Genomic DNA, 210,424 nt, shown 5'->3' with positions numbered 1-210,424 from the left:
ATTTACTGTTATGGGGCAGCCGCAGCTGAGATGCAGTAAATGAAAACTTTTTAGTATTCATGGTTTTAGCATTAACGACGCCAATTATGGCAGCATTTTATTCCATTTTACTTTATTAGCTCTTAGCAGCGGTAGCGACATGGCATCGCAGTCGCAATCGCAGCAGAAGCAGCAGCAGCGATGACAGCGACAGCGACAGCAGCATGGGGCGTGTCTCACTTCAAAATGGAGCGAGCAATGGCTCCAAGTCAATCAACCAATCAGCGAACGCCCATTGGCTGTCTCAGCTTGTGAGTGAGTGTGAGTCTGCGCCAAAGCAAGAGAGAGAGAAAGACAGAGCGAGAGTGAGAGCGCGAGAGCGAGGGAGTGAGAGCAGCAGCACGCTCTCTAAAAAGTTGAGCACGTAAACAGCTTTGATGATTGTTTAGCAGCGGCAAGTGAGAGTGAGAGAGCTTCCTTGGGTGGTGGCTTGATAAAAATGGCCGTCGACAAAATGCTCTAAAAGTCACAATTATAGGCACTTATTCATTGCGGTATATGATGCAAACAACGATGATGCTGCCACGTTGATGTTGTTGCCTCCAATCTCTCCTCGGCCATTAATGCTGAACGCTGCCTCCGTGGCTTGGCATTGTTTTGTTCTTTCAGGTGTCGGTGGCGTCTGTGTTTAATCAAAAAAGGTGGCAACTGGCAACCCGAACAGCCAATTTAGCAGCACAGCGACGCCGCGAGTGACGAGTTAACAGCAATTAGACGCCTCAGTTTGACTTTATTGCAAGTTTATCGTGTGGAATAAACATACCCCTGCCTCCCTCTCAGTGCTGTGCTCTGTGCTCTAGGTTTGAGGTAATTGTTTTGCTCATCGGGGGTGGCGTCCTCTGCTGTTGCTGCTGTCGGGGTAAACGGTGCTCTGACATTAATTGGTTGTGTACGAGCCAATTTGGCATTGAGTCGAGTAAAAGGCGCAAATTGATTGCTCTGCGGTTTTAATCGATGCACATTCATTCCAAATCACGCACATTTATCACATCACCCACACTTCTATTGTAGCAGCTCCTTCTCGCCAGGATGCGCCACATCTGCGCAGTTTATAATTGCCGAAGGGACGCTGTAATTAACGTTAATTTTCGCCCAAAAATTGCAAAACTCAAAATGGCAATTCACTGTTCAAAGACAAGCGTTAGCCTTTCTTTCAGCTTCCAGCTACTTTCATAATGCGCGGCCGTAAACAACTCTTACGAAAACCCGTTAAAAAGTAAGCGGACAGAAAGACAGAGAGACAGACTTTTGCCTAACGTTGCATTGCGTGTTTATTGCGAAACATTCAGTCAATTTATTTTTTAGGGTTTACCTGGCTGTTACTCAGAAGTCAACGCTGTTTTTTAGCCAACGGATTGGCAAGAGGTAAAAAGGATAATGCGGCAGGATGCGTATTCCACGAACGCTCAGCTCTTTCGTCATCAGCATCGCGTAGGGTTATGAAATTTTACGCAAGCTACGCAAAACATTCATCCTCCAAGGTCCTGCAAGGGGTTTTGTTCAGTTTTTTAGCTGACAAAAGGGGTGCTCAAAGGATTTAGCGTGAATCGTAAATGCGCTTGCTGTTTTTTTTTTTTTTTTTTGCTTCCAGGACATCATAATTGCAAGCTATCAATGCATAATCCTCGCATAATCTACGCAATTTGCTAAAGACACAAAAAATAGTTAAATAAACACATGAAATTCCGCTTAAAAAGTTAAAAAGTAAAAATTGACTTTTTGACTTTTGACTTCTGCTAACTGAACCTGAGTTTGTCCTTGGCTAACCTGGACACTAACTGGACGACAGGTATGAGTCGGAGGTTGAGGCTGAGGCAGAGGATTTGCTGCGCACGCCCCCGTCAACGTCTCCGCCCGGAGCAAAGCAAAGGATTGTGATAGGCGCAGCAAATCGCCAACTTAATTGCCAGAAATTCTCAAAACAAACGAATACAAACAAATAAACAGAGTTTGAGAGGATTAGATTTGGCATTTGCATTTACATTTGCATTTGCATTTGGGATTGGGAGTTTCAACATTTGCAATGCAGTATACTGAACTCTGACTGCAATTAGGCTACGAAAAGCCGATTGACTTCTGCGGATCATCTGGAGTAATCGGAGTTAATCCCGTTAGTAGCAGGCGCAACCCGTTCAGTTCGTCCTTTTGGCCTGCTTCTCGGTGCGGATTAGGCGCAGACTTAGTCCAGAAGTCAGCGCAAATGCGAAAGGATTAAACATGTAGAAGGAAGCCAGGGCGTGGCCGCTGCTGCCGGTGCAGGTCAGTGTTCCTCATCGGTATTCGTTGTTCGGTGTTCTGTGTTCGGTGGTTTCCTGGCTGTGGGTAACGCCCTGAGGAGACGCCCTTAATCCGTTTACGCCTCGAAATTAATGCAAAACATTTAGAAGGATTATCGCCTTAAAGGGGTGACCCGGCTACCTCGACAAGGACTCGCTCTCTCTCGCGCATGCAAATTGAACTTCAAGCGAACTGACAGCAGAGAAGAGTTGCTTGGGACGTGTCATAAAAGCATGATAGGATTGATAATTCGCCGCTACTTGTCGTTCATTCTGTGGCCATTGTCTCTGCCAGGATTTGCCACTTGGCTGCGGTATGCGAAACTACGCAGAACACTGGAAACTGGAAACATGGCAAAAACGGGGCTGATGAAACCGGGTTGAACAGGTCAACAGCGTATCAAAAGCAAATTGGCACAATTATGCGTTTCGCGGAAGTGATTAGAGGCAGCGATTAGAGGGCCAAAGAGTTGAAAATATTTACGGATTAAGAGTTTGACTTGTCCAGGGTCACAAATTGACTGACTGTTCGGTTCAGTTTGGTTCAGTTCGGCGATGTTAAGTCAAGGGCAGGAAATGCATGTGACAGGACATCGACATCGACTTTGACTTGGAAACTTCCGCAGTCTGGGGAGCGTTCAAGTGGATGTGCTGTGCTGTGCTATGCGCAGTCTACTTAAAACACAATTAAGGAGCTTGTGTGGCGCCACAGGGCCACCACCGCAGCCTACAAAGCCGCAAAAGACATAAAAGATACAATTCGATGAGAGTCGCAGATATAGATACAGATACTCACATATGTGAGGCAATATTCGGAGCACACTAAGTGTTTGCGCTGGCCGAACGGGAAGGAAAAAACTGTGAAGTGAACAGCAATTATGTTGTCGTCGTTGCTTTGATCTGCAGCCACTTAGAATGCATCTGTATCTGTATCTGTATCTAGCTGTCTGCGCATCTGTCGATGCGCTCGAGTTGATCTCCTTGTTTAAGCATTTTTTAATTGTATGCTAATTGATTGCATTGTCAAGCATCCGCTTCCCCCGCATGAGATACTATTTTTGGGTCGCAGTTCCGCAGCGCATTTGATGACATCTTAAAAGGCAATCGATTTGTGGGGAGAATTCATTGGACAGCGAAAGATATCTGTAGATGTAGATACACCCACTGCAGATATATAGAATATATGATATGTATGTTTACAACAGCAGAGATTAGCGTAAAGCGCTTAGCGTTTTATTGGCATTGTTTGGCAGCGCAAATGTGCGCATCGTAAAATGCTTAATCCGGCTACAAATTCTGGCTAAGATCTCGCGATTTTTAACGTGCTAAAAAGGACGAACTCACATCACACAGGCAGCAGCCAAATGCCCAAAATTGCCTGTGAAAAAAAAAACACACAAAAATAGAAGAAATACAGCTCAGCACAACGGCAGCAAGAGCAGTAAAAGGTCGAAGGTCATTGCTGCTGTTGTTTGCCGCTTGTTTAACGCACTTCGCACACACACATACGCACACAAACAGGCAAAACATTCACGTAGGGCGGCTGCATAATGGGCGTGACCGCTGCCTCAATTAATCTGCGTAATTTGCATGTGGATGATGCATCTGCAGACAGTTGAATTTATGAGATGCGAGTTCGCCTTGTGTCGGTGTAGTTGAAAAAAAAACTGCATCTAATCGCTTTTCGCTATTCGATTCTTCGATGGAATTCGCGTCGGCTTACCGCATTTGATCTTCGATTTCTGGTTTTGCATCCTGCGGTTTTCTACTTAGAATATGTGAAGTTGGCAGACAAAAAAATCAACTCGTTTAGCTGTGACAAATGATTAAGGCTCTAATGCCGCACGGTTAACTGTCTGAAAAGCGGTCAAAAACAATTTAAGTTTTTCCTAAAATAATACCAAATATTTGGAATACAAAATTTGTGAATTATTTCGGAAATAACAACGCAAAAACACAGCAAATAATTTTAGATATAAACACATTATTTTATATATGTATATATTTTATACTGATTTTATAATAGACTTTTATTTCGTGTTGTTTCCACGCTCTAATCATTTGTAATAATTTATTGGTCGTTTTATTTATTCGTCAAATAATTTATTTAAACGTTAAAACAACACTTTAAAAAAGCTAAGTTAATAATAATTAATTTATATCAATTTATGATGTTTTCAAGAAAAAAATTCTTTTTAGAACAACTAAAGCAACAAAAAGTGAAATTTGAACAAATTGGTTATTTAATTATTATATATAAAAATATGCCTCAAAAATATACAATTAAAAAAACTTGAGGCAATAAGTTAAATTCACAATGATTACAATTTTTACAACAGATTTAAAAATATTAAAAAAAAATTAAAATTAAATAAGGTTAAAACCAACAAATTGATTCACAGTGATTAAAAATTGTATAATACATAAGAAGAATACAATACAATTTAGATAATATAACTAAAAATAAACATAAAAAACTAAATTTATATATTTATCAGAAGTAATACAAAATAGTTTACAAAAATTTTAAACTGGCGATTCCTTGCCTTAAAATCATAAATTAATTTAAGTCTTGAAATGCCTAATAGCTAGCAAAACCCTTTCAACTGTTTTTTTCTTTTAATTACTTAGCAATATTAAAGAATGAAAAGAAAAACATACTACTATTATTATATATAATTAAATTATAAAAAGAGTAGTAAAAAAAAATAAAATAAAAAATGTATAAAAGTATATTTTTGGAAAATCAAACTCACTTTTATGTGTTCTGTGGGCTGGTTCCCTTTTGAGATTTGTAACCTTGTAAATGATGATCTTTTTATCGCCTAGAAATATGATCCTTGTGACTTTTTGGCCATTTGCTTTGTTCGCGTTTCACTTTTTTAGGCCAATAATAAAAAAATCATTTCGAGTCGAAGATGTTGATCTTTTTTTATGATGAGCTCAGATCACAATTGACGGTTTCGGCATTTCGAAAGTCATTTCTAAAAAATATTTCGCGCACCGCAGCGAGTCAATTTTTTGTCAATTTGCTGAATAGAGACCCTTAAAAACGCGACAAGGCAAGGCAAGGTCAGTCGAAGATCTGTAGGAATATCTGTTCCGCTTCCGAATTCCGCGAAATGTAAAAAAAAATCTGCACTGCAAAACCTAAAAACCTGAAAACCTAAAAATCTGAAACTAGAACTAGAATTCCAATGCAGTTTTTTTATGCCACCTAATTTTTATGGCCTAAAAAACAGAGCTCAAACCGAAACCGAATATAATCGCTGCCATTTGTTTGCTCATAAAAGCCTCAAACGCTGTCCGTCTCTTGACTAGGTAAAAAAGGAAAAAAACATCGTTGAGCTGAGCTCACGGCGCACATTCAAAAAAAAAGAAGAAAAAACGCAGAAGAAAAGATGGCAAAAAAAAGATGTTGGAAGACAATGCAAAGTGCTCGTAGTAGTCGAAGTTGGGAAGGAAGTTGGGATAGAAATTCATAAAAACTGATTTCATTTTTTTAGAATCAGTGCGCGAAAGTTGCCTCCGACGACATCCAGAATTGAGAAGTCAACGACGACGACGAAGTCAAGTCAGGCCCACTGCGGCTTTACGATATGGCCATTAACGCCCTAAAAAAATAACGCGAAAAAAACGAGCGCTGTAAATCATGGATAGAATATAAAGAGAGCGAGGGAGTGAGGAGACATCAGATAAATGGAAAGAAATAACAGAAGGCGAAACGTTCAACGTTCTATGTTCAGCATTGGCATTTCCTTGCTGACTTCTATTTAGTTTTCTCTTTTTTTTTTCTTAGCTGGGCAGCAAAGTCAAACCGCAATAAAATTGACACCGTTCAAATGCGCAGGATCGGTAACAGTGTCAGGTCCGAGTCCGAGTCGGAGTCGAAGTCGGAGTCGGAGTCCGAGTCCTATGCCTTGTACATTATGTATGTGCTTGGCCATGTGCAATGTATCTATTGTCAGCCGCTGTCATGCGCAATGAGTGTGAGCAGCCACAGCCCAGAGTAGTGCAGAGAAGACACCCTTCCACTCCCCCACCTCCTTTGCCCCCTTCCAAAGGACAGCTTGGCACAATAGCTCTACTTGCCACACCAGTGATTGCAGCAATCATTCTAGTTTCATTATCTCAGCTACAGATTTATAGCTGACCCTCGTCTCCTACTCCAACTCCAACTCCTGCTGCCTCGGACAGCCGCAGCATACATCAACAGCAATTGATTTTTATTTCGCTTTATTTTGGCTGCTGCTGGTCAGATTTTGATGGCGAATTTTCGGGTTTTTGTTGTGATTCCATTGCAATTACCCGAAGCTTATCACGCATCCTTAATGCGTTGCCCCCGCACACTCTCTTGCTGCTTTCCATTTAATGTGAACCGCAGCGAATCGCATATGGAAATGTGAAAAACTGTGCAAAACTGGGCTGACATCATTTTGTGTTCTCCCCCTTCCCCTCTACTATTGGCTGCCCGTTTATAATTGGCAGTCGCGTTTCGATTGTTGCGATTATCAGTTGTTAATATCCATGAAAATGATGAGACCAGCAGCCAGAATCAGCAGTCAGATAAGCGGCGCATGGCCCGTTAATGGACAGCGTGCAAATTGGCAAATTGCCAGCCAAAAGAGAGCGGAGAGAAGAGAACCGAGCAGCGTCTCCCGATTAGCCCCTTCTCTCATTCATATACATATATCATCCAACTTATTATAAGTTATAACAATGACTATAGACATGGTTTATGCATGTTTCACAGCCAACAGACAAACGACAAACGAGTTTCCCTCCTTTTTCCCGTCGCCACACTAATTGACTAATTGACTAATTGACTGACTGACTGACTGACTGGGTGACTATGTGACTATGTGACTATGTGACTGCTTGACTGTTTCACTGAGCGCTGTGTATGCGTCAAATGTGTGAAATTATTTTGTGCGCCGGCATCATCATTTTACAAAGATGTTTATTCATCGCGATGGGTCCACCTAGACCTCTGTATGTGGAGAAACCGCAAGTAGTTGCAAAAGCACCAAAAAAAAAAAAAAGAAGCAATTGGCATCTGCATAAAATATATAGCGTACACTGTCCAACAAAAAACAAAGAGGAGAAGTGACCGTGGGACTATGAATTAAGCCTTACTATTTAGTCACTATTTAGTCACCAATTTACTCTTTCTACATATTTTTTTACTTGTTGATATACTACTTTGTTTACTAAATAAAATACAATGCAATAATTTGTTTACTAAACAACACTTCTTTATTATACACACATTGGTAGTAGATACTGATATTAATTTATTCAAGTAAATAGAAAATATGTTTGATTTTCTAATCATCCTTTGAGAGCTTTCTTCTATTTAGTGATTATACAATTTTTCTTATTTCATTTTATTTGTTGTAGAGCACAACATTTATATTTATTTAGTGTTTAATTTCTATATTTTCTCAGATAATTTGGCTATAATAGTTCTTTAACAAGACATTTGCTATTTAGTACTTTTCCTTCCCTACTTCAATGAATTTTGCAGTAATTTTAATTTAATGTTTAGTTTCTTTTTATTACATTCTACTTAAATTTAATAATCTCTAACATAGAAGTCAAATAGAACATACAATTTAATAAGTGCTAAAAGGCAATTAAATTAAAAATTAAATTTAGTATTCTCTTACATACATAGAAAGAAGTCAAATGAAATTTACAATTTAAGAAGTGCTAACAGAGACAACTTAAATAAGAAAATAAGTAGAATGTAATCAAGTTTAATTATTAAAGTAACAACAAATTAAATTCTTGTTCCTAACAAACAATAATGCTTCAATCTTAAATCATTCCCAGAAATATCGAAATATAGGATAAAAGAAATGTAGCTAATATCACAGAGGTGAAATACACTACAAAAAAGTAAAGTTTTTAATTTGAATTATAAGTAACTTGATAGGGAAAAACACATAACAAGAAAATGTATGAAAATTGTTTAAGCCATTTTGACTTTTGTTTTGAATTATCAAATATTATAGCTACTTTACTTTCATTTTAAAATTATAGACAATTTTGGTTGAATCCACGCAGTCTAGTGCTAGAGACTTTAAACGCTTTTGCAGTGGACAATTATGCTGGAAGTGAATGAAACAACTGATCGAACGACTCAGAGCATGGGAATGGAGCCAGTTGTATAACACTCTTTGGCTCTGATCTCCGCCGATCTGAAGTAGCAGCTCAGCACGCCAGTGAAAAGCGTCTGAATTGCGTTTGCATTTGAGTTTGAGTTGGAGTCTATGGCTGTGACTGTGCCATGATCACTTTATATTCATTGACACTTAGTGTGAATTTCGTACATCATAAAGAGGGGCAAAGCTGTGTAGTATTGTGGATTGTGGATGTCTAAATTGCGGTGTGTGCCCGAGCACATCTATAGTACACACAAAAGCTGCCTTTTGTGCCGTTGCCGACGGACGCAGACAACGGGAGAGTGGCAAAGACAGCCAAATAGTCAGCCAGTTGGCCATAAAGCCAAGTCAAACACAGGCCGACAGAGCGAGGTGCTAATTCACTATTAAAAGAAATCAGAGAAGATTGAACAAAAAGCGACGCCCAAATCCTTGGCATAAACATGGCACAAAGTACTATACACAGAGAAGGGGCGAAGGGGCAAGAGCAGGGGAAGGGTAGGGGGTCGTGTAGAGAAGGGGGCAGCGGCAGGGGTCTCAGCTGCGCTCAATTTCCACTCATCATCTCATCTCTCACGCATCATCGTGGAGACTGCGCACCAATAAAACTTAATTTTGTTTGTACATCGGTCGCTCGGGGGAAGGGGGCGAAAAACTCCATAAATGTGTGTGTTTGTGTGTGCTTGGGTTGGGTTTGGGTTTGAGACTCGGGCCTTGAGCTATTGAATTATGCATTGTTTTGTGTGCGTCGTACAATGAGAATTGTGGGAGAAGTTCTCATGAAGTGCCAGCCATTCATCGCCAAACATTGATTGGCCCAATAAAAGCAGCTAAACCGAATCGAATCGCAGTCGGAGTCGAATTAGATACAGCCGCCTAATTGATAATAATACCGCATTTATTTCCAAAATCTGTTAACTCTTTTACAGCTTTGCTGAGTCTCTCTCTCTCTCTACTCTCGACATTCTCTCGCAGCTGCGTCCACATGATGAGTCGCTTTGCCCTCAGCAGCTACAATTCTGCCTCTATCTGTCTCCGCTCGCTAATCCCCGCACGTCAGCAATTCTCTTTTTACAATGCATAATTTTTCAATAAACCTGCTGATAATTTCTGCAATTGAAACAAGTTAATCCCCACATGATTAATTATCAACCTGCAACCAGGTTTTCACACCCCTTAAACACGATTTAATCGAGTTGTTTTCGCTCCCGCCCCTTCTTCCGTTCCCTTCTCAACCATAGCGTAGGCCTTTTTTAATTTACTTGCCCGGAGCAGTTCCCCAGGGTCAAGTCGTTGCTGTTGCTCTAGCGCTATCTGTATTATCAAATCATAAAATGTTGCCACTTGGCTGAGATTCATACGGATGAAGCTGGTTGCATCCCCCCAGGATTCGCAGTGGCAGTCGAAAGGGGTGCGTATCCTTGAGCCGAGACCATTTTTTATGCCCATCGCCTGCCAAGTGTCAAAACATGTTTTGATAGCAGCCTCACTCGCACACTTTTTTCCGTATTTATCTATCTATCTATGCCAAGGGTTGAGCTCTTGTTGATAAGCTATTGACACCCTTTTTTTGTTGGACCCCGTCTGGCAATTGAACAATTTGAAACACATGTTTTGGTTCTGGCAATTAAATACAAATTTGATTTGTGCACGGTGCAGAGTCAGAGAAAGGAGATAGAGAGAGAGATGTTTGTTATGAAAATGTCCTTGCGCATATGATTTCTCAATTATGACAATTTGCCAAGCGACAGGACGAAAACAACGGGTGTTTTTGTTGAGCAATTAATTAGACAACGAACGAGGACACTGATACGCATTGACAGCTATTCAATGCAATGCCAAATGGCAACCTGACGCGTGGCAGGGAGGCAAGGCAAACAAGCAAGCACAGGACACAAGCAGAGCCACAAGGACATTGCACAGTACAATGCGTGTGTGCCAATTGACTGCGGGTGACAATCGATTCGACTCTTCGACTGCTCCTCGATCTGCTTTAATCGCATTAATAAGCCAGAGTTGTGACTGAGTTTGTTTTGGCTTGTGCCAAACCCCCGTCGATCGATCGTTGGACGCCCGTGGGTGGCCCACAGTTGCTGATCTCAGTCCGAACTCTGGATCGAAGGTCAACTCTCGATATGCTCTCGAGAGTTAAGCGTGCCGCACAATTCGCCATAGTTTCTCTCATTCGCTCGAGGTCAACTCGTTGCGATGGCAGCTGCTGTTGCTCCTTGTAACTGGGATTTCTCCACATGGCCAATAAAATTTACCAAGCTAAATAGCGAGAGCAGGTAAGAGAAGCGCAGCTGTTCGCACAGGTAAAAAAAAAGTAAGCAAAAGTAATTATTTTTTGATATTTGTAATTTTATTTTGATTGAAGTGATTTAAAATTAATTAAGTTTAACTAAAATTAACTAGATTACAATTTTATACAACGGATAAATAATTGTGAATGTGATTCTACACACTGAGAGAATGAACGCGGGGATCGGTCAACAATTAATGCTAATTTGTACAATCCATGAGGGGATAAGGGGATTAGGGAATCAGGGAATTAGGCGCCTACGCCTCAGTCTTGTAGGGCTTAAACAGCTTCGGCTTGGGCTCAGCGATGACTGTGGTTGCGGGTGGCGGCGACATCGCTGAAGCTGGACGCTTGGCGCTGGGCATGAGCAGGCCAGGAGCGGGCAGCGGGCTGGTCGTGGTTGTCGTTGTCATGCTGCTGTGTGGTGCTGGGGGCAACAGCGAGCTGCGCAGCGGGCTGAGACTGCGATCAAAGACCTTGGTGTGATCGGAGCCAACGGGACTGAGCGACAGCGTGGAGGAGTGCGGCGACGACGACGATTGCAGATCCAGCGGGGGCGTCTGTGTCTTGGGCACCTGCAGCTGACCCGCATAGCTGGGCGGCATGCCAGCGGCGGCAGCGGCACCCAACATCGCAGCCGGATAGGCCATGGGAGCGGCGGCGGCGGAGGCAGCGCTCATTGCAGCGGCGGCTTGCATGGCAGCCGAATGCGGATGCTGATGCTGATGGGCATGTGGATGCATGTGCGGTGCTGGCGGTGCGGGGCGAGCGGGAATGTGGTACGGCGCATAGCGATACTGGGCGGCATAGGGCGCATGTCCGGGCACTGGCATTGTGGGCATGGCTGTGGCCATCATTGGATTCGAGACGGCAGCAGCGGCGGCGGCGGCGGCAGCGGCAGCTGGTGCATAAGGTGGATACGGCATGCCCACGCTGTTGGCAGCCGCTTGCAGTATGGAAGCGGCGAAAGCGGGGTCCGAATAGACGGCGGCATAGGGCCAGGCGACGGCAATGCGCTGACGCTTGTCCTTCATGCGACGGTTCTGGAACCAGACTTTGATCGTGGACTCGGGCAGATTGAGTTGGGCGGCGAGTTCGCAGCGGCGAGGGCGCGACACATAGTTCTCCTTGTAGAACTCCTTCTCGAGACGCGCCAGCTGATCACGTGTGAAGGCAGTTCGGTAGCGACGAACCGACGGATCAGCGGGAATCTCGGAGTTGCGGCTGCCGTTCAGTGAGTTGTCCGGACTAGACAGGCACTCTGCAAATTAACAAAAGAGGGGAAAGCAATTGGTTAGCTAAATTGTTCAATTGACATTTTTGTTTTTTTAAGTGTGTTTGTTTTTTGTTACTTACCATTTGGGGAAGGTGGCGGCGTTTGAGGTTTGCCGTATTGTGTGGAAATCAAATCGACGACCAGAGGCTTCTGGTCAACGGCATTGCTATCGTGATGATGGCTCTCCATGTTGTATGTGCGGTATCCGTGCATTTTATATGTTGCTTATTTTCTTGTGATGCTCAAAAATTCAGTTCAGTTTTGAATTCACTCAGTTGGCAGTGCGAAACGTGCAAATGATCGGAAACGTTAAACGAGATGTTGACTCTGCGATGGTTACAGCTCAAGTGTGTCGCTCTCTGCAACCCCGGCCCTCTTTTATACCACGGCAGCGAGCAATGGCCGCCGCAGGCAGTCGAACGCCCAATGAGCGTGTCGTTACTGGTGCGAGAGTGAGATGGCAATATGGTTTCAGTATGTGCGCAACTCATGCGGTTGCTTCACTCTACCTGCCTGACTGCTTGCCTGCTACGTGCAGTGCAATGAACGATGCTGCTAATGTTTGCGGTGCTGCTGCTGCTGATGTTGCTGCTGGCTGACAATTATGCGACGATGAAGGCAATTACGATGCCGGAACAATGCTGCATAAAAAAGCAGCGAGTACATGAGGATGGAGACAGAGAGAGAATGGAAAAAAGCGCAAGCAAAGCGTGATAATGCGAAGCCTGTCGGTGGTCCACAGTTTTGCAGAGTGCACAGTTTTTGCTGCTGCTATCCATAATCAAGTTATCATGGAGCCAGGCAGAGAGCAAAGCAAAGCACACTCTCTCAGTCTCAGTCTCAGTCTTGCGCTCTCTGAGAGTCGGATGCGATTTCATATATTCATAGCGTATGAGCGAATCTTTTGTTTCGCTTGTCCGCAAGCAGACAGCGCCATGGGTGCGAACGAGACGTGAGTGGCCCCCATAATAATGGGATTTTATCGGCTTCATCAGGCAAAAGAATGATATGGCATAATGCACAGACCGAACGCCCGTTCTCTCTCACTTCTCCCCCCGCTCAGCACTTTGGCGTCGATCGATATGCGACGTTGACGACGTCGTCGCAGTCGACGTTGGCATCGCAGCCAGCCAAATTATTTGCTCTTTTATGAAGTCTTAATATTATGCCGCACGTTTAACGGTCTCACACTTGCGCCGCAGCGTAAGAGGAAAAGGGAGAGAGGAAGCTGAAGGAGAAGAGGAGGATGAGCGAGAGTCGTAGCTTTAACAGTAAATGAAGTTTATCTGGGCAAATAAAGCAAAAGCTTGGACAACGCCCACAGAGACCACCCCAAAATGTACTATATAGTATATACAGCACACACACAAACACACACACACTCGGTGCTGTGCATAAACAATGAAATACTTTTGGGGGCACAGTTGGTGAAACTTAATTTGAAAAGTTTTAGTTTAGTTGCGGCAAACATTTATTATGATGATATAATCATGTTGCCTAAAGGCGCAACTGTACCCAGAGAGCAGTTGCCAACTGCTGAAAGGGAATGGGAGTGGGAGTGGAAATGGGAGTGGTAATGGGAGTGGAATATGGAAATAGATAGCTAGGAAAAGGGCATCTGTTTGCTTGAAGTACCTCCAAGTTTGGGCTTGCGTAAGCGTAAATTTCTCGATACCTGCGAATTGAATTTGAGTTTGGGCGGGATTTGCTTAAGCTGCGGCTTAGCATTAAGCTGGTGCATAAAAAAAGAAAATAACCCAGATTTTGTAAATCCGCTAATTACACTAGATACATTCGCTGGTGTGTGTGTGTGTCATTATGTGTTTTTATGACTTTCTAATGAAAAGGCGCGGGGATCAGCGCAAAAGTTCAAGTCAATCCCCTTTAGACCCGCTAATCCACAAAACAAACAAATAACAAACCTAAACTGTGTGGCCTGTGCGGAAACTCCGACTTCGACTCCGTCTCCGTCTCCGTCGGGTTTAGGTGAAGGAGTCGATAAAGGAGTCGAGAGCAGAGTTGAGGAAAGTTAAATTGAAAGTCGTTGGCGATGTCGAGTAACCCGGTCAGCGAGTCAAACACAATGCAATGCAATGCAATTCTGCCTAAATCACCGCGAGAGACAGAGAGAACACACAGCATGTGTCCAAAACATCTGAAAACATCCAACAACGAGCCGTGATTGTTCAAGATGCTGCAATAAAATCTAACTCGTCGGAACGCCTAAGAAGAGCAAGAAAGTGAAAATGCAAAATGAGGTACAATTTTAAACATGAAAATTGACTAATAATGTCGCTGATGGCAAACGGATTAACGCACAGGATTCAGTTTTCCAGTCAATGCCGTACAGAATCCTTGGTTTCAGCTTCAGTTTCAGTTTCAATATCAGTTACACAGGCACAGTTAGAGTCCTGCTCATTGTTATGCATTACTAAGTAACTCTCCCAGCTATTGTTGTTGTTGTGTGTGTTTGCTCTGCATTTTGTGAGTTAGTTAAAATTATTGGGTTATATTGCGCGGCAATTTGCATTAACTCGTCGCGTATTCTACCTACTCGACTCTACTCAACTCAACTCAACTCTGACCTGGCCAAGTCGATGTCCAAGCCCAAGTCCAAGCCTTGCCCACAGCCCACTGTCGACACTGCTCACTGCCTTGAACCCTACCCACAACCTTGCCTATTGTGCATTCATGCGCTTTTGTCTCAACCCGCGGACCGATGTCCGCTGTCCGGCAGAATGAGCAACCTTTTGGCCCAAAGGCAAATAAACACTGCGACACTGCGGCAGCGACAGTAAATACCCTTTATGGCTGACAGCCTAACCAGCCAACCAGCTAGTGAACACATCTTTCAACCTTTCACTTCGCGCCGCGCTGAGCGAAAGTGTAGTTACCCATCCCATATCCTCTATGTATAGCTGAGTACCTGAACACTCCGCTGACCCTACCCGATCACCGACCATTGTCATCCGTCATTCGCGTTGAACACTTTCGGCATCATCGGCTTGGCCGAAAACCTCAATACTTGGAAGCCTCTTTATGCTTCTCTTTGCTCTTTTATTGGCATTTTGCACTCACAAAGCGCCGATCTCGCTGATTATGCTGATTATGGGAAGTACACACACAAACACACACACACACACACACACACACTTGGACAGTATAAAATGGAATTGCTATGCAATTTCAATCCCTATAAAAGCCTTGACAACTACAAAAGCATTTTGCAATTTATTTGGAATACAAATTAGCACTCATAAGCATAAATATGAGCAATAATGTTAACTAATAAAAATTCGCTAATTATAGCAAAAAGATACTACAAAAAGATACAAAGAAAAATGAATGAAAATTAATTATTTAAAGTGTTCTTTTTTTGGTAAAAACATATTGAACATATTTTTTAAGTTTTTTTTTATTTCAAGCAATATTCGCAAAACAACAGGTTTCTAGACTTTAATTTAATGTGCCTTTAAGATACATTTTAATTAGTATTTCCTATACATATTCATAGATCTAACAACAACGGTACCTTTGACTATCCTATACTTCAAGAAGTTTTTGGATGGTGCAAGCGTTAAGTTTAATTTATTTTTTAACATTTTATATCCCAACAAAGTATAGTTTTATAAAACGTATAAATTAAAATTCATGACTATAAAATAATGTTAAGATCAGAGAGTTAGAGTTATAAAATAGAGACTACAATTAAATTTTTCGGTTGAGAACAAATATTTTTGAATATTTTTTGTATTTGAAATGACTTTTAACTTAAAAGTCGTCACATTACTTAACACCTGAAAAAAGAATTTAGTATATAATTAAAAAAAAGTAATTAAAAAATTTGCCAACAAAGAAGAGTATCAGCATCAGATGAGTTATTTCATTAAAATTATCTAAATACAATTTGGAAAATTCCCGAAATCAATTTACATTTACTTTGTACTTTAAGCAATAAATTCAAATAATTATTATTTTTGCTTTTTTGTTTTTAAAGATATTTATTAGAATTATCTACAATATACTTCTTTTGTATGCCTGTTAAATCCTTAAATTCTAAATTATTTCATTTCATATTAAAGCAATGCTTAAAGTATTCTTTATCTAAATTTTATACATTTTTATAACATATATATTTTTTGACCATTATGCAAAGTTTGTGAAGAGTATTCATTCTCAGTTCCGAGAGATTTACAATCGCAGTGCTAGAAAAAATATGAATAGGGCACGCCCTAATAAAAATATGCATGGCATTGCTATCTTTACGAAACTGAAACGAACTATTGAGATGTTGAGATACTGTTAAAAACGTATTCGGAATATGGACTGAATTATGGGCACAATTAACAGGTAAGTAGAGCCTGTGGCGATAAATGGTGCTGAGTAACCTTGTGAATAGTTGTAGAAAATCGTTTTGGTCTTTGGCAATTCGGTTTTCTGTGTGTGTTTCCACTGTTTTTCCAGCGGGGCCATAAAAACCCGTGAAGAATTAAAAAATTAGAGCAGTCGGCGTTGTTCATGTTCGGGGAAAAAAACTAGCGCAGCGAAAAAATGCACAATGGAAACAAAAAAGTTTGATCTACTTTCCTAATACGGTCCTCGGAATGCACGCCAGGACACGGCCCGTGTTTCCTCGAACCTTCGACGCGTCCATAAAAATCTGCATATACCATCATATTTTTGAGACAATTTCTTTGCCACAAACAATGCGAAACGGGACCAAAACGAACGTGCCATAAATTTTCTGAAAAATTCTCTCTGTCTCTCCTAAAACAATGCGAAACGGGACCAGGACGAAAACGACCCATATATTTTTCTTTTCTTTTTTATTTTATTTTGTTGTATTTTTTAAATTGCGGCTAATAAACAAACATTAAAACAATTAAGTTGCTAGCTAGGTCAATTGAATTTTACATTTTTCTGCTATTTTGGATACTTTTTTGGCGACTGCTGTTGAAAAGTTTGGAATGCAATTCGATTGCCTTCAGATTGCTTAATTCAATTTTTATTATTCTCTTTTTCAATTTCCATTTACTTCGGTTGCAGGTCATATTCACTGGAGGACTGCACTGCAGGACTGCGGTCGCGTTGCAATTTTCGCCGAAGGTGGACCAATAAAAAGGCGCGTCTACCTAAAGGCAAACAACGTCGTCCTGCTTCGTCTCCTGTGTCTCCGAGAACAAAAAATGGCACAATTTTTAGTGGAAATGCGAGCGCGCAATAAAAACTGCCCAGGACTCGGCGAGGCTGCGAGACAAGGACTCAACAACAACTAACTGCCGTAATTAGGACGTTTGTAGAGCAGCGGCCAGTGGACGGTGGACTGAGGGCTGAGGACTGGCAGACAGACTGGAAAAACGTGAAAAAATCATAAAAAGAGAAACGAAATCGTTTAAAAATTGGCTCGCTTTTTGTCGAGTGCCGTTGGAAAACAACGAAAAAATAAAGAAAAAATAAAGAGCAGAGCGAACCACGAGCCGCGTTACAATTGAGACAAATAATTAGGTGAGCCATTGTCGGACATTGTGTGTTCGACCATCGTGCCATGATTAGCGGTTTCTTTTTTTTAGGGCCACAAAAAGAGCGACGCTGACTGTCTCAATGAAACGCTGCAAATAATTCGAGTACTTCCGACTACGAGTACCTGAGACGCCGCGGTGTTATCAACTGATGTGCTCTATTAACAATTTTATGACTTATAGTGAGCTTAATTAAAAATCATTTTGTAATATTAGCGAATAAAAAGGCATCAGTTATAGAGAGCAATAAAAAGTATTTAACTTATATAACAGAGATTAAAAAGAATTAAAAGAAAGCATTATCTCATGGTTGCGAATAATTGTAATGTGAGCAGGCTTTCACTTCAATCAGATTAACTTTAAATATTCTTAAACATATAAAATTAAATGTATAAATTTATATTACTTAATATATTTGGTAACAATATAATACATAGAAAACATATGACACTTAAAATGACTCCGTCTCTTAAGTTAAACGTAATGACTTCATTCATGAACAATTAAGAAAGACTGTGATATATGCGCTATAAAAGCAAAACAGTGCAGAATTCATTTTAAAATATACCAAAGTAATATACAGCAAAAAAACTTAAAATGTAATAAAGGTTGTACTTGGTAAATTGATATTTCACTGTCAAAAAAAAAAGATCTCTATATCCTATTGTCTCTGAGATGGACAGATGGACAGACAGACAGACGGACTGACGGACATGGCTATATCACCTTAGCTGTTGATGCTGATCAATCAATATATATACTTTGCAAGGTAAAAGATTCCTTCTTCTACTTACATTTCATGAAGGCACTAAGTTTCACTAAGTTATTCACATTAAATTAAAACTAACTTTGCCTCTTTAACAAACATTGTAAAGTTGTAAAATTCGATTTTTTGAGTCGTCTGCTTAAATTGCACTAATAAAATATACTTATATGAAACTATAAAATTTCTCTGTTTAGCATATTTCATTCTGTCATATCTGTATATTCCAACTTGATCTAATCTTGGATTAGATTTAATAATTATATTTGTGTATTTATTAATTTTAAACATTTGGGAAACTATATTAGATGAAGACTCTCATTGAAAAAAGGAAGTGAATGACGCCAATTAAATCTTCTATTAAGAGAAAAAGTAGTTACAAATCAGCGCCATTTAAATTCTAAGCATTTTTGAACTATCAATTTTTAACCAACCTCACGTTCATGTAAACATAATTGAGACTTCAACTACAAATTTATGGAAATACTGAAGAATTTCAAAATTATGAAATAAGTTTTTTAACTTTCAAAGTGCGATGCGCATTATTTGAGCGGCATCTTGGCAAACCACCGTGTGTCCTTGATATGCGCTTGAGGGGAACCGCAAAAACATGGCAATCGATCGGCTACGTTTACTATAAATACGCCGTATTGCGGTATGCACACCAACAGGGGGCCAGTCGTTGGTTTTTGGCCATGCCGAGCCGAGACGAATGCCGGAATGCCACTCCAGCCAAACAGGAGAACCAACAAGGCGACTGCCCGGGACAGATTCGCCAACAAACTCAGCTGGGAATCTCGGGGAAAAAGATGCGCAGAAGACGAGACAAGGCAAGACGAGTCTTCGTTTTCGTCTTCGGTAGCCGGTAGTCCACCGCATTGACGAATCACATCAAAGTGGAACACAATTTCAGGGTCAAGCGCCCTGCTAACAAACATGTCAAAGCATAGAAACAACACAAACCCAACAACAAACCGACGACAGCCGATTGCCGATCGCCGCCAAAGGCGAACAAGAAATCTATCTATATACATACATATGTATTTATCCATCTTGTAGTAGACCCAAAAACAGCATCGACTTACCGCAGCAAATTCGCGCTGACTGTGCACAAACAGCAGGGAACACCATAATATTTTGGTTGAGCGTCTCACTGACTCTGGGAGTTGGACCGAGTCCATCTTCGGTCTCTTTTCGATGGAATTCTTTACACTACAATTTATTCATGAGCAATTAGCCACGGTGAGTGGCGGTTTTGAGTGAGAGAGCCAAAGCCAAAGCCAAACACAGAGCCTGGACTTGGTCCTGTGTGTGCGCCGCAGGACCAAATGCAACGGTGGCGGCAACGGTTGCTGCACTCAACTGTGCCGCAGTTTCAGTTGCAGTTGCAGTTTCAATTGCAATTGCTGTTGGACTTGGCGTAAATTTGTGAAAATTAAGTCGTTCCGGTTAGGCCTTTCGATGCTACGTTTTAGGTGGGACTTCTGTAGCAATTTTATTTGTATCGTAGGTGTTGTATTTGTCAACATTTAGCTGCAGCCTCTTTCCGTCTCGCTTCGCTCTGTCTCCTAGCCCAGGCAGTGGCAGTGGATTAGACGATTTTGTGGGCACGCATTTGGGATGCCTCCTGCAGCACTAATTGGCCTAAAGGCAAACTCATGATAACAAGCAGAGAGGGATAGAGAGAGAGACTAAGAGAGTTCAGAAATTATCGTGCTAAGGATGTGCGCTGTGTGCGTTAAGGATGTGTTAATTTTTTACTCAGCCGAGCTTGCTGTCTGCAAATGGTCGCAATAATTTCTGACTGTGAGCGCAAAGTAAATTTCTATTAGAGAGCAGCTTAGCAGCACATTAAGTGAAATACAAATGTAGCTCAGCTTGCTTTGAATATATGTATGTACATATGTACATACATACATTTTTATTGTTCTGCAGCCGCAGAGACAGCGACAACTTCAAGCAGTTTATGCATCGATTTTTTAAGTGGATAAAAATAAACAGCCATTGTGTGGTAGGGGAACCACCCCAAAACCTTGTTCTATTTATTCCCTAGCGAATTCCACTGCTTGCTTACGTTACGTAAGAGCAGTTACGTTTTAGATCACATATTTTCTTTTGTGTAGCAGCCAGCATGTGTCAATGAGCATTCATTAATTCCAATTATGTGGCAGCCCCGGAATTCCCATCGATATCTGGCAACATCGTTTGAGCACAGCGCGCATGTTTGAAAAACATTTGGATTAATAAATGTTCGTTATAATTTCAGTAAAAACAAATCTTTATTTTATAAAAATGTCATTAATAGGGGTTTTTCTTGTGTGACTTAGCAGCCTTTGACTTACTCTTCAGGTTGCTACTGCTTTTAGTGTTGCTGTTATCAGACGACCAGACGGTAATAATGCCACTCTCGCCGCCAGTGACCAGCAGATTTTGATTGGGATCGTACAGACTATCGCGCACAATTTGCTTGTTGCCTACAAAGTTTGTCAGGGGCTCCAACGTTTTCCTAGCCGGCACAACAACTGAGCGCAGCACTTCTCTGTAGAAAATGAAAGTTCAATGTTTAAATATCATAAATACACACAATACAAAAAGAAAATCATACCCTCGATTATGGTTGGTGCCAGCGAGCAGAAACACGCTACCATCGGACAGGTTGTGAGCATTGATTAAGTTAAAATTGCCAGCATTTTGGCGTAGAATGCCAGCTGTGATTTTTGAACGATTAAAGGACAGAATTTCATCTCCTTCTTGGCATTCGTAGCTCATGTAATCGTTAGTGTGTGTAATGCATGAGATTAAGTCTTGACCCTTCTCATTGCGATGCCAGTTTAGACGATGCACACTGCTCTCTGTATTAATGGTATTCAACAGCGCTTCTTCCTCTTCGCTCTCCTGGATATTAAACACATTAATCAAGCCATCAGTGCTGCCTGAGCACAACAAATCTGGATTGCTGGTGTGAAACAGAACAGAGGTCACATCATCGTCGTGGCTATCTTCATAAATGCCAAGTTGTCGACGTTCGCGCACATCAAAGAACACCATATAAGCATTGCCCATGTGCTGCTCGGTGCCGCAGCAAATAACACGACTGTTGGCATTGCGATCGAAGCAGGATATCGTCTTTGGCACTGGCGGTAATCCTTCCTGAGCATCACTTTTATACTCAAATTGCGCCTGAATGCCTTTAATACGCAAGTCTAACAGACGCACTAAGCCATTTGTGGTGCCCACCAGCAAGGTGTTTGCACTATCGTCCAAGAATCGAACGCCACAGATTGTTACCTCTGCATCCAAGCTCTCCACAGACGGAACTCGATCTTGATGAACGGCGGTCAGGAGGCCAGACGCATTGAGGTCGTAGATCTTAACTGAGGTGTTAGATAGACCCGCTGCAATGCAAGTGAACCCTTTGTCGGCACAGAGACCCAAGACGTAGTCTCGCTTTAGTGATAGCGACGCTTCGTCTTGGGGATAATGAAAGCGAAACTTGGCGGACAATTCGTGAGCGGCACAAGTGTCGTTATCATCAATGTCGGCTTCGTCCTCAGAACTAGCGACTACCGTTTCTGTAATATGAATCAATTAAAGTTGTTGCCCATTTTTTATTTAAACTTTTAATACCTGATAAATATTTATTTAGTTTATCGGTCATGTTTGTTTATGTTTGGAAAAAACGACACTCACACGTGTAGTGTTAATGTTAGCTGGTCACTCTGTATCAGGGTTGCATTCGATGCGTTTTTAAGAAAGGTCACACACACATCACATAGTTTGTGACGTCACAAGCGCGGTTCTATCGAAGACTGCCATGAGCAGATATTTAAATGTAGCTGCTGAAATAAAATCCAATTTATTTTAAAATAACATAACAAGAATATCAATTGAGCTTGTTTTAATATCGCTTTATAGTAGTATTATACAAAAGAGAATTTACAAGAAGCCGTCCATGTACCTAATTATTTTGTATTTTGTTTTGTGTAATCTGAAAAATGTTCGTTGAGGTTTCTTGATTGCTTGCTTGACTTGACTTTAGTTATTCTATTATATAATATATATTATAATTTACATCATGTGTAATGGTGTGTGTGCTGTCATATAAATACAAATATATATATGTATACACATATATGTACATATATTTATATTAATATGGCGCTATATATTCAGCTTTTCAATCAACAAAAAGGTTTTAAATTCCTGCGCGCTTTCCTTTAACAAGAAGAAATGTCTCTTTCACTTCAACAAGCAACTATGTATATATACTATATATGTGTTATTATATTCAATAATCAGATATATGTGTTGTGTTCTTTTGTAACTATTGATCCTACTATTCACATGAAATCGTCGTAATCATCGGTAAAATCATTTCCATACTTTTGGTAGCCATCAATATCCTAAAAGATAAGGCAAATGCCAAACAATTAAGATCGTAGATCATTAAGTAATCAATCGATTTCATTGATACTTACATCGTTTTCTGTGCGCAGCGAAACCTTGCCCTTGCCCTTGGCAGCTGGCTTCTTGGCATTTGCTTTCTCCATTTTCATTTTTTCTGAATGCAAGACTTCCACGCTCATCTTGACCTTTTTAATGTCAGTAGCACTCACTTGATACGAGAGAGAAGCATGATTAGTTTGCAATCTATTAATCTGTGGTAATGCTATCAGCATTTCTATGTTGATCACTTACAGTTCACGCATAAGCTGCGCACAAGATCCTCGACGAATTGTGGAAAGTGCGGCGATTCACGATACTGTGCAACTTTCCAGCTGATCGATGCACCGAATTCCTTGAACTCCTCTTTACTCTGCGGATTGAAGGCGTCTAGGCCTCCGCCTATACTCGTCACGCCGAATGTCTCGAGAGCGCTCTTCAGATCGGATTCCTCTTGAATCTTCTGCAGACGCAGCTTCTCAGCTAATTTCTCTTCGGGTGTCAAGTTCGCAAGACGTTTACTTTCCGCCTCCTCGTTTAGTCGCTACAACAAAGTTATAGATATATTGTGTTGCCGATGAATTCAATATTATATTCATAAACTTACCTCTTGTTCTTCCAATTTAGCTTTAAGCGCCTTGTTCGGTTTAGTTTTGACTGGCACTTCTGTTTTCGTGGGTTTCTCCTCGTCCTTTTTCTCCTCCTCATCCTCCCAGCTTTCCTAAAACGACACAACAAAGACAAAGAAAGTATTTGTAATGCGTCACAACAAGAGTGCAATCACAAAGTGACCACGTGTACAAAACATTATGAAAGTGAAAACTACACAACAACAAAAAAAAACTAGTTTCGATTGCCAAGCAAGCAGCAAGCAAAGTTGCATCGCTTGTTGCACGCTTGAACCATATGTAAATTGCCATTTGCTTCAAAGTATATACCTATAGATTGTGTATATAGTCTTGTTATGCTCACCTTAACATCCTCGTCATCGTCCTCGCCCTCCCACTTGTTTATATTGTTGACTGCACTCGGACGTATGACTATTTCACTGTCGGCGGCGGATTCTGTACAAATAATTGCAAAGAAAGTTTGGTTAATATAAGACACTCACATTGCTAAAAATATACAACACATATCCAAGGTTGCTGCACGTTGCCTCTAACAGTCTCCTTTCTTGTCTGTGTCGTTATGACAAAGAGTGAAAGGTGGGGGATGGGAGGGCAACGAGCGCCACATGCGCAGCGCCCACGTTATTTTTGATGACGCACACACGTGCACTTACCCCAGTCGTCGGCCATTTTTACGAATTTGTTTTGGTTGCTCTTCTTTTAAAATGTATTGTGCTTTGGACGAGGCAATTTGTACCAATTTTAAGCAAATTTAAGCCACAATTTCGCAAGGTTTGTCTACGTAAAATACATCGAAACTAATGATGAATTTAATAAGTGTGACCGCAAGATTTGTGTACAAATGTACTAAATTGCATATAAAACACTGAAAAATAAACTATCTCTCAAATTACTTGGTAACACTGTATTCAGTATTATTTTTTGATTCGAAATTTCTGGAAATTTATCAGATTTAAAACTTATGAAGCAATGCAACACCATCTATATTATTTTTTTTCCAAAAAGGTCTGTGAAATGACAGCATGTCGAATTTGGAAACATATAAAGTAGTTATATGATGTTATATTTTTTAGCACTGGCAATGAATCAATTGCAATCGATTAGCAGTGACTTACGATAATATATCGATTACCTTGTAATTTGGCGGGTTTAAAAATTTCCCTTTTCAAAACTATTCACAGCTCTATCCAAGGAAATTATAAACAATCTAATCATGAAACAATTAAATTTATTTTCGCAATGTATACTTAATTAAAATTATATTAACTGTTTCAGAAATTCTTTTATAATTGTACACTTGAAATCCTTATTAATAATTTGAGGCAATATTTTCATTGAAATAATATAAGTGGTAAATTAAAAGATTAATAGCATCATTAACATCATTCTTGGACCGCAAGCCAGTGGGAGGGAAGTACTTCCGGATCTTTATCGTCATCATCCGACTCCAACAGTTCATACAGCGGAGACACCAATTCCCTATCTATTTCACTGGGATCCAACATCTCCGACTTTATGCTTGGTTCTATGGAAAGCGAATAAGTTTCTACTTCCGAGTCGGGTTCATTAACTAATTCCACTAATGATTCCTCCTCCCAAGTGGATTTATCAGAGGGAACTGCTCTCGTTTTATGCTGCTGCATGTGACGCTTCATATTGCGTTTCCATTTCGTTACAAATGAGCACTCTGTACATTTAACTGCCGTCCCATCAACTGTTCTCACTTTGGTGTGTCTTCGCTCATGACGCCGCAAATCGAAAGCACGTTTTGATTCATAATGACACTGTGTGCATTTAAAGCGTTTCTCTCTATTTGCAGGACTCGTTGGTTGTGGATATTCTGTGATTTCATACTCGGTTAACTGTGAATCTGAGTTTGCTAAGCAAATTTTAACGTTATCAGCTGTATCCGGATTGTTATCCTCGGTATTCATTAGTTCCACCATTAACTCTTCCGTGGATTGGTCATCTAGTTCTTGTACATTGTTTTCAATACTAAGTTCAGCATGCATTCTAACGTGCCGCACAATATTACGCTTCCACTTGGTTCGAAATTGACATTTTAAACATTCATATGCAGTTGTGTCATCCGCAATCTTGGGCCTAGAATGAGTTAGCTCATGGCGTCGCAAATCAAATGCCCGGTTCGTTGTGTATTGACATTGTCCACATACAAAGAGTTTCATTGTGATTTCAGTTGGAGTTGCAATTGTTTCCACTTCAGTCGTGGAACTCTCTGCATCCTCAATAGCATATTGAGCGTCTGATGGCTCAATCAATTCCACCAGAATTTCCTCGTATGTCTCCTCAGTTTCGTCTTCTGTTGGCTGCTTAATATCGTGGGTACGCATATGACGTCCCATATTCCGTTTCCATTTGGTGGTGAAGGCGCATTCGCTGCATTTGAATTCCGTTCCTTCGAGGGGCTTCACTTTTGTGTGGCGTTGCATGTGACGTCGCAGGTCGAAGGCGCGCTTAGTTGAGTAGTGGCAATGCTCACACTTGAAGGGTTTAGCGCCGCTCTTGTTAAGCATTGTTTAGCCGTTTTAATGCAAGCACTTTTCTAAAATCAACAATAATCCATAATAATATTGCATCCAGAGCAAACGAAGCGTCTTGGCCTTAGTTGTGATGGCATTTCGCACTTCAACGAGTACGAGTTAAAAACTTGGTTATATGATTATATAGTGCTTATTTCGGTGTATTGTCTTTTGGTTCACGCGAATAATAATGTTTCACATTCACAACAATTAACGCATAAAATCATTCAAAACTTTACAAATGTTTTATGTTATGATTTTTTTAGAGTGACTGTAAATGGGAAGCTCAAAAAATACCAATGTTGATTGTTACACCTTTTGAGACATATTTTTCTAATAGGGCTGCATAATAATATTAGTTCTAAATAAAATTATTAGCTCGACTGTACATAAAGGTTTTTTTACATAAGCAATTTTATTAATGTAAACAAATTATTTTTAATATAATTAGACGTGATTGTAAACATCATGCTCAGTTCACTAATTAGTTAATTTTAACTAGTTCATTGCTTATCTTATAAATTCAGTATTTATGTCTTGAAAAATATGACATTCCAATTGTGGTCACACTGGCACCTCTCTTTTTGGAATCTATTGCTGACACCGCGTGGTGTTTTTGCTGCTGATTCCCATTTATTTTCCTTTTATTTGCGTGGAAAATAAATAGAATTCTACAAAAATGAGTTTGTACAACTTTAAGAAGATTATGGTGGTTCCGCCAGCAAAGGTAAGCCAAAAACAAATTCACTTATTTGTTTATGTCCGTTGGAGCACCCAACTAATGCAACATAACCTCGTGTTTCTGTTTACAAAATGCGCAATACATAAATGATAACTCTATTTTTGTTGTTTTCTTTTAGGACTTCATCGACATTATGCTGTCGAAGACACAGCGCAAGACACCAACAGTCGTCCACAAGGGCTACAAAATCTCGCGAATTCGTGCATTTTACACACGCAAAGTGAAGTACACTCAACAGAACTTCCACGATCGTCTCTCGCAGATTATACAGGATTTCCCCAAGCTGGACGATGTGCATCCGTTCTATGCCGATTTAATGAACGTCCTCTACGACAAGGATCATTACAAACTGGCCCTGGGTCAACTTAACACAGCCAGACATTTGGTGGACAAGTAAGTTAAAGAGTTATTTCTTGTTTTGTTAAAATATTTGCTAATAATGATTGTACTTGTGTTCGACAGTGTTGCCAAGGACTATGTGCGTTTGCTGAAGTACGGAGATTCTCTGTATCGCTGCAAACAGTTGAAAAAGGCCGCCTTGGGTCGCATGGCCACAATCATGAAGCGTCAGGCCTCGAATTTGACATATTTGGAGCAGGTGCGTCAGCACTTGTCTCGTCTGCCAACCATTGATCCCTACTCGCGCACCATTATCATCTGCGGCTTTCCCAATGTGGGCAAATCGTCGTTCATTAACAAGATCACACGTGCCGATGTTGAGGTGCAACCATATGCGTTCACCACCAAATCCCTGTATGTGGGACACACAGACTACAAATATCTGCGCTGGCAGGTGATTGACACACCCGGTATCCTGGATCATCCGCTCGAAGAGCGCAATGTCATTGAAATGCAGGCTATTACAGCTCTGGCTCATTTGCGTGCCTGTGTTCTGTATTTCATGGACATTTCGGAGCAATGCGGTCATTCGTTGGAAGAGCAGGTGAAACTGTTCGAGAGCATTAAACCCTTGTTCACCAACAAGCCATTGATACTGGCCATCAACAAAATTGACATATTAACCTTGGAGGATATGGCGCCAGAGCGTCAAGCTATCATCACCAAGCTGCAGGAGGACAAACAGGTCCCCGTGATGTTCATGTCAACGGTACAGGAAACCGGTGTTATGGAAGTGAAAACAGAGGCCTGCGAACGTTTGCTATCGTATCGCGTGGATCAAAAGATGCGTACCAAGAAGGTGGACAACATTCTCAATCGTCTGCATGTGGCAATGCCAGCGCCACGTGATGAGAAGGTCCGAGCACCGTGTATTCCACCACAGGCGCTGGAGCGTCTCGAACAGAATGCAGCCAAGGCTGAGCGTAAGCGCAAGCTGGAGAAGGAGATCGAGGAGGAAATGGGTGATGATTACATTCTTGATCTGAAGAAGAACTACGAAGAAATACCCGAGGAGGAGCGTTACGATGTGATACCAGAGTTCTGGGAGGGTCGCAACATTGCCGACTACATCGATGCCGATATCTTCGAGAAGCTGGAAGAACTGGAGCGTGAAGAGGGTCTGCGTGAGGCCGGCGGTGTTTACACAGTGCCTGATATGACCATGGATGAGACGCTTAAGGAGATTCGTGAAATGGCGAAACAGATACGCGGCAAGCGCTTTGAACTGCGCGACGAGAAGCGTCTGTCCTCCAGAAAGAACAAGCCCATCATTCCCCGTCATAAGCAGCCCAAGGTGCGTGATCGTTCCGTCAACAAATTGGTGGAGACTATGGAGGGTCTTGGCGTCGATATGTCTGGCAACGAGAATGCCAACTTCACCAAATCGGTGGTCGATCTTCGCAGAGGAACTGTTGCCGTTGGCAGCAAGATAACACCGAAGGCCCCGCTGCTGGACAAAGAATCTTCAGCTGTGGTCAAGAAGACCGGCAAGCCACTGAAACGTGCTCCAGCTCGCGACACCCTCGGCATCAAGGATGTGGCAATCAGAAAGAAGGCGCAGATTATGGCCAAGCGCGACATTGCGAAGAAGGTCACCCGACTGGGTCTCAAGGGCGAGGCAGATCGCTTCATTGGTACGAAGATGCCGCGGCATTTGTATTCCGGCAAGCGTGGCACGGGCAAGACCGATCGCCGTTAAGTGCCTTAGCTTTACGAATAGTTCTATTTCACCATATATGCTGTATAAATGTATCGCGTTTCCTAAAATACCTTCACAAAATCAAATACAAGTTGTATTTAACAAACTCAAATTTCAGTTTTAATTCTCGTTATACTTGGGATATTTTTTGGGTGTAAGATCATGTGGGAAGCTAATTATACTCTGAGCGGTTGCAGATTGCTGTGGATTTTATATCAAGGTCGCGTTGATATCCCACGAATAACCCTTAGTTATTATGAGTCCTATTTAGAATTGATATTAAATAAAAAAAAATATCAAATTAAAAATAAACTTAAATGTGACGTTTCTTCTTCTCATATATTGAGTGTACTTGCCAGTCGTTTATAGCTTTAAATTTATAATAAAACTATTTAAAATACTATCGAAATTTGATCTCTCTTGAACTTTATCGAAAAACCAAAAAAATATTATTTTCAACAGTTTTTAAAGAGTGGGATCGAATTTGTAATGATGTTATACTTAGTTCGTTGTTACTTTAGATATACAATAAGGAATACAAGGAAATAATTGTTGTAAACAAATGCAGACACATCATCAAATCATGTGATTTATAATGTAAACGAATCAGAATCCCTTAGTTTGACCTGTCTTAGCATCGAATTAAAAGGAAGCATAATGAACTTGGTCCTGAGTTTCACAAGCATACATTTAAAGCGGATTCAACTCCATTCATATTTAACAACAGAGTGTTTTCTGTCCGATAAAACAAGTAAGTTGTTGGCATATAGAATGGCCAACATGCAATTGTGGACTGTCAGGTCGACTTGTAATTAATGATAATTTGATTTAAAATCTCTGTTGATATGTCCAATGTCATTGAATTAAAATGGGCATACAACAAACTGTGCTCTTCCATTCGCATTTATCCGTTGCCTGCATCAAAAATATTTTTAATTTATGATGTTGCCTTCGAAGTATTATGTCAGAGTGCAAATGTACTTTTGTGTGTACATTTCTACATGTTTACATATATAATTATACACATTCATACGTATACCAAATACAATTTCACATATTAACTTGGGTTGAATTTTTAATTCCCATGAAAATGAAATTACAACCAATGAGGGGCGTGGGCTTAATGTACGTATACTTGTTCTCATTTCAAATATATATTTTGACATTTAATTATAATGTAATCTATTGGGATACTGTCAAGTTAAATTCAATAAAGATAAAGCTTTTTATTTTAATTAAACCCTTTTTGACTTTGGCTTTGACTTTATTTATTTTCTGACATAGAATAAAGTTTGGAATTGATCAGTTCAGCTATTTTATTTCAGTTCAATTTTTATTATTAAAATAATAATAATATAAAAAAAGTATATTAAATTTTTCACAGTGTCTGTTAATGTAAATTAATGTTTAACATTGAGTTTTCTGCGCTGCGGCAAAGCATTGCATCTGCAGTGTAACTGACCTATTGGCCAACTTAGGCACTCTGTTAACCCGCTGTTAGTTAACATTCGAGGCTCTCTCTCTTCGTGTATGTGTGTCTTTGCTGTGCAGCTTCGTTTGTCGCATTGTGCGTGGGATTCAAAAACAGTTTACGCCGAGTACTCGACACGTTCGCAAGGCTCGTTTTGGGCTACGCTCCGTTTAGTTCCGTTAACGTCGCCCGCAATCCCCCCGTCCCAGTCCTTATACTAGAATCAATCAGTTGAACGCTTAACAAAGAGAAGTGTGCGATCGAATAAAACGGGCATTTCCACACAAAAAGAGTTACAGAATGTGTGAAATGCGCCTCAAAGTAGGCTAATGAAATGGCGCGTGTTCTTTAGCAGCAACAGCTCATCCATACATACATACATATGTACGTATGTATGTACATAGATGAATATATGTATTTATAAGCATACATGAACATGTGTATTCCCTTTGTGGCAGTGGCAACAACATCAATGTAAGCACACAGCTCCATTAGCAAAGTGGAGTCTGTGAGTGTAATTTTGTGTGTGTGTGTATAACTGTGTTGTTGTTGCGCTTGTGTGCGTTTTACGCACGCCGCGGCGCGTTACAATTACGACAACAACAACAGCAATAACAACAGCAACAACGACAACAACAACAGTAACTTTTGGAAGAAGAAGCTGCGCACGTTTGCGTCTCCCAGGCTACACTTGGAAAACGTTTCATTTTGGGTTTGTTACTGCGTCTGTTGCTGACTTGGCTCATTTCTGTTTTTTTTTTTTTTGTACTTACTAACTGTGTTTTGGCAGCCCTCACACACACATGTGGTGCAGCTACCTTGCAAATATGTTGAAGCAAAAAGTTTTGCTGACAGTTTCCATAGCTGGTTTTTTACTTTAAGTAAACGCATAAAAAATGTCCGCATTAGCGAGTGCCGACTAGCATCACTATGAGCTTACAATAGCAGCAACAACAACGGCAATCTGAATAACGGCAAACAGACAAAAGCCATTTTGCATATGCCTCGCTGAATGTGTGCATGTGTGTGTGTATGTGAGTGTGATTCTTGGTAGTGAACATTTTTCCGCTTGGCTAACGGAAGCACTGCCATAAAACGTTTCCAAATCCAACGTGCTCATATACGCATCTACACCTGTACTAACATCAACACACACACCATCTCATACTCACACACACACATTCTCACCTGGTAGTCGTAAAACGTTCACAACAAAGTTTTTGATAGAAAACAGATGCTTGGGCTAAAACATGCAACAGCATCGTATAAATAACAGACTAAGGCTAGCCAAACAACACAAGAGAGAAAGGCAACAAAAAAAAAAAACATTTTGTCCCTGCTGTCGACGTCGACGCAGAAGGCTGCCGTCGCTGCCAACGCCGACGTCACACGACAACAGCGACAGCAACAGTTAACAGAGAGTGTCTCTCATGTCCCTTCATCGAGTTAACAGTTTCTGTTAACACTGACCTATTGCCCGCGTTCTTCGCCTGGCTGTGTGAGAGCGTCTGTTAATGTTGACAGCGTTAACAGTGCGCTGTTAACAGAGAGCTGTTGGCTGCTGTGGCGCCCAGACGCCATCCCCAACAGTGTTGGGCGAGATTTGGATCTGTTTGCATCGTCGGCAGGCAACGCGTTCACTCACACACTGATACACCAAAACACACCGACACACACTCAGCCATACAAACACACACACAAACATACGCATACCGTGTCAGAGGACAGTCGAAAACTGCGCGTGGTCGCCCCACGGGCCACTGAGTGTGAGTGCGAATGCGATTGCGATTGTGAATGTGAGTTAGTTTTGTGAGTGAGTGTGTGTGCATGTGTGTGTGTGTGCGTTGGCAACTTCATAAAAAATTCAACAGCCTACCAAAAGAAAAACAACAAGAAAATTCCTAGAGAGCAGCTGAAGAAGCAACAAAAAAAATAAAAGAAAATATATTGTATATACAAAAGAAATGTGTGTAGTATATAAATAAATGTGTATAAACAAAAGTGCAAGTAAAACACAATATTTCAACGATAAATTCAACAAAATCAGTGGCGGTAATTAATAGTGTTCTAAAGTACCACATAAAAAGCAACAAACAAAACGAAATGTTTGTTTAAAAATAAATTCTATAATAATAATAAGCATAAATGAAAGAAGGCGCTGTTTAGAGAGTGTAACGGTAACGCAGTGTTTAGCTTTCAGCTCGATGGAACACGAACGAACACACACACACACACACACACAGACGCAGACTGAAGTTCGGTTGATTTTTACGCATTTTTTTGCGACTCTTAACTTTGCTGTCTGTGTGCGTTTTGTTTCATCTTTTTCGGTTTTTGTTTGTTTCGAGCCATTTATTTGCTCTTTAACGTTTCATCACTGCGTTCTACTTGTGTGTTAGTGTTTGTGTGTGTGTGTGTCCCACGCTTCATTTTGGAGCTTCACATTCCGGCTGCTGTTTCGTTCTCTCTTGGATTCTTGCACAGCACACACACACACATACACTTACAAAGGACACGCCGCAAACCGTTTGCCCAGCACTCGACGTTCACAACTCTGTGTGTATGTGTGTGTTTCGAACTTTTTTCGCTTTATGTAAAAACGAAACACTCACAAACACACACACACACACACACACACACACACACGCGAGGAGAGACTCATTTATTTGTATATGCATGTAAAATACATATAAATACATACACTCTCTCTGTCAGTGTATATGTATGTACATTCAACAAATTGTTGAATCCAGCAGCGTCTTGTGATTTTTTTTCCTCCTTTTTTTTTTGTGCTCGCTTCGCTTCGTCTCGCTCTTCGCGTCCTTCCAGCAACTGACGCCCACTACTTGCGGCAGCTTCCGTCGTCGTCAACAAGTTGAAGCTGTTGCCGCTGCCAGAATTTCAATTTCTACAGCACTCGCTCGCTCTCTCTGTGTCTGTGTGTGTGTGTGTGCGTGTGTTTGTATTTCCCTCTGTGTGTGTGTGTGTGTGTGAGTGGCGCCTTGAAGTATGTCAAAATTTTTGTGTAGGTTCTCCAAGCTGTACAGATAAATTATGAGTGTAAATTGCCGTTGTTGCTCAGTGTCTGAGTATTGGCAGTTCACTGTTACACACACACACACACACACATTTATACATATATTTGTATACTTGTATGTGTGTTGAAGTGCTGCCAATCGTATTCGGTCTTTTCGGTCTGGCTGCTAACTCGATTTCTGTCACATTTCAATGCTCTTGGCAACCGCAATTTGGCCAATTGCAAGTATTTCTGGCAACCAAACGTCTATTAGACGTATATTATACTACTTATATATGATATGAATGTATGCTTGTATGCTTGTATGTATGTATGCATGTGGTAGTGTTTGCTGGTCAAACCTTATTGTATCAGTTTGCTAATTGAAATATTTTGCCACACATATTTTTGTGCTGAGCTAAGCGCACACACAACGTTTTTGGGGCGACGCACAATTTTTGGACCCTTTTGTAATTAGCTGGTAGCACTTTTCGCTCTTGGCCTTGTAAGCCAAAACCAATTTGGCTTTGACGCTTCGTTTGGCAAAAAAAAAAAAAAAACTAAAAAAGAAGAAAAAAAAGAGAAAAAGAAATATTGACCTAATTAAAATTAATGTACAATTAGCAAAATCAGCAAAATGCTTCACACAACACCGAATTTTCTTCGCTTTTTTTGTGTGTGTGTGTGTGTGTTTTTTTGGGCTCCGACTGAGCAAATAAATAAACAATTCGAATACGTATTGCGTATACGTAATGTATACACACAACACACAAAGAAAAAAAATAACAACATTGGCCTTTGAACAATGAACAATGTGTTCGATTCGAGGTGTTTATAGGTTCGGAACAACAAGCAATTCAACTTCCTTACCTCTCCCCACTCAGAGAATTCCCAAGGGACCTAAAAAATATCGTACTGCGTATAGTTTGTATGTATGTATTGTGTGGATGGGCGGAAGTCGAAGCTATCAAATCAATATCAATTTATTATGGTCAAGCTCTAAGTGGCGTTAATCTTTTATTTCATAGCTATTTTTATTTTATAATACCTAATTGAACTTCTGAAAAGTTCATTGAGGAGAGAACTTTTGTCTTTTATTTCATAAGTACTTTTTATAATTTTAATTTATAATTTTTAATAACAAAATTAAACTTTTTACAGATTGTTCCTTTTATTTCCTAATTTTAAATTATTCGTTCTCTGATTATAATTATTTTTTATAGATTAACCTTTAGTTGATTTTTCTCAATTTCATATTTCATTTTATATATGAAAAATGAACTTCAAGAAGTATACAACTTTCAATCTTTTAATTCCCAGAAATTAAGACCCAACGCAGTTCATTAAGCACAGTTTTTACTTTTTCTTCCTTAATTGATTACAGCTATTGATGAGTTGCAGCTTGCTTAGTTTCCCAATATTTCCTCTTATCTTCTTACTTTTTCTTATTAACTTTTATTGTTGACAGTGTTTTTTCTTTACTTGAAGTCAATTTCATATTGCATTTTATACATATATCAAAATTCAACTTCTAAAAGTTTATGTTGGGCTACAACTTTTAATCTTTCAATTATTAAGTATTTGTTTTTTGCCATCTTCAGATTACATTTTAAAATTTAATTAAACTTTTAAAAGTATTTTTAGATTGTTCATTGTTGGTAGTTTTCATTCTTTTGGTTTCAATTGAAAACATCATTTTATATTACTAAATTGAACTTCTTTAAGTGTATTGATAAGTGACAGCTTTAATCTTTTAATTCGCATTTATTTGTGCTTAGTTTCGGAATGTTTTACAAAATTTCATTGAACTTCTAGAAGTCCATTGATGAGAGTCTTTATCTTTCATTACATAAATATTTGATTTTAATTTAAGACTTTTTTTGTGTACAATAAAGCTGGACTTCTTGCATTTGTAGTTTAAATTTCTTAGTTTCTTCTTTTTTGTTCTGATTATTTTATGAAACTGAATTTCATTTTGATAAGTTCAATCACACAAGTTTTTTTTTTCTTTCCATTAGATATGGAATTCAATTTAGCACTTAATTTTTGTAAAACAAAACTGAGTTTATTGATAAGTTGCAGCAATCATCTTTTAATTTGTAATTATTTGTGCTCCATTTCGGATTATTTTATAAAACTTATATTAACTTTAAGAAGTTTATACAACTTTTAATCTTTCTTTCCATTAGGAATAAAACTAATTTTAGCACTTAATTTTTGTAAAAGCAAAAGTTATAGCTTTAATCTTGAAATTCAATAATTATTTCTGCTCAATTTCTGGTTATTTTATAAAACTTCTAAAGAGTTAAGCTTGTGAAGAATGTGAAGAAAATGTTGCAATAACTAGATGTTGAAGCAATGTGTGTGGCAAATTGAAAAGTTCGATAACATTAGAATTATATGAAATGCGTTTCGTCGTGTTAGCGGGTTGCCTTAACTGCTTTTGGCGCCACAGATGATACCCAAATTTCGAAATAAGTATATTCGTGAGGAGATTTATTTATGAGAACACAACTGCGTGTGTGTGTGAGTGTGTGTGTTAAATCTCTGCCAGAGGCTGCTCAGTGACATGATGAGATGTGCACGCGTCTAAAGCGAAGCTGCGTGAGGTTGTATTAGTCACAGCTTAGGCTATACGCTGCGTATACGCATTGTCTGCTATTGAAGCCAACATGACGTATGGGTAACAAAAACTTAAAACTTCTTGATGCTCAAAATGGCTCAATGCCTTGCGTCTTTTATGGGGAAAAGTTGCTCGTGTACACACACACACACATAGCACACAAACACACATACACACATACACACACACGCAGTTGAGTATAGATAATTGTATGTGACATTTCTGACGTCTCATTTTCTGCCTTATAAACTTCCAAATGAATTTCGGCAATCCCTTTTTTCTTTTTTGTGTTGTTCCCAAACTTTTCACAAATGGGAATTTATTTTAAAGTTTGGCATAAATCTGAGCATAGGCAGGCTGCTAAAGCGTATCCGCATAACGAAACTGAAACAGCAACAGAAACCGAAACCAAAAATTGTTTATTGTGTGTGCGCGCGGACTCAATGTGTATTTTGGCTGGAACACGCCTCGCCGACCAGCGTTATTGTGGGAACACGGCATGTGCCTCAGTTATGTCGAGTATATACGAGTACATATGTTGTAGTACATAAGGGCCAGGTACCAAACTATATACATATAGTATATATTAATGTGTGTTCGTATGTTTGTCGGCAGCATATTGTGTTAGTAGCATAAATAATACAAATCTGCGTGGCATTGGCATGCGAATTTGGTGACTGCCAATACGACAGAGACAAAAATAATGTGGGGCATCAAGAATATATATGTACATATATATGTTAGTATGCATATGTATCGGAATCGGAATCGGCAAACCTAATTATAGAATGTCCACAATACTAAAAACATGTTAGTTTCTTTGTCTTCCGTTTCCTTTTCGCTGCAGTTTTATGGCAGCTACAACATATAGTATATTTAATATACTATAATGCATTTCGCAAACGTGTGTATGTGTGTGTATGTGCATTGATTCGTAATCTTTTCGCTCAGTGTAGCAGCTGCCACTTGGCTTCACATTTTACGCACAAGGCCACGTTTGGATACAGAGCTGAGCTGAGATACATTATACAAAGGGCTTCTATTGTTGTTTTGTTCGCCATTGTTGTGGGTAGCATATGACAACTCCTTAATCATCATCGATATATACAGAGAACGTCGCGATATATATTTATGTTAGACACATTCAACTTGGCGACACAGCCTGCTGCAAGTCATGAGCAACAGCAAGAAATCTTGTTGCCTGACTTTGACTTGGTTTTCTCAAATTATCAGACACACACAAGCACACACACACACACACAGAGTCAGGGACATGCCTGAGGGGGTCAGTATTAAATGGCAATTTCCCGTTTTTCGGTCATGCTGCGGATGCTTCACGTTCACCATTTAACCAGCTGCCTTCTTGTTTGCTTGCTTGCTTTTCTCTTTTCCCTTTTCTCCTTTTTTGTACTTATTTTGTTTGCTGCGCAGTAAAACAAATTTGGTTTGGCATTGGTTTTATTTATTGTGCGTAATTGATGAGCTTGTTAATAAATTATAATTCAATGCGAATGCAAGTCATAGCCGCAATCATAAATTTGTAAATCTGCGACTCGATTTAATTGCCTAAAGCGACAAGCGTTCCACATAAATTGCAACTGTCTTTTTTGAACCTGTTAAATTGCGAATTGGCTCTAATTAAATGGATGGGGAGGATGAGCCAAAGATTGCTTGCGATGATGCTGCATCCGCATTTCGGCGTCCTTCAGTCGATGGCGCTCCTCGAGTTTGCCTTCAATTGCTCGTATTTTGTGCAAATTACTGTGAAACGCCTTCGGGCTTGGTCCACAAAATGCAATTAGCATGACAATTTGGCAAGAGGAAACTGTAGGAAGGTACTTAAGCATTTTGTTGAATTTCCTTACTTCTGCTCTTGCTGCTGCTGCTGCTGTATTAGATAAAACACACACACAAACACACACAGACACAATCAATTGACTAAAAATGTAAATCAACTAATTAAAAGTGCGACCACTATTTGAAATAATATTTGCATTAGGCAAAAAGCCATTTGCATTGTGGTTTAAGCCCCTCAGTTTTTAATGCGCTTAACACACAAATTCAAATTCAATTCACACTGATCGGAGATATGTGCAAGTGATTGGCAATTTCAATTAAGCAGAATCAACAATAATTCAAACCCGATAAACCCGAGAGACGCCATTGATAATGAATGCGAGCGAAAATAAATCTTTGAAGCAGGTGAATTATTTCATTCGTAACTAATATTAATTAAATGTCATCACTTGGCCAAGCCAAAAGCCAGCAAATATATATGGCATCATAAATATTACGAGCCTCGTTTTATTGCCCAAAAGGTGCGAAGATGTATCACATAATAGTTGTATCACGTACATACGTGTATGTATGAAGCCGAACCCTCAGTTGATGCCGAAGAACTTAAAAGCCTTTTTATTATGCAATATAATTTTAATAGTTGGATTGCCTGCAAATTATCTCAGTTGAGTTTGTAAAGATGCGTTTCGTTTCGTTTTTTAGGCATTATTAAAAAACTTCTGCTAGCTGCAAACGCATAAAGTTAAGCATCAAATTCGTATAACATTAAAAGGTGAAGACTGACAAACTTTTGAATTAAATAGGGTCAAGCTACGTAAACTATTTTCAAAGCGAGTCAAATAGCATTTAAAGAAATACTGAAATTATCAAATAGCAAGAAAGAAAACTACTGTCGGGGTGCTTGACTGTGACAATTAAAGTAAAATAGTGCAGTATTTTAATATACTATATTAATATTTAAAACAAATAAAATATATATACCAAAATGCATATTTGGTATATTAACTTAAAAACTCTATATTCGACTCGACAATAAAAGCAAATCAGTTCAATATTATCATTTTAATATACTATATTAATATACCAAAAAAATACAGAAACATACCGAAATGCATATTTGGTATTTTGATTAAACAAGTCTATCTTTTATAATCTCTATTGACATGACAATTGAAGTCAAACAGTGTAGTATTATTATTTAAATATACCAATTTTTTTTTTAAATATACCAAAGTGCATATTTGGTATAAATATAACAAGTCTATCTTTTATAGTATTTATTAATAGAGCATTTAATATACTGAAAAAATACAGACCTATACTGAAGTCTAGAGTTGGGGTATTGAAATTACAAGCACATACATAGTCTCTTAACATAGACCTAGGCTATTAATGCTGATCAAGAATATATTTATTTTATGGGGTCAGATATGTCTTCTTACATTTCCTGTCGGCACAGAGTTGTAATACCCTTTTGCCCTATGGATAGTGGGTATAAATACGTGCAAAGTAATGTAAAATATTTCGAGTTTTGAAAGTTTTCTATCTTCTTTTTTACTTATAAGTTGGCAACAAGGTGCAAATGTGTCAGTCAATTGATAACATCGCGAGCTCCGTCGAGTGTAGCACATTAAAATAGCATAAAATATAATCTCCTTTCAAACAGACAAATTCAATTTCCTGTCAGATGCTGTGCCTGCGATTGGCACAGTCTAAGGTCCCATATCAAACGCTCTTTCAAAAGACTTTGCTTGCCTTCCTTTAGTTCCTTTCCTTTTTGTTCAGTTCGGTTCAGAGTTTGACTGTTTACTTAGTAGTAATTAAAATTTGATAAGCACTAAAATAGAGTCTAGTTAAACGTGTGAGCATTAAGTTGGCTTCGCTTGATGACCTTTGATAGTGTTGCACTAATTTGTTAACCTCCCGCTGAGGCGTCTCCCTTGGGCCCCAGAAGTGAAATTACAAAATCACATAAATTGTTCAGCATGAAGCGCAAACTTCATGACAAAGTTGTAAGTACCCCGTTTGCCTGGCGACAGCAGCAGAAAATAAAAGAGAGCCGACACAAAAATACTCACACACACACATACACACATGCAGAAAAAATGTCAAAAAAGCAAATGCCAACAGCGCAACGAACAAATACTTCATATCTGCCACACACATGGACACACAGCAAGAGGAGGAATATACAAAAGCCGCAAAATGTTTGCATGCGTTGTTGTACATGTGTGTGTTTGTGTGTGTGTGTGTGTGTGTGTTTGTATGTGTTGGCAAGCTACATGACATTGACTAACGTGCGACATGAACGTGCCAGAGGATAGCACACACCGACACCGACACCAACACCAACACCGACACACACGCATAACCATGCAACAGAAACACGTATACGCAGCGTTGGCAAAGCAATTTACTGCAGTGAAATTTAACACGAACAATTTAATTTCAATAAAAACGCACACAACACCTACAAAAGTGGCCATAACATTTTTGATGTTTACACAAATGCAATTCCCATTTAATTGCTGCTTGCTGCAAACTTTTATTTCACCTGCTTTGCTGCTGCTTTGCTGCTAATCTGTGGCACGTTATTCACGAAAATGAAATGCAAATAGGTTTTGCGCCGTTGCAATCTAAATAGTTGCAGTTATGGGTGGCAAGCTGATGAAAGGCTGCAACACTTTTCCTTTTTTTCTTTCTGCGTTTTTTTTTGTATTCTTTTTTTCTTTGCCCCTTCTGCAAGTCAATTGCATTGAATGGATAGCGGGCGGGAGGGTTAATGGGCGTGGCATGCGGCACAGAGGCACAAGGGCAAAGCCTGGCAGCTGTGTTTACTTTAGCGTGCACCGAGTGCGAACGTGTGTCCGTGTCTGTGTCAGTGTCTGTGTGCTAAGCATACGCCTGCCTGAGTTGCTTAAATGTCAGTTTATATCTCAAGGATAAGCCGTTTTCCCATTGCTGCTGCCTGCCAGCAGCGGCGTCTTTGGCGCTTTTCTTTTGGCCTGCCAGACACACAAACACACACACACACATACACATTTAGCATATAGACTCGGTTGTAATACTATATGCATTATTTCTGGAGGCTTCACACATCATGATATATGCATGAGCGCATATTCGTGGCATATGCAATCAGCGATGTGTTGCTGCTTTAGATGTGATAGCTGCTACTGTTGCCATTGGTTTGGGCCACTTTTGCTAGAGAATAAAATGCAGAAATTGCATTTCAAACTTGGGAATACACAGTTCACAGTTCAGAGTTCGCATTTGCTGACAATTGTAATTAAGATTTACGAGCAGACAATATCTTTGGCTTCCCCTATCGATGGCCATTATCGAGCACTCCCGCTCACTCGCTCAATTAGTGTCAAAGCCAGCGTCTCTGCACACACACACAGCTAAACATACGTCTTGCTATGTTTATGAGCACATTAAGTTTTAATGCAACGTGTAAAATCGTAGCTAGCTATTTTGATTACTCATACGCCACGTTGTTTACACACACAAATCGCACAGTCAGCATCGCAAGCATGGCTAAAATACCAGCCAACAGCAGCAGCAGCATCCACAGCATCCACAGCAGCGATAACAACCACAACAACAACAACAACAAGCAGACGATGTCGGTCGTAATGAGCGCCAGTTAGCAGGAACACGAGATAAACTTGTTGCAGCGATAAAAAGCTATAAATTTGCCATTCACTTTGTGCCAGCCAAAGCACATGTGTTTGTGTTCGTCCATGTGTCTGTGTGTGTGTGGGTGTGTGCGTCGTCTGTGAGCTTCTCTAATTAATAGCTTAACGCATACGAGGCCACCCAGACCACCCATTTGACTAAATGCTTGCAATTAAATTGCACTAAAATCGCTTGCGTTCTCAGGGGCATTAAATACTTACGCGTCGACTCTTCGTTGTAGTCGTTGTAGTTGTCGTATCATCATCATCAATAGCCGCTAAGTGCCTGACCTGATACGCACTTAACAATTATCTGCGCATATTCATTACATCTCATTTGCATAACTAGCTAATGTTATTGATTATTTATAACTACGATCAAAAATTAGGCAGAATCGTAAATATTTCAATCAGTGATTTAGATCCGTTTATTACATTATTTATTTAAATGATTTCTGACAATTTCTTTGGCATTGATTTGAAAATTTACAAATTATTCAAGAAATTCTCAATGTTGTATATATATATATATTCGTATATTAATATACAAAGCAGTGGCTTTTAGTATATTTGAGATTTTTGGTATAACTTTTGATGGAATTAGTATATGAATATACTAAACTTAGTATGTTAATATATTAATTTAATATATTTTAAAGATATATATATGTACATATAACTTATGAAAGCAGTATTGGTAATCGAAAAATAGCTTTTGGTATATTTTTGGTATATTAATTTGGTATATGCAGATGGTATTACCGCTTTCGTACTGTTTTGCATTTTTAATGTAATTTTGCAGCGGATTTTCTAAGTCGAGCACACTTGACTTTCTTACTTGTTACGAATGCTTACCTTTTTTCTCCTAATTTCTTTCTTGATTAAAAGAAAATGAATTTGAACAATACAGTATGTCTGATATTAGTATATCTTAAGAGATGTGTACTTTGTCTAATTTTGGTGTACACATTTTTCCAAATAATTGTTCTAGTATCGTCATCAAAGCTTTTCTTGTTACCTCGAAAAGGACTCTTAACTATTTATTTATGTAAATTATTTAAGCCTAGGCTAACATCATGTTAAAATATCAACAATAATCGTTTTGCAGTAATTTAAATTCATTGAGCATAAAAAAGGCAATAAAATGCTTTTGGCTTCAAATGCTTGTTAGCGTCATTTATTGTATGCAAATTTGTTATTACTCATTGGCGACTATCTATTTTTTGTGCCGTAATTGGTTGGCCTTCAATTTTGTGCTAAAAATCGAATTTATTTTACATTTACAATTTATGCAGAATTTTATAGTCAACAGGGGAATTTTAATTTATAATTTTTTCATCTATCAAGCAATTATTATTTATTGAACCTAATAAAAATGTTATGTATAATTCATGACAATTCTTTGCTGGCAAAGCTACTATCTGAAATCTTTATTGCAACGATATCCTTTGCGTGTGCTATGAAAGCACATTAACACGCCTCTAACCAGATGTGGTTGACATTTGCGTTGGAGGCGTGGAGAGTTTCCGGTTCCTGGTGCTTAACTAAGTACTTCAATCAATTCACTTAGTTTGCCTTTCTTGGCAACACTTGCTTTGGCTGTGTCGGGTAGCATGTGGTTCGAAGTTTCGAGATCCAGCTGCGTCACAACTGTGTGTGTGTGTGTGTATGTTTATGGGATTGTGTGTGTTTGTGTTTTTCAGTTAGTAAACTTTAACAACGCAACTGCAGCAGTAGCAGCAGCTGCCTTGCAAGTGATCTGGAAGCGAACGCGCCATTAAAATTACAAGTGTTGCCTGCAAATGCACACAGAAAAACAGCAACAGAACTTTTTCTGGGAATGGATTGAGGTTTTTGTGGCGCGGTGCGTTGCGGTGCGGGCAGTGGTGAGAACTAAAGGCAAAAGTCCAGTTTGAGGCAACAACAAGAGCAACAGCAACAGCAACGGCAACGGCCAAAGGGGCGGTCAAGGCCTGCTGTGTTGGCCAACAGGCCAATTGTAATGCATATTTGATTTTGTATTTACGTTCAGGGTGGCACAAATCGATTGTCATTCGAACGTTGGTTGTGAACATGAACAAATGTTTTGCCATTACCAAACAACAACAACAATAACAACAGCAGCAACAGCAGCAGGCAACATGATTGCAATACCAACGCCAACAGCATAACAAAAGGAAACTTTAAAGAACAAAATAAATAAGCACTCCATTCGCACGAACTCGCGCTCGAACATAACGAACGAAGGCGCTCATGATTTACTGTGAAAATTAATGTAACTAACGCGCGGAGTTCGGTTGCAAGGACAACATTACGTATACGCAATATTTATATACTGCGCATCGAGGGTAAAAGCAAACCGACAAATAAGTAGACATGCAAACAGACCAACAGACAGACGAAGGAAAGGCAAATGAAACGGTAAATTAACCGGAAAAATTAAATGGTTTTTATTGTTGTTGCCTCCCCCCCCTTCCCTACACGACGATGGCAATGGAGAAGATCTGGCCCATTCATAAAAATGCCAAACGCAGCAACAGCTGCACAACAAATAAACGGCGAAGGCAAACACCAAAAATTCAAAATCCAAAATCCAAATCAAAACAATGCTGTATAATAAACATTTGCATGTTTATATCAACCATTCGATAGTTGATTTACTCTGTCATCGATTATAGACAATTGCGGGGTCTGTGGCGAGCAGCTTATGATGATTGGCTGATTGGTGATGATGTGACTGCAAAAGGTCTATAAATATATGTGTGTATGCACAACTAAAACTAATAAACAGAATGCGTCACGTGCATTTCTCATTCGAATGGAGCTTTAATCTATTCAATTTGCTGGCCAATTCCTTTCATCAAATATGTCAAATATAATTTTTTATTAAAATTCTTAATTGTTTATCTATCACTGCCAAATCGATTGCACTCCTTTGACGTGGTCCACAGAGAATAATACATTTATTTCCGCTTGTGCTTTGTGTGGAAGCATAAATGCCTAAGGAATAAATGTTTAATTGCTTTCATTATTCATTTGTTGTGGAATGATAACAAGTTTATTTTTTGACTTTTCATACCCGCTGCTCATAGGGTAGAAGGGTATTATAACTTTGTGCCTCCAGGAAATGTGTCTAACAGGCAGGAGGAGGCTTCTCCGAACATTTATAAAAATTTATTTAAATATGGTATATTTTTATTTTAAATATTTTTGTGGTATATATTTTTCGAATATTTTAAATATAATACAGCACTGTTAAGCCTTTTTCACAATGGATAAAGGGTATCTCACAGTCTAGCACACTCGACTATAGTTTTCTTGTTATTATTTACTATTTATTTATGTTTTTATTTGTCATCATAGAATACATATTTTAATAAAAACTTTGATAATAATAATATAATAAAAGTGAATTACTAAATAAAATAAAAATTGACGTTTTCGGTAATTTCAGAATTCATCATTATTTGTTTTCATTTTGATACTATTATGTTTGCACTTCTCTTAGTAAATTAATTTATTGTATTTATATTTTAAAGTAGCGCAGTGTTTGATAAGAAATGTTATGTGTCATATTTTTTTTGACTTATCAATTTAAATCTTATTTCTTTTATATTATTATAGGGTTTGTTATAAAGGAAAATTGGAAATTGTTTTCATTATTACTTTTACTGTATTTTTTTTAATTTATATAATTATTACCTTTTCATTATATATCCAAATAATATTGGTAAACTGTTATTTATTTGTTAGCAATTTTAAACTAAAAAGAATTTACTCTTTTATGTTACCGTCTTTAAATTTTGAAGTTGTGTTGTGTCTGATTAAAAATACCAATTATTTTATATGTCAAATTTGTGCATACTTGTGACATTTCAATGGAAATTTCATTTGAAATATTTTCGCATTGTTATAAACTCTGGGTTTAAGGCAGAAGTATGTTAAATGGTGCAAATTGGTTTGTCACTTGCTTAAATATCTAAATTGCAAACTTATCCAAATTAATTTCTCAGCAGGCGAATTTCATGTGAAGACTTAGACATTTTGAAATGGAACATTTCTATTTATTTTGTGCAAAGTTTTGTTGTCTAAATGGTTGATGGTAGCATTGTTGTGGCTTCTAATTGCTATGAGTACGAAATAAATTTGATTCCATCTCGACAGAATTGGCCCGAATTTAGGTCAGTTGGCAGCATTGATACAGCAAAAAGTTTTGCTTTTAAGCAGAGGCTAAAACAAACCTCAAAAAGATACGTTGCATTCTTGCGAGACAAACATTTGAGCTTGAGCAGAAGCAGAATCAGTGGAAGCAACAGCAAAACACAGAGATGGTGTCTACTGGCTGTCAGCTGAGCTGTAACTGTTACAACAACAACAGTAACAACGCAACACACATGCAAATGCATACACACACACATGCATACATATGTAGATACATACGAGTATCTGTGTTTGTGTCAGAAAACTGTCAGGCTGCATTTCATATGGCTCATCTGGACGAAGGCTGTCAGCGGGAGGTAAAGAGGCAGAGAGGCAAGGGAAGGGTATAAGGGGGCGGGGCCATTGGGTTTGTATTGCGCCTGTTACGGCGGTGACATTGCCGTGGACATGGACGTGAACGTGGAGCCTCGGACTTCGACCGAGCGACAGACTCTTCTTCACAGACAGTTTTCACTAATTATCTGACACGCTGTTGGGGCCTGAGACTGAAACTGGGGACTGAAACTGACTGAGGTGGAGGGCCCGGACATCTCTGTTGCTGTTGCTGCTGCTGCAGCTCGTTGCGGCCAAGGACTCATTTTGAATTTGCTGTTGTACACGACGAACACACACACACATAGACAAAGACACACACACACACAGTAACTTTACGTGCGCATCTCAAAACTCTAATTTCAAAGGTCGTGCCAGTGCAAAAACTGTTTCCTTTTTTGTTTTTTGGTTGTTTTCTTTTTGTTGTTTTTATTTTTGATACCTCGCTTTTAAAGATAGCTTCAGATGGGGTATGCTTTGGAAGTAGTGTATATTTTATAAATATATTCAGAAATGCAGAGAAGATGTCATTTGAGAATATTATATATTGACTAAGAGATAATTTCATATATATTATTTAATTTTATTTAAACGATATTTTAAGGCGTAATGCTTTAAAGTAGTGTAAATTTTGTATAGTTTTTCTGAGTTTTAGAGTAGTTGTCGTTTAAGTATGTTGCAATAATTTACTACTTGAAATATATTTTAAAGAACCACAAATAAAACACCTTACACTAAAAAAGAAGTCTAGAAATTATCATTGATTAAGCCCTAATTTTATTACCTTATGCTTTGAAGTAGTTTATATTATACATATTTTTTAGATGTTGTGATCTATTATTATTATCTGAATATCTCAATATACAATCTACCCTTAAAATAACTTAAAATAAAGGCTAAGGACATATTGGTATTGAGAAAGCAGTGTAGAAATAATAATTTATTTAAACGCTATCTCAAGGATTGGCTAGCTATATCTCTAAATAGAATTGCACGCAACTTTAATCATTAATAAAAATGTTTAAAAGATATATTAATCGTATGAATTTTCTATAGAAATGCTGTCAAAATGAGATTCTTCTGCGATTTCTGATTGAGTTTCACGCATTTTGAAGAGTATCTGTTAGTTATTAGGCAACGTTTACATATTATTTGCATTTTTTTTTGTAGTTGTTGTTGCTGTCGTCCGTTGAGCTTCTCTCGTTTCGGTGTCATGTGTTTAAAGCCATGTGCATGTTTTATTTGGCATTCGCCTTTTGTGTATATTCGCTGCATTTGATTCCACGCCCACTGAATTGTGTGAAGGCCGCCGCAGCGAAAAGGAGGCGTCAATAATTGAATACCCAACTGAGAGCCGAGAGCTGTGAGATGAGAGCTTCGGCCAGCGAAAAGTTGATTAAATTTAAGCAGCTGCCAAGAGCAGCTGCCTCTAAGCCAGGAATCTTTCCGCCTCCCCCTCACCGCCTCCCATCTCATCACACAAAGTTGCATTTGCAATTCCAATTCTGATTTGAGCGGCTATTTGCGCCAACGAATTATTCAACAATGTTCATGGATTAGCTGTTGGCCATGCTGAAAAATTAAAAATCAAATTTATAGCTTTCTAACGAACGCATGTGCCTCGTTTTTTCACCCCGTGTAGAGTGCTAATTAGGCATTGTTAATGCGCGCCATTGACAAGCGAAACAGCAAGTTTTTGGGGTTTCCAAATACAATCATATAAATTTAATGGAAAAACTGTCAAGTGCTTGGTTTGGTTTCACTAAAAAAGAAGAAAAACTTTGCTGTTGACAAAAACACCAAACACACACACACTCACACACACATGGACAGAAACACAGACTTGTATTCACACCAATACAACTCAAGAGAAGCAACAGTCGCCTGGCGGCTGTTAACAGCGGCTTAACAGTGCCATAACAGCAAGTGAGAGAGCGTCATGTTAAATGTAACACGAGAGAGCAGCTCTCTCACTCATCTACTTTGGGCTCAACTGTTGAGCGAGCTCTGCTGCTGTGACGCCAGCAGCAGCAGCAACAGCGGCAGCAGATGTTAACCTGTTATTTACATTTGCGGCGGGCAGCGGCAGCAACAGTTATAATTTTTGTGCTTGCCTTCTCTTTATGTCCTCGAATGATTTATTTTTGGCCTGGCTGCGACGCCTGCTGCTGCTGCTGTTGCTGTTGCTGCTGCTGCGGCGACTGTTGGCATTGCCGAGTTAAGGCATGTGGTTTTTGTTTGGATTTATGCGTGTCTTCTCTTGCTCGGTCTCGTTCTTGGTATCGCTCTCGCTCTGTCTCACTTCTGCCCTTCACTTTCACTACGCCTTTTGTGCCCAGCTTGTTTGCATGCGTGCCTTGTTTGATATTGTGGGCTGCGGGCAGTTGAGATGATGCTTAGACAGCAGCAACAGCAGCAGAAGCAGCAGCAACATGGCCCATCGTCAGGTGGTTATGCGATGAGTATGCTGAGAGTACGCTGAGAGTACGCTCTGCACTCCGCACTTCAGACTCTGCGCTCTGTGCTATGGTAATATGGTAATGCTAATGGCGATGCGGTTAACTTTGCGCCTAGTGGAAATTTATGCATACTACGGCAACAACTTTTTCTATTACACGGCCAATGTGCGGCCGTATCGTTTAATTAGCGCCTGCCACAAGGCGTTTAAATGCACGCGAATGCTTGCTCATAAAGCCCAACAAAAAAAATATTAAAAACAAAAAAAAAATACACTGAAGAGCTAAAAACTTTTGCCAGGGTTGTTACCGCCTTTAGCGTGTTTCCACATTTAATCATTTTTTGTTATTACAGCCATTGCTGTTGTTGATGCTGTTCTTTGGCATTGCAGTTGATGGCGCCATTGTTATGACCCTTATTGTGCGCCATTTGCATCGCTGTCCATGGCAGGCCTAACACACAAACACACACATACTCTCCCCGCCATGTCTACTAGAAATTGTAACTCAATGTTTGTGTGCATATTTCAAATGTCATGCACATGAACAGAAGACTGTGACTGCGACTGCGATTGCGATTCCAAATGCGACTGCGGAAATGAAAACAATATCCATTTCCATTGTATATTTTTATTTGCTGCAACGACTGCTACAGCAGCAGAAGCAGCAGCAGCAGCAGCAACGGCGACAAAAAGCGCAATAAACGGCCGTGGGGAAACCTGTCGCAGTCGCTGTCGTAGTTGAAGTCGAGCTGGCACACGCCCAATGGCCCAGAGCACAGTGTCCCAGTGCCATGGTGCCACAGTACACAGTGCCTCACTGCACCCAGGCAGCTGCTCTGTCTCTGACTCCCTGGCGATATAAAGCTGCCAGCTCTGTAGTCCAAAGTCCACTTTCAAAGTACTGCTGCTGCAAGTAAATTTACATGTCTTTAACTTTTGTTTTTAATTACAATACATTCATATCTTCTGTATGCGCCAAAAGTCAAGTTTAACGCAATATTTTTTGTTTTTGGATTTAAAATCAAAGTTGTACTTGTCTCAATTGACAACATCGGTAAATGATTCCATTCTCATTCATAATATTAAAAAATACTTACATTATTTTTTCGAGCATTTTTTTAAATAGTCAGCAATTATTGATGGGTAATAAATAAACCAAAATATCCAATAATTGCTTAAATGAATAGTCTTTCAGTTTTAAATGAAAGGGTATTTAATTTCACTTAATAGATTTTAATCAAATAAATTTGATGTGGTAGTACACTAACTGCAATCATTTTTAATTTTATTATTTTTTTAAAATTTATTTCGCATTCACATTCGAACGTTACGTATACGTAATATTTGCTAATACACAAAAAACCGCTCCTTGAAACTAAAATGACTAAAAAAGCTCTTATTTATTTGTTCATTTATTTCGTTTCCTATGTTACATTCATACAAATTTGTGAAATACAATGGAACTTTTTCGCAACCATTTGCAAACGTTGCGTATACGTAATATTTGCAAATAGACTAAAAAAGTTCGTCTAGAAATTAGAATCACTGCAAAAGCTTTATTTGTAAATTTATTTCGTTATTTACAAACAAATATAGTTAAAACTTTAAAATATAATATTGTTCACAACTTGTATTTGCACATTTGTAAAACGTTACGTATACGTAATATTTGCTAATATACCAAAAAGTTTTACCACTTCTAAAAGTTCTTAATAATTTGTTAATTTAATTTTCGCATATATTTGCAACCGTTGCGTATATGTAATATTTACTAATAGACCAAAAACCTCAACTTGAAACTAAACTGACGGAAAGAGCACTTATTTATTTGTAAATTTATTTCGTTACCTACAAACAAACAAATTTGTAAATTATACCAGAACTTGTTCACAAACATATGCAAACGTTGCGAATACGTAATATTTGCTTATATACCAAAAAGTTTCACGTAACTAGAATTAAAAGTTCTTATTTATTTGTTAATTTATTTCTATAAAATGTTATATTCTTCACAACTTTTTCGCATATATTTGGAAACGTTGCGTATACGTAATATTTGCTAATGGACCAAAAAAGTTCCACTTGAATACAAATTGCACAACGACAACGAAATTGATATCTGCTGTCAATGTATTGAGTTGGCACCACTGACGACATCCTTTTCTCACTTTTCACCTGTAGTCCTGTGTGTGTGTGTGTGAGTTTTTGTGTATGTTTGTGTGTGTGTCTGTGTGCAACAAGTAGAAAGCTATGCTCATGAATAATGCGAATGAGAGAAGGTGTATCACTGAATTTGAATCAGAATCAGAGAAATGTGCAAAACTATTGGCAAACTGTTGACGTTGTCCTCGCTGCCAAGGAAGCGAGAGAAGATAAGAGGAGGGAGAGCGGGGAGAGAGGGGAGAGGGACAGATGTGCGGCCTTGTCTATTGGCGGGCTATTGAACCGCTATCACAGTTTTCGAATTTGCTAGTCTAATGTTTGTGTCTTTTGTTACAGGTGTGCGGCATTCGCCCATAAGCGCCACTTGGAGGCACTTTGAGTCGTTGACGACACAATCGAGATTCATTGAATGCCAATTCACAGCGCTGTTAACTGAATTTGAAATCGATTGCGACTGCGACTGTGACAGCCAGTGCTGCAAAAAAGAGTAAACAATAGTGGAGGAGAAATATGCCACGCATCAGCAGCAGCTGCACAGTGTCAATGTGGCTGAGAGCGCGAGGCGTGGCAACTACATGACAAGCGTCAGGATTAGGACGACTACGACGACGACGAGGACGCGAGCGAATCGATCAATGTGCCCAATCCATGACCACGACCCCAGCCAGAGCCGCACTCGAGGATAATGCAAATAGTCGTCAACAGCAACAGCAACAATAACAGGAACAACAGCAACCATAACAGCAGTAACAACAACCACAGCAACAACAACGAGAAGAAGAACAACAAACAACACTTTGAGCACATTTTCCCCAATGGCGGATGCGGACGATAGCAACAGTGGCGAGGGCAGCGGCGGTGGCAGCGGCAGCGGAGGCAGCGGCGATGGACTCGAATCGCATCACGACTCGCTGCAGCTGCTGACCAAACTAGACAAGGCGGTGTCCACCAATGACATATTGCTCGATCTGCAGCGTGCGCTCACCTACGAAGCCGTGTTCAGCAGCCTCGTGGAGCACAAGATGCAGGCGCTGCGCCGCGACTACGAGGAGCACAAGCGTGCCAAGCGCGCCAAGAAACGTAAATCGATTGGTCGCATTTTGCTGCCTCGCAAACTGTTTGGTGCACGTCGCGCCAGCAAGGATGAATCCGACCCGGAGCAGGAGGAGCAGGAGGACGTTGAGGTGCGCGGTCTGCAGCCAGCACAAACTGCGCACTGCGATGACATCGAGGTGGCCTCCGGTTCGTTGCCCCTGCAGCGTCACTCGACGGTTTGCGCGGAGCCAGCGCTGGAGGATAGCGTGGCCAGCACGCTGAGCAACTCGTCGGGACGACAGCAGGCCAGGCACAGTCACAGTTTGTTGGTGCAGGCTCAGACGCATACGCCTGCCCAGACGCTGCAATCGATGCAGCGCGACAGCAGCTCCGACTCTGAGGCAGAGGTGCAACGGAGCACCACGACCAACGGCGATCCGGCGCCACACACTCCGGCTGTCTCCTGCTACGACAATACCTCGCTGGCCACTGCCACCGCCACAGCCACAGCCACAGCAACCGCCACAGCCACTGCCACAGCAACTGTGGTGGGCGGTGGGCGTGGTCAGCACAGCTCTACCATGGCGGACGACAGTCTGACCGCCTCGTTGCGCGGCAGCCTTGAGAGTCTCTCCTACTCCAGCTCTCGCTGCACGGTCAGCTTTGGCGGCGCCGAGATCATCGCCGTGGCCCATGGCCACGATGCGGACACGCGGGAGCGGGCGCGTCTGGCCAAGCGACTGCGCATCCTGGAGGCCAAGTCGATTAGCGCACAGTGTAGCCCCATCTTTCCGCGCAGTGTGGCACGCACGATGGCGTTGCCCATGCCACAGCAGGCGGTGAGTTTTGATGAACTTTAATATATAATATAATATATAAAAATATCAATTTGTTATATTTCTTTTTTTAAAACAAAACTAATGCTTAAGGTGAAAATTTTAAAATATAATATGTGATAAGTTGAAGAGGCATTGCCCTCAAAAGTATGCTATAAATATTGTTAGTGCCATATATTCATTTATTGAAGATGATTAGGAGTCTACTATCAGCTTAAGAAATAATTGTAGACTGAAGAGCTGAATATTATTTTTGTTCGATTTTAGAATTATTAAGTAGGTGAACCAATACAGCAATAAAGTATCACAACAACACATTCTAAACAAAACTAATTCAGGCCAAGCCCCATACTCACATACTCATATCATAAGGAAGTATTTGTCGTAGATCACGTTTGGATAAACGTTTAGATGAAGCCTTGAAGTCTCCTTGTGAGTCTACTTCGGTTTTATTTTTGTTTTGTTTTAACTATTTATTCGTTTCTTCTGGTTGTTTAAATTGACATACTGCTACCGATCTGGCACCTTAACCTAATTATGTATTAACATTTTCACATAGAGGCTTTTATATCATAACACAGTAGGAGATCGCGGCTAGATTTACAATACATTACGAGTAATTTTTATATATGTACATCACAGACAGATTAGGATATAAGTCTAGCAGGCAGATCTTGCAGGTGCAGCCATGTTAAACGTAGTTTGCCTTTGTATCTCAAGAGACGTTGTTTCTATAATTTATAGCTCAAGCTATAGTGAAAATTTGTGTGTCGAGAATTGTCGATTTGCAATTGCAAGCTGTTCATTTCCCTTTATTGTGGTTTCTAAAATACACAATTGTCTAGGGTATAGGGGTGCATTTTATGGTAAATTGGGGATTGGTAACCATAAAATGTGCTGTACTGCATTTTGGAAATGCAAGCTTTGATTTCTTCGCATTGATGTGGAGAGTGAAAGCCACAAATTTCGTAACTAGCAGCCTAAGGTCTGATAATTTGCCATTAATTTGCATTTTATAGACATGTGAATGGGAACTGACTATCTATTTGTCTTAAAATTTGATGTTCTTTATTTTCAAACTAATAAAATATTTGTTAAGCCAATCGACCTTAAATTGTTTGCAACATCAATTTAACTTAACTGGTCTTCAATCAATTGAAGTGGAAATTGATTTCGTATTATTGATTCAATCATCACATTTTGTTCTGGCTTGTTTACTTATTTAAAATTAATCAGTTGCAGCAATTTTCAGAGGAAAATAAAGAATAGAACCACTTTGTTTAGTTGAACTGCGCTTGTCTTTAATGCATCATCGATCCACCTTTTTTTGCACATCCAACTTTGCTATTTTTTTTGCAGCGCATCCACATGAACGTTCCCTCCAGTCTGGCCAGACAGCTGCCACAGCAGCAGCAGCAACAGCAACCACAGCCGCATGTGGCACTAGAAATCGGTTCGCTGTCTGTGCCACAGACTCATCCTCAGCCCCATCCACAGCCGGAGGCATTGGTGCCGCAACGCAAGCGACTGCTGCCCAAGCAAATATCCTGCACCGAAAGCTATTCGGGGGCAGGCAGCGATTTCGATGGAGCAGCTGCCTATGCACGCTACTTTTCGCGCCAGAACACCTCCGAGGATAGCGCCAATGTGACGGTGAGCACAGTGCTGGCCCAAAGTGATTCGCAGTCGCTGCACGCGTTGCCCAGCTATGCAAATACGCCAACAACGGCTGCGGAACGTGTGAAATCTCGTAGCACTGGATTGCTGGCTGCCATGCCCGAGGCCATCATAATTCCCATGGAGGAGGAGGATGATGAGCAGCCGTTGCCCGCTGCTCAGCTGGCGGAGAAGCTGCATCGCATGACCTCCACATCGACGGGTTCCAGTCTGGCGCCCACTGGCTGCTGCAGTGCAGCCAAGTCGTCGGCGATCAAACAAATTCAGAGCTTTAAGCCCGCGCTGCCAATGCCCGGCACACTGGCGGCGCCCAGCACAGGCAGCGATGATGAGTACCGACGCCGCAAGAGGAAGTACAGTAAGTACACGCTAATAAATGCACTCATCCAGTGCAACTCAAGTGTTCTAATTTATACTAATGCTCGCTCGGCAGAACGTCATCATCGCTGCTCAGATCCCGCTTTGGTTTATCCCACGACCAACGGACTGCAGCACTGTGTGCATGTGCTTGGCCTGCCACCCGATGCCCAGCCCATGTAAGTCCCCCTCACCACCTCCCACTTAGACAGTTAGTGGCTGGTTTAACCCACAGCACAGAACTAATGCCACAAAGGCAACATCATCATCATCATCAACATCATCGTTATTGTCGTTGCGCCTGTCAAACTAATGTCATTTATTATACCACTCACTCACACACACACACACAGACAATGCCCCTATGCCGAGGACTCGCCATGCGACCTGCAGCTCGACATGGACACGGACGCTGATAAAATCGACGACCTTGAACACATGGTGCCTGGCGGCGGCGACGGTCATCAGCGACATCGCAGAAAGCATCGGTAAGTCGCTAACCGCTATATCGACATGTCCATCACAAGCTCAGGTCACAGCGAAACAATCAATCAGCTAAAAGAAAGCTCATTATAGCGGGTCAATTCGATAGCCCAAAGAATATTGAGCTTTCTTTTTAGCCAATCTGCTTAATTAATAAAAATATAAACCATTTAGATAGCGCCAAAATATAATAACATAATTATATTACTTTGCTTTGGGGACAGATAGACCAAAAGTAATGAATAAAATATTAAAATTAGAACCTTTTCATTTACTTGGATAGCCCAAAAGTGATGACATAAGTGTAGGTATTACAATTAGCTTTTTTTTATTATAATTTGAATAGACGAAGAAGTAAATAAAAAGAAGATTACAAGGGTATAATTATTATTACTTATTTATTATATTAAAAATTATTTGGAAAGCACCAAAAATGGGTTTATATTATTTTATTTTATTTATGATAGTATACAAACTATTCAGATAGTCCAGGCATATTTTTCTATTTATTATAAAATTAAATAAGTAAAGAATATAAAATACTTAAAAAATAAAAAGACAAAATATTACAAATTTACAATATTTTATTTATTTTAAGTAAAAAAAAAATTTTCACATTTCTCAAACGTAAAATAGTTAAAGTATAGAAATATACTAGGAATATAATAGAAGTATACTTTTAAAATTATTGAAATATACTAATATTTTAGTTTCAACTATATAGCAAAACTAATAATTTAATTGAAGTTTTCCAAATAACAAAGATTATTTTGTAAAGTTTTATTTAATGTTTAAACATTTAAGTTAGAAAGAATAAAAAGAATTAATTGGGATTTGTGGTTTGAACGCGTTGTTATTTTATTATAATATTTTTTTCAAATATTAAAGAATATTTAGAAGTTTCTCACTTCTCTTCATATTATTATTATATTATATTATCATTATTATATTATAATAATATTCAAACGTTTTTTTTTTAATTTTCAACAATATCTAAAACGCCAAAGATAATAATATGATAATATAAACATATTATTGACTTCACTTCCTACTGATCACTATGAACCTTAGCTCTAAGTGCTTAAGAGTTTAAATCGCGAGCTGGAAAACAGCTATCAAACACTGTCGCCAAAAAGTGCTTAAATGTAATAAATTATTTGGCATTAAATAATGCTGCGCTGACGCCACTGTGCAACTGCTTTCCGGCTATTTGGTCAAGCTTAAGCAATGATTAGAGAATTTATAAATGATTGCACATTAAGGTCAGTGGCTGGCCAGTTGGTCACATTGAGCAACAATAGCGTCCGCGTCGTTGTCCTTCAACGGCAGTGCACTAATAAATGTCCAGCTGGAAAGCGATTGTCAAACATCGCCTAATGCGTTCTCCAGAGTACCCACCAAAAAAGAAAAAAAAATAAAAAGAAAGCAGACAAAAATTGATTGACAAGCTTTGTGTGGCAGCCTCGAGGAGAGATATAGAGTGAGAGTGTGGTAGATGCCACGGCACATTCACTGTCACCACCTGGACACCAAACCCTCGAAACCCCAACATGACTGTGTTGTGCATCCTTCCCCTTTCCATTCCCCTCCTCATCGTCGCAACTGGTTGGTTGCCTACCTGACTACCTGACTACCTGAGTGCCTGACTGACTAAAAGTGCTGTTGCTTTTTTCCACCAGGAGGCACTTCCGTTGCGAAACGAGCAACGGCAGGCGGCGGCAAATGCCGATGTTGTTTTTGTATCGTCGTCGTTGTCGACGTGCAGCGAGCGGGGAAATTGTGGCAGCTTTGTAATGCGGAAGTTTTGCAAAACCCAAACGGAAATAGACCAAATATGTTTAAGCTGCTGTTGTTGCGCTTCCAGCTTCAGATGCGGCATATGGCTGAGCAGATGTGTGCGAGTGTTTGTGTGTGCATCCGTGTGTGTGCGATTGTTTGTGTGTGTGTGTGTGTTTGTGTTGGCCTTCAGCTGAAGAGTAATTGATTAAGCTTGATATTGATACAACCGTTCTTGTGGAATAAATCCACTTTTTGTTTGCCAAGTCTGGCCTTTAGTTAACAGGAAACGTTTCAAGACTCGACTCGACTCTCGCCTCTCGTTTTTCGTTTCTCGTTTCGCACTTTGCCGAGTCATTCACACAACATGTTACATCTTTATTGTTTTCTTTACGCCATAAAAGAGGTTGAAAAAGGGGATTATGCAGCAACAGCAACAGCAGCAGCAATAGCAATAGCTCCATGCTTGTTCTGGGTAATTTAATAATGGCACAGCATTTTGTAGGTTTAGAGCTTGAACCGTAAACTAGGCCTTGCCTCTTCCTTTCCCTTTTCTCTAATAATACTTCCTGCTGTTTTTAGGCACCGCCACAAAAAACGTCATCGACATAAAAAACCCAAAATACTTGTACAGGATTTGGACACAGAAGTTGTTAAGGTACAAACATTTTAAAGACTTTTTAAAAGAATGCATATCGATTAATTGTTATTTATCGATTTACAGGTGATCGATCCGCACGACTTATCGCAGCGTGCTCGCTGGACAATCATTGCAACTGCCTGCCTCCTGTTGCTCATGTGCCTGATGCTAATCGGCGTAACTCTGCGAATGGCGCCCATTATCGATGATATGGGTAAGTGGCTAGCATTCATTTAACTCGATTACCAAGTACTATGTATATCTAATGTCCCCTGTAATATCCATGCCTGCCATGCAGTCCTCTAGTCTTAAGCAATTGCAACTCTAATGGAACAAGTTTAGAATTAAGCAAGAAAAAATATTATAACATGTTATTATCCTTCTGCTTCGACATTGTAAATATGCATCACATACGAAAATGGGGCTTCGTCTCAGCCCCCGTCGGTTGAAAAATAACTATGATATATCTAATGCCGTGTGTATTGTATTTTGTTTCGTTATTTTTCAAATACAGAATACCTAACGAAATGTAAGTACAAAAGCACAAAACCAAAGATGTATATGCTAAATATATACATATCTTCGGTATTTCGAAGCTGTGATATCCTAGCAGCACACGAAATATGAGAGAAATAATAAAAGTAAATATTTCAAGTGAGTCTGCTAGGATATTAAAGTTGTGAAAGTTTTGTTGTGTTTACAGTTTTACAAAACCAAAACTATGTTTCGTTATGAAGAGCTTTTGAAACACTCCAGAAACTAAACCGAGTGTATGGCAACTTTTGTGTTATAGTTCTAAAAGCTTTCGATGTATTTTTTTAGCTGAGCATTTTGTTCAAGTTCTCAGCTTGTGTTCCACATACAACACAAAAAGCTTTGCTTGTAAACTTAACAGGTAACTAACTGGCTTGAGCTTTTGTGGATTTGAGCTTGAGCCTCTGTTTGGAGTTTGAGTGAAGCGAGCTTTTACTCAGCTTTGAGCTTTGGCTCCGAGTGCAACCTTAAATCTCAATGGCCATTGCCTGAGTTGTCTTTACTCACACACAAACCCACACACACACACATATGTAGGTTTATGTGTGCCATTGTGTTGCATAACAGCGCAGTAATAGCCGCGGAACTAGGACAGCGTATCACATGTTGCATTTCAAGCACTCACACACACACACACTCGCTTACACTGTAACTGTTACATTTGCTGACTGCATGTGTGTGTGTGTGCATTTGGCATAGATTTGTATGATGTTCGATATTATCCTTTCTTTCAAATTTCTTTTATGTTAGTTGTCTCACAAATTCGAGGCATTCAACATCAATTATGTGTGATTCATTTTGCATGCTATGTGGCAAAATTCATTAGCAACAAACTGGTAAAATTGATGAGGCGCTGATTAGAAATTGGCGTTAACAGCAAGTGCAGCTGCAGCGCAGCGATAAAGTCACTTTCAAACGTGGCACCACGAAGGAGCAGCAAGTGAAGCCGAAGCAGTAGCAGAAGCCTCACTTAATCGGCAACCACGAGCGCCACAATGGGGAGCACCACAGCGTGACAATGCCTGGTTAAAACTAATTTGTGTGCTGGTCCCCCCTTATAGGGTTGCACCGCCCCAAAAACAAACACCCCACAATACAGAGACGCATGCACGAGCGCTCTTTTGGGCAAGTGGAAAACGTAGATGAACGGCTGCGGAAAATGCTGCAGCTGCTGTTGCTGTTCTGGCTGCTTCTGCTGGTGCATTGTGTGCACTGTGGAAAATGTAAAATGCAGTTATGCATTTCTTAAGTTGAATCTGCGGCAATGACAAAGCAACTTGCAGCACAAAGACTTGCTTGCCCCATGCTTTGCCAGCATCTAATTGTGTATGTGTATGTGTGTGTGTATGGGGCACTCAAAAATGCAAAGAACCCAGCTGCAAAAATGCTGAGCTGATGACGTCGACGTCCGTCGTTGACGCTCTTGACTTTACGCCCCCAACCGTTCAAGGGAGGAGCTCAAGACGCGAAGATGGCAACGCGAAACAAGAGGAGGAGCAGCTGGCAAAAAACTTTTCACTGTGCTCACACAATTTCCGTCCGCCATATTTTGCGTGGCCCGCGGCACTGAGTGCGTTGTCATTTTGGTTGGCTGCCATCGCGCTTGGCCCATTCTGTTGTTGTTTCATTACTTGCTGCATAAAACAAATGCACATAGTTCCGCTAGTTATTATCCACTTGCTGCCTGCTTCACCACTTTGTCATTCTCTCTTCTACCCCTTAACAACTACAAAAAAAAAAGTAGAAGTCAAGCTGACAAGGAACACTGACTGGCTGGCGACAACAATGTGCCCTGTACCCGTGTGCGTTTTCCTCGTTTTTGGCTTAATCAACACGATGCTGCTGCTGCTGTTGTTGCTGCGAGTATCGTCAACGTTGCTTTCATCAAGCATACATATTATTATTATTGTTGTTGCTGCTTGCTGCTGCTGTTGTGTGGACCACAAAAAGCATTCCGATTGCCCAGCAAAGCCGCAAGTATTTCAGGACCAAATTATTTTCATAGCTTTAGCTTAAAAGCTGAAATGCCGGCAAGCGGCGCCTCATTGTGAGCTGCGGTGCGGTGCCTCAGCAGTTACCCCCCCTCTTCATGTTATACGCTCTGTGTACGCTGGCAAACGCATTGCCATTGCCATTGCCCCTGGCGCTGGCAAAGAATTAAAAATATTTACAGTATTTCGAGTGAGCGAGCAGCTCAAAAAAGCCAGCAAAGCAAAACAAACAAGCGCTGTGCGCAATCTGCATGACTTGGACGAAGTCGAAGCGAGTTCCGCTGGAGCTGTAGCTGTGGCTCAAAACCGGAGACAAAAGACAAAGGGAATGTCCTATCTACGAGCAGAAGTGGCACGTATGTGTGTCCTGTGCTTTCTCTTCTTGTCCCATGGCTGTGGTTAGTGCTACGACCAACGACATCAGCAGCAACAGCAACAGCAACAGAAAAAATAAGAAAAAAACACGCCCAAAGCATTCCAAACAAATATGAGAAACATAATTTTGTCCCAAACAACCAACCACACACATACACACACACACACACACACACACCCTCTGAAGGGAGTGTGAGGGACACACGCAACCAATACTGAGCCATAAAATAAATATAAATGTCTACTTGGAAAACTGCAAGTATTTTTTTCTGCCATTCTTCTTCGACTATCGCAAAGACAACAACAAGTAAGACGTAACTTTGTCGGTTGCTTAATTTGAGCAACCCGAAAAACAAATATCGACAGCTCGACTGGTTTTTGCTGCCCCAGCTTGCCCCAGCTGCTTAGTTTGCCTGTTGGCTTAGTTCTGAGGCTGTCATGGATTAAGTCCTTCTGAACTTTCAATGATTAATGACGCTTTGAAAACTTGTCATTACTTGTCCCTCCTTTTTTCCCCCACCCCAGCCTCCATACCAATTACTATCTAAGCGTGTCTTCAGCTCGACTTTTGCTTGGGATTTGCTCTTATTTGCATTGGTCGCTTGTGGTTTGTGCTCATCGTGCAATCAAATAATCATTTTGTCATTGTTGAAGAAGGGTCTAGTCAATGTAAATGCACGTGCATTTTTAATTTAATCAACTCAACTGGCACGAAGCTGCAATTTATTTGCTCGGGTATCTACTTTATCTAAAGGAAATAATGTTGTAATTTAAGTAATTTTAAAAAAGAGTGAGAAAAGTGAAACACCCGATGCTAATTTTCAATTATAGCTAAACAGTGCTGTATTATCGACAAAATATACCAAATTGGTATACAGAAAAATTACTGAAATATATCAAAAATAACCAGACATATTGTTAAGAATATATTTACTTTGCTTTTTATTTTATCAGTAGCATTTATAAAAATACATAAAATGCTACACAAAGTTCTACATAAAATTAGCATAATAGTTTTACCACATTATGAAATAGTTTGAATATTTTAATTAAATGTAATGCTGGTTGCAAGAGTTTTATGAAATTAAATGTTAAACCTCTTTTCTTTTGCGGCACATTACGATCTCAGACTTTTACTACTGTTTCATTTAGTTTTCTTAGTTTTTATTAGTATTAAATGAAAATACTTTTGCAAGTTTTGTACGATGATTACATATGGTAGTCAAATATTTCCTTGCTTCATTATTTGCTCATCTTTTGCACTCCCTCTTGCTCTCTGTCTCTCTCTCTCTATCTATCTCCCAGTGAAGTGCCTCTTGAGGTCCTTGACTTTGAAGCTTATAACAGTCGAATGGCCTGACATTGGTTTAATTCTCGACCACTGTTTTAATTACACAGAAGCGCAGAGAAAACGAAAGCGAGGAGTCATGAAGCGTTTTTGGCTAAGTGCCTGCAGTGGCAGGAAAAAGCAAATTAAATTAGGCGTATTTAAGCAGAGAATTTGCAAGGGAAATTTTGCTCTTCCAAAACTGGCGAAACAAATAATACAGCAATAGAAATCTAAAATAGACTGCGTGCAAAAAGCGGATGAGTGCCACCTAGGTGCAGATTTATTTAAATTCAGTCAAAGCTAAAACAGTGCTACGACTAATGAGTCCAGCAACAGTGGCAGGAACAGCCACAGCCACAGCCACAGCTACAGCAACAGCAATATAAAGAAGAGAAGCCGAGCCGCCCGGGGAAAACCAAAGCCAAAGCCAACGCCAGAGCCAAAAGCAAAGCCAAAGCCAAAGCCGAAATGTGAGCACAAAACGGTTTTTTGGCTGCCACTGACAAAGCAGTCGAGAGATCTCGTTCGTCAGTGTGAAAACCATAATGAGATGAATGCGCTTAAAAAACAACAAAAACAAAAAAAACTTGCACAAATATTTGGCAATCATTTAGTTTTGTTTCTCGAGGGTGGCAGCAACAACAACATCAAGAACGAGCTTCGACATTATTAAGTATAATGAGTGAATGAACATTGCTGCAAATTAGTATAAAAAGTTGTCGGTGTGAATGAGCAGCGACACAAAGTTGATGGCCGCACGTTCTGCGGGTTTCCTTCTAAATAGTGAACAGTGGTGAGAAGAGGTGAGGTGGAGAAATGGAGGCTGTTGCTGTCCTGTTGCCAATGGTCGTGTCAAAGACAAACGACAGCAGTTGCGGGTCTGCTGTCAGTTTGGTGGTTTCTGTGTCTTTTTAAATACTCATTACAGAATGGGAATCGGCAAAAAAGTTTTGATAAAAATCCTATTATAAACATAAATAAATAGACTGCCACGCAGAGCAGGCAAATGGTTGCGGCCCGGCCCGCACACACAGGACACAAGTCCACACCCATACACACACACACACAGACAGGGAAAGAGAGTGAGGACTCGACTCCGACGGCTGTGTAAACATTATGAGCTTGTCTTGTAGGCTGAGCGAGGCGAGAAAGAGAATGCGACGCAAAGTCAAACAATGGGGCAGCCAGCTGTAAAAGGACGAAGCGAAACTTCATTAGTGCTCTCATCCCATATCATCTCATCCTCTATGTATAGCCAGCAATATGTACATATTGTATAATATAGCCGACTATAGTATATGCTGGCTGCAGGGCAGACACTAACATGCACATAGTTATACACTGAGATTAAGACAAAGCTGAAATGCCTTTTAGCTATTCAAACATATTCAATTCATTCCCAATCCCAGAATTAATCACTGGAATTATTATTAAGATTTGTCAATTCAACATTTTTTTTAATGCAGATAAACTCTTTTGGTTGACATTCGACTTGAAATCGTTAAAATTGCTGCGAAAACTTGTATAAATACCATAGAAAAGTGTTCATAAAAAGAATTTTTCTTTTGAAGCCATTGTCAAAACATTAAGTATGAAATTGAACAAGTTTTCTTTGTACCTTACATATTTTAATATTTTTCACATCAGTTGATAGTCAAATATGTGTCTTTAGATAATTGTATAATATACGAGTATAAATATTATTTTAAAATATTTTCAAAGCTATTTCAAAGTAAGGATGTTCGAGAAATTCATTATATTGTGAAATATGCAAATATGCTGGTCTAGTTATACATTTTATTTTATTTGTAATTAATTGTGCATTATCCTTCTTTTTTTGTTTAGAAGTCCGATTGCTACAATATCATACAATATGTGATGGTTAGAAAAACATATTCACTCATTTAATTTAGTTTTGAATATTTTCCAACTTTATATTTACGGTATGCGTTTAAATTCATTTCATTTCATTTGTGTTAAGCCTTAATTTCTTATGTTCTTGTGAATTTAGAAAGTGCAGACCAATTTAAAAGTAATTTACTGTACAGTTAACAGTTGCGCTAGCGGATTCTAAAGTCAAATACATTGATGATTTGTGCATCATATTTTGCTTTACTGTGATTTTCGATACTACAAAAGAGTTAAAGTAAAATAAATTAGAATGTATTAGCCCGTTCACTATTGAAATTAAATTTTTGCTCAATCTTATCAGACATGTAAAGATAATTTCCTCATTGATTCTAAAATGTTGAAAAGGGCTTAATACATGTCCATATTTTTTCCCAGTGTCTTACTCCTTCCAAGTCATTTTAAATAAACTATAAGTAGTTTTTTTGTCGTAGTTTTCCGCTCAACGGTTTTCACTCGCCAGTCGCCATTCTTCGGTCGGGTTTTCTTGCGGTTTATTATGAATGCGGTTGACTGTAGGCATATTCAATATTCATATTTCGCAGCGAAAGGAATATTTATTGCCTTGGCAGGAAACACACACACTCCCACACACACACACTTATTTGTTTATGCAAGACTTTGTACTCGCCATACGTGTGTTTTGTGCACCGTTATGCTTACATGAGAATATGAAGACACACACAACACACAATGAACTGGGAATGGGATTGAGGTTCTTGGGCCTCCGGTTGTTGAGTTCTGGATACTGTGACATGATATGGGGGAGGAGTTGAGGGGGACGTGACGGTGTTGTCGCGTAACCTTTTGTTGCCATTCTCAACTAGAAATTGTTTGTTTGGCGAACTGCTGGCGAAAAATTTAATCTCAAACCGAAGACATTTTGCCGGTGCCACTAAGCGAAATTGCTTTGCCTGCTGGCGGAGGTGACATTTTTGGTGTGTGCACAACCGCGTGTACAACCACAATTGCCATTGCCAATGCAAGGTATGATGGGGGACAAGGGGGCGTGGCCTTTGCCACACCCACAGATGGGGGAGTTAGTTTAAATCTAGTGACCGTAAATGGCACTGAGTTGTGCTTTAAAAAGTCAATTTCCAGGCCAAAATGCCACAACACAATTTCGAACTAATATTTGTATTCACCCAATTTATGACTCATAAATTGAGTGTTTTGTGTGTGTGTTGGTTTGTGTATTTGTACTTGTGTGGTGTCTGGCGCTGTTTTTTACTTTCACTGCCAGCAGCATGAGACTAGAAGCTAGAAATTTACGAGCAGGTCGCACATAAATTATGCTAAATATATTTTCACAAAAAAGTACAGACAACATTTAATTTTTTTTGTGCTCACTTTTTTTTCATTTTACAAATATTATTTGAATGTTATGAAATTATTAGTAAATATTATTTTTCATTTGGCAAAATAGGCGATGAGTTGCTCACTTGATGTGATAAGTGATAAGCGATAATTGTGTTTCTAATATCTGTAATTTATTAAATTTCGTAACAATTTCCATAATTATTTGAATTTGTCATTGGCAATAATTAATTTATTTGTTGTAATTCACCTCGATTAGCCATAAATGCTTCTAATTATAGCATGCAACGTGATAATTAAAACAGCAGCATCAACTTTTGTGTCAACAAAACGTAATTACGTAATTGACGCTTTTTTTTTTGCGGCAAATTTGTTGACACCACACACAAATCATATGTTGCATGTTCATGCACAGTTGATAAGCATCTGTCTCTCTCTCTCTCTCTCTCTCTCTCTCTCTCTCTCTCGGTATGGAATTGTATAAATGCAATGGCAATGCACTGCAAAGTTCAGTTACAACTTTTACAATGAAGCAGTTCGTATTCTTTGGTGTCCTTTTCATGGCTTTGTCCATTGTCCTGGTGAGTGAAAGCAGCAAATGAAGTGAATGCAATACTCATAATCTTTTCTCTATGTGGCAAGTAGGCTGCTAATATGCCCCAGTTGCATCAGATGCCGCAAATGCCGAATCAACATGCCGGCATGGCTTCTCGTCAGATTTTAAACTCTGGCTTCAAGCAAACTCCCATTGCCGGCCAGCAGAATGGTTCTCAAAGGGGTCCTCCTCCACCAAATCAGCAGAATGGCCAGAATGGTCAAAATGGACAGGGTCAAAATAATCTGAACTAAAAACACTTCGATCTAAAAATGTGAAATAATTGCTGTATAAATGCTGTTAATTTTGAATTAGTGCACAACCGTTTTGAATAAACATTTAGCAAATCCAAATAGAGAAAATTCCTGTCCTAATATTACCTTGAACAATAAGGTTGAGTTTTTCAGAATTTCTATTCGCAGATTAAAATTATTTTTTTTTTTTTTTCGAATTGAGTAAGCCAAGAGCATATAGTCACAGATTGGAAAATGCCTGTGAACTTTCATTTAACGAAACCATATGTGTTAGAATATGTTGACGACTTGATAAGAACAAGTAAGTAGCGAGTGTGTTCGACTGTAAGATACCCGCTTACCATGTTTTATAAATCACGAAAAAATGTATACCTCAATTTTATATCTATAAAATACTAAAATATATGATAACTATATTTAGTGTATATGTTACTATAACATTAAAAATATACCAGAAAAATATAACACATTAATATTATACCATAGAGTGCAAAATATACCAAAACCAAAGCAAATAAAATAAATAAAACCACAGATTCACCAGTTCTTAGTCGTATACAATTATTTCTTTAATAACTTCTAAGATCGTAGCCAAATTTACAAGATATATTAAGACTGTAACGCAGACGGAAAGACGCTTTGGCAGAAGTAACTGGTTAAGAATATATAATCTATGTCTGATAGAAGATGCTTCCTTCTGTCTGTTTCTTATAATATCCTTTACATTTCATCAAACATAGAGTATTTATATCAAGATGCCTTTCTGTCGAAGTTGCGAGTCATGAATATCTGACATTTGAATGCTTTAAATATTTGCAATCCCAAGTTAAGCAAGATTAAACATTGACAATCCGTATCGTATACAAAACAAAGTACTGAAGGGTTTGCGCTATGATCAAAAAAGTTTTGCAGCTGTAGAAAAAATAATTTGGTTTCATTCGTTTACATTCGTTTTAATGCGAAATCATCAATTCTATCAGCAAGCACTCGTATTCTCTCGCATGTTAAAGTCGAGTGAGAACTCGCAAGTTTGCAGCCAAGTTTGAATATTTATTAAACAATCCCAAGGAGAAAAGTTTTTTATTTCATCCGAAATGTAAAGTTTTATTTCATGAACCGCAGCTTAAAAGTGTACAAAAGTTTAGCTACGCTTTTAAAGACCAATCGGCATATGCAACACACACACAGACGCCTACATACATATAAAGAGACATGCAAATGTAGTTGTTGTTGTTGCTGTTGCTCGGTGTGGTAGCAAAACATAAAAAGCTGGATACTCGGTAGCGTCGTGTGGCAGACAATTCTGACAACTCGGACTGCGAGGAAAAGTGGAAAACTGGAAAACTTTATTAATAAAGTGCACAAAGTGAACGAATTATGAGCATCAAATTCATAAATAGTCATAGTGCATTGCCGTAGGTCCATTGTTCTGCCAACTTGACTGAGCACAGTTGCAGCTGAAGCTGGAAAAAGGGTGATGGGGGGCAGCAAAAAACTAGAAACACTAACTTCTTGTGTGACTTACTTCATTTTGCAAATTGTGAGTGCTTATTACCAAAGAGTTTTGCCTGCCAGCATTTTATAATTGCATTACGACGGCTCAAGACTGCTCCTGCTGCTCTGTTTGTCTACCTCCCCTCCCTACCCCCTCGATTTCCCTGCCCTTGTGCCTTGGCTTACTTGTGCCTTATCCCCGCACACTGTTGTGCATTACTCTAATTTCCGAACTAGGCAGCGCGGGTCGCTCATGTGTGAATGCACCTGCGAGAATATCCGAAAAGTTATACTATCTGTTATCTGTAGTCTCTTTGGAATGTTCTTGCAATATATATACATATACATATGTAAGTACACGAGGCAGACAAACTCAAATGAAACACTGGCAGCCAGACAGACAAACAAGGTGAGGCAAACGCTGTCTTCAATTACCAAATGCTGATGATGAGTTTCTGAAGAAAAGCTGAAAGAAAATTTCATATGTAAAGATGGCAAAAGCGATGACTGCATCCATATATCCATCTCCCATATCCATATCCATATCCACAGTATGCTGGGGAATCATCAACATACATAATTTCCGTTCTGCGAGCGCGTCACAAACATGAGGACGTGGATGAGGACGTGGACGAGGACGAGGACGAGGCAACGGCCGCTGCCATCGCTGTTACTATTGCGTATACGCCCTGTGCGCGCGCCTCGTCACATTAGCATTCGCCACGTTGAGCCGTATCGCAACCAAAACAAAATGCAAGTGCCACGCCACAGTTGAGTTTGAGCGCAATGTAAAGCGCAGAGCTTTCACTCATTTCAAGCAACACGTGACGCTCATACTAGCCTTTGAGTGACGCAGCCTTGAGCAGGCCAACTCCCAAGGATGGATGCTGTGAGTCCAACATGTTGCTTCCACATCGTGAGTGAGAATTACAAGCGCACGAACGAGCCAAGGCGAGGCACACAGCTCGGCGAGGACACGACTGCGAATAACGACGACGAACGCAATTCGTAACGAAGTTGACTCGACTCGAGCGACACGAGCGCCACGAACTGATAAAGCCAACGGGCCTCTGCCTTGGCTGCTGTGTTTTTTTTTGTTTTTGTTTTTTGTGTCGGTGGCTACAGCTAACGGTTGGGCTAAGCGTGGATGGCTGGCGCTTCGTTCGGTCAGTTGAACATTTTCCATGCTGTGATCAAGTTGTCTTTTCCTCTGAGCGCCGAGCGCTGTGCACGCCTTGGACTTGGAGCATTCGCCACGTATCGCAACGAAATCGAAGCGCCCATTGCAACATTTCCCAACTAGTCGCACAAAAACCAAAAAAACAAAAAAAAAAATCACAAAAAAAAGAAAAATAGAAAACGAAAATCTAAAAAATAAATGGCCGAGCATCAAGTGCAGTGCGTTTATCAGTATGTGTGTGTGTGTCTGTCTAACTCTGTGTGTGTGTGTGTGTGTGAGTTGAAGCGTGCTTAATGGACAGAGAAATTACTGTCCTATGCTGTAGTGTGGAGGCGTGGCCAGTCAAGTCTGAAAGACTGAACTGCACTTTTGCTAGCCCCGAAAAATGCGACCAAAAGTCGCCTCCACATTTTTGCCGGAAACGTGCAATAAGCCATACAAATGGCGCCAGCATTTTAGCTTGCATCTGCCACCAACTTTCTGCAACAAATTGCAACAATTGAAATTCGAATTTGTTTCTAATTTCCACCGTACAAATTGTGTGTGTGTCTGAATGGGAAAAGAGTTGAGTGGAGAGAAAAAGATAAAGAGAGAGAGAGAGAGAGAAAAAGAGAGTTTTTAAAGTTATTTGTTGTTTTCATTGTAGTTTCAGCTCAACGGCAAACAATTTGTGAAACGACGGACTGACTTACATGCATTTTATTAGTACATAAATATCAAAAATCAATCCAATTGAAAGAAAACACCAAATAACAATTAACAATTTTTGTAACTTAATTACAATTTAAAAAATCAAACTACAAAAAATATCAAAAATAAAATCGAAATCGAAAATAAAATCATAAATCGCAACGCAAATCCAGAGTACAGCTAGTAAGAGAAAGAGAGAGAGAAAGAGAAAGCGAGAGAGAGGAAAGAGCGGGGCAATAATAAAATGCAATTAATGAGAAAAACAATTAAACGGTTTCGTCTAAACTGATTCAGAAAAACAGAACCACACACAACAAAGGGAAAAGAAACAACAACAAAATAGTGAAATGAAGTGCCGAAAATCGCCGTTAAATAAACAACAAGCTGCGGCTAAAATTTAATTAAAAGTACACAAGCAAACAAACAAACAGTTAAGAAACAAACAAACAAACAAACAATTCGCTCGCTCGCATCAGAAGAAACCAACTTGAATGGGCAGCATATCAAAATCGTAATCGCAATCGCAATCGCAATCGAATCCCAATCGCAAGCGCAATCGCAATTGTAATATTAATTGTAATCGAAAATTGTAATTGAAAAGAAATGAAAGTAATTAAAGCAGCAAGCGGAGACAATTGAAAACGACAGCTCACAATTCGAAAAAGTATACATTGAATTCTACTTCTATATATCTCGATACTCGATACACACTCTCTCGATTGCAAAGTCGTTGGAGCGAGGACACCGCAGCATCCTAATGAAATCAACGAAGGCGCCCAAATCGAGCATGGAACCAAAAATTGTAATGTACAACAACAACAATAAAAATTCTTTACAATATATACAATATTCTATACCAGACTTTGCACAAAAAACACTGAAAAAACCAAAAATAAGAAACTCATGCGTCACTTTTTTTTCACTTAAATATTGAACAATATAAATAGCATTTCATTCTCATTGTCATTCAAACAGTCACACTCGCACACACACACACATAGACGCACGCACGCACACACATATTTAGATATATGCACACACACACATATATATGTACACTTACAGTAAAGAGAATTCCTATTCAAAGTCATTTTTCAACAATTTCTTTTCATTTGCGAATTTTTTCTCATTTTCATCTCGGATTTTGCAAGTGAAAAGCTTTTTTTCTGTTAATTTTTTTTTGGTTTTGGGCCAATGCCATTTTAGACACAATTTCTAAACAATTTAACAATGACTTTCATTTCGTATACAATGCAATTTGTGCTTAATTCGTTATCAGACCCAAATTCAATTTACATTTAATACGTATCTCTTCCAACTGTGTATATCTTCAAGCTAGAAGTAAGTAAAAAGTATAAAGACAATATCTGCATTCATGTTGACAGTTGTTTATGTTTCTTTTTGTTCCTTTTTACATTCTTATCTTGGCCAATTACAATTATCGCTCAAGGCAGGGGGCCGCAAATGTTTCTGCAAATTGAGTCAAAAGCCAAATAACAATACAATGGCTAAACATACACACATATTTTATTTGCTTTCAATTATACAAATATCCGTGCACACATGAATGTACTCTTTGTGGCAATTATGCAAATAACAAATATCTCAATAGTACATAGCGATTAAATACATACGCATTTACATGCATTTATGTTTGCAAATATCACCTATATATGTATATATAGACTATGTGTACTTTTGTGATTATGTGGTTTTTGGGTAAATACACAAATTACATTTCGCCTACACGTGGCAAACAATGGTAATAAGCTAAGCGGCAAATTGATTTACAAGCATTTATCTATACTACTTAAAAATCTCCCCAAAAAAAGAAAGCACTAGAGACTGCTCGAACAAGTCATACCCTTTAGATTTTCGGAATTCAATTTGCTAATTACGAAACAGCAAAAATTTGTAATTGTAATTGAAGTGACAAATGAGAAATGGAATATTTGAGTTGCTGTCTTCTCTCTCCCTGTGGCATCAAACTTTAGCGTAATCAACTCTGTTTTTCACATTCATTTAGCTGTCAGACTTCCCTTTTCATCCACGTAGTCAAGGCAAATACAATTCAATAGACAAATATCGCAAAATTTAGCGCATTTTGCACATTTCACACATTTGGAATTTTAATATTCAACTGCTAAATAATGAACTGCACATATTTGTGCGCGGAAAGTGGGCAAATTTCGAATGGAATGATATTTAATTATGCATTGATTACTTGCCCTAAATGGTGGTGGGCGATTGGGCGTGGCCGGAAAAGCAATTAGATATTGCAAAATACAGAGAGAGGAAAAAAAAAATAAGTGGTCCTGTTTACGCAAAACATTTATGTATGTTTAATAATTCAATAATAATCCCCCAAACAGAGCACAGTTTGTTGTTGGCAAAACAAATATGTGTAAAATAGCATAAAAATTATATTATGAATTACTTTTTGTCAATGCTTAAATTGCCTAATGAATTGAATTTCAATTAATTGTTTTTATTGTGAAATGAAATAAATTAATTCGATGGAAATTCTCGAGTTTTTTGTGCAATAAAATCAAATAGTTTTTTTTTTTTACATATTCTCAGACTTTCATATTTTATGTGTGTGTTTGTGCTTGGCATAGTAATGCGTTCATATGTGTGCTCATTTGCATACAGCATCTAGAAAAGAAACTTTGGGCATCCAATTGGAAGATTTTTAGAACTGCAGACAAAGTTAAAGTTCAGCCATCGAATATTCAATTGGGTCAGCAAGGAAACCCATTGAGTAAATTTGCATTTGCAAGGCAAACAAAGAAAAAAGAAGAAAGTAAAAAACGAATGGAGAAGAATCTTGGAATGCGACAGCATAAATCAGCAGCTGTCGGCAATTAAATGAGAGAGCTGCAAGTGTATTGAGCTTGAGTAGCGGCAAAAACAACGTCATTTGGCTATCAGCCAAGTGGCTGCAATTATGCTAAATTTATTTAGTAGCCACACACACAAACACGCTTCTATTTACGCTTCTCCCCTTCGGGTTTTCCCCAGTTCGCAGTCAATCATAAAGGACGTTCCTTTCAATTAAACGCTGTGCGGCAATTGAACTTGATGCAGCCAATTTGCTGCTAACTGTGTAGGTGTCGAGGCGAGGAGCACAAATTGAAAGAGGCATTTAATTAGCCAGGTTAACTAATACACTAGCTATGTAGTGTTTGTTGTAAGCCGAAAGCGGTTCACTCGGTTTTCTCGGTTCGCTTTGTGTGTGCGGCTAACGCTCACGCTTGTGGCACGTTTTATTGTTTGCTTTGTGAGATGAGTGTTAATTTATGCATAGAAATTATTTAAAAATTAATTAATGTAATTTCTATTAAAACTCGCTCGCTTGCGCCTCAGTCAAAAAGTAACATCCGCCCTCGTCGGCCCTCGCGTTTGTCGCCACGCCTATTAACTCTACGGGCCATACAATTTTAATTAGAAAAGTTTTGGGCGCGCCCATCTACGCCCACAAAGTTCGTGGTTCTTTGAGCTTTGGTAATAAATACATGTGTATATGTGAAAGTGTGCTTTACGTGTGTGTGTGTGTGTGTGTGTGTGTATGATGAGCTTGTAAACATGTGACCAAAAACAAGTGCAAAAAGCGTAGCATACTTTTATGGGACGCAGGTGAATCGTGAATGAAAATTAAATATTTTATTTAAATTTCAAGTGGCAACATGTGAACTGCACACTGAATATGCAAAAAATTGCAACATAATGGTCTCGAAAATCAACGAGGCGTGGCAACGTTGCTTCTTCTTCACCAGCCGCCCCTCTATCCACTCACGTTTCGCCAGCCACTTTCCACTTGCACACACAGCCATTACTCATACGCCCTGTCGTCCAGTTTACAGCACGCTGTCCCACCACTTCATCCTTGTAACGTTGACCAACAACACACCACATACACACACACCGCACTTACACATACATAGTGCAGCTGTAGATATGGCGAAGTGCCGTCGGCGTCGCTGCCAACGTCGCTGTTATCTCTGCGGCAGTACTAAACGTTTTGCTAGCACCTTTTGTTGTTGTTGTCGTCAGTGTTGTTGATGTTGTTGGTGTTGTTGTTGCTCGTGTTGCTGTTGCTGTTGCTGCTGCCGTTGATGGAATTATTATGTGCTCAACGAACCGCAAAAAAAATCTGTGCTGCTTTTCCTGTTGCTCTTGCTGCGCGGTTTTTCATTTTGTTCATCATTTTAATACTCAAACACACAGCAGCACAGCAGAGAGCAGAGAGAGAATTGTTTTGGGATGCTACTATTTTCAACTTGTGCACACTTTTATCTTTTGGCCAACAGCAAACGAGCAAAACAACGCACCATTTGCGTTTTGTGTGTGTGCGGTGCTTTTATGCTGACTGTAAATGTTCAATATTTGCGCTCCAGGTGTGTAATGGGGCGTGGTCACCAATATTAATCAGCAGCTATTTATTTTTGTACCTAGTTACTTCTTTTGTGTTGCCATCGCAGCAGCAGCAGCTACAATTGCAGTAGAAAGAGAATGCGAATGAGAAAAAGACAGCACCAGCAGCAAGCTGTAAGGGGAAATAGTCGTAAATCAACTGCGAAAGAAAAAAAAAAAAACAAATGATGCCAGCAAAAGCTGTTTGTAATTTGTTATATAATCCATTGTGCTACTAGCTGATGACGGCTTGTCGCCCAGTTCTTGGGCCAGCCAGCAAAAAAAAAAGAAACAAAGGAAGGGAGAGAAGAATATGAATGAGGGGTAAACGAAATACAATGCATGTGCAAATTTTCGCAATTTAATAATAAAATTCCAGATCCCACACAGTGCCACATAGAGTCAAGTTGTTGGAGTCAGAGAGTTCGTTTGACACAGTCGCCGTTGCTGTTGCTGTTGCTTGTTGGTTGCTAGCTGTTACTATTTTCTCTCACTCTGTTGGCTAAATCTCGGCAGTTGGTTACTCAACATTCCGCAACACGTAAAATTCCACAAACTGGGAAGCACATTCCGGCCGCATGCCATAACCGAATGAAACGAGCAAGAGCAGAAGCAGGCGGAGGAGGGAAGGAAGGCGCCTCACCTGGTCCTGAAAAGTCATGTTAGGATGAGGCATGAGGCTCTGGCTCATCTTCAACATAAGCCAACATACAGCACAAGAGCTGGAGGCTAATGGCTGAAGCCCAGACGGCATTGCAGCATAGCTAAGCTTGTTATTTTCCCTTCTTGTTGCTGTTGCTATTGCTGTTCTTTTTTCTCGTCTTTTTATTGTTGCTGCTGTTGTTGTGGTAGTTGTCTTGTTGCATACTTTTACCTCACAAATTCCAGTGTGCTGCTCCAGAGGAGCACATGCATGAGCACGTTTGCCTATTTTATGGAATACCTCATGAATTTCAATTTCTCGCTAGCGGCTGTGGCAAGTCGCCTTTACTTCAGCTTTTGCCACTATTACTTTATTTCTCCTGCCTCTAGACAGTCTGTGTACTTGTCTCTATATTTATCTAAAAGCAGGATAAATGAGCCACAAAAAAAACCCCCCTCTATGCAATTCCAGCAAATTAGTGCATAATTTCACTTAACCTAATCCGAACGTGTCGCGTAATTAGACAGCTGCCAAATATTATTTCCTTTATTGCCACTAAAAATACGTTTTTATGGACTCCACAACGAAAGCACTAAAACAATTTCGCTGTCATTTAGTATTTAGAGAGAGAGAGGGAGAGAGGTTTTTATTTATAACTGGCCACAGTTTGCTCTACTTTCCACACTTTTAATTACAATGTAAACCAGCAGCAGATTATTTATCGGTTAAGCTTCGAATTTATCACTAGAATGCACATTAATTAATTCACTGATAACCTCCTGAAACCTGCAAGTAAATCGATGCCACATAAATTATGTTTGGTAATAAGTCAAAGGATAAACCTGAAATTGTATACTATTGCATTAGATGTTGTAAAGTGTTGTAAAGTTTACAAAAAGGCTTAGACTAAATTTAGTGCCACACATTCGAAGGACATTCGAGCTGGCCTTCCATTGTCGCTTGACACGCGTTGTAAATTTGAGCATTTTGCTCTCGAACTTTTCAATTTGAAATGTTTATGACGAAAAGTAATCGAATTTCTACTAAGAGAGAGAGAGAGAGACAGCTTCAAAGCAATTTGAGCCTGTGTATGTCACATAATTACCAAAGTTCATACTATAAACCAAAGAATGCTCATTTATTTAGATTTTAACTATCAAATGGAATTTTTGATGAACAGCAGCAAAAGGAGAAGTTGAACTTGATAGTGAGAATTAAAATTAAATTTAAATTTTCGCGATATAAACGTCGCAACGATTCAAAGTTTTTACTAACAAATATCGTTTTATTTTCTGATATAATAATTACATTAAGTAATTTTTACAATTGCACTACGATTTCTATTCAAAAAAATTAAAAGGTTGCTACTTAAAAAATTGGCAACTTTTCTTTTCAATTTGTGGTCGACAAGCTTTTCAAGAAGTCAGAATTTCAATAGAAAAATACTGATTAATATACCGAAATTTTTGAGCATTAAATATAAATTTTATTGTCACTAATGAAAACGATATTCTGCAGTCCGTACGATCTCAGAGACTGTTAAAGATAGATCAATAGATTTTTTTTCGCAGTACTTGCTTCATCTATATAACAAATATGCATTACAATATAATTCAGTACTTTTTTAGTATATTAATTTGGTATATTTAAGTGATACCTCCGCATCGTTTTGCTTTAATTGATAACGGGCAGCGAGTACATCAAAACCGATTACACTCGACTGTAGCATTGGAATATCAACAACTTTGCTTGAGAGTCAATAGAAATGATTGCAAATTATGAAACCAGCATGAAGCAACAACCAAAATGCAAAATTTCTGAAAAGCCACAACGATAAATGAGTTACAAACATTGCATTGAGTCAGCAACCAAATTCCACGAAATTTTCCTTTCGAGGTTAAAACAGCAGGCGCTTGCGATTGGGTGTGGTCGTTATCCTGTCTTTGAAGTGACAAAGTATGCGACGATGTTGTCTGGCCATGCATACGAGCAGCTTTAACGTGGACAGCACAAGCTGATTAATGATGGCCAGCAACCAGCAGCAGCAGCAGCTCTTTGGCATTGAACAGCAATTGCAGCACTGGCATCGATAATAGACAATGTGAACGGTGACGCCCACAAGTCCAATTGCAACAGCGTTTTTTTGCTTTTGTGCTCTGCTGGAGATCGTCTGCAATGCTTTAAGTCATATGAGCAGGCCAAGCAAGGCCAAGTGGCATGTGGTATGTGGCAAGTGGCGAGTGGCGAATGGCAAGTGCGGCAAGGGTTTTGCTAAGCGGGCTAAGTGGATGTGTGAACGCCCAGGAAATTGCGCCTGAAATATTTATTGCTGGCGTTAACAGGGAAACGTGATATGCTTACGGAAGGATGTGTGTGTGTGTGTGTGTGTGTATTTGTGTGTGTTGGGTTTTGGTGTTATGTTTTGATTGGAATTCCGTATTTCACACAACAAACACTTTTTTGCGGCTGACTGGGCATTAAATAAAACAAACAAATGCTTGAAATACAAAAACATAGCTCGCAGCGTTGTTATTTGACCAACTTGCAGCACTTTTATTTTAATTAACATTTATAAACTGAAACCCTGCAACACTTCTCCCACCCCCGTCCCAACCACCATGAACTTGTTTTATTTCTTTCACCCACATGCGCCTGCGGGCGAGAACCGTGACACAGATAGGCAGTCATTGCCATATGGCTGCCACAACCAATGCCAGCGGCAGCAGTTGCACTGACTCGTGTGTGTGTGGCAGCTGCAGCTGCAGCGTGCATTACAGCAACAAGCGATGCTTTTACAGGCTTTTTTGCCATTTCACTTGAATTTCAATTTAGCATTCAATACCGAAAAATTGTTGCTGTGCGACAATTTGCCGCAACATGAAAAACCTATTAGTTGGCAATTAAGCGTATCCTGCGCAAAAACCAGTTAGAAGAACTCAAAGTGAATGGCCGCCCCAAGTTCTGGGCACATTAATTTCCCCAGCTGCTGCCAAAGTTCATTACGGGTATCGCTTTATGTGCGCGTAATTCAATCGAGAGTGGCCAGACAGGGTCAAATCAACAAGTAAATCTAAGCGTTTGAACCCACTCCAAGTCAAAAATAAAGGATGTGCCTCAGCTGTTGTTGGCCACGACTAATGTTTATAAAATCGAGGGAATGCTGTTTTGGTGTTGTCTCCGCTTGAACCTTTTTTCGGCTTAATGTCATCTCAAATGCCTTCAATTATTTTCTTGTGCGTTGTGTGACCCCATTTTCAGTGCCTGTCGTCGGTTTATCTTTTTTGTTGTTTTGTTTTTTTGTCGACGCGTTTTTCTTGTAACTTTGTAGCCCTAATTTACATGGAGCGTCGACCACGCCCTGTTTTTAGGCCATAGATAAGTCCAACGACAACGACGACGACGCCAGATTTATATAAATTTGTATCCGTCGCTCATGGACAGGCAAATCGCTGCAAGGCCCATCAACCGTCCCCGCCTCCGCAACCGCCTTTGACCACCGCAGCAGCAACCACATTAATCACAGAGCAGCGCGCCTTAAGTTATGCAATGGTATTTTTTTCGTTCGAAACAAACGGAGAGAAAAACAACAACGAAAGATGAATGTCGTACACACAGAGCAAAAAAAAAAGAAACTTATTAAACAATTTATAAAGTTTGCGTTTTGTGTGCCTTTTATATTTACTGAGCGGGAGGCGGAGGCGTGTCGTGGCATTTGTAGTTGGAGTCAGTCAGCATAACGTTTTCAATTTCATTAAGTTTAAAGTCGTTGCCTGACTGCCTGCCTGACGGACGTGCTTATGCAGAATGCTCATATCCGGTGTTTACATATAAAAATTGATATTTTATGCAAAATATTTATACAGCCAAGCAGGATGGGGAGGAGGAGGCCAAAGGAGCAACAGCCGAGTTGCGTGTGCTGCGAGCGAGTGTGTGTGCCCAGGTGTGTGCTCGATAATTTTGACAGAGCCCTCGAGTTGGGTGCCAGCAGCAAGAACACAACGTCTCAGGTGTACTGCAGTAGCACAGCCTGATCCTGGCTATGCCACGCTTAAGTCCATCTCGTTTTGTGGCTTTGTTTATTCCGCTGCGGCGTGCGTTCGCTTCTTACTGTTGTTGTCCTTCGCTTAGCTGTGTTTTTTGTACCCGTTACCAATGGAGTAAAGGGGTATTTTAATTTTGTGCCAGGAGATGTAACTTGATGCAACTCGATCAGCGCCAGCAAGTCGATATAGCCAAGTGCGTCTTAGCAATTATTTATGAAATAATTTTGTATAGCAAACAACTGCTGAAACTGTAGAGTATTAATTCCTTTCGTTGACAAGTTGGTATATGTTATACTTAATGGTATATTTTGAATGTAATAATATATATTTTATACGAAATATATATTTGGGCATATTTTTGTATTTTTTTATAGCTAAAACCAATTATTTTTGAATGTAGTAATGTATTGATATACCAAACTCGACTTCGTGTTATTATTTAGTATTTTTCTCAGTATAATAATTCGGTATTTTTAACGAATTATACTACTTTTACATTTAGTACTACATTTAATTACTTTACTTATTTATTTTGATATGTTTTAGTATTTTATATATATTAATTTGAAGAATTTTTATATTATACAGTTTTCACAGGGTTTTACTTTGGTTGAAAATGTATATAGCGGGTATCTCAAAGTTGAGCACATTCGACTGAAGCTTTCTTATTTGTTTTTTTTTTATCCTTTGTCGTGTCGGTTTTTATATGCTTGTTGCCGCCTTGTTTGCCGCATCAGCTATAAATACACACATACATATGCGTAATCCAGCCAGCCTGCTTTGTCCGTCTGTCTGTCTGTCTGTCTTTTCGTATGTCTGTCCTGTCTGTGGTTGTCTCGCCTCGACGGTTTAAACAACTACCAAAATGTTTCACTTAATGTTGCTCATTTGTTGCTGCTGCTGCTGCTGTTGTTGATGCTGTTGTGGCCGTTGTAAGTACATGCAATTTGTTAGCCATTTTACACGGCAACTCTTGTCGTTTTCTCCACACACCACACACACACAGACACATTCGCACGGTTACAGGTACTGTGTGCTACATGAGCTGTATAGAAATTGAATAAAGTTGTGCCATGGAGCTGACAGCGTAAACGAGCGAAAAGTATTACAGCAGGAGAGAAGCAAAGTGAGAGGTCCAACAGCATCATTCAATAAAAAATTAATATGAAAACATTCAATGAGCGTGGCACAAAGGCGCCAAAGCGACCACACACCTTCCCGTTTTCCTGCTTCCCTTGTCTGTTCCACTGATGAGCCAGCAAACTCGACTTGTGTTCATGTGTGTTAGCGTAAATCAGAGGTAATACGGTTTTATGGACACTGCGAGCCGGAGCATCAAGTTGAACACACATACCATACATACATATACGAGTATTTTATATATATATTTATGGAGTAGTTTCACCTGCTACGCTAAATGCAGCCAGCAACAATAACAAAGCAACAAAAGCAGGCTAATAAAAACATATATACTCATACGCTCACACATCTTTGTGCCGTCTTTTTGCGTGTTTGGTCGTGTCATGTAAGCGGATATGCATGCAACACTCGCTTTTTTTTGCAGGCATCCGCGCGTTGATTATACTAACTAAACTTGTTTACTTATGCTGCTCGTGTCTGGCGAATGGCGGCGCACCAACACACCAGTAGCCCCCCAGCGGGGAGTTAGCGGCATACTTGCAACGCGCTAAACTCCTCCACTGAAACATTCCCCATTTCCGCATACCAAATGTATGCACTGTTCACTCTCTCTCTCTCTTTCTCTCGCTTTAACTTGCTGGGTGTGTATAAAGTGCAAGTTTCAGCATTACCAAGTACTCTACACAATCGACGCCTGTGTAAATTTCGACTTATCCGCACGTTGAGCAAGAGCAATGCAAACAGCTGCTAAGCGACAACTACAACAAATGAAACAGTGAATAAACTCATTGCTGCTGCAACTGCAACAACTGCAACTGCAGCGGAATCCCAACTTAAATCGTGGCCCCATTAGCGATGATTAGGTGCTGTGCATTCCAAACAAGCTTTATTCATTTAACTAAAACATCTGGCGAACTCTATTTACAACAATAAATTCAACGTTTAACCTCTATAGCAAATTTTCTAATTATTTAGCGTGTATTTTTAGCTCCCCAATCTTGACCCAAATTTAACAGCATCTTTTGCTCAATTGCTGCAAATTCTTTGCAAAACTTGCAGCACTCTACTTATAGTGAATTAAAGATATCATTCAAGGTGTAACAAAAAAAAAATACCTTATACAAAAATACACAGAAAGGTAGGAATTGCCAAATATAAATCATTGATCAATAGCTCATTCACTTTGTTGATTGATTGCCACAATCTTGAAGATAGAACCGTATTCTTTGCTTTCACAATAGTTAACTATAAATATACAGCTTCAATATTCGTAAGCTACAAAAGTGATAACAAAGAAACATTTATGCTAAGAAAATGTTTATCACTCTGGCGAAATTCAATTGGAATAGGATATAAGAATGGACATTTACAAGTGTTCATGTTTAAAGAGAAGAAAAGAAAGAGTAGAAGCCAATTTGGTATTTTCTACTTCGCAGATTAACTTGGCCATAAAAATTAAGCAAAAACCTCATTAATAATAGTTATTGTTATATACAAAAAGCGAGCAAACGTTTGTGATTTCATGATGTCCAAGTTCAAAGTAATTGTAGACAATTTAATACAATAAATAATCAAAAAATCTTTTAACGACCATGACTATCAATCCTTTACTTACATCGATTCAATACTGTGCAACTATGTCGCTTAAAAGTCTATTAATATTGAAATTTAATATGTAAAATGCATTTTTTCAAACTGCGCATATTTAAAAACTTTATATCGCTCGAAAATTTGTGATGCAAAAAAATGTGCGATGATAAAACTGCCAACTCATAAATAGCAAACTACGTACAACAGGGGAAGGGGAATCAAACTTCTAGCTAGAAAAATGGCGAAATTTGGAAACTAGTTGCGGCTGTAAGCCACAAGCATGTATAGTTGATGTTGTTGCTAACAAGGCTGCTTGGGTTTGGTCGCATGGCTTTTAAGCAATCTCTCTTTAGCTCTCTCTCCCTCTCGCTCTCATGTACACACATTGTTAGCCAAATAAGTACACATGTATGTATCGATGTAAGTATCTGTGGGTGTGTTTGTGTGTGTGTGTGTGTAAATGCAAACAACGTTCAAATTAATTTTTGCCAGAGCTAAGTAATCCAGACCTGAATGTATGTAGGTACTATACAGCTATAGGTACACAGCTCCCAACTGTGCGGCTGCTGATTTAATGGGCCGCCATCAATGTGAAGAGGGAAGATGGCGGGGCTGAGAGTTGTGATAACTGTGAGCATTGAAGATGCATTGAAATCTTGCATTGAATGCAGTAACTGAGCGTTTGAATAGCATTGCAATTGCTATTGCGATGGCGATGGCGATGGCGCAGGCGATGAGATTGTGCTCGAGTGTGGCCATAAAAAAGTAAACTCTAAAATCGAATCGAATCGAATCGAAATTGCCACAAAAGCTGGCTGCCTGGTGTAACATTGACTACAGCAGGGGATAGTTTTAAAGCCATAAACTGCAGCCATGAAAGAGAGACAGACAGAGAAGGATACAGAGAGAGAGAGAGGAAAGGTAGAAACAATCTTTTTAGTTGCAGCTACTGGCAATGAGTTTACATAGAGTAGAGACGAGAGACGAGAACCCAAGCGACTGCTTACTAATTATAGATAAATAAATTATAATTGACTGAGTGACAGCGACACCCACAAAGCGAGTCACTTGGTGGTGCATTGACTAACACAGACACGTGGAGAGGCGCCACGAATAGAGCGAGAGAGCTGTCAATGGCGCGCACAATGAGCTAATTTTAAACAAATATTTATGCAGCAATTAAAACGGTTCAGTTGACTTTAGTGTCGCAATGGCGCCCAGACAACGGTGGATGGATGATGAACAACGATGAACGAGAAGGACAAGGCACTGAATAATCTGCACAAATCAAATATACATACATAGAAGAACAAAAACTAATATATGTATGCAGATTTGTGAAATATATGCAGTTAAAATTGTGCTGCACAAACATAAAGCCAAAAGAAAATTGCTTTCAATTCAGACCATGAATGATGAATGCTTTTACAAGTTTGTCTTTACTATCTTCGACATTGCCAGCCAGCATCCCACCTTCCACTCTGTCACTGTCTCTGTGTCTGTATCTGTGTTTGTGTCTGTATCTCAGTCTCAGTCTCAGTCTCAGAGTCTCATTCTCGCTTGCGGTTAGTTTTCGACCGCATTCAACTTTTCTGGTAATGCCAATCAAAGTGGCTTCTAGTGCGTGTGGGTGCAAAGTGCAAAAGATGTATTGAGATTTTGCCATTAAGCCATCATACTCGACGAGCAAGAGCAAACTTGGCAATGCCATCGCCAAAGGATCAGCAACATCAGCATGCTTCGAGTAGCTACTTCGAGTAGCAAACCAAGAGTGAGAGAGAGAGAACGGAAGAGTAAGAGAGAGGGGTGCAATTGCAAGTCAGCTTAGGCAATGCTAAGTCACTTCATGCCAATGTGTGTGCCTTGTACCCTTATTCAACTATATGAAGTGTCAGAAATGTCTTTGGCTTTTGCTATTGCTGTTGCTGTTGCCTTTGCTGTGACTTGACTTGGCCTGGCAACACTTTTATCTGCTCATCGCTCAACCGCCCTCTCATCTGCCTAATTGAATTCCTTAACGTTTGCCGCTGTCGACTTTTGCCACCTCCTTCTTCTTCTTCTTCTGCTTCTTCTACTTCTGCTTCTTCATTCCATCGCATGTTGTGTTCAAGGAAATCTCTGCGAATGTTTCCTTTTCCGTTCGAGTGCTGCTGACTGCTGGCATGTATGCGACATGGGGCATGAAGCACCCACTGCCACTGCCAACACGCTGCCACTTTTACACGGCTGTCATCCGCTGTCCCCCTCCCTCTCTCTCTCTCTGACACCCTCTCACTCTGCTGTCAAAGAGTGTGCCTAAGTATGTCGATATCGAAGTTTGCCGCCCGCATGCCTTGAATACCATTTTCTAAATGCCTTTTTTAATAACTGTGTCAATTGACAATAGCATATGTAAAAGTGACCGAGTGCTGCGAATGTGTGCGTGAGTGTGTGACAACTATTGCATAATTGAAAATGTCGTTTATTAGCTTTTTACAGCAGAGCCTGCAATGTTTGACCAAAAAACTGATTTTAATTAGCAGTTGATCGCCAACGCACACCAGTAAATTTGCATTTACTTTAATTAATTGAAACAGCCACAGCTGTCAATTCACACACACACACATATGCACATAAACATAAACATATATGTAGTTAAGTATACCTGCTAATTGGTCTAATCGACATCTGGCCACACACGAGTATTAATAATGCATGTTGTGTGTGCCATAATTGGCCAGGACAGCACAGCCAGTCAACATTACTGTGTGTTCTTATTGATTTCCTCTAGCCAAACATGTGACTAATTAATTCAACTTACTGAATTCGATGGTGAATAATTACAACATCGATAAAATTAATTTAATGGTGAAGCTCAATTGATGTAGCTTGAGTTTTCGTAGTGTTGTGTAAGCTACATTTTATTTACTTAAAAGTTCGTTCGTTCATTTTTGAGCTGTGAACTAGGTCGTTCATTTCGATCGTTCAACTTTCTTTCTAAAGTTGTTCGTCGTTCTATTTCGTTCGATAACACTTGTCAGTCGATGTCGTACATCGTTTTTTGGCTCGTCCTTTTATGAACGGAAAAGTATTATTTGTATATGCTTAAAGTTTTGAAAGTAAAATTAAAACAAAACTAATTTAGGTTAATATGAACTCATTAATTAATTTAAGCTGTGGCAAATTACAACATTGACTTTAATCAGTTGATTGGCTACTTCAATGAAGTTAATTAATTCAATAAATGTCATAACTTTGCAAATTATCAAAAGATGTGCAGCTGTAGTATGTGCATTACAAATCAGATTTGAATAGTTAGATATTCAGCACTCATAAAGCTAAATTAAACTCGAACTGCATTTAAATCGATCGATTTGATTACAGTTCATTTTCCCTTTACATCTTTGAGCTGTGTTGCCTTTTGCTTAATACTTAATTTATAATGCTCTTTAATTCATGTTGCATAGAGGAAGTGCTTAGCAAATGGTCAAATGCTGGCATTCTGCAGGCAGGCGGCATTTGAAACCCGCCAGCAGCTGAGTGGCATCAGGGACAAATTAGGTTTAATCGCATGTCAAATGCCTGACAGTGCCACATGCTATGAATTCTATCTCTCCCTCTCGCTCTCTTTCTGTCTTTCTGTCTGTGTCTCTTTTGGTGTCAGCGGCACCGAAAAGGTCGTTGTTTACTTGCCAAATTGGGAGCGGGACAGCGCGAAACAGTTTTCATTATCATGCCTCGATTGCTGCTGCTGCCGCTGCTTCGCGAGCTCGTTATTTGATGCTTTATTCAAGGCCTTTGATCTTTTATGCGCTATAGTATATCTATGCACTGCCAGCTTCCGTCGCCCACTTTCCCACCTAGAACTCAGAGAGTGGGAAAGAATGAAAATTTACGTTGACAATAGACCTCCCAAAATGCGGCCTTGATATTACCAGACAACAACTGTCCCCATCAGAGATGGCGCCCTCGACGTTTGCCTCTATCGCGTATTTCCACGAAACGTGCATTAATCCTATAATAATGCGCTAATCTCACATGGCTAAAAAGCAGATTAAACAAAACTGATTATGCGAAACAACGATGTGAGGCTGATGTTGACAACAACTGCTTCCAAATGAGGCCGTTGTCAAATGCACGCTGACAACGCGTTGTATGCGCGATGTCAGCTGATGCAGATGCTGATGTATTGTATGCTGCTGCTTGATGCTGGCTTTCATCTCGTTCGCTTGCTGTTCACCTCTTCACCACATCACTCACTGTCGCTTGCTCGCTCGTTTTTCCGAGCTGTCTCTTTTTCGCTTGCATATGGCTTAGCTGAAGTGCAACACTCAGCGTTTTCTTTTAAATAGTTGACGCTGGAAAAGTGGAAGCTTAATTAACATAAGGGAGCACATTTCGAAAATGCCTCCAAGCCTGCCTCCCTTCTCCTCGGCTCCCTCTTCTCTGCCGCTGCCAATGAGTATGTGCTTGAAAGCTTTTAGCCAACACACACACTCATACACTCACACACGCTTGCAGAGATCATAAAATCTGGCAAAAATGTTTTGCCCCCTTCGCTCGTTGCGTTCGCCACGAAGATTTTCAAGTGCGAATTGTCAAGTGGGCCACCAAATGCAAATGTTGCCAGTTTTTTGTCAACTGTCAATATATATGTGTGCATATGTGTGTGTTAGTGTGTGTGTGTGCGTGCGACAAGGGGAAAACAAAACATTGAAAAAAAATAAAAGTGAACTGCGACTTTCACAATAACTGGGCAAAAATGTCAAACTGCTTTATAGAGCAATGTGATTAAAATGACGTCTGCGACAGCAGCACAAACTAGCACAATGTCCTCCAGAGTGTGCAGAGTGCAGGCAGCAAAGCCAGCAAAGCGGAGGAGGACGGACGGCAGGATTCGTTCCATTTCCTTGACCGAAACGCAACCCGAAGCAACGATTTTATTTTTGTTGTTTTTTTTGTTCGTTTGTTGTATTTCTTCCCCATTTTTTCTCCACATTCCTTATTATTTACGGCCGCCATTGTTTAAGTGTGTGTGTGTAAGTTGGGGGTGTGCTAGAGTGTGTGTGTGTGTGTGTGTAAAAATAGCTGGCCATAGAGCCGAGTATAATCGTGACGTCAGCTGATTTTTATCTGCAGCTACAAAAGCAAAACAAAAACAGAAAACGAAAGCAAAGGCTGCGATTACAGGCTATAATAAATGCAGCAAAAGGAAATTTTGTGGGGACTCTCTTCCTCTTCTTCCTCCGCCTCCTCCTTTTCAGCTGTTGTTTGTATCTGTCTCGAAAGTATGCTGAACAGCAACAGCAACAGCAACAACAACAATAACTATGTGGCAGCAGGAGCAACAGCAAACAGCCGTCAACTTTGCGCCGTGGCATGCCGCACCCCGCTCCGTCCCCCTCCTCGCACGCCACGCAACTGAAAACAATCAACTTTTCTTAGTTTTTCGTTGTTGTCGTTGTCGACAAACATTTGCGCGACATGCGCGCAGGAAATCGAGTGTGCAACATTGCCCAAGCTCCCTTTTCCCTTTTCCCCTTTCACATTTTTTTTCCTTCTCTCTGCTTACTGTTTGCCATTGCTCAGGTGGATTGTCGTCCTTGATGCAGCTGCAGCTGCTCTCCATCAGCCAAAGTAAAAAAAAGAAAAAGAGAAAAAGAAACACAGATGGAAATGGGAATGGGGCTCGAGGCTTGAGGGCTTGGGACTGGGAATGAGCAAAAGGGTTTGAGAGGGTGGTATGCGAGGGGGGTAAGAGGTGGGTAAAAAGACTGAGCACTATGGCAACATCATCTTCAATCAGTTGGCCTATCATGCCCACTTGGGAGGCCACTTTCGCTACACTTGAACCTTTGTTTATGCAAATCAAAACTGTTGCCCATGGCCCACTTCTTGTGCGCTCTTTGTTGCCATCTTGTCGACTGCATTTTCGACCAGCTCTTTTCATCATCATCATCAGCCAGTCAGGCTGCCTTTCTCGATTATCCCCGCTGCCACAACCTGAGTGACTCTGTGTGCCTTAACTACAGCCTCTTTTTTGCCTTGGCTGACTTCCGCCTTACCAAAAAGTGCTGCATACTTTTGTGCGCTACTCAAGGCGACTGTCGCCCAATTTGCTATGCATCGCTCTTAATAGCTGCTTAGTTGTGCACACAAAATGAAATGCATGTGAGTGTGTGTGTGTGTCTGTGTGAGAGATTGCAATTACGCCTTTGTCTCTCACAATATGCGCTTTGTGCGCGCTTCTTTTGTGACAGCGAAGTTGACGTTGGGCTTGGAAATTGGACACGAATGCTAAAACTTGGCGGTCAAAGGTTCGCTAATTGATGCAGCTGTCGCATGCAATTCACACATATATCGTTTAAGTTGTTTTTAATTAACTTTTAAAGTGCCAAACAAATAGTATTATATATAGAGTCGTATGTGTATCTTAGTTATACTTGTAGTTAGTTGTTTTGACATTGACAAAGGAGCTTAAGACTCGCATTGTCTTTTTGTGCGTGTGTACCGTATTTTGAAGCGCCAAGCAATTTAAGTCAACACAATGACTTTGAGTTGAAAAGTCAGAGAAGAAAGTCGAAGAAAGTCGCAGAAAACTTGCTGGCTGCTCACATTTCCCTCTTTAGATTGTTACGGGCTGCTTCACAACTGTTTAACTCAATAAGAGCTGGGCAAATACGAGCACAAGCACGCTCTTTCACGGTCTGCACAAGCCTTCAAAAAGAAAGTTGCGCTCTGCTTGCAGCAGCAGCAGCAGCAGCAATTGTAGAAAAAGTAGTAGAAGTAGCTCATGTTTACTCCAGCCACACCCAGCTATTGTAATCGGACGTTCCTTCTGTTAGCTACACGTACAAAGCAAAAAACTTTGTACTAGGGCAAAAGTTGTATGCACACACACACTCAAAAAAAAAGGGATAGCACTAAGGCAATTTTAATATGCATAAATCATGAAAGATTCAACTGGTTCAAAGTCTACACTTCCGACTACGAGTGTGTGAGTATTTAAATAAAGACACATTGGGTCGAAGAGTGTCAGTGTCAGTCAGTGAGTCAGCAAGTCAGTCAGTCAGATAGTCACAAGTCAAAAGTCACCACCTTCCGTTGGGTATCTCACATTTCCGCTGCCAGCTAACAATACTCTAGAGTTGCGCCATCGCATTCCAAACTCTCGCTGACATCTGTCAACCGAGGTTTGTCAATTGATCTACACAGTCAAGGGAGCAGAGCACGCTCATAACAATAACAATCTCAGCTATAGAAAGAAAAAAAAACTACAACTACTACTATGATTGAACCTTTCCTCTAATGGTCGATAAAGTTGTTTCGGTGGCTGCCAGCTGCCATTTGGCCGATATCAATTTGTGGTCATCAGAGAGCAACGTCATCACATCAACATCAAGCCCAACATTTCCGTAGCACATGACGATGACGATGACGAGAACGAGAACGATGATGTTGGTTGTCGAGAAGAATGCGGATGCCACTGACAGGTCATCTAATCTGTTGTTTGACCTTTCAAACAGATTTCCGAGCACAACCTGCCGATTGCCGCTGTCGTAATCGTAGTCGTAGTCGTTGACAATTCACTCGATGCACGAGTTTGATGCGTCACCAGGCTGACCGCCTGCGGTTTCATGGAACCACTTTGCAAGCATCCCAGCAATAGCAACACAAAGATAGTGTTGTGTGTATGTGTATGTGTGTGGGTGGTAATGCAAACATGCTGTTCTATCCAGCTGAGCCAACTTACTGACGCCCCGGAGTGCAAATTACGCATACGCAGCGTGCAACAACAAACGCAACATGTGCATTTATAGCTGCAAAGTTTTTAATATGTTTTTAGCAACTTTACATACAGAATCAGAAGCACTCACTCCCCCGCACACACTCACACACACACACTCTCAGGTGTGTGAGCTTAAACTCGATTTCGTTGAAATGTTTTGTGCGTTTTTGGCTAAACGTGCCAAAAGTCACGCTACATGGCCTAATGCCATTTGCATATTTATGTGCCGTTTTGCAGCAACGCTCTTGACTCTTGATAAGGGGTAAGTAAGCGGGTAGGCGGGTCCTAGATCCCTTCTTCAGCTTCATACTCGGCTTCAGCTATCCCTTTTTCGGATACAAATTCATTTTATTGTTATGCACAAGCAAATATTGAAATTAGAATACAAATTAAAAAGCTTTTAATGTAAACAGCAGCAGTAAAGGTTCTCTTCTCTTCGCTTCTTTTCGCCTCCTATTTTCGGTTTCTGGGCCAAAGTTGGCACTTTTTACCCAGCTAAAAGTGCCACGCCCACATGACGCTGAAGGCATTTCCTGGCATTGTCGTGCCTCAGCACAACAACTGTTGACTTTCGCCTTGAAAGCCTTGGAAATCCAGCAGCCAGCAGCATTTTTGATTTATGTTTTGTTGGTTAACTGACTACGAGAGCATTCCAAAGATGCAAAACCCACACACACAGTACACTTTGCTATGCTTTGTAGTCGGGCTGAAAACTGAAACTAAGATTTAACTTAAATGTTGTTGAAACTAGTTTGAAAGTGTAGCGAGAAGTTTTCTACATATGTTCGTAAATTAGGCACAGACATTTATTAATGAAATTATAATTTCAAAACAATAACGAAAAGCTTAAATATTTATAAAAGCAATTCTATTACCAGCAACACATCTATTCGTGATTGATTGATGTACTCTATTTTGCAGCAATCAATATTTCTGTAGCGACTATTTGTGATAACATTTATTCACTTTCCATATCTGTCAGACAATCCATTAGTTGACTATTTTTGAACACATCAAGCGACGTCCGTGACTAAATCGAAACGTGATGTTTTTATTTTTTCCTGACTATCCGAAGCACTTTAAACAACCGTCCTGCTTCCCATACTGTTGAAATGTGAGTTTTGCTTTTTTTGGGCAAAAATGTCATCGACTCATGTTACGGCTACAAATAGCTCGCGTTTTAGCCAGAACTAAAATTGGCAATGCCAAAATGTCGATGTCGATGTTGATGGCGTTGTCGAACGTTCTGTATGTTATGCTTTAATTTTGCATTTCACAATTTCATTTTGTGCCAAATGTGCGTTTGGGTATTCTTCGGTAGCTCTGCGTCCTCCAAAACAAACAACAGGCGACCAACCAAACACGGCCCGAAACGAACTGAATAAACAGGAGTAACCAAACACACACACACACACACACACATATACTCATAGATATGCAAGGGACAAAAACGAGAAACGCAAAAAAATAACCGAAAGAAAGAAAAACAATTTTACGTTTTACTTTGTGCCACACGAACAGCTTTTGTGTGTGATATACGACTACGAAAGAGAGACTACCATACATATGTATCCAAAATACTCGTGTGTACTTCGTTGTGTGGTTGTGTGTGTGCCCAGTATTTTGACAATCTTTGCTGCAGCAGCCATATTCTCATGACCCAAAATGCGTTCTGTCGATCGACAACAACGCAAAAAAAAATAAAACAGCAGAAGAAAAAAGGGCAAGCCTCGGCATCAGGTCAGATAGGGGTCGATTTGGGCTCCGGCTTGGGATTGCGGTCGGGATTGGGATTTGTAGAGAAAGAGAGAGATAGACAGAGAGTGAGAGAGAGAGAGAGAGAGAGAGAGCTGAATTGCGACTGGGTTTTAGTAATTGTAGCGTATATTTTGTGTTTGTGTTGAGCCCAGTCTGCTATTCGCCCGCAGCACTTTTTGCGTATAATTATGGCAACATAAACAACAGCATCACAAATACGCACACACGCACACACACAGACACACACATCTATGTTGATTGTGGAGTGAAAAGGATAGTTGAGGCGTATTCAAACAGCAGCTGGTTGATTTGCTGTTGCTTGTTTTTCCCGTTCTCGTTCTCATCATCGTCATGTGCGTGTTAATGGATTTTGCCACGTTCTTTTTTCTTGTTACACTTGCATAATTGAAAATTAATTATTTACAAATTGTTAAATTGCCAAAGAGACTCATAATGAGTCAAATATATATATCTCTACTACTATTTTTATTTTTTTTTTTTCGATGGCAGGTTATAAATCAAATGCTGTTTCAATAGTTGAAAGCCACTCAAGCAAACTGTTAAAGCTGGCTGAACAGGCAATTGAATTTCTGTTTCTGTTTGATTTGCCTTGGCAATTCATTCATTCACTTGCCGCCTTGCTACAAATTGATTGATTAATTCAATAAAGCGCTGATAACATTCCTCACTACACGTACAACTTGATCCTGTCGGGCCTCCCCAGGCGAAAGGGCAAATAAACTGCAGCCACTCTGTGCTCCCTTCCCTTCCCTTCACGCGCACCTGCAACAAGCCTCCAACGCAAGGCAAGGCAAGTCCGGGCAAATAAACAAACAAATCTGAGAGAAGGAGCAAAAATGAAATGAATATCCATTTCAAAGATTGCCTGTTATGCAATGCAGAGCGAGCGGCGGGGGAGGAGGTGGAGTGTGAGAGTACTTTGGATGATTAGAGTAATTCACTAGCCATGATATATATGATGCTAGAGAGTATAGTTGTGTAGTAAGTATTAACAGCAAAAGTCAATTTGAGTGCAACAACAATGCAATAAACAAGTCAAGTGAGCGATACACACTCTCTCTCTCTCTCTCTCTCTCTCTCTCTCGCTCTCTTCTCTCTCTCTCTCTCTCCACTGGATGGCATCCTGCTGTCACAACACAAAAATGAGAAATTCTCGTAACTGGCAAGTGTCAATATGTCACATATCCACAGAGCGAGAGAATGAGAGATGGGGGAGTGCGAGTCTTTAATTTGCTTGCGCCACCAGATACGATAACAATAACCATAACCATAACTGTATCCATAACTCGCTCACTCAGGCATCATCAAACGCGCCTCTTCCATGCACAGAGCTTTCGTCAGTCTATCGAGAATGAAAAATGCCAACCGAATTGATATGGATGCAAATGAAAAATGTCAACTATTTGCGCGTGGCAAACGAAACAACCTTCCAGTTGAAATATGAATCAAGTAAGAAAACTATAGTCGGGTGTGCTCGACTGTCAGATACCGGCTACCAATTTCGGATAAAAGTAAAACAGAGCGGTATTCATTTTAAAATATACTACATTAATATACCGAAAAATACAAAAAATAATACCAAAGGTTATACTATTCATATTAATGTACTACGATTAAAATATTCCACAGAGTGCAAAGTATACCAGATTATCAACCAAATGATATATTAGGTATATTGATATAGTATCAAATACTGATCAAATGTATATATACACTTTATATGCTTGGAGTTGTCTCTTGTTATACACAATCGTATTATACCCTTCTACGCTATAGGTAGCGGGTATAAAAACTATTTCGAATACTACTCCATGGAGCATGCATGCATTTACTGTTAGTATTCGAGCACTCGCAGTGTGTGTATGTTTATTTATTCATTACAAGTAATATGCGCGTCCCCTACTTCATCCGCTGAGCTGAGCTCTGTGTGTAATACGAATATTTTTTACATTTTATATGCATGTCATTTGGCAATGTGCATTTTTAAAAATATATATTTACGGCACGTAGTTGTGCTGTCGAGAAGTGCAAATATGATTAAAACTAAGACCAGGTGGCATGTCAGGTAAGATTGACTGGACAGACACGCACACACACACACACACACATAGATAGACAACACACAAACTCTATTAGCATGAAAACTCGCCCAACCGTACGTATACGTAATTACGTAAAGAGCATAACTAATACGTTGCTTAGTTAATGAAAAGTTCCCCATAAAGCACATGTACATAACTTTATCTGACTTTTGTGACTAAGCTGGAGCTAAGCTCCTTTGCACAACACAACACAACACAACACAACACAACACAACATAACACGAAACAGAAAACAGCTAGAACAACAACTGTAACTAAAGCGAAAAAGTCGAAAGTTTTTAAGTTTGTTACGATAACAAGCATTGTTGCAAAACTGTTCCATGTTGAGTAATCTTATATTAGAAAATGCAGCTATGTTAATGGTATGTTATGTCGTTTTTATTCAAAGGATTTACATGGAACTCAATGTTTAAAACATGAATGTGAAATGTTAAAGTTGTTGAATTCAATGCCGAAAGTTATTCCATCTTCTGATATCGTATCTGATATTTGTATTTACCTATCGAAATATGCTGCAATGGAGACAGTCACTGAAGCATTGGCAACGCAATCCCGAACTGGTCAAAGAGCACAGATATAACACATAGTGTTCCGAGAATTACACAGGTTATTCATGTGACCGTAACACATGTGTTTGTGCAGTACAAACACATACAATATCTGGCGATTGGTCAGATTGGATTGGGGGAAAATTTAAGCAGCAAACATTTCAACATGCATTGCATTTTGGTGTCTGTAAATTACGAGCCGAATGTGCCAATTAATCATACGCTCAGTATGCCCAACTGTGGCAAGGCCGCACACACACACACACACACACACAACGATGATGGCAAAAACATTTCATAAATACGAATCAAAATGTTGCGCAAAGAATTCATGCTGTCATGTTTTTGAATGATTTTTCACAGTCGTCGTGTTTGTGTTTCTGTTTGTGTGTGTTAACTCTGTTATTTCTGTGCGTGTGTTTGCTTCATTTGTCTTTGTTATTCGCACAACAAAAACATTTAATAAAAATAATTTGCATTTCACTCCCGGCAAATGGGTTTATCAATTATGCAACTATTTAAGAACCGCATTGCAAAATGCGATATTAAAATTGCATACATTTTCTACCCTTTGCTTATTTTGTTTTTAATTGCATCGCAAGGACAACAGGTGAAATGCAGAGAGCAAAAGAAATATTGGTGGCACATTGTGGTTGTTTTTTAGCTCATTTTAATAATAACAGCAATTGGATTGTGTTGGGTCAGCAGATGATTTGCATTCTTGCCCAACAAATTGAATGTAAACAGACTAGAGAGAAAGTCTCTCGATCTCGTTCTCATGCTCTGCGGTGTATTCAGCATTCAGTTTGGACAGGTGCAGGACTCGGGTCACAGAAATTCATGAATTTTAAAACTCAGTGTGTTGTCAACGTTGTGCCATTTGTGGCAAGGCATTGGCCAGACAGTGTGCCTCACTGTAGTTGCACATTAATATGCTGCCAGGCGCACACACACACACACATCTATCTACACACAATCTGCACTCGTTGTCTGGTGGCTAACACTCGCACAGATTGATAACTGTGCTAATTTTCAACTCGAATGTAATTTGCACTCAAATTACATTTCCAACTTGCCGCTCAGATTACATTTGACCATCATTCATCCATCCTCAGTTCTCTCAGTTCTCGTCTCTCTCGTTCTTGGCCGACAACAGCAACAAGAACAGCAAACATGTTTGTGTCGAAATTGTATTACCAATTCCAATTTATTTGCCGTTTAACTGTTGCCAATTTTAACGCAGCATTTGAGATGCAGGACATGTGCCTCAGACCCCTCCCCTGGGCTGGCTGGATGGCTAATTTAGACCATATGACAGATAATATTGATGGTGCGCTTGATTGACGCTCACTTGATGGTCGATTTGGTCGATTTACAGCGAATGATAGCTTCTGGTTCGATGGACAAAGCAAGCACACAAAAACGATTTGGCAAGCGCATTTCTTTGTACTTAAATTGCAGCCAAAGCCAAATATTTGCATTTCTAATTATGCTGGCAATGTGATTATGAGAATTCAATTATTCAGAAAATGTTTTCATTAGATGCATAAAACAACATTTGCATTTTAATCGAGCGGCAGGTGCCGAGCAGCAATTATAATGGGCAGCAGCTTAATAATGAGCAAACATTTTAATTAGTGTCGCTGAGACATTTAATAGAAATCAATTAAACCATTTCAATTAATTCATAGAGATTTTGTTCGTCCTCGTTCGCTGCTATCGCATATGGTAATCCCTTTTGACGAGCTGCAAACTATTCCAGCATGTTCATAATCAGCTTACGTATGCAAAAGGAATAAGCGAGCAGTGAAGCATTTGAAGCTATCAGCTAACAATAGCGCATAGCGCATAGAACGTGCACAGTGTACCAAAAAAATATTACGTATACGCAGCGTATTATTTTATCTATGCGATTTTTTTGCTGTTGCTGTTGCTGCTGCTTCATTTTTATGCGCGTTCGTTGGCTCCGCTGTCGTGTTGACAAACTGCAAGCGGATGTCAGTCGGCGTTCCGCATCATTGCCATATATCCTGGCTGGCTAAAGGTATCTCCTCGCTGGCTAGATAGCTAGCGGATGAGTGAAAGCGGGGGAGCGTGGCAGCGGGGCAGCGAGAGCTGGCAACAAAATGAACATGCGCATGTATGATAGAGCGCTCAACTGGCAATGACGACACTTGAAATTGTTTCGCATGTTCCGTTTGGCCGCTGTGTAGAATGGAGTGGAGTGGAGTAGAGTGGAGATCAGCCAAGTGCCATGTGCCCAGCGTCGTGGCAGCGAACAGGACGCATTCGTCAAAATGCTGGGACATTCATCACGTCATTCACGTCAACGTCACCATCACTGCCATCACTGGCATCACCGGCAGCAGCAGTAGCAGTTGGAGGAACAGCAGCTATCATCCATTCCATTGCCGTCAACATTTAGAAGGCGCTTACTTTAAGTACTCATCTTTTTGAAGTATGAATGTGAATGTCAACGCATGTGAGTGCGAGTGCGAGTGCTTGGAGACAATTTCCACTCGCTTTTTCTAACAAGATTAATTAGCCGAAACTGTAGCTTTAAGTGTAACCTTAGTTTTCTACAACACGAACCTCGTCATCTGCAACTCATAATGATGATGATGTTGCTGCTTCTGCTTACTTGCTAGCTTGCTCGACTGCTTCATGTTGAACGCAAAGCAAACACCTGAGATTTCCGTTTCCGCTGGGACACGGCATGTTGTTTCTACTGTCACTGCTACCTGCCTGCCTGCCTCTCACTTCCCTCTGACCCCCTCTGGCTCCCCCTCGTTGCTGCCTTTTGTCTTGCGCGCTTTTTGTGTTCCGCTTTTCGCTTTGCGCTTGTTGTTTTTCGCTCTCTTGTATTTTGTGCTGCGTTTCCTGTTGCCTTGCCAATATCCGCCAACGGTTTACCTTTTGCTGTTTCAATACATCAACCGTGCTGCCCCAGCCTCTACCTCTGCTTTAGTCTCCGTCTCCACCTCTGCCCTCTTGGCTGCCAGCTTGGCCTAATTTATTTATGTTGTCAAATTATACGACATAAATGAATCAATGGACCCAAATATCAATTGCTAAAGTCATGTGCCGTTGTCCTGCCAAGGACACACACACAAACATACCCACACACATACACAAACCACTGATTGCGGCTGGCATTTTCAATTTTTGTACCACAGCTGCTGCTGACTTATTATGAAAAATTGTGCATTGATTAATGCCAGGCAACGCAACCGGGCGTGGCAGGTAATCGCAATATATGGCACACACACTCTCTCGATACACACACACACATACACATGTACGTGCTGATTGCAATTGGTTCGCTGCGCTTATTGCAGTTGGCATTTAATCAGCTGCAGAGGCCGAAACAATAGAAGGCGGGGCAGAGGGCGGAAACAGAGAACAGAGCACGAAGCAAACTAACGGCAGAGAGTGGACGAAATTGCCAAATTCTCGAACACATAAATCAATTAATTGAAACTGTCAGGTTACATTGTAAACATAAACATAAACACTAAGACAAACACAAGCAAGCAAACGACAACAGCGACACACACACAAATCTTGATCAATCTAGTTTGGGTTTGGGGACAGCGCGCATGGAACTCCGCCAAAGTTGCCACGCATGTGGCATGTGGCATGTGGGCAACGAGTGCAAACCAAAATAGACAGCAAACAGATATATACAGATATATGTATCTGGCAAGTTTCGCAGCTGGCTCTTTCCTGTCTGTCTTTTCCCCCTCGATACAACACACAAATATAATGCGTTGCGGTAAAATAAACTCGTGGCGAACTCTCAAAATATATATTAGACTATATATGCCATATTGGCAATGACAGGCCCTTTTTGTCTTTTTTCGTTGTGTGTCCTTTGCTGAGCTTTCCTGTTGTGCTACGTCATTTAATGAAGCATTCGCATTGTTATTCACTTCCACTCTCAATGCCAAAATAATGACTCCCATGCGTTTGCCTCCATCTCACATTCTACAGGGTTATATATATAGATACACATGCTGAAGCCATGCACGTATCTGAATATGTCTTTTGTCTCTGCCAAGCAAATTAGGGATACTATGTCAAATTTATGCAAATTGTAATTCAAATGTTGCTAATATGCATTCTATATTAGTTTGATCAAAAAGTAGCTTTTAGCCCAGATTTATTAGCATTCAACTTGGAAACTTTTAAGGGCGTCAACACAGTATCTTTTTGTATATTAATTAGCAAATTGTTAAGCGTAATTTTACTTCGATTTCTGAGACGATTTGTTTATACATATAGTAAATACTATAGTAAGTATGATCTGTGTTGCCGTTTATTGGCTTTATAATTTATAAAACAATTTTAATGATAATCATCATTCCGGAATTGAAATTTTGAAAGAAGAAAAAAATTTGGTAGCTTTGTTCATTGGCAAAAAATTCTATTTTTCTATCCCTAAATTGAATAGTTATCAATAACCTGCTTTATATATTAAAGAGATTGAAATTGCGATTGAAATCAAAGAAAAGTGTAGCTTTATTTTTTAAATTGATTTAAATTATTGTTTTTTTAACTGTTGGAAATAATTGGATATAAGATATATTGATAATTTCAATACTCATTCGATACCGCGCTTGAAAACATTTTTTCTTTGAAATGCAATCTTCTAAAGTGTCTATCACTATTATAATCACGGGGTATACTCCTTGTATACAGGACATCTCAGCAGTCTCAAATGCTTGTTCATTCAAATAGCACAAATCTCTGTGGCCAAAATTGAGTGCGTCTGCATATTTATATGCTCAAATGGCTATCAAGTCTAATTGAAAGCGGTATTAAACAACAATTTGGCATAATCCATTTGGATTTCGGAGCATGCAGTATAAACATAAACATCACGGAAAAGTTAACGGAAATGTGCAAACAGCAGAGAAAGACAACGACGACGAGGACGAGGACAGAGAACGACAATAAGACAAACAATTATATAAACAGAAGCACGCTCAGAGCCATAAACAAGAATACAGTCAATACAAGCAGACACTGGAGACAGCAACAGAAAGAGAGAGAGAAAGCAAGAGAGGGAGAGAGAGTCATGAGCCTGCAGCTGATAAAGCAGCTGTCGAGGCAAGTTTGTGGTTTTCTGCTGTTTCTTCGAAATGTTGTTTGCACAATATGTATCTGGTCAAATGAAAGTTTATGCCATGCTTTTCATTACCCAACCAGTGAGCAGTGACCAGGCGATAAGTGAAATAAAATGAGCTTCGGCTTAAGTTTAGCTCCAAGAAGGAGACGACCTCATTCCATCTTCAGTTCAGCTCGGCAGTTAAGCAGCTTGTGGTCCTGTAAATTCATTTAGCAAACTGACTAAGAATGCTTGCGCTCATTTTGCTTGCCAAACTTTTGAGATTTACTCTCAGTTCAAAAAAACTTGCCCTGGCCAGCACAGCTCGACAATCCATCAAAAATGCACCCGGACCCACGAAGGTGGATGGTCGCCTCCTCTGCACCTCACTCGGTGCCTCTCGGTGCCTCAGTGTTGCGCACAGTCGGTTCTACAAATGCTTTTGTGCGAATGCTACAAAAATGTTGAAAAACTTTTCTTCTCTCTTTTTTATTTGTACAAAATGACAGCGAGCTGCAAACAAAATACAAAACGAAACGAAACAGCGTGTAAGAATGTAAAAGTGTGTGAGTATAAATTGTTGTCAAACTGTATCCAAAACATTTCAAGACGTTGAATTCAAGTTGTGAAACTTTTGCCCAGTTATTTAATTGAATTTACCACCCGAAGGCGTCATAGTTCCGTTCCGTTCCGTTCTCCTTCCTCCTTCCCCCTGCACACTCATTTTACAGTTTGTATTTGCTTCGCTTAGATTTGTCCTTGCCACATTCCTCTCGCTCGCTCGCTCGCTTGCCGCAACTGCCTTCGTTTGTAGCATGTTGCAGAAAATAATGTGGCCACAGCTTTTTGAACTGCACTTTCGGCTGTGCTCGAAAGTTTCAATGAGTGTTTATTAAAGAGCTAAGCGCACTTAATAAGCTTATGGACAGGGCGTGGCCCTGAGCAATATACAGTTAGCTCTCCGCTGCTGCTGCTGTTCAGTGCACTGTGCAGTGAAGCGCACAAAAATGTTCGCCATTAACAAAACAATTCAAATTAAATGGAAACTCACAAATGCCTCAGACGCTGCTTTTCTGTGTGTTGGCTGTGCCTCTGACAGCAGCAGCAAAGCAGCAGGGAATGTGTTTTTAAAATAATATTGCATAACTGCAGGCGCAGCTAAAGAAATTGCCAAGAGTGGTTTAGCTTCGACTGTGAGTTTGTGTGTGTGTGTGTGTGTGTATGCAAGCATTTTAATTGTGCAAACATCAGCTAAAGAACAACAAAAATCGAGCATGTCAAGCATTCCGTGTGAGAATTTTTGAAGACCATCTCTTTGGCATTTAATCGGATTGCGAAGCGAGAGTGTGCAAATCAAATAGTTCCATTAAGAGAGACCTTCAGCCAGAGCCACGCTCGCTCACGTACATTTATATGCGTGGATTTAATAATATTAAATGACGACGACTGCCGCAACCTTCACTTCACCACTTACCATAATGGCGGTTGTGATGCGGTGAACTTTTGGGTTTTGCCGTTAAACGCAATTAATTGCTTACACTTCACACGAAACAGAAACCGAAACAGTCAGCCAGGAAGCTGAGAGAGAGATGCCTTCAGCCAACAGCCAACAGTCGACAGCCGTCAGCAGTTAACAGTGAACAGTGAACAGTCAACAATCATCGAGGTCTGACTATTCGTGCGTTTAATGCCACTTTCACTGTGAAACCGATGCGGATTGAGTTTCAGCATAAACCCATTCCCAGACCTCCACACACACACACACACATTGCTAGATGGTTCAAAAGACAAAGAGAGGGAAAGAGACCAAAGCAGAGACAGAGATAGAGACTGAGGAAGGGCGCCCCAATCCCCAAATGGCCAATGCGATGGGGGAGACGGACTTAATTACGCACGTATGACTGTTTAAATTGGGTTTGCTGTCGGTTCGAAATGTTAGTTTTATGTTAATTAACCATTGTTTATGCCAATTAAGGCGTCTGCCTCCTCTCCACAATGTGCTCGAGATAATATAGTATGAGATATGCTTCAAGTACTCATTCTACTCGTGTGGATATGCAGCACCAGAACAAATAGTCTGTCAGCAGATTCTCTCTACCATCTACCATGGCGATAGAACACTTAAAACACACACACCAACTCACACACACACAGGGTAGACATCATTTTTACGGCACACAGAAACCGCATTTGATGACATACTCATTTGCAATCTTGCTGATGCTTGTGGATTTTGATGGCGAAGCACGCACATCAAACACAATTTTAAAGTCGACCCACATTATCGATGCGAACATTTTAAATTAGGAAGCTGAGATTTCACCACAAAGCGCAATTAAAATATCAACTTAGATTATATTGGAAATAAACACGACTTATGTTTTTAAAAATAAATAGAAAATATTTTATATTGCCAAATAAATTAGAACCACAAATAAACAAAAGATATAAGTGAAACAAAATAAATAGAGAAATAATAAACAATACTAATACTAATAAAAAATAAATAATTTGAAGAACCATAAAAGTTGTGCAAAGTGAAAACTGACAATTTGGTAACCGAAACTGAGACTGAGATTTTCCTCCACTAGTCGCAATGCCATTCAACATTTAGAGTCTATCAAGTTCAATTTCCATAGCAATGGAAAATAAACAAGACTAATGGTTATAAAAATACATAAAATAAATTTTATAAGACAGGTGATAAATACTGAGCGGACAGAAGAAAGTAAAAACACAAAAAGAAACAAAACATATGTTATGCATAAATTTAAAATTAATAAAGCAACAAAACATTCTTTAAGGAAAATCATTTTATTATTGTGTAAAATATCATTTCAAACAAAATAACTTAATTGAAAATGATAATACAAAATATATAAAAAGATAAAATAATATATGGAAAAAGATTCTGTAATTTAAAAAAAAAATAACTTACAGTAAAATAAAATTGTGAGAAGTGATGGCTTTGACTTTAATTGAATGACTAGCAGAAATAAGAAAATGAATGAGAATAATTAAGTATCAGCTAAGAGCTTACTACGATAATTCCCTTTTGCCATTTACAATAAGTTCGCAGTCTACTTAACATTTTGATTTCGGTTGAAATTCACTTTCCAAATTCAATTTCAACTCAAGGCTCAACATTAACATAACAAGTCTAATCCCACTTCATAATTGTGTGCTCATGATTGTGCCTTTCCAAATGTGTGACAAGTCAGAAGAATGTGCTGGCAACGAATGTGAAATACGCTTTCAACTCGTATCTCATATACATATGTATAATTTATTGCGTATTTATTATTTAAAGAGTAGTTATATATTTCGCCAAGACATACAATTTTTAGACTCATATTTAATTTTTGAGGAAACTATTAATAGAAAAATACAAAATTGTTTTTTCTATCAGACACATTCTTGGAACACACACATTTTTAACCTACAATAGCAAATATAAAGACTGTTGTTTTATAAACTTTGATATCGTATAGTATGTCTTACACAAGGCATAACATGTCAATAAACTCTTTGACTCTTTGATGTCATTCTTACAATAACCGGCAACAAGTGTATCTAACTGAAATGTAGAAGCTGCTGTTTAAATCATAGTTTAACATATGGAAATGGAAGTGTGTTTCCCGTCTCCTCCTTTTTACTTCAAACAGCCATCTCTGTGCCAACCTACGATTTGTTCCCATATACGATGGCTCAAGCATATCACAAGCAAATCGGATTTGTGTGGCTCGTGGCCCAGTAATTCGTTCACATGCTGGGAATTACACTTAATTCGTATCAGATTTGATATGCTGAGAAATTTGACAAGTGTGGCTGCTGTTTCTCTTGCTGTTACTGTTGCTGTTGCTGTGTTGCGTCTGCTGTTGAATTTCAATCTGAAACTGAAGCTAAGGCTAAAGCAGACACAGTCATAGAGACATTGAAACTGAAACAGAAACAGAAACAGAATTCTCAAACGAGTCCAAAGTAAAGCTTCATTTGGTTGTGTTCCAGTCTCTGGGCAAAGACAAAGGACACAAGCTCGTAGCCACGGCAATGGTAATATCCTCGTCAGGATCTGCGCCTCCAAACTCTGCACACATTCTCTACTTTTCTCTCGCTCTCTCTTTGTCTGTCTCTCCTTCCCGCTTTCTCTTAGAGCTGCCAGTGGCAGACGCTGTCATATACACATGCGATTCCCTATTGTACTCTTCATTGTTTCTTTTGCTGCTGCATGCAAGAGTATGTGTGTATGAGTGTGTGTGTGTAATGTATGTGTGTGTATGTATATAATACGCTCTCACAGCTGTTTTATATACGGCCGCCACATTTCATTTCACTTAAGCTCTTTTAAACATATTTAAAGTACGTGATGTTAAATGTCTTCTGAGCATTTCGCCTCACTCACACACTCGCATAGACTCTCTGCTTAGGGTTTTTCTCTCAGTGTATGTGTGTGTGTGGGTGGGAAAGCTGGTTTCATTCTTTACCTTTTGCATAAGCAAATTTTAATATGTTTAACTCGTTTTGGGGCGGGCACGAGCAAGTTTCAAGTCGCAGAGCGTTAATTTTTGAACAGCTTCCCTCCCCGACTTCACTCGCTGTATATATATGTATGTGTGTGTGTGTGTGGCCTAGGCACATAAATGTCAACTGGCGCACTCATCCATCAATGAGCTTTGAAAAATTAACACTGTGAGTGACAGTAGCAAAGGACTAGCAGTCCTCACTCCATCAACAGCAGCAGCAGCCATGATGTGGACTACGACTGTGGCCTGTCGCTTTAAATTATGCAAAACGTTACAATTCCCCGGCTCAAAGGTATTGCGAAATGATGAATTGTGTTGCCAAAGAGTTAGTGGCATTCAGTATCCACCATCCGCCATTTACGGCTTCCCTCTCACTCCTCATTCCTCACTCCTAAATGGGCGTGCTCTGAAATGCCCTGGACAAACAAAGTTTGGCAGCCAAATAGATTAAATTCGATTAACTCACATTGCACGCTACGTGACCAAGTGCTCAACCGGGAATTGAGCCATCGTCTCTGCCACACAGCTATAAAGTGTACATCAAACATAAATAAACCAAACTACACTAAAAATGAAAATGAAACTAAGGTTAAACTACGGCTTAATAAGATTACAAGCTCAAATTGTTATTTTTTGTTTGAAATATGAAAAAAGTTTCGTAATCTGATTACTAACAAAAAATATACAAATATATTTTAATATATACAAGAATTTATAGCGTTTAAAAAAACCAAGTTATTGATTTTAAACCGGAGAATGGCGAGCAGTAGATTAAAAGAATGTATTTTGTATTAAATAATGAAATTATTTTTTAACACTTACTTTATTCGAACTAGTAGAAAAACTACATTCGAGTGTTTTCTGAAAGCAAAACAGTGCGGTATTATTATGTACTTTAAATATATAAAATAACAAGTAAGAAAGCTACAGTCGAGTGTGCTCGACTGTGATATACCCGCTAACCATTTTGAATAAAAGAAATATATTTTGCGGAATTTTTCTCAAAATATACTGAATATACTGCAAAAACACTAAAAATATACCAAATGGTATATTTGGTATATCGATAAAGCACCGCATTCAAAATATACCATCGACGACGCAATATACCAGACTGTCATCCAAAGCAACTAAGACCCCTAGTAAGTAGGCGTTTTAGCCATACAAAAGTATTTCTTTAATAACTTCGACAATTTCTATCTGATCGCAACCAAATTTTCAGAAATCATAACTACTATAGTAATTATTGTATGTACCAAAATTCGCAACTCTAGCTTTAAAATTACGCTTGTTATTCGATTTTTTTGATTTGTTGGGGCGGAAGTGGGCGTGGCAAAAATTTGAAACAAACTTGATCTGCGTGCAAACATAACAAATGCTATCTCTTATAGTCTCTGAGATCCAGTGTTTCATACGGACAGACGGACAGACGGACATGGCTATATCGTCTCGGCTGTTGACGCTGATCAAGAATATATATACTTTATAGGGTCGGAGATGCCTCCTTCTACCTGTTACATACATTTCCTGCCGGCACAAAGTTATAATACCCTTCTATCCTATGGGTAGCGGGTATAAAAATACCAAACAAATACTGGCATACCAATAGCTAAATATATTTGGTATATTAAAATACAGGTAGCTTATCAATCATGTTTTCTTTTTCGATTTGAATGACAGCAAGTCGAAATATCGAAACAACGAGAAATGGTATTTACTTAGTATACATTTGGTATTTTGTATTAAATAATACTTTTATTTTAAGTGGGTGTGGATTTATAATATAAATATATTATTTCAGCTTAAACACTTCAAAAAAATAATTAATTATAAATAACAATACGTACATATGAACAATTTCGAAAAAAAAATTAATTTAATGAAAAATACCATTTAATATGATTGCAATAAAATGCAACAGAGAGCTGAAAGGGAAGCATGAAAACTATTGATTTTATTTGTGCAACACAGATAATGCTCTTGATATGGATACCAACTATCATAGATGCAACTTGTAGCAGCTGCCTGTGTGTCCAATTGACTCAATTTGCAGCAACGATGCGCAAATCTGCAATTTCATTTGATTTTTGCAACTGGTTTTCTCTTTATTTGCTTATTTGCAGCTCTTTTTGTATTCGCTATTCACTTTGATTTCCAATTTCCATTTCAATTTTGACTTATTTGATACAGCATACAGAAAACATATGAGTACACTAGCCACCTTGATCCTTGCTGCATCCACATCCACATCCACAACCTGCACTTGCAACTGCACCCAACAGCAACACGAGCAACCGCACCTCGCCCCCCCCCCCCCCCCCCCCGTCCAGCTTGCTAATACTTTTTTACGTATTTCTCTTGTCTACTTCTAGTTGTGCTTTTGTATTTGCCCATTTTAATGAGTGTAGCAAACATCAACAATAACAACAACAACTACAATAAAAACAACAAAAAAACTATCCTAGATACATTTTTTTACATCAAATAACTACAACAACAACCACAACAATAACAACAACAATCATCTATACACAATGTGACAATAAAAAAAATAAAGACAAACAAAATCAAAGGAATTTAATTGCACCACATTCTCAGACAAAAGTGAAAACAAGCACAACAAAAACATCAGCAACAACAACAACAACAACAAGCACAAGCAACAGTGATAAAGCAAAACGCACAACAACAATAAATGTGAAAGAATAACAAGAACAACAACAACAACAACAACAACAATAAGAACAAGCACACACGATTAACATCTTCTTAGTTGCCTTTAATGCTGAATGTCCTGCACATTTACAGTCTTGCTGTTTAGCGTGTGTGTGTGTGTCTTTGTCTCTTTGTCACTCTCTGTGTGTGCGTAAGTGTACGTGTGTGTCTCTCCCGCTCTCTCTCTGGAATCAGAGAGCAACGAGTAATACCAGTGTTCAGTGTGTTCCCTCTTGTCTCTGTGTCCCCTTTGCCCCTCACAGCACACTTTTTTCTTTCTTTCTTTCTCTCTCTCTCTCTCTGTGTCTTTATCTCTCTCTCTCTCACACACGCTCCAGCCCTGTTGGGTGGCAAGCACTAAGCACTAGAGCACCACCCAGAGCACCACCACCACTAGCAACAACCACCGACGGCAAGTAACGAGAGCAACAATAAGAGCAACCACCGATTCCGATAGCGATACCGATAACGTTACCGATACCGATACCGATAGCTATTTGCGATAAAGGCAGCGCTAGCGTGAGTGCTTGCGTTACCGTTACCCTCCGCGCCCGACCAGGTCAGTGTCTGTGTGATTACCCCACTCCTGCTCGCCACACCACCCACATACCAGCACCACAATTGCACATTACTACCATAGATACCCACGGCAGTATTACTACCGCATGGAGCGCGGCACCAGCGGTGGTCAGCAGCATCAGTCGCAGTCGCAGTCGCACCACCAACACCAACAACAGCACCACCAACAACATCAACAGCAGCAGCAACACCAACAGCAACAACATCAGTCGAGGCACCAGCATGTGGTCTCCGTGCACAGCTACGATCCGTATATGACCGCCGGAGATGCGGACGAGGAGCATACCTCGGGCACATCCTCCTTTGACAATCCCGCAACCAAAAAGAAACCACCCAAGCTGAAGCCCATCCATCGTTCCCTATCCATGGCCATTGACAATTATGCACCGATAGCGACCGATTTAGAGTTTCAGCTCGATGAGGGCTACATTGTGCATGAGCAGCCGCTGATCCACCGCTCGGCGTCGCCGCTGCCCGTGCGCTCGTCTGCACCGCCGCAGACCCTAGCACTCCCAGCACCACTACAACAACAACAACATCTTCCCCAACAACAACATGTGTCTGGCGGCGGCAGCGGTTCCGTGTCTCCAGCACTTTCCGCTCGCCAACAGCACCACCACCTACAACAACAACAACAACAACAGCACCAACAACACCAACAACAACAACAACAACACCAGCTGCATATGCACACTTTTCAGCAACTGGCCGCACAGGCAGCTGCTGCACGCCACCACCAACAGTTGCCACATCCGCATGCGCATCCGCATTCGCACCGCCAGCACCCGCACTCGAGCTCCACCAGCTCACCCACCTCGCACGCCGTCAGCCCGATACTGGGCCAACAGCAACAGCAACAACATCAGCAACTGCAACATCAGCAACTACAGCACAGACAGCAACAGCAACAACAACATCAACCGGATATCTATTTGGTCAGCAGCAGCAGCCTGGGCGACAATGTGGGCGGTCTGGGCCTGGGCCTGGGCGGCGGTTTGGGCCTGGCACGCTCGCCGCTGGGCGGCAGCGGCAGCACATCACCGATACAGTTCATCGATGTCGATGATATGCTGCCGCCACGTGCCACCACAGCACACCACACAGCGTCGCAGCAGCAGCAGCAGCAATCGCTCAAAAAGAATTTATTTCGACGCTCCGACACAATTGACGTTCATCCGTCTACCAATTTTCAGATGAAGAAAACGCATTCCTTCCACGCCCAACAGGATCCCGCCGCCATGGAGCAAATACAGCTAGCGGTTGCCGCCGGCTCGGCCAGCTCCAGTCGTCGCACCAGCTCGGTGCGCGCCAACTTCCTGATGCCCGGTCCCCCCGCCGGCAAAGAGATCTCCCGCTCGCCGTCGCCAAGTCGTCGCGGGTGTCGTTCGCATCGCTCGTTCAACGATCCCGGCCGGCGGCCAAGCAGCAAACCCGACTCGGTGGTCGAGTCCCAGATACGCCATCCATCACTGAACGATGATCTGATGGAACCGCTCGACGGTCGCACGCTCTTTCCGCAATCGAACCTGTCGCTGGAGAACGAGCTGTTTGTGGAGTCGCGGTCGCGCAGCAACAGTCACACCAAAATGGAGGAGCTGGGCGTGGCCGAGCTGGCGGCTGCCGCTGTGGCCGTGCAGCGTATGCGCAAGAGCTCCGGCTCGTTTGAGGAGACGGCGACTGCGCTCGCCGCCGGACACAGCGCCACACATCCGCCCGCCTCCTCCGCCTCGAACAGCATCAAGCACCAGAAGCGCGAACCGCATCCGCACTCGCGCCAGCAGAGCACCCACAGTCTCGAGCTGGACGGACGACCGTCCACAAGTAGCGCCGCCGCCGCCGCCGCCGCTGCGCACACGATGCAGCTGCACAGCGCGGCGGCAGCGGCAAGCGCAGCGTATCACTTTAAGCGTGGCGCGCAACATGGACGCTCGCTCTATCTGTCGCCCAGCAATCTGGAGGAGCTGGCCGTGCACAGGCCCGGCGTGTTGGCCGCCGCGGCGGCGTTTCAGGGCACCAATGCCAGTGCCAGCGTGAAGCAGGCGAAGGCGCTGCACAGCGCCAGCGTGCGGCTGCGCAACTATCGCGAGACGCTGAGCGCCACGAAGAAGTCGAAGAGCTTCATTGGCGATGGCAGCGGTGGTGTTGGCGGCAGCAGCAGCATCACGGCTGGCGATGACTTTGAGCTTAGTTCACCCCACCGACGCAACAGTCGCCCACTGTCCACAGCGGTGCCGAGCGGTGCTCAAGGCGCCGCTGCCGTTGTCAATGTGGACGAGATCAAGCGCAGTCCACGTCCAATATCCGCGGCAGCAGCGGCCTTCATCGAGGAGAAGCGACCATCGTTCGAGCGCAAACCCTCGCTGACCACCTACGAACAGGAGCTGAGCGATGCCGCGTTTGCCGCCCAGGTGCTGCGACCGTTCCACCACAAGTTGGCAGCGGGACGCAAGGCATCGCTGAGCGGAGGTTCGCACAAGCTGAAGAAGAAGTCGCTGAGCGACGAGACGGATGAGGACGAGGAGGCGGATCGCAAACGCAAACGCATCGTGTGCATTGTGCTCGCAACGGTGCTGCTGTGCCTCGTCTGTGCCAGCGTCTTTGTGGTCATTGTCACGCTCACCTCCGGCCAGAGTCAGTCGGGGAAGAAGGCGCATTCGTTCAGCAGAGACACGCCGGTCCACTACACGGGCATGCGACCATCATGAACTGCAACTCCTCCAACTGCAACAGCAGCCAACGATGTGCGACATTGCCTTTATCATGTTGCTGAACTTATTTCGGGGATTTCACTTCCGTTTCCGCTTCTACTCTCCATTGTCGCCACTTCCCTTCTGCTGCTGGGCGTGCGTGTAATTGCAAGACGCTTCAATTGTTCCCATCCACATCAGTGGCACAAAATGAACTCCAAATTGGCAATGGACACCATCATCGTCATCATCGCCAGCATCGCCAGCGTCATTCAACAGCACTTCGGCAACTTCCAGTCCAGTTGGCGGCAACAACTAGAAACTACTACAACTACAATTGGCCACACTTCTCGCAACTTTCAATGCAATTGAAATCACAACAACAATAAAAATGTGTACACTAAAACACCACGCCTGTAAGTTGGCTTTGAGTAGCTTTCAACTATTTACGATTTATGGTTTTCAGTTTGTTCCACAACTTTTTACTAAAAAAGTGGCGCAGATTGGAATCCATTTGCAAATGAACTGTTGATTCTATAGTGGAAAGTGTTAAAAGTGAAAATAATGCAAAACTAGAGTAAAAAATATTTAAATTTTTGTGTTGAGTGTAAAATAATTTCAGATTAATTGAAATTAAAGCACAATACAATTGTACTTCTTTTGATGAGTGCTAAATGATTCAAATTAATAATAAGAATAATTTAATATAATACACAACTAATTATATAATATTTTTCCTGATTACCTTTTTAAGTCTCTCAGCAAATGGAAACCATTTGTCAGTAAGCATTTGTGATTTTAACTTAAGATCTCAAGTTAAGAATAATATTATTTGGCTTTTTAAATGTACAACAGATTGAGTCTTAAAGTTGAACTAAAACAGGTTTGCAAATATTTCAAATATTTGTGAAGCTTTCTCATTTTTATTATTTACATTTTCCACATTTCCAACTTAATGATACACCAATACAAAGAAAAGAAATATTTATAAAATTAATACAGTTTTTTTCATTTTTACTCTTTGCGTTTTCATATTTTTCATTGTCAGTAAGCATTTGTGACTTTAACTTAACAGCTCAAGTTGTTGTTAAAATTTATGTTATTTGGCTTTTAAATGTACAACAGATTGAGTCTTAAAGTTGAACTAAAACAGGTTTGCAAATATTTCAAATATTTGTGAAGCTTTCTCATTTTTATTATTTATATTTTTCACATTTCCATTTTAATGATAAACTAATACAAAGAAAAGAAATATTTATAAAATTCATACAGTTTTTTCATTATTATTCTTTGCATTTTTAATATTTTTTTCATTCTCAAATATGTCAAACAAAATTGAGCCACACCCAAACTAAATCTTGAATAACTTCATAAAAAGTAGCTTATTTTAATTTCAAACGTATGCTACTTTTTATTAAAGCTCCCGCTCATTTTTAATTATCAAAATTTAATAATTTATTTTCAAAATATTTCCCATTTGCCATTAAACACTAAGCCAATTTTAGTATATTGCAAAATTAATATGCGTGAAAAAGGTGAAAAATAAATTTGCCTAATTAAAATGGAAATTTAACATAATAGTTTGAATTTTCAACTAACTCTACACAAGGTGATTACCTTTTATAAATTTGTATTAAATGGTTAACATTTTCGGAATGTTTGCGGATTGAACCAATGTGAATTAATGGAAACTTTTTAGTTTACTACTGCTACTTAAAGGTAGAGAATTAATGTGTTTAAGCAACTTTTTATAACGATTTCATCCACTTGACTCAAACTGCGCCTAAAAGTAGGCAATGTATTTTGCATCTTATTTACATATTTGACTGTGATTTACTTTTCACAATTTTGACATGGAATGCAAACCAATATTGATGATGATTATCAAATATTTCTACATTAAATAACTCAGCAAGAGAATTCCTGTTGTGCAGAATACACAATACACATTTAAAAGGTCAATAATAAATTTCAACTTTTCAACTCGATGACATGATTTAAAAATGAGGCAAACTTTTGCGAGTAAATACAAGTGTTTAACAGCGTACAAATATTTGAATTTGTTTACCTTAGCTTCATACATAATAAATTTTATTAAATGTCACAACTTGTGGTAAATTGATTGAACATTTGCCAACAACAACAACAAATATTGATAAGTAAATTATTAAACTTAAATAACTAATAATAGTGTTTATTGGCTTTAGTTTCTTCAATTTAATAGACCATTGCATTAATTTCAATTATGACAGAGATCTCTCTGTCTACGAGTATATAAGAAATTGGTTTCCATTTGCTGTTTGTGCTGTCTTATGATTTTGTTATTACTTGCATTCTGTGCCATCGATAAAGCAGGTCAACTAAGCTTTGTCCATTTGTCGGACTATCGGTTCATTGTCAGACACAGACAGACAGACAGACAGACAGCCGGATGGTCATATGGCCCACATACTATAGTATAGTCCATAAAGCCATACAAATACGTACGTACTCTCTGTCTCCCCCTAAGGAGCTGATGCTGCCAGATGCTGACTTTCGAAAATTGAGCTGGCAAAAGCTCAGCAAATCTCGAGCATTACATAACTGACTAAATGACTAAGCGACTGCCTGACTAACTGACTTGCAAACACCAGCAGCAAAGCACACACATACATAGAGGCACACACACATGCGTTGGCCATAAAAAATGATACTTACCTCGACTTTAATGACTGTGGTTGTGACTGCAGCAGCCGAAGCAGCCTCAACAACAACAACAACAACGAGAAGAGCCAGACCAAAGCCAAAGCCAAACCAAACTAATCAGCACTGTGAGTGTGTGTGTGTGTGCGTGCGTATGTGTGTTTGTGTTTGTGTTGTTTAGCTAAGCGCAGACAATGACAATGGGCTCTGCTGACTGACTGACTGACTGCTTGACTAACTGACTGACTGACTGACTGACTCGCTGTCTGTCTGTCTGTCTGAGTGACCGAAACGGGGCTGCGTCTGCAAGGACCTTTAGTTATCATGCTCACTTTTTATACTTTCACTTAATAGTTGTGTGTTGTTTGTCTGCGTGTGCGAGAGTGTGTGCGTGTGTGCATCATTACGGGGCATGCCACACACGGCTGTAGCATCCTTTTTATGTGTGCGCCCACAGACATGCACGCTTATTTACACACACTCGCACACACACAAACACACACACACTCTCACAGTCGTAATTTTACGTTTACGACATGAAACTAGGTTACTTTTTCATGTGCGCGTGAGTGAGTGCAACATAAGCAACAACAGCAACAGCAACAACAACAACAACAACTCAAACAACAAAAGCAACGGCTGAACAATTGTTTGCTGTTGGTAACGTGGCTCGTGCTGGTGACATTGCCCGCTCAGTTGGTTTCACGTCCTTGCCAGAGTCCTGTGAACGCCACTCGGCGAGGCAAATGCCCACGCGACCACGCTCTCCTCTCCTCTCTTTCCCTCCTCCCTCTTCCCCTCTTCGAATCGCGTCAAAATAGCAAATTGACAGCCACAAAAAGCCTAAGTATGATATGAGCAGATGCCCAACAAATTGATTGTGTATACTCGTACTTTTATTTCAATTACCAAAAAAATGATGATTCTCCTGCTGGAAATTGACAAGAGATCTCGCTTTAAACTTTAATAACACAATAAATATTAGTTGATTACTCGTGTGGAAAATGCGTTCAAACAATTAATATTAAAATAACGCATTGCTCAATGAAACATAAACCAAACGCGAAACAGAGTTTTCAATTTTAATGCCGGTAAATGTCCGACATTATATCAGAGTCAGTAAGCACAAAAGGTTCAACTCATTGTTCGATGGGAAAATACAATGAAAACATAACAAGGAAAACGAAAAATTTCAAACAGCATAATTAATTGAAATTATTGCTGGAAATGATGAGTGGCAGCAAGATAAATAAGTTATAGGTCTTCGGTTGGATAAGAACGTTCTGAAAATACCCTGTAAATAAACGAGAGAATATACTCTCGAGAAATATAAATTTTACTAATATTATGACACTTCAAAACTGTTTAAATTTTAACTCCTTCCTATCGACATGCCATTCCGCCCAGAAATAATTGCAAGGTATTGAACGAAATTGAATTTTTAAAAAGGAAAACACCCTATAAACAATAAAGAAAGAGCGTACTCTTGAGAAACATTAAATTTAATAATTTTATGAACTTTCGATAAAGTTAAAAAGTTACCACTTGTTTATATATCACAAATTATAATCATTTTTAACTTCTTTCTCTCGACATACCCTTTTTTGCCATAGAAAATTGCGGGGTATGACGAGAAATATGATTTTTAAAATGGCCTTAAAGCCATTCTCTTAAATTACTTTATTAAAAGGCTTTTGAATCTCAACAATATTTATATTAAGGTGCAATTTTTATCACTGAAAACTGGATACCCTGTAAATAATATTGAGCAACATCAACATTAATAATTTGTAAACCCTTTGATAGTGTTAAAAGCTTGAAACTTTGTATATCACAAATTACAATACATTTTAACCTTTTCCTTTTGACAGACCCTTCTTGCCAAAAAAAATTCCAGGGTATGACGAGAAATATGATTTTTAAAACGACCTTTTAAGCAATTCTCTTAAATTACATTTATCAATGGCTTTTGAATCTCAACAATTTTCGTCAGTGAAAATTGAATATTTTTAAAAGTGAAAATGAAAATCTCTCAGCAACTCACTTTATTAATTTTAAGTTAATGTTTAACTACTGTTTTTAAATTGATGTAAAAGTGATGTAAAGATATTTTTAATAATCTAAAATATTGTCTCCAAAAGTGAAAATTAAAATCTGTTAGCAATTCTCTTTATTTATTTTAAGGTCTTCATTTCATTAGGTTTCACTTATTCAATACTTCACTTAACTATTTATTTCTGAGCTACAATTCGTATCAATAATATGAAATTTTCCGTACAAAAAGTGAAAATGAAAATCTCTTAGCAATTCTCTTTATTATTTTGTTAGGTTCTTCATTTCATTTGTTTCCATTTATTCAATATTTCACTTTGACTTTGTGCATACTAAAACATGTCTCATTAGTTCGGCCCCAAGGCTCCATTTTTCTCTTTCCTTTTTTTATTTTTGCTCAGCTACTTACACCAAAGGGGGAGAGAAACCTCAGAAATGCATCAATAATTTGAATTTAAGTGGGGAGAACAACACAACCACAGAACAGTTAACAAGAGTTAGCCCAACTGCTCCCAATCACCCACTCAGAGGCAGGAAACTAATTAGTTATATAGTTACATGGTCGTCGGTCTTCATCCGTCATAGCAGTCTAACGAAGTTAGGACAAGTGAGTTGCGGAGCGGGGCGTGACTTGGGCCTGGAGGGGGGAGGGATTGAGGGCTGCACTGGCTGTTGCTTTCAACGCCACATTTATAATTAAACAACATAAAAGACACAAAAAGAAGCAACACAAACACACGCGCCAGTCCAGGCTCTTCTTGCACCCACACAAAGCTATATACACCTGGGTATACACACTCACACACACACACACACACTCGTACGCACACACACACACACTCACACAAAGAGAGACAAAGTGAGGCTGAAAGTTACACGGCGGCATTTATGAGCGCCCTTAATGGCTGTTAACAATTTAACTTGTTTACCAGTGGGAAAGTTCTATGTTAATTGGTCTCAAATAGCCCAGCACACATACACACACGTTCACACACACATATACACGCACACTCAGAATGGAAGTGGACCCGGGGCAAAAGGGCAGCAGGAGGAGGAACACATTGTACTCGCAGTACTCAGTGGCTGCTATTCAGCACAGCACTTGCCACGTGAATAATGGCAGCCAGCTTCATCGTCACCTGTTCTCTGTACTCCATCACCCTCCTTCCTTCCCCCTTTTCCACCATCCTCCCTGACATTAACACGTTGCGCCTACGCCTCAAAGCTCATGCATAAGCGCGAACCTGCAACCAGCAACCAGCAACCAGAAACAGGAGCAACGATTTCGACCACAGACCACGTGCTCTGCTCTTTGGTCCGGCTTATGTTTGAGTTCAGCGAGAGTTGAGCGACAATGTGAAGCTGCTTTGCAATGTTCTCCCCCCTCTCTTCTCTTCTCTTCCCTTCTCTGGCTCTGGCTTTGTTCATTTTACTGTTGCATTTTAAGCATCAGCGCGAAATTTTAAAGCCCTTTTGTATACATATATTTTTTAATTTGTTGATTTTATGCCACGCACACTTGCAGCTTCACGCATATTATTCAAAAGGTCTACAGAAAATTGTAAAGCAATCCATTAAATTAAATTGACAATCATTCTTAAAACCATTTAATGAACAAAAAATATATTATATTTATTTTCATGCACTTAATTTCCATGAATACATTTATTTCTTAACAGTGTAAAATATTTGAGTAAATATATTTAAAATTATTTACAGTTTAGTATGGCACCTTTCTTTCAACTTTTCAATTTTGAACAAAAAACCAAATTCAAAACGAATAAATATTAATAATACTAAAAAGAAAAATTAATTTCATACATTTTTGAAACACAATTTTTAAATTTTTATTGAAAATGTAGCGTCCAACACTATCTAAAGTGACCAAAAACCAAAACATTTTTTATTAGTTAGTTTTTTAGTTATTCTTAAGAACAAATTTAGAATTAGTTTTCTGTTTAAAGATAATTGCAAAAATCAACGAACTCGTATGCAAAATTTACGAATTTATATATTTTATCGTAAAACAGAAAAAGTTTAGTAAATTAATCCTAACTCTAAATATAGTGCTAGTCAAGAGCAATAAGAATAAGCTTTACTATTATAAAAATTGGTTCAAATTATATTTTTTCCCACAAATTCCACCTAAAAATTAGCCATGGGAAAATAACAAATAGGAAATTTATTTGTGATTTATTTTGTGATAAAAAAAACCAACGGAAGTTCCTTGATAGATCTCAATTTCATATTGCTTACATCTTTTGCAAATATTTTAATAATTCCTTAAAATATTCTAGCAAATTTTAAACTATAATTTTTAATAAATATACTTCATATTTATTTAATAACAAACTAAATTTAACTAATGCATATATTCATTATTTTATTTTTGCAATTTAATTGGTTTAATTTCTAATTTCTTAATGTCTAAATTTTCTTTTTTATATTGCTATAAAATATAATAATAATTTGTTTTAATACGCTAAAAATAATTGCATTTATTTAAGGCTTAGATTTTGCCTTTAATGATACAAAGTTTCCATTTAGCAGCAATGGAAATAAATTGAATTTACATTGTATGAAAACAGGGTATGCGACAAGTTGAGTCAGACACTTGCATCATTTTTTGCTCAATAAAAGAGTAACTAATTTTGCAATTAAATGAAAACGTTTGTGAATTACTTGAATACTTTGCCTTTTTGCGTGTGTGTGTGTGTGTGTATTTTTGTGTGCTGCGCTGTCTGTGTGAACTGCAATTTAGGGCAAGTATTTTTAATTAAATTTTTACAGCTCACATTTTGTGCAACACACTGAGAAAATGCAGATACAGGCCAGGGCTATATTGTGCTATACAGCTATGATATATATTGTGCTAGAGTGCGATATATGAAAGTAGAAAGTAGAACTCTCTCACAGCAGCCCACACAAAGCAGACCTTGCTGCAATAACGTGTTATATCTTTGTCGGGCAACCCCAAAAAAAAGACAGAAAAACAGACAAAAGACAATAAAAGCAGGCAAAAACAAAAGGCATATGAAAAGTAAAACAACAACTGCAGTGAGTATCAGAAAACAGTAACTGAAACAGCAGCAAATACACAATCAGACCTCAGAGCAGACACTGAACCCAAGTTCTCTGGCATGCCAAACAACAGTGCAACTGCACGTGTGATTGATTGGCAAACAAATTTTGACACTTTACACAGCGATTCCCCCTTCCCCTCCCTCTCCCCCTTCCCCTCTCCACGGCCACGTTTGCAGTGCGGCGCGTGTCAATTTGTTTGCCGTTAATTAAAACTGCTGTAAAATGCACAAAAGCGGCGAACAAACATTGCCAATCGTCCAACCAATCGCCCCTTTAGCCACCCCGCTTAATTCACCGCACATACCCTCCCCCTCCCCCTACCCGGACCCCTCACCACGTTTGCCTTGACCAGTCGACGCCCAAACATTGCCCCCAGCTTTACAGAGGGGCGTGACTGGCTTTGTTGCGAGCACGAGTATAGGAAATGAAATGTGTGTGTGTGTGTCAACGTTATCGCGAAACCGGAAACCGGAGCTAAAATGAACGATGTTGAACTGTGCTTAAAGTAAATAGTCTGGATTGATGAAAGTTATATTCAAGAATTCATCAACAGGCATTTACTTCAACTGCAGTTTAAACGATAAGCAACAGAAGGATAATAACGTGCAGTGCCCGAAACTTGTTCCATTAGAGTCAGCCTTATATTACATTTCATATATAGTATTTCGTATTACTTGCCTTTCATTAGCTAATAAAGTTAACATTCTGTTTTATAGTACGCCAGGAGAACGAGCGCAGCATACGGGAGAATCTGGAAAGGACCTTGATGATGAAGAACCTCACGGAGCTGAATCTGCAGCGACAGCAACAGCTGCTGAATCAGGCGCATCAGGCGCAGCACTAGCAGCAGTTGAATATGCATGAGTTGGATGCAGCAAGTGTCCTTGTTACGGCTCATCGACTGGCGTGCGTCTATTTTTGGTTTTCTTTGTGAACCGGAACCGGACTGCGATCCTCACTCCTCCTGCTCTCTCCCCGCAAACCGACAACCAAACAAAAGTTATGCGCACAAATAAAATGAAACCACTTTGTTAACTACAATTCAAATGAAGTTCAAGTTGAAGTGAAGATGAAGCCGGCACTCTGAAGTGCCCAGAGGAGGCTCTGAGAGATTAACGAGTAAACTACTTAAGCAAACAAACAGCAGAAAAACATAAATTAAATACAAAAACATATATGTAGTATATAGTATATATATATATATAAATTAATTTGTTTGATATAAGCACCAAGACGAGTGTTTCGCAGATTGTTAGTCAAGTTGTAACTAAACTAAAAACAAAGAAAAGAAAACCACAAAAAAAAGAAGAAGAAAAAAACAAATGAAACAATTCAAAAGTGATCCAGTTTAGGCCTCAGTTGTGGGGCAATATGTTATTTATAAAAAGTTGGTTTGATGCATTGTAAATGTATATTTATTGTCTCGTATGCTAAATGTAATTTACGTGTTACGTCGATCTGTTTTCCCCAGATCTCTCTGCATAGCTCAAACGCTCTCAGCTTGCGCCACGCACGCACAAAATATTTTTGTACAGTACTCGCAATGAGTGCTACTCACTCTCATTCACTCTTTCCCCCATCCCCCATCCTCCATCCCCTACCCCCCGATTTCCGCTATCCCTTTGGCTTGGGAGATGCATATAAAGATTGAGTGCATAAAGGTTTCGCATATCTTTAGTCAGTTTCTTCATTGGTTTCACTTCATTGTTTCCCTTTCTTCCGCATAATAAATTTTACAATTTTTCTGCTCTTTTCTGAAAATCTTCCGTCTCCTCCCGCCCCTCCTCCTCCTCCATATGACTGGTGCGTAGCGCGTTGGGAAAGTAAATAAAAGAAATAAAAATATATATAACATAGTTGGTCAATAGTTATGTATATCTGAAACAAAGTTGTTAACTGAAAGTATTCGTAAGTAACAAAACGTTAAAAGAAGAAAAAGTTTTTGTAACTGTAAGTAAAATGGTAACTAGCGAGCAAAGGAGACGAAGCAAGCAAATTAACGAAAAACAGCAAAAAAGAAAACGAGAAAAGAAAACAGAGAAAACAATTTTCTGATTGCATAATAATGATAATTATGATAATAACGCATTCAATAGTTTTATTCTCACTTTGTTTTCAAGCAAGTGTATTCGCTGCTATTGTGCCAAAGTCAGAGCAGACAGAGATAGAAGAGAATATTGAAAGAGAGAGGGGAGAAATAATTGTTGTATAGCAAATATATAGCTAATAATCTAGTCTCTAGAAATTAACATAAAAAAAAAACATTAGCAGTTACTTATGTAAGTGCAAAACGAGCTTGTTGTCGAATTAAATTTAATTAATTTAAATCTACATTTAAATTTAGCTACAATTAAGTTACAATTATATGTATGTGAGGAATACGATCTATTATTAACTGAACTTTAGTGCATATAAATGTGTATTTTTGTTAGGTGTTTGATTGACATTTGTATTTGAGAGTGTGTGTGTGTGTGTGAGTTTGATAGAGTGTATGTATGTGTGTGCGCGCTTACTTTGTTGCAATCTCTTGAAATTAGCTTGAAGCAAACAATTTCTATCGGTTTCAGCCGCAAAAGCCGCATCTAAAGCTAAATTCAGGCACAATACGCAGTCGCAGTCTTCACTCGTTGTTTTATTTTTTTGTTTGTTCAGCTTTGGTTATTCAACACACACTATTGCTGTTTCAGGATATACTACTTATAACATATATAGTGGACGGTTGATAGTTGCAGGAATTAACGAATTCCAAATTGATAGTTGAAAGAAAGTGGTTAAAAATTGGCCATTTTTTTTTTGCAAAACGGTATAACTAAGCTAAACAGCCCGAATTTTGTGTAAGATTGTGCCTAATCGAAAGTGAGAATTATAACAAAACACGTTTAAACCAATAATAATTATTATAATAATAAACTTTGCGAATACCGTTGGCAGGATAAACTTGCAGAGTTGCTAATTAAATTAGTTCTAATTAAAAAACAAAAACAAAAAAAAAACATACAGCCTAAATCGATGTCAATAACGTTAACTGCTAGCAACAATTATGAAACATACACTCATTTTTGGAATACAAGGTTCATAGATGACAAACTAAGTAAACTAAAAACAAAAAAAAAAAGTAAAAGTAAATGGAAAGCTTTAAATTAAACCAAATTTTGAAAATCGAAAAAAAAACAACTATTTATATAAGTAAATCCAGTTAAATGCGATACGAGTACATCAAATGGAGATTAAGAATAACACTCATCCGACCCATGGCACAAATAAATAGTCACAAACACACAAGCACACATACATACACACACACACACACACACACACACACACAAAAAGAGTACTGAGTAGTGCAGTTTAACTTTGTATTATTTCTCATTTTTGGGCAAATGCATTGCCAAATGAATTAGACCGTCGACAAAATTCCTGCTAAATCCTTATGAATAAACAAAGCAGCACAGAAAACACTCAAAATGAATCCCACACAAACATACACTCAGACACACACACACATGCAACAAAAACAAACTACAAAATGCTTCAGGCTCAAGATACAAAATTGAAATAGAATTTCACAAAATCAAAGTACTTTGTAATTGCATTTAACGTAAGAAAATAAATGAATACAACTATATATGAAAAGCGAAATTAAATTAGTTACATAATTATACGAACAACCCAAAACAAAACAAAAAAAATATATATATAAATAAATAAATAAATATGAATAAGAAAATTAAATGAAATCTACGTAGCTAAGTGTATAAAATCTAAGCTGAATTATTATACAATCTGGAAACGATTCGATAACGATGAACATATTCATTTGTAAGCATTAATTCAAATTCAAAACGAATTCAGAGAGAATCCATAAGAATCAGGCTCGAAATTGTTGTTTATTCAATTCCAAAAACAAAACAAAAACAAAAAAAAACAGCTATTGAGCAAATTTTTAGCCTTTGCAAGTGAGACTCTGGTGCCCAATCTCAAGTTTGAGCAATTATTTACAAAGTACACACGAATTGCGGCAAATTGTAAATATGGAAACAACTTAAGAGTAATTTAATAATAATAATAATATTATTGAACAAGGAAAAAGCTTAACAAAAATCAAAGTTTACAACTTTCAATATAAAAATGCATACATTAAATTATATATATATATATGTTTATGTATATATATATAGTAAATATATATACAAAACATACAAATGTATATTCTGATTAACAAGGAACACAAACCAAAAAAAAACACAAAAATTAAAATCGAAAACCTAAAAGAAAAAAGAAAAAAAAACGATAACTTAATACCTAAATGTGTGCAAGAATTCAAAACTTAACTGTTAATTGTTGGTCGAAATCGAAATCAAAATGATAATGAGATAATGAAAGTGGAAATCAAATCAAACATTTGAACGCATTAAGCGTTTTATTCATCAACCAAAACAAAAATGTTGAATTACCATAAAACTAAACGAAAAAGTCAAACAAAATTTAATAAGAATACAAAAAAAAAAAACGAAAACATAAAAACAAAACAAATGCAAATCAAATTGTGTCATCTGTGTAGTATATCAGTATTTGTAACTGAAAGATATTGAAATGCGAAACAAGAAAATAAACAAACTTGAACAAAAATGAAACCAATCAAAATAAACTGAATTTTTAAATGGAAAAACAAGCATGTGTGTATTGTGGATTTTTGGTTTTTCAAGGACAGCTTCAACAGAATTTGGCAACAACAAAAAAAGCGAATTAAAACCAAAGAATGGGATAATTTGGAAGGAAAAAGGTTATCAACAAAGTCAATGAAGAGTAGAATTACTATAAGCGATAAGCGATGTGAATGAACTGACCTATGTTTTCCAGAAATCCCAGAAATTTAATTTTAATTGTACACAAATCCCAAAATTCCCATGATTCATTAAAATGCAAAATAAATAACTTGCCCTTGGTCCCAAATTTTTATTTCTGATTATGCTGCTTCCAAAAATGTTTAAATACAATCTTTTATAAACAAGAGAGTGCGTCGACGAAGAAGACGTACCAATTTTATATAATACTCGTATACGTATGAACAAGCGATAAGAAACTTTGCTTTCGCAGCAGCAGCAAAGTTAGTTCTGCTTCTTGATACGACGCGCAGTTCTCGTTGCTCAAGAGCTCAACAGCAAATTTCAGTAATTTTATTCATAATTTCACACTCGCCGTCTCAACATATCGCGCTTAAATTCTATAATCTAATTATGAACTAATAAGTTCTTAAAGATACAATATTCAAATTAGAGATACCAGAACTCTGATACTTAAATTTCTTTAAAGAATGTTAAAGGAATATTCCAATATAGTTTAACGGATAAACTGAGAATACAGAAAAGAATCAAGGTTAGCCTAATATAGTAATAACAAAATGGCAAACCAACCGTCCAATCCCAGTGAATTCAACCGAACACCGCTTTCGGAGCTCACAAACGAGACGAAGCTACAACTTTCCTGCATGCTTAGTCGCAAAAAGGTTCTGCGCACCGAAGATGGCTATGAGCGCGATTGGCGTGGCATTGCCCATCTGGCCAAATTGACCAATCTGATCACTGAGAATGTCTCTAAGCCCATGGATGCGGTGCTGAGCACCTGGATCCAACACAATCCGGGCACAGCTGAAGTTGGTTACCTGGAACAATATCTGGGCATCATTGATCGCTGGGATGTGCAGGACGACATCAAGGAGTATCTGAGTAGGTTGCACAGCAACGTTTTTTAACACAATCTCGTTAATTGATGTCTTAGTTAAGGACACCGAACGTTTCAATATGAAGAAACAGCAGCGGGAACAATTGCAGAACAACAACAGTGTGACTCAATCCGTCAATATTCGAAACCAGCCAAGATACAATGCCTGTATCCTTTATGCAGAGGCAGACGTCAAACATGCTATGAAAATTGTAGACAAACTAGAAAACCCTCCTTATAATATGAAGGTAAAACTACTTAATCATGCTATTATTAAATAATGTTTATTTATAATAAACATTAGCTCTTCATGAAGCATCGAGATATACCGCCGGAAGTTCCATTCGAATATGACAATTTTGTTGAGTTAATGGCAAATCGTTGCAATCATTTGATAGTCCTCCTAACTGAGAAGTTTGTCGCTAGTCGCGAGAATGCAAATTTGATGAATTTTATGGAGAAACTACAAATTGGTCTGTAATCACATAACTAAGTAGTGTTCACTGACAAAGATTATCCTCTAATTGCAGAAAGAAGCAGTCGAAGGATCATACCAATTCTGTATAATTCTAACATAGAACTACCTAAGATATTATGCTTATACACATGTCTTGAATATCGTCGTTCGCCGCTATTCAGTTTCTGGGACAGGCTGGCCAGCTCAATCGAAATGAATATTTCTCAAATTTACTACTCTGATGATAATCGAATCTCAAGATAAAATGTTTGATTATGACTTAAATAAACGTATGCCTTTTTCGTATTTAAAATGTGTTTTATCAAATTCCAAAAATGTATGAACATGTTTTCATAACAAATACAACTATTTCTTCACAGATTAAACATTTTATATGATATATTACTTTGGAAACAAATTAAAATAAAATAAACTCACCAAAAGATATTAGTTGAACTTTAAGCACAAGAGTGTTTGCCACGTTTCTTAATTAAAGCATGTTTAACAGTCGCTTCCTCCCAATCTTATTTCTCATTTTCTTCAAAAATCCTAATACGAAATTTACTGGATTGGTGAAAGGAAATGTTTTAAACGGAATCTAAATGTGTCAAGTGATAACAAGCTGTTTAAATTTCCGCGCCAATTAATGACCGTCTTGAAAATATACCAAAATACCATGAGAAGTTTAACCAGGTGGCAACTTCACAAATATCGTATCGGCATAGCCAAACAGTCTAGTGAGACCGTAATCTGTACAATATACAGTTTTTGATTTACAAACAATCATTTTATTTATTAATCTGAAGAGATAAAAGAAAAAGGTGTTCTAAAAGTTTCAAATGCCAGGTGACGCTTCAGTAACAGTATTTTGGTATATGCCATCAGCGTTGAAACGTATATTTGAGAAACGTTGTCTTTGGTCACACGTCGACAAGCAAAACAGCTTTTTAGAAAGCTCTCTCTTTGGACGTGAACGTTAACGTTTCAACTTCTCTCTCAGGCAGTATGGTCACACTGCTTAGCTAGCCTGTTGCGCAGAAAATGGGGAAACGAACGAACACAATTCATTAGCAAAATTAACGGCAGTAGTAAATAAATAAACTGCAACTCGCGACGAAAACAATAGCATTTGAAGCAACGTAAAATACAATAAAAATAAAAACAATCGAAGTAAACAAAAGTGAAACGTGAACGACAACGCAGCACCTGCAGCCGCCGCATTATTATTCGAGAAACAGAAACAGACAGAAGCAAACCAGCAAAACAACAAGCAAGTCGCGCACTGCTCAATAAAAAATTTATTTTTGTGTTTAGGCGCCCCTCACCCGCCCCGTGTTCGTATTTGTCAGTGTGAGTGCGTGTGTGTATGTGAAAAATATTTAAACAAAAATCTTCTGCGCATAAGGGGGCAGCACATAAGCAAGGGGGTCGAAAGCGGAGCGAGACAATCAAAAAAGCAGACAGATAAACAACATCAGCAGCAGCAGCAGCAACAACAAAAACAACTGCTACATTAGTTGTGCTCGGTGACGCGGCGCGAGGTGCTCGAGGTCAGTTTCAGCAGCACATTTCGCGCACGGCCATTTCATCTATCCGTCTGTCTGTCCTACCCTCGCTTCCCCCCGTTAACGGTCGCCAGCCACCCGCAATCGCAACGCACGCGCGCCAAGCGATTCATTCGATTCTCAGTTTGCGCTCAGATCTAAAGTGAAGCAGTAACAAAAATTAATAAATAAAACAATATCCACAGCAAACACACACCGAAAATCGACAAAAAAAACGAAGAGTGAGAGAGACAGGGAGAGAGAATAAATAATAAAGTTAACGACAAACTCACGCGCAAAGTTTTTTTTTCGCCTCTTTTATTGTTTAACTGATAAAACGGTGCGCGCTGATAAATATCAAGTAAAAAAAGGCCAACAAATTATTGCAAGTGCGAATGCGCCCTCAATTTGTATGCCATCAACACTCACAACATTCACATTCCCATTTCCATAAGCCAACTGACGTCAGTCGGCTGGATCGTTATCGTTATCCCAATATGGTGACACCGCCGTCACCCGGCGGCGATCCCAGCACGATTTGCGGTGCCCTGGCCACCTCCGGCTTCAATCGGACACCGCTCTCGGAGCTGAGCAATGACACCAAACGGCAGCTCTCCTGCATGCTCAATCGCAAAAAGGTCCTGCGCACCGAGGATGGCTATGAGCGCGATTGGCGTGGCATTGCCTATCTGGCCAAATTGACCAATTTGATCAACGAGAATGTCCCGAAGCCCATGGATGCGGTGTTGAGCACTTGGATCCAACACAATCCGAACACGGCTGAAGTGGGTTACTTGGAACAATATCTGGGCATCATTGATCGCTGGGATGTGCAGGATGACATCAAGGAGAATATAAGTAAGTTACACGGTTAATACTACCAAGCTTACCTTTATAAATGATTAATTCTTTATGCAGTTAAAGACACCGAGCGCTTCAATCTTAAGAAGCAGCAGCGGGAACAGTTGCAAGAGCTCTCACGCAGCAGTCCGCCACCAAGTCTCGAGCTGAGGGAGAAGAACAACAACAGTTTGGCGCAGCCCGTCAACATTCTAACCCTAGATGACGAGAAGTGCCTGCAAATGGGTCTGCCGTTGCCCAGATACAATGCCTGTGTGCTCTACGCAGAGGCGGACATCGAGCATGCAAAGAACATTATGGAAAATCTAGAGTATCCCCCCTACAACATGAAGGTAACTAATAAATAAAATTATGTTCTTTCTGCTATGATACATTATGTTTATCATTATTCACAGCTCTTCCTGAAGCATCGAGATATATTGCCTGGTGTGCCCTTTGAGCATGTTGAACTCTCCGAGTTCATGACCCATCGCTGCAACCATTTGATAGTCGTGTTAACCGAAGAGTTTCTCTCTAGTCGCGAGAATACGTACTTGGTGAACTTTACGCAGAAACTACAAATTGGTAAGTAATGCCAGCATATGTATATCTGAAGACAATGTTTAACTTTCCCTTCTCCCTTTCTGCAGAGAGTCACAGACGAAAGATCATACCAATAGTGTACAACTATAAGATGGCACTACCACAAACCTTGTCGATCTACACTCGCCTTGTCTACGAACAGCATTCGGCGCTTTTCAATTTCTGGAACAGACTGGCCAGTTCTCTGTACGATATGAATGTTACGCAAGTCTACGCACAGCCCAATCAGTAAGTATTCAAATGCGAAAGAGTTGAGCATGAAATTTGAACTTTCGATTTGATTTGCGCAGAATCACAGCACCTGAGACACCAGTTAATGCTCTACCGGAAACACCACGCATATTGGTGAATGATGCAGATGTCACAGATCTGCCCGATTCGAAGTTGATGGAGCCAAAGACGTATTACAAAGCTTTGGCACCGTCAGCTCCAGTGCCTGAGCAAAAGAAAAGTAAGGTCAGGCTACCGGTCTTTCGTATTATCTCCTCCTCCTCTTCGACATCGTCCACATCGTTGGCCGGGAATGGCAGCACTGAGAAACCGCTGAGGCATGCTATATCGTCAAGTGCCATCAATGATCACAATCACGATAACAAGCTAAACACCAGCGTGTCCAATCTATCCACTTATTCGGGCAAAAAGAAGCGATTCAACAAGATAAGCTCCAAGCTGCTGAAGACGTTCACACGAAGCACATCAAAATTGCAGACGCCGTGTTAGGAGAATCAACAGTAGGGGAAAAAATTCAGAGCTAATCCACTTACAATTAAGTGTAAGTGTGGAGCGCGATCGAAATGAATGTGAATTTCCTTATTTAGCGCCCAGTTTTATCAATGTCGTCCTTGTCGTCGTTGTGTTGATTTTAAATGTCAGCATAATGCAACATCAGCATCACAAAACAAAAACAAAAATAGAAAACCATCGCCATCGATCGCTCACAAGCGTCAGCTATACCTCACCACCCTCCATATCGTTTGTAATCTAGCCTAATCGTAATCCTAATCCTAATCAAGCCAACTAACTTAATGTATTTAGACGCACTTGTTAAACTATGTAAGTCAACAACGAATAAAGACAATATATACACGCACACACACAGACGCACTCAGATACACGAATACACGATATTGTAAAACGCACAGACCATATTTAAGTCTAAAGACAATAATCAATATTATTTAACTAAAAACCATATGTATACACAAAAGAACAGAGCAACAGAGAACAGAAAACAAACAAACAAATTGCCAATTGTAAGGTTAAATGTGCAATGCAATGCTTTGCTAATCGAAGCACACAATTAGCTGTTAGTCACGCGTCTGATAAGTGACTTACTTAATTCAATTAACTTGACAAACGCCCAGCCGCATTCCCCTATCTCACTTCCCCCTTTCCCTCCTATTTGGACCCAGAAAGTCAACCCCATCCTATCCCAGCCCGCTGCTCTAGTAATCGCAGTCTCGCCAGACAATACCAGAACAGAGATGATGAATAACTTGTGCGCGTTAGATATTGTGTGAATTTGATGAATAATGTGCATGCTCAAGCATCTAGATATGTATGTATGTATAATTTTTGTATATGTGCGACATTTAAATGATAAAGTAGAGAGGGGCTTTCGTCACTTTGTAATTGCCATTGAATGGCTGAGCAACGATTTATTTTGTCACACTGTGCTCCGAGCTTATATCATGCATACGACTCGAGTACTCGCAATTTTTTGCACTTTTCTTTAAGTCACGCGCATATAATACTTATACAATATTACGTATACGTACATATATTTTCAAATATATACATATGTACATACACACATAAATATATACATAAGTATGTCACGTGCTCACGCACAGCTCGTACTTGTTAAATAGACTCTATGAATGAGCTGTTTCCTATATATGCGACCGATCTGGTAATAAAGCCCCCTTCAAAACTGCAGCTCAATAATTAAATGTTTTCATATACATATACATATGCGTTCAATATGTAAATATATACTACACGTTTTTGTGGTTTGCTTTTGAGAATAAACAGTTGGTGCAATAATTAACTTAATCAGATCTCAATGTGAATTCCCTTTTCAGTGCGGTTCACTTCCGTTCGTGTTTTGCCAGTGCAATAATAAATTATTCCAAGTTTGTTTAAATTTTTTTTTTTTATTTATTTTTCATTTTATTGTTTAAATCGCTTCATAAATAACCCTTTTGTTTTACTTTTGTTGTTCATGTTTCTTGTTGTAATCGAATTTTACTGTTTTCGTTATTTTGTTTTTGTTTTGTTTTTTTGTTTTTTTTTTTACTTTTACCCATGGTGAATGTTTACGTTAGTCCAATTCTTTTTATGAATGTTTATGTTTTATTCTTTGTTGTTAATTTGTGTTTGTTATGTATTTACTTGAGCATGTTTTAAATGTCTTATTCATGCATTACGTGTTACGTGTGTGTCTCTTATTCTTTCTTTGCCTTGTTATTTAATTATTTTTGTTATTATTATTATTATAATTATAGCTCCATTTACTCATTTTTTGTGTTATGTGTTATGTTATACATTTACGTTTTGAACAAATTTTGTTGTTTGTTCTCACAACTTGAGTTTGCCCATCATTAAACTTGATTTTCTTTCTTATTTCTTTTTTGTTTGTTTGTTGGTTTGCTGTTTAATTGAATTGTTTTTTGTTTTTACTCTTGTTCATCATTTTGTATGTGTATATGTATATTTTTTATTTATTTATTATTAAGTTTTATTCGCATTTTTAACAAAATTAATAAAAACAATTCATTATTTGGTTTTCTTTACATTTTTCATGTTTTTTGTATTTTTTTTTTTAATTTATTTATTTGTTTTTTTTTTTTGCTTTGGTTTTTTTTCTTTGTTTTGTATATATGTTAATTGATCAATTTATTCGTAATTTGTAATATTAAAACAATGTAACGTATAATCTTGCTTGTGGGTGCCATGGCCGATTCCACACGATTGAAGACGATATCATCTAGAATCTGATCTGAATCTGGTTGCCATCGATTGGCATTGCAGCTTAACTAATGCAACTGATTTAGCTTTTTAGGGTCTTGCACTTTTCTTTTCGTTTACCTTATAAATCTAACTGATTGCATTTATACAGAGTGTACGTGTTAAAGTTTAGTTTCGTTATCTCTTGGGCTAAAGGAACATAATCATCAACAATATCAATATCGAACTTAGGCATACACAAAAACGAAGGGGACACAGATAAAGACACAGATTTAACATATAGTCAACAAAAGATATACACATACATATATAGAGTAAGGATTACAAACTTGTTGTGTTCTGTTTTAAAGCGCAATTATCTATAGTTAAGTGTTAACAATGATTATGATTATGGAAGTCAGTTGAAGAAGTCAGTATCAGTTATCAGTATCAGTATGGAAATTGAGTTTTCATTTTTGTTTTTCGATTGTTTTTTTTTTTTTTTTGGTTTTTTTGGTTTTCATTTTCATTTATGTTATATACTGCGAGTTCTCTTATTATAATGTAATGCAATGTATTTGAGTATGTATAGGTATTTATACTTGTTCATATATATAATAGTGCCCGTGTTTTTTTCTGTAGCACTTCTCGACTTCTTCCATACTCTACTCCCTCTGCTGAACTCTCCTCTCTCGTCTTCTTATATCATATATCATTCTTGTTTGCACGTTTTTTTGTTTTTGTTTTTGTTCTTGACTTACTAATAAATTAAAACAACGCTAATGAATTCGTTTTTTCTTCTTTTTGTTTTTTTTTTTGGTTTTTGTTATGTGTTTTGTTTGTTTTTTGTTTTTGTTACTAATTGTGAGTTGTGGTTTTTATTTGTTATTATTTCGTTTACTGGTTTTCCATTCTCTTCTTTAACTCATTTGCGTTTATTATCATTTCATAATCAATTATCAATTTGATTTTTATTTTTTTTTATAGTACATGCTTTGTTTGCGTTTCGTTTTAATACTCTTCTGTTTTATTTGCTTGGTATTTTGTGCCTTGGACAAACGTTTCTTAAAAATTGATTTTATTCAATAGAAATCGGTTGCTGTTGCTGTGTAGTTGTTCTTCTTCTCGTTCCCGTAATGATTTCACTATGTTCGTTCGAGTGCTGATAAGAAAAGGTCAGAATATGGGACGCCTGCAATCGGACGACAAAAGAGCAACAAGTGGCTGAGCTGAGCTGCGCTGCGCTGAGCTGATAAGCCACATAAATGGCAGCTTTCAGTAATATTAATAATTATATTGCTAGGTTGGTTGTTGGCAGCTGTATCGCTATTGCGATAACTACTGTGTATGTTCTCGATTGAAATTGAAATTGGATTTGGAACGCTTATCTAGCAGCACTTGAAACGGAGTCACAACACATCACACGACCTAAACGATAAGTGTGAGAATCGATCAGTGTCGAAACATTTGTACAATACATTTTTCCCATTATTTATACAATAACATTCTTGAGAGTTTTGCTTTGCTTTTTTCTTTTTACTTTTTTAATGGATGTACATACATATATTTTTAATTGTGTTTTTGGTTTGGTTTTGTTATTATATACTTGTTGTTATATTGTTTTGGATCTGTTCTTGCTAAGAACCATCTGCTGTTGCGCTTTATATTTATAACTCGAGACACTTTTGGGATCGACATCGAACACTTGAGAAACAAAGGACATTGGGGTTTTCTTTTCTTTTCTTTTGTTTTGTTTGGGAAAGTTATGCTCAACCGATTTGAAAATTCAATTACTTTTTAACAATAACATAACAAATGCAAAATTTGTTACGACTTTTGTTGGCAGTGTTTCATTTGTATGTATATGTAATTTGGCATTTAGACATATATAATTTCTAATTACACAATGGAATCCTCGCATCTCTGATATTTGGTAGGAAAGTAAGTCAGGGAGAGATGGGATGGGGATTTCATACGAAATGGTGAAATGGGCGAGGGGACGAGGAAAACACGATGTGTTCATTGCTATAAAATGTGTAGGTGATTCACATTTCTTTCGATTCTTTTGTTTTTTTTTTTTTTTGTTCTTTTGGTTTGGTTTCTTTCTACAATGTAAGTATAACTACAGTTAATTACGTCAATTGTCATCGAGCCAGATGATCATTGTTACGATTTGGTTTTTGTATTATGATTAATGCCAAAAAAATGCATTTTGGCTGGTTGTGCGCGATTTTTAACGTTTTACAACACTACAAATAACGGCAGTTTTGAAATGCTGATTTCGTGGGGAATGTGGGGATATAATAACATTAGACATAATTATTAGTATGCACTTAAAATACAAGTTCGAACAACACATATGGAAGCCACGGAAAGCAACTGCAAGTAAATGGGATAATACCAATGTGCTGCTGATCAAGGAATCGAAACTGAGGAACTACACAAATCGTGCTGATCGTGATCGCGATCGTGATCTTGTGGCACTTGAGTCATTTTGGCCAGTGTTTTTGCAATAAGGTACATATTCCAATAAAGGCCTGCCTCTTCGAATACGTACATACATACAGTAAACTATGGTATGTGTGTTTGTAATATATAACTGATCATTTGATAAATCGATCTATATAGTATATACATATACATATAGTACCTTTTCGTATGGGATGGGGGGATGGGGGTAGAGTGGAGTTTTCAGTTTGTACAGAAATGTGTGTGCACTTACATACATCAATATAGTATACCTATATATATTGTACATAAGTCGATAGGATTCTTTGGGTGGGGTTACAACTAAATAAGGCATGCGCTAGGCTCTTTTTGGCACACAAAATAACAACAATAATAGTAACATAAAGTATTTGGTAGTATGTGCTTTCGGTTCGGTATCGCTCATCGTTTATAGCTTATCGCTAATCGCTGCAACATCATCGGTTCCCGACAATGACAAATTCGCTAAATGCTACAATACTTTCGTTTACATGCTTTCTCTTTACTTTCTCTCTCTCTCTCTCGCTCTCTCTCTCTCTCTGTTGCGCTTCACTTTCATTGCATTCTGATTTTGTAATCCATTGTCATTTCTTTTAACACTGTGTATTGCGAAAATTGTAATTCACTTTTATGCTTACTTCACTATTATACAATGTGCGGTTGCCTTATTTTTGTTTTGTTTATTTATAATTCATATTAATTTTATATGTTTACGTGAATTATGCTTGATCTGAGGGCAGTTGCAACGACACTTGCCGCTTGCCACTGCTCACGACTTCTTTTCGTTTTCGTTTTTGTATTTATTTTTTTAATTTAATTTCTTTGTTGTTTGTCTAAAATGCGCTAATTATTGATACCATCTTCTTCTCCGGGTTCGTTTCTTCGGGTTTAAATGTTAATTTTTAACTGTTAGCTGTTAGCTGTGTATGTATGTTGTTTTTTCTGTTTTTTGTTTTTTCTTTTCTTTAAATTCTATCCTCCTCGTCCTCCTCCTCGACCTCCTCGCCGTTCTCCTCCAGCTCCTCCTTGTAGCCAGGATGCTCGGATATGGCATAATAGTTGCCATTGTAGATGACGCCCAGTTCGCGTAACGCATCGCCACGTATTGTCGCCTTTATCGTCCAGTTGTAGCAGTCATCGGACTCTGACTCACGATCCAGTCGCTCCACATCGAGAATCTTTGAGTTGAGGCGCTCCAGTATGATGCCGATGTCCTTGATGCTGAGGTGACGCTTCTGATCGACAGACAGCTGATCGATAAGCAGCAAGAACTTCTCCGTCGTCGTTTTATCATCCTCCATCACCGTGTTCTCCGTCTCGCTCTCCGAGCTGTCGCGCTCCGGTGCAATGTCCAGGAAGCGTACATGACCCTTGGCGCCGGATGAGCGACGCTGCATACTGCCGCTGCCGCCCAGCATAGGATCCATAACCGATGACGACATCCCCAGCGTCGCCTGATGCGCATGCAGCTGCTGTTGCTGTTGATGCGGTTGCGGACTGCTGCTGCCGTCCTGAATGGGCGACGTGGCCACGCTCTTGTGCACCGCTATCTTGCGCCCCTCCTCGTGGAGGGCACAGCAATGGAAGTCGCACTCCGTTGTGCTGGGACTGCCCGCCCGACTGGGCGTGTGCGCATGATGGGCACACTCCGGCGTATGCACATGCACTGCGCCCACAGCACTGTCGAAGGAGCCGCCCTGTTTGGACAGACGGCGACTGCCGCTGCCGGGTATCACAACACCCGGGGGCAGGACAACGCCGCCCGGATGGTAAATGCTCGCCGGTCCCTCGTCGCTGATGACCGTTATTTGTGGGCTGGCGTAGCGAGGCTGTGACGATTGCGAAGACACCGACTTGTTGTCCAACGAACTTTGCGCGGAGAGACCCTTCTTCGAGGGCGAATACTTGTCGGACGACAGCAACCCGTTGCTGCTGCCCAGACCGGCGCCCATGCACATGCCGGCGCCGCCACCACCACCTCCTCCTCCTCCACCACCGCCGCCGCCGCCTCCTCCTCCGCCACCTTGGCGCTGATCCCAGTGCAATACGACCGTGACACGCCCTTTATTATCCATAATCTTCCACGATGGTGTCTCATCATGCAGTTCCAGTGCATGGATCGTCTCACAGACGATTTTCGGTATAGCTGATATAGCTGCAGAAAACACATGTGAGCGCAGGATGCTTCGATCTATTCAATTGCGATGCCACTTACCAGCTTTTATGACATCCACACCCGTTGGATACCATCGCTCGCCCTGCCTCAACAGCAAGAGAACCGTATTGTTGGCCAGGGTGCGAAAGTATTCGCCATCCTCGATTTGGGTTCCATCACACTCCAGAACAACGCGAACAGGTTCTGAAGCAGGAACCCCCAATTTATCCTTGCCGCGCACCAATAGCTCCTCAAATGTACCAACTACGACGCCCTTACGCACATTCCGCCAACTATCCCAAATTTTCAGTGGTCGCTTGCCGCGAGACTCCTGCAAAAAGAAAGGACATAGCGTATATTAAGTTAAAGTCTTTTACTTATTTCAGGAACTGCAAAAAATATTAGTAGTTTAACAAACGAAGACCAATCTAGTTTCAAAGAAGAGAATTTATATGTGATATATAATTGAAAGTTGACTTCAGGAAATATATTCATATTAGTAGGTATTAATATAATATTTGCATAATATGTAAACTTTCATTTTCATTGTTTGAGCATTTCCTAGCCTGTGAAACATATTTTAGACATCTGCTTCAATTTTATGAGGATAAAATCTTTATTTTTTGTAACATCAAACTATCTTCTTGCATTCTTAATAGATTGTAATTTTACTGATCATATTATAATTATAATTTTGAATACATCAAGGTCTTAGTTGCAAGTGATTAAGTTTCTATAATAATATTTTATTATAAGAAAATAAATATTATATATCAAATTAATAAATAAATCATTTTATTTTTCATTTATTTTTGATAAAAATCGAAATATAACTTTCATTTTTATATAAAAATTGGAAAAATAACTTTTTTTGTAATCCTAATATGCACAATTGTGATTATTATGCCCCTGATTTATTTAATTCAGAATGTTAATACAAAAATCTAAGAAGACAAAGTTTTGGGAGTCCTTCGGAACCTTCGATTCTAAATAAACGTCAAATTACTTATGGTATTTAGCAAGAACAAGGATCGTTGAGTTTAGTTTAGTTGAGAGGATTATGCGAGAAATGTTCTGACCTCAATGTGGCAACGGCGACTAAGATTAAGCTGGACAACTAAAGGCAGCAGGAGTTTTACTATCATTATAATGAGCGAGCAGATTATGTGTGTGTGTGTGTGTGTGTGTGTGAGATGCGTGACACCTGTGTGTGTGTGACAAGTGGGTGTGGCAGGACCCGGGCAGCGTCGTAAGTTGCACTACTAATTGAGATTTGTACCCGCTAAAAGGGCGCAAATGTCAAGGCCGCTGCCAGCTCCAGGCAGCTGCAGCTGATGCTCTAGCATTGCAGCTGAATAGAGGTATAGGTCTAACCCACACACACACACCCACACACACAAGCATAAGCTCACACTCACTCACACAGCGATAAAGCAAACGAAAAACAATTCATAGTAGATTTAACAAGCGAATTTTTGGTTTGGTTTTTGCACTTTGCATTAACAGCGAGCACAGCTGTTGTTCAATAACAGCGCGCTGTTAACTGTTAGCTAACAGAGCTTTCACTGACTGCAAAATCAACAGCAACAGCAATAGCAACAACAACAACGACAACGACAACAACAGCAGCAAGAAGCCATGTTTAATGTATTGCAAGGACATGAGTGTGGCGCTCCAGTGACCCAGTAACGAGTGCAGCACACGAGCTGAATAACAAGAAAGAAGATGAAAAAAATTGAAGGAAATTCTCACACACACATACATGCTATATGCACATATATACTCGTTGTATGTAAGTTTATGAGAGTTATAATACAAAACGGAAAGGAAAAAGTTTAATGAAAAATGGCGAAAAATGAATTTGGACATTTTGGGGAGTAGCATTTGTTTAATTGGAGTTGAAATTGCAGTTGCAATTGCAGTTGTAGAAAGTGTAATCAGTGTTACACACACACACACACACACACTCGCATAGGAGAGCGAGAACGCAAACGAGAGCGAAAGCGAGCGAAAGAGAGAGAGAGAGAGAGACACAGTGTGCAAGCGCGCATTGGGATAGGTCAAGTCTGCTGCCATATGGCCATCAGCTGCTGATGCGATTGCGATTGCAGCAGCAGCAGCAGCAAAGGGGTGTGTGTATTTCCTTTGCCTACCCCCCTTCCTCCCTCTCAAATGTATCTAAAGTTAATGCTAATCAGTAAAGCGTAGAAACAAAAAAGGAAATGCCAATATATTTGTTTTTACCCCAACTGCTGCTGCGGCCGTCGGTCCTGTGGTGATGGCAGCACCTCCAGCTGCACCTTGATTAGCTGCCGCAGCGGCAGCTGCCGCGGCCGCCACTTGTCTGATGCTGAGGCAGTTGCAGAGCGGCTTTGTCACGCCCAGCGTGCACAGAGCATTGGACCACATGGTGGTGGCGTTGCAAGTGCTCGTCTCACCTTTCCCAGCCACTTTAATGCGATATATCCTTGCCTCGACTATTAACTGTTTATGAGTTTACACTACTACAACAATAACAACAGCACTGCACAATTGAATGTTAATAGTAGTACAATTATTGTTGAACATTTTACTCGCTCTCCATACACTCGAATATATATTTTAAACCATTTGGATTTCGTTTGTCTTAAAAATCGTTATATCAAATACACGCACTCTTCTATGTTCAAAATTATGATTTTCGTTTATTTATTTTTTGTTTGTGTCCTATAAAAACCTTATAAATGCTCAAAGCTTAGGCCTAAGTTAAACGCGTTTTATTGTAGGTTTTCTTCATTCACAATTATTAGTATTAAATGCCATTTGAAAATTCGTCGCGTGAGGCTACAAAAATTGTTAACAAATTGCTGCACACTTTACAAAAAAGATGAACACAACACGTTGGATTCATTAATTATTATCATTATTATCATTAAGCATTTTGTTTTTTGTTTTTTAGTTTTGATTTTTCTATTTTTTTAGTCAATAGGAAAATTGTGGACTTGAGGTCGTTTTTTTTTCTTTTTTGGCAAGCTGACAGATTTTTGGGATTAGGCCACAGCACTGCACATCACATCACAGCAGAGCAGAACACAGAGCAGAGCATAGAGCACAGCTCAACATTAGGGGCTGGGCAGGCGCCAGAGTTTCAAGAGTTGACCTTCGCACTTTCACTTTACTACTACGCGCCTTGTGCGCCACTTGCGTGTGCCTGAAACCGCCGAGTTTTCATTGGTGGGGAGTGGGAAAGGGTCTTGGGCTGATGCTGCTGCTGCTGCGGATGCTGCAACTGCAACTGGGGCTGGGGCTGGGGCAGGTGCTGAGCCTGCGTTTGTTCGATTTAAGTTTTGTGTGGCACAGTTTCCTTTTCTTTCTTTCTTTCTTTTTTTTTGTTTTATGTGTGACTTATTTTCGTATAGGTTTTATCTATCTATTTGCACAGTTGACACACGAGCTTTTCCGATTTTAATTGATATTTAATTGGTAGCAAAAAAAGGTTGTCGTTGGCTGGCAGTAGTTGTCACACCCAGTTAAAATTTAATATTTCAACAAATTGCCAGCGGAATCACGTAGCTTGCGAAAAGCGCTCGTAAATGAAAGTAGCATCCTTGCTGGCTGTGGCTGGCTGCCTGGCACACTGGCACACTCTGAGCCTGCCTGCCAGCCTCTGCTCTGCTCCGCTTTGCTCTGCTACGCTGCGCTGCGCTGCTCTAACATCTACTCGCATGTGTATGTGCATGCTTAACGCCTCTGCCGCTGCCGCAGTCGCTGCTTCGACTGTCATGTTGTTGTTACTATTTTCTGCTGCAGCTGCTGTCTGCAGTGCGAATGCAGTGAGAGCACAACGCAAATGAGAGCGAAAGTTGTGCGCATAAAGCTCTCTCTCTCTCTCTTTAAATGGTCACACTGCTCTCTCAGCTAATGAGCATGTTGTAGTAATTTATTTAATGTTAACATGTGAGCGAGCTGCAACTGCACTGCACTTGCACATTGCAACTCTCATTCGTTAACTAACTCTCTCGCTCGCTCGCTCTCAGTCTTTCCTTTGGGTTTTTGGTAGTAACATCTGTGCTTTGGCCTACATTTGCAATGTGATATAATCAGGGCGCGCTTAAGCTAACAGCCAACTGCTAACGAACGCTCCACAAGTATTAGCGACTCCATAGCACCTAACTTCTGTCGCGATTTACTATATCTACATAAATACCAGAAGCTCTGTCAATTAGGCACACAAAGCACACATACAGACACACTTGCATTGTGTTCAAACGTGTGCGAAAGAGAGCGAGAGATGCTCAAAACATTGCACCCTTTTTGTAAGTTTGGTCTGCTTGGGACTCGCTTTCATTTTCATTTTCGTTTGGTGTGCGCTCACTTATGCAGCAATTCATTAAATCAAAGCGCAGCTTTAGGTAAACATTTGCATTAAATCAATCCTTTCAATTAATCCTTTATATTTGTCAAGCTGCAATCTGTATGCAGAAAGCATACACGATTCAATTTGAATGAATTGTTGACGCTGATAAGTATGCTACAAAAAACGAAGAATTCTAAAATCTAGATAGTTTCTATTTGATGATTAGAAGAACACTAAAAACTATAATTACTACTTGACAATATGAGAATACAACTGCGAAATTATTGAAGAAAAACTTAAAATTCTTAATTTAAGCCAACTTAAAATGCCCTTAATTTATAAATAATATATTTTGAATAAATACAACCCTAATCCTTAACCATAAAATATAGTTGCAATTCATACAATTTTATTTACATCAATGCGTTGAAGTGGGCTGCGAATTTATTTCCACATAGACAGAAAGCGAGAGAGAGTGAAGAGTGCTCTCTCGTGTGCTGTCAGCGCGGCGTTGCCAGATGCGAGCGAAAACAATAACATCTGGCAAAATGTTAACTAGGTAAGGAGCCTGCTGTTTCAAAAGCATTTAAATGCTAGAGTTAATCCGTGAATAGTCTGCTGAACATACATAGCATTGAAATTGTAGAATATAAGAAATAACAAAAAAATATTTAAATAAAATGATAAGTTTTGTAGCGATATGCGGAAAAATAAATTGAAGGATAGAATCCAAAGCAGATTCTAGCGCCCTTAACAGCGCTGTAATTAACATGTGGGTCATGTGCTGGCGCTGTTAAGCCGCCCACAATTATAATGCTGTCTGCCTGTCAATATGTTATATGGGGAGTGTCATGGAGTGCAACTCTTGTTTGTGCTCGCTGCATTTCCATTCACATTAAATTGTATTTGCATTAGCATGTTATGTATGTATGTTTATATTAACAGATGCGTCACTGTTAATTTCGGCTGTTGAGCCGACAAACAACAATAAACATGCAAAGCTAAAAAATATATATGAATGTATAGAAAAAAGTAAATGTAAACGAGACGGATGAGGACATCAACAAAAGCTACATGTGCACACATCCTACGATTCGAGTGAGTGAGTATTACCACAGATATTTGGGTCAAAGCTATTCACTCACCCGCAAAGCAAAGCAAAGCAAACGAAACCAAACGAAACGAAATGAAATGAAGAAAACTGCATGAAGCATGGACACGCACACTAATGCAGCAAAATGCTTAACGGGAGCTTAGTTGACAAGCCGTGGATCAGCTCAACGTCTAAATTGAAAACAAATGAGCAACGTCGGGGATTGAGAGACAACTTTTAAAATCAATGTACGTATACGTAATATGTATATGGGATTTTAATTCACATAGCTTGCTGGTACTATGGCATTACTATGTACATATGTATATAGTAGAATGTGGGCCGGCGGCACGCCCGCGCTTTTAGCTTGACGTGGATTCTTCACTTACCTCTCTGGCCATTACGACATGTCTCAAAAGCAGTGCCCGCTTAGAGGGTCTGCCATTTGCGTTGGCTTTAACAGCTACAACAACAACACGTCGTCCTCCTTTGCCGTCTCGTTCTTGTTGTTGTTTTTGTTATTCTCCTCGCCTTCGTCGCCGTCGCGTCTATCGTCCTTTGGCGGCGGCTAACAGGAACAGCAACAACAGCAGCAACTGTGCACGGTTTACACTTTTCGCGCATACGATTCTGTTTCGCTGTATGTGTGTGTGTGTGTACGTATGTATGCGGCGTTAGCGTTGGCGGCGGCAAGAGAATGGCGGCAGTGGGCGGTTGGTTGGTTGGTTGAGTGTGCTTCAAAAATTCTCTACTACACGTTTATTTTCAATCTTCCCGCAACGCCATGCGCCGATGCTGTGTGCTGCTTCTTCTTCTTCCTTTTGTCGTTCCTTCGCTTTCTCTCGCTCTCACTCACACTCTCTCGCTCTCTATGCTTTTTTCGGTTGTACGTGTATGTGCGGGCATCTGTATGTGAGTATGTGTGTGTACGTATATGTACATATGTTGGTTGCTGCTGCGTGTGTATTGCTATTTCACATCACTTGTATAAAATTTCGATTGTTTATTTCTTTAATTTTTGCGTTTAAATATATTTGGTGTACGTTTTTTTATTGCATATCACTGGGGATGAGACTTATTTTTGTTGTATTTGCTTTTATCTACATACAAATACACCCACAATACACTTATACATATACATATGAACTTAGGTGCGGCTGCGATGTCGGCGAAGAAGATTCGCTGATGGCAGTGTGTCTGTGTGTGCGTGGCTGTGTATGTGTGTGTGTGTGTGAATGTGTGCGGAAAAGCATTAAAGTACCGTTATCGTTGTCGGAACCATTTTGGGCATTATCAATTTATTCACATGCGACACATTTTGTTGTAATTTTAAATTATAACACACACGAACGCTTTTTATTTTGTTTGCGGTAATTTTTATCAACAAATTCATGAGCACATCGGGGAAAATCTTAAAGGCGCACACGCACACATATGTACATACAGGACACGCTTAATCTCTTGCTTTGCTTCTATTTTCTAGTATTGGCAGTATAGCACACAACACGCCTTTTCTTTTCACTTTTCTTCAACTTTTATTCATTTAATTTTCGGTTTTTCTTCTGCTTTTTCTAAAATGCAGATTAACTATTTTTTTCAAATTATCTTGCAGTTCAAAACTTGAAATTATTGCAGTTAATTACAAAACAAACACATTTTAACAGCCCCAAAAGTAGAGGTGGAGAAACATCGATCGATGGGGAGCTATCGATGTATCGTTGTGTCTGAATTTTTGCAAAAAACATCGACTTGTATTGATATGATTATACCAATATATACTAGATAAAAAGATTAAAAACTGAAAAACGGTTTGAAGCTGGAAAAATACCGAAAATAACTTTTAACATTTTTCATATATTTCGCAATTTTCATTACTTTTATTATTATTTAAAATGTGGATTCGCTTTAAAAACAAAAACACTTTGGAACCGGGAAACCAACATTTAAAACAACAATTTAAGACCTTGACCAACACTCACATAATGTAAAAAACTTTCAAGAGAGCCGTGCTCAATTGCATTCATAAATTCATTATTAGCGCCATATTGTAACAATATATTTTGTTCTTTACACGAGTAACAAACTTAAATAACAAGTATATTTGTTAGTAACGTCTGACATTCATTATTGAATTATTATTTTACGGTTAAAGTCGGTGTGTCGGTAGGCCGATAAATAGCTAGAGCTTTTTGCGGTAGTAAACTACTAGTTAACCGGAAAATCCATTTTTTGGTATATTTTAAAATTGAACCTGCGGTCACGCTGCCGCTATACGGCACCAGAAAACTTACCTAGAATTTTACACAAACAAATTACGTGTCTCACGAAGAATATTACAATATGGTCGACAATTTACCGCCCTTAGAGCCAAGTCTGCAAAATCTTGTAGAACAGGAATCTCTTAAATGGATTTTTGTGGGTGGCAAAGGCGGTGTAGGCAAAACAACCTGCAGGTGCGTGTGTGCGAAAGAGAGATAAGTCGTGTCAAACAACAACAAGAAAGCTTTACTAATATTACGAAAAATCCAATTACTAATTTTCAGCTCCAGTCTGGCAGTCCAATTGGCAAAAGTACGCGAATCCGTGCTCATCATTTCCACAGATCCGGCACATAATATATCCGATGCATTCGATCAGAAGTTTACCAAGGTGCCGACAAAGGTATTAAACAAAATGAAAGTCATGTTGCGGCATTTTTATATACTAAATATTGTTGATTTTTCTTGAAATGCAGGTTAATGGCTTTGATAATTTGTTCGCCATGGAAATAGATCCAAATGCGGGTCTCGGCGAGCTGCCTGACGAATATTTCGATGGCGAGAACGAAGCTCTACGTGTCAGCAAGGGCGTCATGCAGGAGATGATCAATGCTCTCCCCGGTATTGATGAGGCGATGAGCTATGCCGAAGTCATGAAGCTGGTGAAGGGCATGAATTTCTCCGTTGTGGTCTTTGATACGGCACCAACGGGACACACGCTGCGTCTGATTGCCTTTCCGCAGGTTGTGGAGAAGGGATTGGGCAAATTGTTACGTTTAAAGATGAAGCTGGCGCCTATGTTGACGCAATTTGTATCCATGCTGGGCATGGCTGATGTCAATGCAGACACCTTGTCACAAAAACTCGATGACATGCTGCGGATCATCACCCAAGTGAACGAACAGTTCAAGAACCCGGTAAGCATTCAGAATCCTTACAATTAGAATCAGATTGTTATAGATGTATTTTTTCAGGATCAAACCACATTTGTTTGTGTCTGCATTGCCGAGTTCTTTTCGCTGTATGAGACCGAACGTTTAGTGCAGGAGTTGACCAAGTGTGGCATCGATGTACACAACATTATTGTCAATCAATTGCTATTCCTGGAAAAATCCCACAACTCGTGTAGCATGTGTGCCTCCCGCTTCAAGATACAGGAGAAATACTTGGACCAGATTGCCGACTTATATGAGGACTTCCATGTTACAAAGCTGCCTCTGCTGGAAAAGGAGGTTCGCGGACCAGACAGCATTAAATCATTCTCAGAGAACCTTATGATACCTTACAATCCCAACGCATCTGCAAACAAATAGAGAATGCCGTCGATTAGGTGCGCTGTAGTTTTAAGCTTCTGAAGAACTTATTGTGAATACGTTTGTGGGGGTGAAATAAATTCTAAATACGCCAGATAAGCTACAGATCTTAGCCAAGTTGTGCTGTCTGCAAGAAACAATTTCACTTTTTGCGCAATACATTTTGCAAGAAAAACTGAATTAAGATCGAAAAACCTATGTTATTTTGAATAAACAAGTTTTATAGGAATTCATCATTATGTCTTTTTTCTACTTATATTGGTGGATGCACTATTTTCTTATCTATTAGTTTATCGAGTCAGTTAAATTATTTGAATTCTTCATTTGATTAAAAATGTTTGCACCACTGTGCGTCACTTTCAAAATAACGATATTTTTATACCAAAGAAGTATTTATGCCTTAAATGGTCACATTGCTATTACCGACAAACAGCTGTAACTTATCGATATGCAAAAGGGCAGCCAGCGTTTGCTGTAAAGATAGTTGGCAGTGCTGGAGATTCCGATACTATATATTAAACGATATCAATGGCTCTAATTTAAAATTCCAATATATCGACGTTTTGTCATCACTCAGTTTCATTTTGCGTCGTTTATTTGCTGCTGCACAGTTTTCGTGTTTTTGTTTTCCTCGTTGTTTTCAGTCCTCGATAGATGATCCGCTGCACATATTTCCAATTTAGTTAAGCTAAAAAGCTGGCAAATCGAAAAGTCATATTGTTTTGCTGCCATAAACTGCGAAAACCCCCGCACCCAGAACACTCAATTCTCAAGGATATTTGACGAGGGTCTAGGACAACAGCAACAACAACAACGAAGAGTCACAGGTGAGTTAATTGAGCGCCAAAGCCATAGTCGAGCTCTATGTACATACGTGCGTATATCGGAATGTGTGAATGAATGTATGCGGTTGTTGCGATCAATAATACAACACAAAAGCGCTCCATACACAAATAAATCACCCACTATCGCCCCACAAGACCACAATGTGTAATACATAAATAATAATAACCCTCACAACAATGACAACGCACACATACAGTAAGAATGAAATAACGATAATGTTGGACAACAGTCATTCAGTTGGTCAGTCGCTTGATTTCTATACGAATTCCACTCGCTGGTTTCCGCATTTCCCCGCCGCATTTCCTCTCTCCACCACATCCGGTCCCCCTTTTGTCCTTGGGACTGCGTCACTCGCTCGCTCGATTCCAACATTTTAGGCCGCCATATCAACGAATTTGTCGCGTGACCTTAAGCCATTCCTGCACTGCCATGTCATGGTACGACTTACAAACAGAATATACTATGCACGAATATTTGAATATGCATGTGGGGGAGTATGTGCTTTTCTTAATTGAATTGGTCTAACGGACAGAACGGGCAGTGGTGTCGCCTCAGAACTCCATTTATGGCCACAACACGTATGCCGTTAGAATGGCCCCAAAACGAAAGCAACTCTGCAGTCGTCATTACTCACTTGACGTTACGCTATCTTTTTGTGTTTTGTGTTTTGTTTTCGACGACGTATTTGAAGAAGTACAGCTCAGCGTAGGTCTTTTTATCGGCAGAGTTGACATTGGCTATCATCATTGTGTATTAATATTTATAATTATGACTTTATCAACTGCTTGCTTACCGGATTGATGCCACTCAAATACAGATACAGACACAGATACATTATAGAGTAACAGATAAAGATACAGCAAAATGTCTGTCGCTGGATTGAGACAGAGCCTTCTGCTCTGGAGTGTTGACTACTGGAATTTGGAAGGTAAAAGTTAATTTGATATGAGTTCTGCTTTTGCGTTTGGTTCGATCTTTAGTTGTATGGTTTCACTTTTCATTTTACATTTTACATTTGCAATGTAAATAGTTGGCTTTGCTTCATTTGACTCAATTGCAAAACACTCTTATAGCAGTCATGGCGGACAATGTGTTCAAGTCGCACGATATCGGATTACGCGCTCAAAAGAAAATACTCTCACGCATGGCAACGAAAAACATAGCGAAAACCTTTATTGACGGCACAACGGCTTCGCTGCTGGATAATTTGTACAAGCTCTGTAAGATGCATACTGGCAACAAGGCGCGCGCTGAGAAACTCATCAAAAACATCATCAAAATTGTCATTAAAATCGGAGTGCTGCACCGCAATAATCAGTTTAGTCCCGAGGAATTGCAAAATGCGGAAATCTTTAAGCGCAAGTTTCAGGTAACAATCCTAATATATTCACTTAACTGAAGAAGAATTAATTTAACAATTTAACACTTTCAGAACACGCAATTGTCCATCATATCATTCTATGAAGTGGACTTTACCTTTGATTTGGCATATCTGCAGAAGTCCATACAGGACTCGCATGTGGCGCTCAGGTCCATTGTGCAGCCACATTTAACGGATAAATCGCTGGGCCGCATCGATGAGGTGTTTGATTTCTTTGGCGACGCTGTGCTGTTGGAAACGGCCTTTAAACCAGATTCACCATATCGTGAGGTTATGGGCAAGATTGTGGCGGATATTAACTCGGCCATGGAAACGGGCGACATATGAGCAAAGAAAATTGCACGCAGTACAAGCTAATGGAATGATGAGGGGCTATTATCAAACCAAAAACAAACAGGATATCCTACACACAACATGAGATACTAACATCTAGTTGAGAGCAACAAATGCTTTGCCTACCAAATGGTGTGGAAAACAACAAAAGAACAACAACACTCTTTAGACAACAATGATTATTTTTAATTGAATTGGTGATATCACTCTATATTAACATTTATTAAGTAGGAGTCGAGAAAACACACGTCCAAATTGATTTATTTTTTAAGACAATGTTAACACTTTGCGTAATTGAAAATCGTTAACATTTTTGTGTCGTTTAGGTTTAAGTAAAATGCATTTCGCCAAAGGAATTCACAAAAGCAAAAACTCACAATGTATAATGTCCAAAAAGCAAAAGGCAAATTGCTTTTTTATCAATGTGCATGTCGTCGTTGATTGTATTTGTATTTGTAATTGTAATTGTACTCAAACTATATTAAGTGTCTAAAAAAAAAGTCTGTCTAAATATTGTCTGTGCATTTGCACAATGCACAATTGAATGTTTGATACTTTTGTCTGTTTTGATACTCCGAAACTCGCTCTCCAAATGCAATTACTATTATATACTCGCTCTTGACATAAAGGAACCTATAAAATATATAAGTATGTATACGCTTTCACTTCGTATATATTCATGTACTTAATTCTCCAATTATGCTGATCTCCTTAAGAGTTATCCTATTATTTCAATTGCGTGCTACAAATTGCACGCACTTTAATTTTGCAAAATTGATAAAATTGTTAGTTAATCGTTTAACACACACAATCTTGAGAGTTTATGTTTGTATTAAGTTCAATAACCGTTTAGAAAACCAGTTTTATTGTATGTATGTATTCCAAGCCTCTTAGTCAAACAAAAGCCATGAGGGTCAATAACCTTAAGCATTATTTATGATATTCCATTATTGTTTTCTAACCGATATTCATCATGTACCCTGAACATATCAAAAAATTGATACGACACAACATTCAAAACGATGTGCAACCAGATATATCATTATTCTGAACGGGACAATAAAACTGTTCAATTGAATAAACGTGTGGCACATACATAAATAAGAATTTTCGATATTACAACAATTTGTGGGATTCAAGTTATAGCTGTTTAGGTTTTTAAAACATGTATTTATTATTGTTTAGAAAACAAATTTATGTTGACTTTCTTATAATACAAAAAAAGCAACAAATTATAATTACAAAACTCAACTAAAACTCTTATTATTATTATCTCAACTCATTAATGCTTAACAATCTTATTCAGCGCGTTTTTGCTCCAAGACCCCATCGACGCCTCCTTCGCCAGCAGCCTCCAGTTTTTGTTGTTTGAACAGTTCAATGAGCTTCTCAGTCGCCGATTGTGGCACATCGAGTGGAGTGGAAATTTCTCGACTGGGATATGTCTGATTCTGGGCCTCGGGCGAACGCAGCAGAAACGGTGTCCAAGGTCCTTGAATGGATGGTACATCTGTGTGCCACATTTTACGCAGGCGCAGCGAACTTGAGCTGCCGTTCTGTGTCTTGAGGAGGTCAATCCACTTGGATATTTCAGACTGGCTGTTGTTACGGCAATTCAGCCACTCACGTTGTCCATTCACTAAAATATTAAATTAATAGTTTATTAATAAACGGCGTGTGGTTTGAGGTTTCGTTGAGCATTGGTTGAAATACATGTTAAGAAATATATACTTAAATTAAAGAACCATTGCTTGGAATAATTTTAATTGATAATTTTAAGACGGAATTTCAGAAAAAAAACATTAAACTAAACTATTCTTGATCTTAGTCAATCAGTGAGAAAAAAATATGTGAGTAAAATCAGTCAGTGACGATAGCAAGATTAACTTCATGATCGAATTTCTTCTAGTAACATTATGTTGTCCTTAAAATGATTTATTAACGTCATACTTATTATTCAATATACATTTTTGTTTATCTTTCTTTAAACTTACGTTAGTTATTCTCTATATACTCGTATAATAGAAAAAGTACTTACAGTATTCAGCCACTAAAACAGGCGTACGATGGCGACGCGGCTTTACATAGACAACAATTCCAGGGTTCTCTTTGGCAAAGTCAACCAGATGGTTTTCAATAAAATCACTAAATAGTAGTAGTAGTTGTAAACTCACAGATTGTTTTGTACTATTTATTTATTTACTTACCGCATGCCTCGACTGGAACCGTTGTTCTTGCAGAATTTCAATGTGATGCGTTGCAGCTGGCAAACATAGCGTCCCAGTCCATTTTGAAGGGGAGCACGCGGAAAACCAGACTTGAGAAACAGATGACTATTTGACATTGTATTTATTTATGTTGTATCTAATACAAAAATTTGTAATTTCAATTTTCGTAACAAGAAAAGACCGACGTAACCGCACGCCGCGACTGAAATCAGCTGTTTCGATAGCTTTGCGTTAGACAGGGCTGTTAAATTATCGATAATTTTACGTAAAATAATTTATTTAAAATATTAACGTATTACCGTAAAAACTATACTTTCCGTTGCTGTAGTTTAAATAAATGGAATTGTTTTGAGAATGTTATCATAATCTACTTTTATTGTAGTTGTAAAACAACTTTTACAAACAGTTCGATGTGGTTTTGTGACACTGTGCAAGCAAGCCAGTATAACAACCCTGTTACAGCTGAGCGCTGATAACGGCGAAGAAGCGGCACAAAAGGGAATGCGTGAATTCAAATGCAGCCAGCGTCGCGTCGCTTTTCATTTGAGATTTTCTATGTGGAGCATAAAAAGAGAGAATTAGAAAACGTGCAACGTGTTAATGGAAAGTGAAGCAACAATCGATTGCATTAATTGCGTGAACTAATTCGATTTGATGGCCACTGTAAGTGAAATTAAACAAATATGGCGAATGCAATGTAAACAAACGAGATCAACAGACTTTTGCAGGTTCAAAGTACCCCAAGCTTGTCGACTTCGACGAATACGAGGAGCAGAAGAAGGTAGAGGAAGATGATGGTGATGATGATGAAGAGGAGGAGGAGGAGGAAGATGAGGATTCGGGCTCGACCAGCTCTTTCAGCCTACAGGATTGCCTAAACGAGTTTCGAACGCGACGCATCAGACGCGTCTCGACGCACAGTCGCGATGCTGCGGGGGGCGGAGAGGAGCGACAGACGGCAGCTAGCGTCGTTGCTGCCGATGCACATCTAATCAACCAGAATCTATGCAACAAGGCGCAGGAGCGTCGTGGCAAGCCATGCAAGAACGGTTTCTGCTACTGCTTCACCAGCGACAGCGGCGACTGCGGCTCGACGGTGGCGCCACGTGAGTGGCACGTGCGGCAACATAAGCGCAGCAGGCGTGCCGACGCTAATAAGGTAAGCGCCCCAGCCGCTATTCTATATATAGTTTTAAGTGCGGCAGCAATTTGTAAAATACTTTTGAAGTGGTTTCCTATAAATCGAATTCTTAAATATTTAAATTTATGTTAATATTGATTCAACATTAAAAATTGCTTAGTATGCATTTCAACAAGTGCTTAGCTAGGACGCTATCCAATTTTAACACACATTTTAATATGATTTATGTATTTTCTGTATATTTTTATTAATTATGATTTATTTAATTAATTCTGTAATTATATTTGAATATGTATAGGCTTCTTAAATTGTTCCTTATTATTATTATTATTATTTATGTATCCTTATATATGACTAGTCTAGAATTTTAAATTTTAATTTCTAAAAGTTAAATATTCTTTACTTATTACAGCTTTCCACTGCACAACAATCGAATCAAAACAATTTCAACCCTCAACCAAGCCAGCGAAATCCTCAAACTCAACTACGTCGTCAGTCCGAGAATAGAAAACAGAATGCTGCTGGAGTTGCTGTGGCCAGTCACAAATCGGTGGATAGCAGACCATTAACCGCAGTCAGCAGTTTGCACGCTGTGGGCGACGATGCGCCACTTATTCACATCATTCAAGAGCTGCGCGACAATTGTGTCATCTCGGAAGTGCGGGTCAACAAACAGAAACTGCCCAATTCAACCCAAATATCACCAGCATCGACAACAACCACATCATCATCGGTAGCTACATCGAAGCTCAAAAAAATGCCGAAACCCGAACGCATTGAGTACAAAGCAACAGCTCCGCCACTTTCCAACATTAGCGAGCAAGAGACACCATTGGATGAGGACAAGGAGTGCGATGACTTCCTAACAGAAGCAACCAGCTTGGCGGGCGAGAGTTTCCATTCCTCGCGACGCAAATGCAGACGCAGTTCCAGTGGCGGAGGTCGATTGCTGCAAAAACGTCTTTCCAATGGCGGACAGGTGAATTTCAAGCCTCGCGATGTGGAGCAACCGCCGCCAAAGCCGCCACGCCGCAGCAACCAGAGTCTCGATGGTAAAATGTCATTATCATCGTTGACCTCTACAACGCCATCTGTGCGAGATGCCGAGCGGGTCTTGGATGAGTTTCTGCGCAAGCACGGTGTTCAGGTACCTAGCTCCAAAGTGGACAAAGCTGCCAAGACGAAGAGCAATCGCAAATCGTATCCATTGGGTAAGTGAATTGTAGAACATTCGGTTTAGTTTGAATTCTAGAGCGTAAGCTACTTAATAGAAAAAGGGTGTTGGTAGTATTTTGTATGCGTTAGTTTAATTACTCGTTTTATGAGTTACTAAAACATTTCTTAACAGTAATAAAGTATTTTTAATTAAATTTAACTGAAACATTTGTTAGTCGAGTAAAGATTGGCAAAGTAAACTAATATTAATTTTGCATAACCTAATAAAACATTTCAATTTTAGTCAATATTAAATTTAATTTAGAAAATAGAATATTAATTAGTTTAATAGAGGAATAAGGAAATGATTTAACTATAAAAAGTAAGTAAAGTATATTAATTCCTTTTGCTTCAAATAATATTCAGTTTGTAATTAATTAATAGGTTTAATTATTCAAATAAATTTAGTTTATATATTAATTTGACTATTTTCTTTTTCATCTTTTTATTTTGTTGTTTTTGAGAATAAAGCATGCAAAAACCTATACCAACAGCTTATAGTAGCTCTTTTCTTATGATTTTCATGTGATCTTTCTCGATCTTGTAGCCGCAATGGAGAAACCCGTGCATCAGGCCAAATTGGCAACTTGCCCTTCGTTGAGCGACATTGAACGCGTTGTGGAATCGAAGCGTGGAGCTCACTATGCCAAGAACATTCACATGGCCAGCAACAACAGCAGCAGCAACAGGAATAAGAGCACAGTGTCCGACAAGCCCATGAAGGAGATTATGCTAGGCTGGACAGAGCCCAAAATCAATGATATGCTTAACTACGATGCCGCCAAGCAGACGCAATTCAAGACACACGCTCCAGAGCCAGCGCCTCAGGTTGCCCACAACATTGGCTGGCAGGTTCCTCAATCCGTACCTGTGGTGCCAAAGATCTCCCTTGATACGGTGGATGGTGTCAGCGATAATCTGGAAAGCAATATGCAGCACAAGCATACGCCGATTAAATATGCCAAACAGAGCAGCCAGAAATTCATTTGGGGCGAACAGTGGCGCAATCTTTCGCCATGGAATGGCAACAAGCAGCGTCCCAGCGGGCTGCGCAACAAATCGAAAAAGTTTCTCAACAACTCCAAGAACAAAATATTGCGTTTTGTGTCGCCCAAGAAATCGAATCAGCCTCCCAGATTGTGCACTGTTGGTGTGCAAACATCCACATCTCAATTGCAGCTGGATTTGCAATCTCAATCACCGCCAGGCAGTTATCATTCGCCAGTTCAGTCGACGCCATCGGCAACAATCACCACGCCATCCATGGAACAGCAGCAACCACAGTACAAAGACAGTTCGGAGCAGGCGTATTTTGATTTCCAGCGCAAAGTGAAGCCGCCAACGCCTCCCAAGAAAGTGCCTCGTGGCCAGCGCCGCAAGCTGAACTTTCAAGGCGAGAGCAACGCAGCACCAGCAACATATTATCGTTCGTATCAGAAGGACATTGATCAGGATGTGACCATCACCAAAATGGGGTATTTGCTGAGCAGCATACGCGCCAAGCTGGAAGCGAGTGATGAGAACGCAACACGCACATTTCAGGTAAGTTTACTAAACCCTTTAATTTACAAATACTTAAACGATGGCAAAGACCGCACCCAAGGAGTAATGGTCAGAGCCGAGGTAGTAATTTGGTATGTTGCCGGCGTTGGCGCAGGTGCCAATTTTGGGCAGCAAATAGACGCTGAGCACCTGGAGCTTGTGCTTTGCATGCGGCGCATCTGAGTGCATAATGTAGTCGACAGTGATCCAGGCGTCCTGAAACGTTGAGGCTGTGAAATCTCCCGGATCGAGTATTTTAAAGTTGAGCGCAGAGGGTTCGGTGCCTTGGGCTTGGGCCAAGTACATGGGTGAAGATTCTATTTCGGAATTAAAGTCACCAGTGAGAATAACGGGCGTAGTTTTGTCAGTAGTGGAGTTGGTTGCAAAGTGACGCAGCTCGTTCAGTACCTTGGCGACCTGGGCACAGCGCACATCGCTGCGTCTCGGATTGAACAGTAGATGCGTTGTGGCCACGATCACTTCTTTGGGTTCCTCTGATTGCTTCAGCCGGAACTTAGCCAATAGCGCCACATTGTCGCGATCCAGCAGCGGTACGCTCGCATCATACAGCTCCACTGCCCGTTGATGTAACAACTTGAATTTGTAAGAATCATAGATGATGGCGCAACCGTCAGTGCGGTTGCCTGTCTTCTTCTTGTATACGTACTCCAGTCGCTTGCCACTGCTGGCTGTTAGCCGTTGCACCAGCAGCGGAAGATGATTGTGTTGCATCTCCTGGAGACACAGAATGTCCGCATCCAGTTTGATAATCTCACGCTGTAGTTTCTGCAGTCGGGAATGCCATGTTAGCAGTTCTTGTGGTCGGTCCAGGTATAAATGCATGTGTTCCATTAACAAATCCTGCGCGAGAATATTGTATGAAATCAGTTTGAATGTGGTTGTCGCTCCACACGCTGCAGCTTGGTTTTCTGTTGTCGCCTTTAACTTGACAGCAGCAGGCATCGTCCATTTGCGATTGTAATCGTAGCGTGGTTCCATTTTGGGCGCTATTCGTCTTTGGCCTATGCTAAGGCCGCGTTGTGTGTTTTGTATGCGGGTTTTTAATGAACGGAGCAGGGATTTGGACATCGCTTTATGTCACCAAAACAAACACATCTACCAACAAGCGTCACTCTGTTGATAATACTGCTTAAAACTGCCTGCGCTAGCGAGTTAAGTGAAAATCAGCTGTTATTCTTGCATTTGCTTTGCGTTGTTATTCGCTGCGTTCTAAACGATAAACTTATGTGTTATAGTTATCGATAGATTGACAGCAGACGTATCGCGTGTGTCGATAGCGTAAAATGGTTTATATTGGCGCTGATTTTCAAAATTGCTCAAGTTATCGGGACCGTAATTACCATAAATTGAAATATAAAAAAAAAAATAATTTTCGAAGAAATTTTATAGATATTATTAAACGCTTTTTAAAATCGGATCCTATTAAACTTTCATTAAGAGAAGTTTTTTGGGATTTGCTTATCGAAAGTACTATATAATTTTAATATATTTATTCTAGGAGAGTTCCCGATTTGCGCCCTTAGAGCAACGACAACGCACACAAGGCGGATTCGACTGCGTCGATGGACCAATAACTAGAACAAAACGTTCGGTGGTAAGCCGTCATCAGCCTCAAGTTCATGAAAGAGAACCCATTTACTCCGAGATAGAGGAGGACTGTATGCACATTAGCGGCAGCCCGCAGTTTGATGTCAGAAATGCTGCGCTGCTAAAGCAGACTGAGCTACCCACATCCTCATCGTCGGCAGCTGCCGACACATCAGCAGCTACACCTTTAAGTACACCTGGTCCAACACCAACCAAATCGTCATTAGCATCAGCCACGGGTACAGTTAGTGACATAACACCACGTCCAAAGCCATTCCCAGAATCCCCAGTGCAGGATTTCAGTGCACTCTATGCCACAGTGCAAAAATCTAACAAGTCATCACCAAGATCTGTTGATGTCAAGGTTGCAGTGCAACCACGACCACTGGGACAATTTCTTCAGGAATCCCTGATGAATGGCAGCTTCTTCCAGTTTATGCCCTTGCCAGATGAGCCTGCCAGCGATACTTCCTACACAGTCTCCACCTTAAGATCACGGAATCTAGTCTCAGAGCAACCGACACTGCCGATGCATCATTCATTGAATAACATTAACGAACAGCACTCGCCTCCAAAAAAGAATCGGAATCTCTCGAAATCGGAGCTATCGCTGCAACGCAGTGAGATTTTCTTGGAGAATCTTTGTCGCAGCGAGATAGTGCTGGACCACGACGACAACATGCGACTGGAGAAGGTGCCAAATGTAAGTATTCCATTTGCTCAAATTGGCAAATCTCTCATTAAATATTTACAGACAAGTCTCAAAGCTCAAAGTGCTCCCGTTGTGGATGACGATACTGTCTCCTACGATATGCCCAACGAAGTGTATGATCACTATGTGATTGAGGACGCCAATAGCAGTGGACAGAGTCAATATGGATCGGTGCAGTTGGAGCCGCCGCCACCCTCATCGGATAACCAGAGTACGCCAAAGAAGCAAAGTCAACACTTTACGACTAAGGTAGAGATTTTTGTTGATTCCTATTAGTTTTAACACACACATTTGTTGTCAATTCACATCACATGTACACAAGTTAAACATGCTTAAAGACAGCATTACAAATATAAGCTTAGCGGGTATTTGGCTATATACACAAAACTTTCTGCTTACTCTTTGCTTCAACTATAATTTCAATTTCAACTACTTCGTATATAGTTTCAATATGTAATCAGTTGACTTGCGCCATTTTTCAGCCCACGCGCATACTCAACATCGATATAAACGATGGTCCAACTGCGACGGTGCACAAACAAAACGTTGCCAGTGTCAGCTGTCCAACCACACCTCAGCAGCCGGACAACAGGAAGTCTCAAAATGTCATGCATGGTCACAGTCTTGTCGAGCTTACGCAGACGTTGCCCAGCGAGAGCAATCTGTTGTCAATGAGCACCTTGACACGCTATCGCCTGTTGAAGGATGCCGTGCGTCGTTCGTATCGCAAGGGCAAAGACTTTTTGCTAGCCGAGAAGCAGCGACTGACGCACAGTCTGAATATGTCACGTGATCAGACGAATCAAACTGAAGGCGATATCGATAGCAGCAACTATTATAGCGCCATCAATCTAGACTCGTTGCTCAACGAATCGTTGTCCACAAATGAACAGCTGGCACAGGCTGTTAGCATTTGCCGACAGTTGCCCGAGTTGGAGATCTCTTCGGAAATGGTGGAAGCCGAACGTTTGTTGCTCTTCACTACGCTGCGAAAACAGACAGCACAGCCAATCGTGGGCAACGAAGCGACGTCAACAGCGAGAAGAGAATCGCAGTGCTTTCTTATCGATGCACTGCACTTGCCCATCAAGGCGGATGTTAATCAGGATGTGTTCTTCAACTACTACTACATCTGCACGGTGGAAAGCGAAGGACGCATACGATCGACACAGTCGATAGAGTGTCACAATGGGGCTGCCATCTTTCGTGATTGCGGTCTTGAGTTCTACAGCGATGGAGCAGCTGAAGAGCTGGAGTTGCGTTGTCAAATATTTATGCTGCGTCTGCGCAAGGTGTCCACGTTGTCTTTGGAGCCACCAAAGGCATTGCTAGTAAGAATACAGTTCATATTTTCACTTGTACTTTTCACTAATTTCGTAATTCATTCTCTTAGAAACGCGGCAGTGGAAGTCTTGGCTCCGCTTCTTCCAGCAGTTCATCACAAAGTGAGCAGATTGTTTCACGCTTTCGCTTGCACGCCTCGTTTACTCTGAAGGCCAGTGACTTGGTACCCTATGAACTGGTGATGGCTGGCGAAACACAGGCCAGCGACAGGATTTGGCTGCGCACTTCTCGCACCTGGCAATTACCACTGACATCACACACGAAATCCTCGAATCTAATGCCACAAATTGCGTTAAGTGGCCGCGTTGAACTGCGCCTGCCCAAGTCACAGCACTCGGGTTATCTCAATGTGCAGGACACCAAACACAACTGGAATCGACGCTGGTGCACACTGAATGGACTGCGTCTCTCAGTTTGGCAGCACGAGCAGAATCTGTGTGATGAACCGCCTTTGCTTCAGTTGCAGCTTGAAGTAAGTCTGCAGTCGGAGTTGGATGTCGCTCCTCGTGAGCTGTGTGCACGTGCGCGCAGTTTTCAGCTGCTGTGTTCCAACACTGAGGCATTCTTTGCGGCAGACACACAGCCAGAGCTAGTCGAGTGGCTGCAGCAATTGAATGAGGCGCTGACTTTTGCCAGACGTTGGCTGAAGCAGGGTTAGAAGTTGATATATATTTTGCATATTATTTATTATAAGAATTTTATATATTTGTTTAATGAAAGGAGGGAATTAATGTGTTTTCTGTTTGCCTTAATTTCACACGTTGTCTAGTCCCTGTCTCTGGGTGCCGCCAGAATTCCGTTAAAAGTGAACTTTGCATTCCGGAATATGCCTTTTTTTGGTGTGTGTAGTTTATACTACATGCACAACAACAACAACAGTTTATTACATAATTTACACGGATTATTATAATATATTGTAATAGTTTATAGATATACCATACATATATAGTTATACATATATATATATAATCGTATGTGTTTTGTGCAGGTTACAATATAATACATAGTGTTAGATAGTAAATATTTATATATATATATAGAATATATGCATTATTTATGGATGCGCATTTGGTAAATACTCCCGAAGTGCCTAGTTAATGTATGTATTATACGTTTCTGTTTGCATTTTGATGGTTATATTATTAGTTTTAAGCTGCTTTGTAATTCCCATTATGCTCATTACAGTGCAAAAAACATAAATTTTGAGGTTATGTTTGTTGTGGTAATTGTTTGTTTAAGCCATTTACATACTTAAATATTGTACATTAATAATTTAACTACTATTGATCATCATTTTTAATCATAGAAATTTGATATATTCCTGTTTCACTATTGGTGTGTTTATGGTTTTGGTTCTCTATAAGAAGATGTACTTACTAAATGCCCCCTTCGTATTATGATGCAGAGAGCATATTTGCAATATGTATTCAGCTGGCATAGTTATTCATACTATTCACGATTTCAATTGGGATATGCTTGGCGTCGACTCACTCGCATATATGGAAGTGCCTTTGGAGTTGTGGATGTGCGCGTTTGTTCTCTGATATCGTCAAGACCTCAAGCCAGAACGTATTTCCAAACACGATTCGTCTGGTGATTGGTGCCCGTCTCCGTCACATACAGTGCCGAACCATTCACGCTGACCGCAATTGAATGCGGATTCTTGAACTCGCCCCAATGTCCAATAATCGTTTCGGAACGGGGATCAATGGTGAAACCACGCACTGGCAACATCGAAGTTGGTCCATTAACGGCAAACACAATATCGCCATAGCCACTGACACCAAACACACGTCCCAGATCTGGTTCCTGGATGGTGGCCGCCGGCTGTCCCTCGCCATGCGAAGACTTCAGACCAGCTCTACAAATAATTTTATGTTTTCAAAACGTATACTTAATATTTAAACTTTCAAGCTCACTTGGGGCAAACGACGCGCATGTTTTCACGATCAGCAATGCAGAGCAAGTCCAAGTGTTCCAGCAGTGTAATGGCGTGTGGCACCTGCAACGAGAGGAATTCTGCAAGAGTCTACATTAGTAAGGTGTTATACACCACATTACGTATACGCACCGGGTGGTTGGGGAATGCTGCGCAACAGTTTGCCAGCGGCATTGAACTTGAGAATGCGACTGTTGCAGTAACCGTCAGCAATAAAGAACTGCGAGGAATGAAGGACAGTAATTAAATTAAACTAAATTGATTAGTTATCTAACGCACCTCGCCCGTTGTGGCAACCGCAATAGACGTTGGCTTGCACAGATGTTTCAACGTGGCTCCAGGTCGGAAACGTTTGCCAATCACCAGCTGCGGCTTGCTCTCAAATGGTCTGAACTAAAGTTGTCACAAGAATAAATAACATAATGATATATTAAAACATATTTAGGGCAAACCTTAAAGGCTTGATGCATGGCCACATCGGTTATCCAGTAGTTGCCATGGCCATCGATGGTCATGCCATGTGGCATGTAGAACATATCCGAACCCCAGCCGGACTTGATGGCACCCGTCTTGGGATCCAGCACATAAATGGTCTTCTCCTTAATGGGTCCATACTCGATGAGATAGTAGATGTTGCTCTCATTGAAGGTGCTGCAAGTGCCAAATAAAAAATGCGCAATCAATTTTGATATACACACACTCCACACACTGTTGCGAATGACGTAGGGGAAACACTTGTTACTGGACAGCAGCAGCTGTTGACCTACTTTACATCCCAATAGCGGTCAGCACGATGGAAAATCACTGGATTGCCCTCGGGATCCACAGAGACGGCTGTGACCTGGCCAAAGCTATGCTGATCGGTGGGCCAATTCTCGACGAGCACAGGCACTGGAACACTTGCAGCTGGTATTGGCACATTGTCGTAGCTGCGTTGATTCTGCAGCGCCAGCTCATCGCCCGCCAAAGGCATCGGCTTGCTCTGCGCTCGCGAAAAATCCAATGAAAGTCAGTCAGAGGGGGTAAATAATAAGCGATGTGTGTGAACTTACCTCCATGCGACGTTTGATGAGCTCCCTGACCTCGTCAAAGAAGCGCTCGTTGATGTTTAAGGCTGCATCTGGCAGGTGGTTGGCATCGACGGTGTGCAAAGCACACATGGAGAGCGCCATCAGCGCCACAACAAAAAGACGTCGCATTCTAAGCTGAGCTTTCAACTGTTGTGAATTTGTAACCTGCTTGCTGCACTTTTGGCTCAATTTGTTTTGTTGTAGTCGATTTTCTTGGCTGGCAGCCTTAACATCTGTTGGAGTTGTCTATATGTTGAGCTGGCAATAACTGAACTGGCTCTGGGCCAATGGTTAATACACGCACAGCACCTACGCTTTTCGCTTTCATTGCAAACGCATGCGCTTCGTACGCACAGTGGTTCAATGCTGTCGAAACAGGTATGAATTGTATGTTCCTTTTAAGTGTTGCATGCTCTTTGTCACTGTGCACACGCACACCAGCTCACAGTCTGCAGATTGAAAGGCTGTTTATCGATTTTCCATGACTCGCATACTGATTGCCAAAAGTCTAACAACAGTTGCACAATTTTTGATTATTTTATAATGAAAAGTTCGATTTTTTATTGGGCATACAAATCGAAAAACAAAAAAGAATCCAAGAGATATACGCACACAAATACAAAGCGTGTGAATATTTGTTATTTGTTTTGACTACATTTAGGGGAGTCTCCAGAATCGACATTATAAACTAGATCCAGCTAGATGTCTTTTATAATGTCATTTGAGGAGCCTCGGTTAACTGTTTGAATTGTGATTAAAAACCAATGAGCATTTGCGATAGTTTTTAGAACATTAGGTTGGAGGCCACTTGGGTAATGGTTGCATACTATCAGCAGGCAGTGTTTAGGTTACTGCTGCCTCTGCCGTTGGTATTGTTGTTGTTGTTGTTGCTGCTGTTACTATGATATGTTTGACGTCACACTCAGCGCTCGACGGGGCCCATCGCCAGTTGAGTCCAAATATATCCGGTATCCGTCATAGAGCAGTAGGCATTATAATATCGTCCCGGCGAGCTTCAAACACAACACAACACTCGATAAGCAGGATTTTCACATGTTATCAGCTATCAGCTGGCTGGCTGTCGACTTACCGGCAATACGAGAACTGTGGACACTTGCAACGAAATAGATTTTGGAACTCCTCCTTGCAGACTTCATTCCACCAGCAAGTGCGCTGTTAAGACCAAAGATTAGCAATGACATTTGTCTAATAAAAATGACCTTACCTCAGTCATATAACCGTGCACACTCTGGTCCGAGTAGCGCTTGGTCAGATGCCCATCAGCACCATTGGCGTGCAGCGGCGTTGTCAACGCCATCAGCACGACGAGCACGAGCAGCCAGCAGCGTCCAACTCCAGTTTGGGGCAGGGACAAGTCTGTCACGGGCAGCGCCTAAAAGCGTGCAACACAAAACAATAAGAAATAAATGCACAATACATTAAACATTTTTTTGATTTTGTGGCACCTTTTGCATTGCGTTGCGTTTCGTAATTGCTGTTTTTGTTATGTTTTCGCAGCCAGTTTCGCGTATCACATGACGCTCTGCCACTGCCACAATCACAGCCGTTGCCGATGCCGACGCACTCTCCCACACACAAACTCAGAGACCGAGAGAGAGAGAGAGTTTCAGATGACGATGCCGAGACACGAGTGCATGTCCTGTGGCGAGTGCTTCCTTTTTTTGGGCTTTGGCTTTGGCCTACTGTTGGGCGTCGGCTGTCGGTCAGATTTCGTCGGTACACACAGTCTCCGATTTGCGTCACTGCACTATGGAGTAAAGACAGATCTTTGGCCATTTATTAGCCACATTTTAGTTTACTAACATAGTATTGAGTTATCTCGAATTTATTGCTAGTCTAACACATAGTTCTCTTGAGTGAAAAAAGATGTTTGGTTTCTAGATGATAATAAATAAATAACTTAACTAATGTATGAATTAATATTGAATTAATATACAGTTCTCACAATAGACATACATTTAGTTTAGTTACTATATGAAAGTTTTGTACTTCATTTCATTTTTTCGATTCAAATTTGTATATGAGCTTGATGCCAATAGTATTGTTAATATATATTATATAAATATATATATTTAAGAGGGTAAAAATTTAAAACAAAACATAAAAATTACACAATGAAACTTTGTTTTTATTCCACATAATATCTAGTAATGCCTAAGTGCTAAAAAATTGGACTATGCCCCATAGTGCTTATGTGTAGCTTTTGACCCATTTTTAAGCTTCAGCTGCATTATGAGTAAACAGGGTGTTTTTTTTTAAAGCTGTTAACACTTACAATACAATAAAGTTTAAATAAATTATTAATCTTTTGACTACCAAAAAACCCGGGGAAATATTAATAAAAATTAAAAAAATTATACAAAATTTGTTTGCAAGTTAATGGTTCCGATAAGTATGCTACCTATTTTCTAAGCTCGAATTCCAGCTTCTCATTTTTCCTAATAGTCAAATCTATGTATTTATTATGTAGCTAGCAAGTTTAAGTAGACTTTTCGCAAATACGTGAAAGATGTAGAAACAATTAAGCAATGTATTCCTAAAGAGTATAAATTGCTTGACAGTAGAAAATTCGAGATAATTTATAATCATGCCTTAACTTATATCGCCTAGAATGCTCATGAATTTAAAATCAATTTAAAATACTTTCTTTCTTTTATAATTTTAATAAAAACCACATCTGTGGCATATTTTGAATTCGTACGTCACAGGGATTGTCTGAGCCAAAGAGACGCGCCATGACTCAGCAGGCGGATGCCTAAAATAGTTTGGAAACTCATTTATTAGCCAAAGTATTTTAATATGTGGCATCAAAAATTTCAACAGGTTGAAAACGAACATAAGAACGCCTACATATGAGCACAAAGTAAGGTGCTTATTTCGAAAAGAAAAACAAAAAATCAAAACAACAAACATATATATACATTCATATATAAATGTGGTACTATAATTTCTGGCAAGTTCCAAGACTTTATTGCCTCCATACTCATAAAGTACACAGCAAAAACATCTACAAACATTTTTGGGCAATAATGCAAACGCAATTCGCAAAGATGTGTGTCTGGCATATGATTTTGCACACCATTTGGTTTTGCACATATTCAAAAGATTCCAAAAGTATGTTTATGGTTATTTTGGATTAAATTTGCATGCAAGAGACGCACAAAATACTTTGGCTCTACACGCTATTTTTGCAAATGGTCTGCAGATCATTTAGAATGTATAGAATTTTCCATGCATAGGCGTCATAGCGCGCGTCGGTGTCTTCCCCAAAAATAAACAAATTAACAAATAAGTAATAACGTTGGAAAATCAAGTATACGAAGAGTGAACACTCTTAAAGGGATTCTCAAATAATTTCCTAAATAACAAAAGTTATCTAATTTTATCAGTCAAAATGTCAACAGTTTAAACTTTGTTAATATTCAATATATATATAAAATAATCATTAACAACACTCAGTGTATTCTTTTTGTATTTATATCATAGCGAGAAATAAGATTTATACATTCATATGTTAGCTATAAGAACATGTATATGTTAAATACTGCTTGTGGGAGCCAACTCAAATGGATGACGATTGGCTAAAATTAGATGGCAAACACATTTTCATATTTTTAGCCCATCGAAGATGTAAACAGTGTGATTCTGGTATAAAATCGGCAAAATTTTCAGAGAGCTGCACAAAAACGTTTCAGCCGCGAATCGAGAAAGACGCGAAAAATCAAGGAGTTTAATTCTGTGTTGTGATCAATCGGTGATTAATTAGCAAAGGTACGAAATCCTTGGCAGCAAATAAATTCACATATATATTGATCATTGTGCTCTTTGAAATGATCGAACAATCAACTAACTGATGTGATGTGCATTAATTGCCATTAGCTTTGTTTCTTTCGTTCTTTCGCATCGTAGATGTCCGTTGTTCCTCTAATGTTCCGTGACTGGTGGGATGAGCTCGACTTTCCAATGCGCACCTCGCGCCTCTTGGATCAGCACTTTGGTCAGGGTCTGAAGCGTGATGATCTCTTGTCGTCCGTCTGGAACTCTCGCCCCACAGTTCTGCGCTCTGGTTATCTGCGTCCATGGCAGCGATCGGCCAACAGCCTGCAGAAGCAGGAGTCTGGCTCCACGCTGAACATTGATAGCGAGAAATTCGAGGTCATTCTGGATGTGCAGCAGTTCTCGCCCAATGAGATTACCGTCAAGGTTGCCGACAGATTTGTCATTGTCGAGGGCAAGCATGAGGAGAAGCAGGACGAGCATGGCTTTGTCTCTCGTCAGTTCTCCAGACGTTATCAACTTCCCAGTGAGTGTCGAGATGTTTTCTCTTCTTCGAAACTTCGAAAGCTTTGCTAACAATTTTGATTGTTTTTCTTGCTCAGGTGATGTCAACCCAGATTCAGTCACCTCATCGCTGTCCTCCGATGGTCTGCTGACCATCACAGCTCCCATGAAGAAACTGCCTCCGCCTCCAACTGAGCGCCTGGTGCAGATCACACAGACTGGCCCCTCTTCCAAGGAGGATAATGCCAAGAAGGTGGAAACCACAACTCCCTAAATGCCACAGAGATTTCGCTTTCTTAAAAGCCTCTCGATAAAACTGAATTTTTTATACCGATTTGAGAACTAGTTAGTATTGTAACATATAATCTATAATATTATATTTGAATTTTTTACATAATATACGAATATACAAATTTATATTGTTATTCATTCAAACGTTTTGATTATTTGTTTACACATTTAAATGAACACCTGAGAATTTATTGAGAATGAATAATTTTAAAAACTATCAAGGGATATATGTATGTAAAAGACATTATAAAATAATATTGAAAATCTTATTGAGATTAGTCTAATAATTGAGATTAGTCCAATAACAAAAGTTGTTCGAGTGTGATTTGATTTGCCTCTAGTCTTTCCACTATAAAACGATCAGCTTTTTCGATTTGTTCAGGTTTCAGTTCTTCTTTATGCCCACCAACTTTTCCGCTGCGTGTGAAACTGGAAAGTCAACAAGTCAGATACTTATCTGCACCAAACTTGATTTCCCCGTCCACTTGATAGAAAAAACTTACTTGTGGACTTCTTTGCCTTTGTTCGGATGATGTGTTTGAGCATACTCCCAGAGATGATTCGTTGTCGGATTTTCTATGTGAAAATTGTTATAAAATTTATAAAAACAACTAAAACTCTCTCACTTACTTTTCATTTCCTCCAAAGATAAATGCTTAAGCAGACGTTCCATTTGTTGCTCTGTCACAGTCTTATTAAGAAACTTGCATAAATCTTCGATTACTTTCCTTAGATCTAGCTTCATTCGATTGAAACTTGTGTAGTAAACCCAAGGTTCATTGCGTAGATGATAAAATTCGATAGCATGAAGAACAGGATCTCTTTTAGCAGCTTCCGACTTAAGTAAGTCGTTCATGTACTGCTCCAATGTTATACCATATCGAAAACCGATAGTAACGCAATGATAATAGGCAGATATCCAAGCATCTTTGGGATCTCGAAAGACGTAGATTACTTTGGGTTTCTTTTGCCAAAGTTGAGCGGGTAACAAAGCCAGCTGAAGGTGAGATTTTATAACACGCGGAGATGACAGATCCTGAACTGGCTTTAATGCTCTGTCAACATCACGGTGTATCAAATAATCGAATCTGTCATATGGGATTTTCATGAATAAGAATTGCTTCATAAAAATATTTTACATACTCTAAAAATGGGGAACGCAATTCCAGATCTTTGGATAGTGCTGCCTCGAAATTACAATCATTCATCAGAAGCCAAACAAGTTCTTGCATCCAAGTGGTGCCGCATTTTGGATTGGTTACAATCCATACATCATCTTCTAATACCTCCATATCGTGAATCACATCTGGCATGGATTTTGCAGGACTATTAAAATATAGTTTCCGTTGAGTCCAGTCTTTATCTATTAAATTAACTGGATAGCTCTTCGGCGTGACCTGCTCGTAATGCATTTTTGAAGTCGACTGAAGTTTCTCAGAAAACCAAGTCGATTTCCACTTTGACGTCAAAAGACTGAGAACACAAACAAAGAGAAAGCTCATATAAAAGCTGATTCGAGAGTGCATAAACGTTGGATTAATCGGACTTCTAGATACTCTTTACAAAGGAAAGAATGCTTAAATAATACATTGTCCTGACATTAGCCGAATATGCAGAATTCTCAATGGGAATTAGTACGCATGGCAATACCCTGTGTCTTTATAAAAATCGTGGGTAACCGCAATGAAACCACAAAGAGTTATTAAATAAGAAATATTTACAACTTTTAAATAATATTGCAACACTAATATAAAAAGAGCTACTTTAGCTTTACACAAATACTCTAACGATTCGCTTTTTCTTTTATGCAGGCGCTCTCAACACTTATCTCCAAGCTCTCAAATGCTCTCAGTGTTTTGATTTTCCTAATTCGTTGGAAGTTTGAATTTACAAAAAGATAGTAACAAAACTTTTAGTTTTCGTCTATTCAAATTATTTTTTATTGTTTTTTTTTTTAATGATATATAAAATTACTCTAAAGCGGCTGTTTACAAAGGCCTTACACGAACAGAGCGAAAATAGTTAAACTTTAAGTCCACTTTTTGTTTTTGGCGTATTTCTTCTCAATGTAAATTTAATAAATGTCGCATTCCTTATCTTGGTAATGACATTAAGTACATTTACATAAATGACTTCCTTACTGATAGAACCATTATCGCATAGCCTATATAGAAAGAACTGTAAGGCTATAACTTGTCCACAAGATGGTTTAGAAAATGTATTACCACTTTATTTTTTATGGACTTTGAAAATTTCCACTCTACCTAACCTTTCGCGTATTTCCTCGAAATACATATGTTAAGTATAAGAATAAGTATAAGTATAAGTCAATATAATTTAAAATGCAGTTTTAACATATTCAGAAATGTAATTGAGTTCTAAATTGAATTGCTTTAATGATAAATTAGTCTATTAACAACAGTTGTTCGAGAGTGACTTGATTTGCCTGTAGTCTTTCTGTTATGAATTGATCAGCTTTTTCGATTTGTTCAGGTTGCAGCTCTTCCTTATGCCCACCAACTTTTCCGCTCCGTGTGAAACTGAAAAATTAACAGGTCAGAGAGGAATACCATATTTGATTTTGCTCCTTTAATAAACAACTTACTTGTGCACTTCTTTGCCCCTGTTCTGGTGATGTGTTTGAGCATACTCCCAGTGATGATTCGTTGTCGGATTCTCTATGTGAAAATTGTTGTAAAAGTGATAAAAACAACTAAAACTCTCTTACTTACTTTTCATTTCCTCGAATGATAAATGCTTTAGCAAACGTTCCATTTGTTGCTCTGTCACTGACTTGTTAAGAAACTTGCATAAATTTTCGATTACTTTCCTCAGATCGAGCTTCATTTGATTGAAACTTGTGTAGTAAATCCAAGGTTCATTGCGTAGCTGATAAAATTCAATAGCATGAAGAACTGGATCTCTTTTAGCGGCTTCCGACTTTAGTAAGTCGTTCATGTACTGTTCCAATGTTGTACCATATCGAAAGCCAATTGTAACACCGTGATAATAGCCAGAAATCCAAGCATCTTTGGGATCTCGAAAGACGTAGATTAATTTTGCTTTCTTTTCCCACAGTTGAGCGGGTAACAAAGCCAGCTGAAGGTGAGATTTTATAACTCGAGGAGATGGCAGATCCTGAACTGGCTTTAATGCTCTGTCAACATCACGGTGTATCAAATAATCGAATCTGTCATATGGGATTTAATATGAATAGGAATTGCTTCATAAAAATATTTTACATACTCTAAAAATGGGGAACGCAATTCCAGATCTTTGGATAGTGCTGCCTCGAAATTACAATCATTCATCAGAAGCCAAACAAGTTCTTGCATCCAAGTGGTGCCGCATTTTGGATTGGTTACAATCCATACATCATCACTTAATACCTCCATATCGTGAACCACATCTGGCATGGACTTTGCAGGACTACTAAAATATAGTTTCCGCTGAGTCCAGTCTTTATCTATTAAATTAACTGGATAGCTCTTCGGTGTGACCTGCTCGTACTGCATTTTTAAAGTTGACTGAAGTTTCGCAGAAAAATAAGACGATTTCCACTTCGACTGCTAACGACTGAGACCACAAACAAAGAGAAAGCTCATATCAACGCTTGATTCGAGAATGCTTGAACGTTGGATCAATCCAACTTCTAGATACTCTTCCCATATGGAAGAATGCTTAAATAATACATTGTGCTGATATCAACAGAATATGAAGCATTCTCTATTGTTAATTTTTATTGTATGACAATACCCTATGTCTTTATAAAAATTGTAGATAACCGCAATGAAACCACAATGAGTTGCTAAATATGAAATATTTACAATTTTTAAGGAATCTTGCAAATCTAATATAAAATGGTAAATATAATTACTAAACAAATAATTCAATTGTATAATAAAGTATCGATTAAATTTAATTAAATTTATCTCCCACTCTCTTATTTTTCAGAGTATTAATCAGCACTACTTAATGAGCTTGTATTTTGCTATCAGTTGCGAACTCTACTTTTATATGTGGCGTAGAATGATAAGATAAGCACATATGGCAACGATTACATGTACATAAGTTTAAGCTATATAAAATGAAGTTATAAAAACAAGAATCATGGGAGATTGGATTATAAAATAAATGAGTTTGCTGAGAAAAAAACATTTTTGGTAGATTTCAGGGTTTTTTGAACATATTAAATGGAAAAATCTTCAACGTTTTTCTTGACTATCTGTAATTTTTAGTCTTGACACATTACGAAATTTTAATTTGTCAATAGATTATAAAGAATTAAAATCAACTTTATTTGAAATAGTTAACCCTAATTTAATTTCATAACTGAATTGTGTTAAAATTATTCCAATAATAAAAGTTGTTCGAGTGTAACTTCATTTGCCTGCAGACTCTCCGTTATGAAGCGATTAACTTTCTCGATCTGTTCAGGTTTCATCTCTTCTTTATACCCACCAATTTTTCCGCTGCGTGTGAAACTGGAAAATCAATAAGTCAGAAAAGTTAGGCATACTTGATTTCACGATCCCTTTTATAATAACAGCTTACTTGTAGACTTCTTTGCCTCGGTTTGGGAGATGTGTTTGAGCATATTCCCAGTGATGATTCGTTGTCGGATTTTCTGTATCGAAATTGAATTCACAGTAATAAAAATAATTTCAGCTATTCCACTTACTTTTCATTTCCTCGAAAGATAAATGCTTTAGCAAACGTTCCATTTGTTGCTCTGTCACAGTCTTATTAAGGAACTTGCATAGGTCTTCGATTATTTTTCTCAGATCTTGCTTCATTCGATTGAAACTTGTGTAGTAAACCCAAGGCTCATTTCGTAGCTGATAAAACTCCATGGCGTGGAGAATTGGATCTCTCTGAACGGCTTCTTTTTCCAGTACGTCGCTTATGTATTGTTCCAATGTTTGACCATATCTCAAACCAATAGTAACGCCATGATAATAGCTTGATATCCAAGCATCCTTGGGATCGCGAAAGACGTAAATGACTTTCGGTTTTTTTCGCCAAAGTTGAGCGGGCAAAAAAGCCAGCTGAAGGTGAGATTTTATAATACGAGGAGATGCCAGCTCCTGCACTGGTTGTAATGCTCTTCCAACATCCCGGTGCATAATATAATCGAATCTGCCTTAGAGATTATTTGCATGTATAAAATAATTTATGAATATAATTTACATACTCTAAAAATGGCGAACGTAATTCCTGATCTTTGGATAGTGCTGCCTCGAAGTTACAATCATTCATCAGAAGCCAAACAAGTTCCTGCATCCAAGTGGTGCCACTTTTAGGATTGGTGACAATCCAAACATCATCTTCGAATACCTCCATATCGTGAATCGCAGCTGGCAGTAATTTTGCAGGACTTCTAAAGTATAATTTTCGTTTAGTCCAGTCTTTCTGAATTAGGTTGACTGGATAGCTCTTCGGCGTGACCTCTTCGTATTGCATTTTGGAAGTATACTAAAATCAAGATTGTGCCCACCTCAGCTCTCAATGTACAGAGAATACAAGCAAAAATTAGATTCAAATTAATAGATACTCTACACAAATAAAAGACTGCTTTAAAAATACATTGGGAACAAAAGAAAAATTTTTAATGAACATTTTTGTTGCACGACATGACTTCGTAAAAATTGTGAACCCAATAAAACCACAATAAAAAAATTGGACTAAACTAATTTTAATTTTTCAAAATAATAAATAAACAAACATTTATCATAAGTGCATGTTTAAATAGTATAATTAAATGTCCATGAAATTCCACTTAATTTATATTCCACTCTTTAATTTTGTAGAGTATTAATCAGTAATACTTAATGAGTTTGTATTTTGCTATCAGTTGCGAAGCCTGCTTTCGTATGTGCCCTAGAAAGATAAGATTAAACATATTAGTGCGATTACATGAATGTTTAAATTTTATAAAATTAGCCTATAAGAATTTCTATCGTGGGGGGTCATCAAATTAGATAACGAAATAAAAAAACATACTGAGGAATAAATACAGTAAAGTTTATTTTAACAATAAAATAGAACCAGTGAAAGACAAATTTTTTCTCTAGATTTGATGGTTTTAGGAAAATGAAAAATCACCAAATACTTTCTCGAATATCTTAACTTTTACACACAACAGTTTGTGAAATTTTAAATTATAAAATGCGAAGAAAATTTAAGAATCAAACGTTGTATTCTTCTTAGTAAAATATTATGAAGATTGAAAATTTGTATTGAAATACTTAACTTTAATTTAAATGCAGAACAATAGTTTATTAATGAACCTCACAGGGTTTATTCAATAATATAAAATAAATTAAATACAAATTAATTTAATAACAAAAGCTGTTCGAGTGTAATTTCATTTGCCTGCAGTCTTTCCGTTATGAGACGATCAGCTTTCTCAATCTGTTCAGGTTTCATCTCTTCTTTATGTCCACCAATTTTTCCGCAACGAATGAAACTAGAAATTCAACAAGTAGGATAGTAAATCGAGTATTATTCCCATGAGTTTTCCTATTTATAACTTACTTATGTACTTCTTTTCCTCTGTTAGGATGTTGTACTTGAGCATACTCCCAGCGATGATTTGTTGTTGGATTTTCTTTGTGAAAATTGTTTGAATTTTAAAAAACGACAGAATTAAACCATACTACTTACTCTTCATTTCTTCGAACGACAAATGTTTAAGCAAACGTTCCATTTGTTGCTCTGTCACAGTCTTATTAAGGAACTTGCTTAAATCGTCGATTACTTTTCTCAGATCTTTCTTCATTTGATTGAAACTTGTGTAGTAAACCCAAGGTTCATTGCGTAGCTGATAAAACTCAACGGCATGAAGAATGGGATCTCGTTTAGGAGCTTCCTCCTCCAGTACCTCGTCAATGTATTGTTCCAATGATTTTCCATATTGAAAGCCAAAATTAACAAAGTGATAATAGCTTGATATCCATGTATCTTTAGGATCCCGAAACACGTAGATTACTTTGGGTTTCTTTTGCCAAAGTTGAGCGGGCAGCAATCCAAGAGAGTGGTGAGCTTTTATAATACGAGGAGAGGCGAGGTCCTGCACTGGCTTCAATGCTCTCTCAACATCATGGTGCATTAAATAATCAAATCTATCAGCATATATTAGTATTATATACATATATGAAATTAAAGTAAATTTTATTAACATACTCTAAATATGGCGATCGTAATTCCAGATCTTTGGATAGTGCTGCCTCGAAGTTGCAATCATTCATCAGAAGCCAAACAAGTTCCTGCATCCAAGTGGTGCCACTCTTGGGATTCGTAATAACCCAAATATCATCGTCTAATACCTCCATATCGTGAATAGCTTCTGGCATAGATTTAGCTGGACTTCGAAAATATAATTTCCGCTGAGTCCAGTCTTTCTTAATTAGATTGACTGGATAGCTCTTCGGCGTAACTTCATCGTATTCCATCTTAAAAGTCTAACGAAAAACAGACTTCTTCCATTCAAACTGCCAAACAACTGAGACCACAAGAAAATAGAAAGCACATATCAAAATTAAATGTGAGTATTATAAAAGGTTGCATTCGACCAACTTGCAAATACTCTACATATATAAAATAAGAATTCTAAATAAATTGTGCTGATTCCACTGGCAGTAATTGAAATTCATGTTGCATAGCAAAGTTTTTATCTAAAGTGAGGTTTTTCATATATGTGATTAAGTACTATAATTAAAGAACCACTCAAATTATTTCCCACATTTATATTTTGTAGAGTATTAATGAAAATTACTTAATGGGCTTTTATATTTTCCTATCAGTTATGACCAGTACTTAACACACACATTTATATGTATAATGTACCCCACAAAGATAAGATATGCTTGCAAACACTTTCGGGAACGATTATATTTATATTTATATTTCGTACAATATAAAAACAACATTTGTATATTTCGTTCTTAAAACAATGATCATAAGAGATTACCAAAATGAAATTCAAAAAAGTATGTCAATTATTTTTTAAAATATACGAAAATGAAACGTCCATAAATCTTGCCTTGAGTTTTTGACTCATTCACTGATGGATCTGCTAACGTACAGTTTCAACGAGAAGAGCTAAGAAGCTCTAATTTTTATACATAATAGAAATATAAAATAATAAAATGCGACAAACAAGTAAGAACACGAAAACTGTATTTTTTGTTATCAAAAAATTATAATGACAGAAATTAAACAGTATTCATAGAATAATTAATATTGAATTACATTGATATCATTTCAATAACAAAAGTTGTTCTAGTGTGACTTGATTTGCCTGTAGTCTTCCCTCTATGAAACGATCAGCTTTCTCAATCTGTTGAGCTTTCAGTTCTTCTTTATGACCACCAACTTTTCCGCTGCGAATAAAGCTGGAAATTTAACAAGTAGGATAAGTAAACCATACTAAATTCCCTCTATTAACAACTTACTTGTGGACTTCCTTGCCTCTGTTAGGATGTTGTACTTGACCATACTCCCAGCGATGATTCGTTGTTGGATTGTCTACATGGTAATTGTTGGATTGTTAAAAGTGTCCGAATAATGCCATATCACTTACTCTTCATTTCTTCGAACGACAAATGTTTCAGCAAACGTTCCATTTGTTGCTCTGTCACAGTTTTATTAAGAAACTTGCATAAATTTTCGATAACTTTCCTTAAATCTTGCTTCATTAGATTGTAACTTGTGTAGTAAACCCAAGGTTCATTGCGTAGCTGATAAAATTCAATAGCATGAAGGATTGGATCTCGTTTAGGAGCTTCCTTCTCCAGTAATTCGTCCATGTATTGCTCCAAAGTTTTCCCGTATTGAAAGCCAAAATTAACAAAGTGATAATAGTTAGAAATCCATGCATCTTTAGGATCTCTAAACACGTAGATTACTTTGGGTTTCTTTTCCCAAAGTTGAGCGGGTAACAAAGCCAATGAAAGGTGCGATTTTATAATACGAGGAGATGGCAGCTCCTGCACTGGTTTTAAAGCTCTTTCAACATTACGGTGTATCATAAAATCGAATCTGTCATCATAGATTATTTTGTATAAGTAATTAATTATACAAATAAATAAATTAATTTACATACTCTAAATACGGCGATCGTAATTCCAGATCTTTAGATAGTGCTGTGTCGAAATTACAATCATTCATCAGAAGCCAAACAAGTTCCTGAATCCAAGTGGTCCCACTTTTAGGATTGGTAACAATCCAAATATCATTATCTAATACCTCCATATTGTAAATTGCATTTGGCATGGACTTTGCAGGACTTGTATAATATAATTTCCGCTGAGTCCAGTCTTTTTTAATTAGATTGACTGGATAGCTCTTCGGCGTGACCTCTTCGTATTCCATTTCAAAAGCCTACTGAGAACAAGATTCTTGCCATTCAAGCTGTACAAACAACTGAGACTCCTAGAAAATAAAGTAGTACACTCGCAAAGACTCTGTAGAAACAAAAGTCTCAAAAATTGATTGAGCTCATAGTAATGGGGAGTAATAAGAATTCCCATTTGCATAGCAAACATTATATCCAATCTTAACATTTCAAATATCAAGCTTGTACATAAATGGGGATTTTTATTTAAAATTTACTGCTGATTTTAATAAACCACAAAAGCAAAAAATAACAAATATTCAAATCATTGAAAAAAGTGTGTTTAATCAATATAAGATGGAAATTTAAATTACTTGGCATTTTTTTTGTATCTGCTCAAATACAATAAATTACTAAAATGATCTTCCACTCTTCTATTCTATAGAGTATTAACTTAGCTTAATAGCCTTTTATTTTGCTATCAGCTAAGACCAGTATAGTAATATACCTCGGAAAGATAAGATATGCAGTTTATAGAACAAAGATCATGATAGATTATTAAATAAGATTTGTTAATCACATAAGTATAATATTGGATGAAACGACCTTAGTGTTTGCATATAAATTTGAACCATAATATTGGAAATTGAAGATATAACAATACAAAAAGCTTAATTCATTTTTAAACTTTTACTTGAAATTAGATTCGTTAACATGCTATGGGCCTTGCATATGTATTTAAAAAAATCGAATTAGATATGTAAAGTAAAAAAAAAGATATCTAAAAAAAATTTTGAGCTCGAACCTCGCACTAAGTAGGCTAGCCTAAAAAATGCAAATTTAAATTAAAAATCGTAAGTCAATAAACTGTTTGTTATAGTTAAATATAAATCATAATGTCTCGTGGAACTTCAGCGGGTTTTGATAGACACATAACTATTTTTTCTCCCGAGGGTCGTCTCTATCAAGTTGGTTTGTAGTATTTTACCAAGTATAATTCTTGATTTACTTACAGTTCCTTAAATCCTTAGAGTATGCTTTTCATGCAATCAACCTCGAGAACGTCACTTCAGTTGCCTTAAAAAGCGGTGATTGTGCTGTGGTCGCCACTCAAAAGAAAGTGCTGGGCAAAAATGTTGTGCCCGAGTCGGTGACTCATTTGTTTAGCATTACCCCGGAAATTGGATGCGTTATGACCGGTCGCATTGGTAAACTTTTATTATTATTACCCTGTTATGAAAAAACTTTGCCATTGATTGAATTTTCCCAGCGGATTCTCGAGCACAGGTGCAAAGGGCACGTTATGAGGCCGCCAATTTCAAGTATAAATTTGGTTATCCGATGCCAGTCGATATACTTTGTCAACGTATTGCAGACCTGAATCAGGTGCACACACAGAGTGCTGAGATGCGTCCGCTGGGCTGCATTATGGTGTTAATAGCACATGACGATGAACGGGGACCGAGTGTCTATAAAACTGATCCAGCTGGCTATTATTGTGGCTTTCGGGCTTGCTCTGCGGGTGCCAAAAAGATTGAAGCCGAGAGTTACTTGGAAAAGTGGTACAACGATACTTTGACCGAGGACAAGACTATACAATTGGCCATCAATTGCTTATCCAGCGTGTTGGGTGCGGACATTAAGCCCAATAACATTGAAATTGGCATTGTGAGTGACAGGAATCCGCAATTTCGAATACTCGAAGAGGCTGAAATCGAAAATCATCTGACTAAAATCAGTGAAAAGGATTGAACTCAAAGCATAGGAGCCTTAAGAATTAGTTTAAAAAGAAAAGAGGAATATAAATTTGTAAGAGTTCGTGGAAATTTTAAGTCAATTTCCTAATAGGAAATAATTTTGTAGTTAAGAAATTAATTTAATTATGTAGAAATAGATTAGAAATTTAAAGTCTATTTCCTAAAGAAATCTAAATTTATAATAAAAAGTAACAATGCAATGCTTACCGATTTCTATAGCATAAATAAGTTCCATTAAAGTTCTTCATCGCTTACTCATTGTACGATATCAGAAATAAGATTACGAGAGTGGTTTGTATTGTATTCTACTAAACAGCTGATATGTCTCTACTCAGAAAAAGAATTGAGTAAAGGCTGGAGATTATTTGAACTTTTAACAGAATATGTTTACTCCTATTCTAGGCGGCGCGAGATTTAATATCTGCCTAAGTCGTGTGCTCGTCATCAGCAAGATAGTATACGTTCAACTTTAATTCTAAGATGTTGACTGATTACTAAAGTGAGAGAACACAATACTAAACCATAATGATAAACTATTTGGATGCAGCTTGAGATGTTACTTGACCTACTGTTTGTAGTTGATGAAGACAGAGATTACTGTGTTTACTACTTATAAATGACAACAAGCAAGTGCATATGAGTTTGTAATAATATTTATTAATGCATTTATTTATAGCAAAATACATAAACACACTTATCTATCCGTCTGTACATGTGAATATCACTTGAGCTTACAATCTATTAAAATGATTAATCAATGTGCTTACAATAACTGCGCGCATTAAGAGAACTTGCTGTAAGTTGCAAAGTCATCAATGTGCAATTTGTACTCCCTCAGATTGATGTCGGACCAAAGATCAAATTCTCGTATAACGTCGGCGGTCATCTCATCTTTGTGGCTGCCCACAACACCGCGACGCACAAACCTGTGTGGAGCAACACTTTTTACCGCTATAGCTTCGAGATGCAAATTGCCACAAATTCTACAGCATTGCTTACCTGAACTCCTCCACTTCGCGTCCGGCTGCCGCCTTCATGCTCTCGAATTCCTTGGCATGATTGCAGGCCGGATTGTCGCGCATGCTCTCAAATGACAAATGCTGGATCATCTGCTGTCTTTGTTCAACGCTAACGGGACGTTGCAGGAAATGCGCCACATCTTTGATGACCTCGTCGAGTTGCGTCTTCATGCGTTCATAGCTGGTGAAATAGATGTGATCCCTGTGGCGCAGCTGCCAAAAATCGAGCACATGTGGCCAGCAGGGCGTAAAGTTTACATAGCCATCGATGAACGAATGCATAAAGTCCGCCTTCGTGCCCTGATATCCAACCATTCCCCGCCAGTGATGGAAATACGAAATGGCTGCATCCTTGGGATTGCGATACACATAGATAATCTTGGGCTTCTTGGTCCATACCTGACGAGGCAGCAGCCAAGCGGGCAAATGCGATTTGATCAATCGTGGCGAACTCAAAGCATTCGCTGCTTCGATGGTGTCGTGTGGCACATTTGGGACAACGCCATTGAATCTGTGTTGAGTTCGAAATAGTTGTTAAAACCTTGTTATAAATGCAGTCAACTTTAACTTACTCCAAAAAGGGTGAACGTATGGTGAGATCCACGCTCTTGGCTGTGTCAAAGTCACAGTTATTCAGAACCAGCCAGCTGAGCTCCTGCATCCAAGTGGTGCCACACTTGGGCAGCGTCACTATCCACACATCATCCTCGCGCACCTCGAACTCATACACGCGATCCAGTACAGACTGAAATGTATCCGCTAGGCGACAGAAGCGATGCTCCCACTGACCCACCACAGGCACGCCGGGCTCGCTGCTGGCGTAGATCGAAGAGTAACCACCGCTGATGGCCAGTTTGTCGATCTGCTCGAATGGCACGCTCCGCGCAAAGAAACTCGATTGCGGCATAATGGAGATTACGATTTAAATTCCTCTTCAGTCTTTTTCAAGTTTCAATTCGTTTGCTACGTTTGAATTCAGTCGCGTTCAACCGATCAGCTCAACAGTCGCAGCCACATTGAACGCAGCTCTCGGCGCAGCGAGAAATCAGCGGCAGAATTTTTCAACGCTGCGCTCAGCCCAAAGAGGTGCTCAAGTGATCGTGTTTGCGATCGTGATCGCGAGCAGCTAAACTGTTACTTTGATCACTAGTGAACTGCTTTGAGAAAGTGATGTGGAAGTAATAAAGTTTTCGTTGGTGAGCCCCATGAAAATAAACAATCTTGTTTGAATTCTAATTATTATTATCTAATATAATAATAATTGAATTGTTTAATAAGAAACTATTGACGAATTAGCGAGTGTTTTTATGATTTACCAAGCTACGCCCACTTTTTGTATTTACTTTTTGAAGACACTCAATAGCCTTTCATCATGCAACTGTTTGTAAATCTCAAATTAGTCAAACTATATTAATTAAGTCATCATGAAATTTTCGATAAAAAGTCTGCGAAATAATTAGAAAGACATTGCGGAAATATCGTGACCAGTTTTTAGAGCTCAACTCGATCGAATAAAAGTAATGATAGTAAAATTGCATTGAAATAAATTTAATGGTAATTTGTTCATATTATAAATGATACTTTCAGTTTCCTGTGTCTGATCACATCTCTAATTGGTCTTCACTCCCCGTTTATGTGTGTATCCGTATTATATAATGGACACAACGAACGGCTTTGAGCTTTGTAAACAGACTCGTTTTCTGTTGGCGTCTTCGATTTTGATTTTCGAAATGCAATATATACCTGAATGTGTTGTGTGAGGTAAGACTTTCTTTCGTTACTGGGTGTGCTCTCTTTTTTCATCGAGCGGCTAAAGAAAGTTTTTTTTGTGTGTGTGTGGTGCTAACCACACGTTGTCAACTGTTTTTTTGTTTGTTTACCTTTTTGTGATGTTGTCTTTCATATCGAAGGTGAAATTATGCGTACATCTTTGGTCAGCAATTTGGCCCAAAAGAATCGAAGTCATGCCTGGGAAGTAGTTAAACAGGTTGTTTGAATGCCGAAAGTAAGCAAACATTGACGCACAATGAAATCGGACATAAAGGGAAGTCGAATCTTATATAGAAAGTATATTTATAAGCGACTTCCACAAACGTTGTCGTCATCTACCCGAAGATATTCTAATTTGTAACCTTGACCCAATGAGATAAATGTAAATTTCACTTTCTCATTTCGGGTTTTCTGTTGACATTGGAATGAGAATAACGATATAACCCGATTTGAATTATGTATTTGCGTTTTTATTCGCGTTTTTGTTTGTTTTTTGTTTTTACAATAAATTTGACTAAATCTTAACATTTATAATCCTTAACCTGCAAGGAGCAAACAGATGTAGTAACAAATATACGCGTAAGTATGTATGTAGTTCTTTTGTATAAAGATTTCCAGATTTTGTTGTTGAAACAAACTGGATCGATCTAGTTGTAAGTATTTAGTAATAGAAATTTTTGATGCATTTGTTTAAAGAGCTCGTATTTAAAAATAATTGTTTCTTTTTCGCTTTCATTTTGTGTTTTTTTTTTGTTTTTCTTCTTTTTTTTTGTTTGTTTGTAAATACTTATTAAGATGCGTATGCATGTCATTTGCACACATACACAAACGTACGTTAAACACACACATTAACAACAATAAACGTATGTATATATGCACTCTCGTATATCTGTATTTGTGTACAGTCTCTGTGTGTGTGTTTGTATGTGTGTGTGATGGATTTAGAAAACTTTTTGACAAATTTGCATTTGGTTCTTGGGTTCGAGTCGCGTTTATAAACTGTATCAAAAATGTTTATAACAGATACAAATAACAGTGTGAATGTTGAATGTGTTCTTTGATATAGTGTTCCGCGTGCACACACACACACTCACTTTCACACACACACATATATGTGTACATATATACATACATACATATATAATAATAATATATAAATATATTCTTTGAATATGCTTATGCTTCGTAAAAGTTGTATATAAATTGTATATATCATAATATACTCTTATTATTCTGCCTTTGCTTTCATTTATTTACCATACTTTCAATTTCATTTTCATTTTCATGTTGTTTATTTTAACAAGAACGTATTATCGATTCGTATTAATTTACTTGTTATATAATGTATAATATGTAATTTGTTCAGTCAATTAGATAAAAAAGATTTCAAAAAGGATTCACTTAATTATAAATGGTTTTGCATGTAGCTTGATTCTTCATAGATTTACATCAATATTAATCATATATAATATATATATATATTGTAGGTATATGGGATAGTTCATAATATTGTGTAGATAGAAGGTAATTGTAACGGGCCCCATAGATTGTTTTCACACGTTACGTTTTTTGTGGATTCGAATTTGTTGTTGCTGCTTTGCTAATCAGATATTTTTTTTTTTTATAGTAATAGCATTTTAGATGTCTAATACTAGCAATAGTTCGTTTGCACTCTGCACTTCTTAGCATTCCATCATTCTCTTTTCATTCCTGGAGACACACACACTGACTCATAGACTCACACACACACGCTCACACACTCATGCAGCCGTCATCTAGCTATGGCCTTGATATTGTGCCTTAATTTAAAATTTAGTTTGGACATTTAAACTATGTGGTAGATATTTATGCCATTTAATAGAGATTGTCATCGTGTGTGATAGGGTGGGGAGTAGAAGGAATATATGTAGACACACACATACTACTACACATTGTACATGTATAGATGCAGTATGCAAGTGTTGATTATGCTTTTTTATACCATTTTAGGTACTCTTGAGCGCACGCCTCGCTGCCTCCCTCCGAAGAGGAGCAGCAGGATTTAACTATGTTTGCTAGTTGTTGTATTTTCCTTTTTTTTGTTGTATTTGTATTTTGTATTTTATTCATATATAGCAAAACGACAGACAGACACACTCACTCACACACAAGCACGCATTCACGCAGTCAGTCACACATACAATTTGTTGTTTGTTTTTGTGATGTTACTTAAATATTAAATTTTGAGTCCAGCCCAATAATTTTTGTTTTTTTTTTAGTTTTTTGTTTTTGCTCTTCAAACATTTGCGACAGTTTTTTGTATTTGTTAGCCTGCATGTGTACTGTCTGTGTGTGTGTGTGTTGTAGTAAATCCTTTTGCACATCCTTTGGCACACTCACACACACACACACATGTACGTACACAAGGCAGTTGTGGAAGCGTTATTTAGTCGAGATATGTGTATGCAACAAACGACAAGAAGACAAGAACATTCTATGCAGATCTATGCCGAGAGAGTGCGACGCAAGTTGCAGCTCCTAGACCGGCTGCGCCGGCACTAGAGCATATCCTCCATTTCGTTCTCGCCAATTGTGGATGTGGCAGGCGCCTGGGCCGGCAGCGGCTTCAGAAAACCCGAGAATATTCTCCGGAAAGCCGTATGCTATTTGGAATTGGACGGCTTGTTGCCCACAGGCGGCTGCTTGGCCATTATATCGGCCAGCGTGTTCACGCCCTGCTCATCATATTTCTTCCACTGTGAGTAGTTGATCTGCATGCACGTGATCAGCTGTGGCATGTCAATGAAACCTGCAGAGAGACAAAGTATAAGTACAAGAAACAATCATAATCTGAGATTAACTTACTGTCCCAGGCGTGCATCATGTCCTGTATTATGTATTCGATGAAACCAATTTGGCTCTTTGGTATGCTGCATGTGGCACGGTCGAACATGGGCATCACGATGGGCAGATGCCGCTGCTTCTCCTCGTCCGTCTGCATAAAGTACTCCTCGGCAATGCGACGCGCCCACTCGATGCAGTACTGCATTGGCCGGGCGGGATTGCTCACATCGGCCACCTTGATGAGCATGCGACGCATGAGTATCGAAGTCTCCTCCTCCGACTGCACCAGCTGCAATTAAAACCAGAAAACAAGTAGTTTAATATACTATAAAAATAACAAGTTTTCTTGAACCATTCATTCTTGAATGTTCTTATTTATGGGAGAAACTATTCTTAAAAAAATAAACTGCTGAAATTAATTTCAAAGAACTGCATTCAACAAATTTGAATAATATTCTTTTAAATGCAGAACTTTGTACATGATCCAAGAATTTTAAGTCTCGATGTTATGCAAATTCTTAACTAAAGAACACAAAACAAAAATGATGTAAGCATTTTCTCTAAAAAGATTCTCATTCTTGCATGTTCTTACTTTTGGGATGAGTCGGCCTTAAAAGATTAAAATGCTAAAATGAATTTTAAAATTCAAGAAAATCAAGAATTAAGCTTACAATAATAGAGAATTATAAAGCACTATTGAGTTTACCGAGCCTAAAAGTTCATATTTAAACAATTCTCAAAATGCGCTTCAAATTTTCCAAACGTTTTTAAATCACGAATTTTAAGAATTTTTCTTTCTTGAATCTTGATACAATTTTCAATTCTGATGAAGTTTTGACATCGAAAATTCTTGTCTAAGCAACGAATGAACTCGCTATATTGTTTAGCTTTCTTTTTTACGCACCTCACGCGGTTCAACCTCGCTGCCAAAGACGCTAACAAATTTGGCCAAGTGCTCAAAGTGACGCGTCATTTCGGTGGCCAAAATCATATCGATAATTGTGCTGCGCGCTGACTTGTAAGTTTCCTTATCGAGGTTCTTGAATATGTTGATCTTGTCATCACCTGCAGTTATATCAAATATTATAATAATCCATTTACGTTTCTGAGATAAGTTAAAGAACTTACCCAGCGTCAACTTGAATGTGATGGCTGCATGATGATTCTCCAGCACTGTTAGATCGTTATACAATATAGCCAGCGGATTGTTCGAATTGGAGAGGAAGGCAGAAGAACGCCCCGGATGATCGACATCGTGGGCAGCGGCCGCAATCAAAGCGGTGGCCTCGTCCATCCGATCCATTACCATCTCTCTGTTGGTCAGCTGTGTGATGAACGCGCCCGTTGCCTGCAAATTGGATAACAATTGTGATAATAATAATAGTGAATTTTTTTTGGGGGGAGACAGATAAGCATATGGCTATTGGAAAATTCTTCCATCACGCACCTGCATAACATCTGCGGCGTGTGTGCTGTTGTGATATGTGTTGCTCTTATGATAGTGTGCCTCGATAACAGCCAGCCAGGCCTTGCATACGTTCTCATCAATATTCAGTGTGGCAAAGACATCGAAGCGCCGGAACATTTCCATGCCCAAGTACAGCAGTGGATGGTAATCGGTGATCTCTTCCAATTTGAAAATATCAAAGTCCCAGCTAAGAGATTCTTCAAGCAGTTCCATGACAATCGGATTTGCCTAATATAGAAAATTTAACACATATTAATGTTTTAAATATGATATAATTGCATACTTAAATATATTGCCGATAATACCATAAAAATGCAGTTATCTGCAATTCATTATCTGTACGATCATAATTCAATCATTGTAAGTGCTAATATAAAATGTTGATATTTACGTAAAAAACAAGGCAATTATCTGTAATATACAATTAACATAATCAACTTTACTTTAATGCATATATATTATTCTTTTAAGCCAATGAATAAAAATAATGATCGTGCTTCAACTTAACGGCAGCTGTGTGCTTAGCTGCAACTTTTTGTGAAAAACTAATCATTCATTTCAGCTATTTATTTAGCGAATAAGTGATGGTATTTAACTACTGCTGTCTACTATAAATTGTTAAACAAAAAAGTGGATAAATGAGAAAATCCCAAATTAAATTAATAGTCTCTAATGTGCTGTTAAACGCTATGCATTTAAGTTAAAATTTTTAGAGCCAATAATCTTCTTTATGGAACGTGGAGCAAATAATCTACATTTACTTATAAATAGTTGCATTATTATGAACTTGCAATTAAATATAGTTGCAGTTGACAATATACACTATACGTACTTAGTACAATCGTAAACTTACCTTCATCTTGGCGGGCACAATCGCAGTGCGCGTAGAGTTGCCAGTGCGGATGATGGAGTCATTCGAGCTGCGACGGGACGAGTAAACGCTGGGGCCCTGAAAGTTGAAAGTTTCCATTTATTAAAGAGAGGATACCCATGAGGATTTGCTGTCTAGCTCACCGTTAAGAGAGCGCCAATTAGATCGGTTGCAATGGGATCATCGGTGCGTATCTCCTTCATTTGGGGACTGTAGAGTCCCTCGCGTTTGAGGAACTCCAAGACCTTGTCGATGAGGCGTGCCTCGTCGGCTGAACAATTCTCCTGTACTTGTGATAGTAAATTGATTATCTAAAGTGCGAGTGCGCAGTTTGTGTGTTGGTTTTGACCAGAGTTTGTTGATCGTTTTGTTTTCATTCATTTTTATGGTTTGTTTGATTTCATTTGATTTGTGATTTTTGATTTGTTTTAAAAGGTTTTTTGTTGTTTTATATTTGTTTTTTTTTTTTTTATTACAAGCGACGCGCAGCGAGCAAAACAAACGAACGAGCGAGCGAGCGAACGTGCGAACGATTGGAACCAGTTCATATATGTATGTACAATATTATTACCATCATTATTATTATTGTAATTCATATTAGGTATTATCATTAACCATTATCGTTATTATTATTATTATTATTATTGTGTGTGTTGAGTTTTTTTAGCATGAGAGTTGGTTCAAGTTGTTCAAGTACACACATAACATAAAAGTAAAAAGAGAACATAACAAATAAGAGATAAAAAGAGAATAAATGTAAAAACAATAGTTTTAGTATTTTGTGCAATTTCGAACTGTTGTTGCTGTAGTTGTTGACTGTTTGGTTAATCAATTTGGCTGACTGAGTATTGAATTTTTGTTTTGGAATTAGTACGTGTTAAATAATATGCAAAAGTATTATCAAAAAAAAAAACATTGTGCCATTAGATACGAATTATTAACTGATTATTAGTCTCAATTTTTTCAGTTGCCATTGCAGTTCAGCTCATAAATCGTTGCAAAGTCCGAACTAGTTGAGCACAACTGCAAGGCACTGTAAATTTCATGTGTTTGCGTGTGTGCAAGTGCGTGTGTGTGCGCTGTATTTTTTTGTAGTGCGTTGTTGCTAAATGCTGAACGAAATTGAACACACATCAGACACACACACACACACACACACACACACCACGAGCACGGACGATAATTTAGTATTGGGCACATGGGCACAGAAAGCATTCGGATGAAGGATGATGGAAGGGATGCGGGTGGATATAGTGAGCATGGAAAGGAGTGGAGAGAGGTCTGTCAACAGTTTTTCGTCAAAACCAATTTGCGTATAGTGTAAGTACTAAGTGGAGTCATACTTTGGTAATGGGCGCCTCGAGGGGCAGCGATGTCAGCTTTGCCAAGCTAGTGCGTCGCAGTCCATCGGAGGCAATGGAGCGAACATCAAAGCTGCAGCGACGCACCGAATGCAGTGAGCCGCGTGGCGCCTCCTTTGGCTGCGGCAGTGTGGCAATAAAGTCCATACCGCCACCGGGTATATCAAAGTTGAAAATCAGATGTGTGGGAGCGCTGCAGAGTGAAGAGAGATATAGAGAGAGAGATAGACAGGTAGAACATTTTGTAATTGAGATGCATTTTCAGTGTTTCAGTGTTTGAGCTGCACTTACCTGCCAATGCAGGCCACAGGCACGACACGCACGTGCATGGGGATGCCCTCCTGGTTTTTGCGGCGCACCGTCAATATGCCATCAAACTCCTTAATGCTCTTGCCCTGCTCACTGATGGTGGACAGATCGGAGACAAAGATGTCCGCTAATGGCTTGCTAATTATTTCGTCCTGCAAAATGCAAAGTGAATATCTCATTAGTTGTGCACCAAATTGTTGTTGTTCTTGTTGCCCCTGTGTGCATCTTACCAGCCGCATGTTGAGCAGACGTTCTGTGGCACGATTCGCGTACTGTATGCGCAGCAAGTCGTCCGTGATGAGTACCACCTCCTTCAGCCGATGCAGTGCCGTATAGAGTGCCTAAAGAGGGAGACAGTGAGAGAGAGAGAGAGGGAGATAGTGAGTGAGAGCGGCTTGCGGTTTACATTTACAATTTGATTAAAACGCCAGCAACGTTGCGCCATTTAATTGAATTAATACGTGCTGTTGGTTGCCTCGTTGCCTCGGTTGTTGGTTGCTTCGTTGCCTCGGGGCAGCCACCTGGGCAGAACGCGCATTAACTCGATTGCGTATTGCATTTACCTGTTGAGTGGACATGACATTATGGGGCCTTATGATTGAGTGCAGTATCTGCTTCAGTTCCACGCTGCACATGGCCAAGTTGGTTGTCTCGGCAATGCACTGCAACAATAAAAAAAAAAACAAAATGCGTTTCAATATATCTTTTTACCCTGGGCTGGGCAATTAAAGTAAAAACTTACTCTATTAACGCCAGCGTCCAATAGAGCAATTAGCGCGTCATCCTTTTCAAAGAAACTGAGCGGTGCGGGGCGAGGCGGATGGGTGATGATGAGAAAACGTCGTTAAATACTGTCAAGGTGTCGCTCAGAGGTTAATTGTGCACTTACCTCTTCTTACAGACCGCAATTATTGTCGTTAAATGATGTCCATGTGTGTGACGTATTGTTCTGTCGTAGTAGACAAGAAGTTATATAGTGCAAAGTTAGTAACTGGCATTATAGTTCACCCAACACTACGTATACGCAACATTACGTATACGACACGTCTCTCTCACACTCTGTCCTTCGCTCACCTTGCAATGTGCTCGGCATCGAGACCTTTTGTGGAGCGCGCATCAATTATAATTAGGTGATAGCACTGCGCTGTGGCATATGACTTTTGCAGAGTGTCGAGCGCCTCCTCCTTGGATTTGACCAGCGTTACGTCCAATTGATGGCGCTGACAGGCCAAGGTGACCACTTCGCAGATGCTATCCGATTTGTGAAAAACTAAAAGCGCCTGCAACGAACGAACGAACGAACGAATGAACGAATGAATGAATTGACACACGAATCGACATTAGTCAAATTGGACAGAAAAGCCATCAGTTGATGTCCCTTCCACATATATGTTATACTGAGTGAGATGTAGAAGGTGGCACGTGTCAGCTTACCTTAAGTTGAGGATTCGGTGGTAGCACGGTTGGATATTTCAAGTCCATGAGATTGCGCTGCAAAACAAGTCAAAAACAAGGTAAGTAAGGTAAGCAACAGAGGTGAGTGAGTGAGAGCAGGTGAAACAACGTGTAAAATTTAATAAAAATCTACAGCGCTCTGGCTTTGCCATCAAAATAAGAGGGCTTAACTTCGGCTTCTGTCTGTGTCGTGTCAGTTTACGAGTGTATGAGGCTGTTCACTCTTTGCTGTGCGTATGTGTGTGTGTGTGTCACATACAATGTGCGTGCGTGTGTTTGTTTGTGTGTCGCTCAAATGATGATAAATTAAAATAAAATTGCTTGTGGCCCGACAGAAAATTGCTGGGGTGCCATTTGCCGTATTGGTGACTTGGCCTACAGATTTATTATGCTCGTATGAATAAATGCGATATGTGAAAATCGGGGATTTAATGCACACACACACACTCGCACACCGCACACCTCACTGGCTGCTGTGGATAATATACGGCTGCGTAAGCGTGATGTGTGTCAATTCGGTAATGGAAAAAACAAGCTGACGACATCAAAAGAAACCCCATATTCAAAAACTATTTATAACCAAGCGTCTTTTCCAATTACCAAAAAAAAATCCTAATCGCTGATTTGAAAATCGATAATCGTAAAGTAAGCATCACACACTTATATTAAACATAAATCAAAATTGCCATTAGCTGCACATAAACATTGTCTATACGTGAATTCTGCGAGCGCATTAAATTTTATGACCTGGAAGCATGAATTTTTCAAACGGAGAGAGAGAGAGTGCATTTTTAAGAAAATGCTCAATTTTGAATACAAAACACTTGTGAAGGATTTTCGTTATTAATTCTTAACTGCCAATCAAATGAATAATTTTATACATTTCAAAGTTCTAGCATCCTTTGATTAAAATATCATTTCAATGTCATATTGGCTTAAAGTATTGTTCCATTGTTTACGTTTTGAAATCGGAAATTTCACTGCAGTATAATAAATTAATTATAGCAACAGCACAGTAGAGAATTAAATAAAATAAGCAAGTAAAAGTAAACAGTCGAGTGTGCTCGACTAATTGACCAGATTGTCAGCCAAAGCAGTTCAGATCCGATTGTAGTAAACGTTTTTTCTCACAGGTATTTCTTTTACCTGTTACATACATTTCCTGTCGGCACAAAGTTATAATACTCTTCTACCCTATGGGTAGCGGGTATAGAAACAAGCACAATTTTTTTTGTACAATTTGAAGAATAATAATTGTAACATGTCTTCGTAAAATGTCGAATAAAATGCCTGACATTTATTGCTGTCATTTGTCATACCCATCTATAAAGCTTCCTAAAGGTTACTCAAGTATTTTAGATAACATTTGTAAACAATATCATAAATTAAACAATGAAAACATTAATTCGTTGCTTTTTCCCTAAAATGCCACGAATATTTCCCAACTTAGAAAAAACTCTCACATTAATATGCCATGTTTATAAATTTCCTACCAATTGGACTTCAATCAAGTGATGTCAAGATTGCATTGGACTTTTCCCTGTTTTGTATCACAAACGTATATTTAGAGTATTCGTAAGCAATTCGTCAATTTGCTCAATGGTAATTACAAAAATATCGTAAGACTCTGACGATTTACGAAATGACGGCAGATCAATCAACTCGAGTTTCGTAAACGGAAATGGGAATGACTCTGATAATATTCAGCTGTGTGTTGAACTTGAAGTTCTCTTTTTTCTTCGCGCTATCTTATTATCAGTTCATAAATAAAAAGCGCAGACATTTCTGCGATTTTATTGGAGCCTGTCAAAGCTGTCCTAATTATGGGAATGCGCTGTCATCGAATAGTACCTGAAATGTCTTCAAATCGTCATCGTCACTTGGCGATGGCTTCTTGCCATTGCCCACCCAAAGATGTAGCTTGGGTCCCTTGTAAAGTCGCCGCTCGTAGAGGCTGTGACACTGGCGATCAAATGGATGATGCTTCTGTGGGCGACGCAGGACCACGTAATCTGTGTCGTCATCCGGTTTGTTTTCCTGCTGCGTTGTTAGCTGGCATCTATCTTCCAGTGTGAGATTGTTCAGGCGTAATGCCTGCGCGTCCAGATTGCGTATGGCCTCGACTATTTCCGGCTGCATATTGCGTCCTCCTCCAACACTGCTATTTCCCATTCCAACACCAGCAGCAGCATCGCCAGGGAAGGTCATTCCTTGTGGCCTTGGGTCGCGTGGCAACGGCGTCATTATGTCCCCACGCTCAGCAGCCACATTCGCCTCGTACTCCAATTCCATTTGCTCGGGCGTTTTACTGGAGTTGCTTAGTCGGCCATGTGATGGCATTGGCATTGCTGGCACTGGCGTTGCTAATGAAATCTCAACGCCAGGTACCTTCATTTCCGTGTCCAAATTCTTGTCGTACACTTGCTGCTGTTGCTGCTGCTGCCATTGCCGCTGCCTCTGCCGGATGCTGCCATTTGTAATGCTTGCGTTGCTTTCCTTGTGACTTTGCTCTAAATCCCAGCCATTAGAATTCGTATTAGCTGTGCTAACATCGCTTATCAGCCGGTTCTTATCGACGTCATCAGCCGTTTTTGTCGTCGTCGTCGTCGTCGCTTTGGCTGCGGATCGTTGTTGCTGTTGTTGTTGTTGTTGTGGCTTTTTATTGCCATTATCGAGCAATTGATCAGATTCCGTAGTGACTGCTGATGTTATCGTTGTCGATGTCGTTGTGGTTGCTGCTGCTGTAGCTGTTGTCGTTGTTGTTGTTGTTGCTGTTGGCTTTGCTCTGATATAGCGATCAGTATCAGAGTCTTCGTCCGACTCATTTGAATGGGCGGCCGCTGACGACGATTTAATGCGAAAAACACTCGCAATTTTTGGCAAACAATTGCGCATTCTGCTAATTATACAATAACACTCACTCACTTACACTCACACTCACACTCACACTCTGACTGCAGCTACTTCACTACTTGAGCACAACGTGCCCAATAATAACACTTGACTTTTGTTTGTCGTTGTCAATCGACTATAATCAAAATGTCCTTCTAATCCAGCAACAATAACAATGTCAGCGTGTTTGCGTAAGCCATTTTATGGTCCAAAAGATTTTCCACTCGAAATTTCGTTGAAGCAAATCCAGTTTTCGAAATATGGGACATCCAACACGTTGTTGATTTCTGTGCTTCACTTTCCGTCGTGTCGTGAGTTATGTATATATAATAAGTACGAAAAAATGTCTAGAAATCGGTATTGAATACTTTATTTTTTTGTTGCTGTTCACAGGTTTTTTTAGCGATCGAATCCGCGTCTGCGACAGCGTCTGATGACTGACTGAGTCAATTGGCAGTCGACAGCAGCGACAGTGGGGCGACAGCTACGAGTAGCTAGCTGGCTAGCTATGTAGCTAGCTATGTTAGGCTGACAAAGCGGGGCGGGTTAATCTATTTCTTTACTTTTTGATTTCCCACCTTCAATGTTAATTGATTTGATTTCTCTGGCCGCGCATTGTTTATATGCGACTCAATAAACACTCGCACACGCTTAAGTGTTGCTCTCTTTTCACACACACACATCGATACGCTTGTGCTCAGTGTAAATGAGCGGCTATTTAAAGAAGCGCAGCCAAGTAACAAAAAAAAAAAAAAAAAAAAAAAGAAAAATAGAAAACAAATTCAAAAACAAAAAAGCAAAAGAAAAATAATTGTTGTTGCTGCCTGCCATCATATAACGAGCTCAGCGGTGATAAGATATCTTATCAAAGACGTAACACACATGTGCGTGGTGCCCACCAAAAACTCTGGCCCAGGGCCAGCAACAGCAAAAAAACAAAAAAAAAAGAAAAGCAGCAGAAATAATGACGCTAAGAGTAGACACAAGCACACACTTCAATACAGCATCATACAATAATGCTCTTACTTACCGTATAGACATCCATTGGCTCATCCTCGGGCGTAAGTGCCAGCGCCAGCGAGGATTTGCGGTGACCAGGACGACCGCCACCGGATGAGCTGGTGCCTGATGTGCCAGTGCCTGTAAAACAAAATACAGATAAGAATGATTGAGTGAGAGAGAGAGAGAGCGTCAGCAAGTTGTGGGAGTGTGAGAGAAAGGTCAGTTAATTGTACGAAATTGTGCAGCAAATTGTTGCGCTGAAAAGCACGCTACATTTTTGCGTGCGCTGCGTGAAAAGTGTTGCATACTTTTCGGTAGCCTTTGGCAAATGTTCACACGCACACACACACACACACGCACATATATATTAAGATGGGGGCCAAGCAGACACGAGCTAACCATTCATTACGCTAGTCGCACGTTTTATTTAATTATAAACGTTGGCATTTCTAAAACACTTTATAACAGGCACACGCACGTTTCCCCATCTCCCCCTTCCCCATTCCTTACGCATCATCATCATCACTCGCCCACGCCCCCCACGAACACACACACGCTCGCACACATCGAGACAATCGGCTTACCCACAAGCAGCTCGGACTCGGAGGCCGGACGCGTTAATGAAGCTCTGCTTGTTATAGTTGTTGTTATGGCCGCTGCTGCTGCTGCTGTTGTTGTAGGTGTTGTTGCTGTTGTTGATGATGTTGTTGATGTAGCTGCCTCCATGGCAGGCGTTTGCATTTGTCTGGCCGCCCTGCCCATCATTAGAGCTGTCGTCCCCGTCCCCGCCCCCACACCCGCTGCTGTTGCTGCCCCCGCACAATTGCAATCACTTTCGACGCTTTCTTCACTCAACGGCGACGTCGACGACGTTGTCCCAGTGCCAGACAGGTTTGCTGGCTGGCTTGGGCTTGATATAATCATTGTTTCGGCTTTTTTTGCTGTAGTCGTAGTGTCTTTTGATTGTTTTTTGTTCGTGTTTGTTGTCGTATTTTGGTGTGTTTTTTGTTTTCTCTTGATGTTTTGTGTTTTGTTTTTTTTTACGCTGACTTTGCAAATTAACTACAAATATTCAACATAATTATCGCTTTTGATTATTTTCGTGGCAGCATGTTAATTTGTCATTTATGTTGTTGTTGCAGTTGTTGGCCGGCTGTTTATCTGCGTTGGCATTGATTTCAGACAATTAGTGCGTAATGATAACCTGCTCCACATGCATAACTATATTGTAGATATACATGTATGTATATGTATATGTATATGTATCTGTAGCCGTCTGTTTGGGTTCCACAGCCTATCTATGAGTTGTATTTATGAACAAAAATAGCCCTGAAACATAAACATGCGGAACTGAAAAGCGAGTACTACGAGTATGAGTATGAGTACTCATATCATACTTATACTTATTTATATATGTACATATATATATGTATAGTATAGTATACTCAATATTCAATTCCCGAGCACATACCATATTTATGTACCAACTTATATAGAGGAAAATATTTGCGTATATTCAAATAAATACAGGCTGGCTGGCTGGCTGGCTGGCTAGCTGTGTGTATCTTATCGTTGCTAGCGTCCGCTTGCTTCAGTTTCACTGGCTAGCGGTACGCGCGTTGTAATCTAAACGAAAATCGATAAATTGTTTAGATAAAAGCCACAGCAGCAGCCGACCGTCCACTGACGTCGTCGACAAGCAACAGGGTTTGGTTTTGGCTTTGCTTTTGGTTTGCTTTGCTTTTTGGGTTTGGGTTTGGGTCTTTTGGAGGCCTTGTTCAGCAGTTACATGTACCATGTTTAATTTTGCAGTTGATTCTCAAAACATTTACTGACAACGACAACCAACTATTTGGAGCACAGACACACACACACACTCATGCACACACAAGCACACACGCACACAGAATTTTCAACTTAAACTTAAAGCGTCTCTCGAGTTTTGGTGAATGGTTATAGAAGTGGCGCCTGGCTGCAAATACTTACAACACTTGCTCACATTAAGGCTCATGTTACACACGGACACACACAGCACACACACACCGCACCGCAGCACACCGCACACACACACACTGGCAACAGTTATTGGCTCATTAGTGTGTAAAGTGTACACAAGTTTTGCGAGTTGTTGGCGGGCGGTTGGCTGGAGGTCTAGTTAACTGGCTTCGACGAGTGGATGTGGATATAGATGTGGCTGTTGGCTGTTGCCTGTTGGCTGTTGGCTGTGGGAATCGAAGGTGCGCTTGATTTTGATCGATTAGCACTTGGCTTATTTGCGAGTGTGCAACATGGCCACAGCAATAACAACAACAACAACAACAACAACAACAGCAACAACGCGCTGTGCAAACACACTGCAGGCAATATTAAAATTTAACTGCTCGACAAACAGGAGCACGGTTATGGATGGTTACAGTTACAGTTCAAGTTACCGTTACCCGTTGCCTGTTGCCCGTTACCGTGTTACCATTTCATTTACATTCACATTTACATTTACAGTTTGCTTGTTGCAAACAAACAATCAAACAAACAAACAAATAAACGAAACGAAACGAAACGAACGAAACGTAGCGCAACGAACGAGAAACTTTAATGAAATTCAAATTGTACTTATTCAAAGTGAAATTATGAATGCCTGGAACATTACAAAAAAACAGTACTGTGAACAGAACAGCGAGCTGAGACTAGACCAGAGCAGAGCACTGCGCAACGTCCGCACTAATCCGTTATGAAAAACTGTTTGCCAGATGATAATTCTCGCACGGATTCTGAAGCCACAAGCGCCCAAAGTGTGCGCTACATGCCAAACAGTGGAGTCTCTTGCACTCATGAATATCCACAGAAAAAAATATGCAAAGTCGAATTTAAAGTTAATGCATATGTTTTAGAAAGTGAAATTTCCTTTTATGATTTGTGTCTTATTAAAATAATTCTATTACCTTCTTTGTTATTGATCATGTATCTAGAATTTCTACTACAAAAACTTCCAAAAACATTTTTTCTCTGGTGAAAATATCGCTTGCAATACTATCTAAAGTAAAAAGTATAAAAGTAAAAAGCATATACCACAACAAATTTTTATTTTGAATAAAGATGAATCCTTCAGCTCTTGATTAGCACTTTAATGAGATCTAAGATTTTGAAATTATTTTTCTGTTTTAAAATATATGAAATCATGAACTAATTCGTACGCAATCTAAGAAATAAACAAAATTACATATTTTATTGTAAATCTTAACTGCAAATATAATGCTAATCCAAAGCTATAAGAATAAGCTTTACATCTGTTTTAATTAGTTTAGGTTTATGTTGTTCTCACTGTAAATAGTGTTGCACCAAAGAAAATCCAAATGAAAGTTCAATTAGGATTTTAAAGTGAAGTTTTCTTGGATACTGTTTAATTTCTCAGCTGAGCTTATTTTATTTAAAAGGATCAACTATACAAGAAAATTCACTCTTACTCTTATTGTCACTGTCCAGTTACATTCTCAATTTAAACTACCTCGAAATAAGAGCAAGTTTCTCAAAATTTATGTGCAAAAGTCTTTTGAGTTAATAACTGCCGAAGAAACAACAACACGAAACTTGTTAAACAAAGATTGTTGTTTCAGAAGTACAAGCCAAACTGCTTAATTTATACCATTTGCTGGATGAAAGGAAGCCAATTACAAAAAACAAAAACAAAAACGTATCGTAAAATGATTTTCACAGAATATTCGACCTAAGGCGAAATTCCAAAGAAATTTAATATTGTGTGTGTGTTTGTGTGTGTGTGTGTGTGTGAACTTTAGGGAGTTTGCAATTCATTGAATTTCGTAACAAATTTTCAACTTTTGTTACATATTTATCAAGTTAAATGAATTTCGAGTGAGTTCGACTTAACAGAACATGTTCTATTGCTCGATATATAAATAATTCGAATTATTTGTCAAATCAATATTGACAACAACACTAATTATTTGTAAAACGTGATTTTGAAGGGGAATTAACATCCGGAGCGGATGTTACAAACTTGCAAAATATTTATTTCAACAATAATGCAAACTGAACTGATTTCCGGTACAAAGATTTTCTCGATTGATTGAGTGTTAAATTGAAATTAATTATCGCAATATCTTGTGTTAACATATTTTGTTGAATAAACGTAAACTAATGTTGAACATAATACTATTATTATTTGGCTGCAGAGCATTATTCGAATGGCATTAGCCGGTCAGTTTGTGGGGAGTGTCTTTTGCGCCTTGGGCCGTTGTCATGACAACCAATTAATTTGTGATAAGATAATATCAGGCGAGTTTGCTCATAGTATTCAGATGTTTAGGCCCCGCACACACACACATACACATATACATCAATTACTGAAACACAGGCGCATAATGCGTTTTGGCGCACACATTTAAATAGACTACACAGAGATATAGCAACAAATAAATATATGTATATAAATAATCAAGTAGAAAACAAAACGCGTGCACAATCTACATCTACCTACATATATAGGTAATACCTTTAGTGCAAGTGAGAGAGAGAGAGAGAGAGAGAGAGAGTGGGAGAACACCTAGAGTTGGCCTTTTTTTGTGTATATACCATAACACACATATAGTATATATATAGTATATTGTATGTGGTACGTTGGGCACGTTGTCGCCGTCGTGTTACGTCCGAGCCCAGAAATGAGAAATGCGAAACTTGCCCCCGAGGCATTACTTATCTAACGGCGATCATCACCGTTGATAGTTGATAGTGGGCATGGACATGTCGCCAAGTCCAGTGTCGCCATATTGACATTAGCGGACAGTTCGGCCGGGACTGTTGGCTGCTCTTTAATCTAATCTCTGCGACTCGCAATATTTGTGTATAGCTTCACGTGGCATTCGGGATGGGGTGCAGAGCGAAGAGTGTGTGTGTGCTTTACTACACAGCATATATATTGTACTACAACTACAACTACAACTACTTATTACTACTATTACGACTGAGCCACACAAAGCCGCAAAATCGAATTTTAATGCGACAACTTGTAGGCATAAGAACCGATTTATGTCAACTACTTCAAAGGGTGCAATCAATTCAATTGATTTCAATTTCGTTTTCAATTTCCCATTTCAGTGAGTCTTTGCCAATGTCAATTACTGTTTTCCCAGCTGTACTTTTTTTTTTTTAATTTAAACGCGTAATTAATGCTAACCAAAAAAAAAAAAAGAGGCAGAAAAACGCTGATAAACTGCAGCACACTGAGCTCTTGCCACTTGCTGCTTGCTGCTTGCTACTTGGCACTTGACACCTGACTGCGGCAGTTGCTGGCAGGCGGGGATTAGGCGCACATAATTAATCGACAGCCTCATTTTGCCATTTGGCATCGATGCATTTCATAATACACTTTACGCTGAAAGAGTCTTTCAACTCGTTAAGGGGGTGTGAAATATTTGAAGAGGGAAAGATACAGATAGCGAAAGAGAGAAAGAGAGATTGATGTAATACACTCGAAGTGCACTTTAATGTACATACATATATTTTTTATTAACATTTGATTTGTTAACATAAATAAACAAAAGAAATAAAGATCGCATTTCGTTGAATTAATTCAACATAAATTTAAGGCGTAGATAAATAATTTCTTTTCTAATAATTGAGCTGAGAGTTCTATGAATTTATTTCGTGCTTTTATTTTCTATTGATGTGATATATCATAGAATTTCTTCTTATGTCTTCTTCCGTCTTTTTTCTAAAATTTTTGCTGTTATATTTATCCCATATATATAAAACAAATTTAAAGAAAACTATTTAAAAAATTCCTCAATAATATTTTCTATCAAGTGAATCTCCAATTTTGTAGTTCTTCACTAATTTGATTCCAGAAATATTCATTTCTAATTTACGCAGTATTTACCGAACACTTTCATATTTCTTTGCTAATGATTGAACTGACCATTCTTGTAATTTATTAAAATGTAATTTATCGGAATATTTTTAAATAGTCCACTAATATTTTTATTTTCTAATAGCAGAAATGCGCAAGTCTAGTAATAAATTCTCTTAACTTTTTCGAGAATATTTCTTGCAAAATTTATATTCATTATAAAACGATTTTATTAATTAATATTTTTTAATACTTAGAGCCAATTTTTTTTTTTTTTTGAGTCTTCAATCAACATTTTCCGAATTTATTCCGCATTTATAACAAATGCAATGTAAGCGTTTTCAATAATTCCCCATTAATATTGAAAAGCTTAATAAGCTTCACTGGTTTTATTCGGTTTGCCGATAAAATGTGCAACTCATTGAGAGAGCAATTTAATTAATAGATTTTTTTTGTGTATGCGCAGCTTTAATAGCTTAACTGCAATTGAAATTGCCCTGTGATTGATGTTGTAATTGAATTAATAGTCCTACAACAAAAAGAAAAAAAAGAGTATTAAATCTTCGACGCACTGCTTGTGACTTTTTGTTGTTGTTCTTTGTGTGTGTTCAGTTTGTTTAATGTTTTGTTTTCATTTCTCTTGTTAGTTTGCTTTGCTGTTGCTTTTGTGTATTTTGCTTTGATTGATGTTTTGGCGCCGTTGCGTGGGTGCCCCTCCAACGTTTTTTATTCTCTTGCATTTGTGTGTGTGTTTTTTCATTCTTTCTTTTTTTTTGTGTTATGGCTTTTCGAGCGCATGCTGTCGATCGTTCGTAATTCGCACGCTCTGGCAACGCTCATCAAACGCACACACACAGATGGCGCTACTACACAATGTATGTATGTAGGTGTGCATTGACTATGTGTGTGTGTGTGTGAAAATCGAAAAGATCGTCGCGTAGTCGCGTGTAGCACAAACCAGATTGTCATGTGAATCTTTGTTATCGGTAAGTAAAAATTAATAAACTACGACTACTACGAATGAGTGAAAATCAAAAGAATATAGTATATATATTCTTTATATAAATACGAGTATGCAACTCGGATGTTGTTGTTGTTGTTTTTGTTGTTGTTGTTCGTTCTCATTAGCTGCTATTTGCATTGTGTGGCCAGCGTGATGGGTCGTTAGCCGTTTATTTTGCTTGGCATCATGGTTTGCACATTTGTTTGACAGCGTCAAACATGTTAATGAGGCAGTTTTGCACACATTTGGCAAATGCAGTTGGCAGCTCACTAAATTCAAGAATGAAAACGCACTGCCAAACACAGTTACATAGATACATCGATACATCGACACATAGATACACACTCAGTTAGTAGGCGCGCACTATGCCTAGATACGGATACACGACTACGACTAAAAGATACAGATACACATACACATACAACTAGACAAATCTAATTCTACACACGCTTCAAGCTTCTAGCTTGTAGTTACAGTTGTTGCCGTTGCGTTGCTTTTGCTGTTGTTGTTGCTGTTGTTGTTGCTGCTGCTGGTGTTGCTGCTGTTGACGTTGCTGTGGTTGGCACACTTAGTTGTGAAGTTTATTTTGAATTTTAACACTTTTTCGATATTGTGTATAAATTGTTGTTATTTTTGTTGGTTGTTGTTGTTGTTACTTTTTTTTATTTGATATTTGTTGTTGTATTATTTTGGTTCGCTATGCGGCGAGCTGTTTTTTTCCACACACTTGCTTTTGCTTGCTTGCCAATTGCAGCGATCTTTTCGAGATACGTTTGCGTTGCTGGTGTCATAAGCTTTAATTGCATTCGATTTTGGTTCTCAACTGGTTGGCCCTGGCTAATACACGTTGCAGCAGTCACTTTGCCAAATTTGTGGCGTCTCGCATTAGGCCACTGCAACAGCGAGTAGAACAAGCTGTGCTGAAGCAACTGCTGCTGCTACGGTTGCTGTTGCTGTTGCTGTTGGCGACTTGTTGGCGACACGCCCGCAAAACGCGCCCCCTGCATTTGTATCTTTTGCTAGTGGCTGAGAAAACTCTGCGGCTGTGACTGTTGTTGGAATTGAAATCTAAATCTGAATGTAAATTTGAATTTGAACGCCTTCACCTTCTGCGTTTTGGGATTTGCATAACGCGCGCGACTTGTCGACAGTCCACAAAAAAAAAAGTATGTGTATGTGTTTGTTTTTTTTTTTTGCCGATTACACACAGTGTTTGTATGCTTCTTTTTTCTCTTCCTTTTACTATTGTTATTTTATTATTTTTAGTATTATTATTGTACTGTAGTACTACGTGTAGTTGTAGTTGTGCACGCACCGTACCGCACCGTATAAGCGTCCCGTTACGAAAGCGTTTAACGACCGACACGACGAACCAATTCAAAGCAACTGACTCCATAAATGGCGAGCAGCTGTTGCCCGAGTGCGAGCTTTGAAGTGTCTTGCTTGCTTTTGCGATCCATTGGTTATCGCGCGGGGGAGGCCGGATTGGGGGGTACGCAGAGCCAGACGACAGTCACAGTGCAAGAAAGAGCGTGAGAGAGAGCGAGAGAACGAGAGAGGGCAGATATTAAACACCGCTCTCTCGATCTGTTGTTCGTTCGTTTGTTGCTGAGCGTGATCAAGTTTCGGCTGAAGTAAAGCGCACTGATTATCTTGCTCACACACACACACACTCACACCCTTGGGTGCTCTCGCGCTCTCCGTTTTGCCACTCTCTCTGCGCCCATTGCAGTTGTTCACTCTCTCTCTCTCAGTGCACTGCAGCTGTTCCAAACTGTTGCGCTTCTGTCTGTGTCTTCTCTCCCGCACCATTGAAGCTCTGGGCAAGCCGTTAATTGGAGTCGACACAAAACAGCTGCACTTGGGTAGCAGAAACCCAGCACTAGCGCCAGCTGACTTGTCACAGATCGTATTACCTTCCCCGCCCCCTTGATGCCCCAGCAGCTGCTGCCCTTAGCTTTTAACGTGCTTCGTTTCTCACTTTCCCCAAAGCGAAGTGTTGATGCCCTTTCTGACTAGTCGCTCACATCAAATAATGAAATATAATCGCCTGGCGATAAATATTTCATATTTTCTGATTCAGTAATTCTTTGAAATTTGCCTTAGTTATGGATTATATATATTTTCAGCTGCCATTCTATATTTATTTGCATGTACAGTCGCTAACCACCTGCATGAGCTGTTAATACTAGAATTAATGCGTATTTCTATGATTTATTTAAGAACAATTCGAAGTAATTCTTAAACAAAGATTATAATATTGAATGTTAGTGATTTGCTAAAGTTTAGTTTATTTTTTATTTGGAGTTATTAAAGCAGTCTTTTCGAGTATCCTCATGGATGCAACTTTGATGAATTCTCTACAGAAGGCTATTCGTATACTTAATAAATTATACGGTATTTATATTCAATAATTATTAATTTATTCTTTATAAATTATATGATATTTATAAGGTATTCGCCTAGCTAAGGCATATATTTTACCGCTAAAAATAGTTTTAGCTTCTAAGTTGTCAAATTTTTAGGTGGCATCCAATTAAAAAATATGCAAATTATTTTTCACAAAATAAAATTCCTTCTTAACTGTGAAAAGTAATTACATTTGCATTTGCCTATAAAGTGGGTAGCCAACTGCTTAAGTAATTAGTAATTGAAATATTTTGTGTTTTACTGATTTTGTTTGTTTAATTTATATAATATTTATTTATTTCTACCATGTCTAATCATAGAAACCATATTTCCATTATATTTTAAAACCGTAATTTCAGTTTACTATCGTAAACGACCAACTAAGAAATCTAATAATTTATTTAAATGATTTGAGTATACCTTATATAGAAAATAAAATATTTAAAGAACTGTCTTGAGCTCCCTTAAGATATATTAAGTATACGCATATACTAAGAATGCTTTTTATAGCATTTTGAATATAATTTAGTGTATAAAATAAAAATTGAATAAATTTCTACTCCTTGTTATCATTCCCAAAAATATAATTTATAATTCCGTACGCTTCTAAAGATTTTCTCTTGCAGCAAAAGCATAAAATTTCCGCTTGCTGAAATTACGAGTACGCTCTTTAAGCCGTCTATTCAGAACTCAAAAGCAAAGGCCCTGCCCCCTCCGCACTCACACACACACACACACGTAGAGATGTAGTATTAGATTTTGTACAATTGCATATTCTATTGTTATTTTTGGAAGCTACTTACTGCCAGTGCCAGTTGCCCGACGTACAACGCTGTGGGTGAAGTTGCCCAGAGCTGCCACAGTTACAATGGAGTCCTTTTTGCCAGTGCTGAGCTGCGGGCAGAGATTAAGACAGGCGGTTAGTTGCGGTTGGTCAGCGAGCGTGTCGAGGAATGAATGTGCCCCATGAATTGGGGCAGTGAATACACCCAGTTGTGTAGTAAGTGTGGTTGGTGTACACTCACCTTCTCGTAGTCAGACTCGTTTTTGGTCTGTTGAGGATTGAGCAGCACCTGGTTGCACATTATGTTGTCGCCGCAGGTGGCGCTGCCGGTGCTGCCATCGCCGTTCTGTTGCTGCAACGTAACGGCGCCACAGCTGCAGCGGCGCATGCGGCTGCGACGCAACTTGATGCAGAACAGCAGACTGCCATCCTTTTCATTCGCATCCAATGGTGGCAAGGGGGCATTCGGACCGCCTCCGTTGCCCCCGATGCCCACTCCCACACCAACGCCCGGCGCTGCTGTGGTGGACGCTGAATTGGGCAATGCGCTTGTAGAGCAACCCATGATGACGATGATGATGATGATGATGTTCTTCTGCTGCTCCTGCTCGTCCTTCTCTTGTTGCTATGGCTATGCTAATTTGTTGTCGGTTTCGGTTTGGTTTTGGTCGCTGTTTGGTTTGGTTCTTGAGTTTCAATCGAGCTGCCGACTGATGTTCAATGCTGCTTCTGTTGATGCTTAAGCGGTTGCTTGTGGCATTCGCAATGCTGCTGCGTCTATTTCTCGCTTGTAGTTGTTGTTGTTGTTGTTGCTGCTGTGCTTCTGCGGTTGTTGTGGGTAACATAATTGAAACATTTTTTGGGTGTGCGCGTCAAGCGGCAATCTATTGATTTGCTGATTGCCTGACTGTCCTCTTACATCTCGAGTACCTACAAGAAGATATAACAAAAGGAGAGACATTTATAAATAGAGCATAATATCATGAATAGTCAAATTCGCAATCAATAACAATCTTTTTATACTCGCTAATCAGAGGGTAGATGGGTATTTATGCCGAAAGGAAATGTATGTAACAGGCTGAGGGAGAGACTCAATAAATTATATGTATTTTTAAGCAGTCTCAACAGACTAAAAAAAAATCTAATCAGATAAACATCAAGGAAGTTATTTAAGAAATAATATGTTATATGGTATATTATGTTTCTTTCAGTATATTTTGCACTCTTTGGTATACTTTATAGGAGTAGAATATCGATAAACTAAGTAAAAACTTCGGTTTATTTTTGTACATTTCGGTATATTAATTTGGTATATTTTGCACTCTTTGGTATAATTTGAACGAGTAAAATATAGATACACAAATTAGAGCCGATAGTATATATTAGTATTTTTGGTATATTAAATTAGTATATTTTTCTAACAATACCGCAATGTTTTGCTTTTATTGCAAATAAGTAGCGGGTATCTCACAGTCGAGCACACTTGACTGCATTTTTCTTTTATTTATTATTTTGCACAGTAGTTATGACTGTGTCTTTTTTCTTTGGGCCACTCTCAATACCTAAAGTATTGACCTCTTATTTTTGCTTGCTGAGCTATCGTATGTCGTCTGCATTGAAGCGGGTCAATAGCTAATCTCACAAATCAGCTGGAACAGTTTGGAGTTTAGACCCTAAAAACCAGTTTTTTGCTGACTTTGCTAGGTTAACAACAACTTGAGCAATAAACAATTAACTACTACTTCGACTACTACTACTATTATTATCATCATAAATCATTGCAAATTGCCTGCATCAATTGATCAATGGATGTGTGTTTATGAATATCTGATCTTGATAATTCTCCAAAAAACATTTCCAAGGCATATTAAGTCAAAACGATGTACATCGACATCGACATCGCACCGCAGCGTCTTGCTTCCAGTTAATCTGGTTTCGCGGAACACACATATATTTTTGTTTAAATTGCAAAAACATGAGAAGAAAACAAAAATCTTAAATTGTTTACGCAAATTTTCCCTTGATTTAAAAACATATTATTTTTGTAATTTTTGCATTACTAATTTATAATTATAAATAACGCGAAGCCTCAATGATTTTTTTTCGTTTGTTGTATACTAATTTGTTAAATGTTCTGTAAAAGTTTTAATTGAAATTTTTACAATTTGCGCCCTTAACAACAGTTGAGCGATCGATTTTCAATGTCTCCAGTTATTATTAATTTCTTTTCTATTTTTGTAGTTGTTTCCTCATTTTTTGGTTATTTGGTTTTTTGATGAGCTACAACTGCTTTTTATCTACTTAGAGGAAGAACAAGTTCGAGTCACTTGACAAGGCAAACAATGCGAACTAAGGTACAAGGTACATAAAGTGGTTATTTTGAATTTTGGTTTCCTTATCGTAGAATGCATAACATATTATGAATGCGTGTAACTTCAACGAGCAGTCTCCATTTCTATTCTTGAAATTTCTATTTTTATTTTTTGGTTTTGCTTGAGTAATATACAAAGTTTTATTTAAAGTTAATACACATATTTCAGAGAAATGAAGTTGCATAATACTTCAGTATTTTGTTGTTTATTTATACTTAAGTAGTATGGTATTATGACATTGCGACTGCAGAAAATGTGCAGATGTAACAGACAGAAGGAGCTATCTCCAGGCTAAAAAAATATATGTAAGTATACATATAACATATGTATATATTATATTCTTGATTAGCGTAAAAAGTCGAAAGGATATATTTTGTGTTCTATGGTATTTTGAGTGTAGTATCTATATATCAATATACCATATATAACCCTTAGTATATTTTAGTATTTTTGCAGAATATTAATTTGGTTTATTTTAAAACACTGTTTTGTTCTTTGAAGTTTATAGTTTTCTATAGTATTTGACTTTATCGAAGGATTACCGAATCGTATATTTTTTATGATTTTGAATACCTTGCGAATCGAACTACCGTTGACCTTTTATAGTTATTACGATTATTATTGGCTGCTGATAAGTATGTATGGTAAATAGAGTCGGTTTCATTGAGCAAGCAGCACATAAAAGACAATTAAAAAAATTGCCAAAGTTGTCAGCGGCAATAAATTCATAAAAAGCCCAATATTGGCAATGATTATTGAAGCCAAGGTAAGGAGTATTTTAGCATTACTATTCGCAAGTCGCAAATCGCAAAACGTCGAGCTACGTGAGTAACCTGCACAAAATAAATATATATGTTATAGGGAAAACATTTTCAAGGCAACTGGATAGGGATTGTGAACTGAGTTTGAACACTTTTCTGGGGACTTGTGAAAAGTTTTAATAGCTCAGGGAAATGTTCCCTTTTTTGCTGCTTTTGTGCTGAGTTCATATTCGAAATGTCATGCGTAGAATTGAGTTGTCACAATGAGTGCGATTTGAAGCGGTCAAGTCGAGTAGCCAAAAAGTAGTTGGTCAGTTTACACAACAACAAATACATATTTCCAATACTTATGCCAAGTTTGTTTGCCATTTCGGCGCGGTGTGTTGCGTTGTGCGTTGTTTATGGTTTTGTTTAATGGCTTTGTGGCTGTGACGTCGCCTTGACGTTTTGCTTTATTATCGGTGCGACACAAATAGAAATACCATATGCCTCATCAACGGTGCGAAACCAATTTTAAATATTTAGATAAAACTTGAACGAAAGCGAAAGAAGCAAATCAACTGATATGGGGGCAAGCAAGTAAGAAAAAAGCAAAAAAAAAAAAAAACACTTTAGATTAGCAACGTCGGCTCCAACGTCGACCTATTTCAATTTTTCATTTTTTTTCGAAATATTCGTGCTCGAGTTTTGTCTGACTGTCTTTATGTCTGTCTGTTTGGTGGGAAGCAGGCAGAAATATCTTGAATAAGCTTTTGTAGCATCGAGAGAGTGGAAATGCGAGCTGTTGATGTTGCTTTATATCCTGCACTTGATTGGGAAGCAGGCAATGCACGACGTTGATTGACTTGCCAAAGGGATAAACAGACTCTCGCACACTCGCCCGTCTGTCTGTCGCTCAGTCCGCTTTGTCCGCAAAGGACACACACTGAGCATTTAGAGCCACTTGTTGACGTCGCTATTCACTGTCTGCCTGACTGGGTTGTTGTGTGTTGTATGTTGTGTTTTGTGTGTATTGTTCGGCCAAAAAACAAAGGCGTCACAACAAGACACAAACTAGTAGACAGGCAGCGTCAACAGCAGCGTCAACAACAGCAGCAATAGCAGCCAAAGCAGCAGCAACAACAATGGAAAAGACAATTCCAATGCTGAGCGAGATCGACTTCAGTATAATACTATACTATATATATACTATATATATAATCGGTGGCGTGTGTGTTTAAACAAAATATAAATATTGTATATTTTTAGCACAACCATAACTATTAGAGAAGAAGAGAATAATAATGAATTTTGCTCTCGCTGTCTCTCTTTTAAGTTGCAAACACAATTTATGTGCAGCCTTCAAGTGGCTTGAAGCAAGGACAACACGCGTTATGCAACTAAAAACTAATCACATCAGCTTCAGCAGCACCAAATTCTATTAGTGAGCAGCACAAGGGGGTGGCTAAGGGGGTGGCTAAGGGGGTGGAAGCACTTTGCAGCAGGACCATCTTGATAGTCAAGGTGGGCATATGGAATGCCATGCACAAGTTATTAGTATGCAGGTGGTAGTAAGGTATTTGTATAATAGCATCATCAGGTGCAAGTGTGTGTGTGTGTGTGTGTGTGTGGCACAATATAAATTAAAGTCGATGTGTATAATGTTTATAGTAGTATATAGCATACATACGAGTATATCTACATCATGTATGGAGCGCACAGGCATCGCCATGTAGAGCGACACAGGGGGCCATATCCATATCCATATTTGTGGCAACTTGGCAACTGAGCGAAAAACGCACAGCGAAAAACGCAGCTCGAGCAATTTTGTATCTAATAGTTTTTGCCAACTGATGTTTTGCAGCTGCTGCTGCGCGCTGCGTTTTTTTCTATTGTTTACAGTGCACATATATCTCCACATCTATGTATGTCTATATCCAAAGAGTGCACGTACTATATCTTCTATCTATCTATTGTATTTTGCTTTCTATGACTTATATCTGTGCACATGCACATTCTAAGTGTGTGTGTGTTGCCTATTAAAACTGGTCAAAAAGGGTATAATTAAGGCATGCACATATACGTATAGCAAATACCCTGTAATCGACTACAATCAGCTATACAGAATATATACTTTGTAGTTTGAATGAACATCAATTTCAAATTGATTGCCTGCTAGTGGAGAGCATCAACTGGTCGTATACTTAATCTCTCTCTCTCTCTCTTTAGCTTAATTGTGTCATTTATATGCTCTGCCTGCAATAGATAATTTCAGTTCTCAACTGGCCATAACCAATATTTATTTAAAGCGCACACACTATTTAATTAATGTATTGACATTAGCTTAAATATTGGGGGCAAAATATTTGATCTGCCTTCGGGTCTTTGGGTTCAATGCAAGTGCAACGGCTTATTAATTCATTTCAATTCGCAATTCAAGAAAAGGTCATAAATCGCATTTTAAAGCTCATCGCGGTTATTAATGAGAATTTAATTAGATTTTTATCTCGCTTATAAAGCTGCTCTTTTGTATTGCACAAAATCTGATTATAGAAATAACGTAAAGTGACTTCGATTGTTCAATCAATAAATTTATTAATTTTGTAGAGAGAATTAAATATGAAAATGAATGGCAATAAATAACCCAGCGTGTATAATAAAGCACTCAATTGTTAATCTATACGAATGACTACCTATAAATAAGACATCAAAAGTGATTTTCCATTTCGATTTATATGTATTGTATAACAAAAAATAAACGAAAAAACAAAAACAAAAAACAATTAAACAAAGCATTTTATCATAGCAATCTTGCTGTTTACTTCAAAGCTGCAATCGAGTATTTATTTAACAATTGCAACTGAGCTTAATTTATATATTATGTCTCATTTTTTTTTTCGAGCCAACATGTGGTGGCAGCTATCAACTTGATTCCACCGAACTGAAGTCGAGATAATAAACACAATATTCAATTGCAAAATGTCATAATTAATTTTTGATTTCTCATCGATACGTTTTTGCGAGAAATAATTCAATTTCTCTTTAAGCCTATTGAGTTTCACATTTATGTCTGGGAATTTCAGCAAAAAGAATTTTAGCAGATAAAGAGAGAGAGAGAGAGAGAGAGAGAAATTCGTTAAGATAATAATTTCTCAAGCAAGAAATCCATCATAATTATTTTTCTAATGAATATTTACAGCATCTGTTGCTATACGTTAACAAAAAATTGCATATTTTCCACAACGCTTAGTGTAAAAAATTGAAATTTTGTCTATTTGCATGCGCCGCTAATTAATTTATGCTTATATTTAGTAGCTTAAATTTACCGGAAAGGAAAATGGCAAGCAATCAGTCAGCTTAGTTTGAGATTGTTTGCTGCGTGGGTCGCATTGGTTTAGGTTGTTTTTTTTTTTTTTTTTTTTGTATTTTTTTTGGGTGTGTTTTTGGGGTTGTGCGGTTAAAGTGTTCGACCTTCGCCGGTCACTGTGAATTTCAGTTTCTTAGTTTTGTGCGTCACAGAAATATAGAATACACATGTTATGTATAATTATACGAGTATATGAGCATTTACATTGCCCTTGGAAGCCGGCGAGATGAGCGCCTAAAACTAATCGCTAACAAGCGGAAGACTGACCTGTTTGATAATAGATGTAAGTGCAGATAGATATGCGTACTATATAAATGGTACACAGAGCGAAAAATTGCTAAAAACTAGAAAAGAAAACAGGAGTTTAAGAACTTAAAGATTTTATAAATAATTCTTGAAACAGAATCTTTAATCACTGCGTTGAGATTAAAACTTCTTATTTTAAGATGAAACATTTTTGAAGTTTAGAAATGTTTTGCTTGTTAAACTTTCGTCAGATATTGTTTGTGATAACAAATTAAAACTTTAAAACAAGAACTATAAATTTAGCAATGCGAAATTTGTATTTCTCTTCCTCTAAAGTCTGCACCTTTAATCTGCTGTTAGCTTATTGAAAAGAAGTTTATGCGATTTATTCTCGACAAGGTTCTGGTCTCAATTTTTATTCCATTTGAATATAAATCTCCTGCTTTCATATAAAAAGTATGACTACACACAAATATTATCAGTATATTATACTAATATATAGTAACTCTAAGCTCATTTATTAGTAAATACTACTAAAGATAAAACACAACATTAAAAGAATAGTTTTTATTTATTTCAAAAAATTTTTAAGAATGTTTGATCTTTAATTGAGTTATTTGAGTGTATTTAGTATTACAAAATTTGCAATCTTGAAATTAGAATTCTTAAATTAAAGGAATTGCCACTCAAAATGATTGAAGACTTGTTATGTTAATTACAAAATTTAGCTTCTAAATTTCTATTCTATTTGCAATATTAAAAAAAGAATTTATTCTGCAATTTCAAAAATAATGAATCGATTATTTAAGAATTTTGATCGTGATTTAAGAGTATATCTTTTGGATTCAATTGAGACATATTGGCGATCTTTAAGATGCTGATCAAAAACAATATACTTAAGAATTAGTTATTTATTATTATAGAATTTTGGTTTTGAGTATTTAAGAATCCATTTTCTGGTTTACATCTTCTTATTATGATTTCAACATTAATAAATTCTTTAATCAAGATCAACATTCTACAATAATATTGGATTGTCTATTCAAGATTTGTTGCTCAGTTTCAACACATTTATTTTTTCGAGTGTACCTACTTAGGAATGTAGGTAAGTTTGCATGTGGTGTATGAACTTATATATATTTTGTTGAACATTGTTTGCTGAAAGTGCTTTTCTTTGGTCACTTGGGAATTTGCATTTCAAATGGCGATCTAAACTGGAAGATAAAGGCAAAAGTGTCGCCCATTGCGAGGCATCGTTGAATACAACAGCAGTTGAGACAACTCGTACGATACGAGCGAGTACTCACATTCGCACTCGCACTCGCATTCGCATTCACATTCATGAATGCCCTGCAGTGTCCCAATCGTACACTCGGTTAAGTATATGATGATAGTTTATGGCTGCTCATACTAACTATATCTGTCATTCACTCGCAGTTTTCGGGTGAATGGGTCGGGGCGGGGCGTGGCGTGGCGGTGAGGGGACTGCTGCTTAGCATGCACGCTGCTATTGTGATATACTTGCATAACTGTAGTTACAAAATGTTCAACTTATACATACATTTATATATGGATGGACAGTGTAACGGATTGAAATCGAAATCAGTATGCAATGACACGGTTCAGTTTTTTATTTGCTGTAAACAATAAATAGAAAAAACAGAAAAACAGAAAACAGTAACAGTCACAGCGTCGCACCACAATTTCAATTTTAATAAACAGTTAAAATTGAGAATTAATTAAGAAATACTCAGAAGCGGACGGTGTGGAGAAGGGAGAGAGGGGGTGGGAGAACTGATTGTGGAGACAACGTATCGCATAGATAGTGAAAATGAAAAACGAAAAACAACAAGCAGAAAACGAAATACAATACTAAAAAGAAAAAATTCAGTTATTAGATAATCGCCAAAATGGGTCACTACACAGCCTACTTATTTTTTTATACCCGCTACCCAAAGAATAGAAGGGTATTATAACTTTGTGTCTGTGGGAAATACATATAAGTAATAGGCAGAAGGACTCATCTCCGAGTTCATAAAGTATGTATATATATTCTTGATCCGTCTGTCCTTCTGTCTGTCCGTCCGTATGAACACTTAGATCTCAGAGACTTTAAGAGATAGAGATTGCAATTTTTCGACAGCACTTGAGTAGAGAAAAATGCCTACTTTTTACGGATCAAAATTACTTTGGCTCACAATCTAGCATATTTTATTAAGCTACGGTACATTTTGAATATATCAATATACCAAATATATCATTCGGTATAGAAAAATGCATACTTTTTACGGATCTAAGTTACTTTGGCTCACAATCTAGTATATTTTATTAAGCTATGGTATATTTCCAATATAGTACTATATCAATATACCAAATATATCATTTGGTATAGAAAAATGCCTGCTTTTTTAAGAATCTCAGTTGCTTTGGCTGACAATCTAGTATATTTTAGTACTCTATGGCATATTTTGAATGTATATATATCAATATATGTTATACTAAATATAGCCTTTGGTATATTTCAGTACTTTTCGACATATTAATTTGGTATATTTTAAGCATAATACCGCACTGTTTAGCTTTCATTCAAAAGGAGTAACAAGTATTACACAGTCGAGCACACTCGTCTGTAGCTTTCTTACTTGTGGGGGTGGGTGGGGGAAGGCAATGATATCTGTCTATGAGTTAATTTTCGTAAGTCGAAATATTGTGTGTGTATAAAACAAAGCGAAACGAAACGAAACGCAAATTGCAAATCGCGAAGGCGATATTTTTGCATTGTTTACGAGTTATGGATATGGCCATAGATCGAAAGCTATTTTGGCAATGAGGATGGGGCATGACTGAACATGGCATCCGACGATATATACAACTATGTGTACATATAATGCGATAAGTTGTTAAGCGCCTTTTAATGGACTGACACGAGACCCAACGCGACAAAGTAATTGCGCCAGAAGTTAGCTACGTAATATACTTCAGATATACATACATATAGTATACTATACTGTATATATAGTCAAAAGTGTTCGCGACGCCCCTCGCATGAAAATGTCCAACAAAAAAAAAAGTCAACTAACGAACGCATATGCTTTTAATTTTAATTTTAATGTTTATTTCATTTTGGTGCTTCATTTTTTTATTATTTCATTTCATTTCATTTGATGTCAGTTCGCTTCGCTTTTATTTCAACGACAAATTCAAGGCAAGTGTGTGTGTGTGTGTGTGTGTGTGTGTGTGTGTGTGTGTCGCATAGATACAATAGTGTGTGTGCGTTGAAAAATTCTTACTTATTCACGAGCAATTCGTAGCTCGAAAGTGTTTTGTGTAAATGTCACAACATATTAAGATACATGGGCAACAAAAAAAAAAAAAGAAAAAAAAAGAAAAGAAGAATGAAAATAACAAACTAAAGTATGTACAATACATTATCTGTTGACGTACCAAAATGTAGTCGTTAAGTTGTTGTTGTTGTTGCTGTTGTTGCGGTTGTTGCTTTTGGTTTGTGGCTGGTATTTTATTTTTTATTATTTTAATATTTATATCAGACTCTAGATATAAATTAAACAAATACACATGAACAATGAACACACACACACAAACATTCATAGATACAGATTTTATGCTAGTGTATGCGTGTGTGTATGCATAGATACTCGAATACTTCTTGGCGGAATATCGTCACAACAATAACAAAACATTTTCTGTGTGTTGTTGTTGTTGCTGCTCTTTCTTCACAAATTAGAATTTATTTTAATACACGGAGGTCACGTTCATAGCACGGTGGCAGCGGCGCCAGCAGCGCAGTTGTTGTTGACGCACACGATACTTGAAAGTGTGAGTGAGTATGAGTGTGTGTTGGTGTGTGTTGTGTGCACAAAGCTGCATAACTAAATTAAATGCATTAAGAATAATAACAGCATCAGGCGAAAAGCTACAGCTGGTTCTGACTCTCGAGTCTGGGGCGACGACAACAATAAGAACCAGCTACTGCGGTCTCTGGCTGCTGGCTGCTGAGGCTACTGGCAGTGCAATCAAACAAAAAAAAAAATAAAAAGCGACGAAACGACGACGACGAAAAAAATTGCGATGTGACGTCACAAATGCGCCCAGCGATAACAAAAAACACACAGACTGTGTATCTGTGAGATACAATTGGCTCACATTATGGTTGCCTAATTTACAAGCGTGTACACACACACGCACACTCACACACACACACACTCATACGTATTCATACTTGTATTTTGGTTACAACTGCGTTTAGTTTTGTTGTTGTTGTTGTACGAGGGGGAAAAAATTGTTCTTGCGCTGCGACAGCGGCTACCGGCGAGTTGTGACTGCGACTTGGTGGAGATCTCGATCCACATCCACACAGAGCGCGACAGCGACGACGACGACAACGGCGACGGAGACGACGACAACAACAACGGCGACGACGACGATTGCCTGTCAAAGCAAAACGTCAAACTGATTTCGCTCAGAGCGCTGCAAAGCCGCGGCGCGTTGCGCGTTACGAGAGATATGAGAATATACAAAACAATACGAATAAAAAAACAAAAAAAAAATACTGAAAGAAAAGAAAAACTGAAACAATCTGCGGGATACAAATGCGAGGCGAACGCACAGCCACGAGAATTAAAGTAGTACGAGTTGTGAGTATATTGAGTATGAGTGCGAGTGCGAGTGCGAGTGCGAGTACGACTATGAGTATATCAGTATCTGTATCTGAACTTGGCAACGCCAATCGCCACTGCCAACAGCAGCAGCAGCAACAACAACAACAACAAACTGAGTAAACAGCAGTCGGAGAGAGAGAGAGAGAGCGACCCACTACTGTTGAAGCGAAAGAAATCAAAGCAATTCCAACCAAGACCCACACTCACACACACAGTACAGAGAGTGTCGTCGGCGAGAGCGTAAGACAGTGTACGCAATAGCAAAACCAAAGAAAGAGCGAGTGCGAGAGCGAACATGGCAAACAGAGAGAGAGAGAGTGGGAGCAACAAGGTGAGCTGCTGTTGGCGCTGGGCTCGTGAGCGTAACGAACAAACGATCGTGCGTGAGAGACACGAGCGACGCTGTTAAACGAAGAGCAAACGTGCATTGAAAACTCTGTTAAACGAACGAAGCATCTGGCACGTGACTTGCATTCGGCTCTGTTAACGAACACGATCCTCTCACTGGGCTTGGCCTATCCCCCCCCAAACCTCGCATATGAGCGTGCACAGCCGGCAAATGAAACTGAAATTGAAATTGGAAGAAGTGGAGGAAGTGAAACAAAAAAAAAAAATTGTGCTTTGTGTTTGCTTTGCGCGCTGTCTTGCCCTGCCTTTGCCTTTGCCTTTGCTGTGCAGCTTAACAGCATTTGGTATTCGCATAACGAGCTTTTGTTCTTTGCTAACT

The 210,424-nt window shown here is 39.0% G+C and overlaps 23 protein-coding genes across 59 annotated transcripts; 9 read left to right on the top strand and 14 right to left on the bottom strand.

The window, feature by feature from the left end:
• Positions 1–10,917: 10,917 nt before the first annotated feature.
• LOC117569667 (segmentation protein even-skipped) lies at positions 10,918–12,712 on the bottom strand. The gene is made up of 2 exons (XM_034250913.2): positions 12,141–12,712; positions 10,918–12,045 (listed from the first exon to the last, which is right to left on the bottom strand). The coding sequence occupies exons 1-2, from the start codon at positions 12,271–12,273 to the stop codon at positions 11,042–11,044; spliced, it is 1,137 nt and encodes a 378-aa protein (XP_034106804.1). The 5' UTR covers positions 12,274–12,712; the 3' UTR covers positions 10,918–11,041.
• Positions 12,713–20,615: 7,903 nt separating this feature from the next.
• On the bottom strand, positions 20,616–22,075 carry LOC117568861 (WD repeat-containing protein 89). Its single transcript, XM_034249748.2, has 3 exons — positions 21,970–22,075; positions 20,948–21,914; positions 20,616–20,881 (listed from the first exon to the last, which is right to left on the bottom strand). The coding sequence occupies exons 1-3, from the start codon at positions 21,998–22,000 to the stop codon at positions 20,641–20,643; spliced, it is 1,239 nt and encodes a 412-aa protein (XP_034105639.1). The 5' UTR covers positions 22,001–22,075; the 3' UTR covers positions 20,616–20,640.
• Positions 22,076–22,225: 150 nt separating this feature from the next.
• Positions 22,226–24,255, bottom strand: LOC117568862 (eukaryotic translation initiation factor 3 subunit J). The gene is made up of 6 exons (XM_034249749.2): positions 24,068–24,255; positions 23,758–23,849; positions 23,393–23,506; positions 23,041–23,329; positions 22,821–22,957; positions 22,226–22,745 (listed from the first exon to the last, which is right to left on the bottom strand). Exons 1-6 carry the CDS (start codon positions 24,081–24,083, stop codon positions 22,683–22,685), a joined length of 711 nt encoding a protein of 236 aa, XP_034105640.1. The 5' UTR covers positions 24,084–24,255; the 3' UTR covers positions 22,226–22,682.
• Positions 24,256–24,796: 541 nt separating this feature from the next.
• On the bottom strand, positions 24,797–25,948 carry LOC117566677 (zinc finger protein ZFAT-like). The gene has a single exon (XM_034246225.1). It carries the CDS (start codon positions 25,946–25,948, stop codon positions 24,797–24,799), a length of 1,152 nt encoding a protein of 383 aa, XP_034102116.1.
• Positions 25,949–26,525: 577 nt separating this feature from the next.
• Positions 26,526–28,906, top strand: LOC117568860 (nucleolar GTP-binding protein 1). Its single transcript, XM_034249747.2, has 3 exons — positions 26,526–26,681; positions 26,815–27,089; positions 27,159–28,906. The coding sequence occupies exons 1-3, from the start codon at positions 26,634–26,636 to the stop codon at positions 28,792–28,794; spliced, it is 1,959 nt and encodes a 652-aa protein (XP_034105638.1). The 5' UTR covers positions 26,526–26,633; the 3' UTR covers positions 28,795–28,906.
• A 1,497-nt stretch (positions 28,907–30,403) lies between these two features.
• On the top strand, positions 30,404–117,523 carry LOC117568858 (pneumococcal serine-rich repeat protein). 20 transcript variants are annotated; one of them, XM_034249740.2, is made up of 9 exons: positions 30,404–30,739; positions 37,904–38,106; positions 50,872–52,409; positions 53,766–54,441; positions 54,517–54,619; positions 54,794–54,928; positions 57,282–57,357; positions 57,424–57,553; positions 117,182–117,523. In XM_034249740.2, exons 3-9 carry the CDS (start codon positions 51,351–51,353, stop codon positions 117,307–117,309), a joined length of 2,307 nt encoding a protein of 768 aa, XP_034105631.1. In that variant the 5' UTR covers positions 30,404–30,739; positions 37,904–38,106; positions 50,872–51,350; the 3' UTR covers positions 117,310–117,523. The 20 variants fall into 20 exon arrangements, 6 of the variants coding, with proteins under 6 accessions (XP_034105631.1, XP_034105633.1, XP_034105634.1 ...); XM_034249741.2 differs by lacking the exon at positions 30,404–30,739 and adding an exon at positions 32,351–32,442; XM_034249742.2 differs by lacking the exon at positions 37,904–38,106.
• A 4,048-nt stretch (positions 117,524–121,571) lies between these two features.
• Positions 121,572–122,907, top strand: LOC117566678 (myeloid differentiation primary response protein MyD88-like). Its single transcript, XM_034246226.2, has 4 exons — positions 121,572–122,191; positions 122,244–122,434; positions 122,491–122,659; positions 122,717–122,907. Exons 1-4 carry the CDS (start codon positions 121,867–121,869, stop codon positions 122,905–122,907), a joined length of 876 nt encoding a protein of 291 aa, XP_034102117.1. The 5' UTR covers positions 121,572–121,866.
• Positions 122,908–123,650: 743 nt separating this feature from the next.
• On the top strand, positions 123,651–127,685 carry LOC117568879 (myeloid differentiation primary response protein MyD88). The gene is made up of 5 exons (XM_034249779.2): positions 123,651–125,045; positions 125,106–125,380; positions 125,444–125,612; positions 125,678–125,858; positions 125,921–127,685. The coding sequence occupies exons 1-5, from the start codon at positions 124,583–124,585 to the stop codon at positions 126,348–126,350; spliced, it is 1,518 nt and encodes a 505-aa protein (XP_034105670.1). The 5' UTR covers positions 123,651–124,582; the 3' UTR covers positions 126,351–127,685.
• A 1,381-nt stretch (positions 127,686–129,066) lies between these two features.
• Positions 129,067–140,328, bottom strand: LOC117569385 (uncharacterized). Of its 3 annotated transcripts, none has more exons than XM_034250514.2 (4): positions 139,912–140,328; positions 139,040–139,712; positions 133,282–133,552; positions 129,067–133,221 (listed from the first exon to the last, which is right to left on the bottom strand). In XM_034250514.2, the coding sequence occupies exons 2-4, from the start codon at positions 139,049–139,051 to the stop codon at positions 132,032–132,034; spliced, it is 1,473 nt and encodes a 490-aa protein (XP_034106405.1). In that variant the 5' UTR covers positions 139,052–139,712; positions 139,912–140,328; the 3' UTR covers positions 129,067–132,031. The 3 variants fall into 3 exon arrangements, with proteins under 3 accessions (XP_034106405.1, XP_051861477.1, XP_034106406.1); XM_052005517.1 differs by having other exon boundaries at positions 139,040–139,861; positions 139,957–140,328; XM_034250515.2 differs by lacking the exons at positions 139,040–139,712; positions 139,912–140,328 and adding an exon at positions 135,466–135,928.
• A 481-nt stretch (positions 140,329–140,809) lies between these two features.
• Positions 140,810–142,450, top strand: LOC117570595 (ATPase ASNA1 homolog). Its single transcript, XM_034252338.2, has 4 exons — positions 140,810–141,103; positions 141,194–141,311; positions 141,385–141,825; positions 141,883–142,450. The coding sequence occupies exons 1-4, from the start codon at positions 140,991–140,993 to the stop codon at positions 142,219–142,221; spliced, it is 1,011 nt and encodes a 336-aa protein (XP_034108229.1). The 5' UTR covers positions 140,810–140,990; the 3' UTR covers positions 142,222–142,450.
• A 323-nt stretch (positions 142,451–142,773) lies between these two features.
• On the top strand, positions 142,774–145,028 carry LOC117572742 (tumor necrosis factor alpha-induced protein 8-like protein). 4 transcript variants are annotated; one of them, XM_052005723.1, is made up of 4 exons: positions 142,774–143,048; positions 143,885–143,995; positions 144,144–144,436; positions 144,500–145,028. In XM_052005723.1, exons 2-4 carry the CDS (start codon positions 143,932–143,934, stop codon positions 144,773–144,775), a joined length of 633 nt encoding a protein of 210 aa, XP_051861683.1. In that variant the 5' UTR covers positions 142,774–143,048; positions 143,885–143,931; the 3' UTR covers positions 144,776–145,028. The 4 variants fall into 4 exon arrangements, with proteins under 4 accessions (XP_051861683.1, XP_034111710.2, XP_051861685.1 ...); XM_034255819.2 differs by having other exon boundaries at positions 144,141–144,436; XM_052005725.1 differs by lacking the exon at positions 143,885–143,995 and having other exon boundaries at positions 142,777–143,048.
• A 902-nt stretch (positions 145,029–145,930) lies between these two features.
• On the bottom strand, positions 145,931–147,234 carry LOC117572743 (39S ribosomal protein L43, mitochondrial). The gene is made up of 3 exons (XM_034255820.2): positions 146,989–147,234; positions 146,820–146,926; positions 145,931–146,420 (listed from the first exon to the last, which is right to left on the bottom strand). Exons 1-3 carry the CDS (start codon positions 147,123–147,125, stop codon positions 146,080–146,082), a joined length of 585 nt encoding a protein of 194 aa, XP_034111711.1. The 5' UTR covers positions 147,126–147,234; the 3' UTR covers positions 145,931–146,079.
• Positions 147,235–147,409: 175 nt separating this feature from the next.
• LOC117572739 (uncharacterized) lies at positions 147,410–155,229 on the top strand. The gene is made up of 8 exons (XM_034255815.2): positions 147,410–147,672; positions 147,728–148,168; positions 148,563–149,361; positions 149,913–150,907; positions 152,427–153,218; positions 153,270–153,476; positions 153,710–154,558; positions 154,621–155,229. Exons 1-8 carry the CDS (start codon positions 147,664–147,666, stop codon positions 155,227–155,229), a joined length of 4,701 nt encoding a protein of 1,566 aa, XP_034111706.2. The 5' UTR covers positions 147,410–147,663.
• On the bottom strand, positions 150,907–152,145 carry LOC117572741 (protein angel). Its single transcript, XM_034255818.2, has one exon. It carries the CDS (start codon positions 151,994–151,996, stop codon positions 150,941–150,943), a length of 1,056 nt encoding a protein of 351 aa, XP_034111709.1. The 5' UTR covers positions 151,997–152,145; the 3' UTR covers positions 150,907–150,940.
• An 11-nt stretch (positions 155,230–155,240) lies between the features above and the next one.
• On the bottom strand, positions 155,241–157,856 carry LOC117572740 (peptidyl-alpha-hydroxyglycine alpha-amidating lyase 2). Its single transcript, XM_034255816.2, has 7 exons — positions 157,563–157,856; positions 157,278–157,492; positions 156,963–157,161; positions 156,790–156,903; positions 156,643–156,730; positions 156,491–156,590; positions 155,241–156,432 (listed from the first exon to the last, which is right to left on the bottom strand). Exons 1-7 carry the CDS (start codon positions 157,707–157,709, stop codon positions 156,129–156,131), a joined length of 1,167 nt encoding a protein of 388 aa, XP_034111707.1. The 5' UTR covers positions 157,710–157,856; the 3' UTR covers positions 155,241–156,128.
• Positions 157,857–157,974: 118 nt separating this feature from the next.
• Positions 157,975–163,585, bottom strand: LOC117566679 (uncharacterized). Its single transcript, XM_034246227.2, has 9 exons — positions 163,317–163,585; positions 162,804–163,261; positions 162,677–162,749; positions 162,476–162,602; positions 161,573–162,152; positions 159,047–159,180; positions 158,806–158,973; positions 158,671–158,753; positions 157,975–158,593 (listed from the first exon to the last, which is right to left on the bottom strand). The coding sequence occupies exons 1-9, from the start codon at positions 163,583–163,585 to the stop codon at positions 158,503–158,505; spliced, it is 1,983 nt and encodes a 660-aa protein (XP_034102118.1). The 3' UTR covers positions 157,975–158,502.
• LOC117569957 (protein lethal(2)essential for life) lies at positions 161,229–162,309 on the top strand. 2 transcript variants are annotated; one of them, XM_034251327.2, is made up of 3 exons: positions 161,229–161,372; positions 161,511–161,904; positions 161,981–162,309. In XM_034251327.2, the coding sequence occupies exons 2-3, from the start codon at positions 161,511–161,513 to the stop codon at positions 162,154–162,156; spliced, it is 570 nt and encodes a 189-aa protein (XP_034107218.1). In that variant the 5' UTR covers positions 161,229–161,372; the 3' UTR covers positions 162,157–162,309. The 2 variants fall into 2 exon arrangements, with proteins under 2 accessions (XP_034107218.1, XP_034107219.1); XM_034251328.2 differs by having other exon boundaries at positions 161,265–161,372; positions 161,481–161,904.
• A 950-nt stretch (positions 163,586–164,535) lies between the features above and the next one.
• LOC117566680 (uncharacterized) lies at positions 164,536–167,595 on the bottom strand. Its single transcript, XM_052005735.1, has 8 exons — positions 167,368–167,595; positions 166,855–167,312; positions 166,728–166,800; positions 166,549–166,657; positions 165,420–165,742; positions 164,906–165,363; positions 164,779–164,851; positions 164,536–164,713 (listed from the first exon to the last, which is right to left on the bottom strand). Exons 1-8 carry the CDS (start codon positions 167,514–167,516, stop codon positions 164,578–164,580), a joined length of 1,779 nt encoding a protein of 592 aa, XP_051861695.1. The 5' UTR covers positions 167,517–167,595; the 3' UTR covers positions 164,536–164,577.
• Positions 167,596–168,447: 852 nt separating this feature from the next.
• On the bottom strand, positions 168,448–169,671 carry LOC117566681 (sulfotransferase 1E1-like). The gene is made up of 4 exons (XM_034246229.2): positions 169,359–169,671; positions 168,840–169,297; positions 168,711–168,783; positions 168,448–168,642 (listed from the first exon to the last, which is right to left on the bottom strand). The coding sequence occupies exons 1-4, from the start codon at positions 169,625–169,627 to the stop codon at positions 168,507–168,509; spliced, it is 936 nt and encodes a 311-aa protein (XP_034102120.1). The 5' UTR covers positions 169,628–169,671; the 3' UTR covers positions 168,448–168,506.
• Positions 169,672–170,433: 762 nt separating this feature from the next.
• LOC117569502 (sulfotransferase 1E1-like) lies at positions 170,434–171,654 on the bottom strand. Its single transcript, XM_034250685.2, has 4 exons — positions 171,280–171,654; positions 170,758–171,215; positions 170,630–170,702; positions 170,434–170,569 (listed from the first exon to the last, which is right to left on the bottom strand). Exons 1-4 carry the CDS (start codon positions 171,546–171,548, stop codon positions 170,434–170,436), a joined length of 936 nt encoding a protein of 311 aa, XP_034106576.1. The 5' UTR covers positions 171,549–171,654.
• Positions 171,655–172,297: 643 nt separating this feature from the next.
• LOC117568419 (proteasome subunit alpha type-6-like) lies at positions 172,298–173,287 on the top strand. 3 transcript variants are annotated; one of them, XM_052005869.1, is made up of 4 exons: positions 172,298–172,364; positions 172,426–172,478; positions 172,542–172,718; positions 172,781–173,287. In XM_052005869.1, the coding sequence occupies exons 3-4, from the start codon at positions 172,703–172,705 to the stop codon at positions 173,260–173,262; spliced, it is 498 nt and encodes a 165-aa protein (XP_051861829.1). In that variant the 5' UTR covers positions 172,298–172,364; positions 172,426–172,478; positions 172,542–172,702; the 3' UTR covers positions 173,263–173,287. The 3 variants fall into 3 exon arrangements, with proteins under 3 accessions (XP_051861829.1, XP_034104955.1, XP_051861828.1); XM_034249064.2 differs by having other exon boundaries at positions 172,319–172,482; XM_052005868.1 differs by having other exon boundaries at positions 172,344–172,478.
• Positions 173,288–173,904: 617 nt separating this feature from the next.
• LOC117571480 (sulfotransferase 1 family member D1) lies at positions 173,905–175,402 on the bottom strand. 2 transcript variants are annotated; one of them, XM_034253642.2, is made up of 3 exons: positions 174,859–175,402; positions 174,267–174,797; positions 173,905–174,208 (listed from the first exon to the last, which is right to left on the bottom strand). In XM_034253642.2, exons 1-3 carry the CDS (start codon positions 175,191–175,193, stop codon positions 174,049–174,051), a joined length of 1,026 nt encoding a protein of 341 aa, XP_034109533.1. In that variant the 5' UTR covers positions 175,194–175,402; the 3' UTR covers positions 173,905–174,048. The 2 variants fall into 2 exon arrangements, with proteins under 2 accessions (XP_034109533.1, XP_034109534.1); XM_034253643.2 differs by having other exon boundaries at positions 173,905–174,193; positions 174,859–175,394.
• A 1,372-nt stretch (positions 175,403–176,774) lies between these two features.
• Positions 176,775–209,517, bottom strand: LOC117567317 (high affinity cAMP-specific and IBMX-insensitive 3',5'-cyclic phosphodiesterase 8). 9 transcript variants are annotated; one of them, XM_034247213.2, is made up of 20 exons: positions 209,259–209,517; positions 208,463–208,569; positions 198,535–199,223; positions 198,313–198,403; positions 188,266–188,375; positions 184,323–184,379; positions 183,963–184,168; positions 183,778–183,837; positions 183,631–183,685; positions 183,452–183,550; positions 183,119–183,229; positions 182,871–183,040; positions 182,562–182,772; positions 181,362–181,502; positions 181,201–181,296; positions 180,327–180,575; positions 180,008–180,227; positions 179,784–179,944; positions 178,901–179,168; positions 176,775–178,844 (listed from the first exon to the last, which is right to left on the bottom strand). In XM_034247213.2, exons 3-20 carry the CDS (start codon positions 198,856–198,858, stop codon positions 178,699–178,701), a joined length of 2,775 nt encoding a protein of 924 aa, XP_034103104.1. In that variant the 5' UTR covers positions 198,859–199,223; positions 208,463–208,569; positions 209,259–209,517; the 3' UTR covers positions 176,775–178,698. The 9 variants fall into 9 exon arrangements, with proteins under 9 accessions (XP_034103104.1, XP_034103103.1, XP_034103105.1 ...); XM_034247212.2 differs by having other exon boundaries at positions 181,362–181,529; positions 209,259–209,514; XM_034247214.2 differs by lacking the exons at positions 198,313–198,403; positions 198,535–199,223; positions 208,463–208,569; positions 209,259–209,517 and adding exons at positions 188,822–189,398; positions 195,549–196,479 and having other exon boundaries at positions 181,362–181,529.
• Positions 209,518–210,424: the final 907 nt, after the last annotated feature.

This window comes from Drosophila albomicans, chromosome 3, assembly GCF_009650485.2.
Source record: "Drosophila albomicans strain 15112-1751.03 chromosome 3, ASM965048v2, whole genome shotgun sequence".
Lineage (NCBI taxonomy): Eukaryota > Metazoa > Arthropoda > Insecta > Diptera > Drosophilidae > Drosophila > Drosophila albomicans.
Note: the sequence above shows the minus strand (reverse complement) of the source record. Positions and strands in the feature narration are given on the sequence as shown.

Excerpts from the sequence above, each read along its gene's own strand:
- LOC117568862 (XM_034249749.2), bottom strand. Across the intron at positions 23,507-23,757 it reads ACGATGACGAGGATGTTAAG|GAAAGCTGGGAGGATGAGGA; the intron begins GTGAGCATAACA and ends GTGTCGTTTTAG. Across the intron at positions 22,746-22,820 it reads CGCTGCGCACAGAAAACGAT|GATATTGATGGCTACCAAAA; the intron begins GTAAGTATCAAT and ends CTTATCTTTTAG.
- LOC117569385 (XM_034250515.2), bottom strand. The coding sequence starts at position 135,630 with ATGTGGTCCAATGCTCTGTGCACGCTGGGCGTGACAAAGCCGCTCTGC. Across the intron at positions 133,553-135,465 it reads CGGCCGCAGCAGCAGTTGGG|GAGTCTCGCGGCAAGCGACC; the intron begins GTAAAAACAAAT and ends TTCTTTTTGCAG. Across the intron at positions 133,222-133,281 it reads TGTGGATGTCATAAAAGCTG|CTATATCAGCTATACCGAAA; the intron begins GTAAGTGGCATC and ends TGTTTTCTGCAG.
- LOC117566678 (XM_034246226.2), top strand. The coding sequence starts at position 121,867 with ATGGCAAACCAACCGTCCAATCCCAGTGAATTCAACCGAACACCGCTT. Across the intron at positions 122,192-122,243 it reads CGACATCAAGGAGTATCTGA|TTAAGGACACCGAACGTTTC; the intron begins GTAGGTTGCACA and ends TTGATGTCTTAG. Across the intron at positions 122,435-122,490 it reads ACCCTCCTTATAATATGAAG|CTCTTCATGAAGCATCGAGA; the intron begins GTAAAACTACTT and ends AATAAACATTAG.
- LOC117568861 (XM_034249748.2), bottom strand. The coding sequence starts at position 22,000 with ATGACCGATAAACTAAATAAATATTTATCAG. Across the intron at positions 21,915-21,969 it reads ACTAAATAAATATTTATCAG|AAACGGTAGTCGCTAGTTCT; the intron begins GTATTAAAAGTT and ends TTCATATTACAG. Across the intron at positions 20,882-20,947 it reads GGCACCAACCATAATCGAGG|AGAAGTGCTGCGCTCAGTTG; the intron begins GTATGATTTTCT and ends CATTTTCTACAG.
- LOC117568419 (XM_034249064.2), top strand. The coding sequence starts at position 172,407 with ATGTCTCGTGGAACTTCAGCGGGTTTTGATAGACACATAACTATTTTT. Across the intron at positions 172,483-172,541 it reads GGGTCGTCTCTATCAAGTTG|AGTATGCTTTTCATGCAATC; the intron begins GTTTGTAGTATT and ends TTAAATCCTTAG. Across the intron at positions 172,719-172,780 it reads CGTTATGACCGGTCGCATTG|CGGATTCTCGAGCACAGGTG; the intron begins GTAAACTTTTAT and ends GAATTTTCCCAG.
- LOC117568858 (XM_034249742.2), top strand. The coding sequence starts at position 51,351 with ATGGCGGATGCGGACGATAGCAACAGTGGCGAGGGCAGCGGCGGTGGC. Across the intron at positions 54,442-54,516 it reads ACGCCGCAAGAGGAAGTACA|AACGTCATCATCGCTGCTCA; the intron begins GTAAGTACACGC and ends CTCGCTCGGCAG. Across the intron at positions 54,620-54,793 it reads CCACCCGATGCCCAGCCCAT|ACAATGCCCCTATGCCGAGG; the intron begins GTAAGTCCCCCT and ends ACACACACACAG.
- LOC117566680 (XM_052005735.1), bottom strand. The coding sequence starts at position 167,516 with ATGGAGGTATTCGAAGATGATGTTTGGATTGTCACCAATCCTAAAAGT. Across the intron at positions 166,658-166,727 it reads CGAGGCAAAGAAGTCTACAA|TTTCACACGCAGCGGAAAAA; the intron begins GTAAGCTGTTAT and ends TTGATTTTCCAG. Across the intron at positions 164,852-164,905 it reads ATCATTCGAGGAAATGAAAA|AGAATCCGACAACGAATCAT; the intron begins GTAAGTAAGAGA and ends ATTTTCACATAG.
- LOC117572739 (XM_034255815.2), top strand. Across the intron at positions 148,169-148,562 it reads GGCGTGCCGACGCTAATAAG|CTTTCCACTGCACAACAATC; the intron begins GTAAGCGCCCCA and ends TACTTATTACAG. Across the intron at positions 153,219-153,269 it reads GACTGGAGAAGGTGCCAAAT|ACAAGTCTCAAAGCTCAAAG; the intron begins GTAAGTATTCCA and ends AAATATTTACAG.
- LOC117570595 (XM_034252338.2), top strand. The coding sequence starts at position 140,991 with ATGGTCGACAATTTACCGCCCTTAGAGCCAAGTCTGCAAAATCTTGTA. Across the intron at positions 141,104-141,193 it reads GTAGGCAAAACAACCTGCAG|CTCCAGTCTGGCAGTCCAAT; the intron begins GTGCGTGTGTGC and ends ACTAATTTTCAG. Across the intron at positions 141,826-141,882 it reads ACGAACAGTTCAAGAACCCG|GATCAAACCACATTTGTTTG; the intron begins GTAAGCATTCAG and ends GTATTTTTTCAG.
- LOC117569502 (XM_034250685.2), bottom strand. The coding sequence starts at position 171,548 with ATGGAATACGAAGAGGTCACGCCGAAGAGCTATCCAGTCAATCTAATT. Across the intron at positions 170,703-170,757 it reads GTCGTTCGAAGAAATGAAGA|ACAATCCAACAACGAATCAT; the intron begins GTAAGTGATATG and ends ATTACCATGTAG. Across the intron at positions 170,570-170,629 it reads AGAGGCAAGGAAGTCCACAA|CTTTATTCGCAGCGGAAAAG; the intron begins GTAAGTTGTTAA and ends TTAAATTTCCAG.
- LOC117566679 (XM_034246227.2), bottom strand. The coding sequence starts at position 163,585 with ATGCATTACGAGCAGGTCACGCCGAAGAGCTATCCAGTTAATTTAATA. Across the intron at positions 162,750-162,803 it reads ATCTTTGGAGGAAATGAAAA|AAAATCCGACAACGAATCAT; the intron begins GTAAGTGAGAGA and ends ATTTTCACATAG. Across the intron at positions 162,603-162,676 it reads AAAGGCAAAGAAGTCCACAA|TTTCACACGCAGCGGAAAAG; the intron begins GTAAGTTTTTTC and ends TTGACTTTCCAG.
- LOC117566677 (XM_034246225.1), bottom strand. The coding sequence starts at position 25,948 with ATGCTTAACAAGAGCGGCGCTAAACCCTTCAAGTGTGAGCATTGCCAC.
- LOC117572743 (XM_034255820.2), bottom strand. The coding sequence starts at position 147,125 with ATGTCAAATAGTCATCTGTTTCTCAAGTCTGGTTTTCCGCGTGCTCCC. Across the intron at positions 146,927-146,988 it reads GGTTCCAGTCGAGGCATGCG|TGATTTTATTGAAAACCATC; the intron begins GTAAGTAAATAA and ends ACTACTATTTAG. Across the intron at positions 146,421-146,819 it reads TGTTTTAGTGGCTGAATACT|TGAATGGACAACGTGAGTGG; the intron begins GTAAGTACTTTT and ends TTAATATTTTAG.
- LOC117568879 (XM_034249779.2), top strand. The coding sequence starts at position 124,583 with ATGCGCCCTCAATTTGTATGCCATCAACACTCACAACATTCACATTCC. Across the intron at positions 125,046-125,105 it reads TGACATCAAGGAGAATATAA|TTAAAGACACCGAGCGCTTC; the intron begins GTAAGTTACACG and ends TTCTTTATGCAG. Across the intron at positions 125,381-125,443 it reads ATCCCCCCTACAACATGAAG|CTCTTCCTGAAGCATCGAGA; the intron begins GTAACTAATAAA and ends CATTATTCACAG.
- LOC117572742 (XM_034255819.2), top strand. The coding sequence starts at position 143,932 with ATGTCTGTCGCTGGATTGAGACAGAGCCTTCTGCTCTGGAGTGTTGAC. Across the intron at positions 143,996-144,140 it reads TGACTACTGGAATTTGGAAG|CAGTCATGGCGGACAATGTG; the intron begins GTAAAAGTTAAT and ends ACACTCTTATAG. Across the intron at positions 144,437-144,499 it reads TCTTTAAGCGCAAGTTTCAG|AACACGCAATTGTCCATCAT; the intron begins GTAACAATCCTA and ends TAACACTTTCAG.
- LOC117569957 (XM_034251327.2), top strand. The coding sequence starts at position 161,511 with ATGTCCGTTGTTCCTCTAATGTTCCGTGACTGGTGGGATGAGCTCGAC. Across the intron at positions 161,905-161,980 it reads CAGACGTTATCAACTTCCCA|GTGATGTCAACCCAGATTCA; the intron begins GTGAGTGTCGAG and ends TTTCTTGCTCAG.
- LOC117572741 (XM_034255818.2), bottom strand. The coding sequence starts at position 151,996 with ATGTCCAAATCCCTGCTCCGTTCATTAAAAACCCGCATACAAAACACA.
- LOC117572740 (XM_034255816.2), bottom strand. The coding sequence starts at position 157,709 with ATGCGACGTCTTTTTGTTGTGGCGCTGATGGCGCTCTCCATGTGTGCT. Across the intron at positions 157,493-157,562 it reads TCATCAAACGTCGCATGGAG|AGCAAGCCGATGCCTTTGGC; the intron begins GTAAGTTCACAC and ends TCGCGAGCGCAG. Across the intron at positions 157,162-157,277 it reads GACCGCTATTGGGATGTAAA|CACCTTCAATGAGAGCAACA; the intron begins GTAGGTCAACAG and ends TGGCACTTGCAG.
- LOC117568860 (XM_034249747.2), top strand. The coding sequence starts at position 26,634 with ATGAGTTTGTACAACTTTAAGAAGATTATGGTGGTTCCGCCAGCAAAG. Across the intron at positions 26,682-26,814 it reads TGGTGGTTCCGCCAGCAAAG|GACTTCATCGACATTATGCT; the intron begins GTAAGCCAAAAA and ends GTTTTCTTTTAG. Across the intron at positions 27,090-27,158 it reads GCCAGACATTTGGTGGACAA|TGTTGCCAAGGACTATGTGC; the intron begins GTAAGTTAAAGA and ends TGTGTTCGACAG.
- LOC117569667 (XM_034250913.2), bottom strand. The coding sequence starts at position 12,273 with ATGCACGGATACCGCACATACAACATGGAGAGCCATCATCACGATAGC. Across the intron at positions 12,046-12,140 it reads GCCGCCACCTTCCCCAAATG|AGTGCCTGTCTAGTCCGGAC; the intron begins GTAAGTAACAAA and ends GTTAATTTGCAG.
- LOC117566681 (XM_034246229.2), bottom strand. The coding sequence starts at position 169,627 with ATGGAATACGATGAAGTTACGCCGAAGAGCTATCCAGTCAATCTAATT. Across the intron at positions 169,298-169,358 it reads TTACGATCGCCATATTTAGA|ATTTGATTATTTAATGCACC; the intron begins GTATGTTAATAA and ends ATATGCTGATAG. Across the intron at positions 168,784-168,839 it reads GTCGTTCGAAGAAATGAAGA|AAAATCCAACAACAAATCAT; the intron begins GTAAGTAGTATG and ends ATTTTCACAAAG.
- LOC117567317 (XM_034247210.2), bottom strand. The coding sequence starts at position 187,238 with ATGCGCAATTGTTTGCCAAAAATTGCGAGTGTTTTTCGCATTAAATCG. Across the intron at positions 183,686-183,777 it reads ATTGCGGTCTGTAAGAAGAG|TTTCTTTGAAAAGGATGACG; the intron begins GTAAGTGCACAA and ends CGCACCGCTCAG. Across the intron at positions 182,773-182,870 it reads CCTGTGGCCTGCATTGGCAG|CGCTCCCACACATCTGATTT; the intron begins GTAAGTGCAGCT and ends TTCACTCTGCAG.
- LOC117571480 (XM_034253642.2), bottom strand. The coding sequence starts at position 175,193 with ATGCCGCAATCGAGTTTCTTTGCGCGGAGCGTGCCATTCGAGCAGATC. Across the intron at positions 174,798-174,858 it reads ATACGTTCACCCTTTTTGGA|ATTCAATGGCGTTGTCCCAA; the intron begins GTAAGTTAAAGT and ends AACTCAACACAG. Across the intron at positions 174,209-174,266 it reads CGCGAAGTGGAGGAGTTCAG|TGTTGCTCCACACAGGTTTG; the intron begins GTAAGCAATGCT and ends AGCGGTAAAAAG.